Source organism: Cnephaeus nilssonii (genome assembly GCF_951640355.1).
Source record: "Cnephaeus nilssonii genome assembly, chromosome: 1".
In the NCBI taxonomy this organism is placed as follows: Eukaryota; Metazoa; Chordata; class Mammalia; order Chiroptera; family Vespertilionidae; genus Cnephaeus; species Cnephaeus nilssonii.
This window is the reverse complement of record NC_137072.1, coordinates 83,836,019-84,124,376: the sequence shown is the minus strand read 5'-3', so window position 1 is coordinate 84,124,376 and position 288,358 is coordinate 83,836,019. Positions and strand designations below refer to the sequence as shown.

General features: G+C 42.0%; 6 protein-coding genes and 1 pseudogene across 10 annotated transcripts; 4 read left to right on the top strand and 3 right to left on the bottom strand.

Moving 5' to 3' along the window:
* Window positions 1-15,142: 15,142 nt before the first annotated feature.
* On the bottom strand, window positions 15,143-36,797 carry SPINK2 (serine peptidase inhibitor Kazal type 2). Its single transcript, XM_079774745.1, has 5 exons — window positions 36,735-36,797; window positions 24,235-24,350; window positions 23,374-23,417; window positions 16,687-16,796; window positions 15,143-15,385 (listed from the first exon to the last, which is right to left on the bottom strand). Exons 1-5 carry the CDS (start codon window positions 36,740-36,742, stop codon window positions 15,340-15,342), a joined length of 324 nt encoding a protein of 107 aa, XP_079630871.1. The 5' UTR covers window positions 36,743-36,797; the 3' UTR covers window positions 15,143-15,339.
* On the top strand, window positions 26,480-26,698 carry LOC307098811 (heat shock factor-binding protein 1-like; the record flags this gene model as incomplete). Its single annotated transcript, XM_079769897.1, has 1 exon — window positions 26,480-26,698. The coding sequence occupies one exon, from the start codon at window positions 26,480-26,482 to the stop codon at window positions 26,696-26,698; it is 219 nt and encodes a 72-aa protein (XP_079626023.1).
* A 9,017-nt stretch (window positions 36,798-45,814) lies between the features above and the next one.
* Window positions 45,815-46,268, top strand: LOC307101319 (myosin light polypeptide 6-like; annotated as a pseudogene). The gene has a single exon. The product of its transcript is annotated as a myosin light polypeptide 6-like (transcript).
* Window positions 46,269-105,109: 58,841 nt separating this feature from the next.
* REST (RE1 silencing transcription factor) lies at window positions 105,110-126,645 on the top strand. Of its 3 annotated transcripts, none has more exons than XM_079767345.1 (4): window positions 105,110-105,279; window positions 107,640-108,543; window positions 114,745-114,828; window positions 121,044-126,645. In XM_079767345.1, exons 2-4 carry the CDS (start codon window positions 107,649-107,651, stop codon window positions 122,972-122,974), a joined length of 2,910 nt encoding a protein of 969 aa, XP_079623471.1. In that variant the 5' UTR covers window positions 105,110-105,279; window positions 107,640-107,648; the 3' UTR covers window positions 122,975-126,645. The 3 variants fall into 3 exon arrangements, with proteins under 3 accessions (XP_079623471.1, XP_079623473.1, XP_079623472.1); XM_079767347.1 differs by lacking the exon at window positions 105,110-105,279 and adding an exon at window positions 105,529-105,931; XM_079767346.1 differs by lacking the exon at window positions 105,110-105,279 and adding an exon at window positions 105,790-106,091.
* A 15,679-nt stretch (window positions 126,646-142,324) lies between these two features.
* NOA1 (nitric oxide associated 1) lies at window positions 142,325-155,234 on the bottom strand. Of its 2 annotated transcripts, XM_079770770.1 has the most exons (7): window positions 153,733-155,233; window positions 152,500-152,664; window positions 151,324-151,529; window positions 147,457-147,588; window positions 145,298-145,414; window positions 143,625-143,745; window positions 142,325-142,938 (listed from the first exon to the last, which is right to left on the bottom strand). In XM_079770770.1, exons 1-7 carry the CDS (start codon window positions 154,859-154,861, stop codon window positions 142,739-142,741), a joined length of 2,070 nt encoding a protein of 689 aa, XP_079626896.1. In that variant the 5' UTR covers window positions 154,862-155,233; the 3' UTR covers window positions 142,325-142,738. The 2 variants fall into 2 exon arrangements, with proteins under 2 accessions (XP_079626896.1, XP_079626897.1); XM_079770771.1 differs by lacking the exon at window positions 147,457-147,588 and having other exon boundaries at window positions 153,733-155,234.
* Window positions 155,235-155,502: 268 nt separating this feature from the next.
* On the top strand, window positions 155,503-201,216 carry POLR2B (RNA polymerase II subunit B). Its single transcript, XM_079770758.1, has 25 exons — window positions 155,503-155,644; window positions 159,189-159,261; window positions 163,102-163,252; window positions 165,994-166,106; window positions 166,228-166,447; window positions 167,256-167,414; window positions 170,171-170,335; window positions 173,701-173,897; window positions 174,068-174,187; window positions 174,986-175,172; window positions 178,227-178,370; window positions 178,607-178,746; window positions 178,847-178,958; window positions 183,492-183,646; window positions 184,875-185,073; window positions 185,388-185,556; window positions 193,221-193,317; window positions 194,331-194,425; window positions 195,789-196,039; window positions 196,120-196,209; window positions 196,458-196,565; window positions 197,296-197,409; window positions 198,051-198,211; window positions 200,260-200,455; window positions 200,948-201,216. The coding sequence occupies exons 1-25, from the start codon at window positions 155,626-155,628 to the stop codon at window positions 201,035-201,037; spliced, it is 3,525 nt and encodes a 1,174-aa protein (XP_079626884.1). The 5' UTR covers window positions 155,503-155,625; the 3' UTR covers window positions 201,038-201,216.
* On the bottom strand, window positions 201,126-266,751 carry IGFBP7 (insulin like growth factor binding protein 7). The gene is made up of 5 exons (XM_079770792.1): window positions 266,197-266,751; window positions 207,053-207,162; window positions 203,403-203,519; window positions 202,676-202,802; window positions 201,126-201,384 (listed from the first exon to the last, which is right to left on the bottom strand). Exons 1-5 carry the CDS (start codon window positions 266,669-266,671, stop codon window positions 201,365-201,367), a joined length of 849 nt encoding a protein of 282 aa, XP_079626918.1. The 5' UTR covers window positions 266,672-266,751; the 3' UTR covers window positions 201,126-201,364.
* Between the last annotated feature and the right edge of the window lie 21,607 nt (window positions 266,752-288,358).

Sequence of the window (288,358 nt, the reverse complement as noted above, 5' to 3'; positions counted from 1 at the left end):
TGTCTAATAGGGTTCCAAGACTCTAGTCGCAAATGTTTCATCCTCCCCTATTATTAACCCCTATTTCTGCTTATTAACCCTGCCCTTTCCTAAAAGACAGTTATATGCACCATTTTGTGGTTGGTTAGGCTAGTTAACCCCTAATTGCCTGCAGGCCTAACAAGCTATCTATAATTCTATCTTCTGTCACTGCCCCCCTGATGGAGAACCCAAAAAATAAAAAACTAAGGTTAAGTAAAGGAAGTGGTAGTAGCAGTGGCCGACCCTTTCAAGAGACATGGACCGAGATGTATGGCTTTATAGAAAAAAATGGCAGATCATTTTGCGTTCTATGTACTGAAACGGTAGTAAGCAGAACATGGAATATAAATAGACATTTTGAAACTAATCATTCCCAGCTCTTGGAAAAAAGTGAGGATGAAAGGAAGGAATACATTTCCAGGCAGCTACACCTTTATAAGAGCCAATCTAATTCCATCCTTAAATTTATGAAAGGCTCTACAAATTTAACATCTGCAAGTCTGAGCATTGCTCACTCTATAGCTCAGCATGGAAAAGCGCTCAGTGAGGAGAATTTATTAAAGAAATTCTCCTAAGATGTGCACCAGTTCTATTTCACGATATGCATAATAAAGATGCAATTATTAAGAGAATATCTGAGTTACCACTCAGTAGAAATATCATAAAAGACCGAATAATGAGACTGAACACAAACGTACAACATCAATTAAAGAGAGACATAAGGAAGTGTAAATATTTTTCGATCTCTCTTGATGAAACTACTGATGTCACATCACATGCTCAGTTGGCCATTATTGGTCGATATTCTGATGGTCTCACAATGAGAGAAGAGTTGATAAAGTTAGTATCAGTGTCAACAAGTAAATCAGGAAGCGAAATATGTAAGGTTGTTATACAAACATTTCGTGACCTAAGGATTGGTATCTCTAAAGTTGTGTCAGTGACAACAGATGGGGCACCAAATATGGTGGGGGAAAAAGTAGAATTTGTCAAATTGTTTACAGAAGCTATTGGACATCCAATTGTGCCTTTTCATTGTATTATCCATCAGGAGGCTTTATGTGCCAAGGCAGGATTCACCGACTTAAACGACTTAATGTCAGTTGTTACAAAAATAGTTAATTTAATAGCTGCTCGCCCCCTTCACAAGTGAGAATTTTCGGCACTTTTACTGGAGGTTGATTCCACCTACAGTGGACTGCTGATGTACAATAATGTAAGATGGCTGAGCCAAGGCAAAGTTCTTGAGCGCTTTGTGGAGTGCTTTGAAGAAATTAAGGTATTTCTTGACGATAAGGATCTGGGAAACTTTCCTCAGCTTAATGATGATAAGTGGGTCAACACCTTGATGTTTTTTACAGATCTCTCTGTTCATATTAATGAACTGAACTTAAAGTTACAAGGTTTTGGCAAAAGTATTGACGTTATGTTTGGATACATAAAAACTTTTGAAAGTAAAGTTAAAATTTTCAAGCGAGATGTAGAAACTAAAACTTGTAAGTATTTTCCTCGAGTAACAAAGTATTTTGAGAAGGCCAGTGCAGCTGTACAAAATGAAATGGAACTCTTGCATATAAAGTACCAGCATGTTTTAGACTCGTTACTTGACCAGTTTAGTGATAGATTTAGTCAATTTAGAAGTCTAGAACAGACCATGAAAATAATTAAGTATCCTGATGTAGTAGTCTACAGTAGTTTGGAATTAAATGGTTTCCAATGGATGCAAATTGATGATTTGGAGATGCAACTTGCAGAATTTCAAGACAGTATCTGGGCTCAGGTGTTTGTCGACTTGAGGTCAAAGCTTGAGAACCTGGAAAGGTGCTGCTTGGAGAATCAAGAGGAGTGCCACTACAAACAGGAAATTTCGAGTGCCTGGAACCGACTACCAGACACTTTTAGCACCCTGAAAAATATAGCAATGGCTTTACTCACAATTTTTCCCTCTACATACTTTTGTGAGGCCTTATTCTCAGAGTTAAATAATATCAAAACCAACAAAAGAAACAGATTGACAGATGAAGTTAGTAGCGCTTGCTTGGGCCTGAAGTGTACAAAATACCAACCTTCAATTGAAGATTTAGCCAATGAAATTCAGCAACAAAAAAGTCACTAATAGGCAGGTTAGTTAAAGAATTCCCCCTCCCCCTCACTTATCTTAGTTCACGGCACCAAACAAAGTCAGACATTTTTGCCCCAAAGACTGAAGATAAGTCTGGTTTGAGTGCAGGTGAATTACACCTTTGCCTACATTGTGTAGCTCCCTGAAAATCCTCATTTGCTCCTGCTGGGTGATGCCTGATAGTCCACTATCAATACCCCACTCCTTTAACCTGAGATTTTGAACCTTGCTAAAATGGAGGCACACTTGAGAGAAATAATAGTTTACGTTGTTATCAATGCTTGGGTGATCAAAAGAGCTGAGAAATTTTTACAATAAGAGGTGGTAAGGTGGAAGGGGAGAGAATAGCAAGTAACTGGAGATGGTGTGTGTGTGTGTGGAGGGGTCCTCTGTAGAGTTAGGCGAATGGAGAAACGTAGGGTGCAGATTCTTTGTGAACTTTGCAGTTCTACCTAGTTCCTACCATACCTGTGCAAATCCGGATCTGGTCTGCATCTGGGAAGGCTGAGGAAAAAGAACAGAGATGCCCTCCCCTCCCCCTCTCCATTCCTCGCAGTAGTCATTGGCGCTAAGGGAATTGTCCTGGACTGCTTGGCAGTGGTTTTCTGTCCTGGATTAGTTGGTATTTTTCTAAGGAAGAAGACAGATGAGATATACTACAGTAGAAGGAAACCCTGGAGCATGGGCCAACTCCCCAAATTATTTCCTGGGCTTGTGATGCAGAGAACTATGTAATTATGACACTGTACTACATATAAAATGGCTTGAAGAAATTAGACACATACACCCAATTGCCAAGAGCAATGAGAAAAGACAGATTTGTTGGAACCAAATGGTGTGGAGGCAAGCCACTTGGAGGCTTGGGTTTCCTGGTGAGAAGACACTGCTGAACTAAATCTAATTACTGCAGGAAGTAGCTCTCACTCTCCAAAGCCAAGAAATAGTGGTGGCTCTGGCAAGGCTGTGACAGGCAGGATCTGAAAGTGTGTCCAAGAATTTTCTGAAGAGATTGACTGCCAGAGAAGCTCGTTGTTCTCATCTAATCATGTCTTCTCGAATGGAATGAAGAAGACCCCAATCTCCAAGTTCAAGTCAGCTGTGCTTCGGTCTCAGTTATTGAACAAGCTATGGATCCCCTTGGTGAGGCTTAGAAACAAATGTACAGTCATTGATTGTAACTTAGGTGTCTTTGGAAAGATCACCTCAAAATGAAAGGGAGTCAGGAAGATTTAAGTGACGTAGCTCCTACTTCTCCTTCCTCTTTGATCTTTACCCTTTCTGCCGATGGCTCTGTCAACCTCTCGATCCCTGGGTTGGCATGGTGAAGTAAGCTCTTGCCAAGAGCCAAGGAAATGCTTGTTGATTCTACATCAGGAAAACAACTCAATCACCAGTTCATCTCAATAGAGGATTAGTGGAATTTTAGTGCTAGAGCTTGAAATGCAGTAAGTGTGCCCCAGGGTTTTCAGGGGGAGAAGCTGGACTGGGGTGAAATTTCCCTTCACTCTGCCCAAGAGACAACTGCAGGCACAAGAATAAGTAGGTGTGTAAAAACAAATCAACACTAATGTCTAGACTGAAAAAATGTTGAAAAGAAATCAAGTCTTTTGTAATGCTGGGATTGATGTCTTAGAATCGGGATAATGAAAATATAATAAAACATACCAGGTTATGTAAAAAAAAGAAAGAAAGAAAGAAAGAAAATATCAGCAGTATCTTTCAAACATCACTGTATTTAGCCAGGGTTCTGCAAATAAACAAAACAAAAAAGATAAATATAAAGGTATAGCTATACATATATAGCTCTAGATATACATATAGACATAGATATAAATTTGTGGTGATTTCTTATGTGGAATTGGCTTACATGATTTTGGAGACTGAGAAATCCCATGATTTGCTCTCTGCAACTGGAGATGCAGAGAAGCCAGAGGTGTAATTTTGTGTGAGTCTAAAGGACTGAGAACAAGGGAAGCCAATTGTCCATGGGCAGGGGAAGAAGCAATGAGATGTCCCAACTCAACAGTGAGGCAGAAAAAGAAAAGAAAAAAGAAAAACATGGTAAATTTCTCCTTCCTCCACCTTTTGTCCTATTCTAGCCCTCAGTGGGTTGGATAACGCCCACCCACATTGGAGAGGACAATCTACTTTACTGAGTTCACCAGTTCAAATACTAATCTCATCCAGAAACACCCTCACAGACACAGCCAGACATAATGTTTAATCTCAGCAACCCAAGGTCAGTCACGTGGACACGTGAAATTAACCATCATAGTCATGATCTTAAACCGTGTCACACAAGTGAGAGTTTTTCCTTCTTTTTTTTTTTTTTTTTTTTAGATCAGCACCTTGAAATGTTTAGCTGTTTTCTCCTTCGCTTGAGTTTATGTGATGGGTTTTACAAAGTATTCATTTAAAAAATTCTTTATTATCTTTACATTTGGCTTTGATTTATAACCATTTTCACTTAAACAGCATGCTGAGGATATTTTTCAAGTGAAGGCAAGTTGTACTTGGGAGGAAGGTAGAAAGGATGTGAAGGGTAGATCCCTACCTCCTCCTCACGTGTAGTCCAGGTTCACAAGTTATCCGTCTCTGTTCTTCCCTCGCTCCTAAAGTTATCCCAAGATCGTCTGGCCATGTTCCCTCTGGAGTGAAAAACATATTTATAGTGAATGTCCCTTGGGGTCACTTTTTCTGATCTCCGCTCCTAAGGAAGTGGATGCAGATGGGATGGAGCCCAGCCAGCCTTCTCTCCAGCCTTCCTGCTTCCTTGCCTCTGTCCCTGCGCAGGGACCCCAGAGACCAGGAAATCTCTGCAGCCCCTTCTTCATTCTTAAGGTGCCCGGGGTAGCTAGATACATACCCATAGTCATTTCCCCCTTCTTCCTCACTAATAAACCTTTATTTTATTGCAAATGCCAATATGTTCGGTTCGGTATTTATGGTCAATTACTTTTCCCAGCCTCCCAGGTGGGAAAGGGTGGGTAAGTGGCAACCTTTTGGCTGATGAGACAGAAGCAGGAGTTGTTGAGTAGGATATCTGCAAAGCTCCTCAAAAGGGGAAATGAAACAGCTCACCTGGAAGGCCCCCTTCGTATTTTTCCCTTCCCTTTTCTTGCTTATGTGTATTAAGCACAATCAGACAACAACACTACATATGTGACAAGGATATAGCTATTTAAGAGCATAACAGTGGGATGCGACCCGAGGCAGGTGATGGGAATGGGTGGGTGGGAAAAGCGCATTTTTTAAAATATTTTTTATTGATTTTTTACAGAGAGGAAGGGAGAGGGATAGAGAGTTAGAAACATCGATGAGAGAGAAACATCCATCAGCTGCCTCCTGCACACCTCCTACTGGGGATGTGCCCGCAACCAAGGTACATGCCCTTGACCGGAATCGAACCTGGGACCTTTCAGTCGTCAGGCCGACGCTCTGTCCACTGAGCCAAACCAGTTAGGGCGGAAAAACGCATTTTTTAAAAAAGAAGGGCCTTGCACAGACTTCGGAGAATGTGTTGTGGATAGGTGCTTGTTTAAAGCTCAACTCTGCACCTGGTGTCTTGAAAAAAGGAGAGAGTGGGGCAGAGGAGGAAGACAAAGAAAAGCCAGTGCAAAAAGGTATTGTCAATAATCCTATGAAACGTTGCTATATAACACATGGAAAAAATTCATCTGGCATCAACTGACTCAGGAAACCATGACAACTCTCCTAGCCTCAAATCTTCCCAATCTTGCCAGAGTCTGACTTCACTCCTGGGAGTTCTCAAATGTTCCGTGGTATAGCAGCCAGTCCTCCGTGGATGCCTAAGAAGAATTCTCTGCTTCCACTACCTTTCCCTGCAGGTGTGAGCAAGAACTCTGGGCGTTCCTGCAGGAAGGACGCAGGCTGCTGGCCAGCCCTTATATCTCAATCCAAACACTGGATTCCCTTTCCAGATACTCTGTCCTGGGCTTGGCCCCCACCCAGCTTCAGGGCTTGGGTCAGTCTTTGCACAGCTGTCTCCTTTAGAACTCAATAGACCTAACTTCCTGTTTAGGTTCTGTTCTCCCTGTGGGGAGATTGCTGTATTCTTCCTCTAAACAGAGGTGCATAAAATTAAATGTTGAGCAAAATCTCTGTGTCATGAAAGAGGTGTGTGTTTTTTTAAGTCTTTTTGAAATATGGTTTTATTGATTTTAGAGAGAGAGGAAGGAAGAGGGATAGAAAGATAGAAACATCCATGAGATGAGAAACATCAATTGGCTGCCTCCTGCATGCCCCCTACCAGGGATCAAGCCCGCAACCTGGGCGTCTGCCCTGACAGGAATCAAAATGGTAACCTCTTGGTTCATGGATAGACGCTCAACCACTGAGCAACACCAGCCGGGCATAAATGAGGTTTTTTTTACTGAAGAACCTTGCAATAGAAGCCTAAGAAAGAGTGTGGGAGGCTGTCGCCTGGTACACCCCCATAGCCATGCCTCCTGGCATTCAGACCCTTGTGTAGTCTCCTTTTCTTGACTCCATGGCTCTGTGACTTGCTCTAACCACCAGAATGAATGAGGCAAAAGTGACGCTGGGCCAGTTTGGGGCCTGGGGATTAGGAAGGCTGGAGGCTTCTGCTTTTGCGCTCTGCACCACGGGAAGCAGCTGCCAGGTAGGGAGGCCGACTACCCCGAGGAAGCCCACAGGAAGTAGGGTGGCTTGTCATCCAACACGAATAACCACAACAAAGAGCGGCTACACTGCATTATTTCAGGGTTTGGAAATCGAAAGATTTGGGCAGAGGGGTAATATTTCTTCACACAAGGGAAAGAGAGAGATCTTTGGACAGACAATCCGCCAACCCATGCTGAAGAGGATGTGTGCCACCACAGAACTTCGTGTGCATGCTGACTTGATCTCACTGTATGTCTCATTCTCCCCCTCCACCTCCTCCCTGTCCCCTGGTTTTGTTATGCCTTTCCTATTTTTGTGGCTGTACCACCCATCTGTAATGGCTCCTCCCTTCACCTGTGTATCAAAATCCCCTGCTTCTTCCGAACCACCGTAACGCAGAATCTCTGTGGAAAGTTTCCCCTGAATGCTCCAGCCCCCGTAAGGGCTCTTCCTGTCCTCTGAACTCCATTCCCAGAGCAATTCTAGAGTGGAGTGTTGATTTGGCCTTTAGCCATTTTGCAACATCATTTCTCTTCTTGTCTTGAACTGATAGCAAATGTATTTTGATATAAGTTTCTAGCTGTTGCTTGCTTATTCCCCGAATCTGATTGTCACTTAAGGACAGGAACACATGTGTGTCCCCTCAACAGAAAGTCAGTAAACATGGCTGATTTCTACTATACTTTCCAGTAATTTCCAATCCAAAAGACCCAATAGCTATATTTCCTTTTTTTAATGAAGCCCGAAATAGTGCATTTGCAGCATGCATTTAAAATTTTTTGAGATATAATGGGCATATAACATTATATTTGTTTTATATTTTCTTTTTAAAGCTTCCATAGCCTAACAAAATAGTTGTAATGATTTTTAAACTTTTATGCAAGAGGGGATTTCTGTGAACTGGGAGCCTCATTTTTAAAACTGGGAAAGTCTCATACAAACTGAAATGCATTGCCTCATCTAATTCACTTAATGCCTCCCCGGGCACCCCCCACCCCACCCCCACCCCCCGGCCCAGAGCTTTAACTGTAGAAACTGAAGAACAGTTGCCCAATCTTATTTCCACATAAATTGTTCCTGCACCCTATAAAGTTCAGCAGGTGGTCTCCTAAATGAGTTTCGCTATCATTTAAATTTGATAGGAAGGCCTTTGAAAGCCAGTTACGGTAATTATATGTCAGCATCCAGGAGGTTGTTTTCACAGTAGGAGCCATAAAAGCAAGGATAAAAACTTGCTGGATGTTCTCCAGCGTGGTTCTCCAGAGGGAAGCTACGTGTGGCAATGACATGTCATCCGGCCCCCTGAGAACTTCCTGTATTCCCTGTATCCCATCATGTAGCAAAGAAAGTCCAGCTCATCACTAATACCTTCGTGAGAGCATGTATTACAATTTACTGAAATTGGCTTTCTCTGCGTATCGCACTTTACCTTCCAGTACTGTGAGCTGAGCTTCTGAAAAACAAGGACTGGTGTATTTACATGACAACGTTTACAAAACACATATGATGTAGCAGATTGTGTTCTCTCCTTTTTACAACTGTTAACTCATTTAATTCTCATATCACTCATATCAAATAGGTGCAATTATTATTCCCATTTTACAGGTTAGGAAACTTACGCACAAAATGGTTAAGGAAATTATCAAGCTAGTAATTGACAGAGTTGGAATTTGCTTCCAAGCAATCTGGTTCTAGAATGTGTTTCAACTACTATACACCCTTCCTAATCTTTATTTATTGTTGTATCCACAACACCTAGACCCATCCCTGGGTCTCCATGAGACTCCATACAAAATTTATTAAAGAATGAATAAATGAATGACTCCCATATGTAAAACGCTTATATGTCCAGGACATTCTTGGAGAGTTCTAATTTAAAACATAGTGTTATGTTTTTAAAACATGTATTTAAGCATGCACCACATGATGCATCTACATTTGGAAGTCAGAAACTGTGGCACAGTTCCCATAAAATTATCCATTTACTCCGATTCTATTTTCAACAAGTCACCTCCAAATTGGTCATTCTTAGTCCAATAAATCTTGATGCCAGGAATGGGTACCCTAATAATGGGCTTCAAATACCAGACATTGGGAAAATATCAAGTGTTCATGGTTCTTATATAATGTAATCAAGTTTGAAGCTGGAACAGTCATGAAAATATCCTTTATATATGGTTTTCTCAGGGCTTGAGTCAAATATAGGATTTGAGGGAGGGCATAAGAAGGAGTCTTTTTAGACTTGTTATTATTAAATGTAAACAGTTTTGTAAGATATTTGAAGGGTTGCCTAGTTAGAAATGTACCCTGTTAAGAAACTATCTTATGAAAGGGGCTGCTATGTTGTGTTACAAGCTGGTTTCCAGAATAGTTTTAGCTAAGGACTCCCAGGTTGAGAAAATTATACAGTGATTCTCAAAGTATAGTCCCTGAGCAGCAGCAGCAGCAGCAACAGCAGCATCTCCAAGGAGCTTATTAGAAATAAAAATGTTGAGCCCACCCTAGACCTACTGAATCAGCAACTCTGGGGGTGGGGCCTAGCAGCCCGTGTTTTAAGAAGCCCCCAGGTGATTCTGATGCAGGTTAGGGTTTCACAGATCTACAATAACTAAGTTTGGTTTGTTTTTAACTTTATTCTTAAAAAAAATTTTTTTTTGAGAATAAGTGAACTGATTCTGTGAAACGAACTAAACAGGATTGTTGAATTAGTAACTTAAACGAACATAAACACACACTCATATGGGACAAGTGTCACCCAACTTTCAGAAGTCCCATTAAGGTCTAGCGGGTGTTAATCTCACATTTGATCACAGCCTGCAGCAAAGCTTCCCATCTGTTTCAATGGGCCCTATTACTTCCTGCCACCCCACCAAGGGGGAAAGGGGTCCCAAGACAGAGCTAGTGTCTCCTGGTGGCCTTTCTTTCCTTTCCTTTATGTTCTGGCTCTCCATTCCCCAGGCACACGTGCTGTTGTTTCTCAAGGGGCTGGAGGCCAAGGTCACCAAGACCAGCTGTCCCTAAAACACAGCTCCCTCAGGACAGTCTCAAATCCAGCTGGCTCTACTAGAAGATATTATTGTCTCTGCTTTCAATCCTTTATTTAAGGGTCACAGTCCACAAATCCAATTGCTACGTGTCTACATTGCAACTCTAAACTGGGTTCCACTGCTTTCCCCCAGGGTTTCTGGACCGTACGTGAAGCAAAAGGAATGTTTCTAAAATAACCTCTCTCTTTGTGTGTGATTTTTATTCTGCTTGTATATTGTGGGGGGAGGGGACCATGTCAACTGATTTTTATTTAAGAAGATAACAATTCTTGCCCTACCCGGTTTGGCACAGTGGATAGAGCGTCAGTATACCTGAACATGGCAAAATGGTTTATAAGCTCTGAAAACACTCTCTAACGGCCAGGGGACTGACCTGTCTAAACTTCATAGGGGTCTTGAAGAAGATGGTGTGGTCTAACCTCACATGCCAACCTCAACTGACTTGACCTAAATGATCTGTCAAACATAGGCATCCATCCATCTCTCAATCCAATCGTCCATCTGTCCACCCATCCAAAACACACATGGGCACATGCATATCCTTACAGGAACAAGGCAGAATATAGATATATATTTAAATACACCTATGTATAAATGTGTCTGGGTATGAAAAACCCCACAAATACTGTAAAATATTACTCTCAAAAACATGATTTTTATGTACTATAATATATGACACTCATCGCTAAGGAATAAAATCTTAGATGAGGCTAATGTAACCATTTCTGCCTTGATTCAATATGGACCACCCACCCTCCCATTTTCTGTCAACTCAGTCTATTTTTTGCTAATACTCTTCAGTGGTTACATCAATCTTTTTTGGAAGAAACAATTACAGACTTTGCTCACCACTGAAAATTCTGACTCTGCAATAGGGCATATGTCAGACCAAGAACAGAATTAACTATATCGTCACAGCCTTAACCACTGCTGTCATTATTTATTAGGAGTTTTGCTTGTTTTCAAGGTGCTTTCTGTAATATGCCAGCCACAGCTGCCACTCTCGTAAAATAATCTCTCTTTGTGTGTGATTTTTACTCTGCTTTTATATTGTGGGGGGAGGGGACCATGTCAACTGATTTTTATTTAAGAAGATAACAATTCTTGCCCTACCCGGTTTGGCTCATTGTATAGAGTGTCAGCCTGCGGACTGAAGGGTCCCAGGTTCGATTCCGGTCAAGGGCACATGCCTGGGTTGCAGGCTCCATCCCCAGTGGTGGTGGTGGTGGAGGGGGGTGCGGAAGGCAGCTGGTCAGTGATTCTCTCTCATAATTATGTTTCTCTCTTTCCCTCTCCCTTCATCTTTGAAATCAATAAAAATACTTTTTTTAAAAAAAAAAAAAAAGAAGAAGAAGATAACAATTCTAGGTAGTTTTTTAAACACCTAAGAACCTGGATAGTCTCCCCCATTGTGCAGGAGACATTGACGTAATAGTTATTTTCTGGGTGACACTATCAAACCCCCCTTGGCAGTAGCTGCTCAACATTTTCCATTAACAATTTCAAACACATTATGTGTGGGCTTCCCTTGGCTTAGGGATAGGATAATATCTGTATCCAAGATGTAATGAATGAGCTATTTGGAGATGGATAAGTTACCCATTTAGAGAGGTCTGAAAAGATTCCACTATTGTAAAGGAAATGTTCCTAAAAGTAGTATTTTATAGATCAGCCACCCTGATTTTTTATTTCTGCCATTAAAATAGTATTTTAGATTTGAGAGAGAGAGAGAGAAATATCATTTGTTGTCCCACTTATTCATGCATTCACTGGTTGATTCTTGTATGTGCCCTGACGGGGGATCAAACCCGAAACCTTGGCATAGCAGGACGATGCTCTAACCAACTGAGCTACCGAGACAAGGCTCATGTGCCAACTTTGATCAGCCTGTATTGGCTGCCCACCTCCCAAGAGCCCCCAACTTACAACCAAATCATTTTTGGTTGACAGTCAGAAGAGAGGCCATCATGAATCAAACCCTGATTTTGTATAAGCACAATGCTATTTTGAAAATTCAGTGTTACAAAAATTATAACATTGATCACAAAAAAGTTAGAACCAAAAAAATTCCAAATATATTTAAAAGCATTATGTATGTAAAATCACACAACCCTAAAAACAGTGTAGCAAATGCTCCTTTTGAGAGACTTTTCTGCCTGGCTTAGCCTTGTTGCAGCTAATCAAAATATATGGCTGATGAGGACAACGTTTCCTGATAAATCACCCTCTGGCTAACAAAGGGTTTCTTTACTCCTCCAAAGGCTAACGTACCACATTGAAAATTAGAGTCATCTGTCTCACACCTATTCATTGCCGATTCCATGCGCATGGATGCCTCTGAAAGTCTTCGAGGGGTAAATGCTACTCCAGTGACACCTTGCTTTTCCGTTTCAGAAAGGAATTCATTGCTGAGCTGGATAACTGAGATTCTAAAACTTCCATGCTGCCCACGTCAGGACCTTTAACCAGCAGCTTGGTCCATGTTGCCAGGCCAATGCCATGTCCTTGGCACTTGGTTCCATTTGGTCTCTATGGTGGAATTCTTATTTTCAGTAATACCGGTCATTAAAGTGGGGGTCAAAGTATTTAAAGTTATGGATAAAAAATATACATGGAAGTGCTTTGTAAAGTATAAAAGGACTCTTTAAACTGTAAGTAGCCAAGCAAATATTGGCTATCATGCATTGTCTGAAGTAATGCATATATTCACAAGTGCAGAAGTTTTAGGGTGGAAGACAATGAACCAGAAGGGAAGTGGGGGGCAGAGAACCTAGAGACGGAAAGTTGGAAGCTTCCTCATAAACTTGGCCTCTACAGAGAAGTGCTCTCTCCTGTGGCCGCTGGTCCCTGCATCAGGGCTGTGTGCTCAGGTCAGCAAAGCTGGAACCCTCCTCCTCTGGCAGCTTTTCAAACTCCCCCTTTTCCACGCACAACCAAAGAGCATTTACTAACTCCACTGCAGACTGTCAAACTGTTTCTATTTCTTTCTTTCCCACATTAACTCCAGCTAGATCATTCATTCAGCTGCATTCATAGAAATGATGTCTTCAAAGAATCAAAGCATAAGCGCCTTTATTTAAGAAGCAGTTTGCAAGTGAAATGGGACTCTCCAGGTTTGGGACAGTGCCGACAAACACATCACTTAGCCGGCTTCAGACTGAGCTGTTTGAGCGGCTGGCAGCCCAAGTTCCCGGGGAGCCACTGCCCCCTTGTGTCTCAGAGCTGGCTACGAATTAGTCCATGACTGGGAAGAACATTTGGCAACAGTCTGTACAAGATTATTTATTGGTGGGCTATTTCTGGCTCTTAGATTTATTGGTGCAAGTAAGATTTCCTTTCATCCCATGGCTTTTTGAATGATAACTTTTCTTCCCACTGATTTCTAGGAAGGCATAGTGCATTATAATTATCAAAATAATGTATAGCTCTTGAAGAAAAATTTGTGTACAATTATTCAATTTTGTTAGTGTCTTGATGTATTGCCTCCCTAATTTTTTTCTCTCTCCATATAAGGAAACCTAGTTTTACTGGGAGTCAGAAAAAAAAAAGCCACAAGAACTATGAAATCTAATTTTATCATAAATGTCATGTAAACATGATCTCTTCTCCACAACAGGAAAATTAAGTTTGAATTTGCTAGAGAACTAAGAAACAAAGTTGTCTTTTTTCTCGGAAACAATATAAAACATAAAGGATAGTACTTTAGAGCACAGAACCTCATAAAATTTGGCTGTAATTCCAAATCTGTGGACTAAGAATACTGTAACGAATGCAACTATTCGACACATTAAATTGAACATCTCATTTTCAAGACAGAAAAATAAAGCTTCCCGCCCTAAAGATGTGGCAGTTAGGAAATTGGGTAGTCTGAACATTGCAGTTATTGGCAACTGCTTTCAAATGTAATTAGTCCTATCTCTAAGTGTTGTATAGATATGCTGCCCCCCACAAAAAGAAAATATGGAAAATATAGAAACAAAGGCTTAAAACTGGATATTATAGGAGGAGCTGAGTGGAAACTTAATTAAAAAAATCTAAACCCAGTATAAGGTATGCTCCTGGAATTGTTTAAGATCACCTAGCCATTCAATGTTGTTCTCTTTTTCAGAGTAACAAAGAAAAAAAAAAAGAAATTCACTGTTGGGCAAGAGTCAAAACCTTATTTCCCTTGTGGTGTGTGGGTTGTGTCTTAGTTAGCTTTCCTGTTTTGGGGTAGGAAGGAAAGTCAGGGAAGTTAGTGGTTTTATTGTCATTATCTTATGAGGCCTTCTGGGCATTTCTACGATCAACAAATATGCACTGGGCTATGCACGGTCCCAGGCATGGAAGATGCCATGATGAGCAAGACTGGCAAGATCTCTATCCTCTGGGAGCTTCTGTTCTAGAAATCTCCATAGACCATTGGGATATTCTTTTTACCATTTACTTTGGGTGATTATAATTACTACATATCACTTTTATAATGAGAATATTTTGATGAGAGGAAGAAAAATGGAATTCTTCAATAAAGGATGGATACAAATCTGAATTTGCCATACAACTCTGAGTGAGAAAATTCAGAGTTTTTAAATTCAGTCTCTCATCATTGATGTTTCTATCTCTCTCTCCCTCTCCCTTCCTCTCTAAGATTTATATATATATATATATATATATATATATATATATATATATATATTAAAGGAGTTATTGAATCTAGTAAATAGTTTTAAATTTTATTTTTTATCCTCACCTAAGCATATTTTCCCATTGATTTTTAGAGAGAGTAGGAGGGAGGGAGAGAGATAGAGAGAGAAACATCGATGTGAGAGAGACACATCAATTGGTTGCCTCCCACAAGCACCCCAACTGGGACCAGGGATTGAGCCTGCAACCCAGGGACATGCCCTTGACTGGATTTGAACTCAGGACCCTTCAGTCCTCGGGTCAATGCTCTATCCACTGAGCCAAACCCACCAGGGCATAAATATTTTTACTTGCATAATTCTTTGACTTTACCAGCTCAGGTTAAAGTCAGCTCCATGTATTTCACAGTTATTTGCCATGTGCAGAACACGGTGCTAGTTACATATACCTGGCCAAGATTCAGGGAGATGGTGAACTAAAATAAATCTGTCCTCTCAGCAATGACTCCACTGCTCCCATTGTGAAATTCACCTTTGCTTGAGAGGAAACGAGCCACCCAGAGGCGGCTGCTGAGTGAGAATGGATGGTCAACAGAGAACAGCAATAACTGAACAATGCTGATTTTATTCCAACTAAATAAAGCAATGCACAAGCCATCTGAGCACTAAGCTTCACTCAAGGGGCAAAAGCCGAGAAACAAGGATTTTGTTTTGTTTTTTGCTTTAATCGTCAGTTACTGCACATGGTTGTCTTCCACATCTCCTCTCAGAAAACGTGGGTCAACAAATCTCATGCAAAGAAACATAGGAAAAGAGAAAATGAAATTCATCTAGTGTGTAGTTGAAGGTAGTTTCTCCAATTTCTCTTCTGTAAAATGCTTCATCAGCACGGTCCACTTCGGATTATTTTTATATCATGACCATCTTCCCTGCAAATTGAACAACCATAAAGACACATTTATTACCTAGCATAAAAAACCCATGTCAGCCTGTTCAGTGTGGCTCAGCAGTTGGACATCAACTCAGGAACCAAAAGGTCACTGGTTTGATTCCTGGTCAGGATATTGGGTTATAGGCTCGATTCCCAATAGCAGGTGTGCAGGAGGCAGCTGATCAATGATGTTTCTCTCTCATTGATGTTTCTATCTCTCTATCCTTCTCCCTTACTCTCTCTCTAAAAATCAATCCTATATAATAAAAAGCTAATATGCAAATTGACCGAATGACAGAAAGACCAGTTGCTATGATACGCACTGACCATTGAGGGCAGATGCTCAACACAGGAGCTGCCCCCTGGTGGTCAGTGTGCTCCCACAGGGGGAATGCTGCTCAGCCAGAAGCCCTGAGCCAGGCTCACGGCTGGCAAGCACAGTGGTGGTGGCAGGAGCCTCAAGCACTAAGGATATCCGACTGACGGCTTAAGCAGGGAGCAGGCCTAAGCCATCAATCAGACATCCCCCAAGGGCTCCTAGACTGCAAGAGGGCACAGGCTGGGCTGAGGGGGAACCCCCCCTCGTGCACGATTTTCATGCACCAGGCCTCTAGTAAAAACATATCTTTAAAAAAAGACCTATGTCATTGTACATTACAGTCCTTCTTGGGCAATATTTATGTAATCATTTTTAAAGCTAAATGAAGAAAACAATGAGGGTGAAAGCCCCAACTCTGTCATTTTTTTTTCCTACCCATAGGGTACAAGGCACTAACCCCAAAGAATCACTCTGAGAAGACCTAGGAAGCTCACTGAAGCCTGAGGTCAGAGAATGGACCCTTAAAATGCAAAGCAGCATACCTGAGAAGAGCCACAGTCCCTCAGCCAGGCATAATACATTTATGATTTAGCATTCTCTAGGTAAAGTTATTAACATCTACTGCCCAACTAATGCTGCAGGTTACACAGGTCACCAGCACATGCCCTCTGAATTCAAAAGAACATTTAATATTCCACAGAGTTTAACTATTAAATATACTCTTATTTTTGGAAAATCACCCATCCATGGATAGTAACATAACTCGATTATCCGGTCTACAGTTGCACATGTCATTCTCCAACTTCAATCTAAACAATGCACTGAAGGATTCTGGTATATTTTTAAATGTCAGTGTAAAAATAGAACTACTCACGTTGCAGGTGATTCTTATATCCAAGAAAGGAGCCACTACTTCAAAAGTAATCAAAATTCAAGGACAAAAGAAAACGTGGCTATTCTACACTGTAGAAATATGTTACCTGATTTTCATGCACAGAGTACACTCGTTGGGATAAGTGGACATGTCGCTTCCACATACGGGGTTAAAGTCTCTAGGACATCCTGGCAATCTATATTGATTACAGTTTGGCTAGAAAAGAAAAAGGAGGACAGAAATTAGCCACTGAAACACCTAGATTTCCTAGAAATACCCTAGAAAAATCTATTTTCCACACATACACACAATGATTTTTCTAATGCAAAAATCAGAGGCAATGTTAAAACATTGGTTCAATACCAATGTAAGTAAGAAAAGGTTAGGTCTGCTGATTTTTAAATGGAAGTCCAGGGCATGTCACCATGCCTGCTTTATTATCCTCTAGCTTCATAATTAGTACTTCACTACTATTTCCACGTGGATGTTCTACTACAGCCACGTTAATCCCTTGGCATAATGCTGAGACACACTCAGGAAACTTAAGGAATTTTGTTTGTTTCGGTAAATGGTATTCACCTTTCCTCCTTCAGAATAAAAGAAGCCACCCATTTTAACCATCTGAACAAATGAAATGCATCTTTCTATTGATATAATCTGGATTTATAAAGACCGAAGCAGGGCTGGCCGTGGGCCAAACTCTGAAGGAAAAGAGGTCTTGTTGGCCCTTGCCATCCCTGCTCAGCACTCCACGCTTCACCTAGGAGCACGATGTGTTCTTGCCGCACCAGGCTCACTAAGGTGATGCCGTCTAGGGCTGCTCTCACAGGCAGAGGAGATGCCCTCTTCTCCAATGAGATTGGGAAAAGTGGTAGTTGATCATTTAATTGAAAAAGTAAATTAAAACAAGGAAACAATGATTAAAAAAATAATACATACTCTAAACATTTTATCCTAAAACATAAGTGGGAATAAAACTTCCCATCTTTTTTTTTTTAATTTAAATTCTTTATTGTTTAAAGTATTACAAATGTCTCCTTTTTCCCTCATTGACCTCTCCCCGGCCACTCCCAACTCCAAGCACATGCCCTCTTCCCACTACTGTCTGTGTCCATTGGTTATGCTTATATGCATGCAAGTCTTTTGGTTGATCTCTTACCCCCCCCCCCCGCCCGCCCCCCCAACCTCCCTTGCCTTCCCTCTGAGGTTTGACACTCTGTCTGATGCTTCTGTGTCTCTGGAACTATTTTTGTTCATCAGTTTATGTTGTTCATTATATTCCACAAATGAGGGAGATCATGTGATATTTATCTTTCTCCAGCTGGCTTATTTCACTTAGCATAATGCTCTCCAGGTCCATCCATGCTGATGCAAATGGTATAAGTTCCTTCTTTTTAATAGCAGCATAGTATTCCATTGTGTAGATGTACCACAGTTTTCTAATCCACTCATCTGTTGATGGGCTTAGCTATTGTAAATTGTGCTGCTATGACCATAGGAGTGCATATATCCTTTCTTATTGGTGTTTCTGATTTCTTGGGATATATTCCTAGAAGTGGGATCACTGGGTCAAATGGGAGTTCCATTTTTAACTTTTTGAGGAAACTCCATACCGTTTTCCACAGTGGCTTCACCAGTCTGCATTCCCACCAGCAGTGCACCAGGGTTCCTTTTTCTCCACGTCCTCGCCAGCACTTGTCGTTTGTTGATATGTTGAAGATAGCCAGTCTGACAGGTATGAGATGGTACTTCATTGTCATTATGATTTGCATCTCTCCATGATTAGTGACTTTGACATGTTTTTATATGTCTCTTGGCCTTCTGTATGTCCACTTTCTTAAAGTGTCTACTTAGGTCTTTTGCCCATTTTTTTTATTGGATCGTTTATCTTCCTTTTGTTAAGTTGTAGGAGTTCCCTATAAATTTTGGAGATTAAACCCTTATTGCTGATAACATTGGCAAATACGTTCTCCCATGCAGTGGGCTCTCTTGTTGTTTTGTTGATGGCTTCTTTCGCTGTGCAGAAGCTTTTCATTTTGATGTCGTCCCATTTGTTTATTTTCTCCTTAGTTTCCATGAAACTGCCCATGTTTTCGTGTAAGACAATGAACAGTAATGCATTTGGTCATCTGTAATGCTAGGTAGGATCACATGATCAAGGTCAGGCCAATAATTTGTGGAATTGTTGTGCAGTGGCTTCTGGGAGCCTTAGTATTTTAAAAAGCTGTCACCTGGCTTCCCCCCACACTTTGGGTTCCTCTTTGTCTGCTCCTCCCTCCCGCTGCGGGGCGCACGCAGCACTCACCCTTGGACCAGGAGGACAAAGGCCACATTTCAGGAGGGCAGCTCTGGGCGCTGTCATGTTGAGTCCTTGTGAGGAATAGTTGAATCTAATCTTCATACAAAAGGTAAGACCTTTCCTTTGAACGTTTCAACTAATTAGAATTCTGTGGATTATCACTGAAAAACCCATAAATAAGTCACCTAGGATTTGCTGTTTTGGTTTCTTTAGAACAGGACTTCTCAACCCCTGTTCACATTTAAGACCAGATAATTCTTTCCTGTGGGAGACTGTCCTTGGTTTTGTAGGATACTTAGTAGCATCCCTGTGCTCTCTCCACTAGTCAAATGGCACTCCCAGTGTCTTCTGGGGGCAAAACTACGCGCAGTTGAGAACTACTGTTTTAAAATACAGTGAGAATTTAAAGACACCTGTAAAATCAACATACTATATAATTTTTTTTAAAAAAAAATTTACTGTTGTTTTACCTACACCTAATTCAACAGCAATTTTTTTTAACAGTTTGTCTTTTAGCAAGTCTTTCAAAAGCATTCAACACAGTTCTCATACGGACGACAAGTTTGTTTCTTTACATTCATGTTATTGTTTTCTGTACATTTTTAAGTAAAATAAAACTGGCGACTGGCCTAACAGGCTTGTGAACATGCACATTTGATTCTTGGTACTACAATTCCACTGTGGGAAATAAAGTCTGCTTTATTACTAGTCTATTGGCAACCAGAGTGGTAGATATGCTATGGGAATTGTTCAGAGAGAAAGGAGAGGATCATTTGTTTGTGAGGTAATTAAGTGGAGGGCATTTGAATGAGTTTTTAACTGTTGACAAGTAGCCTGAGGTGGGTCCACAGAGGGCTGTATGTGCATGTCACCTTGGGAGCTTGTTAAAAATTCAGATTTGGGGCCTCACCCCAGACCTACTCAATCAGAATCTCCAGGGGTAGAATCTGTGTGTCTGGAGGTCCCTGAATTCTGATTCAGCTAGGACTGGGTTTAGGAACCGCTGCTCCCAGTCATCTTGACATTCAGTCCACTCTACTTGATGAAAGCTAAGGAAAATGCACAAAGACACACAATTTCACTCAGTTTCAGGGAACTCCTTGCTCTAACCTTTCCTGCCTCCCCTTTATAATTAAGACAGATCTTGCTATGTCCCGCTCTCTCATAGATGACCAGGTAAACAACTAGCAAATCGAAATTAATCTATGCCTGAAACTCTTAGGTTTTTCTTATATTTGACAAGAGTTTTCAAATGCTTTCATCTCAAAGAATGACTAATATATGACTTTTGATGTCCTTCAGAACTTTGAGGAACCTGCCCAGCTAGCGGACAATGTTGGTTTCCAGTCTGTTTCAAGTCTGTCTGATTCTCTTGACTTCAAAGCTATGTTTGGATACCTACCATGTAACTTTATGACATTTGGGTTACTCACTTCCTGGATTTTCTCTGATCTGAGGTCTACTAGTAAGGCTGTATGAGCGAACACTTTTCACCCTTATCAATGAGGTCAAATAATTTCATTAATAACGTATTCCCAATAAACCCTTAGTTTTATTCATTCACCCAAATTTGTGCCAAAGGGGGGGTGAGGATGGGGGACTCAGAATAGGTTTATCATCTAGGGAGGCCCTAAATTATACCCCACAAGATGCCAACTGTAGGAAGTCGCCCCTGGCAGACAGTTCCTCAGAGCTTCAGAGGAAGTCTCTCTGTCTGGAACAAGGCCACCTGGCAAACTTACTTATTCCTCAGAATCTTTTTCATTTTTTTAGAAGGATGTGATATGCTTTTAAGTAATTCTCTGAGCTTTACACTCAAGCTTTTCCTCAGAAAGGTCCTTATATACTTTAACAAATATATTCCCTTATTTATTCATTCAATAAATGAATACTCTAAGATTTTAAGATAGGTGTTATAAGAAATACAAAGACAAACTGAGTCCTGCCTGTAAGAGGTTTAGCCTCCAGTAAGGGAATCAAGACATACACATGGTGGTCTTACAGGATGGGTAGAACTTGGAGAGGTTTGAGGGATGGACCATCTACCTCCAGGAAATAGTACAGATTAAGCAAAGGCACAATGGTGAAGGAAGTGTCTGACCTGAGAGCAAAGCAGTTTCATTTAAAGGAGCATTCAACAACCATTCACAACAAAAACATTCAACAAACTAGAAACAGAAGAGAATTTCTTTGACCTGATAAGGGACACCTAAAAAACCCCACAGCTGACACTATACTTAATGGTGAAAGACTGAATGGTTTTGCCCTAAAGTCAAAAGGACAAAATTTGCTCTACAAATTCACAGTGAGATAGAGGTGGGATTGTCCTCATTTTCTGAAAGGAAATCAAACCCAAGAAAATTAATGGGTACCCACTAAGTGCTGACAATTGGGCACTAAATAACAAATAAGACATTACCCTTGACCACAGGAGCAGAGTGCACAGTTTACCGGAGGGAAGACAGGCAATTACAATTCAAAGTGATGATGGGGTAGTGAAGAGCACTGGATCTGCAGTCCAGCTGCTTGGGCTGGAACCATAGTTCCACCATTTCCATGTGACCGTGGCCAAGGGGATAACAAGGATACCTACCTACTTCACAGTGTCTTAAAAGATTGAGTTACTATATATAAGACACTTAGAACACTGCTTGGCACATGGTAAGTGGTATTTTAGCATTTCCTGTTGAAGGAAACCAGAATATGTTCCCTCCAGAATATGGCTCTTTGACCTAAAAATTATTTTGACCGAAAGGCAGTTTTAAAAGCAGCAATCCAGAAGGAGCTCCCTCTACCCTCCCCCCTTTCTGCCTAAAGGCAGAATATAAATTCTCCTTAACTGGATAGACTCTAGACTCTTAGCAGCCGAGATTCACCAGAGGGATCTGCAAAAAAAAACACAAACCCTTACCCCGTCGGTTTCCTCCCAGACATTTACTGCCCCATTGTTTGTGCCCTTGGGAGCTTAAGCCCTTTGCTCTACACATTCACTGCTCTTTGCTAAAGATAGAGTTCTAAGCCATCTCTTTGAGTTACCCCCTCTACATGCTCCTATGTATATGTGCAATGTACGTGTTAATAAACGTGTTTGTTTTTCTCTTGTTAATTTGTCTTTTGTCATAGGGACCCCAGCTGAGAACTTAGAAGGGTAGGGGAGATATTTTTTTCCTGCCCTACACTATCATAATGATGACAATGTAGTCTGGGTTGAATGGAAACATGAAGAAAGTGCATTTATATACACTTTGGAGAAAGGAAATAAGGCAGGAAGAGGTCTAATCTGAATTGAATACTCAAAGCTGCCTAACCCAGGTCAATACCCCATATGTAAAATAATAATATCTATCTATCTTACAAGGTCATTGTGAGGACTGACTGGATATACAAATGGACAATGCCAAACCAGATATTAAAATAGAAATATGACCGACAACCTGCAGCAACCTGCCCTGGAAACCAACTCATTATGTGGAATAACCAGACCAGGGAGCCATCCTGCTCTAAGGCAGACTTGGAAGAAGTCAGATGGCTACCTATAGTGACCGTCCAGGAAGCTAAACAATAACCTCTATAACTTGTGGCCCCAAATGGACAGGACTTGATTAATAACTGACAACTTCCCTAATTTTTGTCCCCACTTCCAACTTAGGACCAATGAGAGAAAATCAAATATGCACTCCTAACCAACCACATGTCCAACCCATGCACTATTTGCTTTTAGAACCAATCAGAGAAAGCCAACTATGCACTGCTAACCAATCACATGTCCAACCCATGCACTCCAACTTCCCCATGCCAACAGCCTCGAATCAGGGCATACCCGAATGAAGCCTTCCTTTCTCCCACTGTAAAGCTTTCCCACGCCTCCACCTTAGTTGAGTCTCTGCCAAAATGCAAGTGGCATGGCTGACTCCCCTGTTACAGCAAGTTCTGAATAAATGGGTTTTCTTTGTTCTCATTTGGTTGGTCTTTGTTTGCTTCCAGTGAATTTAATTTGATAATGTACTATACAAAATGTCGACTGCAAGGCGTAACTATTGAGTCAAAGACTTTCTGAATCGTTAGAAGAAAGAGTGAAGGAAACAAAGGCCTGAGGCCTTCAAGACCTGAGCTATTTTCAACCAAAATTTACATTTTTAAAAAAATATATTTTATTGATTTTTCACAGAGAGAAAGGGAGAGGGATAGAGAGTTAGAAACATCGATCAGCTGCCTCCTGCATACCTCCCACAGGGGATGTGCCTGCAACCAAGGTACATGCCCTTGACTGGAATCGAACCCGGGACCTTTCAGTCCGCAGGCTGACGCTCTATCCACTGAGCCAAACCAGTCAGGGCAAAAATTTACATTTTTTTAATCTGTATTTAAAAGCCTCTGATTTCTAAAGCAGTCAATCGTTTCAAAAGGATTAGGTCAGAACTGAAAGCTAGCCCCCAACCCAAATTGTTGTGGACGTCACTGTACTAGAAACGGTACAAGTGGTTTCCTACTTACTGTTCTGTATCCTGAAGATTGACCGAACTGATTGTTCAGAGAGGCTGAAAGAAGAAAACAGACATTTAAAAGTATGTGGGTAAGGTCAATTCTTGTTCGTAGGGGGCTTTTTAAATGCAGCTTGTGACTTACCCAGGGCACACCTTCCTTTCCCTCCAATACTTGACTTCTTTGAATCACCCCTCTGACCCCCACACCCACCTCCAAAGGATATTCCAGTGTTTTCTAGCACCTCTCTTAGCAGGCACACAAAGAACTTTTGGTGCGGGTTCCATAACTGACCGCCCTAATAGGTTTGCTTGAGAAAGGCCTATGGAGCTGTGGAATAAAAGTCAGAGCAGTGGCTCCTAATAATTCACACTATTCTTTCCCTCTGCAGCTCAGGGTAACGAACGCAAAACTTAGCATTTAGGTGTACCATTTTAACTCCATTGTAAAGAGGGCTTCCAGTCTGGCTGGACTGATGGCCCTTTTCTCATAAGCCACAGACACCCCGATGCACTTGGCCATCACCATTCCTAATTCCCCAGACATCTGCTGCTGAGGCTCAGCAGGGCCGCTGTGTACACGAAAACCCAGCTCCTTATCTTGGGCTCCAGAAATCTGCTTGAAGGGAGAAAAGGCAGACAGCAGGGTGTCACCAGAAGGAGCTGGGAATGAAGCCCGGGCAAGGGGGGTCCCTGGTCCTCAGCCACCCCCACACCCCGACATTCCTCAAGGACCGCAGCGGGCCCAGGAACCGCCAGTAACGGGTGCTTGGAGGGACGCCAGGGACGCCGGGATCCAGGCAGTGGCCAGCGAGACTCCCTCTCAGGACTCCTCCACGAGCCCGGTCCGACCACGCCGGCTGGGGAGCGTTACCTGCCAGGTCCGTGGCCAGCAGCGCCAGCACCAAGCCCACCGCCAGCAGCGCCATCCTTCCTCCTCCGCCTGCGGTCGGTGCTGCGCGCGAGGCGTAGGACGTGCACAGGTCGGACCTGCGAGGGTGTGGGGTGCGGGCGGGGCGGGGACGGGGAGGACCAGAAGAGGAGGAAGAACGTGGAAGGGAGGAGGGAAGGGAGGGTCAGGAAAGGATGGGGAGCCTGGGAAGAATGGGGGAGGGGAAGTAAAGGATGCTGCTAGGCTAGCCCCCTCTCGCCCCACTCCCCCACCCCGCGGGGGATGGGAGTAAGTGACTGGGGGGGGGGGGGGGGGGTCTCTCCCTGCAACAAACAAGACCTCGTCAGAGCCCTGGGACACAACCTTGAGGGCTGTCAGTCAGTCCCTATTTCTTCGGCATCTCCTCGGTCCCAGGGGGTGTTTTGGAGGCTGAACTCAGCAAAGGAATCCCTGCTCTCAGGAAGCTTTCTCGTGCAGGTGTTGGGGATGGGGTGACACAGGGAACGCCAAAACAACAGAATCAACCCAGTAGTTTCTAAAGTGTTTGAAAATGGTGGGAAGAGGGGGAGACTTCCCATTGGGAAGTCAGGAAAGGCCTTTCAGAGGCGACATTTTAAAAAATCTTTATTGTTGAAAGTATTACATATGTCTCTCCCCCCCCCCCCCCCCCCCCCCGCCATGACCTCCTTCTACCAGTGATGGGCAACCTTTTGAGCTTGGTGTGTCAAACTTCGCCAAAAAACTGAGCATAACTCGGGTAGTGTGTCACTTTGAGGAAAAAACTAACTCCAAGACTCTAGTCGCAAATGTTTCCTCCTCAGGAGCAGCAAATGTTTCATCCTCGGCACGCGGCCGCGTGTCATCAGAAATGGCTACGCGTGTCAGTGCTGACACGCGTGTCATAGGTTCGCCATCACTGTTCTAGACCGTCCCAGGCCTTCACCACACTATTGTCTGTGTCCATGCATTATGCATATAGGCATACAAGTTCTTTAGTTGATCTCTTCCCTCTCACCACCCACCCTCCCACCCCTCTTCCCCCACAACCTCCCTCCCCACCCTCCATTCCCCGCCTTCCCTCTGAGATTCCATGGTCTGTTCCATGCTTCTATGTCTCTGGATTTATTTTGCTCAACAGTTTATTTTGTTCATTAGATTCCACATATGAGTGAGATCATGTGATGCTTGTCTTTCTCTGGCTGGCTTATTTCACTTAGCATAATACTCTCCAGGTCCTTCCATGCTGTCTCAAAGGGTAAGAGATCCTTCTTTTTTACAGCTGCATAGAATCAGAGGTGACATTTGAGCTGAAAGCTGATGCATGAGAAGAAGGAAGCTTGGTGAAGACCTTGGGACAAGAACTGCAGGCCCAAAGAAAAGCATGTGCAGAGATCCGGAGGCCGGAGCCAGCTCAGTGTTTCAACTGGAGCCCTGCATGGAGGGGGAACGGGAGCAGGAGATGAGACTGCAAAGCCAAGGTCATGTGTGGCTGGGTAGGCCCTGATAAGGGCTTTGGGTTTTTTCTGGTTGCAGTGATAAATCAGTGGGGGACTTTAATCTAGGGAATGCCCTGATCTGACTTCTTGTTTAATAGATTGGATGAAGAATGGACAGGAGATAGGGGATTTGTTAGGGAGATAAATTAGGTGGCTTTTGCAGTGATCCAGGCAGGAGATGAGGGCATATGTAAAGAAGGCACTTATTCTGTTCCTAAGCAACTAGGCACTTGCTCCTAACTCAGGTCACATTAGCTATTGTGTTGCCACAGAGCCGAAGATCTCCAGCCTGTTCTAGCAAGTGACGTGGTCTATTTCTCTGACTTCTGTGTCCCTAGTGCCTAGCACTGTGCCTGACACAAGCTCAGAAAATGCTGGCTGAATAAGTGAATCCTTAAAATGTTAAACTGACATCACAATAAGAAAGTAGACCAAAAAGAGGAAGACGTGGGATCCAGGAAGTAGGAACTCCAACCCAAGGGAGGAGCAAAGGGAATTAGTAGGCGGCAGTACGACAGTCCTAGAGTTCAGCTGGTCCATAGAGGAACAAGCAAGAGGCCCCGAGAGATAGTTTCTAGAGGACGACATAGCTGGACTATGAAATGTGTCTTACAGTAACCAAGATGAGAAATTGATTAGTAACAAATTCAAAGAAAACTAAGTAGGCTAGGGTGTCTGCACTAGTGTAGGTGATGGTCTGAGACTTCTCTGCCAAGCTGGAAACTAGGGAAATGGCAGAGACTGACCAAAAGACCAGGCAGGGTCTCACCTTGGTGATGCAGACACGCCTGCAACTGATGCAAGATAAACTTCAGACCATGTCTAACCAGATCATTGGAAGAATTGATGATTCAACTACTCACATTGAGGATCTAGAGAAAAACATTGCCCAGGTTGGGGTGGAACAACTGGAAAGTGAAAACAAGACACCTGCTCCACAGAAGAGTTGAAGGTTGTTAATTTACACTGAAATCTGGAACATTGTTTTTACAAGCCAAGAGGAGACCAAATGGCTTTTGCAACTAACTACCATGTACAGACATATTTTTTATAAAGTGCGCATTCTTCTTATCACTTACTGTATAGTTTATAGAATGACTAGTAGCCCGTTTGCATGAAGATTCGTGCAATAGACCTTCATTCACCTGGCTGCCTGCACCAGTTTTCTGCCGGCACCGGGGACCCAGGCCTTGGCTGTGGCCACCGCCTTCTGCCTTCTTTCAGGGTCGGGGCTTGGCCCCGGGCGGTAGCCTTGGGCTTGGCCGCACCCAACATCCCTGCTAAGGATCGCAGGAGCCGACCCCCAGTGGTTTCCTTTGATCCGTGCAGGCTCCCCGCTGGTGCCCAAGGCCGGGAAAGCCTCCGCCCGAGGCTTTCCCAGCCTTGGGCTCCGCCACACCCCAACGTCCCTGCAACGGTTTCCTGGTGGGCGTGGTTGGTGGGCGTGGCTTGGGCGTGGTGAAGGTGCGGTCAATTTGCATATTTGTCTATTATAAGGTAAGATTCCCCCCGCCCCCCCAGTTTTTTTGAGCATGATAACTTCACATCCTGGATGTTGGGCAGTTGTGTTATTAAGTATTAAACACTAAAACTTTGGTGGTGCCTATGTAAAATTGTCAAATTTTTAAATGTTTTTGTGTGAAGCCATTTTTTAATCATTCCTTTTGTTTATTGATTTGAAAGAGAAACACGTCAATTTGTTGTTCCACTCATTTATGCATTTATCGGCAGATTTTTGTATATGCCCTAACTGAGGTACTGAACACCCAACCTTGGCGAAATGGGGCGATGCTCTAACCAACTGAGCTACCTGGCCAAGGCTCTATCATTCCTTTTGTATGTAGTAGTTGCTGTTTGACAAAAGTTGCTGTGTAATTTTTTTCTATTAGACATATAGTAGATCCTTCCATTATAATTAGACTGTGCGGTAAGATATTTATAGAGTTTAGGGTCCTTTAATTCTCAACACAGAGTGACTGTTGAGCTAACACCAAATAGTGTGTTGGTGATACATTTCAAATTGCTAAAAACATTTTAAAGTTGCTTATTCAGAAATACCTGGCACTACTATGTTGCAAAAACTCAGACTTGAACGGAGATTTTATGTCTAAGTCCCTGAGGTCAGATGCTAAAGTAATGAAGAGTAGCCACTGCCACTTTAATGTGAAAATCCTAAGTACAGAAAATGACAGAATTGCCTAATGTAATGAGGCATTCATTAGTTAGTTAGAGTTTTGCATGAGATTTGAATACTTCTGTAGGACCCTACATTGTTCATCTAAAATAGTTACCGTAGAAAATCTGGCAGGATTTTAAAACACAATTACTCTATCTTTTCTTTGAGTTACTAATTGGGGGGGAGGGGGGGACGCAGAAAAGGAAAAGACACCATATTAAGTTTGTGGATGTTGCTTCACTCGAAAATAATAACTTGTAGTAGGCTCAACTTTTTAAGAAATTGTTTTTCTTTAAACTATTCTATTTCTTTAAACTATTTCTTAAACCTAAATTCTTACAGAGTAACTTTTTTTACTGATTATAGAAGACAAGGATAATAACTCTTGCCACTCAAAAATGTCGTGTTAGGGGTGTTAAGTATTGACTGTGAAGGAGATCCATATAATTATCCCAGCAATTCTGTATTGGGGGTTGGGGGGAGGGGGATGAAAAAGTTAAGGAATGGTATTGTGCTTCATAGAGGAAAACCCTTCACAAATACAGTATTTGTGTTGTTGTTTTTTTAAAGTTTCCTATATCACCAGTCTTTAATGTATTGCAAACATTGAATAATATTAAAGGGAAAAAGAAAACTAAGAAAAATTAAAAAGTTATTGGCTTCCAGAAAAACAAAGTTGTTCAGTAATATAAATATCAATAACTGATTTAATCAAAATTATGATTAACTGCCTTGACAGGTTTGGCTCAGTGGATAGACCATCAGCCTGTGGATTGAAAGGTCCCAGGTTCGATTCCAGTCAAGGGCATGTATCTTGGTTGCGGGCACATCCCCTGTGGGGGGTGTGCAGGAGGCAGCTGATCGATGTTTCTCTCTCATTGATGTTTCTAACTCTCTATCCCTCTCCTTTCCTCTCTGTAAAAAATCAATAAAATATATTTTAAAAAATTATGATTAACTATTTAGGAAGAATGGGAGATGAATTGTACATAAGGGTAGTGGGAGGGATAGGAGGTGAGAAAGAGTTGAATATTTCTTAGTGAAAACCAAGGGATGAAAATCTAACCTGAACAACCAAGAAGAGGCATTTATTCATATTAGAGATGTGAAGATAAATATCCAAATAATTGAAACAGTACAAATTGGTTTATTCTGGAATTGGGGAATGAGGCAGGAGAGTGAAAGTAGGAACAGCCCACTGCTTTTCTTCTTAAAAACTTGGCATGTGTTAGGGGCTGAATTGTGTCTCCCACCAAATTTATGTTGAGGTCCTAATCCCCAGTACCTCAGAATGGAGATTTTGAGATAGGGCCTTTAAAGAGGTAATTAAGTTAAAATGGAGTCAGAGAGAAAAATGACCATCTGCAACCCAAGGAGAGAGGCCTCAGGAAAACAAGAAAAAACCAGCTGACACATCGATCTTGGGCTTCTATCCTCCAGAACGGGGAGAAAATACATTTCTGTTGCTTAAGCCAGCTGGTCTGTGGTATTTTGTTACAGCATTCCATAAAACTGATACAGCACATACAAGTGATTTTTTAAAATTAAGGTTATATGTATGTATTATTTTTACTAAAAGAATTAAACTTTAAAAAATTTAACAATTGCCCTAGCCGGTTTTGCTCAGTGGATAGAGCATCAGCCTGTGGACTGAAGGGTCCCAGGTTTGATTCTGGTCAAGGGCACATGCCCGGGTTGCAGGCTCAATCCTGAATGGGGGGGGGGGGGGGGGGTGCAGAAGGCAGCCAATCAATGGTTGTCTTATCTTTAATGTTTCTATCTCTCTATCCCTCTCCCTTCCTCTCTGAAATCAATTTTAAAAAGAGAGAGGCCTAGCCAGTTTGACTCAGTGGATAGAGCGTTGGCCTGCAGACTGAAGATTCCCAGATTCAATTCCGGTCAAGGGCACATGCCCAGGTTGTGGGTTTAATCCCCAGTAGGGGGCATGCAGGAGGCAGCCCATCAATGATTCTCTCTCATCATTGATGTTTCTATCTCTCTCTCCCTCTCCCTTCCTCTCTAAAATCAATAAAAATATTTTTTTAAAAGAGAGAGAGAGAGAAATTTAACAAAAGTTATTCTGCGACACACATCAGTGCCCTCCAACACCTCATATAGTGTTTGAGAATATTTATTTACTGATTTTTTTTTTCCTTAAGGAGTTCCCTTTGACTTAGTTATTAACTTTGAATACAAGTTTTGGTCGCTATTCAGCAAACCTTAATGAGAGGTTTAGAGAAGAGAAATTATTTGCCACAGAGGCACAGCAAGTTAGTGCACTGGCAGCTGCACTTTCTACCCGCCTCTGAGGCCGATGTGTCAAATGTTGATTCTGTGACATACTCCCTGTATCAGTCAGGGTCTAGTCTGGGAAACACAAGACTCACCAGGCATTGCACCAAAGAAATTTTAATATAAGAAATTGACCAAACCAGTATTGGGGAACTGAAAACAAGCAGAAGGGGAACAATGAGGTAACACACAGAGATGGTAACTTCAGGATGTAGGTATCACCTCTAGGTCAGAGGGAGCAAAGGATCAGCATTGTCAGAACCTAGAAATTTGGAGGAGGCGCCCTGGAAAGCTGGGGCTCAAACCTCTGAGGGGGGGTGCTGCCCGGCTGGTGCTCATGGTTCTGAGGAACACAATGAGGCAGTTCTGAGGATGTGAGACAGAGCGGAGACTGGCACTGCCAGGTGGAGACATTGCTGGGGCATCGCTGACAGGAACAGCAAGCGTACAGGAGCAGGTCCCTCCTCCACGTTCCTGCCTTGCAGGGTCCTCCTAATTTTACATCTATTGGCAGAGCCTTCGGAAAGCCAGCTGGCAGAATAGAAATGAGTTCCAGCATCACCGAGTCTGACATACAATAACCTAATGACTGGCACAGCTGCACACCCCACCACTTGACATTAGCAGCCTCAAAACTTGGGCAAGAAGACAGCATGCTGTTTTAAATTCCAGCTGGCACCACTCACAGCTGAGTTCTGGCTAGTGTCCTGTTTGAGGCCAAAGGGTAAGGTTGGAATTAGTGTTAATACTTTTCTGAGTCACGTAATCTAGGTTCTTGGAACAAAGGTCATAAAGGAGAGATGGCTTCTTTTGCTGAAGACTTTCATCAAGGATTGATGGACATTCATAATATTTCCTCAACTTTGTTGGATTTCTGTTACTGAATAACATACACGCTTGCTTATAAACCTCTGATGTGTCAGGGACACAAACTGAAATCTGACAGACTCAGGGATCATGCTTAGAGTTGGCTTCATAGAAATTTCAGCTTCAAAAAGAAAGCTATTTCTGCCCTGGCCAGTGTGTCTTAGGTAGTTGAGCATCGTCCTGTACACTGAAAGGTTGCCAGTTCAATTCCCGGTCAGGGCACATGCCCAGGTTGTGGGTTTGAGGCAGTCAATTGATGTTTCACTATCACATTGGTGTTTCTCTCTTTCTCCCTCTCCCTTCCTCTCTAAAAAAAAAAAAAAAAAAAAAAAAATTTAAAAAGAAAGAAAGACATTTACTCCCCAAGATAGATTTGCTATAAATGTATGTGGGTGTGTGTTGCTGCCTTTATATTATTTTGTTCCAAACAATTGATGTTACACCTTAGAAATATTTTGTACTATGGTGCTTTTCCCATAGCCATGTCGAACAAGGGTTAACAAACGTTTTCTGTAAAGAGCCAAAGAGTAAAACCTTTGGACCTTGCAAGTCATACAGAGTGTCACAACTTGTCAACTCTGTCACTGTTGTGCAAAAGCAGCATGGACCTCCAGTCCATGAACGGGCATGGCTCCAGGACAACTTGACAAGACAGGCGGTGGGCCACATTTAGACTATGGGCCGTAGTTGACTGACCCCTGGCCGGATATGCCAGACACAAATGTCCAATGCTGATGATCGGCATGCTTGTTAAAGGGAACACCAAGAGCGAGCCAGGAGATATGTTCTGCAGTCAGTCCTGTGGTTGGGTTTTCAGTCCCTTTTTAGGTACACACTGCTGCCTTAGGTCTCCACAGCTCAAAATGAATGAAAATTTCCTAAGGTGTCTAGGCAATATAAAATTTTTCAGCCCTATTACCTGGTCACTTCATTCAAAATCATTGTTCTAAAGAAAAAAATCATTGTTCTTTTATGCTGAATTATCTTACTGATTGTGCCTATGGAGATCTTTTAACTTCAGTTTTCTGTCACTTGCTGCTGGTCTGCCTGTGAATACAGGTGCCAGCGAGTCTTAAAATTACCAGAGATAGCTGTTATCTGTGTGACAGAGCAAACATCTAATGACCAAACACCTGTTTTTCTTGTTGTCCTATAAATTTCCCTCCTCCCCTCGGAAGCCCCATGCCCCTGTCCCATTTCTTACGATGGCATATAAACCTAACCTGCTCTTGGGTCTCATATTTTTTTAATGGGGCTCCTGCATGTATGTAATTTAATTTGTTTTTCACCCTCGCTGGTTTGGTTCAGTGGATAGAGCGCCGGCCTGTGGACTGGAGAGTCCCAGGTTCAGTTTCAGTCAGGGGCACATGCTCAGGTTGCAGGCTCAATCCCCAGTAGGGGGCATGCAGGAGGCAGACAATCAGTAATACTCTATCATCATTGATGTTTCTATCTCTCCCTCTCCTTTCCTCTCTGAAATCAATAAAAAAAATATTTTTAAAACGAAAAAAAAATTGTTTTTCTTCTGTTAATCTGTCTTATGTCGATTTAATTACTAGATAAGCCAAAAGAACCTGAAATAGTAGATGAAAATTTTTTCCTTCCCAACAGAGCCCTTTTTGAAATATTGGTAGATACTTTGCAGGGTCACATTTAGAAGTTTACAGAGCCCTGGCCAGTTTGGTTCAGTGGTTAGAGTGTCGGCCCGAGAACCAAAGGATCTTGGGTTCGATTCCTAGTCAAGGGCATGTACCTCCTTTGCAGGTTTGATCCCTGGCCCCTGTTGGGGTGTGAGTGGGAGGCAACCAATTGATGGGTCTCTCTCACGTTGATGTTTCTCTCTCTCTGTTTCTCTCCCTCTCTCTCTGGCCCTCCTCCCCTTCCACTCTGTCTAAAAATCAGTGGGAAAAATATCCTCAGGTGAGGATTATAAAATAATAATATGCCCGGGTGGGATGGCTCAGAGGTTGAGCATCGACCCATGAACCAGGAGGTCACAGTTCAATTCTCAGTGGGGGAGTGCAGAAGGCAGCGATTGATGATTCTCTCTCATCATTGATGTTTCTGTCTCTCTACCTCTCCCTTCCTCATTCTGAAATCAATAAAAACATTTTAAAATAATCCTACATAATAAAATGGTAATATGTAAATTACCATCACTCCGCTACGCCCACGATTGGGCCAGCAGGAGGCGCAGGGGGCGGGACTCAGGGTGGCCGGGGTAGCTGATTGGGCCAGCAGGACGCTGAGCTCGCGGCGCCACTGGCCCCGCGAGCTCAGCGTCTGTGCCATGGCTGCCGGAGGCTTTCGGAAGGCCTGGGGCACCGGCGGACAGCCGGCTGGGTCCCCCGCGATCAAAGGCCAAAGCGGGGGACCCGGCCGGCTGTCTGCTCCGGCGCAAGGCCTTTCGAAAGCCTCCGCAGCGCCGGAGGCTTTCGGAAGGCCTGGGGCACCGGCGGACAGCCGGCCGGGTCCCCCGCGATCAAAGGCCAAAGCGGGGGACCCGGCCGGCTGTCTGCTCCGGCGCAAGGCCTTTCGAAAGCCTCCGCAGCGCCGGAGGCTTTCGGAAGGCCTGGGGCACCCGCGGACAGCCAGCCCGCTGGTGCACCAGGTGCATGATTAAATCATGCACTGGGCCTCTAGTAGTAATAATAATAGAAGTAAAAAAAAAAATTCAAAGAAAAAAAATGTAATTTCTTAAAAATAAGTAGGAATAGGTTTTTAGTGTTGTTTTTTTTCAAATATTTTTACTGCTTTCAGAGAGGAAGGGAGAGGGAGAGAGAAATTTAAGCATGATTTATGCAGAGAGAGTCATTGATTGGCTGCCTCCTCTATGTACCCTATTAGGGATTGAGCCCGCACCCGGGCATATGCCCTGACCAGGAATTGGACCAGTAATCTCTTGGTTCATGGGTTGACGCTCAATCACTGAGCAATATGGCCGGGCAATGTAATTATTTTTTAATAAACCGTCCCTACTATCCAAAAAAATATATGATCCTATCAATTTTATTCATTCATCCATTCCACAAATAATTATAAATTGCTATATATGCACTGTCCTAGGAACTAGATTTAGCAGTGAACAAACATACTAAAACTCCCTGGCCTCGAGAAGTTTACATTCCGACTCTACCCGGTTGGGCTCAGTGGATAAGAGTGTTGGCATGTGGACTGAAGGGTCTTGGATTCGATTCTGTACCTCAGTTGCAGGCTCGGTGCGCATGGGAGGCAACCAATTGATGTGTCTATCTCACATTGATGTTTCTCTCTCTCTGTACCTCTCCCTTCCACTCTCTCTAAAAATCAATGGAAAAATATCCTCAGATGAGGATTAACAACAACAAAAAGAAAATAATCCTAATCTGTCAGTGTTGTTTGAAAAATAACTGGAAAAAAACCTCATGGTTTTTTTTTAAATAAAACCACAAGCAGATGGTTCCCTCATTTGAAATAACATATGCACTCCCACCACACTTCAGTATAGCCACAAAAGTGAGACTAGGCGCTAAACTATATTTGGTGGTGTCTACTGCCATCCAGTGGAAATGAATTGACATTATAACAAGTGCCTCATTTATGTGGTTGTTCTCAAAGTGCTTTAAATAGACATTGTTATTCCAGTTTGTTTTGATTTTTAAGAAAAACTTCATATCACTGGGCTTACTATGATCCAGGCACTATACATGATCTTATTTATTCTCCGTAACAATCTAATGTGATACATATGTATTGCCTGTGCGGTTATTACATTTACAGATGAGGAAGCTAAGGCTAAAAAAACTGAAGAAACATATTCAAACTCTTATAAACATATTCAAACATATTATGAGCAGGAGCATCAGGTTTCAAACCCAGGCACACATCACTAATATAAATCATCATCATTATTTTCTTCGTCTTCATTATCATCTTCACTATCAAAAGTGTTGTGATTATATGCCAGGCATTTTCCTAAGCCCTTTAAAGTATTATAATAACTTAATCCTCATAACAACTCTTATATTGTTAGTTGTAGTTGCCATGTTGTCCATTAGATCCCCAGAACTTGTCCATCTTATAACTGGAAGTTTGTACCCTTTGACCAACATCGCCCCATTTCCCCTACCCACACAAACCCCCAACCCCAGCCACTGGCAGACACCGTCCTATTCTCTGTTCCTATGCGTTTGACTTTATTCAGATTCCACATTTAAGTGAATTCATACAGTATTTGTCTTTATCTGTGTTGTTGAAGCCATGATGGAAACATGTCAAGGTGAAAAAATAAACAGCAACCCATGCTAAGAGACTAAACTAGTTTCTCAATGAAGAAGCTACTGATGAATGTGATGAGTACAATTTCTGTGAGTAATGGAAACTGAAAGCAGATTTCATAATGTGGGGGAATAGAGTGGAACTAGCTATTCCTCTTTTTCTAGAAAGACAGAGAAAAAGCAGTAGCTAAGGCAGGGGGAAGTGAGAGAAAGTGAGGCAAGGAAGTGGGCAGATTATGTGACACTTGTTTGGTTTGGTTTGGCATGGGTGAGACCCAAGTCTATGATTTATGCAGAAAGAGAAGGGTGTGAGGGGAAACGTCTCTTCTAAATATACAAACATGTGTACTGAACGTCAACTGTGTGGCCACTCCTGGGATAAATATGACACAGTCTCCAGCTTCAAGGATCTCACGGTCTTGAGTACTAAGGGACCTATGTGGCTCTCCCCTGAAACCTTGAGAAGGTAGTAAACTGAGCATGGATTAGTGATGAGCAATCTTTCTTCCATGAGGCCCAATTCGGGAAAGACATGTATATGGTCCCCAGTTTTCTTTGCAATTATGTTTAAGCATTCTTTTTCATTTTTAATTAATTAACTTATTTGCGAGAAAGGGAGGGAGAGAGAGAGAGAGAGAGAGAGATAATGTCAACTTGTTGTTCCATCCACTCATGCACTCATTGGCTGATTCTTGTATGTGCTCTTACCAGGAATGAAATGCACAACCTTGGTGTGTCGGGGCGACACTCTAACCATCTGATCTACCCAGCCAGGGCTTGTTTAAGAATTCTTTCTCTCATAGAGCATTGGCCTTCGGACTGAAGGGTCTGGGGTTCAATTCCGGTCAAGGGCACATGCCCGGATTAAGGGTTTCATCCACAGTGTGGGACGTGTAGGAGGCAGCCAATCAATGATTCTCTTTCATCATTGATGTTTTTATTTCTCTCTCCCTCTGCCATCCTCTCTGAAATCAATAAAAATATATATTTTTTAAAAAGAATTCTCTCTTTTTTAAGGGTTCCATTTATAGGCTAAAATTCAGGGAAGAGATTTGGCATCAGAGAGCCATCACAGACCAGGAACAACCACAAAAACTCTAGCCCTGCGGGCAAGGTCCCACCCTACAGTTGATTGTCCACTGTTAGGCACCTGGGGCTTTCCAACCTGGTGACTTTCTGTACCTGGTGGCAACTGGAGGAGGAGGGCTGCTGACTCAGTGGGAGCACAGGGCCACTGTGGAGTGAAGTGACAGAGTGCAGGGCAGGAATGAAGGGGACAGGGATGCCTATGCAAAAGAGAAATTTCATCCTCCCCTATCTCCTCTCAGCCTAAAACCAGTTGATAGAGAATAAAAGATTTGAGCCCCACCCAGCCCATCCTCTGAATGAACTCACCACCACATTAAGTTGCTGTAGAGATTTCTGGAAGAGTTGAAGGTCAATCCTCATCCAATTCTGGTCCTGAAAGGTAACTCTTATCCCCTTGTGTCTCATTCATATGCAAATATTCTGAAGCACAGCAATCAAAGAACTAGCCCTGGAGAGTCAACAAGTTTAAGACAAGCAATGAAGATGCTCACTCCCCTTGCAGCTTTAAAAGGGCCTACAAGATGCAGAATCCTGGAGCTCTTAGGAGATTCAGGGGTGTCTCCAGCCACTTGGCTTTCTGGGAGCTCACCCCACCTACCCCTGGGCTAATGCCTCCCCTGTTCTCAGAGTCCTTCTTTCTCCCTGGGACAGTCTGGACCATCTTAAAGCAGGCTGGCCCAAATGAAGGAAGAACGATTCTACTTGCTTCCTACAAGGATGAGTGTTTACACAGGCACAGATGATGAATTTGCTGTAGGCAGTTAGACAAGAGCAGAGCAAGGACAGATGGGCCAGATACAGGTCACCAGGTTGGAAAGCTCCAGGAGCCTAGTAATTGTAGGGTGGGACCTTGCCCCCAGGGTGACTTTTCCTCTCCTAGCATACTGCTGGTCATGCAGTTTGGACCCCTAGACCTTTCCTCCCTAGAGATAACATCTATGCCTCAGTTGTATTTTAGCTCCAGGCCCAGATAAGCAACAAAACCAGCTATGGCTGACCTCAGGACCAGCTGCATTGAATAATGACCCCCTGCTCTGGTGCCAGCCAATCAATCAGTGGAGACCACAACCCTGAAAGGACACACCTGGAAGGCTACTGAATTTTTTTTTTAAATATATTTTATTGATTTTTTACAGAGAGGAAGGGAGAGGGAGAGGAATAGAGAGTTAGAAACATCGATGAGAGAGAAACATCGATTCAGCTGCTTCCTGCACGCCCCCCACTGGGGATGTGCCCGCAACCAAGGTACATGCCCTGGACCGGAATCGAACCTGGGACCTTTCAGTCCAAAGGTCGGCGCTCTATCCACTGGGCCAAACCGGTTAGGGCGCTACTGAATATTTTATTAAGATCTTTCCCTGGGCCTGGCTGGCGTGGCTCAGTGGTTGAGCTTCAACCCATAAATCAGGAGGCCACGGTTCGTTTCTGTGCCCAGGTTGTGGCTTCATCTCGTTTGGGGCTTGCAGGAAGCAGCCAATCAATGATTCTCTCTCATTGATGTTTCTATCTCTCTCTCCCTTTCCCTTACCTCTCTGAAATCAATAAAAATATTTAAAAAAATAAAAATAAAAGCTCTTTCCCTGGGACCTTTCCTAAAATCTCCATCCTTCAAACACTTAAGATGGAGGACCCTGTCCCTCTCCCTTCAGGGACTATGCCCGTGACTTTCCCTTCCCTCTCCATTTCCCTTTTCCTTCCCCTCCCCACTCGCCAGGCACATGACCAGTAGTTTCCTCTCTCCCAAGCTCCAAAGGCCTTTCCTTTATTTCTAGAACTTGTTTGCTAAGCCCATTTCTTCTAGGAATTACTTTCTCTACCTCTGAAATTTACCCAGTAAATGTTCTCTTACAGTTTGGATCTGGACTTTGAATTATTTCCTAGCCAGAACCCAGGTACCGAGGTTGCTGAACCCAGGTTTGGTCTGACCTCATGGGTCACACACCTGCCTACAACACATTCAGAAGTGGCTCTTCTGGAGAATGGCTTTCGAATGGTCCCATCCATATGAGAAACCCAACTATGTACTGCCTTCACCAGTTTTCTGACACCTTAATCATTAAGGTTCATGCACCTCAGCAAGGTGGTTTAAAAAGTTTTGTATTTTCTTGAAAGTTTCCTGCATGCAGCCACTCCTCAATCTGGGTAAGCTTCGTCCCCTCCTCCTCCTCCTCAGCTTCCCAAGCTCACCTTCACCTCTAGAAATATGCTTGCCAACATGCACAACCCCTGCCAAGCCTGGGCCCTTCCAAGAAACAGGTCTGAAATGTCACATGCTCCAAAAGACACGCCTAGCCCTCATGAATGACTTCTTTCTCTTCACTTCTATGGTAAAATTTGTAAACCGTCCTCATTCACACCGTCATTCAGAAAGTATTTACGAAGGCTTATTGCGTGCATGCCTGAAGATTTTGTAAGGTACACCAACAATTCCAGGAAGGATAAAATGGACAGTCCTATTCCCAAGGAGCTCTAAGTTCAGTGAGGAAAGATGACATGTAAACACATTACTATATGGTAGGTGCTATACTCTGGATGGTTCCAAGTACCACGAAAATCAACCCAGATTTGGGGGTCCTGGAAAGGCTTTCTGGAAGAGGATTGGGGAGGGTATTTCAGGCAGGTAAGTGTACAGGCAAAGGTGTGGAGAGAGGCTCTGGCCCAGGTAAGGAACACCAGTGAGTCAGCTGGGCTGGAGGGCAAGGTCAGGCAGGGCACGGGAAAGGTGGGATGAAGCTGGAGTGGAGAGCAGAGGCCAGAGCATGAAGGATCTTTGGAGCCTTGTTAAGGGGTTTGTCCTTAATCTCTCAAGCAGACAGCCATTTAAGAAAATTATTCTGGCTGGGCCGGTTTGGCTCAGTGGTTGAACATCAACCTATGAACCAAGAGGTCACGGTCCCATTCCCAGCCATGGCACATGCCCAGGTTGCAGGCTCGATCCCCAGTGCGGGGCATTCGGGAGGCAAGATTAGCAAACCAAGGCCCCAGGGCCCATCTCTGTGGGAAGTGGGGCCCTGAGGTCCCAGCCTGCAGCCTGGATCTCAGCACAGCCACAGGTATGGGATGTTAGAATTCTCAGGTATGCATTACATAGAGGAGACAATGACTTGGGAGTGGTGAAACAGGTCTCTACACTGCTACGCAAACTCTTCCATTAAGTTTCTGTCTTACCCTAATCGCAAAACCAGATGAAGACACTATAAAGAAAGAGAATTACAGGCCAATATCCCTGATGAACATAGATGCTAAAATCCTCAACAAAATTCAGGTGGCTCCGTCGCGCAATGGATAGCGCATTGGACTTCTTCTAAAATCCTCAACAAAATTCTAGCAAATAGGATCCAGCATTACATTAGAAAGATGTAATGACCAAGTGGGATTTATTCCAGGGATGCAAGGCTGGTACAATATCCGCAAATCAATAAATGTGATACACCACATAAACAAATTGAGAGACAAAAATCACATAATCATATCAATTGATGCAGAAAAGGCATTTGACAAAATCCAACACCCTTTCTTGATAAAAACTCTCAGCAAAGTGGGAATAGAAGGATCATACCTCAATATAAAAGCCTTATATGACAAACCTACAGCTAACATCATACTCAATGGGCAAAAACTAAAACCATTTCCTCTAAAAACTGGAACAATACAGGGATGCCCACTTTCACCACTCCTGTTCGACATAGTACTTGAAGTGCTAGCCATAGCAATCAGACAAGAAGAAGAAATAAAAGGCATCCAAATTGGAAAAGAAGAAGTAAAATTGTCATTATTCACAGATAACATGATATTGTACATAGAAAACCCTAAAAACTCCATCAAAAAACTACTAGAACTAATAAATGAATTTGGCAATGTAGCAGGATACAAAATTAACACCCAGAAATCTATGGCTTTTTTATACACTAATAATGAACTCACAAAAAGAGAAACCAAAAATATAGCCCATTTATCATTGCAACAAAAAAAGTTAAGATACCTAGGAATTAATTTAACCTAGGAGGTAAAGGACCTGTACTCAGAAAATTACAGAACACTGAAAAAAGATATAGAGGAAGACATAAACAAATGGAAGAATATACCATGTTCAACGTCATTAAAATGTCCATACTACCCAAAGCAATCTAGAGATTCAATGCAATCCCCATTAAAGTACCAATATCATACTTCAAACTCTCCAAAAATTCATCTGGAATAAAAAAAGACCCCAAATAGCTGCAGCAATCTTTTTTTTTTTTTAAAGGTCAAGGAATATTTTTTAAAAAATATATTTTATTGATTTTTTACAGAGAGGAAGAGAGAGGGATAGAGAGTTAGAAACATCGATGAGAGAGAAACATTGATCAGCTGCCTCTTGCACACCTCCTACTGGGGTTGTGCCCGCAACCAAGGTACATGCCCTTGACCGGAATTGAGTCCCAGGCCGACGCTCTAGCCACTGAGCCAAACCGGTTTCGGCTAGCTGCAGCAATCTTAAGAAAGAAGAACAAAGTTGGAGGATGTCACAATACCAGATATCAAGCTATATTACAAAGCCACTGTTCTCAAAACTGCCTGGTACTGGCACAAGAACAGACATATAGACCAATGGAACAGAACAAAGAACCCAGAAATCAACCCAAGCCATTATGCTCAATTAATATTTGACAAAGGAGGCAAGAGCATCTAATGGAGTCAAGACAGTCTGTTCAATAAATGGTGTTGGGAAAATTGGACAGATATATGCAAAAAAATGAAACTAGACCACCAACTTACACCATACACAAAAATAAACTCAAAATGGATAAAGGACTTAAATGTAAGGTGGAAACCATAAAAATCCTAGAAGAAGCCATAGGCAGCAAAATAGCAGATATTTGCCAATGTTATCTCTGATAAGGGTTTAGTCTCCAAAATTTATAGGGAACTCATACGACTTAACAAAAGGAAGATAAACGATCCAATCAAAAAATGGGCAAAGGACCTAAATAGACACTTTTCAAAAGAAAATATACAGAAGGCCGAGAGACATATGAAAACATGCTCAAAGTCACTAATCATTCAAGAGATGCAAATCAAAACAACTATGAGGTACCATCTCACACCTGTCAGAATGGCTATCATCAACAAATCAACGAGTGCTGGCGACAATGCGGAGAAAAAGGAACCCTCGTGCACTGCTGGTGGGAATGCAGACTGGTGCAGGCACTGTGGAGAACAGTATGGAGTTTCCTCAAAAAGTTAAAAATGGAGCTCCCATTTGACCCAGTGATCTCACTTCTAGGAATATATACCAAGAAAACAGAAACACCCATCAGAAAGGATATATGCACCCCCAAGTTCATAGCAGCACAATTTGCAATAGCTAAGATGTGGAAACAGCCTAAGTGCCCATCAGCAGATGAGTAGATTAGAAAACTGTGGTACATCTACACAATGGAATACTACACTGCTGTAAAAAACTTTTATCATTTGCAACAGTATGGATGGAACTGGACAGTATTATGCTAAGCAAAATAAGCCAGTCGGAGAAAGATAAATATCACATGATCTCACTCATTTGTGGAATATAATAAACAACATAAACGGATGAACAAAAACAGAACCAGAGTCATAGAAGCATCGAACAGACTGTCCAACCTAAGAGGGAATGCGGGGGGTGAGGGGGTAAGAGATCAACCAAAGGACTTGTATGCATGCATAGGAGCAAAACCAATGGACACAGATGGGGGATAGGGGGATGAGAGCATGTGCTGGGCTGGGGGCGGCCAGGGAGAGGTCAATGAGGGAAAAGGGAGACTTATATAATACTTTAAACAATAAAGAATTTAAATTAAAAAAAAAAAAAGCAAGCACGTAGGTAGACTTGTGCCAGTCACAGAGTAAGCCCTCAGGAAGTGTTAACCAGTTGGGATAGCTCACAGAGAAAACCTGGGGATGCCCTGATCTCACCTCTCAACATGAGGTTGTGTCAGCAGCCACTCAACCCTGAAGAAGCAAACTACACCGGGAATCTGAAGTCTCTCTGACGGTGGTCTCGGCCTCATTCCTTCCCTGTGATCCTGACCTCCCTGTCTAGGTCCTGGTCTCAGAGCAAAATCCCAACCCTCAGACTTCTCTCCAAACCTCCATACAGTTAAGGGGCCCCTCCTCATCCTCTTCCTGGACCAGGAAGTCCACACTCAGTTTCCCCACCGAGCACCCCTTGTCCCGAGCTGGGACAGGAGAGAATAGGACAAAATAACCTGATGACCTATTGAGTCAGGAGTTGACATGGAGCCAAGGTCACTGTGGATCTGTGCCCTTTTTAAGAACAAACACACTTGCCAGTGTTGTCTTTGCAGTGCAATGCAAGGTCAATATTGGTTAGGAGATATGAACTCTGACCCCTGCATCCGAATTTAAGATTAGCAAACCAAGGCGCCAGGGCCCTCCTCTGTGGGAAGTGAGGCCCCGAGGTCCCAGCCTGCAGGCTGGACTCAGCACAGCCACCAGGTGTGGGATGTTAGAATTCTCAGGTGTGCATCAGGTAGGGGAGACAATGACTTGGGAGTGGTGAAACAGGTCTCTACACTGCTACACAAACTCTTCCATTAAATTTCTGTCTTCAGTACCTACATTTTCTAATTTTAATCTTTCTACAAGTTCCCTAAGAGCAAAGGGGAAAAGGAGCCCCCTTTTTCATATTTCCCTTCTCGGTTTGTAGTAAGAATTTTCTAATCCTGGCAAATTACTTCTCTGGGCCTTAGTTTCCTCATGTATAAAATAATTTTTTTTTAAGTCAACACTAAAATAACACTTATTGTTTGCCAGGTGCTGACCTAAGCACTTTCCATTTTTGAATCCATATAATCCTTACAACAACCCTAAATTATAGGAACTGTTATTCTCTCCATTTTACAGGTAGGAAAATTGAGGATCAGAGACCAAGATTCACTGCAGCAGTAGTCTGGCTAGGAAGCTGCCATTGGCACCTCTGCTGTGGGACACTCAGGGCAGCCACTGTGAAGAATCATTTCTCAATCATACTTACATATTTACATCACTAAATCCCATGCCATTCCTGGATAGGCTGAGCCTAGGTCATGTGCTCACATGTGCCCAAATTCATCAGGAATTGACAGACCTTATCTGGCCCTTTTCAACACCCATGATGGAGGATGAGCCATACCTTTGAAACATGAGGTTTGGGGTATAGACTTCTCATGGGTTCTTGTCTGACAAAGATGAAGAATAAATTTGTGGACTAACAGATTTCTTTAATAAAAATGTAGAAGTTTATTGGAAGCATATAAAAACTTCATCTGGGCAAAGGTGTCCCCAAAAGGGACCCCCTAGGGAGGGGCCCCCAAATGGGAAAAGCCTTCTTTCTCTCTTTCTCTCTCTCTCTCTCTCTCTCTCTCTCTCAAAATAAAAAACAACAACCCTGCCTCGTGTTCCTTGTCTCCAGTTTATATATGCTGCAGTTCTTTGTTTGAGCCTGACCCTTTCTAATTGGACCTTTCATTAATTTAGGACCCCGTGCTCTCCTCATTGGTTATTTTGTTAGATAGTATCAGTTTCAAAGGCCAAAGCCCACGTGGTGCCCCCCTCCTTATCTCCCCTTATCTTGAAACATTCCTCTATTGTCTGTAAAAATATGTTTTCTTTTTCCCATCATCCTGTGATTTTTCTTTATCCTCTGTGAATGTATGTTTTCTGCTCCTCCCTTATCCTGTGGCATTTCTCTATCCTTTGTACAAGTAAGATAAGCATTTTGGCGTCTCCAAGCTGCTCAGGTCAGGGCTGCTTTTGATCTACCTTATACTTGCTTTAGTTGCTCAGGCCAGAGATACCTCTGTCCTTCACATATGCATTCCTTCCCCATGGACTGTGTTTATTCCCCAAACCTGCCTGTTCTGTCTCTAAAATTCCTTTCACCTTCAACCAAAGTACAAACAATAGGTGACTTACCCCTGTATTAGTTTTCATTGCTGTGTAACAAATTATCCCAATCAGAGTGACTTAAAACAATAAACATTATCTTATAGTTTCTGTGGATCAGGAATCTGGTCACAGTTTGGCTGGGTTCTTTGGCTCAGGGTCTCTCATGGAGAAGCAATTATGTCCTCAGTCAGTATAGTCATTTCAAGGCTCAGCTAGGTGAGGATCCACTTCCCAACTTACTCAGGAGCTGTGTTGTCAGGCCTCAGGTGTTTACATGTGGCCAGAGTCATCATTTCCTTGCCACATAGGCCTCTCCATAGGGCTACTTAAACCATGGCAGCTGGCTTCCCCCAGAGTGGCAGGGGGTGTGGGGGAGAGGTGAGGGAGAAAAAGAAGGAAGAGGAGGAGGAGGTGAAGGAGGAGAAGGAGAAGAGTACTAGTAAATGCATTCTTAATGCAATACTTAGGAAGAGAGTAGAAAAGAACAGAAAGAAGGCATTAAGGTAGGAGGCAAAGGCAACCCAAAGGACTAGTGAAATGGCTTGAACAGTATTGTTTTTCTTTTGTTTTTCCATATGGTAGGCAGATAGATTCCATATGGAAACAAATTACAACTTAAAACTAGAGGGAAAATAGTCAAAGTTCAGGAATCCACCATGTAGCAAGAAATTAACAAATTCTCCATATGAAAAACATGCAAGTGTAATTTTAAAACGGATAAAACCAAAGAAGTCTGAGTTGCCATGAAATGCAAGATCATTGGAACAGATGGAAATCGTCAATGATATTATGCAGGTAAAGAAAGGAAAGTTAACCTCTGGAAAAGATGAGTCAGAGTTTGAAGCCTATAAGGTTGTGGCATACATTTTAATGGAGAAATGCCGGTACCTTCCCATTTCAGAGTCATGGCTCATAATTAAAAATGTTTTGGATAACCATCTGTGTGTACAGAATTTCTTTCCACATACCCTGAGAGCTGTGCACTAGTAGCTTTCAAACACTTTTGACCTAGACAAAGAGTAAGAAATACATTTTACACAGCAGCTAATGTGCACACACTCAAACATGAAAGTATGCGTTTTATGAAAACAACACTCATCCTTGGCTTGCGTGCTCAGTGGTTAGTATAGGCCTGTACACCAGAGGTTTGATCCCTGCTCCATCAAGGCACTTGTAGAGGCAACCAAATCGATGGGTACATCCATGTTTCTTTCTCTCTTTCTTCCCCTTCCACCTCCCTTCCATGCTCTCTAAAAATCAATGGGAAAAAAATATCCTCACTCCTCCAGTGAGGATAAAAAATTTTTTATCCTTATGTGCTATGCACTCATACTTTTATATTCTATTGTATGTCATTTTAAAATTCTGGTCAAGATCCATTACACAGATTTTATGAACTATTAGCAGGTATGACATACAGGTTTAAAAAAAATACTGTTCTGGAGCCATTGCTGTAGGAAAAGTTTCCACAAAGCTGAATAGTCAAGATGCATGACTTCACCAAGGACCAGACCGCAGCGTTCAAGGAGGCCTTCCAGCTTCTTGACCGAATAGGAGGTGGCAAGATTCTGTACAGACAGTGCGGGGACGTGATGAGGGCCCTGGGCCAGAACGCCACCAATGCAGGGGTGCTCAAAGTCCTGGGGAACCTCAAGAGTGATGAGATGGATGCAAAGGTGTTGGGCTTTGAGCACTTCCTGCCCATGCTGCAGACGGTGGCCAAGAACAAGGACCAGGATACCTATGAGGACTATGTCAAAGGCCTTGGGTGTCTGACAAGAAGGGGAATGGCACTGTCATGGGTGCTGAGATCCAACATGTTCTGGTGAGAATATGACAGAGGAAGATGTAGAGATGCCGATGGCATGGCACGAGGATAGCAATGGTTGTATCAGCTATGAAGAGCTCATTCGTATGGTGCCGAATGGCTGAAGACATGCCCAGTGTGCCCAGAGCCCTGTGCCTGCTCCTGCCTGAGACAGTGCAGTAGCCCGAGGCTTCCTAGGTTCTCTTGTCACAGAACTTTCCCAGCGTGTCTCTCTTGGATGAAGTCTGCCATCAGTGTTCACCAAATAAATGTGCTCTGTGCCCTTAAAAACAAACAAACAAACAAACAAACAAAAAACCACTGCTCTGCAAGACTTTTACCCTGTTTCACCTTTCATTACAGAGAATAGTTAGAATAAAACCAGAAAGTTCACATTAACATCAGCTGACTTGCCCCTAGGGAAAAGGAAGGGAATCGGATGTAAAATTAATGTTTTCTTTTAAAGATTTGAATAATGCATAAAGTTGAACCAAGTACTTAAGTTTCTTTTCTATATCTGTACGTATTTCCCCATTCTCGTTTCTTATCTCATGATTTCATGCTTTCCTCTTTTTTATTTCTTAGGTTAGTTTCTAGTTTATTGCTTTTCAAAGAATCAGTTCTTGGATTTACTTATTAGTTCTACTATTTTCAAATCTCAAATTTGTTAATTTTGTAATTGGTCTCTATTTTGCTTTCCTTGGGTTTATTTTGTTTTTCTTTTAAATTCAGTTTTAATTTACATACTTTTAATTTTTCTTATTGTATTAGCTGTCTATTGCTAATTGTTGCTAATAAATTACCCTAAAACTTGGTGACTTAAAACAACATACATTTAGCCCTGGCCAAGTAGCTCAGTTGGTTAGAGCAGTGGTCGGCAAACTGCGGCTCGCAAGCCGCGGTTTGCCGCTCTGTTGACTAATGAGTTTGCCGACCACTGCTAGACTAAATGTTACCTTGTAGTTGGAAGCTGTGAGGATTAGGCAATTGTGGCATATTGTGTGCAAAGAGGTAAAGGGTAGTATATGACAGTGGTCGGCAAACTCATTAGTCAACAGAGCTGCAAACCGCGGCTCGTGAGCCGCATGTGGCTCGCGAGCAGCAGTTTGCCGACCACTGGGTTAGAGCATCGTCCCAATACACCAAGATTGTGGGTTCAATCCAGGGTTAAGGCACATACAAGAATCAACCAATAAATGCATAAATAAATGGAACAACAATTCAATGTTCCTCTCTCTCTCTCTCTTTCTTCCTCTCTCTCAAAATCAATTAGAAAACAAGCATACATTTATTATCTCACAGTTTCTGTGTGTCAGAAATCCAGACTTCACTGGCCTCTCTATTTCAGGAGCTATCAGAAGGTGTCAATCAAGGTGTTGACCAAAGACAACTCCAGGTTCAATTGGGATAGAACCACCTTCAAGTTCACTCAGTGGTGTTGGTAGGATTCAGTTCCTTGTGGGCTGTTGGTCCGAGGTTTGCTGTCAGTTCCCTGACAAGCAGCCTTCTCCATCAGAGCAAGCATGAAAGAAGAGCCAGGGACAAAAAGTATCAGTAAGATGAAAGTCACAGTGAGGAGGCAAACCCCTATTTTGTAAAACTACTGTTTGGAATTCTCTGCTGTTGTTTTAGACAGACTCTTATTCTAAAAAATAACTTTGCTTTCTAGCCTGCTTTAGCCTGCTTGAATAATGAGGAAGATAAACTTAGCTGTCTGACCTTGTAGGCCAGACACTAGATATGCCCATAATCTCAATGCCATGCCAGGTGCATTTTTTAATTGGATAGAACTGTGTTGTTTTCAAGGCCAGCTGCGAGATAACCACTAAGTGCACATAGGGCTGGCTCCTTAATAAAAAGGGAAGTTCTGCTTGTAGCCTTGCTTAGAATTTGAATTCATTTTCTCTAAGCCCACCGTGGTGATTAAAGTGTGTCTCTCCAAACTCTCCTGCATTGTTTGATTGATCCGAATCTCTGTAACAACAGAAGGAAACCAAAATATGTCCCCCCAAAATATGGCCCTTTGATATAAAAATTATTTTGAACTGAAGGCAATTGAGAAGAAACAAATACTAGAAAATTCCCCTGCCCTCCCTGTATTTGCCTAAAAGTAGGACACAAATATTCAAAGGTGTCCCTCTTTTCCTCTCTATCAGGAAGGACAAAAGTTTATCAGTTCATACTTGTATCACCTGGAGATGGCTCCTGCATAAGACACTTTACTAACTAGTCTTACTCTTCCATTAGTTTCCTACATATTTACCTTCCCACCCTTGGAAGACTAAAATGACTTTTCTTTGTCCTATCATTCCTCTACAAATTTATAGCTCTTCCTGGAAGGTACTATATAGACCAGAGTTCTAAGCCACCTCTTTTTTTTCTTTTTTTTTAATAGTTTATTGATTTTTAGAGTGAGAGGAAGGGAAAGGGAGAGGAAGAAACATCAATGTGAGAGCTAACATCAATTGGCTGCCCCCTGCACACTGCCTACTGAAACAGAATTTTTGGACTGGAACCCAGATTCTTCGTCTGCCGGAATCGAAGAATGAATCCACAGACAGAAGATGGTATAGCAAAGGTGGAAATTTATTAAAGAACAAGTACAGACTCCCACGTAGGGAGGGGGAAGAGTCCCACAGGACGAACTCCCCCATGGAGAGGGGGTAAGGGTCCCACTGAGTTCCTTTTTCCTATGGCTTATAAAGGCTGCAGATCCTGGTCAATAGTCCCCTAAACTGGTTACTATAGTAACTCCTAGGCTCAAAGGTCGAACCTCACATTGAGGTTCTGTCCCCTCCTTCCTTATTGTTTTCCTATTCCCTTTGGGCTTTCTTCTTCTCCTTCTGGATGAAGGGCTTCCTTCTCTTTATTTTGTAAATATAGACCTTTTGCTGTTCCCAGCTCCCTCATTCTATGGAAATGTTCCTGTTGCAGCTTTTCAGCTTCCCTATTCTAAGGAAATACACCTTCTGCTGCTCTGCAGCCCTGTGTTCCTCCATGGTCCCCTTAATTTCCAAAATTTCCTAAAACCTGTCTTTTTCACCCCCAAAAATTCCTGTTTCACGACCAGGGATCAAGCCTACAACCCAGGCATGTATGTACCCTTGACTGGGAATTGAACTGGCAACCTTTTGGTGCACGGGACAACACCCAACCAACTGAACCACATTAGCCAGGGCCTAAGCCATGTCTTTGACTTACTCTTTTCCTGAGTCTTTCCCATGTACATATAAGTTATTCACATTAATATCTCGATTTGTTTTTCTTTTGTTAATCTGTGCCTTTATTACAGAGGCTCCCGCTGAGAATTTAGAAGCAAAAGGGTTTTTTCCCTCTCCTACAGTAGCCTCATGAGAGAAGTTTCAGTCCATCACTGTTGCCATATTCTGTTCATTAGACGTGAATCATTAAGGGGAAAAGACCAAGGGTGTAAATACCAGGAAGCAGGGATCACTAGGAGCCATGTGAGAATTGTCTGCCACACTTATAAACAGTGATCCTCAGACACTCTAGCAGTCATTCAGCCTTGCACAGAATGGCAAAAAGTTGAGTTGGCTGATGTGCCTGGTGTTCCCAGCTGAGTTTGAATAAGGGACAATCTGCTTTCTTATTTTAGCTCTCATGGGATAAATAAGTGCCCTTTCCAAGATCTATTTAGTGGCACATTGTCCACGTTTTTGTGATTTTTGCTTGTGATTTTTCTGTTTATGGGCCCCCCTCCCCCAACACACATACACATTAAGTGCTAAGTATTGCCTATTGTTCCTACATGAAAGAAGATTGTGAAGAACCTTAAGGAGAAAATACATGTGCTAGATGAGCTTCATTCGGGCATGAGTTATAGCATTGTTGGACATAAATTCAATGTAAACCAATCCACAATATACCTATAATAATAAAAGCGTGATATGCTAATTACACTGGACAGCTGAACGACCTTCTGGATGTCCTTTTGGACGAAGCCGGGGCTGCGAGGGCTGAGGCAGGCAGGGCTGTGAGGGCCGAGCCCCTTGCACGAATTTTGTGCATCAGGCCTCTAGTCTATAATAATAAAAGCATAATATGCTAATTAGACTAGACGTCCTTCTGGATGACCTTCCAGATGAAGCCTGGGCTGTGAGGGAAGCCCACGTCCCGAGTGCCAGAGGGAAGCCGGTGCCAGCAGCTAGGGGAAGGAAGGCCTACTCTTGCACAGATTTCATGCATCGGGCCTCTAGTATTAAATAAGATCTCAGAATTCTGATATGTAGAGTATGTCTGTTGTAAACCTATATAATCTGTCACCTTCAAACCCAGAAAGAATTAGTTTCCAAGTACCTTGAGTCTTATATGCCAGTGGTTTTGAAACCTCCATGCTGAGCTTTGTGAAGTGAGGCTAGAACTCTACAAATTACATTGCTTCTTTGTCAGCTGGCTACTGTTAGGTTCTGCCAACAGGGGACACTAGAGGGAGACTTGAAGGCAGGAGGGGGAAGCTGGAACTATGGCCAGCAATGCCTCTTTGCCCTGGCAGGGCCAACAGCAGATGCCCATAGCCTCCAGCTTCTTTTCCACGCTCCCTAAGACGCCCCCTAAGCCACTCCCATTGAGTCTCCACGCTGCCACAGTACCTCTCCTAGAGTAAGGTAGCTGCTACCTGCAGGCATTACCTCGGAGTCACCACCTTGCCCCTTTGCTTTTCAGTCCTTTACTGTCTGAATCACTAATTTAATTTCCAAATTAAGTTCTCTCTGTAGAATTACCTACCACGGTTTCTATGTTCCTGGACCCTAACTGATATATAGAAATTCTTAAACTTTTTATTTTGAAATGATTTTAAACTTCTAAGAATAGTACAGAGAAATTTAGGATACCTTTTATACCCCTTAATTCAAGTCCATCCTTTGTTTTTCATTGAGGTGAAATTCACATAATATAAAATTAACCATTTTTAAAGTGAGCAATTATTGTCAATAGTACATTCACAATGAATCCATCAAATGTTGACATTTTGCCACATTTGCTTTATAATTCACTATCTATATGTATATATATGCACTAGAGGCCCTGTGCATGAAATTCATGCACGGGGGGGTGTGTCCCTCAGCCCAGCCTGCACCTTCTTCAATCTGGGACCCCTCGAGGGATGTCCGACTGCCCGTTTAGGCCTGATCCCACCGGGCCTAAACGGGTAGTCACACATCCCTCTCACAATCCAGGACTGCTGGTTCCCAACCACTCGCCTGCCTGCCTGCCAGCCTAATCACCCCCTAACCACTCCCCTGCCAGCCTGATTGATGCCTAACTGCTCCCCTGCCGGCCAGATTGCCCCTAACTGCCCTCCCCTGCCAGCCTAGTCACCCCTAACTGACCTCTCCTGCCAGCCTGGTCACCCCCAACTGCCCTCCCCTGCTGGCCCAGTCACCCCTAACTGCCCTTCCTTGCCAGCCTGGTCACCCCTAACTGCCCTCCCCTGCTGTCCTGGTCGCCCCCTACTGCCCTCCCCTGCAGGCCTAGTCACCCCTAACTGTCCTCCCCTGCCGGCCTGGTCGCCCCCAACTGCCCTCCCCTGCTGGCCCGGTCACCCCTAACTGCCCTCCCCTGCTGGCCTGGTTGCCCCTAACTGCCCTCCCCTGCAGGCCTGGTCCCCCCCAACTGCCCTCCCCTGCAAGCCTGATCACCCACAACTGCCCTCCCCTGCCAGCCATCTTGTGGTGGCCATCTTGTGTCCACATGGGGGCAGCCATCTTTGACCACATGGGGGCGGCCATCTTATGTGTTAGAGTGATGGTCAATTTGCATATTACCTCTTTATTATATAGGTTGTATAATTATGCATGATTATTTTTTGTCAACCATTTGAGAGTAAGTTGCATGCACATTCCTTTATTCTTACTACAATTACATGTACTTCTGAAGAACAGTATGTCATATAGAGCCATTGGTACATTACTTTTATCTAATCTACAATCCATAATTTGATTTTGTGAATTGTCCCAATAATATCATTTGTAATATTAATTTTCCCATTAGTGCAAAGCCCAGTCCAGGAAGACATACTGAATGCAGATGTTATGTCTGTTTAGTCTCTTTTAATGGGGAACAGTCGGCCTTTCATAACATTGACATTTTTTAAAGAATACAGGTCAGTTATTAGAATTTGGGTTTCTCCTTGATTAGAATCTGGTTTTACGTTCCTGTAAGAGATTTATGTCCTTTTCAGGGTACCACAAGATGTCTGTGTGTCTCTGATTAGTGATGTTGATTTTGATCATCCCCTCAAGGTGTCTTCTGGTTTCTTCTATGTATACTCTTTTGCTCATTGCAACTAATAAGCAATCTGTGGAGAGACACTTTGAGACCATAAACTATCTAGAAATTTCATAATATCTATCTTCTGTACAGTTTGCAGTTTGGTCTTGAATCTTCTCCTGGATTTTTTTTTTGATTCAATGTTATTGTAAAGAGAGCTTTAAAATGTCCAGGTGTTAGGGTGAGACATATAACTCCACAATTCTTGTTATTTACTATTTCATTAAAGAAAAAACAAATCCTATTATTTAAAAAAAAACTATTGTTTTGTTATGGGTTATGCTTATTTTGTTATGGCTTAATTCTCAATCTTTTCAATTAAAATTTATCCTTTGAAATTTTTTATGTAGTTCAAAACACAATTGATACAAACAGCATACAGTGAGGTCTCCATCTTACCAGCTACTCAGTTCTCTGAAGTAATCAATGTTACAAGTTTCTCTGTGTTCTTCTAGAGATAGTTTTTATACATATACATCCCAACCCCCACCCCCATACAAGTAGACTTTTGTCTATACTTTCCACACTGTTCTGCACTTGGCTTTTTGGTTTATCAATATATCGTAGAGATCATTAAATATCAATACATTAAATATTAGCTCCCTTATTCATTCCGTTGAGTGGATAGTATTCCATTGCACACATGTACTGTGATTTAGTCAACGAGACATTTGTTGACATTTAGGTTGTTTCCATTCTTTTTTGCTTTTTTGTAAACTATGGTGCAGAATAACCATTTCATATATCAGTGCATATGTAAGTATGTTTATCATAGAAATTCCTGGATGTGACATTTCTGAGTCAAAAAGTTTGTGATTTTGTGCTATAATTTTGATAAATGTTGTCCATGTACCCTTCATCAGAGTTCCAGAGAGACTGTACCAATTTATCAGAAATGCATTTTAGCACAAATGTCCCTTATCTCCTCGCACTATATGCAATGGCCGTGAGAAAGGAAATTTGAAAATAGTAACCAAGAAGATTCTAAAGGAGTGGCTTTTCCAGAAATGGTACATTTACTATTGCAAAATATAATTCTTAGGATTTAAAAAACTTACCTTATGATAAGGCTGGAATTTTAGTTTAATTCTTGTACTTGCAAAGACTGTTGTCTCTCCCATTCTGAAGTTGTGCTATTTGCCTTAAGTTTTTACTTTAATGATGCACATATTTCCCACTAAGTACAAACTCAGGAAGGTAGCAAATAGTTCAGCTTTTGTACAGCCATAAACCCGGGCAGAGGGGAAGAGGACAAGGGCTCTCGGCAGGCCTCTCCTGCAGGTTTTTACTGTTCTCGAGGCATTTTTCTTGCCCAAATAAGAAGGAAAATTATTTTTCAGTCTTAAGTCGAGTGCCAAAATTATTCTTGGAATTGTTCCCTTAATCTGTCAGTTTCATTTTTTTCCCATGGAGGCGTGATAGAGACGACCAAACCTTCCCAGTCGGAATCGGGATGGGAACTTGATTGCTCCCACAGACAGCTGGTTTGGGAAAACCCCTTGCAAGGCGATTTCAATAAGGGACTAGAAACATCAGAGAGTTGATGCTGGGATCTGAAAGTCTAAGTGTACATGTGACTTCAGTGTTTGTACAGTGCTATTGGCTAACAGAGGCACAAAGGAATTAATTATCTCCAGGGATTTCTCAGGAACAAGAAGACTGAGTAATCAAATTCCAAGGAACCAAACTCCTTAGCGTTGGTCTCCAGCTTTTTCACTCTCTTTCCCAGTCTGGTCTAGTCATGACTATGGGTTTTGTTTTATTTTATTTTATTTTTTTAAATATATTTTATTGATTTTTACAGGGAGGAAGGGAGAGGGATAGAAAGCTAGAAACGTCAATGAGAGAGAAACATCGACCAGCTGCCTCCTGCACACCCCCTACTGGGGATGTGCCCGCAACCAAGGTACATGCCCTTGACCGGAATCGAACCTGGGACCTTCCAGTCCGCAGGCCGACGCTCTATCCACTGAGCCAAACCGGTTTTGGCGAGTATGGGTTTTGGAGCACTTCAGTTCACACCCAGGCTTTGTCCCTTGCTGGCTCAGGATGGCAGATAAATTAACCTCCCAGATTGGGGTGGTGAACACAGAATACAATATACAGATGATACATTAGAGATGTGTACACCGGAAACCTATGTAATTTTACTAACCAATGTCATCCCAATAATTTTTTTTTAAAGTTGCCCTGGCCAGGTCACTCAGTTGGTTAGAGCAGTGGTCGGCAAACTGCAGCTAGCGAGCCACATGTGGCTCTTTGGCCCCTTGAGTGTGGCTCTTCCACAAAATACCACGTGCGGGATGCGTACGTACAGTGTGATTAAAACTTCGTGGCCCATGTGCAGAAGTCGGTTTTCGGCTCTCAAAAGAAATTCCAATCGTTGTACTGTTGATATTTGGCTCTGTTGACTAATGAGTTTGCTGACCACTGGATTAGAGCATTCCCAATAGGCCAAGGTTTTAGGTTCCATCCCTAGTTAGAGTACATACAAGAATCAACCAATGAATGCATAAATAAGTGGAGCAACAAATCAGCATTTCTCTCTCTCTCACCCCTTCTTCTCTTTCTAAAAATCAATAAATACATATTTTTTTAAGTTAGCCTCTCAAAGGCAAAGGGTCCTCACCAATAAAACTGTGGGTCAAAACAAACAAGCACTCTACCTTCTTTGTGGTGTTAATGTGAGGATTAAAGGAAGTCAAGTGTATGGGCATAGTGCCTAACACAGTCTTGACAAATAAGCCTCAGTAAATATTAGTTACTTTCCTATTATCCTCTTTCTACCCGTCTGATCAATGCCTAAAACTCATTCTTCTAGAGCTTATAGTCTTGACCAGTATTAAATTAGAAAAAAAAATCACTTATAGTAAGGCAATCTCAGTGGAAACACCAGACTTAGTCTAAATTAGAATTCATGTATTTAAAAAATATTCATTCCTTTCTAGGTGGTAAGATTTCAAAGTCTCAGAAATATATTTGGCAGTGTTGACAGCCACATTATTAAAAGAAAATCCACAGCCCTAACCGGTTTGGCTCAGTGGATAACGCGTCGACCTGCGGACTGGAGGGTCCCAGGTTCGATTCCGGTCAAGGGCATGTACCTTGGTTGCAGGCACATTTCAGTGGGGGGTGTGCAGGAGGTGGCTGATTGATGTTTCTCTCTCATTGATGTTTCTAACTCTCTATCCCTCTCCCTTCCTCTCTGTAAAAAATCAATAACATATATTTTTTTAAAAAATAAAAGAAAATCCACACCTTTGAGGGTAACTCTGGCAGGTGTAATCAAGTCAAAACTATATCTCATATTGAAATATTACACAAACTTACAAAGCAATTTAGATACAAATGGAGTTCTTACAACAACCAAATCGAAGTACCTCCTTTCTTTCCTCTCCCCGGAGTTTATAAAAGGCATCTCTCAAGAACAGGAAATGGTTTCTTGGCCGGTTTTCCTCAGTGGTTAGAGCGTCAGCCTGTGGACCAAAGAATCTCGTATTTGATTCCCAGTCAAGGGCACATACCTCTACTGCAGGCTTGATCCTGGGCCCTGGTCAGGGTGCAAGTGGTAGGTAACCAATAGATGTATCTCTCTCACAGCAATGTTTCTCTCTTCTCTCTCCCCTTCCATTCTCTCTAAAAAGCAATGAAAAATACTGTATATCCTCACTGAGGACTTAAAAAAAGGAAGAATAGGAAATGATTTTAGAAAAAATTACAACTAAACTACAGAACAACCATCATTCAACACTGCCTGAAATCTAGCTAAACAAAAGTCTTACAACTAAGTGTTACCAGAGAAATTAGGGGGTCAGATTTCTCCATCTTGGGGTACTGCTGAAATAAGCATTTTCAGAAGCCCCCCTGGGAGAATGAAATATGGTAAAAGACTTTATTTTCCAGGGTGCAAGTCCCATGCCCCTAACCCAGTCCTGACAAAGGTGCAGCAGGGGTTCCAGCAGAGCCAAAAGCAAAGCCAATGACCAGAGCTTCCCTTCCATGCAGCCAGGTCCAGTCCAGCATCAGGTTAATTAAAGTCCATTAGTCCATTGTGTGGCGTCTGCACGGCTGTGAGCCACATGGGAAAATGCAAGGGAGCATGTCCCCTGCAACAGGCGTCCCAAGAGGGTCAAGAGACAAGGGAGCGAACTTCCTTTGTTCAGAAGTTTAAATATTCAGGTTTCATGCCTTTGCAGTGGCCACACTTATTCTGGCCAATTACCTGTTCCCAGGTGTGGTTGACAGACAGGTAAGCGCCTTCCCACGTTACTCAGACCTTGCTGGGCATGTGCCCAAACTGCTTTTGTCCAGTCCCTTCCCCATAAATCAGTGGGGAGCAGACTTGGAGAGTGTTAAATTAGCAAAGCTGTAAATAGCATGCCTATATTATCTGGTCTTCTCTTTATTCCTTTCCTATTAAATAATAACCAGATTATAACAATGGTATCATAAGGATATACTAGTAATAGAAGCCACATTGAGACTGCATTTTCAGCCATTTGTCTGTCTTTGGATTCACCAGCTTCTAAAGGTACCACAGTCTGCTCAGCAGGTCCTGTGTGCCAGCTCAGATGCTCCCAAGCTTCCAGAACCTTCCAAGAGCAGCAAGAAGCATTGCTCTAGGCAATGTGTTTAAATTTGAGCCCAGTTAGCCACCAGGAGAGCTTCTTGGTAGTTATCTTCTTTCTTAAAGGTCTACATCTCTGGCCCATTGCTAAAGTCAGTGAGAATATTAATTTTGTGCATAATTCCTCAGGAAAGTACTTAAAATGAACAAAGATGATTTTCATGAAAGTGCTCATTCTATTTTTTTTTAATCCTGAATAATTTTAACATATCATCTGACTGGCAAGTCACCTATAATAAAATATAAACTGAAAATAGAAAAAAAAAGCAAGGAATGGTTTTATTGTAGATTAGAGGCCTGGTGCTCAAAATTCATGCGCTGCGGGGGGGGGGGGGGGGTCCCTCAGCCCGGCCTATGCCCTCTCATAGTCCAGGACCCCTTGGGGGATGTCCCTGTGGGGAGCGGGCCTAAGCCAGCAATCAGACACCCCTCTCGCAGTCCGGGATCCCTCACTCCTTACCACCTGCCTGCTCGCTGCTCCTTGCCGCTTGACTGACTGCTCCTTAGCACTGCCTCTCCTGCCACCTCCGCTGCGCTTGCCAGCTGTGAGCCCAGCTTCTGGCTGAGCGGTGCTCCCCCTGTGGGAGTGCACTGACCACCAGGGGGCAGCTCCTGCATTGAGCATCTGCCCCCTGGTGGTCAGTGCACATCATAGCAACCGGTCATTCTGGTCATTCCACCGTGACAGTTGCCTAGGCTTTTATTATATAGATAGACTTTGGAAATTCTCTGAAACTTAATGGTTTCCAGATTTTATAAATACAAATATACAGTAGTAAATTGTTTTACTCTAAACTCTTTATTTATAGGTATCTGACAGGGACCAAATTATTTAACCACAATGGCAGAGATTGGCTAGCCTTTCATCAAACCTCTTTTCTCCTCCTCCTAGGCATGCAACTAGGCTATATTTCCCAACCTGCCACTTAGGTATGCCAAGTGGAATGTGATCAAAAGTGATATGTACCATTTCCAGGCCTGGCCTATTAAAACTCCCATTCATCCCCCTATGTGCCCTTGAACCCTCCCAGCTGATAGGAAGGAAGATGACTCCCAGGGCAACCTTGGGAGCCACATTTTTATATGGAAGGAGCCTGGATCTCCTAACTACTTGATGGAGAATTGCCCAACCAGGAACATTGACATTAGACTGTTTTGAGAGTGAAGTAAGCTTTTTTTTTATTTTTATTAAGGTACTAAGATTTGGGGTGCTTTATTTCTTATAGTAGCTAGTATTACCAATATAGTCTTAAACACAAAATGCCATCTCAAAGTCCTCAAGTATCTTTATACAATTCCCCTTCTTCCTCTTCCTTTCTTCCTCTCTCCCTCCTTCTGTCCCTCTCTCTCTCCCTCCCTTTCTCTCTTCTCCACTTCCTCCCTCCTTTCTTTCCCTCCCTCCTTCCTTCTCCAATACTAACAATAATACATTCCTTCTAGGCATACTCTAGGCACTGGGGATATTGGGTGGACAAAACAGACAAATCTTTGGGGGCAACAGTCAATAAACATGGAAACAGTATGGTTTTAAGAGCGGATAATTACTTAGAAGAAAACTAAAAAAGAATAAAATGAGTCAGAGAGTGACAAGGAGGATCTTTTAGACAGGGTGATTAGAAAAGGGCTTTCTGCTGAGGTGGCCTTTAACCAGATATCTGCATGATATAAAGAAGTTAATCATAACAAAGATCTGAAGAGTCAAAGATCGCTTAACCATCATTTCTCTAAAAGCAGTGATCTGTAGAAGAAAAACAAAGCTAACAACTGTACAAAGAGAAAAACTGAAATGACAACTGAGTCAAAGAGAAAGATGAAACTCAAACCAGATGCATGTATTCTTAACCTGACTTTGCTCTTGGTCAGAAGTCCTTAGCATCATCAGTAAGCTCTTCCACTTTTGGCTGACTAATTCCATACTTCTCAGTCCTTCAATTTGAAGTTTTCCCATGCATTCAGGCAACTCAGTCAATATAGTAATAAGTCAGGTTCTTTCCTTAGACACTTATAAACCCTATCTAAATGAACCTAATGTGGGAACTCCAACAAGTTATTTAACCTCTCCTGTCCTTAATTTCCACATCTCCAAATTGGAGACAGTTCTAGGAACTAAGTTACTGCATAGGTTTGTTCTGATGATACATGAGATTGTACACATAAAGTGCTGGTATAGAGTAGGTGCTAAAGAAACATTTCATTCAGGTGAAATTAACCTGCACACCATTCAGAGCCCAAGTCTATCAGATATCCAACCAAGTCTATGTTCCTAATAAAGACAAGGTATTCCTGCTTCTTTAGGATCACACTCCAACTCAATACTGATTTGAAGGGGAAGTATAGTCTTCCCGTAACTTTGTATGCAGGGCAGTTGGCTCTGGGAGGCAGTAGGCTTTGAGTGAGGGAAGCTCATGAGCAGCTGGCCTGAACTACCCACCTGGCTGTCTGGGGCAGGATCACCCTGGGCCATGTCCTGTACCACCCCACAGGGCACCATTCACATAGAATTGTGAGTCACAATCCCTTTGTGGATTTGGAAATCAATCTGTGGGTCATGGCCAGCATCTTTTTAAATTTTTATTGAAGTACAACCTAAAAGCAGAAAAGTGCACACATCAAAAATGTACAGCTCAATAAATTTTTACAGAATGAACACGCCCATGGAACCAGCCTGACATGAAGAAACAGAACATTGCTAACATTTGTTAACGTAAAAAAACCCATTGAAACCTGTAAAGAATTTTTGTGAGTTTATTGGAGCCAAACTGTCGACATATGCCGGGAAGCAGAACCTCAACGAATTGAGATAATGCTCCGGAGAATGGCGGGTTACATTTGTATTTATACATTGCAATCAAAGGAGGGACATAGGTGGGTTACATGAAACTCATTGGTGATAGATTAAGGAGGTGGGATAAAGCAAAGCGGTGGGAAACCCCTGGGATTGGATAAAAAGTAAAATGATGAACACATACTTAGGTGGGTGCAGAAACAATTAACATGATAATGAAGGAATTTGTGGTATCTGTCCTGTCGCCCACCACATTTGGTTGTGCCCCAGGGGCTCCAGAAAAAGGGAAGTTACAAGTTACCCAGACATTTCAAGGGTATGTTATCATAGATGCAAAAAGACAAATAGGCTCAGTGAAGGTAAAGGTCCACCTTGTCAGGGAAGATACCTGCCTAGGACATAACTACCCACCATAACTTCGTTTAGTTAAAGTTTAATTTCAGACCATCCTTTGTGGTTACTTTAGGTCTCTGAGTTTGCAAGACTGCCATGCAGGCCTCCCCTGAGCTTGTCAGGTCAGCATGTGGCGCCCTTTTGTCCACAGATTTCAGAAACCCTCCTCAGGTGCCCTCCCAGTCACTGCCCCCCACCAAAGCAAACCACAAGCCTGATTTCTAGCACTGGAGATAAGTTTTGTCCTTTGAGAATCTATTTAAATAAAATCGTATGGTGTGCATTCTTTTGTATTTGCCTCTTTTGCTCAGCATTATATTTGAGTAGTTCACCGTGTTGTTGTGTATCCGTAGTTATCATTGCCACTGACTATTCCATTGGATGAATATGCTGCTATTTATCTATTGTACTAGTAGTGAACATTTTGTTGTTTTCAGGTTTGGGCCATTACAGAGCGTGGTCTAAAAGAACAGTCATTTCCTCGTGCTCACAGATTTTATGAGTCAGGAATTTGGAACAGGCACTGTGGAGATGGCTTATCTCTACTCTGACGAGGTCTGAGACCTGGGGCCCTGGCCCTGGCTGAAAAGACTCCATGATGGGTGGGGGGTCGGGGAGTTAATTGATGGTGACGCCAGCACATATCTGGCACCTGAGCTGAGAGCACTCTAAGACTAAATACTGCCAATTGGGTCACCTATATGTGGACCCTCTGGGAGTGTGGCTTCTTCCTAGCATGGTGACCTCAGGACAGTTGCCTTCTTACGTGGTGGCTCAAAGCTGCAAGCATGAGTGTCCCCAAAAATGAGGTAGAAGCTACATGGCTTTTTCTGATGTAGGGGAGAAAAAAAATATATTTTCCCTCTACCCACTTTAGGTTCATTGGTTGGGCTCTGCAAATTAGGCTGACAAAAAAATTCACATGCAGATTAACAAGAGAAAAACATGCAGCATTATTTACAATAGCCAAGACATGGAAGCAACCTAGGTATCTATCGATAGATGAAAAGATAAAGAAGATATGAGATATATGGAATATATATTAGACTGAATGGAATATATTCATTGATTAAAAAAAAGACTGAAATCTTGCCATTTGTGACAACATTGATGGACCTAGTGGGTATTATGCTAAGTGAAATAGGTCAGACAGAGAAAGACAAATACTGTATGATTTCACTTATACGTGGAATCTTAAAAAAAAAAAAAAAGAACAAAATGGAAACAGACTCATAGATACAGAGAACAAACTGATGATTGCCAGAGGGGAGGGGGATGGGTAGATGGGTGAAAAAAGTGAAGGGGAATAAGAGGTACAAAATTCCAGTTGTTACAAAATAAAGAAATCATGGGAATGAAAATATACAGCACAGGGAATATAGTCAATAATATAGTAACTTTTATGGTGACAGATGATTACTAGACTTACCATGATAATCACATTGTAGGGTATATAAATATAGAATCACTGTGTTGTACACCTAAAACTTAACATGATATTGTATTCTAACCATATGTTAACAAAATAAAATTTAAAAAGAGAAAAGCAAACAGAAGTTTATTAGCACACACACATGGGAACACTCTGTGATGAGTAACTCAATGGGTTATTAGAACTTGGGCTTATATAACATCTTAACAAAAGAACTATAAATTTTTAGAAACGTGACAAGACAAATAAAACGAACTTCAAGTGTTAGGAAGGCAAATTGTGGGAAGGCAAATATATGGGAGAACTAATGGGAGATAAGGGCCAGTTTTAGCACGGTTTGTTATGGAGTCATCTCCGGCTGATAAGGTCTGGAGTTGTCTCTAGTGATTTACTGCCCTTCTTCTTGGGAGAACAGAGGCAGGACACCTTCACAAATTTATGTCCTGCATTTAGCCAAGTGGAGAGAAGACAGAAAGCTTTTATTATGGCTTCCTTTTTCTCAAATGCTTTCAGCTCAAAAGAATCGTAATATCAAAGTGGCTTACTTTGGGGTGGTATATTCTGCTACCCTCCATTGGCTTGACTTTGAAAGTCACACAGCATCACTTCCACAGCGTTTTATTTGGTACAAGTTTTATTTGGCCACAAGCTTGCCTAGGTTCAAAGGGAGGACACACCCATCCTACCTCTCCTAGTGAGGATTCCCTACGTTACATTCTAGGAAAGTATATCAGAAAAGAGAGACTGTCGCCCTAACCGGTTTGATTCAGTGGATAGAGCGGCGGCCTGCGGACTGAAGGGTCCCAGGTTCGATTCTGGTCAAGGGCATGTACCTTGGTTTCGGGCACATCCCCAGTAGGGGGCGTGCAGGAGGCAGCTGATTGATTTTTCTGACTCTATCCCTCTCCCTTCTTCTCCGTAAAAAATCAATAAAATATATATTTTTTATTTTTTTTAAATATATTTTTTTAAAGAAAAGAGAAAAAAATTTAAAAAAAGAAATGAGAGATTGTTGCAGAAAAGAGAGATTGTGTGTGGAAAAACACAATCTGCCCAACTGCTATGACCATTCTTGGACATTTATTGTGACATATGTACATTTACGTTGGGTATGTACCTTGGAGTACAATTGTTGGGTCAAAGTGTATATGTATGTGAAGCTTCAGTAGGCAATGCTAAATTGTTTGTTTGTTTGTTTGTTTTTAGTTTGTGCCAATTTATAATCCTGTAAAAAAATGTATGAAAGTTCCATTTTCTCCATATCCTTACCAACAATTGGCATTAGTTTTTCTCATTTTAGCCATTTGGCTAGGTATACAGTGGTATTGTATTGTGGTTTACATTTGCATTGTCCCGATGACTATTGAAGTTGAGAACCTTCCTCTACCCTATCCTCTGCCAACTTTCAATAATCATCACAGGAATAGACCTGTGACTCAAATAGACCAATCCGAATTCTTTCCTAGAATTTTTCTATTCAACATTAGAGAAAGAAAAAAAAAAGCCCTCCTTTCCTGAAGGCTACTGGAGACCATGTAGCCCCGGGGAAAATGTTCATATGTTCATTGGCTATTTGAGTATCTTCTTTTGTGAAGTGCCAGTTCTCTACTGGACAAACAGGAAGGGTCGATCAACCTACTCTTGCCACAGTTTAGGGTGCCGCTGATGAGCCACCTTCAGAACGCTCTGTGGAATCAATTAAAGCTTCACCTAGGTTGCAAGAGCTTCACAGTTCAACTTCTTCTGCTCAATCCTGTGTCCCTGGCTCTTTCACAGGTGCTGATCCTAGAGCACTCCCCAGTAACCAAGCAGCATGCAATTCTCTTCTTAGAGAACCCAATGTACTCTATGTCGGTAGTGCATTCTAATGATAAAATGCCTTTCCTTGCTGGGCGTCAATCCACTGGTAGAGTAGATATAATTTTTGTCCACGCAGTACTCTCTTCCATTAGTGACAGCCTCCTGCTTCTTTTGGGAAATGTAACACTCCTCCAACTCAAGTCAGAGGTTCTTGTGGGAACCTCCAATTTAAGTACCCTATCCTTTGCCAACTTTCATTAATCATCACAGGAATAGACCTGTGACTCAAACAGACCAATCAGAATCCTTTCCTAGAATTTTTCTATTCAACATTAGAGAGAAAAAAAGAAAAAGCCCTCCTTTCCTGAGCGCTACTGGAGGCCATGTAGTCCCAGGGAAATATGGAGAAAGGGATTCCTGTGGCGTTATAGTCTGGATCCAGGACAGCCCTGAGACTCATTTGCGCCTCTACCCTTCCAGGTGGCCTTCTGTAATTAGCAGCCAAAAGGATCCTGACTGGTGCACAGGTTTTTAAGAAGAGTAGACTATGATAATGCATCAGGCAAATAATCAACAGTTGTGCTGCTGCTTCTGTGTAATGGTTTTTCTTTCTTCTTTTTCTCTGTCTTCTCTTCTGTTACCTTGTTTTCTCTTCTTACTAAAATCTAACCCCTCCTTCATCTGTTCAAATGCTCCCTACCCAGTGAAGTCAAACTTTCCTGCCACTCCCAGTTTACATTACATTACTGATGCATTCAGTACACAAACATTACTGAACTCTTGCTACTATTATGCTTATAGCTGCCACTATACTAGCACTGAGGCCCAATGATAGAATGGTGTGCAACCTAGGCCTTTAAGTGCTTTAGTGTTATAGTGGGGAAAGCAGACCCATAGATACATAGTTACAATATGAAATGGCAAGTGTAATGATAGAGATGTTAGAGGACCCCTAAGAGGGGAAGTGTGTGTCAGGAGACTCCAGGAGGGTTTCAGCAGAATATTCATCAATTTTCCAGGTGTGCTCTTTCAGGGATGTGGTCTCTACAGATTGTTCAGCACCAGGGCAGGGGGCCATTAGTCATTGCAGATGGTCCTGGTGTCGTCCACCGGGTTTTGCTGCTTTTCTGGGCCTGAAGCTGAAATACAACTGAGACTTAGATGTTATCTGTAGGGAGGTGACCTCTGTATCTGGCTGTAAATTTCTCAGACAGTTTGTTCAGCTATCTGTCTCAGTTTCCCTATTCCACTTGTCCTGGCTTACCAGCCTGTCTCATAAGTGGATCCTTTAGCCACATTAAGCCTTCAGATGAGACTGCAGCCCCAGCTGACATCTTGACTGCAACTTCATGAGACCCCCACAAGCCAGAAGCACCTAGCTAAGGTGCTCTCAAATTCCTGAAATTGTTTCAGCTAGTTAGTGTTTATTATTGCTTTAAGCCACTCCTTTTTGACTTACTGCAGAAATAGAGAACTAATACCAAAGATTTACCTTCCTCCTGAGTCCTGAGATAAACATTAAAAAACCACAGGGCTGGCGTGGCTCAGTGGTTGAGTGTCGACATATGAACCAGGAGGTCACAATTCGATTCCTGGTCAAGGCACATGCCCAGGTTGCAGGCTTGATCCCCAGTCTGGGACATGCAGGAGGCAGCCTACCAATGATTCTCTCTCATCATTTATGTTTCTATTCCTCTCTCCTTCTCCCTTCCTCTCTGAAATATATATAATGGACTATAGCCTAGGTTTTTTGGTAAGTCATTTATTTGAATAACAAATACATAAATAAACACAAACTCACTGTAAAAGAGTCAAACAATAGAGAAGTACAGAGATCAAACAAGAAAATTCCCTTACATGAACTCTCTACCCTCCTCTGTCCCACATCAACTGTCCTTGGAGGATTTATTAACATTTTTGTGTACAATCTTTTAGCTCCTCCTCTGTAGCATAAGTGCCTAATGGCTGCTTTCTTTATCATTTCTTCAGCACCTTATGCATTTCTCTAGCATTTATTTCATTCTATTTTGTATTAATGGTTTGCTGTTTTCTTCAGGGACAGCTTCCTGAGTATGCAGCCTGTACAGTCACATCGGGCCCTGAAATTAGAAGGAGCCTTTGCTTGATTTAATGCTCTGTTGTTACTGTCTTGAAATTCTTTTTTTTATATATAATATATTTTTATGGATTTCAGAGAGAAAGGGAGAGGGAGAGAGAAATTGAAACCACAATGATGAGAGAGAATCATTGATTGGCTGCCTCCTGCATGCCCCCCCCTACTGGGGATCAAGCCTGCAACCTGGGAATGTGCCCTTGACGGGACTCGAACACAGGACCCTTCAAGTCTGCAGGCTGATGCTCTCTCCACTGAGCCAAACTAGTTAGGGCTGTCTTGAAATTCTTAAAAACATTTTATTTATTTTTTATTATTATTTTTAAATATATTTTATTGAGTTTTTACAGAGAGGAAGAGAGAGGGATAGAGAGCTAGAAACATCGATCAGCCACCTCCTGCACACTCCCCACCGGGGACGTGCCCGCAACCAAGGTACGTGCCCGCAACCAAGGTACGTGCCCTTGACCGGAATCGAACCCGGGACCTCCCAGTCCGCAGGCTGACGCTCTATCCACTGAGCCAAACCAGTTTCGGCCTTAGAAACATTTTAACAAAGAACTTCACATTTTCATTTGTTCTGGAACTGGTTTTCAGATTTATCTTCCACACGATTATAAAGATAGGGGCCCATGGCAGCAATCCTGTCGTGATCATCTTGGATTTCCCCAAGTACCTTGAGAATGTCCATATGTAACAGTAAACATTGTTAAAATGAAGAGAGTTTCTTATCTCTGAAGGGCTCTTTTCTTTTTTTGTTTTGTTTTGAAGTCATGCACAGATATCTTCAATGATGATCAACAAACACAAAATAATCCAGAATTCTTATTATTATGGTTGAGCCTCATTTTCTCTCTGATTTTTGCATGCTACTCTGAGCTTCCTTTGTTCCATGCAAGGAACGAGGAAGAATGACGTTCTTTGTTTTTCCTTTAGAGAGATCTAGAAACACATTCTCAAGAAGCAACAACTTCTGCCTCTTTCAGCCTGTAAGTCCCATGTTTCAACAATATCTGTACTCAGAGAAGGACTGTAAGCCAAGCATAAAGAAGAAATTCATGTTTTCAGGCAGCAGTCAGTAGGCGCAAGTGAATATATAATGGAGTATATAACTATGATACTTAATATTTTGTCTTCTGCCCATAGTTCAGCCAGTGATATTCTGCTCATTTCAGGTGTTCAATGTTCCTTGACTTATTGTCAGGGGAAGATTACCATGACTTCTTGAAAAGAACACATTAGATTTCAGGTTGTTCTAATTAATGATATGGGAATTTTGGACTGAAACACGCAGTGTTCCCCTGGGCAGGATGGCTTCCCTGGGCTCTTTGTCAGACTCAAAGAATGAAACCACGGACAGAAGATGGTATAGCAAAGGTGGAAATTTATTAAAAACAAGCATAGCCCTAACCGGTTTGGCTCAGTGGATAGAGCGTCGGCCTGTGGACTCAAGGGTCCCAGGTTCAATTCCGGTCAAGGGCATGTACCTTGGCTGCGGGCACATCCCAGTAGGAGGTGTGCAAGAGGCAGCTGATCGATGTTTCTCTTTCATCGATGTTTCTAACTCTCTATTCCTCTCCCTTCCTCTCTGTAAAAAAATCAATAAAATATATTTTTTAAAAAACAAACAAACAAACAAACAAAATCAAGCACAGACTCCCACGTGGAGAGGGGCAAAGAGTCCCACCGAATTCTTTTTTCCCAGGTTTATAAGGTCTGCAGTTTTTGTGTCTCAATATCCCCTCTGATTGGCCACTATTCCCCTTTGATTTGGTCACTATAGCAACTCCTGAACTCAAAAGGTCAAACCGCAGGTGGGACATGTGTGGCCCTCCTCCCTTATTGTTTTTCTAATTCTCCTTCTTTGAATGAGGGGCTTCCTTTTCTTTATTTTGTAAATGCATCTTTTGCTACTTCCAGCTCCCTTGTCTTGTGGAAATGTAACTTCTGCCTCCCCCAACTCCCTTGTCTTATGGAAATGTAACTTTTTGCAGCTTGGTAGCCTGTGCTTTTTCTATGGACCCCTTTAATTTTTTTTAAATATATTTTTATTGATTTCAGAGAGGAAGGGAGAGGGAGAGAGAGATAGAAACATCAATGATGAGAGAGAATCACTGATTGGCTGCCTCCTGCACGCCCTTACTGGGGATTGAGCCCACAACCCAGGCATGTGCCCTTGACCAGAATCGAACCCGGAACCCTTCAGTCCACAGGCCGATGCTCTATCCATTGAGCCAAACCAGCTAGGGCTGGACCCCTTTAATTTTTAAAAACCTGCCATTTCACCCCTAAAAATTCCTAGTTCATTCACTTTTTAGAACAGCTTTTTAAAATCAAATTTCCTACTTTTAGAGTTGGGATGGTGGTGGAGGGAGTGAGCAAAAAAGAAAAAAAGAAGAAAAAGAACTCATGGATATGGACAACAATATGGTGATTGCAGGGGTGGAGGGGGATAGGTGGAAGTGGAAGAGGGCATAGAAGGGATAAATGGTGATAGAAAAAATAAAATTTATTTTTTTTAAATGTCCTACTTTTTCAAATTTACATTTAAAGATAGTTTACCATTTTTTAAGCTTTACCCATCAAATGTTAAAAGAATTTTCCCCCTTTTTATATTATTTCTTAAAATTTTTATGCTTTTAAGAGTAAATCTTTCCCTGACCGGTTTGGCTCAGTGGATAGAGCGTCGGCCTACGGACTGGGGGGCCCCGGGTTCGATTCTGGTCAAGGGCATGTACCTTGGTGGAGGGCACATCCCCGGTGGGAGGTGTGGAGGAAGCAGCTGACTGATGTTTCTAACTCTCTATCCCTCTCCCTTCCTCTCTGTAAAAAAGCAATAAAATATATATATTTTTTAAAAGAGTAAATCTTCACCTGGTTGGTGTGGATCAATGGTTGAGCATCAACCTATAGACCAGGAAGTCACGGTTCGACTCCTGGTCAGGGCACATGCCCAGGTTGCAGGCTCGATCCCTAGTGTAGGGCATGCAGGAGGCAGCCAATCAATTATTTCTCTCATCATTGATGTTTCTATCTCTCCCTCTTTCTTCCTCTCTGAAATCAATAAAAAATATATATATTTTTAAAAGAGTATATCTTCTTCGGTTAGTTCATTTATTTTTTATACCTATTTTTTGTTTTCCTGTCTTTTGTGGGGATTCTTCTATGGTTATTTTAAATGGTGTAAACTATAAGTTCAGAATAGTAAAAATTTAATAAAAGAGTAGATGTATCTTAGCATTTAAAGTAAAATATTTTCATTATTCATTAAACAAATATCTATGAACTTCCTACTAGGTACAGGCATTGTTTCAGACAGGGGGAACACAGCAGAAAGTTCTCTGCCTTCTGGAGCTTGCATTAAGATGGGAGAACAGCCCTAGCTGGCTTGGCTCAGTGGATAGAGTGTTGGCCTGCAGACTGAAGAGTCTCGGGTTTGATTCCAGCCAAGGGCACATGAGTGAGTTGTAGGCCTGATCCCCCCTAAGGGGTGTGCAGGAGGCAGCTGATCTGTGGTTCTCTGTCATCATTGATGCTTCTATCTCTCTCCCCCTCTCCCTTCTTCTCTGAAATCAATAAAAATATATATATTTAAAAAGATGGGAGAATGTAACCATCAACAGAAATAAGGAGAGGGTGATTAAGTAATAGAATATTTCATTTTAGCTAGTGAGATGTGTGATGAAGAAAAAAAATACAAATTTGGATTTTTATTTTTTTTTGGTTAAGGCTTTTTTAAAATATTTTTTGTTTTTGTTTTTTATTGATTTCAGACGAAAGGGAGAGGGAGAAAGAGAGATAGAAACATCAATGATGAGAGAGAATCATTGATTGGCTGCCTCCTGCACGCTCCCTACTGGGGATCGAGCCCACAACCCAGGCATATGTCCTTGACTGGAATCGGACCCACAATCCTTCAGTCCCCAGGCCGATACTCTATCCATGGAGCCAAGCCGGCTAGGGCAAGGCTTTATTTTTTTAGTGAAACATTCCTTTGTAAGTGAATCTTCAGTGAAAATGCCCTGAGTGTGTGTGGGGAAAGGAAGGCTAGACTGGATATTTATTGATATGAAAAGATCTTTGGAGTACATTATTAAATGAAAAATGGGAGTTGCAAAACAATAAGGTATGGGGACCTCAATTTTAGGGATATGTAGGCATATTACCAAAAAAAAAGAAAGTTGAGCCCTAACCGGTTTGGCTCAGTGGATGGAGCGTTGGCCTATGGACTGAAGGGTCCCAGGTTCGATTCAGGTCAGGGGCATGTACCTTGGTTGCGGGCGAATCCCCAGTGGGAGGTGTGCAGGAGGCAGCTGATCGGTGTTTCTCTCTCATTGATGTTTCTGATTCTCTGTCCCTCTCCCTTCCTCTCTGTAAAAAGTCAATAAAATATATTTAAAATAAAAAAAGGAAGTTGAGAAGTACATACACTAAAACAAAATAAGACCATTTGAATTTGGGATCTATTTTCCAATATTAAGAGCAAAAAGGGAGGGGGGGGGGTCAGCTTAATTCTCTGAGACCATCAAAACATCAGCTTTATCAGATTTTATGGTCAACTGGAGAGGAATTTTTCCTGATGGCCTGGAGCCAATACTGACACACATAATTGACAGGGTGATAATTAATGCGAGATCTCTGGTTTGCTTTAATGTGCTCCCCTGTCTACTTCTGTGGTCAAAATTTCATATTACCTGAAGCAATGCTTTGCACATAGTAGATACTACATAACTATTTACTGCAAGCTGGCAGGAAGGAATGTATGAACTTACTGTGAAATGGAAAACAGATGTGACTACTTTGGAAATGTAATCAAACAGCTTTTGAGGTACTGGGAAGGCACATGTTTGCAAACCAGGAAACACCCAACCCCAGGAAGCAGATGCTGGTATGCTGTTGGTCAAAACATCTTTTTCATAGAAAGCTCTGGGCTCTCATTTTTACTTGGGTGACTTTTAAAATTTTCTAATCTGTCTAGGGAATTTATTTCTAAAATGACATTCTGAGTCACTGCCTCCATTCACAGCAAGCTGGGTTTTGTGATAATTGCCTTTGATGTCTGTTCTGTGGCCTTTCTTCCTCCCCTAACCTCTGTCGCTGTCAATTACCCTGGGAGGCTGCCCACACAATGGAGACTATTGCCTCAGTAACAGCTGTATCAGCAGTACTGCTGAAACCTACACAGAGAGCTAAGCCAACTTCCAAGGGTTTGCTCACACTAAAATAGATGATTTTCCTTTCTACAGGGTATGCCCAGCGTCACATGGTTTTGAGCAGCAGTTCCATCTCAGAGCTCCACTGGATCCTAAGCTGCCTCTACTGTAGGCAATAAATTGATTCTTTTTTTTTTCTTTTAAATATGTTTTTTATTGATTTCAGAGAGGAAGGGAGAGGGAGAGAAAGATAGAAACATCAATGATGAGAGAGAATCATTGACCAGCTGCCTCCTGCACGCACCACACTGGCGATCGAGACTGCAAACCAGGCATATGCCCCAACCGGAAATGGAACTGTGACCTCTTGGTTCATAGGTCTATGCTCAATTACTGAGCCACGCCTGCCGAGCCAAATTGATTCTTAATAGTGCAAGGTTGCAGCTGGCGAATTCAGAGGACAGGTAGAAAGAGGAGGAGATCCTGGCTATGACGAAGGCACTACCCTAGAGGCTGTCTTCCATAAACCATTTCTACCTCCCACACCTAGAAACCTTTCCTTGAAGGATTAGGATAGTTTAGGCAGTGCCAGAAAAAAGAACTAACATTTAGTGAGTAACGATTATGGGTTGTACAGATCCATTTTATTCTTTTTTTTATTTTTATTTTTTACAGATCCATTTTAATCCTACCACCTTTAAGAGGTATTATCAGTCGCACTTTACTGATGAGAAAAACGAGGCTTCCTTGGGGTCTAAACTCTGATCTCTTGACTCAAGGAGCTTTGGGGGAGCGGGGGCGATGGGACTCAAGATTACTGGCTTGTCTGGGGCAGTATGCTCAATAAATGGCATCAAGCCTATGCTTCATAGGGATGGGCCTAAAATAGTCTAATCCAACATATTAGTTTAATTAAGTTGGAGGAAAATGCTCACATTTAATGCATCCTGATTTGGGGGAAATAACTGAAATTTGAAGACTATTGGAAGTACCTCATTATGAACTTTTTAACAGTTTAACAGGTGTCCTGATTCCCAGCCCATCACACCTCGACAATTAGCAAGGACCAGAGGCTCCTTTTTCAGACCCTCGCTCTCCAGGTTTTCACTACTGGCCATTTCCCAGTCAGGTAAATTAACGATGCCAGCCATACTGGATAAAGTCATACTTTGGGTTTCCACTGCCTTCCAGAATTATTACATGTCAAATATGACAAAACAGTGAAAGTTATGCCCATCATCAGGAACTCACTGTCTTTCTGAGCCCAGTCTTAATGATATTTAAAATTGACAAGTTGTTGGCCCTGGTTGAGTAGCTCAGTTGGTTAGAGCATCTTCTTGATACCCCAAGGTTGTGGGTTCATTCCCTGGTCAGGGCACATACAAGTACCAACCAATGAATGAATAAGTAAGTAAAACAAGAAATCAATGTGTTTCTATCTCTGTCTAAAAATCAATAAATAAAAATAAATAAAATTAGCAAATTGTTTCCTACAAATGATATTCAAGTCAAATGTCCTTGCAAACCTGACAAATAGAGTTGTAGGTAGAAGTGGTTTTAAAATTTCTGTGAAGCCAAGAAGTTCACAGAGAGTAAAAGGTAGTTTCTTGTTTTAAAAAAACACACACAGAAAAGATAAATTTTTTATGTGGGCTAGTGCAAGAACATATTGTTATAGAGAATACTAAATTGTCTACAAACAATGTAAGATGAGTTCTCTACAAATAGAAAAAAAAAACATTTTTAAAAGTGGCTACAATTGATTCTGGAAGGAAAAAATATATATGGCAAGAGAAGCCATTTAACCTCTTCTATTGGACCTATGTCATTGGACATGACTTTGTCCCAGGCCGAGTCTAAAATAATGTGTCCTTTCCGTTGTCTTTATTTAAGTCAAACTTATCACCACGAGATTCCAGCTGTGTGAGAAAAGTTGAATACTTAAAAAGGAGCTGAGCCCTAGCTGGTTTGGGGACTAAAGGGTTTTGGGTTCAATTCTGGTCAAGGGCACGTGCCCAGGTTTCGGGCTAGATCCCCAGTAGGGGGAGTGCAGGAAGCAGCAGATCAATGATTCTCACCATTGATGTTTCTATCTCTCTCTCCCTCTCCCTTCCTCTCTGAAATCAATAAAAATAAATAAATAAAATAAAAAGTAAAATTTTTAAAAAGGGAGCTGAAACTTTGTAGCAAGTCACTTGAGTAGGTATAATAAAAGTCACAAATTTTATTTTGAACTTGTAAATCTGCTTTTGGAAACCATTTATTTGCATGGTAAGTTTAGTTTTAATATGTCCTACTTCTGTGTAAAAATCTCTTGGGCCCCTGAAGTCTCCCTAAGCTCCTTTCAGTGCTTCTTAAGTTTTAATCTGCATAGATAGCTGGTCAAAATGCAACTTCGGACTCAGTAGATCTGGGTTGGGCGTCAGATTCTGCATTTTTCACAGTCTCTCAGGTGATGACAATGTGCTGGTTCATGGACTACATAAAGCAATACTGTGTTTTTAAAATATTTTTTAAAAATATATTTTTATTGATTTCAGAGAGGAACGGAGAGGGAGAGAGAGAGAGAGATAGAAACATCAACGATGAGAGAGAATCATTAATCGGCTGCCTCCTGCATGCCCCACACCAGGAATTGAGCCTGCAACTCAGGCATGTGCCCTGACAGGGAATCGAACTCTGATCTCCTGGTTCCTACTGAGCCATGCTGGCTGGGCCATAAAGCAAGACTTTAGGCCATAGAATTCTGAAAACTCACTGGGACCAGGTCTCAAAAGCAGGAACCAAATGGGTTAATAAAGGAAGACTTTTCATAAGAGGTCATTTAAGAATGAAAGATATATTAATAGAAACTACCCCATAAAACTGGACTTTTTGAGGCCTTTACCATGGAGAAACATTGACAGGTTTTAAATAAAAAGGGATTTGGTCAAATTGGCTTATTATCACTCCTTTCTTGCTAAGTAAGCACTAAACTTTAGTCCCAGAGTGGATATGAACAACACACAAGCCACCACTGGAGAAAGTAGCCAGATAACAGAACAACTAAGCCTGGACAAGTCCTGATCTCTCCATCTCCCTCCCGCCCTTGCTGCCCTTAAGTGCAAGTTAACATCAAGAAATTCCATCGAGCAGAAGATAGGAGGTACAGTTTTTGCTCAAGATAATATATGATCTCCAAGCTGCAAACTCCCAGGCCTTTACAGTTTTGCAGAATTCAAGAAAAATTCTTTAAGGATGCTTTCCGGCTTCCATAACAAAATGCAACATCTGTTCTCTGATTCTTTCTGAACTTGATTTCTTTGTAAAATGTAGTATATCCTCACAGGTCATCATGAGAAAAAAATCATAGAGTCCAGATACAGAGCAAGAGTCACCTCAATAGGGATTTTTCCTGGGCCTTTACAGGCCAAGCAACTCCTCTGGGTTCCCATCATCTATATTCATGCTCCGATCATGACACTTAATACCTTGTATTTTAAGTCTCTTTAATAATTTCCTTTTTAAAAATTTTATTTATTGACTTTAGAGAGAGAGAAAAAGAGAGAGACCTCAGTTTGTTGTTCCACTTAGTGTTTATGCATTGATTAGTTGATTCTCGTAGTTGCCCTGACTGGGGATCGTATCTGTAACCTTGATATATCTGGATGATTCACTAACCAACTAAGCTACCTGGTCAGGGCAATAATTTTCTTACTAGCTCCTTGGAAAAGATAACAATAAAGGTAACATTTAGTGAGCACTTGCTCTGTGCCAGGCATATTCTATAAGACTTTTTATCTCTATAGTAGTCTATGAAGTAGGCGCTATTGTCTCTAATAATTTTACAGATGAAGAAACTGAGACTCGGAATTGTAGTAATTGCCTAAATTCATTGAGTGAGAAGTTGAGATAAAAGAGGCATATTGCAAAGTAAAATAATATGGAAAACTTGATGGAAAGAAGGAATCTGAAATTTGGCTAGAAGAAGACACAGGATTTATATTGCAATAGTAAGAAGGCCATACTTAACCCCAAAGAGATTTCCTAAGAGAGGGAATTATCAGTGATACCTGCTGGAGGAGTCTTTTCATGAGCAAATCATATATTCATTCAGCAATCTGTAATCACTGGGGATACAGCTATGAGTAAGTCAGACATGGCCCTAACCTTCATGGAGATTATAGTGTTCTATGAAAGATGGATACTAATTGCAAAAAAGAGTATTAAATTACTACTATAAAATTAAACTTAAATAAAAAATTTACTTAAAGTAACATCCAAAATATACCTAATCAATACTCCTCAAAACTGTCAAACTCATCAAAAAGCAAGGAAAGTCTGAGAAACTGTGATAGCCTAAGGAGACATGATGGCTAAATGTAATGTGGTTAGGATTCTGGAACAGAAAAAGGACAATAGGTAAAAACTAAAGAAATCTCAGTGGACTTATTCACTATGAACTTCAATTCATAAAGATGTATAACAATTAATGAACCCATATTGGTTCATTAACTATAACAAATGTGCATTTTAATATAAAATGTTAATAATAGAGGAAACTATGTTTTGGAGGAAGAGGTCTATATGAATTCTGTCCTATCTAGTCCATTTTTCTGTAAATCTAAGAATGTTCTAAAAAAAATAAAGTCTAGAAACAATTTTAAATGCTTTCACTGTAAATAAAAATTATTTGTGATAAACACTGAGAAAGCAAAAAACGGGATGTTTGTCATTAGAGTCTATAAAACTCCCAAGAAAAGGCTCTCCTGAAGAAATCAGACAAAAGCTGAAAACTTAAAACTTGAAAAGGAGTTGGCCAAGAAAAGAGAAAGTCAAGATCCTTCTAGGCAAAGGTCACAGGGAATTCTAAGAATGTGAGAAAATTAAAAACAAGTTCTGTGTGGCTACAAGAGCTCTAGGCAAAAAAGATAAAATGATTCTGCAATTGCCTCAGATAAGCCTTGGATACCCATACCAAGTTAAGGATTTTTAAGTTTATTTATGAAGCCAAAGGAGAACCATTCATTCAATAATCAATATTATCAGCTACTAGCATATTAGGGGAAGCTCTGCTAAGCACTGGGCCTATGACAATGAACAAAGCAATAAAATCCCTGCCCTCAGGAAGCCCGATGACTTGGAAAGGGTAGGGGAGTGTTGAGAGAAGATGGAGGGGGTGGGTGATTGAGCCCTGAAGGGCCTTACTCAGCAATAGAGGTTTTGAGGCAAGGAATGGCTTGACCTTTTGCATTATTTATAAAACCTCACTTAGGCTATAAGCTATTCCCCCACATCAGCCAAAGTGAGCTTTGCAAACATAATCTCATAACTGGTTATTGGGCCATAAACCCTCCATTGTTTCTCCTTGCACAGCAATGGAAATCCAAACACCTAAAACACTTAAAATAAATTAAGCACTAAAGAAATTTTAGCAAAATATGTCAACCTGGAAAGAAACTATATCTGATTTGTTTTTCAAACAGATTTCTACCTACAGTGTCAAAGTGTGAATAAAAAGAATTCCTCTCCAGATTAAACCAGGCATCTTCAAGGTCACTCTGAAGTGATCTGCATATGCAGACCAATGTTCTTTAGTTTATCTATTCTACCAATCTCTTAAATCCATTTAGTGACAGCCCTCCTTTAAATGAAAAAAAAAAAAAAGAAGAAGAAGCTTTTATTGTATTCCTGAAATTCCTGAAGTTGCATACCACAGTACACCAAATATACAGGTTTGTGAAACACCTTTATATCTTTCATACTGACTTTTTTTAATAAATACCAAGATTTGGCCAGGTTTATGCTTGAGCAAATTTTGCTATAATATTTATAGGAGACACAACCCAGTAAAAATGATAAGTACATGTATGTCATTTGATTAATATTCTGTAAGATTTTAGTTTTGAGATTGTATATTTCTGTAACGGCTGCTATTTTATTTTTTAATGAGTTGGCTTCTTTCATTTATTGATTTTTAAAGTTTTTAATTTTTTTTTTTTTCAGAGAGAGAGAGACATTAATTCGTTGTTCCACTTATTTATGCATTCATTGGTTGATTTTTGTATGTGCCCTGGTTGGGGATTGAACCTGGAACTTTGGCATATTGGGATGACACTCTAATCAACTGAGCATCCAGCCAGGGCTGTTTGCTATCTTCTTACAACCTTGTTTCTGATTAGTTGTAAATCTCACACACACACACACACACACAAAAATCACAAATTCTAATTTTATTAAACATATAATTATTTAGTATTTAAATTCATATTTATAAAAACTAATAAAATAGAAGTAATTTGTAGGACTATCATAAAAAATAATAATAGTCAATGATAGCACTAAATTTTCTCTTTGGGTGTGAATGACCCATTTCATTTTGACTTTTAATTCAAGATGACTTTATACTTGCTGACATTAAAAGTGATTATTCGAACCCTAGCTGGTTTGGCTCAGTGGACAGAGCATCGGCCTTCTACTGAAGGGTCCTGTGTTTTATTCCATTCAAGAGCACATACCTCGGTTTCAGGCTCCGCATGAGGGAGGCAACCTATCGATGTGTCTCTCTCATATCAGTGTTTCTCTCTGTCTCTCCTTCTCCCTTCCATTCTCTCTAAAAATCAATGGGAAAAAATATCCTTGGGTGAGAATTAAAAACAAACACACAAAAACTGTAAGCAAATAAATGTATTTTTTTTCAAGTGAGTATTCTAAAAAACAGTTTTTATTGAATGTCAACTATAATTTGAAAAAAAGTTATGCTGCCATTTCACAGTTTAAATAAAGGAAAAGTCTACCTCCTCAATTATAATTCCCACTCCCCTCTGCAAAATAAAGAGCTTGCCCAGTTCATACCCATTTACTAACCCACCTGAGGACCAACTAACAGCTGCTCTGCTCACAACCCATTCTATGAGGAGGAAAACATGGTGACTCCTGACCACAGGTCAAGTTAGTCTGGGGCAAAACAAGTGGGAATGTCAGCATCTGAACATTCCTAAAAGGTCACTGAGATAGTTCCTTACTGCACCTCTCCCCACATGCACAGCTCTGTCAGAGGCTTATTGAATGGATTTCCTCCACACAGCCACTCTCCTCTCCAGTAGACCAGGTTAGGGACCCTTTAGTGGATCCCATGGGCTGTCATGCATCTGTTCTCCCATCCTAGCATTTCTAGAAATGCATTGTCCTGTTTCATCAGTCTGTTCTCCCCACTAAACTGTGAGCTATTTTTTTTTTATCCCTAAGGCCTAGCAGGGAACTCGTTGCTTGTCCACAAATATTTATTGGAATGCCTATTTTGTGTCAGGCACTGAGCTAGATGCTGGAATTACAATGATGACCAAAGCAGCAAAAAAAAGATATTATGGAATGTATAGTCTGGTAAGGGAAATCAGTTGTTAAATAAATATACAAGTAATGAATTCATTAAAATAGTGTTTGGGGCCATTGCATCCAAGCACCCGGTGCTAACAGAGCACATACAGGCTTAGCAGGACTTGATCTACTGAAGGCCTCCTGGAGGATGTGACCTTTCAGTGGATTCCTGAAGAATGAGAACAAGTTGCCAAGCAGAGTTGGTCTGTGTTGGGAAGGGAACGGGTGCTGGATTGGAACAACGCACAGGGGAGCCTGAGACTGGAGATGGCCAGTTTGGTGCAGTTGGTGAAAGAAGGGCCTCAGCCAGGTAGGCGCCTCCTCATAGGCCTGGTGAAGCAGCTTGAACACTGCCCTGAACGTTGGATTTGTAAGGCCAGGCGTTGAAGAATGGAATGTAGAGGAACAGGAAAGGACAAAAGGAGATTAAAACAGGAGATAATGGGATCTTGTTGAGTGTAAGTTGACTGAGTGACTAAACTTTAGAGTCAAAGTATGGAATATAAGACCTGGGAGTCCCCAGAAATTCCATCTAGGTTTTATATCTCAGTTAACAGGGAAATTGAGTCCCAGGTGGCACTATAAATTATTCAATGCTACATAGCTTAGTCATAGCAAGGCTAGGACTGCAAACCAGTTGTGCCTTCTCTTTCCATCATTTCCCATAGACCACTTTATGTGAGGCAGGTTTTTTAATTTTTAAAAAGGCATGCTTTAGCCCTTGCCGATGTGGCTCAGTTGATTGAGCGTCGTCCTGTGTAGCAAAAGTTGCCAGTTTGATTCGTTGTCAGGGTACGTGCTCAGGTTTTGGCTCTATCCTTAGTAGGGGGCGTGCAGGAGGCAGCCAATCTTTCTCTCTCACATAGATGTTTCTCTCTCTCCCTCTCCTTTTCTCTCTCTCTAAAATCACACACACACACACACACACACACATACAATGCTTTACTAAATGATAGATATATAGCATTCATTGCATTATTCTCTACTTGGATTATGTTTGAAAATGTTGATAAAGTTTTATAAGAAGCAATGCTTTAAAACTGTTATAGGTACAAACGCAAGGTCTTTGAAAATTTGACAAAAGAAACTGGCCCATAGCTTCCTGGGACTCCCAGACTTACACAGCACCCTTTGGTTCCCCGCCTGCTAGACCCAGCTGGGTGGTATTTGGAGGGATTGCCATAGTCACAGGTAATTCCAAATTGCTGATCTCCATGGTACTTGCACGGGACAAGACACATAACCTCTCTTTGGCTCTTCTGTAAAATCGGAGTCCATGCTGTAATGCCAAAAATAATAATGCAATTTAGTGATGAATTTGATGTCCTTTATTCAAGAGGGTGGACTCCATGGATTGGGGGGAGTAAAGTGCCTAAACAAGCAGGGAAGCACTCTTCCCAAGGGATTTGGGCAAGAATGAGTCTTGTAGAGAATCAGAAGAGGCAAATGGGAAACAGGGTACGATTGACTAGGAGGTCAGGGATCTCCCTATAAGACCAGCAGGCCCTGTTTTCTAGGATAAGGTAAGCAGGCTAAAGCTGATTTGGAGGTTTATGATGGTGTATGTTATGTTTCCTCAACAGTAAGCTGTTTCCCGTAAGTGCAGGCTGACTTCAGTTTAGATTTATGACATGGGCCAGGCCTCTGGGGCAGTCTCCATTCTATGGGTCTCAATATGTAAATTACCTTTATCAATACTTATTATACAGGGGATGTTGTGAAACCAAGATGAACTCATGTATGTAGAAGTACCTGACTGTCCCACTTCCCCTGATCAATGAACACTATTTTTAATTGATTTTTAGAGAGAGAGAGGAGAGATTGATTTGTTGTTCCACTTATTTATTTATTTATTTATTTATTCATTGTTTGATTCTTGTATGTGCCCTGACCGGGAATCCAACCTGAAACCTTGGCATATTGAGAGGACACTAACCAACTGAGCTACCTGGTCAGGGCCATCCTAGAATTATTTTCTTAGCATATTTTCTCCCACATGCTCACAAAATTTTTTGTTGTTCATTTATTTTGTTCATTAGATTCTATGTATGAGTAAAATCATATGGTACTTGTCTTTCTCTGGCTGGCTTATTTCACTTAGAATAATGTTCTCTAGGTCCATCCATGGTGTTACAAAGGGTAAGATTTTCTTCTTTTTTTACAGCTGAGTAGTATTCCATTGTGTAAATGTACCACAGTTTTTTGTTTGTTTGTTTTTTTAAAATATATTTTATTGATTTTTTACAGAGAGGAAGGGAGAGGGATAGAGAGTTAGAAACATCGATGAGAGAGAAACATCCATCAGCTGCCTCCTGCACACCTCCTACTGGGGATGTGCCCGCAACCAAGGTACATGCCCTTGACCGGAATCAAACCTGGGACCTTTCAGTCCACAGGCCGACGCTCCATCCACTGAGCCAAACCGGTTAGGGCTGTACCACAGTTTTTATCTACTCATCTATTGGTGGACACACGGGCTGCTTCCAAATCTTGGCTATTCGAATCAGTTTTTCAGGTTTTTTCAGATATAGCCCCAGAAGTGGAATCTCTGGGTCATAAAGCAGTTTCATTTTGAATTTTTTAAGGTACTACCATGTTACTTTCCACAGTGGCTGCATCAATCTGCATTCCCACAAACAATACACAAGCGTTCTTTTTTCACCACATCCTTGCCAACACTTGTTGTTTGTTGATATATTGATGATAGCAATCCTGACAGTTGTGAGGTGATACCTCATTATGATTTTAATTTGCATTTCCCTACTGATTAGTGAAGTTGAGCATATTTTCACATGTGTATTTGCTATCTGTATGTCCTCTTTGGAGAAGTGTCTATTCAGGTCCTTTGCCTGTTTTTTAATTGGATTGTTTGTCTTTCTGGTTGAAGTTTTTTGGTTGTTTTTTTTTAAATATATTTTTATTGACTTCAGAGAGGAAGGGAGAGGGAGATAGAAATATTAATGATGAGAGAGAATCATCAATTGGCTGCCTCCTACACACCTCCTACTGGGGATCAAGTCCACAACCTGGGCATGTGCCCTTGACTGGAATCGAACCCATGACCCTTCAGTCCACAGGCCAACACTCTATACACTAAGCCAAACTGGCTAGGTCTGGTGTTGACTCTTACAAGTTCTTTGTAAGTTTTGGATATTAACCCCTCATCGAAGGTATATTAACAAATATGTTCTCTCACTCAGTGGATTATCTATTCATTTGATTGATGGTTTCCTTTGCTGTACACAAACTTTTTAGTTTAATATAGTCCCATGTGTTTTTTATTTCTTTTGTTTCCCTTGCTTGAGGCAAGATATCAAAAAAAAAATATTGCTACAAGAAATGTTCAAGATTTTACTGCCTGTGTTTTCTTCTAGGATGTTTATGGTGCTAAGTCTAACTTTAAGTCTTTAATCTATTTTGAGTTTAGTCTTGTGTGTGGTGTAATAAGGTGGTCTAGTTTCATTTTTTTGCACATATTTGTCCAATTTTTCCAACACCATTTAGTGAATAGACTATCTTTACCCCTTTGTATGTTCCTGACTTCTTTGTCAAATATTAATTGGCCATAAGGCATGGGTTTGTTTCTGAGCCCTCTATCCTGTTCCACTGATCTATATGTCTGTGTTTTTTTAAAAATATATTTTATTGATTTTTTTACAGAGAGGAGGGGGGAGGGATAGAGAGTTAGAAACATTGATGAGAGAGAAACATTGATCAGTTGCCTCCTGCACACCCTCTACTGGGGACGTGCCTGCAACCAAGGTACATGCCCTTGACCGGAATCGAACCTGGGACCCTTCAGTCCGCAGGCTGACACTGAGCCAAACCGGTGAGGGCTATATGTCTGTTTTTATGCCAGTACCATGCTGTTTTGATTACTATGGTCTTGTAGTATAGTAGTTTAATATCAGGTAGCCTGATTTCTCCAACTTCGCTCTTCTTTCTCAGATTGCTATAGCTATTTGAGATCTTTTGTGGTTCCACATATTTTTTGGTTCTAGTTTTGTGAAATACACCATTGGTATCTTGATAGAAATTGCATTGAATCTATAGATTGCTTTGGGTAGTTTTATGATGTTAATTCTTCCTATCCATTAACATGATATATGTTTCCACTTATTTATATCTTCTCCAATTTCCCTTCCTTCCTTCCTTTCTTTCTTCCTGTCTTTCTTTCTTTTTTATAACCCCCTTCAGTGCTCACAGCCCACAGGTAAGGAGGTTGGTCAGTGGTTCAAGGATGCAATATACTCTGGCATGGGTACACTATGAGAGGTCCACAGAGAAGGGCCCATCATAAAAAATTCCATTTCTTTCTTCAGCATCTTAAAATTTTCTGAGTACAGGTCTTTTACATTCTTGGTTAAATATATTCCTAGGTGGTTTGTTTTTGTTTTAAATATATTTTCACTAATTTCAGAGAGAAAGGGAAAAGGAGATAGAAACATCAATGATGAGAGAGAATCATTGATTAGCTGCCTCCTGCACGCCCCCTATTGAGGATGAAGCCTGCAACCTGGGCATGTGCCCTGACCAAGAATCGAACCATGACCTCCTGGTTCATAGGTTGATGCTCAACCACTGAGCCACATCAGCCGGGCCTTGGTGTTTTGTTGTTGTTGTTGTTTGATGCAATTGTAAATGGGATTGTTTTCTTAGTTTCCCTTTCTGATAGTCCATTATTTGGTGTATAAAAATGCAACTGATTTCTGGGTAATTATTTTGTTTCCTGGTACTTTACTGAATTTATTTATCAGTTCTAGTAATTTTTTTATGGATCACATATTTTTACATCATCACAGTATGCTAATATTTTTGTCTTCTGTTTCCTTTTTAGCATAAACATATAAGATAAACTTTTCTAGTACTTTAAACATATAAGATAAAGTATTTCTAGTACTTTTAATAATTATCATATGTAATAACTAGAGTATCTTTTCTTGTTGATGTACCATGAATCATTAATCTGATCATTTAATGTGTATCTTAAAGTTATGTGCCTCAAGAACTAAAACTAACTTACTTTCTTGTCCCTGGGCTCAACAATTCTGGATCAGATAAAAGTAACTTAGCTATTTGCTCTATGAAATTCTTGCCCCTAGGAGATACCATTATGAATCAACTAAAATAATTTATTATCGAAATGAATAACTTGTTTATTTATACTAATTTCAAAAATTTTCACCTTGCTGTGCTCATTAATCCTACACTATGCTATATAATAAGAGGTAATACGTAAATTGACCATCACTCCAACACACAAGATGGCCACCTCCATGTGGTCAAAGATGGCTGCCCCCATGTGGACACAAGATGGCTGGCAGGGAAGGGCAGTTGTGGGTGATCAGGCCAGCAAGGGAGGTCAGTTGGGAGGGATCAGGCCTGCAAGGGAGGGCAGTTGGGGTGATCAGGTCTGCAGGGGAGGGCAGTTATGGGTCACCGGGCTGGAAGTGGAGGGCAGTTGGGGGCAACCAGGCCTGCAGGGGAGGACAGTTGGGGGGGCACCCAGGCCTGCAGAGGAGGGCAGTTGGGGGGGACCCAGGCCTGCATGGGAGGACAGTTGAGGGGGACCAGGCCTGCAGGAGAGGGTAGTTGCGGGGGACCAGGCCTGCAAGGGAGGGCAATTAGGGGTGACTGGGCCAGCAGGGGAGGGCAGTTGAGGGTGATCAGGCCTGCAGGGGAGGACAGTTAGGGGGTGACCAGGCCGGCAGGGGAGGGCAGTTAGGGGCAATCAGGCTGGCAGGGGAGCAGTTAGGCATTGATCAGACTGCAGGCAGAAGCAGTTAGGGGCAATCAGGCAGGCAGGCAGGCGAACAGTTGGGAGCCAGCAGTCCTGGATTGTGAGAGGGATGTCAGACATCCCTCAAGGGGTCCCAGATTGGAGAGGGTGCAGGCTGGGCTGAGGGACACACAACCTCCTGCCCCATGAACGATTTCATGCACCAAGCCTCTAGTTATATTATAAACCCTGATCATTCCCAAATAGTTCCCTGCCTTGCCAGACTTGATTAAGTCATCCAACTTGGGCCTAAAACCTTATAAATATCCTCCTCTGAGCACTAAGATTCTGTCAAGTGCTATTTCTGCAGTATTCTAATAGGCAGCTTTGCTTGATCAATAAGTTTTTCATGGGGTCTTTTGGAGGTTAATAATTGGCAACAATAATCTACATCCTAGAATTATCACAAGCAGTGAATGAAATCAAGTACAGTAATTATTTTAATCACAGAACAAGAATGTATGATCTATCATGATTTCCTGGTTTTCTTTTGCTGCACGAAAGCACAGAAATACATTTAGTGCTTAATCATACGAACTTGGAGCTTTGGTCTCTCAGATTGTTACTTTCTATTTTTACAGCTTTGTATTTTTTATACTTTTTTTTTCTTTTTTCTCTTTCTTTCTTTCAATCCTCACCTGAAGATATTTTCCCATTGATTTTTAGAAAGAGTGGAGGGGAGGGGAAGGGACAGAAAAAGGGAGTCATCAATGCGAGAGAGACACATTGGATTGGTTGCCTCCTGCACATGCACCAACCAGGATTGAACCTGCAACTGAGGTATGTGCCCTTGACTGGATTTGAACCCAGGACCCTCCCATCCTTGGGCTGATGCTCTATCTACTGAGCCAGACTGACTAGGGCTTTCATTTTTTAATTTTTATTATTCTTTTAATCATCACCCAAGGATATGTTTTTATTGATTGTTTTTCTTTTTCTTTTTTTAGAGAGAGGAAGGTGGGGGAGAGAGAGAGACATTCATGTGAAAGAGAAACATTGGTTGCCTCCTGTACAAGTATCAGCATGAAAGGGGTGCTGGGTCGAGAACCAAAGTTTTCTTCAACAACAGAGACATTTTTCCATGAAAAACTTGGTTGAGAACTGAATTGTTCGAGATAGGAGCTGTTGAAGAACAGACTTTCTTGAATGTCTCCCATCTCAGACAATTCAGTTCTCCACCAAGTTGTTCGTGGAAAATGTTTTGGACCCGACAACTCTTTCATGCTGATACCTATATTACCAGTCACGCATTTCTCAGGAGAGAATGTGTGAGTATGAGTTAGTTTGCCACTAAACCCTGTGTGGCAAACTAACTGTGCTGAGAATCTTTTCATTTGTGCTGTGAATCATGCTTTTGCTGCTGCTTAGCATTATTAATTAAATATGTACAGTAAGTCACCATGGTTCCTAAGAAGGTTAGTGATAGCAGCAAAGAAAAAAGAAAAGTTGTGAAAACAATGATAGACCTTAAAAAAGAAATAATTCTGGGGTGAGGGCATGTGCTGGGGGGTAGGAGTGACTGGGGATAGATCAATGTGGGGGGTAAGGAGACTTACATAATACTGTAAACAATAAATAATTTAAATAAAATAAAAATTTGTAAGAAGTGAAAAAAGAAAGAAAGAATTGCAAAGTACATAGAGGTGTTCATGTGTCTCATCTGGCTGCAGAGTATGGCTGGGGGGAATCAATGATTAGCACAATTGTAAAACGTCAAGAGTGCTGATGTTGCTAAGGGTGTGAAATAAGGATCACAGGTAACTGGAGAAGCAAAAAAATTGTTGTTGATTTGGACAAAGGAAAAGCAGTTAGCCGGTGACAGCATTTCGGAGACAATGATACGTGAAAAAATGAAGATGCTGCATACTGACCTCCTTAAATGCGAATGTCCCCCCACGTAATTTGGGACTGGGGGCGGGGGGAGGGGGGAGGGGAGGCCAGGTGGAAGCTTAAGAGAGGACTCGGCTTTGCTCTGGCCTTTCGATCCCTTTTATTCAGGTTTGGGATCCACCTATAGCCCTTAGGCAGGCAATTCCAGTAACAGGCAGACTATCTTGTCCGTAAGGATTTACATAAGACTAAAAGGTGGAAGTTGCTTCAGCTACCTTTGTCTCAACTAGACAGTGGGTGTGTGGCTTTGACCCTTGCCAGAGCCTCAAGGTTGACCAGCCTTCCACCCTCCTTGTCCATACCTCTCTGCTAGTGAAGACAATGGGCAGTTTCCCACACTTAGAGATACCCCTGAAACAAGTACTGAAAGTGATTTAGTTAAGGCTAGTAAGGAATGGTTTGATCAATTTAAGAAAAGAAGTGGCATTCATACTATACTGAGGCAGGAGGAGACTGCCAATGCTAACAAAGTACTTGCTGATAATTTCATGTCAGAATTTCAAGAATAGTACATAGCCAAAACCAGTTTGGCTCAGTGGATAGAGCGTCATCCTGCGGACTAGAAGGTCCCAGGTTAGATTCCGGTCCAGGGCATGTACCTTGATTGTAGGCACATCCCCCACTCCCTTCCTCTCTGTAAAAAATCAATAAAATATATTAAAAAAAAAAAAAAAAGAATAGTACATAGAGGCTGAGGGATTTGATCCCCAACAAGTGTTCAATTGTGATGAGACAGGCCTCTTCTGGAAGAAAATGCCAAAGAGGACCCACGGCACACAAGAGGAGAAATAATTGCCAGGGCACAGCCAATGAAGGATAGGCTGATGTTACTGTTGTGTGGGAATGCGAGTGGGGACTTTAAATTGAGGCCTCTATTTGTCTACCATTCTGTGAGTTTTCAAGAAAAATAATGTCATGAAAAACAAGTTGAATATTATGTGGAGGGCTAATAGTAAAGCTTGGGTAACCAGGCAATGTTTTATGGAGCGGAGCCATGAAGTGTGAATATATACCTTTAGGAAAAACAATTGCCACTCAGGGTACTGCTTGGAATGCGTAAGGCTCCTGCCAACCCTCCAGGCCTGGAGGCCGAGTTGGTGCAGGAGTACAGCTTCATCACTGTCAGGTTCTGGCCACCGAACACAACTCCTCTTATCCGGCCCATGGGCTAGCAGGTCATTTCTAATTTTAAGAAACTTGACACATGCCCTGACCGGTTTGGCTCAGTGGATAGAGCATCAGCCTGCGGACTGAAGGGTCCTGGGTTCGATTCCGGTCAAGGGCACATGCCCAGGTTGTGGGCTCGATCCCCAATTGGGGACTTGCAGGAGGCAACTGATCAATGATTCTCTCTCATCATGGATGTTTCTCTCTCTCCCTCTTCCTTCCTCTCTGAAATCAATAATAGTATTATTAATATAAATTAAAAAATATATTTTTTAAAAAAAGAAAAAGAAACTTGACACAAAGGCACTGTTTCAGAGGTGTTTTGAGGTGACCTCTGAAACTAATTTAACCCTCAGGGAGTTCTGGAAGGAACATTTTAATATCCTCACTTGCTTGAGGCTCAGAGACAAAGCATGGGGGGAGAGGCAGAGTGTCTCCCAGGACCGTGCAATCAGCCTGGAAGAAACTGTGGCCTGAGTCTATTGCTGAAAGAGACTTGGAGGGCTTTGAGGATAATGAACCTGTGTCTGTTGTGGAGGATATTGTGCCTCTCGGCAAGTCCATAGGCTTGGAGGTGGATGATGATGATGTGGAGGAGTTGGGAGAGGACCACAACGCTGAGCTGACCACCAAGGAACTCCAAGACCATCAGAGAGAGCAGCAGCTAAGGAGCTCTCTTTAGAGGAGGAGGAGGAAAGGGAAAATGTCCCCACTTCACTAATCAAGGAAATGCTTAAGAAATGGGGAGAAATGCAAGTTTTATTGAGAAATATCACCCTCACAAATTAAACTTGTTCAGTGACAATGCAGTGTTTCACTTCAGGTCAGTGTTAAAACACAAACAAAAACAAACATCAGCCAAAACCGGTTTGGCTCAGTGGATAGAGCGTCGGCCTGCGGACTCAAGGGTCCCAGGTTCGATTCCGGTCAAGGGCATGTACCTTGGTTGCGGGCACATCCCCAGTAAGGGGTGTGCAAGAGGCAGCTGATTGATGTTTCTAACTCTCTATCCCTCTCTGTAAAAAATCAATAAAATATATTTTAAAAAAAAACAAAAACAAACAAACATCATTGGAAGGTTTTTAGTGAGACAGAGGCCCAATAAGTCCTAAGCAAGTTCTATTGGAGCAAAGAGACAAAAGAGAGAAAGAACCCCGGAACCTGACTCCCCTCCAAACAGTAACATCCCTCCACCCTTCCTCTCCATGTTCAGTCATCAATTAAAGGTAAAGTCTCAACATTAAAGGTAAAGTCTAGTGTGTATGTAAATTTTCATTTTTTACTGTACATTTCATTTTTTTGGTTAAAATTTTATTTATATTTCATGTCCTTTCTGTTTTTAAAGTATTTATTTATAGATTAAACAGTACATCCTATATAATAAAAGCTTAATATGCAAATCGACCCAACGGTGGAATGACCAGTTGGTGGGGGACAGGGCTGGCAAGCAGGTGGCACCAGGCCAGCCAAGGGGGTGCCAGCGGGCAAAGAGGGGGCATGGCAATCGGGGGGGGGAGTGGGGCTGGCCGCTCACCTGCCTGCGCCATCCCCCAATCAGCCCTTCAGTTGCCTCCTGCAGAGGGAGGTCAGACGGCAGCTTAGGCCCGTTCCCGGTGGGGAGTGGGCCTGAGCTAAGGTGACCAGACGTCCCGCTTTTGGCGGGACAGTCCCGATTTTTAACAATTTGTCATGCGTCCCGCCGCGTTTTTAAAAAGTCCGGATATTTGGAAAGAATGCACGACAAGCTAGGGAACGGCGGGAGAACGGGAAGGGAATATACGGTTTTCAGCGGCCATGTGGCTATTTAGCCAGGATATGAGTTTTATATTATTTTTGTTAATTTTATAATGTTAAACTTTAATAATAACAAATAATTGTTGAGAACTGATTATCGAGAACTGCTTATCAAAGTTCGCATTATTGATCAGTTGTTAGAATTCGACCACCATTGTTTGGACTTAATGAACAATGGCATTTTTGGGGATTGGCAATGACGAAAACATTTTGTAACTGTCTCTCAGATGATACACATCATACTGCGTGCTAGTAAGCTAGTTAAACAAGTGATGTCATTACAAATCAGCTATTCAGATAATTTAGGTAATTTATGTATTTATTTCATAAATACATAAATTTTCTTGAATTTAGCAGACAGTACTCGTATTATTTATATTTTATAGTGGCGGCAAAAAGTCTAGCGCCGGCCTTGAAAGTGACACTTATGACTTATGTTACGGCAAATTCAGAGAAAAATATAATACAAGTTAGTATTATTATTTAGAAAGAAATATAGGATTAAAATAATTTTTAAAATATAGTTACTTTATAACAATCAAATTAATTTAATTTATAAACTAACAATAAAATATGTTCATGTAATTATGTACCTACTTACTGTGTTTTTAAGCAATATGTATATAATAATTTATAATATAATTTTAAATTATTTTTTTTAGATTTTTAACATAATGAGTAAGAAAAGAGGATGCAAATTCAACGATGATCTAAGAAGTGAATTTCCTTTTATTAAAAAAACCAAAAGCGATTACAATATAGACCAAATTTTTAATCAAGGAAACCCCCCCCCCCCCCCGGGGCCAAAACCGGTTTGGCTCAGTGGATAGAGCATCGGCCTGTGGACTCAAGGGTCCCAGGTTCGATTCCGGTCAAGGGCATGTACCTTGGTTGCGGGCACATCCCCAGTAGGGGGTGTGCAAGAGGCAGCTGATGGATGTTTCTCTCTCATCGATGTTTCTAACTCTCTATCCCTCTCTCTCTTCCTCTCTGTAAAAAATCAATAAAATATATATTTTTTAAAAAGACCCCCCCCCCCCCCCCATCAATTGTGTCCCGTTTTACCAATGTTAAAATCTGGTCACCTTAGACATCACCTGAGGGCTCCCAGACTGCAAGAGGGCACAGGCCTGGCTGAGGGACCCCTGAATGCACGAATTTTCATGCACCAGGCCTCTAGTTAGACAATAAGAAAGGTTAAGATAGAGAATTATTTGGGGGTCTGGAACGGATTAATTCAACTTACATTTTTTCGAATGGGAAAAAAATTATTTGGGTTTCAAACAAATAGCTTCTCAAACAGCCTTCCAGAACAAATTAACTTCAAGAACCAAGAGTCCACTGTATCTGCAAGTCTAAACAATAATGTTCTTTGCAATGCATGGCAGGCAGCTTCTAAGATGGCCCACAATGACCACTTCCCTCCTCTTCCGTTTTCTTGAAACATCAAGGCCTAATGTGAAATAAGAGACTTAGAAGAGAGCCCTGGCTGGTGTGGCTCAATTGGTTGAGCATTATCCGTGCACTGAGGAGGGATCACAAGCTCAATTCCTGGTCAGGATATGTACCCACATTTCCGATTTGATCTCTGGTTGTTGTGCGTATGAGAGGAAGAAATGGGGGCAACCAATCTGCTTCTCTCTCACATTGATGCTTCTCTCTCCTCCTCTCCCTTCCTCTTTCTCTAGAAAATCAATTTAAAACACACACACACACACACACACACAGGAACTTAGAAAAGTAAAGAACTGACATTCACTGAACATTCAGTATGTGCCAGGTACTCTTCTAGGTGTTCTCCATCTGTGATCTCATTTTGTCCTCACATTAGCCCTGTTAAAATGGCATTATTATTATTCTGAATCACCAGACTAAGAAAGGCAGGCTGAGAGAGGTTAAAGAATTTGCCTGAGGTCTCACTCTAAGTGGCAAAGCCAGGATTCCACCCAGGCCTGTCTGACTCAGCTTATACTTTCTCCCTTGCTATCACTTTACTTCTCAGACTTATACTGTTTTTATTGCAATTATAGAAGGTGAGGCTGAGTTTTCAGGGCAGGAGCCTGTTTATATAGAACCTCACAGGGAAAAATAACATCCTAGAGCAGTAAGGATCAAATGGAAATATACTGCAAGCCACATATGTAATCTAAAATTTTCTAGCAGCTGCAGCTGAACATAGTAAAAAGGAACAAGTGAAATTGGTTCTTTAAACTTTTCTATTTAAAGTATTTTTAGATTCACAGGAAGTTGCAAAAATAGTACGGGGTATTCTGTGTTCCCCCTTTCACATTCCTCCAATGAGAATATCTTATATAATTATAATGTCAAAGTAAGGAAATTGACATTGATATAATCCACAAACCTTATTCTGATTTCATTAGATTTACATGCATACAAAACTGTTCCATTACAAGAAAGATCTCCTTTGTGGTACCCCATTATACTCACAAGCCACCACCCCGCATCTCATTCTTTAAAAAAAAAAAAATGTTTTTATTGAATTTTAGAGAGAGAAGATGGGAGAGTGATAGAGAGAAATATCAATGATGAGAGAGAATCATCAATTGGCTGCCTCCTGCATGCCCCTTCCTAGTAATTGAGCCTGCAACCCGGGCATGTGCCCTGACTAGGAATCCAACTAGATCTTGTGGTTCCGGGTCGACGCTCAACCACTGAGCCACATCAGTCCAGCTCATTCTTGTTTTTTTGTAATTGAATTTATTGGGGTGACATTGGGTAATAAAATTATATAGGTTTCAGGTGTACAATTCTATAATACATTATCTGTATATTGCATTGTGTGTTCACCACCCCAAGTCAAGTCTTCATCTATCATCATTTACCCCCGCTTGACCCTCTTCTACCTCCCCACAACCTTTCCCTCTGGTAATCACCATACTGATGTCTATGAAGTTTTTTTGTTTGTTTGTTTTGCTTTGATTAATCCCTTCACTTTTTTCAGCCTGCCCTCCAACCCCCTTAGTTAGACAGACAAGAGCAGAGCAAGGACGGTGGGCCAGGTACAGAAGAAGGTCACCAGGGCGGACAGCTCTGCGTGTCTGGCAAAGGACAATTGTAGGGTCGGACCTAGCCCCCAGGGTGTCTTTCCTCCCTTAGCATATTGCTGTCAGTCTGTTCTCTGTACCTATGAGTCTGTTTCTATTTTGTTTGTTAGTTTATTTTGTTCATTAGATTCCACATTTAAGCAAAATCATGTGGTATCTGTCTTTCTCTGACTGGCTCATTTCACTTAGCATAATACCCATTAGATCCATCTATGCTGTTGCAAAAGGTAAGATTTCCTTCTTGACTTATGGCCTCAGAGTATTCCATTGTGTAAATGTACCACAGCTTTTTTATCCGCTCACCTACTGATCACTCGGGCTGCTTCCCAATATTGGCTATTGTCAATAATGCTGCAATGAACACAGGAATGCATATATTCTTTTGAATTCGTATTTCGGGTTTCTTCAGATATATCCCCAGAAGTGGAATCTTTGGGTCACTATATCTCATTCCTTTATTTTTTTTAAAATATATTTTATTGATTTTTTACAGAGAGGAAGGGAGAAGGATAGAAAGTTAGAAACATCGATGAGAGAGAAGCATCGATCAGCCGTCTCCTGCACACCCCCTACTGAGGATGTGCCCTCAACCAAGGTACATGCCCTTGACCGGAATCAAACCCGGGACCTCTCTGTCCACAGGCCGATGCTCTATCCACTGAGCCAAACCAGTTTCGGCTATATCTCATTCTTAACAACTTGACCCCATCTAGTCTATTCTTTATATCTACAATTATGTCTGTTTGAGATGATACATAGATGTAATTATGCAGTATATTAGTTTCCTAAGGCTGCTTAACCAGTGACCACAAGCTGAGTAGATTAAAACAACAGAAATGTATTATCTCACAGTTCTGGAGCCTAGGAGTCTAAAATCAGGGTCAGCAGGGCCAGTCTTCCTCCGAATAACCTCTAGGGAAAGAGCCATTCCATGTCTCTCTCTTCCAGCTTCCAATTGTTGCCAGCTTCTTTGGCTTGTGGCCACATCACTCCAATCTCTACCTCAGTCTTCATCTTAACTTGTCCTCTGTGAATCTTATGAATACACTTGGGACACACCAGGATAATCTCATTTCAAGATCCTTAATTTAGTTACATAAACAAAATCCTTGAGATCAAACTATACCTGGCATGTGTGGGTGGAGCCCTGTGAGTAAGGGCGAGAGAAGGAGGAGATATTGTAGGAGATGTGGGGGGTGGGGGTGGGGATAGTAGAAGATGAAAAAGTTAAAATACCAGTTGATAAATTACTTTTTGTTGTTGTTAATCCTCACCTGAAGATATTTTTCCATTGATTTTTAGAGAGAGTGGAAAGGAGGGGGAGAGGCAGAGAAAGAGAAACATAGGTGTGAGAGAGACACATCGATTGGTTGCTTCCCACATGCGCTCTGACCAGGGCAGGGGATTGAGCCTGCAACCGAGGTACTATGTGCCCTTGACCAGAATTGAACCCGGGACCTTTTGGTCCTCAAGCCAACGTTCTATCCACTGAACCACACTGACTAGGGTAATAAATTACTTAATTGTGGTTTGAAATCAAAGCGTGGGGAAGCGGTGTATATTATTAACTATTAAGTTGCTTTGTGAGCATGGACTTAATGTCATGTGGCCAAAAAAGTTGCTGCAATAAATCATAAATTCCTGGACAGGTCACAGGGTGTAGCCATGCCTCAGGCCTATAACTTGTTTAGTAAAAGGTTTTTAAGCAAACCCTGTCCATTGTTCTTGTGCATCTAGGTTAACACACCTTTGAAATGCCTCTCGAAGGCTAAGGCGTGACCATCCTCAAGAGAGTACCTAATTTTGATTACTACCCTGTAACCCAATCCCTGCCTTACTTTCTTTCACCTTCAGGTAACCTTCCTTAACCTCCTTCATTTCAAACGCATAAAATAAACTGCAAAACTATTCTTCTTGGAAGCATTTGCGATCTTACTTCCCGGCAGTTACTGTCAGTTTTGGCTCAAATAAGCTCCTAAGAATTCTCTACAGGTCTGGACGCTCCTATGTCCACAGTTAGGGGAGATGAAATAATCTTGACATCTATTCTAAGCCATGGAAAATCCGAATAAACTATCGTCGTCTGAAACCTAGAATATGCATTTCTGTCTGTCAGATTCAGTGTTTCAGTCCTCTCTGGGCAGACACTCCTCCACCCCCTTCACTTTCCTTGTTTCCAGATTACATGCAGACTAGCTTCTTATGGAACACATACTTTCTTCTGAGCACAGTATAGGAATTTAGATTTTATCTTCATCCAATTCAGTGTGCTTGACTTGGTTAAAGTTAGATTGTGTGACAACCACCACGGTGAAGAGATTGTAGTGCTCTGGTTTTGTTTCTGAGAGAATTCATCACTGCTTATTTACGGTCTCTTAGAGCAAGCCAAGCCCGTATCTTAAGGGTGTCTGTCCTTGACTGTGCCATGCACTTCATCTTCAGTCCCGATTTGCTCCAACTCCAGCTGGTTTGCCTTTCTGGCTTATCCGACTTTCTTTCCTGCATCCCTCCTCCTGCCTCTTTATCTTTCAGCCAAGGACGAGTTTCCCTTCCTGAATGACACACTAGGAATAACCTTAAGGTAACTGAAGTCTAGACTTTGAAATCTTTCCTTGTAAATTGTGCGCATGGGCTGCTTAGTTTCCTGGAAGACATACTCCACCTCCTCCTTGAAACTTTGCCTAGCTGGAAGCAATTTTTCCTCCAAATTCTAAAAAGCACTGCCTGTGCTTTTATTAAGCAGGTTTTTCCCCCTCCCCCTCCCCGCAACCCCCCCCCCCCCACTAGATTATAAACTAGTGAAGGTCAAAACCTATTTTATACATCTTTACCTGTCTCCCACCCTACACAACCCTGTGCCTTAAACAGAGAAGGTGCTTAATAAATGTCTGCTAAATAAAACAGCTTTAAGTGACTTTTTAGTATAAATCGGTAGAGACTCTAGCAGGAGAAGAATCATCATTCTCAGATATAACATTTTAGATTTTGAAGACTTACCAAAATTATGCAAATAACCCCCCCCCCACACACACACACACACGCAACACACACACACACAACACACACACAAACTACTTTCTGTTGTTTACAGCTTTCATTTTAAAGTCAGGCTTATTGAGGTATACCCCTCATTCAATCAAATTTACCCTTTTAGGTTGTTTATTTCTTTTTTTCTTTTTGTTAATCCTCAACCAAAGATATTTTCCCATTGATTTTTAGGGAGAGTGGGAGGAGAGGGAGAGACAGAGATAAACATCAATGATCAATGTGAGAGAGACACATCGATTGGTTGCCTCCTGCACACACCCCAACCAGGGCCAGGGAACCTGCAACAGAGGCACGTGCCTTTGACTGGAATCAAACCCGGGACCCTTCAGTCCACAGGCCGACGCTCTATCCACTGAGCCAAACCAGCTGGGGCTAAATTGTTGATTTCTATGAATGTTGAGAAGTTTATAGAGTTGAATAGCCATACTGTAGCCAAGATATAGCTCACTGACATCACCCCTAAAATTCCCTTGTGCCCTTTTGTAGTCAGTTTCCTTCCCTCACTGCCAGCCTCTGGCAACTGATGATCTGTTTTGTGTTTCTATAATTTTTCCTTTCACAAAATGTTATATACATGGAATTACAAGGTAAGTGACCTTTTGTATCTGACTTCTTTCACTTAGCATAATGCTTTTGAGATTCATTATAGTTGCATGTATTAGTAGCTAGTTCCTTTTTATTGTTATTGGAAGGGTCCAGAATACCTCTTATTATTTTTCAGTAGAAGGCATTTGAGTTCCTGAAAGCTCTTATCTTCCTAAAAGCAGGACCTCCCAAAAAGAACTAAAAAGAAACCAATTGTCATAAATCCCTTTTCCAAGCAGGGATGATTCACTCCTATCACGAGATGAGAAGTCTTCACACTACATCTAACCAGACATTGTCACAAAACTATTATATCTCCTATCTATTCTCCTGAGGCACAGTCATCTTTCCCGTCATTGTTTTTCCATAAATGTCCTGTTTCCTTTTCCCTTCACTTATGAAGAAGTTTTTTGTTTGCCTGAACTGGTTTGGCTCAGTGGATAGAGTGTCGGCCTGCGGACTGAAGGGTCCCAGGTTCGATTCCAGTCAAGGGCACATGTCTGGGTTGCGGGCTTGATCCCCAGTAGGGGGTATGCAAGAGGCAGCCGATCAATGATTTTCTCTCATCATTGATGTTTCTATCTCTCTCTCCCTCTCCCTTCCTCTCTGAAATCAATAAAAAATATAATAAAAACAAATAAACACAAAACTGATAAAAAAAAAAAAAGAAGTTCTTTGTTTTAACATGTGCCCTTCTCCACTGACCTTATCAAGTCGGTATATGACCCCAAATTCTAACTTCCCCTTTGAGTCACATTGTGTGTGTGTGTGAGTGTGTGTGTGTGTGTGTGTAAAACATCTATATACCTTAACAAAAATATGGTGCCTAAATTTTATCTTTTGCTAATCTGTCTTTTGTCATCTTGATTCCCAGGACCCCAATCACTTAAACTAAGAGAGTTCAGGGAAAGTTTCAATTCCCTGACACTGTTATTCTATTGTATGGACATATTAAAATATGTTTATTCATTCAACCGGTTGGACTTTGGGGTTGTTCCTAGTTTTTGAACACTTCCCTGCAGGGTCTTTGTGTGTCATATAATTTCAATTCTCTTAGGTTAAGATCTAGGAATGGGATGCTTAGATTATATGCTACGTGTCTCTATAAGAAACTGAAAGACCCTAGGTGGGGTGGCTCAGTTGGTTGGAGCATCATCTGGATGGGCTGGGGTTGTGGGTTCGATCCCTGGTCAGGGCACATATAAGCAGCAACCAATGAGTGCATGAATGAGTGGAAAAACAGATCAATGATGTTTCTCTCTCTCTCCCTTCTTCTCTAAAATTAATGGGTGAAAAAAAATTTTTTTTGTAATAAAATGAGGCTAATTAGAGAGAGAGAGAAAAAAGGAATTGCAAGACTGTTTTCCAAAGTGGTTGCACCAGTTTGCATGTTTGTCAGTAATTTATGAGAGTTCCATTTGCTCAGCATCTTTTTTAAAAAAATATTTTTATTGATTTCAGAGAGGAGGGATAGGAAGGAGAGGAAACATCAATGATGAGAGAGAATCATTGATCATCTACCTCCTACACACCCCACACTGGGGATTGAGCCTGCAACCTGGGCATATGGCCTGACCGAAAATTGAACCATGACCTCATAGTCCATAGGTCAACGCTTAATTACTGAGCCACCCCGGCCAGCTCAGCATCCTTATCAGCACTTTATATTGTCAACTGTTTTACTTTTAGCCATTCTAGTATGTGAAGTGATAATTTGAAGACAAATGAGAAAAATGTACATGCTCACTCATCTAAGAAACATTTATTGATATAACCAGTGCCTGGTTTTAGCTTTGGCTAGGTTGATATGCTTTGTCAGATGTTTGATTTTGTGACTGTGTCAGAAATATGATCATGTTGATAACATGCAACACAGTTCCTTATCTCCAGGTCCTTACAGTCAAGTGAGAAAGACATTGGAGAGAGTATATTTCTCATGCACTTTGGGAGCAGACTGGAAGCATTTTGCCTTTCCCCAGGAGGAAAAGAAAAGGTGCTAGAAGCTGTCTTTTTAGTCAAGTCCCCTTTTCTCTTTGTTGAGCTTTGTAGATATGTCAGTGCTAGGTCTTCAAATATTTTATTTTTAAATTAAATTTATATTGTTGAAATATATTTTCAGGAAGGGGGGCTGCTGGGGTCAGGGAAAAACAGAGGGAAGACTGAAGAGTCTGAGAGATGTGGAATGAGCACCAGACTCTTTGGAAACCTGAGCCTCTGGATTCTCGTTCCAGCTGTGCCCTCACTAGTTGTACAAACCTGGACAAGTCAACTGCTTGCCGACCTCTCTCCTTTCATCTCTAAAATAAAAGCTTGGACCCCAAGATCTTTTTCATTTGTGACCTTTTATGGTCTGTACACCATATGAAGGAAAAATTTTGGGAAGAAGGACAATGGCAAAGGCCAGAGCAAAGAGATAGAATGCGGGGGTGGGGCAGGGCAATGCAGGTGCTGGCTGTGCTGATAGAGGGGTGTGGCTTGTATCAAAACATGGGGAAATGGAGAGGCAGGTGCCTAAGGCCCAAATACACTGAGTGGCCAGATTATTATGATCTCTGAACGCATTATAATCTGGCCACTCAGTATATATATTAGAGGCCTGGTGCACGAAATGTGTGTGTGTGTGTGTGTGTTTGTGTGTGTGTGTGTGTGTGTCCCTCAGCCCAGCCTGCACCCTCTCCAATCTGGGACCCCTCAAGAGATGTCTGACTGCCCGACTGTCCGATCCCACTGGTGGGATCGGGCCTAAACGGGCAGTCGGACATCCCTCTCACAATCCAGGACTGCTGGCTCCCAACTGCTCGCCTGCCTGCCTGCCTGATTGCCCCCAACTGCTTGTGCCTGCCAGCCTGATCACCCCCTAACCACTCCCCTGCCAGCCTGATCTACACCTAACTGCTCCCCTGCCAACCCAATTGCCCCTAACTGCCCTCCCCTGCAGGCCTGGTCGCCCCCAACTGCCCTACCCTGCTGGCCTGGTCACCCTTAGCTACCCTCCCTTGACAGCCTGGTTGCCCCTAACTCCCTCCCCTGCAGGCCTGGTCCCCCCAACTGCCCTCCCCTGCAGGTCTGGTCCCCCCCAATTGCCCTCCCCTGCAGGCTTGGTCCCCCCCAACTGCCCTCCTCTGCAGGCCTGGTCCCCCACAACTGACCTCCTCTGCCGGCCTGGTCAACCCTAACTGCCCTCCCCTGCTGGCCTGATCACCCCCAACTGCCCTCCCTTGCATGCCTGGTCCCTCCCAATTGCCCTCCCCTGCTGGCCATCTTGTGGCAGCCATCTTGTGTCCACATGGGGGCAGCCATCTTTGACCACATGGGGCAGCCATCTTGTGAGTTAGAGTGATGGTCAATTTGCATATTACTCTTTTATTAGATAGGAGATATATATATATATATATATATATATATATATATATATATATATATATATATATATATTAGAGGCCCAGTGCATGAATTCGCCATGGGTGGGGGTCTGGCCAGCCTGGCCAGGGGGAGAGGACATAGGCAGTTGGCCAGCCTGCCTGCTGGTCGAACTCCTGGTCGAGGGGACAATTTGCATATTAGCCTTTTATTATATAGGATATACACTGAGTGGCCAGATTATTATGCGTTCAGAGATCATAATAATCTGGCCACTCAGTGTAGACTGTTAAAGGCCACTAAAGAAAGTAGAAGAGATTGGTATGAGAAACTAAGGGTATGTTAGCAGGCAGGGAGATTTTCTACCAAAAGCTGAGCACAGGGACTGAGGATTCAGGAGCGTTTATTTGTTCATTCAACAACAGTTATTAAAAATGGGCTATTTTAGGAAAAATTCAAGGAGGCAGGCTAACATTTAGCATGAGGGGTCTGTGATGGGAACTGAGCTGGAGGTATTGACATGGGGATGGTGTCTCCTCTTTAAAGACTGTGATACCAAGCTAGGATCCTGTACCATTTAATAGACACTTGTTTATCAACTGCCAAGTTATAGGCACTGGAGGTAAAGATCAATTTCTCTGCCCTTCTGGAGCTTGAGTTCTAGTAAGGGAAGATAAATATTAAATAAGGTAAATAAAATACATAACATATTAGTGATAAATACTAATAAGAAAAACAAAGCAGGGAAGGACAGAAGGATTGGATATAAAGGTGTGTGTGTGTGTGTGTGTGTGTGTGTGTGTGTGTGTGTGTGTGTGTTTGTTCTAGATAGTGTGGCTTCTGAGAAGATGATACCTGAATAGAGGAAGGGAGGGAATGAGCAGCATTCAGAGAGGTACTGGATAGTCTTAGAAAAGGAACAGCAAGCACAAGACACCTGAGTTGGGAGAGTAGTCAGGGTTCAAGGAGGCACTTAGTGCTGAAAAGAATAAGAATAAGGGGAGAGTAGTTCAAAATATGGCCTGGGCTCTGGGAGAAGGCAGAAAGGAGCCCAGCTCATTCTGAAGCTCCCTTGTTCACCTCCCTCTTCTCAGCATTTAGGGACTACCTTCGTGGCTAAATAAGACACAGTGTGTTCCAGTTATCAGAACCCAGAACAAAAGGTCAGGGGCCAACTGGCAGCAAGGGTAGATGCTGCTGCATTAAATAGACCTAGACTGGGCCTTAAATCCCTCTGTCTTCAGACTTTATCTATCTTGAAGCCAGTGTGACCCAAGGCCTACAGACGGATCTCCAGATAGGGCAAAAGAGAGCTATGAAGAGGAGAAGAAGAAGAAGAAGAAGAAGAAGAAGAAGAAGAAGAAGAAGAAGAAGAAGGAGGAGGAGGAGGAGGAGGAGGAGGAGGAGGAGGAGGAGGAGGAGGAGGAGGAGGAGGAGGAGGAGAAGGAGAAGAAGAGGGAGAAGGAGGAGGAGGAGGAGGAGGAGGAGGAGGAGGAGGAGGAGGAGGAGGAGGAGAAGGAGAAGGAGAAGGAGAAGGAGAAGGAGAAGGAGAAGGAGAAGGAGAAGGAGAAGGAGAAGGAGAAGGAGAAGGAGAAGAAGAGGGAGAAGGAGGAGGAGGAGGAGGAGGAGGAGGAGAAGTAGGAGAAGGAGAAGGAGAAGGAGAAGAAGAGGGAGGAGGAGGAGGAGGAGGAGGAGGAGGAGGAGGAGGAGGAGGAGGGGAAGTAGGAGAAGGAGAAGGAGAAGGAGAAGAAGAGGGAGAAGGAGGAGGAGGAGGAGGAAAGAGAGAGCTATAGAAAAGAAACTAGAGAGGCCAGGTATAGTGAACTTTTAATACATATGATTGTACTAGGAAATAACTGCACATGATTTGAGATTTCAAATGGAATAAAAAGCACCCTAGATTTCTAAGTTCCTGAGAATTTTAGACATCATTAGTCCAAGCTCTGCATCCTACAAAGAAAACTCAAGAGAAGTTATTTCTCAAAGCAACACAAGGAAGGAGAAAGAGGTCTCTAGCCTACTATGGCCAGTGCAATTTCTATTCTATCACAACCTTTTTTTTTTTTTTTTTGGTGGTTTTGCATTTTTTTTTATTTTTTTATTTTTTTTATCACAACCTTTTTTACCCTCATGGTAAGCTTCAGAATAAGGTTACAGAGAAAGTGAAACTATTTTAAGTTGTGTTTTAAGTTCACTATTGACTAAATGAGAAATAGAAATCGTATTCAGCAAAATTTCAGAGCCACAGTTCTATCACTGCAGGATCAGTTACATTGGCAGGAAATTCCCGGAGGTGTGAGCGGAGACAGGTTCTACTGGAAATGTAGAGAGAATGGGAGAAAGGCCCTATACATTGGTCCTTGACAGACCAATGGCTGGTGACAGCAGGAGTGGAACTGAAATCTTTCAACATCAGGATGAAGATGTTGTACCTTAATTTTTAATCTAATAAACCTTTCAGATATCACATTTAACACAGATAATTGAACTTCAATGTAACATTAATGTAGTTCAGTCAGATTAAGTTCTTTTCTTCCTTTTTTTAAGTGTAAATTTTTTAAATTATGTGTAGCACAGGCAGAATTATTTTGAGTTAATAAATTTTTATTTAAGGAATTTCACATGTAATTCCTTCCACTGCCTTAGTCCCTCCTGAGTTTGAGTCTTAATCCCTTTTAAAAATAATTTTTACTCAACCAACAGTTGTCATGTTAATCAGTCCATAGTTCTTTTAGTTGGGTTTCTTTGACCTCCACTTGAATATGGACATATTTCAAAAATTTCCCACCTAGCCCTAGCTGGTTTGGTTCAGTGGATAGAGTATTGGCCTGCAGACTGACTATTCCCGGGTTTGATTCTGGTCAAAGGCACATGCCCGGGTTGCGGGCTCAATCCCCAGTGGGGGGGGTGTGCAGGAGGCAGCCGATCATGATTCTCTCTTATCATTGACTAGAGGCCCAGTGCACAAAATTTGTGCACTCGCGGGGGGAGGGTACCTCAGCCTGGCCTGTGCCCTCTCGCAGTCTGGGAGCCCTCAGGGGATGTCTGACTGACAGGGAGCAGGCCTAAGCCTGCAGTTGGACATCCTCAGTGCTGCCGCGGAGGTGGGAGAGGCTCCTGCCACCGCCACTGCGCTCACCAGCCTTGAGCCCGGCTTCTGGATGAGCGGAGCTCCCCCTGTGGGAGTGCACTGACCACCAGGGGGCAGCTCCTTCATTGAGCATCTGGCCCCTGGTGGTCAGTACGTGTCATAGTGACCGGTAGTTCCGCTATTCGTCAATTTGCATATTAGCCTTTTATTATATAGGATGTTTCTGTCTCTCTCCCTCTCCCTTCAATTCTGTAATCAATAAAAATATATTCAAAAAACAATTCCCCACCTATAATCATTGAGACCAAGCTTCTTCTAGGAATTTAGTTTAGGGACAGAGTTAGGGTCAGAGTAGCTGGAGCTGTCTGGTTTTCAATGTCAAACACCCTCTAAACATCAGTAAGTTCACTCCTAAACTATCACACTCTGGAATAGTACAGATCTTTGGGATATGCTCATACCTAAGATTAAAAAAATTTGACTATTAGTCTTCCATAGTTTTAGCAGTCGTCTTTTTTCTTCCCACAGATCTAACAAATAGTTCTGTGAATAAAGGAAACAAAATATTTACTCTATGGTGTGTTTCCAATGATGTAGGTCTACAGAAAATAAGCTCTTTTCAAAATAAAAATAAAAATTTAAAAAATGGTTAGGAATAAGAAGCACATGAAATTAAAAAAAAACTACATTTTACCAAATTTTAAAAATAAATCTCTTGAGAATAATATTATTAAGAACATATATAATTAAAATTTTAAAAGCGATGAATTAAATATGTAGGAAAGAATCCATATTCTCAAAATAAGAAAACCAAAACTCATTCATATATTTTTTCCTTTTTATTTATTTATTTATTTTTTAAATTTCTTTATTGATTAAGGTATCACATATTTGTCCTCATCCCCCCATTCCCATCCCACACCCCTCCACACACATGCCCCCACACCCCTGTTGTCCTTAACCACTGTTTAGGCTCATATGCATGCACACAAGTCCTTTGGTTGATCTCTCCCCTTTATCCCTACCCTCCTCTACCCTCCCTCATTCATATTTTTAAAGTATTTATCTTACAGCAGATCTTAAATTTTGGATGCAGCAGAGTAAAATACAGCCTCTTGAAAAACAATTAAGAATTCAAGTTCTCCCAAGGAAATTTTCTATTGATTTGTAACCTGGCCTTGAATTTGACCTTGGTGTTCATGTCATGATAATTTGGGTCACTCTGAATATGCCATCTCTTGAACAAGGGCCTCTGCTAATTTTAAATGAACCCAGCTGCCAATTTACATTCTTCTATTTGTATCACCGTATGTGGGAATGAATTCACAATTAATAAAACATTTCCAGTAAGTAGTAAGAAGAAATGAAGGACATTTCTAGTAAGTTTAAAAAGAGATGTTTCATTTTTGTCTTTTTGAACATAAAGAGGGAAAAGAAAACAGTTTATGTCTTTGAGGGCTTTGATAGAGACCATGCAACCTCAAATTAGATTTTAGTGAGAGAGAGAGAGAGAGAGTGAGAGAGAGAGAGAGCAGAAATTTAAAAAGAGAATAAATGTAGAAAAGTTTAGGCCTAAATTATTATTTTCTTGGCTCTTTCTCTTTTTTCCTCTTGTACTTTCTGTGTTTCTTTGATAAATGAAAATTAATACTTCTCAAGTTTGATTCATGGAGAGAGCTTGTATTTCATAGTAAGTAGTAATCAAAACCTTTGGGTGTTACACACCTTAAGGCCTACATTCCATCTTGCATCCGACGCTGAATTCATCAATAATATAGTCAGATACAGGGAAACAAAGGTCCTGCTGAGGAGTAGACCAGGAAATTTAGGAGTCTGGGAGCTCTTTCATCAGAGAAACAAGTGAAGGAACTTAAAAGAAAAGAAACTGGGGAAACCAGGGTAGGAGTTAGGAAAGCCTTAATAGATGGGTTTTCGAGCTTGCTGTTTTCTTTAGAATGTTCCTTCACCTACTTCCCACTTGTTGAAATTCTCCAAGGCCAGATTAGAAAACCATCTACTCTAAGAAGTTTCTTAGATCCTTTTAGTTAGGAACCATCTCCCTACTCTGAACCCCTATTTAGCACTTGCTGCTACCTCTATTATAACACTAGTGGCAGTCCAATTTATCTACCAATAGATAAGATTACTCAGGGCCTTGAATGCCACCCTAGGTGGTTTATGGGAGCCATTAAGCTTCTGAGCACTGGTATGATTTAAAGTATCAAAGACAGACTAAGAAGGCAGTTCTGGTGTAAACTGAAGGAAAGGGGTGCATAAATCTCTCTCCCATATTCCTGTGTGCCAGGCATTATGCATGGTTACTCCATAAAACGTGGGAAGCCAGGTTCCTTCCCGACACATGGTCACCAGGCAGCCTCCACGTCCTCATCACCCTGCTTCACCCTCTGTAATCTGAGGGTAATTTCTCCACTGAAGTCGTGCTTTGAAGGCTCAGCAATGACCTACTACTACGTCTAGGGATTTGCCCGCTCATTAACTCATTCTGTTTTGGTCCCGCGATCTTCCCGAAACATTTTCTTCGCACCACTCAAGAGCCGACTGCATTTTTCTCGTTTCCTGTTTAAAAATTTAGAATGCATTTTTACTGTTGAAACTTAAAAGCGGAGTTTAATTAGTCAAGTGGCTATGGGTGGAGCCTTGAAGAGATTAGGAAGGGTATTTTCGAGCGCTTTAGACTTGAAAGGCGGGTGACAATAGTTCTCAAGAGTCTGGTGTAAGCCTGCAGATTTTTTCTTTGAACAGCTCTATTCTCTAGCCTGCAGGCCCGGGCTGGGGGCTCACTTCCCTGTTGTTTATGAAATAAGAAATCCAGGCGAGCTGGGCTTGCTTTTTGTTTGTTTGTTTTGTTTTTTTGACCTAAGGGCAGCAGTGAGGGTCCCGGCGGAGGAGGTGAGGCTGCCCCTAGGCGCACCCGTCCCCAGCCCAGCTCCAGGCCCAGCGCTCCCCACCTTTGCCAAGGGGCGGGGCGCACCCATCGGCCACGCGCGCGGGGCGGCGGAGTGGGCGTGCCCCGCGGGCGCGCGCGGGCGGAGGAGGGGGCGTGTCCCGCGGGCGGCAGCGGCGGCGGCGGCGGCGCGGGCCGGGTGCGCGGCGCAGCCTCCTGTGCTGGAATGTGCGGCTCCCGCGAGCTTGCGGCGCAGCAGCAGAGCGAGCGCCGCCGAGGCCCCGGACCCCAGACCTCGGCGGCGGCCGGGACAGCAGGGCGAGAGCCCGCGGCCTGAGCACTCTGCGGCCCCACTCCCGGGCCTTCGCGGGCCCCGACGGCCCCAGCGCCCAACTTTTCCACCCTCCCTCTCCCCTCCCCCGAAACTCCTGCAACAAAGAAAAGTAGTCGGAGAAGGAGCGGCGACGCCAGGTCCCCAGCCCCTCCTGGCCGAGGAAGGCCGGTAAGCGCGGCGCGGGGCCGGGGGCTCGGGGCGGGTGGGGGAGGGCCGGCCGGGCGGCGGCGGCGGCGGCGGCGCCCGCGGGAGGGGGAGGGCGCGGAAGGACGCGGAGCGAGGCGCTGTCCAGGGCTGATTTGCAGATACTGTGGCTCCGGCGGCGGCGGCCGCGCCGGACGGGGGCGGGCGGCGGGGCGGGATCGGGTTACACCGGCGCGGCCCCGGGGGCTGGGCCGGGGGCGTCCGTGGGGAGCGGCGCGGCGCCGGGACCCCCTCCCCAGTCGAGGCCGGCCTCCGCCTCCGCGCGGGCCCGGGCGCCTCTCGGAGTCGGGTCCCGAGGCCGCGGCGCGGAGCTGCCTGGGGCCCTAGTCCTGAAACTTCCTCCTCGCCCTCCCGCCGCTCTCAGGTCCCGCCGCAGCCCCTCGCTGCCCGCGGCCCACGTCCCCCTCCCTCTGCGGCCTCTCCCTTTCGCCGGAAGGCGCCGTTGAGTGCGGCTGGGCGGGTTGAGTCAGCCTGGGGCCCGGGCGGTTCCGCCAATGGGGCTGGACAGCGATTTCTGCGCTCGGGCCGTTTCACCGCCGCGGCGCTCCGCGCCCGGCCGCCTCGCCGCCCCGGGTGGCAGGACCGGGGCGCGCGTCCCGCGGGGCGCCGTGCGGGAGTGAGTTCGCAGACTTCCGGGGGGCGGCCGGCCGGCGCGCGTGGGGGGCCCCCCTCTGGCGCTCGGGGCCGGCGCCTCGGGAGGGCGCCGCGGAGCCTCTGGGCCCTCGGCGGAGGGCTCGCCCCGGAGCCGGGAGAGGAGCAGAGACGCCGGCGACGCGGTAACTTTCCTCTCCCCGAACGCGGGTCCGAGGGCCGGAGAGGGGGCTGCCCTGCGGGGGGGGAAGACCCGGTCTGGCCCCAACGGCGCCCCGAGTTGGCCCCCCTTGCCTTTTGTCGTGTTGGGGAGCGCAGGAAAGGCTTCAGGACGAGGGGTTGGGGCAGCTCCCGCGGATTGGTGTGCAGATGCGTGCAGCGAGCGGGGCGAGCCGAGAGGAAGCGAGAGCGCCCGAGTTTGCAAAGAGCGGCTTTGTGTTTGGTATTTTGAGAAAATGGCCGAATGCCTATTTCAGCCCGGAATGCCGCCGCCGAGGCAGGCGCGGGCGGCAGCAGCCCATAGGAATCCGCGCACCGCGTTGGGGGTTTGGAGCTTTGCTTGGACGGTCTTCCGGACAAAACGTGGAAGTTTCTTTCTCTAGGGTGTTGGGGGGCTGTTAGAAAAGTCGATGTTTGGGTGAATGCCGAGTAGCCCGGACTGTAAGCCTCGGGACAGCTTTTGCCCTCGGTTTGCTTTCTGTGATGGCATTTGAGTCCAACTTTTGCGGGTACGGATAACTCCACCGGTTTGCGTTCATACACTTCGGTGAAACGGGTTACTTTTTTTCTTTTTTTTTGTATTTTGGGTTAAACTTTTTTTAGTTCTTGCCACTTGTTTTTGATTGGTCTCCTGTGCAAGAGAACACCTCCTTTGAGAACATTGTGCCTTTGGAGTGGAACCTGGTTCAGGCGATTTAAAAAGCCCTGCATGTTTTCAAGAAGGTGATCTTGTAATGGCTTCCCCTAGGCGAGGAGGCCAAGTCAAACACAATGCAAGCAAGTTGCCGATTGTCGAGCTGAATTGTATGATTATTTTTGGTAGGTGGCTGGGAGGATTGTTTTCATTGGTGAAGTTTTGAGTACACCAAACTTTTTCGCAGGAAAAAATTTCGTAATCCCCCTCCCCCCCCCCAAACAGGTCAAATCAGCAAAAAATAAGAAACAAAGTGGTACTTTTTCACAGTAGTTTGCTCCTCTGGAGTTAGTTGAGGTAATGTAAATTTCAGTTCAGTTGACCGATTTATTACAGGCTTCTACTTTCTAGCCATGTTTGCCTGGCTTTTGGATTTCTCCCTTTTCTGATTCAGACCAGTAAATGCTGAAGGTGGATTTGGGAGGCTAGCTGTTTACTCTTCACATACTGAATTTTAAAAGTAATTTTAATCAACATTACAAATGAAAGCTTCCGTTTTGTTTGGTTTTTGCACCAGAAAAATTAAAAGTGCTTGCCAGTGGTAGACCTACTTGGTGGACCTAGTTATGTCACAAATTTGATAAAAGTTTTTCAGAGGGGTGATAGACAATTTTTTTTTTTCGGTTATGCAGTAAAGAACTTGAAATTACAAAAAGATTTTAAAGGCTTTTTAGTAGTTAATGAAGTTCATTGAGTTTAGAGATTATATTGGAAATGTATTTTTAAAAGATATGAAGAATTATGGTAATGTTTTGGTTTTAGACCAGTAAAAGTTGTGTTTAAACTGGTGCTTTTGTGTTTTGTTTTGTTTTGAATTCAGAACACAGTGATGGCCACCCAGGTAATGGGGCAGTCTTCTGGAGGAGGAGGGCTGTTCAACGGCAGTGGCAACATTGGCATGGCCTTGCCTAACGATATGTATGACTTGCATGACCTCTCCAAAGCTGAATTGGCTGCTCCTCAGCTCATCATGTTGGCAAATGTGGCCTTAACTGGGGAAGTCAATGGCAGCTGCTGTGATTACCTAGTTGGCGAAGAAAGGCAGATGGCAGAGTTGATGCCTGTTGGGGATAACAACTTTTCAGATAGTGATGAAGAAGGACTTGAGGAGTCTCCTGAAGTAAAAGGTGAACCCAATGGCCTGGAAAACATGGAACTGGAAAGTGTGGAACTCAGTGTTGCAGAACCACAGCCTGTGTTTGAGGTATCAGCTGCCCCAGAAATTTACAGCTCAAATAAAGAGCTTCCTCCTGAGACACCTGGAGCAGAGGACAAATGCAAGACCTTGAAGACCAAACCCTTTCGTTGTAAGCCATGCCAGTATGAAGCAGAATCTGAAGAACAGTTTGTGCATCACATCAGAGTTCATAGTGCCAAGAAGTTTTTTGTGGAAGAAAGTGCAGAGAAGCAAGCAAAAGCCAGGGAATCTGGCTCTTCCACTGCTGAAGAGGGAGATTTCTCCAAAGGCCCCATTCGCTGTGACCGCTGTGGCTACAATACCAATCGATACGATCACTATACTGCTCACTTGAAACACCACACTAGAGCTGGTGACAATGAGCGAGTCTACAAGTGCATCATTTGCACGTATACCACAGTAAGCGAATATCACTGGAGAAAACACTTAAGAAACCATTTTCCAAGGAAAGTGTACACATGTGGAAAATGCAACTATTTTTCAGACAGAAAAAACAATTATGTTCAGCATGTTCGAACTCATACAGGTAAGAGGACCTTTGTAGTCCATAACTTCAACTCACCTCTGATAGTTAATTGAGTGGGTAGTTAACAATAATGCTAAAAAAAAAGGGGGTGGGTGGGTGGGACTAGGTTCAAACCCCGATTCGATTATTTGCTGTCTTTGTGACCTTTGAACATGTTATTCTCTGTGCCTCAGTTTCTTCATGGAGGTAACTATACTATAGAATTAAGGGACCTAGTGAGGAACACAAGTCAAGTACTGACTGTTATATGGAAGAATAGTCAAGAGAAATCTTATCAATGTTCTTTCTAAAATACATACTCTAACAACTTGGGATAGGCCATTTAACCAGATCAGATTAGACTACTGTTTTTGTTAAAAGATGTATTTAGTTGGCAGTGAATACATCTAGATGCATATAGTAGTTTCCCAAAGGAATTTAGGACTTTGATAAAAAAGAAAAAAACTAACCCTTGCATAACCACATTTAACAGAGCCTCAAACTATTTAAAACATTTGACTTGGGATATTGAGCTCCTAAATGGAACAACTTGTCCCCAAAACACAGAAATGTGAGAAGTTTTTAAAGCATTGGTGGCATTATCACTCAAATTATTTTCCTAAGAAAGCAACCACATGTGGAAAATGCAACTATTTTTCAAACAAAAAGTAATGTTCAACATATTTGAACTCATAGAGGTAAGAGGACCTTTCTAATTTATAAGTAAGTGCCTTCTTTCAAAAAAAAGTGGGACAATCTTAAAAATATGAACAATTGCAAATATCTCAAAAGTAAAGAGAATGCTAACACTGCACCAACATATACCCATCATCTATACCCAACAATTAGGAATATTTTGTCACATTTTGCAATTCATTAAAAAAAAAAAACAGCTTTATTGAGATATACTCTACTACCACACAGTTCATCCATTTAAAGTTACGGTTCAGTGGTTTTAATATATTCACAGTGCTGGAGAGAATTATGCTAGGTGAAATAAGCCAGTCAGAGAAAGCCAAGTGCCATATCATTTCACTTAATATGTGGAATCTAATGAACAAAATAGAAAACAGACACCGCGGTAATTACCAGAGGGAAGGATAGTGGGGGAAGAAGTGTGGCAAGCATCAGTCCCACGAAGTAACACAGTACAAGAAGGGCAAGGATTCTCTGAATGCGCAGGGAAAGCAGCGTTATGACAGGAAGTAGGGTGGCTATAGTGGGCAGACTAAGCCGATTTTCCTAAAAAAGGCTAAAATTACAAAGAAGATTGTGCTGAGGTTTGAATGGTTGAGCCCAACTGCAGATCTCAGAATGCTGGCTATTAAGAGATGCAAGCATTTGAACTGGGAGGAGAAAAGAAGAGAAAGGGTCAAGTGATCCAGTTCTAAGCTTCATATTTTGTTTTATTAAATGACAATAAAATCTTGATATGTTCACTTCAAAAAAAAAAGGTATGGGGATAAATGGTGATGAAAGGAGACTTGACATAGGGTGGTGAACATAATACATTATACAGTTGATGTATTAAACCTGGAACCTATATAATTTTATTAGCCAATGTCACCCCAATAAATTCAATTAAAAATATATATTCACAGTGTTGTGCAGCCATCACCACTATCAATTTTAGGACATCTTCACCCAAAAAGAAACTTTCAGTAGTCACTTCCCATTTCTCCTCAGTACCTCTTAATTGTTGGCTTTTAATTTTACTTTAAAATTTTTGTAATTAGGAATCTCACATTTTTCAAATAAATGTTTGTAACTATAGTTATTTTTTTAAAAAACATTTTTATTGATTTCATAGAGGAAGGGAGAGGGAAACCTTGATGAGAATCATTGATTGGCTGTCTCCTGCACGCCCCCTACTGGAGATTGAGCCTGTAACTGGCTTGTGCCCTAACGGGAAGTGAACCCTGACTTACTGGTTCATAGGGTGATGCTCAGCCATTGTGGCCAGGCTGGTAGTTATTTTAATTTACATTACATTTTCCTGGTAAGGGTTGTTACTTTTGAGGTCTGATTACTGGTCTGAACAATCTAGTACTGTACTCTTGGGTCACAGGTGAAAAGGGACTATTGGAATGCTGTTTGGTTGTAGGAGTTGTCTCTAGAACTGAATCCCACAGGTAAAAGTGGGACACTGGGGAGGTAAATTGATATTGCATTGCGTGAGTAGTAGATTTTAAACTTGGAGGTGAAATTCCATTGAAGGAAAGAAGTCTGCAGCAAGCTTTCTAAGCCCCAGCAGATGGCGTCTGCATTTAAAGTTTTACAATCTGGTCAAGTAGCCCAGCTGGTGTGGCTCAGTGGTTGAGCATTGACCTATGAACCAGGAGGTGATGGTTTGATTCCTGGTCAAGACACATACCTGGGTTGCTTGCTCGATCTGGGGTGGGCGGGGGGAGTGTGTGGAAAGGACGTGCAGGAGGCAGCCTATCAATGATTCTCTCTCATCATTGATCTTTCTATCTCCCTCTCCCTCTCTGAAATCAATAAAAATACATTAAAAAGAAATCTAGTCAAGTAAAAGAATTTGTAGTCCTTTGGAATTTGTTGTTAACCTATAAATTAATGTCTCCATGCCAAAACATTTTATTTCAAAACTGAAGTTCAAACATTACAAAAATACTATAACTGAAGTGCATGACTTTCGTGTGTACACCTTGATGAAGTTTTATAAATATATACATACTCATAACCACTGTGCAAGTCAACAGAGAATATTACCAGCACCCCAGTGCCTTTGTCATATTAAATTTGTGGCGGGGAGGGCAGTTTCAGTTGGATAACTTCAGAACTGTTGGGTCACTGAACTGTTTAAGAGTCCTCCAAAGCTAAAATTGTTTTATTTTTAATTTTTATTGAGTTTATTGGGATGACACTGGTTAAAAAAATTTAAAATGTTTTCAACAATAATCTAAGTTGTTGATTTAAGAACATTTTTAGGAGAAAAAAAATGAACAGTTGGAAAAATTTCAGTTTTTTTATATTTCCAATTTTTGGTGTAAAGCATTTTTAAAAACAGGAACTCTACTTTTTGCCATTTCTTAATATTTTTTATTGTAATGGTTATTTTAATCTAGTTATAGTATAGGTGACTAATTTTTCATGGCTATATTTTACATAGTTAACTACAGCATCCATTACTTAACATTTTCTCCACATGAATTTGAGGTTGATATTTTCACAATAAGATTATACTTTACATAGCTAACACTGGTTGTGTGGATTTCACATTTTGTTAAACCGATTTGGTCTTTATGTTTTCTAAAAAGATTTCTCCATCCTATTACCTTGTGATTTTTATTTTACTTATTTAATTTTTTTGGACAATTTTTATTTGAGCCCAAACTGTTGACAATTACTAGGAAGCAAGATCTCCAATGCTTCCTACCTTGTGATTTAAAAAAAAAAACAACCACACAATTTGGTGGTATATAAATGGAAGGATAATTTGATTATGTAAATTCTGAGAGTATCTCTGCTGTTAAATGCATGGCTCTAAAAATTGTATTTATGAAAAAATAAATTAATCTAGTGCTGAACAATAGAGATAAGAAATGACAGCAGAATCACTTATTTCTCATTTTTCATTATGTAGCTGACAGTAGCCTAATTTTCAGAGTCAGTGGGTTTCTTCTTTTATTGAGTAATAAATGCTAGGTACTTTATTCTTTGCTAATCTTCAGAACAATCCATTAATGAAACAGGTTTGCCAGACATTAGCCTTTGATTACTTACTGAGAGGAAACTTCTGGTTTAAAAGCTTGAAGTGCTGGTCCCAAGGTCACATACAGGAGATTCAAAATCCGAATCTCTTTATAGGTAATTCTTATGGTAGGGGCTGAGGATTGTTTTCATTAGAGTCTTAAATGAAAAGATTTTTAATTTTGTGGCTTAAATATTTAACCAGTTCACAAATTGTACTTTATTTTTTATTTTATATTGATAGATTTTTTTTTTTTTTTTTTAGAGAGAAAGGAAGAGAGAGAGAGAGAGAGAGAGAGAGAGATAGATTAATTTTGTTTCACCCATCTATGCATTCATTGTGCCCTGACCGAGATCAAACCAGCAACCTTGATAAATCTGGACGACACTAGAACCAACTGAGCCACCTGGTCAGGGTCACAAATTCTACTTTAAAAGATGACATTTTTGCCTGTATGTGTGACTGAAAAATCACTGTTTTGTAGATTGTGCCTATAGTGTAGAATTGCACAGATAGAATCAATCTATTTTGTTATAAAGAATTTAAAAGTAAATTATCCTTTATTGATTATTCATGTTAATCTACACTAGTATTTAATTTTTATTTCATTAACTTTTAGAACAGCTTGATAGACTTTACATACCATACAATTCACTATGGATAGGCCAGTTCTGGACATTTCATATATAAGGTGTTGTCAAAAAATGTATACGCACTGAATAATTATAAAGGCATTGTTTATTTAAATGTATATTTCATTTTCAAAATTGAGCTATCAACTGTTAAAGTGTGGATACATTTTTTGGGGACACCCTGTATATGGAATCATTCAATATGTGGTCCTGTGTGACTACCTTTTCCCCCTTAGTAAAATGCTTTCAAAGTTCATTCATATTGTGTACAATACTTATTTTCCTTTAATTTCCATATAATTTCTTATGGTTACACAACATTTTTTTAAAATTTAAATTCTTTCTTAATTTTATTAGGCACATGTGTTGCTATATCTTACTATGTAGACAAAAATAATAACTGATATTTATTGAGGGCTTTCTATGTGCCAAGACAGTGTTAAGTACACTGCATGTATTAAATTCTCACAATCCTAAGAAGTGAAGGTACTGTTACTTTTCTAGATGCAGAAACTTGCTCAACGTTGTAATTATTATTTTATGGCCAAAGACTAGATGAAACAAATTTTCAGACTTAAAAAAAAAGTTTTGTGGTTGACAACCCACACTCAAAAACAGACACATTTCCTGTCTTTGTGTCTTAAATTCTTCAGTACTAAATCACTGGCCTCTCATCTTCAATTGCTCTATCCCTATGGCTTTATGAATAAAATTTGTTTTAACACTGACATTTCATAACAGCAGTATCTACCCCTGGAAATTTTTAGCTAAATACAACAAAATCCCTGCTCAAAAGCATTCTTGCTTTAAACTAACAATTTCAAATGGTAGATTTATCCTTTTTTTTTTTAAAGTTTTTTTAAAAAATTGATTTCAGAGAGGAAGGGAGAGGGGGAGAGAGATAGAAACATCAATAATGAGAGAGAATCATTGATCGGCTGCCCCCTGCAGTGGGATTGAGCCCACAACCTGGGCATATGCCCTGACTGGGAATCGAACCCTGACCTCCTGGTTCATAGGTTGATGCTCAACCACTGAGCCACACTGGCTGAGCTAGATTTATCATTTTTACAAGGATTTTTAAAAAGTTAGCCAACCATTAGCTGTTTTGGCTCAGTGGTGGGATAGAGCATTGGCCTGTGGACTGTAAGGTCTGGGTTTGATTCCCGTCAGGGGCACATGCCAGGGTTGTGGACTTGATTCCCAGTAGGGGGCATGCAGGAGGCAGCTGATAATGATTCTTCTCTTTCATCATTGATGTTTCTGTCTCTCTCCCAATCCCTCACTGAAGTCAATAAAAAATATATTTTAAAAAAAAGTTAGCCAAAACAAAAAGAAAAAAAGTTACCCAAGCCATAGCATCAAAAAATTTGGGTAGATTTTCTTTAAGGATAATTCTAAATTTAAAAAAAAAAATGCTCCTTGATGCCTTATCAAGATAATTTCTCAGTAGTTAACATTTAATATAGTCTGGCCAGGTAGCTTCAGTTGGTTACCCAGCCTGTTAGGGCACATAAAAGAATCAACCAATGAATGCATACATAAATGGAACAACGAATTGCTGTCTCTCTTTTTCCCTTCCTCTCTTTTAAAAAATCAAGTTTAATGTAATAATATGTAGTATTTATGTCAAAATTAGAAGTGCTGTAGAATTCAGAAAGCTAATGATAGTGTCAGCAAAGTTGAAATGATGTAGTTATGTAAACTCTATATGAAATAACTTACATTTCTAATACATTTAGATCAATTGACTATGTGCCAGGAATAGGAAAATAATTTTTGTTAGAAAATACACAGTACTGGTTATTGTATATATTAGTGAGAATTATGCTTGCCTTATTTTATCATATTTAAGCACTAATTATATTTTTGCAGGAGAGCGCCCATATAAATGTGAACTTTGCCCTTACTCAAGTTCTCAGAAGACTCATCTAACTAGACATATGCGTACTCATTCAGGTTGGTAAGAAATGGGAACTTTTCTATCGTTTATAGTAAACTACCATTATAAGGAAGTTCTAGACCTGGAACTGGGTAATTATTTATGATTACATTTTTAAAATGTAATTTAGAAACTAGTTAAAAAATCAGTATTCTATTACTGTGGAGTTGTACTTAAAGGGGGGGGGGGGTTCTTAATGAGTCCATAGGTGGAACTCCTGTAAATGTAAATGTATGTGCACTTTTCTGGGAGGAGGGTCCTTAATTTTCATTAGCTCTTCAATTAGTTCGGTGACACAAAAGTTGAACTAATATCGTAGACCACGGCTGGTTAGTGCTTTTTGAACAACAACTACTTTCTCACACTCCTTCTTCAACATAGTATGACACCAAATTTCATAGTGTGTGGTTGCCAGGCTCTAGGGATTCCTTCTGAGCTTCTCAGGTCTTGAAGTTTGGATTTGTTCTATTTTGAAAGTTGATAGGACTGATATACAAAAGCCTACCTTTAAAGAATTATACATAATCTGAGATATTAACTTATTAGCCTATAATAGATAAAGTTCAGACAGTAACAAGTAGGAAATTCATGTACTAAAGTGAAAGATCAAGATCACCAACCAGAATTGGACCCCATTATCAAGCTGGCCAAGTTAAAAGTATTAGCATAGGTGGTCTTGTGATTGGTAATTATTTCATTTTGGACATGATTGATCCTTGGTGAACTGCCATGTCTCTTTTCAGATTTAGAATATACGTATATGTACCCCTGTGGGCAAACTATGCTAAATACAATTTTGTTGTTTACAAACGTCTATGTAGACCAAGAATGTCAAACTTGAAGGCTAACACGGGCCAAATAAACAAGTTTTAAGTTTATGTGGGCTGCAAAAAAACAAAAGCGTCAATTTTCATAGAAACGTAGGTTTATTTTGATAGAGACATGCTGAATACAAAGGGCTGAAATAAATGAGTAATCATTAACAAAACAATAGAACATTTTAGTAAAAATTAATATTTTTTCTTGAACGTTAACTTAACCAAATACTGAATAACTGCACAAATTAAAAAGCGTAATGCAAATAAACCTATTTTTCTTGTTTTCCGAAAGCAAAATATTTTCTGTTGTGCACACCGAACAAATCAGTACAAGACTAATGACGGCAAACAGCTGCTAAAATATTTGCTGCTAGTATTAGTGGAGAGAAATGGTGCACTTGCGTGTAAGGCACATAAGGGAAATGAATGCAACATGATTATAGTAGTTAGTCATTAGCGAACTACTTGTTGTAGTTTGTTATTAATAATTATGTATAACAGGATATTGTAAAAGTTAAGTTACAAAATTTTTATTAAAACGTTTCTTACATACTGTTATATTGGCTGGGCCACAAAATTATTCATTGTGGGCCGTGAGTTAACAGTTAACTGTAAATCTGTCTATCCAATTGGGTAGCCACGAGCTGTATGTGGTTATTGAGCTTGTGAAATGTGGTTGATTGGAATTGAGTTGTATAAAATACTGAAATTCAAACAGTATGAAGAAAATGCAAATACTCTATTTTTAAAATATTGATTACATGTTGACATAATATTGAATATATTAGGTTAAATAGTAAATTCATGTTTATGTTTGTAATGTGACTACTAGAAAATTTAAAATTAAATGTTGCTCGCATTTAAAAAAATACATATGTTTTTATTGATTTTAGAGAGGGAGGGAGAGAGAAACATCAGTTATGAGAGAGAATCATTGATTGGCTACCTCTTGCAAGCCCCACACTGGGGATCAAGCTGCAGTTCGGGCATGTGCCCTGTCTGGGAATTGAACCATAACCTCCTCGCTCATAGGTTGACACTCAACCACTGAGCCACGCTGGTTGGGCTTGCTTGCATTTTATTGTTATTGAATATAGCTGTCTTATGTCAGTGATAACACTGATTATAGCACAGATTTTGATTTGAGTAATTATGAAGGGGTCACATAGTATGCTTGCTAACCTTTCTTGACCCTCCATGCTTGTCATGTTAATTTATACTTTGAGTGTGCCTTGTAAATCTCCAGAGCTATTGAGTTGGATCACTTAACCAGAACCTGGCTATGTTACTTTTCAGTGTTTCCTGGTTTCGTTTTTTGAGGGTAACTTGGATGATATCTCAAGCTTTGCTGAGGCTAGTAGACATATGTCCTGTTGGTCTATCCCTTAAATAAAACATTTAAGAGCTTTACATGAGTTAATTCATATAACTATCCTATCTATATAATAAAACCCTAATATGCAAATCGACCAAACAGCGGAACGACCGATTGCTATGACATTCACTGACCCCCAGGTGGCAGACGCTCAATTCAGGAGCTGCCCCCTGGTGGTCAGTGTGCTCCCACAGGGGGAGCGCCACTCAACCAGAAGCTGGGCTCACAGCAGAGGTGGCAGGAGCCTCTCCTGCCTCCGCTGCAGGCGGACAGTAAGGAGCGAAGAGTCTCGGACTGCAAGAGGGATGTCTGACTGCTGGCTTAGGCCTGATCCTCCCGTGGATATCCCCCAAGGGGTCCTGGACTGCGAGAGGGCACAGGCCGGGCTGAGGGACCCCAAAGTTCTATTCCCATTTTACAAATGTGGAAACTAAGGCATTGAAGAAATGTGGCCATTTTTCTTGTAGAATGCCCTCCTTCTGGATTTGTCCTTATTTGCTTTTTCATGGTGTCATTTAGTTTTTTCTCTGTCCCTGTGCCTTGTATTATTTATATGCCAGAAATTAAATCTAAATGCTTGATACTTCATGATTTAAAGTCATATATCTGGTTGACCCGTACTATTAGAATGACAAAGTACTTGTATCTTCATTGAAATACTTTTGTCATTGTATAAGTATCTATGGTGTTTTAATAATCTTTGCCTCAACAATTTTGAGTGTGCTAACTGTTGCTTTTGGATTTTCTTTGCTATATATATATATATTTTAAAATTACTATTTTTTAAGGTTTTTAAAAAAATACATATTTTTATTGATTTCAGAGAGGGAGAGAGAAAGAGGGATAGAAACATCAGTGATGAAAGAATCATTGATTGGCTGCCTCCTGCATGCCCCCTACTGGAGATCGAGCCCGCAATCCGGGTATATACCCTGAGTGGGAATTGAACCTTGACTTCCTGGTTCATATGTTTATGTTCAACCACTGAGCCACACTGGCCAGGCTTCTTTGCTGTTTTTTCTGAACTATTCTTTAAAGCAAACAAACAAAAAACTATACCGTACTTCATTTAAAAAAAAATGTTTTTATTGATTTTGATGAGAGGGAAAGGGAGATAAACATTAATTGGCTGTCTCCTGCATGCCCCCTATTGGGGATTGAATCCAAAACCTGGGCATGTCTGGACTGGGAATCAAACCAGCAATCTTTTGGTGTATGGGACGCTCAACTGAGTGAGCCACACCAACCAGGGCTGGATTATTTTTGATAAGAACATGTAAAACTTATTAAAAAAAAATCTTTTCCCTTTTGAATTTGCCATACACCTATAAATTAATTTGGGAAGAATACAATAGATAATCTGATACATTTATAAAGGTGAAAAACAGGTAAATACAGGATGGGGCAAAAGTAGGTTTACAGTTGTTTTGTGGAAAATAATCTCTATTATAAAAACCCCTTGGCCCTGATGCCATCACACTGTCATAACCAAAGACTGGTCACAAGGAGGCTGCATGTGCGGCGAGGTGCACGCGGGTGGGCGGGGACTTGACTCTGGGTCCTGCGTCTCTCCTGGTGCGGCAGGAGTCAGTCTGGGTCCTGCTGGCGCAGAGGGTCTGGTTCTCGTGCAATATCGCGCACTGGGCTCTAGTCCTATATAATAAAAGCCTAATATGCAAATCGACTGAACAGCAGAACGACCCGTTGCTATGATGTGCACTGACCACTAGGTGGCAGACACTCAACGTAGGAGCTGCCCCCTAGTGGTCAGCGTGCTCCCATGGGGAGTGCCACTCAGCCAGAAGCTAGGCTCACAGCTGGTGAGCGCAGCAGTGATGGCAGGAGCCTGACTCTCCTCCGTGGCAGCGGCAGCACTAGTGAGCAGCGAGCCGAGTGGTAAGGAGTAACGAGGAGGCGGTCGGTAAGGAGTGAGGGGTCCTAGACTGCGAGAGGGTGCTGCTGTGCTCCCCACCCCACCCTGCCCCCAGTGTATGAATTTCGTGCACCAGACCTCTAGTAAAATAATAATAAATACTGTGTTTTGTGTACTCACAACTGTAAACCTACATTTGCCCCACCCTGTATTACTAGAATTGGAAAAGGGAGTTAAGACTATTGGTACAGGGCAAGGGGTTTTATATTCAGCTATAAAATTGGATGAATAGGTTTTCTAATACAAGCAGGATTTTATTACAATAGAAGGAAAATTGGAGCAAATAAATTATGCTGCCATCAAATTTTAAACAGATTTCTACATCTTCCCATACCTTGACTAATGCTTGCTATGTAAATACCCTCATTCACTAGGGTTTTCAAAATGGTGTTGTTTTCCTTACAATTATCACAGATGTTTATTCAGAGGTAGGGTTTATGTGGATAGGCAGGATATAATGACTCCTCCCTTCCCCCCAATACTAAAAATTTAACCAGTTCGTTACTATAGATAATGTATATAGGGTGCCTGGCTAAACTCCCCATGCTAAGTGTTTATATGGCTAAATTATCTAAATATTAGATTAAGTGTACACCTGAGACCCATATAATTTTATTAACCATCAAGTCACCCCAGTAAATTCAAATAAAATTTTGAAAAAGAAAAGAATATTTTACAGATGAGGAAATGAGCCTTTAGAGAGTTTTCAATACCGTGCTCAAGATCTCACAGTAAGTTACAGAATCCCATATTTGATCACCTAGATATTGTTACTCCAAAACAGTTCTTAACTATTATGCCACCTATCTTTGCCTATTCTTGTCTGTATATGTAAAATAAATACTTGTCTCCATTGTGGTGATTCACTGGAGACAGGACAAGATACGACCAAGCACTATGGAGTAATGTAGCATGTTGTAGAAACCTATTTACAAATTTGTTAGTGAACTAACATGGAAAAGAGTTGTCCACTTAGCTACATGTCCAATCTGATGTACTTGGATATGTATTTGTTTCTGTGATCGAGTGTTTTATCATCAGACATTTTCTAATCATGTAAAGCATGCCATCTACATCTACATGGTTTTACTTAATGCCTGAGTAGCTTTGCTTTATGAAAATATTAAGATGTAATATGAATTTGAGAATGTTTGAGAGATGAATTTTCATAAATGTCAATTTCCGTTTTTCTACTATGCATTCCATTGGACCAGTGGGGTATGGATACCATTTGGTAATATTTACTAGTGTGTGATCTAGATGGGTATGTATTCAGGTAGAATATGTTACTCTTACGACTTTAATTTGGGGTTGTGGGTTGTTCTGGTTCTGTAATGTACCTGTGATTACTTTGTTTGCTTATTTTTACATACCATATCTATTTGTATGCCCCTTCAAATATACCTAGTTTCTTTGGCCGTTTTTAAAAAGAAGAAGGTGGGTAAAAATCAAGGAAAGATTTCTGACTAGGCTATATTTTTGCTTTAAAATAGCATCTTTGGCATTGGGAAAATTTGCTGAATGAAGCTTGACTCAGCTTTTGCCTTGATGGATAAAAGGGTTAAATTTAAAGGGGAAAAAAGGCCTTTTGCTCCCTGAGGCTAACACAAGTGTTTTAAAACTTGTATCAAAGGTCTGGGAGTGTAGCTTAGAGTATAAGTTATTTCTTTGAAGTCTCAAGACTTATCTTTAAAATATCTGAATTTTCTATTCCACTCCATTATACTTTTTTTAACTAAACATAAAACATTTGAAGTTATTTTCTTTGAGGGTCCTTGCTCCAAAATTGAGAGCTGAACTTGGCCAGTAATTGCTATGTATTAACAAATGTCTGCTCTTTAATAGTTGTTGAGAGCCCTACTTTGATGAAATTTTTAGATGATGATGGCTGACTGTGCGATACTTATTTCTTCGTTTAGTTTCACAATCATAATGTCAAGGGATGGAGAAAATATACAAATAAATATGGTAAATGTAAAGTGCATGAAATAGTCTTTTCAATACATAGTTTTTGTGGGGTTTTTTGTTAACATAATCCAATTCCTTATATTTTAATCATCTTGAATTCATTTCTTAATATGTCTTTAACGTCTCCTTTACTTTTAGGTGAGAAGCCATTTAAATGTGATCAGTGCAGTTATGTGGCCTCCAATCAACATGAAGTAACTCGCCATGCAAGACAGGTTCACAATGGGCCTAAACCTCTTAACTGCCCACACTGTGACTATAAAACAGCAGATAGAAGTAACTTCAAAAAACACGTGGAGCTACATGTTAATCCACGGCAATTCAATTGTCCTGTATGCGATTATGCAGCTTCCAAGAAGTGTAATCTGCAGTATCATTTCAAATCTAAGCATCCCACTTGTCCTAATAAAACAATGGATGTTTCAAAAGTGAAACTAAAGAAAACCAAAAAGCGAGAGGCTGACTTGCTTGATAACAATAATACCAATGAAAAAACAGAAACAGAGCAGATAAAAATAAAGGGAGATGTAGCTGGAAAGAAAAATGAGAAGTCTGTAAAAGTGGAGAAAAAAGATAATTCTTCAAAAGAGAAAAAGCCTTGTAGTAATGCTTCAATCCAGGTGACTACCAGAACTCGGAAATCAGCGATGGAAGCTAGAGAGATGGATGTGCATTCAAGAACCAGTTCAGAAAAAAACTGTAAAACCAAGAAAGGCAAAAGGAAGATGGAAGCTGAAGCCCATTCCTTACAAGATCCTGTTAATGATGAGGAACCTGTGACAAAAAAGAAAAAGAAGACAGAAAGCAAACCCAAAAATAGTCAGGAAGTACCAAAGTGTGAGAACAAAGTGGAGGAGAATAAAAAACAAAATACTTGTGTGAAAAAGAGTACAAAGAAGAAAACTCTGAAAAATAAGTCAAGTAGAAAAAGCAGCAAGCCTGCTCAGAAGGAGACTGTTCAGAGGGGGCCTGCTCAGACAGAGCCGCCGCCACCCATGGAGCCTCCTCAGGTGGGGCCTGTTCAGACAGAGCCTCCTCCTCCCGTACAGCCTGCTCCGATGGAGGTTGTTCAGAAGGGGCCTGTTCAGATGGAGGAGCCTCCTGCTATGGAGCCGCCTGCCATGGAGCCTCCTTCTCTTGTGGAGCCTCCTTCTCTTGTGGAGCCTCCTCCTCTTACGGAGCCTCCTCCTCTTACGGAGCCTCCGCCTCTTACGGAGCCTCCAGTTCCCAAAAAGTCTCCTCGAAAAGATAATAAAAAGGAAAAGCCTAACATGCAGAGTGAAATGGCAAGGAAGGAGCAAGTCCTTATTGAAGTTGGCTTGGTGCCTGTTAAAGAGAGCCAACTTCTAAAGGAAAGTGCAAGTGCACAGGATTTCTTACCACCATTGCCAAAGGAAAACTTAAAAGAAGAGGAGTCAAAAGACCAAAAATTACTCACTGAATGTGAAGGAAGTAAAGAAGCCCCTCTTCAAAAAGTAGAAGCAGAAGAGGCAGATAAGAGTCTAGCTGTTGTCCAGGAATCTGCCAATATTTCATCCTCAGAACAAAACTTGAATGTGCTAGAGGGTGAAACTTCAGATGGTAAACATCAGACTGACACTAGGCTTTGTGAAACAGATATGGATACAGATGAGAACAAAACAGAGGATCTCCCTGGAAAAGACTCAGCAGTTGAAGAATCAGTTTCACCACTGCTTCTTCCTCTACCAACAGAAAAACAAGAAGCAGTGTCCAAAACTGCTGTAGCATCACCTCCTGTTACCGCGGCAGTAAATGAGTCTCAGGAAATGGATGAAGATGAAGGTATTCATAGTCATGATGGAAGTGACCTAAGTGACAACATGTCGGAGGGTAGTGATGATTCTGGCTTAAATGGGGCCCGGCCAGTTCCACAAGAAGCTAGTAGGAAAAATGCAAAGGAAGCCTCGACAGTCAAGGTGCCTGAGGGAGATTTTGTTTGTATCTTCTGTGATCGATCTTTTAGAAAAGAAAAAGATTACAGCAAGCACCTCAATCGCCATTTGGTTAATGTATACTTCCTTGAAAAAGCAGCTAAAGGGCAGGAGTAATTAAACTTTGGAAAAGGCTTCAATTCTTAGTTTGTGAGGTCCTATTACATTTTATATACCTTTATACTAGTAGACAACCATTTAATTTTAAAATTGCTTTAATTAGTGTCCAATGTTGATTTTTAAGTGGCACTCTTTTTCTTAATGACTCTCTCTACCTATTGTATACATTTTAGCAAATCCAAGGGAGTTAGTGTACTAAACCAGCAGACACCTAAATCTGTTAGCTTACACATTTAATTGAAACTAGAAGGCCAAGGTGGCATAGCATTTTATTGCTTTGTCTAGCTATAACTTGTCAGTTTCCCTCTAATGTCTGTCTTCCTATTTCAGTTTAGTTTATCCTTAGTTTCTTACGTAGCTCTATAAAAATTGGCATGCTTAAATAGCAAATTACTTGAAGAATTTGCCTGCTTTATATACAGTTAGCACTTTAAAATTTTTTTAGAGATGAGAAGAGACATTTAAATTGAAGAAAAATTCTCCAAGCAATGGACATTGTTTCAGTCCAGGTATTTACTCCTGAGTTTTGATCAATATTTCTTATTTGTGTATGTTAATCGTCGTAAAAACAATGATTTTGGTGTTTCTTTTTATTTTTTATTTTGGTGCTTTAATGGCTTAAGATATTGCACATTGTTGTGTGTTTTTTTTTAACCTATGCAGTTAAATTTTTTCCTAGTAGTAGCATTTGTGTTGAACAGTAACACTTTATACATATATATGCATGTTTATTTTGTCCTCTTTGGAGGGATGCTTTTAGTCTTGTTTGCAAAAGGGCAGTTTTTCTTTTGCTGCAGTTGTCTTTTTTGCAGAATATTAGTGTGTGCAAGTTGGTGAGCAAATGAAACATACAGGTTCAAGTCATTGATTTTGATTTTCACATCTTATATCTATGCCAGATCTGTATTTCCTATAAGTTATTTATTTTAAATGGATGTAGTAAATTCACAGTTCTCAGCTTGAACTTTGCAATAAATGAACCACTAGACTATATTGATAGATTTTTCTCTCAAATACCAACCATAAGTAAAATTTATTGGCCTGTTTTAGTACACTACTACTTAAATGTACAGTGTTAAGTCATATCTTTGAGGAAAACCTTTTTTCATAGATGGTTGGTATCCTATGGCTACTCAGCTGAGTAAAGAATTGTAAGTGACATTTGGGAAGTATAAACCTGGAATTCAGAGACATAACATCTTCAAATTATACAGAATACAATTGTGAGATTCCAAAGCCATAACAATTATACAAAAAACTTAGGATGAGAAAAAGGTAGTATGATTGCTGATAGACCAGCCGCAACTTCTTATGAATACAATGAAAAAGGCTGGTGAACCTTAATTACAGTCCAGATTTAAAAATCACACTTTCTCAGGGATCTCCACAAATGCGAGTGGGTTTCCTGGCTGTCAATGTGACAGCCTCTTTGTACAGGTGAGGCCTCAAATGAATTGCAGCTATCTTGGTGTTCCTATACTTTGTAGGAAAAAATGTGTACTCCCAAACTTATTTTGTTTTGATAGGTTCTTTGGCCAGTCGCCAAAGAATATGAAAGAATCCAACAGGATTTTTCTTGTTGATAGTAGTTATTCATTGCAGTAAAAATAAACTATGATCCCAATAGGGAATCTTAAACAATTCTGATCTTCCATTTCCTGTTCTGAAATAACCATTTTATATTTCATTTATTTTCTTCTCTCTGGTGATCTCTTTGAGGTGTAGGTTGCAGAGTGTGGTAGTGCAACATGAAAAAAGATTAGGAAAAGCGTTGATGAAGTGTGGGTGGAAAACTTGTTAAAAATCTAAGAGTGAAGTTTGAGTTAAAAGACATTTGAACTTTGAATTGACTGGGAGGCCAAAGATTCAAAGAAGATGATTCTCTCAAGACATGAGGAGTAAATTGTGTGTTATAGTGTGTTTTGTGTGCATGAATGGAAATTTGTAAATGATGTTGAATTCTAGGTGAATTCTTGGCTCCGACAATCATTGTCAACAGAAGATCAAGCTGCAAATATTTATGTTTTAAAACTTAAATTATAAAGCTAGTTTAATCTTTCTAACAACTAGTTTTGATGTTCATGGGGTACATTTTATGTAAGTTACCTTTTACATTATATATGAAAAGATTCATGTTAAGTACAAATTGGAGATTGGGAATCAATTTGGGGGAGAGGTTTTTGTAGATTCTTTTGTACTAAAGAAAAACATTTGACTTCTTGGGGATTGACTTATTTTCTTATCTAGTTTTAAAGACGAGAATGCTAGACAAAAATATGAAGGAAATTAAAACCCCCTATTGTTAAATTGATCCGTGAAAACATTTATTAGAAATTGAGTAGGGCTTCTGAGGCCTTACTTCCAGAAAACAAGAACTTGATTGTCAGGCCTATATTAGGTTCTGAGCCTTAATGCCATGTATTTGTACTTATTAAAAATTGTTTCAGTGAAATCATATTAATAATACGAACTTCTGGTCTAGTTGGGAGTTCTTCCATTTGAAAAATGTGATATTTGCATGAAACTGAATCTTTGTGTTTTCTCCTCCACTGGATAGAATTTAAGCTAGACTTCCCTTTTGATAAAGGAAAAAAAAAGTGAACATGTTATTTGTAAATGGATGTTTAGTGACTAGAGATAAACTTGAAATACTAGAATACATTATAAGCCTAATCCTTGGTAGTCTTATGAAAATGTATCTCTTAACTATCTTTTGAATCTATTGTTTTCAATATATTTTAAGTTATATATTTTTTTCCTCTTTTCAGAGCTGCTTCTTTCAGGCGCTTTTTTATTTTATTTTATTGAAGTGTAATTTACAAGGGGCAACATTTTTTTTTTTTTTACAAGGTTTCTTATAACTATGGCTGGATGTTTTCACTAGTCTTCCAAGAAGGGTCATTTTATTTTTTAGAGTCACTTCTAAAGTCCTGTGGTCTTTAACTTAGGGACTATTTTTTATATGAGTGCTAATATTTAAACCCAAGTAGACCTCATTACATGTCACCCTATGAATGTTGACAATGGAAGGGACTACCTTGTCTGTAGTATATCAGTTCTGGACTGAAAAGCTGGGGAAGGAATATAATTTTCTTTTTTGCATAAATCAGAAAAATAGCTAGTGTGTGGAGTTTCCTTCTTGACCTCAGCAGATAAACTGAGCTGATAGTGTTAATTCAGATTCAGGAAATTATCTGAATCCTGGTTTGTGTAGATTTGCAATCTACATGCAATATTAACTAAATCAAATAGCTTTTCAGTTTCACATGTATACATAGGCTTTCCCCACTCTTTTCAGCATCCATTAGTTAGTTATTGAACTTTGTAAACTGGCATTGAAACATTGCAACACTGTTTTGTTGTACCAATTTTATAAACTTACAGTGCAATACGTGTTATTTTTCAGAGACAAACCAAAGGTTAATTTCTCAAGGTTCTTGCTGCCTGCTTTAGCAGCCTTTGGAGGATCTTTTATATACATTTGTAATAGATGAAAAATAAAACATTGCAAATCTTTTTTCTTTTCTTTTTTTTTTAATGTTTAAACCATGTACCAAGTTTTTGGTCCAAATCATGTAAAATAAGTTAAACTTAAAATTGCATTCTATTAACCAATATGAGTGTATTTCTGTAAGCATAGTTATGTTGAAATAAAGTTTTAAAGAGCATGTTATGCCTTTGTTTATTATTGGTACATCAAGTATCAAGGAATCCAGATTTATTGTGCTGAAATTGCAAATGTATTAATAATTTTCTAAGTTATTTTCTCCAGACAACCCATAGTATCTAAAAAGGTCATAGCAATCTTTATTGCTTGGGGCAACAATCTGGTGGGTGGTAGTTCAAAGCATATCTTCCTGTCTCTGGTTTCTGGAAGGTGGAGGTTGGGAGAAACAATGAAAGGACAATTCATAGAAGGTTTTATGTAGTGACTAGTGTCCCGGTGCATGAATTTGTGCACATTGAAAGGAAATTAATTAGAAGAAATATTTTAATAACGCTATTCCCATCTTGCTAATGAAAAGAAAACAGGATTCTACTGAGTCTCCTATCTACCTGTTCCAGGACTTTGGTGAGGATCAAATGAGATGAGGCACGGGAAAATGCTTCACAGACATTTGCTTAAACTGGAAAATGTTTGCACCTGGCTATAAAGCAAGTCAGGTTCCTGAGCTGAAGAAACTCCTAGGATGCCAGTCATTAGGGAGAGGAAGCCGGGTGTTGCTATATAACGTCATTACCTGGCGCCCACAGCTACTGTTTCTGGGCTGGGCTGTGGTGTGGGCCACATTTTGTGCCATGGGGTCTTGGCAGCATTGGCTGCGATTTGGTGGGTTGTCGCTCCAAGGTGGTGGCAAGGCCTATGTCCCACTTGGGGGGAGCCGAGTTTTGGTTTGTTGGCGCCAGGTCCGTTTAATTTTAAATGGCCAGTGCGCGGCATGGCAGCTCCTAGGCTGAGCATCTGCCCCCTGGTGGTCAGTGCACGTCATAGGTACTGGACGGACACTTAGCCTTTTATATATAGAGATTCCTTCCCAACCCCAGGTCACTTTAAGAGTACACTGCCTCTTCTCAGTGACAGGACTGGTAGTACATTTTGACTTACAAATAGAAAAGGATGCATTGAAAGGAAGGTAATCGAGATATGTCGTGTTCACCGAGTGCCATGACACTTTAAAGATTTTTGCTGTATTTAATGGAACTCTGAGAAGAAAATGAAACTCAAGGGAAAGTGATAGACCATTTTGTTAGGAGGATTTTGCTTCTTTTGTTAATGGGAAAACACAATTGAGTTTATGTTTTTGTGAGGTTGAGAGAAAAGGGAGGAGTTGAAGAACCTCTCTGGCTATGCACAGCATCAAAGCAACTGGATTTGCATTCTGTCCAGATGCAGTGAGAGACCTGGAATATCCTGAGTCTTACAATGTGGCTATTTTATATTTGAATTGATGAGAGTTATTCACTCTCTTCCCCCTCCTGTAAGATTCTTTAATAAGCAACAAAGCAAAATGAGTTTCTAAACATTTATTGGCATAGTAGAATCAATAAATGCACATTGAAAGGAAATTAATTAGAACTTGACAAGGAGCTTGGAAGTTTCTGCCTGATCAAGGATATATGGGAAATTTATCTTGAATATACAAATGCTATTGATAACTGGTTTGGTTTGTTGTCTTCAAAGAATCAGAATGATTTTATTCCCTTGCTGCTACTTTCCTAGAGGCTTATCCCTGATGCGATTTTTACATGTGACATACATTCGCACTTTCCCCCCCCCCCCCTAATGTCTCAGGGCTTAACCCTAGTAGTATGAGCTCTTTATAGCTCTCATCTTCAGCTCCATGAAGGCAGATTAGTGAAGGTGCTAAGAACAGTGCTAATGTTTGCTAATAGGGAAAATTTCAATATTAAATTGTCTGCAAAGGATTTTGTTGCGCACTGTGTCAGGTGCTCTGCAAGACCTAGAGTTAGAGCTGGGTTCACAATAGGGCTTTCTTCCTTACCACTAAAATTGAACAAATGATTTCAACTTTAATAATCCCGTTTCTTCATCTATAAAATGGGGACATCTATACAGTGGCTTTGAGGGTTTCTTTTTTTTTTTTTTTTTGTGGCTTTGAGTTTTAAATGTTTATTAAACACTTAGCCTAGTGCTTGGCATACAATTGTAAGATTTCTTATAGATAAACAGTATCCTTAAGTATATAAAATGCTTCCTCTATTTGAGCATGATCAAGTTGTATAATTTAAAAAAAGAGTTGTATATTTCATCTGGTTGTCCTGCATGTCTTGCAAAAGTGGGCTTTTTTAAAAAATTAATTTCTTTATTGATTAAGGTATCACATATTTGTCCTCATTCCCCCATTCCCATCCCACACCCCTCCCCACGCATGCCCCCACCCCCCTGTTGTCCTTAACCGCTGGTTAGGCTCATATGCATGCACACAAGTCCTTTGGTTGATCTCTCCCCTTTACCCCCATCCTCCCCTACCCTCCCTCTGAGGCTCGACAGACAGTCTGATCCATGCCTCCTTGTTTCTGGGTCTGTTCTTGTTCATCAGTCTATGTTGTTCATTATTTCCCCTAGATGAGTGAGATCATGTGCTATTAGAAATACACTTATTATAAGAACTGAAAATGAGACAAGCAATAATGGTTATGCTGACAGGCAAATGAATCAGTCTGTAGTGAGTTTCTTTCTGGGCCAATAGTTCTTTTGAGACCCAATTTCAATGTCAAACAGTTCCTTATGTGTACATGTCAGCAATGACATTTCAGTTCTGGATGGTGGAAAGAGTGGGCTTTCAATGTTAAAGTAGTATGTGGGCTTTTGTGTCTGTTATATCCTTTAGAGTCAGTATATGCACTGTTGTGTTTTTTTTTTTTTCCCAAGCACCAAAAACAGTATCTGGTCCTTAGTAGGGCAAATACTTGTTAATTGTATAGGCCAAGAATTCTGTGTAAGATGTATATCTTTGTTTTCAATGAATAAATATAGTACAATTGTAATTTTACTGTATTTTTAAATTTCTGATAATGCAGATATCTCTTGGTTCATAGACAGATTAGGGTATTTTTTCTGAGCAGACACAGAGCATAGGGTATTTTTTCTGGATGTCTTAACATTAACAAGGCGAGGAAGGTCAACCCAAGTAGCAGAAAATAGCAAAAATTTTAAGAAAGAGACTTTGATAAACTTTATTTTGAGGTGGGTTCAAGCTTACAGAGAAGCTGCAAGAATGTTCCCCTTAAAGTCTGTGTACCCCTCACTTGGATTCACCATTCTCATTTACTTTCTATACGTATTACCGAACCATCAGAAATTATTGCAAGCATACCCCTTCCTCTTTGAATATTTATATCAGTTTGTATATCCTAAAGATAAGGGCATATATTTGCACAACCACACTAAATCAAATTCAGGACTTTTAAGATTGGTGTATCATTTACTATACAGTCTGTTCGAGTTGTGCCAAATGTCTTAATACTAAACAATCACCCTGTTCCTAATCACCCATTGCATTCAGTTGTCATATCTTTCCAGTTTTCTTTAATTTGGAACAACTCCTTTTTTGTCCTTAATGACAGGAGTTTGAAGAGTACATGCCTTCTGTTTAAAGAATGTTTCTTAATTTGGATTATTCTGATTGTTCCCTCATGCTTTTAGTTATGCATTTTGTCACAAATACTAACCTTGTGCATTAATTACATAGGAAGGCAAATGATGTCAGTTTATCCCATTGTTGGTTGCGTTAATTTCTATTATTTGTTTAAGGTGTTGTCCACCAGATTTCTGCACTGTGCAGTTATTTTTTCCCTTTATAATTAATATTCTGTGGAAGGATATATTGGAACTCTTATTCCTCAACAAAGCAAATGATCTTAAAAAAATTTTTTTTATTAATCCTCAGATGATATTGTTTCCATTGATTTTTAGAGGGAGGGAGGGAGGGAGGGAAGGAGGGAGGGAGGTAGGGAGGGAAGGAGAGAGAGAGAGAGAGAGAGAGAGAGAGAGAGAGAGAGATTGGTTCCCTCCCACATGTGCCCCTACCAGGGCTGGGAAGCAAATTTGCAACCTAGACATGTACCCTTAACCAGGAATCGAACCCTCGACCCTTTGGTGCACAGGCCTAAGCTCTGACCACTGAGCCAGATGGACCAGGGCAAACCCAGTGCTTTTTGCCTGGCTCTTGTACCTTCCGTATAAGCTGATAATCTGATTGTTCCCTTCTCCCTGGAGACTCAGGTTCTTTTCATGTGTATCCTGACAATCATTTCACTTTACCCCAAGTTAGCCAGTTGGGGGTCAGGGTGCCCTTTCCAGCTCCCTAAATGAGTCTTCTTACAGTCTGTTAATACACTAAAGAATTCTTACTTATGACCAAATACTTTGGAATGCTGGCACATTAAATTTCTTTCTGCTTAAGTCATAACAGTACTATAACATTTTTAAAATTGCAAATGGAAATTTACTAGTGGTCAAGATTTCCCCACCAGAAGGGGAAATTCTAGAGAACAATAACCTACTTCTTTTATTGATTTTGAAATATCACACCTTTTCTTTTTCTAATTTTTTAAAAATCACATAATGCATACACTACTACATTTTCATAAAATTTAAACAAAATCCATCTTGACTAGCTTTCTTCCTCTTCCTCTCAGTTTTCCACCTCTTACTCTCATTAGCTTCTTTAGAGTTCACTACTTTTGATGGTTTACTGGTAACTGTTCACCTCCATGTGTATGCATGTTGAAATGCATGATTTTTATGCTTTTTACATAAATAAGGTTTTGATATCCTGCAATTTGCAAAACTTTTAATTTGAAGGTCATTTTTTATAACTACTGCATAATGTTCTATAGTTACGGATGTATTATGGTTTAGTCACTTTAATGTCTTTTTGACATCCTTATTGCCAAAATTTGTTGACAATCTGGAAGTATTTATGGAGTGGTTCAGAGGACCCATAATTTCTTAAACCTTACAAGTTACGTTTATGCTTGTGTTATTAAGATAGAACTTGCAGATTTGCCAGTAGTAGTCAAGTCTTACACTCTTTATGTTCTTTTTTTTTTTTCACACAGAAGATGTATATATTTGGAATATTTAATTTAGTGTTGTTTAAAATAACAGTGAATAACATGTCCAATAGCTGACGTTCAGCATAGGTATAGTAGGGGAATAGCACCTCGGCACTTAACATTACTGGGCTGAATAAATTACACACACACACACACACGCACACACACACACACACACACACACACACTATTTGTTGTTATTGATTTTCAGAGGGAGGGAGAGGGAAAGATAGAAGATATCAATGATGAGAAACGGCTGCCTCTTGCACACCCCCTACTGGGGATGGAGCCCACAACCCAGGCACCTACCCTGAGTAGGAATCAAACTGTGATCTCCTGGTTCATGGGTCAATCAATGCTCAACCACTGAGCCACAACAGCTGAGCCCTCATAAACGGTATAGTAGATCACAGTTTGATATAAGTAGAGGCTCCTACATGAGCATAAGCTACACCCTCAGCTGGAATTCAGCCATGTCTAGTGGACCAGTGTGGGGAATCCAGTGGGAGTCTTCTTTGCATGAAAGAACAAAGATTTTTCTGACAAGACACAGCTTACCTTAAAATACTGAGAATAAGGCAAGTTTACTCAGGAGCAAGCATGGGTCCTTGGAGTTAGACATAGCCGAGGTAACTATGGTGATTGCAGTACCTAGAATCCTGAGAGGGAAGGGCTGTAATGGTCAGAAGCAGTGTTAGAAGCACCGAGAACCTCTTCTGTAGGGACACTAGTGAACGTGATAATCCCCCTCGTCAGTAATGACAGTAGATATGGGAGGTGACATTGCATGAGGCTGCTCTGTGCCTTGTGCACACAAGTGGGAAATTCCATTAAAGGGAGCTACTTGGGAGGAAGAAAGTGGCTCATTTCATGAAGAGTAGGCAGACCTTAGTCATGAGTCAGGTGAGTCATCTGGGGATTCCCGGTATTGGAGAACATTTTGTATGAGACTGGAGAGTCTGCATTAGCGTTACGAGTAATCCTAGATGTTCTAACTATATTACGTGAACTTAGACCCCTTAACATCCCAAAAAACAGGTTATTACTCCCACCTTGCTTCCTAAAGACGAGTTGCTTGATGTCACACAAGTAGTGAGTGGCAGGCCTGCTATCACTGACAGATTAAGTGAAGAATATAATGTGGGGAAATGGATGCTAAAATAAAAGGAAGAATAGGATGGTTGGTCAAAGGGATTTCAGCCTAATCTGAGTGTTTTAATTAACAAGGTTGATTATGTTAACATTACAGAGGGCTCTCTTTAAATAACCTTCCCTCTATAAATAGTCTTCCCTTGCCCTAGCTGGTTTGGCTCAGTGGATAGAGCATCAGCCTTCGGACTGAAGGGTCCTGGGTTCCATTCTGGTCAAGGGCACATATCGGTTGCAGGCTCATGGCCCTGGTTGGGGGCACACAGGAGGCAACCAATTGATGCCTCTCTCTCACATTGGTGTTTCTCTCTGTCTCTCCCTCTCCCTTCCACTCTCTCTAACAATCAATGGAAAAAATAGCCTCAAGTAAGGATTTAAAAAAAAATAGTCTTCCCTCAATCACAACATCTAACCAGTTTATATTTACTAAAGACCTTAAGAAGCTTACCAGCAGTAATATTACACCATTTTCAGATAAAAGTAAAATAGGGTAAAACAGTTGTGCCTTGATTCTGTTTATGCCTACAACTGAATATAAGCTGGCGTTTTTAGACAACAAGCTATATTCATTATGTAGTAACTGTTTGAAAATGTTAAGAACTGGATTTACTTGAAAATGTCCTTGGTTCTGAGTCTGCTGTATTGGCATTGTCTCTTCTGATCAATTTATTAGAATATTAGTGGAGTTGCAGACACTTACAAGAGGTTTATGTGTCTGTTTCCCAGAATTGATAGGTAGTGGTGGAGACATGCCTAATTAAACAGGATATCCATTCTAGACAGCAGCATAGGTGAGAGCAACAAACAGCCTTGACATGGTTGTGTTTCTGCTTGGAATCCACCAGACAGACTGACTCCCTTTCTCCCCCGCCTTCCTCCCCTCCCAAGCCCCCCCCCCCCAAAAAAAAAAAACAAAACACACCACACACATACAAACCCTCCTGTAAACCACACTAACACTGGCTGGAGTGCTGGCTGATAAGCAGATGGCTTGTTGGCAAGCAGCCCCAGGTCAGCTCACCCCATGCAGATACAGGCAGAGGATACAGACTTATGTCAGGACTTTGGTGAACGCCAGAAGGACCCCTGGTGGAGGTAGATCCCCTGGATTTGCTCATATAAATGGAAATGTGCTTTACAGTAGAGCCTGGAAAATCAGAGTATATCCCCAGATCCCAAATCCTGCAAGAACATTTGGTCACTTTCACCTAATGTCAACTAAGTAGTCTTTACAAAGTTAACAACTCTATAAAAATATGAAATTCATATATATTTAAAAATCTTTCATGTTACACTTTTTTTACCTAATTTTTTTCTTCCCCCTCCCCCCATTTTGATTTCACATTAAGTGGTGGAGACAGTTCAGTTTCTTTTTGGGTTTCAATCGTTTTGTTTTTCACTTCCAATCCATGTCACCATCCCTCTCCCTTGGCTGTGGAGCCAGGAAAAAAATTTCTAGGGCCTCAGCTTGGATTCTTCCTGAAACACCGATCCTTTTGTCGTTATAGAGTAAACTTTTTAAATTAAATTTATTGAGTTTAGAGCAAGAGAGAGAGAAACATCGATTTTGTTGTTCCACTTATTTATTTATTCATTGGTTGATTCTTGTATATGCCCTGATGGGGGTTTGAACCTGCAACTTTAGCATATCTGGATAATGATCTTAACCAACTTCGCTACCTGGCCAGGGCACTTTTTTTTTTCTCTTCTTCTCTTTTAAATTTACCAAAGTAAGAATTTCGCAGCCTCTTCCTTCTTTCCTCAGTCTCATAGCTGCTCTATATGCATCTGATTCCTGAGGTAAATTTAAATTAGCATCATATTTCTTTTTTATTTTTATTTTTAAATATATTTTTATTGATTTCAGAGAGGAAGGGAAAGGGAGAGATAGAAACATCAATGATGAGAGAAAATCATTGATCCGCTGCCTCCTGCACACCCGCTACTGGGGATTGAGTCCCCAACCCTGGCACGTGCCCTTGTCTGGAATCAAACCTGGGACCCTTCAGTCCACAGGCCAACTCTCTATCCACTGAGCCAAACCAGCTAGGGCACATCATATTTCTTATTTGATAGATTTACAATGGATTCTCTTCCTATAAGGTCATTAGAACAGGTAACATACTGCATTTTCCTCAAAGTGATCAACATGCTGAAACCTTTTGTTGGATAAAAGTGGCCATGAATTCTTTGCAGCCCTTCCAACCAGCTTGAATCTGTGATGCTATTAGGACTTGCTTTGGCCGATAGAATGTGGCAAAGTGACATTGTTTGGCTTCCAGAGGCCTTGCAGCTTCTACTCTCTCTTACCTCTCTCTCTTTTTTAAAAAATATATATATATATTATTTCATCGAGGAAGGGAGAGGGAGAGAGACATAGAAACATCAATGATGAGAGAGAATCATTGATTGGCTGCCTCCTGCACACCCCCTACTGGGGAATTGAGCCTGCAACTCAGGCATGTGCCCTTGACCGGAATCGAACCTGTCCACTGAGCCAAACCAGCTAGGGCTACTTATCTTTTTGAACAGTCACCTTGTGAACAAGCCTGAACTAGCCTATTTGAGGACGAGACCCTAGATAGAGTAATGGAAAGAGGCCCAGCTGTTACAGCCATCCCAGCTAAAACTCCTGACATGGAGTGAGGTCTGCAAATGCATGTCTTCATAGAGCAGAACCACCGAGCTACTAGCAAGCCCAGATTACACTGCCAAACTAAAGAATGGGAACAAATAAATGCTTGCTTAAAGTCACCAAGTTTTGGAGTGGGTTGTTACTCAGCAATAGATATGGACGCAAGCTTAATTATGCCCTCAATCTAGTTAATAAAAAGCATTTCCAAGTAAACTAGCAACTGTACCTAGAAGTGACCTACCCCGTGCCAAAAGGAGTTAATGGGTAAATGGGACTGTTAAGCATTATTTTCTTTTGTTGAACAGTTTCATTCAAGTTCCTATGCTAAAAATTTTCAGCACATTTCTCAGAATTAGCTTTATATAATAGCTTTATTCTGTGAAAAAAGACGCCGAAACCGGTTTGGCTCAGTGGATAGAGCGTCGGTCTGCGGACTGAAAGTTCCCGGGTTCGATTCCGGTCAAGGGCATGTACATTGGTTGCGGGCACACCCCTGGTGGGGGGTGTGCAGGAGGCGGCTGGTCGATGTTTCTCTCTGATCGATGTTTCTAGCTCTCTATCCCTCTTCCTTCCTCTCTGTAAAAAATCAATAAAATATATTTTTAAAAAAAAGACATTTTCTTTAGTGTTTCAATAAAATAATAAAATAATATTTTATCTGGCATTTTAAAGGAGAGTAGTCTCCATTTCTCTAATTTTCATCCCATTGAGTATTTAACCATAGAGTTTCAAGTCAAAGACAGGAAGAAAAAAAAAGATCAATCTTTTTAGGCCAGATGTTAAATGCTGAGAAAAACTGGAGATAATAGAAAGCTTCTCTTGGGCACCCAGGATCCTCTTTTAGTGAAAGTCCGATGTTACAAGGAACAGGAAGCAGGAGGAGTGCTACGCAAGTAGAAAAGACAAGGCCATTTAAACAAGGTCAGGGCCAAATTAGTTTTGTTTTTGAAGCTATTTGCCAGTACTTGGGGACCACCAGTTCTTCTAATTCTATGTCACCAGGAGGGCCAGGATTAAAAATCAGTTTATTTTCTCTGATAGTTTAATGGTATAATACTTTAGATGTTTCCATTCCAAATTTCCTGTATCTTACAAATTTTTTTTCTTTTTATAAAGTTTTTTATATGTATCACTTTTTAAAAAATTAAAAAAATATATTTTATTGATTTTTTTACAGAGAGAAAGGGAGAGGGATAGAGAGTTAGAAACATCAATGAGAGAGAAACATCAGTTGCCTCCTGCACACCTCCTACTGGGGATGTGCCCACAACAAGGTACATGCCCTTGACTGGAATCCAACCTGGGATCTTTCAGTCCGCAGGCCGATGCTCTATCCACTGAGCCAAACCGGTTAGGGCTTACAATTTTTTTTTTAAAGGGAGGGGAATAAATCTTTTCCCTTGATTTTAAAAATATTTTCATTGATTTCAGAGAGGAAGGGAGAGGAAGAGAGAAACAATGATAAGAGGGGATCATTGATTGGTTGCCTCCTGCATGGGCCTCCCTCTAGAGACTGAGCCCACAACCCAGGCATGTGCCCTTGACCGGAATTGAACCCAGGACCCTTCAGTCTGCAGGCCGACGCTCAATCCACTGAGCCAAACCAGCTAGTGCTACAATTTTCTTTCTTTTTTTTTTTAAAAGACAATATTTATGTCACAGAGGTACTGTAATGATCAAATGGGATAATGTGGGAAACATATCTCACATTTAGTACATGTTCAGTGATTAATAACAGTTTCCTTTTTAAACTATATTTTCATTGATTTCAGAGAGGAAGGGATAGAAACATCAATGATGAATCATTGATTGCCTGTATACCCTCTACTGGGGATCGAGCCCACAACCTGGGCATGTGCCCTTGACCGGAATCGAACCTGGGACCCTTCAGTCCGCAGGCTGACGCTCTATCCACTGAGCCAAACCAACTAGGGCAGGGCTATAATTTTCTTAATCAGAATTGTAGGTCAGGATCTCCACTCATGCTGTGATCTGTCCGTGGTACTTGGCAAAACTCACTAGCAAATGTGAAAAGATTCCCAGACAGCCATGAAAGTACAGTCAATTTAAAGCTATCTGCAATGGTAAAGCAGCGTGGAAATCACACTGAGACATTTGTTTAGGTTTGGGTAGCACTGGTAAAGTAAGACTGCAAGGATATAGCAAAACACACACACCTTCCCAGCTCTGAGAGGTAATTTTTAGGGTAGAATTGTATATGGTAGGATTCAAAGGAAGCTAAAAAGACAATTAAGTGGCAGTTACAGTTAACAAGAAAATTGTGTCATTACATTTTTGAAAATATATTTTTATTGATTTCAGAGAGGGAGAGAGAGATAGAATGATGAGAATCATTGATTGGCTGCCTCCTGCACGCCCCACACTGGGGTTCAATCCCACAACCTGGGTGTGTGTCCTGACCGGGAATTGAACCATTACCTCCTGGTTCATAGGTTGATGCTCAAACACTAAGACATGCTGGCTGGGCTCATTACTTTTGAAGGTCTTCAAAGTGAGCTACCTTTCTTTTTTGAGATAACATGTTTCCCTCCTGAGGTTGAAAAGTTCTGGCCTTTAGACTTGTTATGGGTTCAGAGAGGAAGTACTGTACAGTGGTTAAAAACATGGGTGGGTGCTGATGGGCTTGTTCTGTATTCTGATTATTAAATGAACCTATACAGATATTAAAACCCATAGAACTATATATCAAAAGGAAGGAAGCCAATTTCACTGTATAATTTAAAAAACCCACATGGATGCTGGTTTGAATCAATCACTTATTAGTTGTGTAACCCTGGGCAACTTATTTGTGCCTCACTTTCCTCATCTGTAAATGCAGGTAATAATACATCCTGCATGGGGTTGTAAAGATTCAGTTAATATATGTAAAGCACTTTGAATAGTGCTTGGCTCAATACAAGAGCTAGCTACTATCCTATATAATAAAAGCCTAATATGCTAAGTATCCGGTCGACCAGTCGGCTGTTCAACCAATCAAAGCATAATATGCTAATGATATGCTAAGGCCACTCAACTGCTTGCTATGATGTGCACTGACCACCAGGGGGCAGACAGTCAACCAGTTGCTATGATATGCACTAACCACCAGGGGGAAGATGCTCTGACGGGTAGGTTAGCTTGCTGCTGGGGTCCACTGATCAGAACTGAGCGAGATGGGCCAGACACGCCCTGGAGCCCTCCCGTGGTCCCACCCTGGCTGGCCAACCTCCTGTGTCTCTTCCCGGCCCCCATAGTGCCCTGGTGAGGTCTTGGCCTGGCCTGCACCCTCTCAGAATCTGGGACCCCTCGGGGGATGTCAGAGAGCTGGTTTTCGCCCAATCCCATAGGCCAGGCCGAGAGGCCCCACTGGTGCACGAATTCGTGCACCGGACCTCTAGTTATTATATAAAAGAATAAGATATGTGGGCTATCATGATTATTGAAACTATGAGTAGTCTGAAATATAACTAACATGAAGTACTACTGCCTTTATGCAAGAAAGGAAGAAACCCTAGAAAAGTGTAAATGCTACTAAGCAAATTTAAATCTGTTCTGTTGCTATTGTCCAAGGAAGACATAATCTAACCAATCAAACAAAAAAATTCCCTCATTCTCCTAATTCAGGCGTCCTCAAACTACGGCCCACGGGCCACATGCGGGTGTTTTTGCTGTTTTGTTTTTTTACTTCAAAATAAGATATGTGCAGTGTGCATAGGAATTTGTTCCTAGTTTTTTTTAACCTTTTGCATTTGGATGTCGAGTGTGACTCGACACGGTTAGCATTAGAATAAAGGAATCGAGAAAAAAGCAAGTGAGTGCAAAGGGTTAAACTATGGTCCGTCCCTCCAACGGTCTGAGGGACAGTGAACTGGCCCCCTGTTTAAAAAGTTTGAGGACCCCTGTCCTAATTCATTTATTCATGTATTCATTGAATGCCTATTTTCCAGGGACTTACTGAAAAGTAAGAAACTATCTTGGCAGGCTTTCACTGATGGTGTGTTCTTTAGCATATGTGTGTGTCTTTTTTGTGTGGCCTTGGTTTTCTCAAATTTACTTCAGCTACTGGCCAAAGGTACTGACAATGTCTGTGATTAAGCATCATACCTATTGCATCTACCAATGAAATATTAAGACCCAATACATTCTTCCACTAGGTTGATTCTGAGAATTATTTGGGAAGTAAAAGGAAGCTTTTGAAAAGCAGAAATCAGGGAGTTCAAGCAATGGTTGTTTTAAGGATGATCTAGACAAACTCAGAAATATTCAGATCATGAAACTCCTTTACTAAATATATTTTCAAAGAGAAAATAAGGATGCTCTTTGACATGAAGGGAAACCATGAGGCATCATTCCTAAATGATGTTAAAGTATTAGTCTTGAACCATTTCCTTCCCACTACAGGGCATCAGTGGGGCAGACACGACGGAGAGACACTAAGAGCAGGCAGAGGTGCTCTCTATTCGAGTCACATGAGTCTGAGGTCTTGTTTTTAATGTTTAAGCATTACTCTTTGACAGTTGAGAGAAAACAATCCCCCAGGGAGGAGGAAAGCAGCCAAGACAAAATGGAACAGTCTGAGAAAGAATGGAAATGATTCTATTGCTCCGCGAGGCAGAGCCAAGTGGGAGGGAAGCCAGGGTAAATGATCAGAGGCTGTCTACGAAACAGCTCTCCCAGCACTGGGTGACTCCTCAGTGAGGCAATAACAACTCTGCCATGGCTGGCACAGCCGAAGCTCCAAGTTAGTCATCTGCAGCAAACTAGTCTTGATCTCCATTTTGAAGACGTGTCTGAATGATCAAAAAACACAAGCGCACAAGCTTGCATCTGTACTCCACTTCTTGGTGGCCATGGGAAGTGAGTGTCGCAAGTAACAAACAAATTCAGACTCTGGGGAACTACACAGTAAAGCTCTAAAGATCAGTATGGCTTGCCATTTATGGTGATTAAAAATACAAAATGTGTTAAACTTAATTTTGTCTCAGTAACTGGAAAAAAAGGTGCTGTTTTAAAGGGGGGAAAAGGAGGTGTAACTTTTAAAAATAAAACTTTGACTTGAGCCATGCCGGTGTGGCTCTGTGGTTGAGTGTAGAACTATGAACCAGAACCAGGAGATCACGGTTCGATTCCCAGTCAGGGCATAAGCCGGGTTGCGGGCTCAATCTTCAGTGTGGGGCGTGCAGGAGGCCGCCCATCAATGATTCTCTCTCATCATTGATGTTTCTATTTCTCTCTCTCCCTTTCCCTTACCCTCTGAAATCAATAAAAATATATTAAAACAAAAAAACTTCTGAGTTTAACATTATATTGAAGTAAAAAAGCCCTTTAGTGGCACATACTTTGTCTTTTTAGGTGTCACGAATACAAAGAAGTGACATATCGAACACCACAGGGCTGCAGAGCCAAGTAAATGACCTAATATAAACTTGCTTTTTAGTCACTCAGAACAACCTGTTCTGTGGAAGTGAGGGGGCTGTCCCGACCTAGCTTCAATGATTACTGATTCAAGGGAAGTCTTTATACTCTAATGGATTAAGAAGTATCAGTAAACTGACTAAAGCTAAGAAACCAATATAGCAACAGAATTTTCTTAAAGCACAATCCACTGTGGAACAGCTGAATAGGCAGCTGTGATCTGGGCTGCATTAGGTTGGCAGGATATGAAGTAAATTAATACCAGATCCTAGCAGAAGTCCTTGACTGTCTAGGCATGGTCTTTTTTGTGTGAGGTTTCAGAACCACCCATTTCCTGCCTTTTGACTGAGAATCATAAAAGGTTCAGACTGAGAAAAATCTGCCATTTCCTCACATTATAGGTGAGAAAATAACTAGGGATACAAACTTATTTAGTAAACTGTAATGTTCGAAACTCCTAGCAAAGCACCCTGGAACATTTTAAGATATGCCTCAGTCAGACTTTATGAAACAAAAGCATTGAATTTTAGAGGCAAAAGACCTGAGAATATGTTATTAATGTTTAAAAATGAAATCTTTGGCCCAGCCGGTGGGCTAATGGTTGAGCATGGACCCATGAACCAGGTCATGGTTTGATTCTCATGCCTGGGTTGCAGGCTTGATCCCCAGTAGGGGGCGTGCAGGAGGCACTTGATCAATGATTCTTATCATTAATGTTTCTATCCCTGTCTCCCTCTCCCATTCTCTCTCTGAAATTAAAAAAACAAACAAACACAACAACACAAGACTTTAAAAGCCTAGAGAGAAGACAAGGAGAGAGAAATGTTTTACTTTTTGAAATACCTATTTAGAAGTTATCAGGTTAATGATAGCAACAGTTTTTAGGTTCTGTATTTCTCTGTAAATGCCAATGTTACCATATTTCCTTCATTCTATCTAAAGAGTCAGGCCTAAGCTTCAAACTATGAACAGTAGATAGGAATATAATGGCTATAATTTAACTTGTAAAATTAATGGTATTTCATTCTGTCCTTAATGGAAAACTAGAGCCCTGACTGGTTTGGCTCAGTGGATAGAGCGTCGGCTTGTGGACTGAAAGGTCCCAGGTTTGATTCCAGTCAAAGGCATGTACCTTGGTTGCAGGCACATCCCCAGTAGGGGGTGTGCAGGAGGCAGCTGATCGATGTTTCTAACTCTCTATCCCTCTCCCTTCCTCTTTGTGAAAAAATAAAAAAATCAATAAAATACATTAAAACAAACAAAAATAATGTTCTCTGTTGATGTGTATCCTCCAGCCCCCTTCTCTCTAAGGCAGTGGTTCTCAACCTTTCTAATGCCGCGACCCTTTAATACAGTTCCTCATGTTGTGGTGACCCCCAACCATAAAATTATTTTCGTTGCTACTTCATAACTGTAATTTTGCTACTGTTATGAATCGTAATGTAAATATCTGTGTTTTCCAATGGTCTTAGGCGACCCTGCTAGCGGTTCTCAACCTGTGGGACCCACAGGTTGAGAACCACTGCTGTAGGGCCTCTTCCCTCTCACTAGAAAAGGATGGCCACTTAAACAAGCACCAGAGACCTAGAGATGGAAGCCATGGAGTGTTCCACCAGTTGGCTCCTTGGATGACTACAAGGTGCAGAGCCACGTACTCACTTCGATCTTATTTTGGAGAAATTGATTATCTGCCACTTTTTCATATGCCAATTGCTAAGTGGTTCTCTCATTCAGACTCCAAATAAGAAATGACATCTGGTCTCAATAAAAAAACAACAGTGAAAGAAACTTGAATGTAGCAGAACTCCTTTTTAGGCATATTTGGGTCACACATGCATACACACACCCTACAAAAAACAACTTATAGTTACAAACTCAATACAAATAGGCACAGTTCTGAGTAGTTACAAAGGGTGGGCACAGGGGAGCTTTATTATAGCTATATAGTTAATAGCATGAGCAAGGTCAACTTCATATTTTCATCTGTTTTTCTTCTGCAGATTGCACACAAGGGAAGGAAGCTTCTTGGTTTTATAGGCCACAGTTCCTTTGATGCGATCTCCTTTGATGTTAACGATATGTGGCAAGAGAGGTGGCCGGACCGTCAGCACTGTTCCTTGAGGTGTATAGCCTCGGAGATGCAGTCTGTCTTTAAACTGAGGCGTTACTGCAACCCAACCTATGCAGGCACGCAGCAGAACACAATCTGGTGTTAGCAACTATCTTTCCCCTTGCCCCCCACTATCACAATCATGCAGTTGGGTTTCCCACATTTGGGGAAATCGCAGGGGTCAGCACATCTGGAGTGCAATGGATAAGCCTCGCCCTGGGAAGACCACCTTCATGATCATGGTATCTCCCCTGCCAGGTATATTAGTCATCTTATTGAAAACAGTAAACTAAAGCTTAAAATGGAGCACAGAGGAAGCTACTGTTCTTTCACTCTGTATTTTAAAAAAGCATTCCATGCATTTGTGAAAGGTACAAATTTATTTTCAGAGAAGGTTGCATTTTATGAATTACCTAGCATGTATATCTTAAAATACTCACCTTATGTTAGTTAAGACACATTTCTACAAAAATATAAAAAGGCTACTTCATTCATATTTTAAAAAAGTGCTTGGTGCCCTAGCCAGTGTGGCTCAGTTGGTTGGGCATCGTCCTGTGCACCAAAAGGTTCCAGTTTGATTCTGGGTCAGGGCACATGCTTGGGTTTGGGCAGATCCCCAGTAGGGGGCATGCAGGAAGCAGCTGATCCATGTTTCTCTTTCACATTAATGTTTCTTCCTCTTTCTCCTTCTCCCTCTCTCTAAAATCAATACAAACATTAAAAAAAAAAAAAAAAAGTGCCTGGTATAAAATTACCTGCAGAGGAAAACTTGATGTCAGCCACTGCTTCCGAATTCCCAAGTCCTTCTTCTAATGTAATGTCTTCAGCAACAAGAGGAGGAAATTCTGCCATTCGCTCTTTTCCACCCATTGGAACCTTTCATTGAGATAAAATGAAGATGTTTGGAAGTACAAATTCAATTCCCTATAACTCTAATATAAAGTAAAGCACTGATAAGGTAATTCTGTACATGATCAAGAATAAAATCCTTTAATGGTTGAAAAAGCCCCAAATCACTTCTAGTCAAATGAAAAGCACAGGAAGCCTACAGTTCCCAGTGTCAAGGGTCACATGTGGGTGGTGACTCCTGATAGCAGGATCTGCTTTATTAGTTTACACTATTTTTACAGCCCCCTATACAGCGCTACAAAGAGTAATGTTGGGCAATTAAGGCAACATCTTTCCAAATACTTTAGCTCTTAGAGTCCTGGCTGCCAACAAAGATTAACCCCTGCCTCATGACAAGTCAAGAGTACACATATAAAGATTCAGCGTCTATGCTTACAGATGTTTCCATGAATGGGAAGTGACTGGATAGTAATCTATATATATAAAAGACTAAGCGATGAGCCAACGTGCAGACTGTCTGGTACCTATGATGCGCACTGACCACCAGTGGGTAGATGCTCAACGCAGGAGTGGAAACCACAGGCATGGAAACATGGAACAGACTGATGAATCTCAGAGGGAAGCGGGGAGGTGAGAGGGCAGGAAGAGATTAACCAAAGATCTTATGTGCATACTAGAGGCCCCGTGGGTCCCTTGGCCTGGCCTGGGGGAATAGGGCCAAAACCGGCCCGGTGCACGGATTCGTGCACCAGTGGGGTCCCTCGGCCTGGCCTGCGGGGATTGGGCTGAAACTGGCTCTCTGATATCCCCGAGAGGTCCCGGATTGTGAGAGGGCACAGGCCAGGCCAAGGGACCCCACCGGTGCACAAATCCGTGTACTGAGCCTCTAGTTTATTAATAGATCTCTCTGTGTTTAGCACTAGGGACACAAAGATAGATGTTACAGTATAGTCCTGTCCCCCAAGGAAATCAGAAGGTAGAAATAACAAGTAATCCAAGTGCAAGGTAAGAAATGTGATGAGAGGCATATATTAAGTATTATGGTTGTGGAGGCAGTACTGACATTTTGGACCAGGTAATTCTGTGTTGTGAGGGGCTGTCCTATGCACTGCAGAATGTTTAACATCATCCTTGGCCTCTACCCACTTGATGCCAGTAGCACCCCCCAGTTGTGAGAAAATCTGTAACTTCTCTTCACTCAGCATCATCCAATACAACTTTCTGCAATGATGTGACTACTGAGCAGTTGAAAAGTGGCTAGTGCAACTGAAGAACTAAATTTTAAATTTTATTTACTTTTAATTAATTAATTTAAATTTAAATAGCCACATGTGGCTACCATATTGGACAGTGTAGTCTAGGGAAAACACAGCTCAGTAGCTATTCTAGGATCAGCCCAACATCCCTTTTCTTACAGGGTGCACGTCACTTCATAGCCAAATCCTCCAGGAGAACAAGGTGAGGGGAGAGCTAGCTGACGGTATAACAAAGATGGTTCTGACAAAGGCTTTCTTAGCAGAGCTGTGGGACTATCATGGTGTATGCTAACCTAACCATGCAATCATCAGTGTCGCCTTACCTTGAGCAATGTATCACCTGCGTGCTTCTGATATATAGCATCTGCCTTCTCCAAGGAGGTGATGTGCACAGGAAGGAAGTTGGAAGCCACTACTGTAAACCAAGCTGACTGACTTCCCTTAAGAAAGAAGTTATTTTACACAATGAAAAACTTGTAAAACCAGCAAAAGGCACAATTAAAAACAACAACAACACAGCTCCCTTGTAAGTACTGGTAATAAAACTATATTAATGCCTAAGAATAAGGGTACAATATGGCAGAAGCTGTGCATTTCAACAATTGATGTAAAACTATAATTCCTTCTCATAGGCTTATTGATAATTGTTTAAAGAAATGGTAATTTTATTTTTTTTATTTTTAAAATACATTTTATTGATTTTTTACAGAGAGGAAGGGAGAAGGAGAGTTAAAACATCGATGAGACCACCATCCAGAACTGAAATGTCATTGCTGACATGTACACATAAGGAACTGTTTGACATTGAAATTGGGTCTCAAAAGAACTGTTGGCCCAGAAAGAAACTCACTACAGACTGATTCATTTGCCTGTCAGCATAACCATTATTGCTATTCTCATTTTCGGTTCTTATAAGTGTATTTCTAATAGCACATGATCTCACTCATCTAGGGGAAATAATGAACAACATAGACTGATGAACAAGAACAGACCCAGAAACAAGGAGGCATGGATCAGACTGTCGGGCCTCAGAGAAAGGGTAGGGAAGGGTGGGTGTAAAGGGGAGAGATCAACCAAAGGACTTGTGTGCATGCATATGAGCCTAACCAGCAGTTAAGGACAACAGGGGGGTGGGGGCATGCGTGGGGAGGGGTGTGGGATGGGAATGGAGGGATGAGGACAAATATGTGATACCTTAATCAATAAAGAAATTAAAAAAAATAAAAAAAACATCGATGAGAGAGAAACATCAGTCAGCTGCCTCCTGCACACCCCCTGCTGGGGATGTGCCTGCAACCAAGGTACATGCCCTTGACGGGAACTGAATCTGGGACCCTTGAGACTGCAGGCCGACTCTCTATCCACTGAGCCAAACTGGTTAGGGCAGTGGTCGGCAAACTCATTAGTCAACAGAGCCAAATATCAACAGTACAACGATTGAAATTTCTTTTGAGAGCCAAATTTTTTAAACTTGAACTTCTTCTAACGCCACTTCTTCAAAATAGACTTGCCCAGGCCATGGTATTTTGTGGAAGAGCCACACTCAAGGGGCCAAAGAGCTGCACGTGGCTTGCGAGCCTCAGTTTGCCGACCACGGGTTAGGGCAATGGTAATTTTATTAAAAACAAAGGGAAATACTGTCTGCTTCAACTGTCCCTGTTTAAAAAATTAACTTTCTGTGAGCTTCAAAGAAATATATAAGGGTTTTAAGTGTGTAAAGATAAATTTCCAACAAATTATGAACAAACACCAAACCCAAGAAATGTACTAAAGCAATGGCCTGCAAGTTGCAAAATGTGTTGTTGAACATATCCATCTTTCACTTTCCTTGTTCGGGGAGCAGTCCTATAGATACTCTAAAATCCCCAGAATGATGCTATGTAAATGAACTCCAAACAAAACCATATATAAAAGCATACATAACATGGGATATAAAGAAGTATGGAATTTATTTAATGCATATTAACCCTGTACTTAAAGGTTTGACCAATGATTTCCCTGTGAAACAATATCACAGGATAGGGGCAGTATCTTTTCTTAATGCTAAGCTGTATGGGGCCTGAGCATCCTATTGAAGATATAGTTTTAAGCCCAACTACTATATTTCCCTCCCCCCATTAATTTTACCAAGTTTTTAGAATGGGCATTTTAAAAAAAGAGAGAATAGTATATCAATGTCCCACATAGTCATGATCAGCATTTTGTTAGTCTTGTTCATAAGTCTGCTTCCTTGAAATAAATCTGAAAACTGTCACACTTTTTAAAATTGATTTCAGAGGGAGAGATAGAAACATCAATGATGAAAGAGAATCATTGATTGGCTGCCTCCTGCATGCCTCACACTGGGGACCAAGCCTGTACGCAGGCATGTGCCCTGACCAGGAATCGAACCATGACTGCCAGATTCATAGGTCAACACTCAATCACTGAGCCACACCAGCTGGGCACTAAGTAACTTTTTAATGATACAGACTTCCCTTACCTGCAGAAAATCTATGCGTCCTAAGGCACCCAAAAATAGAACCATTCCAGGTTTAAGCACAAAAGTTCTTGGAATAATGGAGTGTGTTGGCAAGACAATATTCACTTCTTTTTCTGTTAGAAGTTTTAAAATCTGTGAATTAAAGGGTAGATATATTGGGAGAATTACTTTTATTGAAGATATATGATTTACCTAAGAGATAAACAGTGATGAAAAAAAATATTCCAGACTTCACAATAAACCAAAGTATGTCATAATTTGCTGCACATTACTCGTTTCACAACTTAATCTTGAGTAATGAATGACAAAATAAATTTATGAGTATGAGATTTTCTTTATGTCAGTAGAATCCCCCTAATGTCAAAATTGGCATGAACTGAAAACAATGATGATTCAATTCCAAAATAGAATGTTCTCACAATCAAGGCTTACAGGAGCAGCAGTTTTCAGCTAAATGTAAGGTAATAAGTTATATCTTATGTTCTAGTGGCAAGTATGTACGAATTAAATGCAAAATGGTCACAGCATTTTAGGAGCAGGTAAAGAGCTTGAACAAGCTCTTCCTAAATTCTGGTCTTTAGTTTCCTTATTTCCCCCAAATACTCAGCAAAAAGTGAAAGTTATGAATCCTCTGGCTTCTAAGGATAAAGAGTTCCTTAATAGACTAGAGAAAATAGAAAAGGAAAACCAGGAAGTACAATATTCTAGTAAGATTTAAGGAACCAAAATTTGATTTAACAAGAAAAAGAATAGGGAAGGTAAAAAATGGGAAAAAAGAAAACTTTTGTGAACTTGCTTAATGAAATAGAAAATATGTGCTTCCACCCTGGCTAGGTGGCTCAGTTGGTTGGAGCGTCCCCCTATACAGTACAAGGTGGTGGGTTCGATTTCTGGTCAGGGCACATACCTAGGTTGCGGGGTTCGATTTTCGGTTGGGGCATGTGTGAGAGAGAAGCAACCAATGGATGTTTCTCTCTCACCCTTCCTCTCTCTAAAATTAAAAAAAAAAAAAAAAAAAAGGTGATACCTAGGGAGGCTCACAAGAAAATACATAAGAGGACTGCAAGTAGTTTTCCCCAGCATTTGTGTTTGAAAAGCATATTAAAAGCCACTTGCAGCCCAGCTGGCATGGGTTAGTGTTGAGCATTGAACTCTGAACCAGGAGGTCATGATTCAATTTCCAGTCAGGGCACATATCTGGGTTGTGGGTTCGATCCCCAGTATGGGGTGTGCAGGAGGCCTCTGATCAATGATTCGTTCTCATCATTGATGTTTCTATCTCTTTCCTTTCCTCTCTCAACTAAAAAAAGCCACCCGCAGTAAAGAAACCTTTAAACACTTTTTAGACCCTAAGACTTCCATTTCACAACAGAATTTCTTGGTTCGGTTTGGGAAACTGATTTAAGGCATCAAATAAATTAATCAATAAGCTAACACTAGAAGCAAAGTACCTTAAACACCTTAAAGACCCTTTATATCTCAACACTTAAGGGTCTGATTCTGCTGGGCTAGAATACTTAGCAAATTCTTGCCTTTCTGACTATTTGACAAATGTATATGACTAAAGTAACTGCTATTCTTTTTTTTTAAAAAAATAAATATATTTTATTGATTTTTTACAGAGAGGAAGGGAGAGGGATAGAGTTAGAAACATCAATGAGAGAGAAAAATCGATCAGCTGCCTCCTGCACACCCCCTACTGGGGATGTGCCCACAACCAAGGTACATGCCCTTGACCGGAATTGAACCTGAGACCTTTCAGTCCGCAGGCTGACGCTCTATCCACTGAGCCAAACCCGTTTCGGCATAATTGCTATTCTTGACCTGATTCTAAAAGGGAAATGTGAGTTGAAGTTAAAGTGATAATACAATTCTGAGAATGAAACTCTTAAGTAATCCTGATGAGGCACAGGAAGGAAAAGTACCTAAGAAACCAATGTTGTTTCACAGGGAGATACAGAGATTACAGAGATAATTAGGCGAATTAGATTCTGGTCAGTAACCAGATTCAAAGGAAGCTGATTAATACATCTGCAGTAAGGCTGTATCCTGGATGTACACTTGAGTCAATGAATGGACGATGATCATTCATGATGATGATCAAAACTGCAAATAAATAAAAAGTTGTGAGACTTAAAAAGTATGTAGGATATAGGTTGAATTTAATGATAGGATCTAAGCTGCCCAGGAGATACTGCAATTGGATTAAAAAGATGTACAAGGGGCCCTAGATGGTTTGCATCAATGGATAGAGCATTGGCCTGCAGACCAAAGGGTCCCGGGTTTGATTACAGTCAAGGGAAAGTACCCTGGTTGCAGGCTCCTCCCTGGCCCGGGCCCTGGTCAGCACGTGCAGGAAGCAACCAATCGATGTGTTTCTCTCACATCCATAGCTCTCTGTCTTTCCCTTTCTTTAAAATAAATAAATAAATAAAAAATCTATGGGGAAAAAAATGTACAAGGGCAAGACAGGTAGAATTAATCCTGTTCTAAATTATGCTGAAATGAGGGCACTCATACAAAAAATTCCATTCTTTTTCTTTTTAAATCTTCACCTGAGAGATTTATTGACTTGAGAGAGGGGAAGCGGGGCAGAGAGAGAGAAAATATCGATGGGTTGCCTCCCATATGCACCCTGACCAGGGATAGAACCTGCAACCTTTTTGGTTTATGGGACGATGCTCCAACCAACTGAGCCACATGGCCAGGGCAAGAGAAATTCCATTCTTAGTGTCATACTCTTAACAACAAAAACAAATTAGAAAACATTCTGAAAGGGGCCTGGTTGATGAATAGCCTATCTCTCAGAGAGAACATATGTAGAAAATAAGGACAAATAATCTGGATTATGTCAGCATAGAAAATATTCAATGTTTGTTGGATGAACTAATGAAAGAATAGAGGGAGGAAGAGATAGGACATTATACTGCAAAATATTTCAAAGCTTTGAGGAACAATGGGTACAAGTTATAGGAAGACTGTTCAGATCAATACAAAGAGAAGGTCAAAATCACACAGGTTAGCCTGGGAGGCAAGGTGACATTGCTTCAGCTGATGAGGAGTCACTCCTTACTTCAGTTCAAGCTGGGTGCCCTCTGATGGATATGTTCTAGAGGTACTTCAAGCATGGAATAGGTGGCTGGACTGTAGTAATATTTATAATTTCTTCCAACCTCAAAATCTTAGATTCTATAAATGTCTCCCTAACTAAGGTAACAAGCACAATAACACAAGTAGGGTGTCAGTAGTGAAGTCCAACAAATTAAATATAGAACTTGATGGCATATAGTTTCATCCCTGAACCATTTCCATGAATGAATCAGAACTGAGTCTATCATGAAAGTATATCTCCTTTTTTGTGTTCTACCAATTAAGACAGTACTCATGCAATTGAAAGTTAATGTTCCTACAGTCCAAGTGCCTAACAGTTGATGAGTGGATAAAAAAGCTGTGGTACATTTAAACCATGGCATACTACGTAGCTGTAAAAAAGAAGGAACTCTTACCCTTTGTGACAGCATGGATGGACCTGGAGATTATTATGCTAAGCAAAATAAGCCATTTAGAGAAAGACAAATATCACCTGATCTCACTTATATGTAGAATCAAAAGAACAAGATAGGACCAGAGGCATAAATAAATAGAACAGACTGACAGATCTCAGAGGGGAGGATGGGAAGAGAGCAATCAAAGAATATATATGCATATATGCATAACCCATGGATACATACAATAATGTGGCGAAGGCCTAATGGGAAGAGGGGGTGGGACAGGGTGGAGAGAGGAGAAAATGGGGGACATCTGTAATAGTCAACAATAAGAGGAAGAAAAGAAAATTAATGTTTTCAAAACACATCAAATACATACACAATTTTCCTTTGTAATTCCAGGGGTGTCATAAAACCAGTGGGCATCTTTCACATCTTCTGGGGTCAGTTCTACTTTTTTGGTGGAATTATCTGCAACCATAAGAGGTTCATTTCCCATGTCATAGGCAAGTGAATCAGCATCAAACTCAAAGTCAGCTTCATTCTTTTGTTCTTCTGAATACAAGAATGTTCTTCCAACTCTTCCTAGAATAAGTTATATTGAAATAATTATTACTCCTTTAAAGCCTTTGATTCCAGACAGATAATTCTTATGTTTGCATCAAACAAGTTACTATAACTATGAGCTATGAAAGTGAGACTACAATGATATATAGCTTTGGTTTTTAAAAAAAGGCAGTGGGGGGGTGGTGGGGAGTAGAGACATAGAAGCATTGAACAGACTGTCCAACGGGATGGCAGGGGAGGGGGAGTTAGATCAACCAAAGGACTTGTATGCATGCATATAAGCATAACCCATGGACACAGACAGTAGGGGGGTGAGGGCATGTATGGGGGGTGGGAATGGCTGGGGAGAGCTCAATGGGGGAAAAAGGAGACATATGTAATACTACACAACAAAGGATTAAAAAAAAAAAAAAGTCAGTGGGCCCTAGCCGGTTTGGCTCACTGGATAGAGCTTCAGCCTGTGGACCAAAGGGTCCCAGGCTGGATTTCAGTCAAAGGCACTTGTCAGGGCTCATGCAGGAGGCGACTAATTGCAGGCTCCTCCCCGGCCTGGGCCCTGGTTAGGGCTCATGCAGGAGGCAACCAATTGATGTGTTTCTCTCACGTCAATGTTTCTCTCTATCTTTCCCTCTCTCTCTACTCTCCCTAAAAGTCAATGGAAAAATATCCTTGGGTGAGGATTAATAACAACAAAAAAAGGCAGCAGGAGTCACACTCCTGCATTGATCAAGTGTGTGCCTGGCTGTGTACATTGGGCAAGAGGGAAATTACTGTAAATCAAACTGTTTTTAGTAAATGAACGTTGAAAAGAGATACCAGGGAAAGGGAGCATCTAATTTACAGCTGCTGCATGGAGTCAACAACTGTACTACTGTTCTGCATGGAGGGGCCGTATCTTAGTGGAAATGCTTTTACTGCTGTATTCCAGGTTGCTCAACAAAGAATTCTAGCATAGACCACATAAGAGTTTCTTATAGGAGATGCTTACCTACTACATAACCATGCTTTTTTAAGAGATTAAGTTGTTGTTTTTCTAGCTGACTAAGATCTTCTTCAGCTTCAGATGCATATTTTTTCAGCCTTTTCCCCCTTTCAAACATTCTGTAAGGAGTTGGGTTGCAAATAGGAAACTTCAGAAGGTTTAGTGTAGTACCTGAAATACCAAAAAGGTATATTTTAATAAAATTGCACAAGGGAATATGGGGCAGAAAAGTAACATTTCTGAGGAGCTACACACTGAATTGGGTACTGCGATTTATTTCACTTAACTTCATGACAAAATTATTCTTACTTTATAGATAAGGAAACAGGTTCAGAGACTGGCTTACAGGCTCAACCAGGATGTGAATCCCAGATCTGCAGATCTGATTTCTTTTCATTTTCACATACTACCACCCTACATAAAAGCACTTCTGTGTATAATTCAACCAAAGTCCACAACAGGGAAGTTAAACACTGATTTCGAAGGAACAAATGAGGCAGTTTTGTCAAAACTTAAAAACAAACAGGGTCATCAAAGGATCCATTTTGTAATTACAAAAGTTTCTTAAAACTATAAAATCGAGCCCTATCCAGTTTGGGTCAGTGGATAGAGCATCGGTCCATGACTGAAGGGTCCCAGGTTCAATTCCAGTCAAGGGCATGTACCTCAGGTTGCAGGCTCAATCCCCAGTCCCAAGTCTGGGCTCCTGCAGGAGGCAACCAATCAATGTTTCTCTCACAATGATGACTCTCTCTAAAAAAAATCAATGGAAAAATATCCTCGGGTGAGGATGAACAAAACAAACACACCACAAAATGGACATTTCTTTCAACAAAGCCACACATCATCCTACTGCATTAGTGAATTACTCAAAAGGTTAAATGTGTAGAGTATACTGATCACACGAACAAACTCAAGATAGTGGAGGTAGGTTTAGAAAGTCAAAGGGCCTCCATGTCAACATTCCAAGTAAAGCTCCAAGGGAAACCTCAGAGAGAGCAGGACCTTTGCTGCCTCGTTTACCTCTAGGGCCTAGAACAGTGACTGGAACATAGGAGAGCTCCATAAATATTTCTATTAGAAAATGACTGCAACTACTACATTTCCCAGCACTACGCCGACGCAGAAGAGAGGTGGTGTTAACGTAGGGAGAGAATTGTTAAAGGGAAGGCTGCAGACAGTCCCTGGTGGACTTGAAGCATCTCCGAAAACGTAGGGGGCGGACCTCCTAAAGCTCACCAGGCCAGGAGGAGATGGTGGCTCGGTCGATAGCCTCAGCGCCCTTGGCGATGCAGTAATCCGACTCCAGGAGCATGTTGAAGAGAGTAGACTTGCCGGCGTTGGTGGCGCCCACCAGGTAGACGTCGCCGCGGTAGCGCCAGGAGCGCTGGAGGGCAGAAATGAACTCTTCCACGCCGTACCCGGTCTTGGCGCTGATGAGCCGCACGTCCCTGACTACAGTACCACCGGCCTTGGCCGAGGGACTCGAATTCTCTTCCCCACCAGGTGGCCCGCCCCTGCCGGGGGCCCGCTGGAGCCCGGCGCGGACACAGTCGTCCCACAGACGCTCCCGGAGCCGCTGCAGGTAGCCGGGAGCGTCCTGGGGCAGCAGGTCCACCTTGTTCCCCAGCACGATCAGCTGCTTGGGGCCGACCAGCGCGGGCAGGTCGGGCAGCAGGGCGTCGGGCAGATCGAGCAAGTCCACCATGTAGAGCACCAGGGCGGGCCCGGGCTGCCGCAGCGCCGTGCTCACCAACTCCAGGTACTGCTCGCGGCTCACCTGCAGGCGCAGGGCGCGCCGGTGGTGCACCAGCAGCCAGCAGCGCTGGCACACGGTCCGCGCCAGCCCGTCCGCCTGCGCCCTCGCGCTAAGGAACTTCTCGCTGGGCAGGTAGCCGGGCAAGCCAGGGTCCTGGCAGTGCAGCTCCGCCCCGCAGCCGGAGCAGTTCAGGCCGCTGGACGGCACGGTCGGGTCCGGGTGCCCGACGACCGGGTGCACCCGGAGTTTGGCGCGTAGCTTCTGCTGCCGCCGCTCCTCGCGCCGCTGTAGCTTCTGTCGTTCCTCCTCTTCCTGACGCTGCCGCAGCTCCCGCAGCTGCCCTTCCACGGTCGGAGCGGGCTCCGGCTCCAGGACGTATTCGGGGAACAGAAAATGCTCCTCCTGCATGTCATCCCTTCCTTCGTAACCTGCAGTCGCCGTCGGGCCACGAGGAAGCCCGTGTCGCAGGCCCGACGCGTGCTGGGAGGAGGTGGGGGCCGCGCATCTCCTCTCGAGGAACGGCTCCCGGAGGCCATGGCGCGTTACCGTGGAAGGTAGTCCCCGAAGTAAGGGCCAGAGCAGTCTGCGGGTGAAGCGTGCGGGCAGCATGGGGAACCTGGCCCCCGGACCAAGGGGCGGAGCCAAGGGCGCGCACGCGCAGAGACCCAAGATGCGCGCGCATCAATCCTGACTAAAGCCCGGGACTACCAAACGCTGTCATTAGCCAGCCGCCACACTTCAGCTCCTCCTCCTGCCCCTAATCCCATCAGGGCTCAGAGGCTTGAGAGCCCGCTTAAAGCTGCGACAAAGGTGCCAGGATCTTCCAGATCGTGCTCCCCGGGCTAGAGAGGCTAGTGAAGATTTTGTCACTTCTCAGGCTTCTTCAACGCGCCACCGCTGGCGCCACCCGCCCATAGTCATGTTTTAAAAAGCACTGATTTTTGGCTTTAAAAGTGCAAAAACTAGAGCATTAAATGCCGCGGATTTACGGCACAATTTAAATTTTTTACTAAATATTGGGTTTCTTTTTTTCAGATGTCATTACTTGTGTAACAACATTGAAAAAAACAAACAAAACCTTCATTGGCTGGATCCGATCCTCAAGACTGTACTTGAGGTTCCCGCAATCAGCCGTAGGGGGCGTTGGTCCACAATCTGCGCCTGCGCATTGCTAACCGTTACCGAGCTAACCTACCTTTCGCGCATGCGCGAACATTACGTGGGCTTTGTAGGTGGCCTTCGGCGGAAGGCGCGGAGTGTGCTGGGAACGCCGGATGCGGAAATCACTTTGTCTCACGCTCCAGGTGCCGGTGGTTGCTGCGTGCATTTTTGTCTGATTTCCAGAGTCAGGAGTTCGGGGACCATTTGCCACAATGTATGACGCAGACGAGGGTAGGTGACCGCGGAGACCCGTCTAAGGGGGGAAAGGTGGGGAGCTGGACGAATTGAGGATTTGCGGACTTTCCCCAAGCCGGCCATACAAGTGTCCCCAGTCTTGTTTCCCATTTACCCCAGGTCGGGAACGAAGCCTTGATTGCCAAAGGGGGAGGGTGCAGGGAATGTAGTGTTAATGTTCCCGGTCAGGGCGACACTTGTTTCCTCACTGCTGGCTTCTTGATGAATCATACATACTACTTTCTCGTATTGAAATAGAGTGCAGAACCATACAGTCAAAATCCGTTTTGACTTTGAAGTAAAAGGCTCTTTTTAAAATTTCCTTTAAGGCCAGAGTAAATGGATTAATTGGATAGTTGAATTTTTGAGCGTCAACCTGTGCCAGACAACCTGTGCTGGGGCGGGGGGTGGGGGGCGGCACTGTGTGTGGGGTGGGGCTGGGAGTGGGGGGAGGGAGGTTTAGTTTGGCATTCTTTCATGCTGTCATATGTCTAAGTAATTTGTCTTGAAAGATGGCCTTTAAATTTCCTCTTCCCACAACAATGACACAGTTAACTGGGCCATATGTATTTGTTTTTTTTTTTCTTTTCACATATAGTAGTCATGTCTAGTGTGTTTTCATTTGTATTTTTAAAACTCCCTCTTCCATTCTTCACAGCTACTGTTTCAAACTTTATTTTCTTCTGCCTCCCAATCCTGTGGCTACTCCTCACATTTCTTCTTATTCCCTCGCTACTCCTTGGAGAAAATAGAAAGACAAAAGCTTAAACTCTACTGATTAAACTTGTCTCATTTATATCTGAGTCTAGAAATTTATTATCATTACGGCGTTCTCCTTTCTTAACTTCTATCTCAGTGGAAAAGAAATCCAGAAAAGATTTTTTAGCTTTATTTTTTTTGAATAGGTAATATATTCTTGTGTCTCACAAGCCAGAAAATATAAAAGTGTCAGGTCTCTTTCTTGTCCATCACCTTCCTGTGTAAACCTCCTTCATGGCAGGTAGCCACTGTCCCTCGATTATTTTTTATTTTTTTAAATATATATTTTTTTATTTCGGAGAGGGAGGGAGGGAGAGAGAGATAGAAACATCAATGATGAGAGAGAACCACTGACAGACTGCTTCCCGCATACTCCCTACTGGGGATCGAGCCTGCAAGCCGGGCATATGCCCTTGATCAGAATCGAACCCAGGACCCTTCAGTACGCAGGCCGACCCTCTATCCACTGAGCCAAACTGGCTAGGGCTCGATTATTTTAATAAAAAAATAGAAACATCATATTTATATAGATGTTTAAATAGAAACATATTTAAAATAATCGAGCTAGAGAGTAAAAAATATTTAAATAGAAACATATTTAAAATAATCGAGCTAGAGAGTAAAAAAACCTGCCCAGATTAAAAAATATATATATTTTTATTGATTTCAGAGAGGGAAGGAGAGAGAGATAGAAACATCAATGATTAGAGAGAATCGTTCATCGGGTGCTTCCTGCATGCCCCGTACTAGGCATCTAGCCTGCAACTGGGCATGAGCCCTTGACCGGAATTGAGCCCAGGACCCTTCAGTCCGCAGGCCAACACTCTATCCACTGAGCCAAACTGGCTGGGGCTAGATACCTTTTTCTTACCCCTCTCCCCATGTGTAGGGATCAGTAATTCTAGTCTATTTAAGAAGAATCTATTAAATAACTTTATTTTAGATATGTATTCAATTTTGAATCCGAAACTCAGAATATTAAAAAAAATAAAGTACACTTATTCTTTAACATAAGAAGATGAGAGATATGTTAGAGCAGTGGTCGGCAAACTCATTAGTCAACGGAGCCAAATATCAACAGTACAATGATTGAAATTTCTTTTGAGAGCCAAATTTTTTAAACTTAAACTTCTTCTAACACCACTTCTTCAAAATAGACTCGCCCAGGCCATGGTATTTTGTGGAAGAGCCACACTCAAGGGGCCAAAGAGCCGCATGTGGCTCTCGAGCCGCAGTTTGCCGACCACTGTGTTAGAAGATCAGTGCACACTGATTTTTAAAGTGCCCTATTCACATTAAAATTGCTGTATAATTACCCCAACATTTGGCTGCCTAAAAATTAATATGTTTATGGATTTAAGTGGTCAGGAATTTGGGTAGAGCATAGTAGTAATGACTTGTCTGCTCCATTTCAGTAGTTGGCCTGGGAAGATTCAAAGGCTGGGTGTTGACTGCTGGGGGCGGGATGATCTGGAGTGTTTACTCACGTGTCTGGCACTTAGCTTAGAAGGACTCGAGGACTTGAATTGCTGACTGGAGCATCTATAAGTAGCTCTCCATATGATTTGGGCTTACTCACAGTACACAGTTTTAGAGTACTAGGACTTCTTAATGGCAATTCAGGGCTCCAGAAGAAAGTGTTTCAACAAACAAGGCGGAACAACACTGCCTTTCTGACCTAGTTTCTAAAGTCACATAACATCGCTTTAGCTGCACTGTTTTAGTTTTGGGAGAGTAAAAAAACCTGCCCAGATTCAAAGGAAGGAAACATAGCTGGTGGTTGAGTGTTGACCTATGAACTAGGAGGTCACTGTTCAATTCCCGATTGGGGCACATGCCCGGATTGTGGGCTTGATACCCAGTAGGGGATGTGCATGAGGCGGCCGATCAGTGATTCTCTCACATTGATGTTACTATCTTTCCCTTCCTCTCCCTTCCTCTCTGAAATCAATCAATAAACAAACACACACACACACACACACACACACACACACACACACACACACACACATATATATATATATATATATATATATAAAGGGAAGGAAATATAGACCCCTATATCTTGTAAAAAAGCTTGTGAAATGGAAAATACAATTGTGGCCATCTTTGGAAAATACAGTTCATGTATGAAATGTTTCTGTAATGGACCACCCCACCTTAAGGTATTGCTCAACTATTGGAACTGTTTTCTGTCTCTACACCTTAATCTTTGACCCCAGCCTTTGAGGACTATGAGCTTGCTCCTAGTTACCTGCATAGATTCTGTTAATGAATAGAATAAGAAGATGAGAAACTTACAGATTCACACACTTAAGCTGAACCTTTGTAATGAGGCCTCTTTGTATATTGGGTGAATACCTGTGTGTTGTACACCTATGTGTACATAGATATTTACCCATGTGTGTTATTTCATTACAATTTTATTAATGTAATTGAAATTTTAGAAGAGTGAGGTAAAAGGATTGCTTTTTAAAAAAATATGTTTTTCATTGATATCAGAGAGGAAGGGAGAGAGAAAGAAACATCATTGATGAGAGAGAATCATTGATTGGTTGCCTCCTGTGTGCCCCACACTGAGGATTGAGCCCGAAATTTGGACATGTTCCCTGACTGGGAATCAAACCGTAACCTCCTGGTTCATAGGTCGACACTCAACCACTGAGCCACACTGGCTGGACAAAAGTATTGCTTTTTTTTTAGCAGATTGTTACCTTTGGAGCAAGATGTTAATTAGTAGCATTTTTATTCCAGATGAGTACAATAGTTTTTTTTCTTGCAGATATGCAATATGATGAGGATGATGATGAAATCACCCCAGATTTGTGGCAAGAAGCATGCTGGATTGTAATCAGGTAATTTAAGGCTAAACTGAATAAGCTTAAAAGGCACTATAACCTTAAAGGGATTTCCTGCTTATTCGCTTCTTGAAAACTAGATGTTCTGTATCAGTGTGCTACATGAGAGCCAGTTTCTTATTTTGTTTATTTATTTATATTTAACTTTAAGTATTTTGGGCTTATAGAAAGGTTACACAATGAATTCATGTATATACTTCACCTAAATGTTAACCTTATACTATATTTTCTTTGCCTTTTTTTGACTCTCAATATTTTTTTCTGAAACATTTGATAGTAAGTTGCAGACATAGGAACATCCTTTTACATAAATCATCAAAATCAGGAAATTAGTATTAATGTAATAATTTTATTTAATCTGCAACTAGCAATAGTTGTCGCACTAACATTGTTTATAGCAAAATAATTTTTTTTTTCTGATTCTAGGATAACATATTGTGTTTTTCATGATTTATTCTTTTATCTCCTATAATCTAAAACAGTTCCTCAGTCTTCCTCGTTTTTTGTTTTTTTTTGACCTTGACATTTTTGAGAAATACAGGACAGTTATTTCCCATTTATTTATTTATTCATTCATTCATTTAAATATGTTTTTATTGATTTTAGAGGAAGGGAGAAGGGAGAGAGAGATAGAAACATCAATGATGAGAGAGAATCATTGATCAACTGCCTCCTGCACACCTCCCACTGGGCATTGAGCTTGCAACCAGGGCATGTGCCCTGAAAAGGGAATTGAACCGTGACCTCCTGGTTCATGGGTTGACGTCCAACCACTGAACCGCACTGGCTGGGCCTGGCCAGTTACTTTTTAGAATGCCCCTTAGTTTGAGATTTGTGTGATTACTTTTGGCAGCAGTGAGGCTCTCTGGAAGTACTATGTTCGGAGCACATGATACCTATTTGTTTAATTATTGGTGATAATAATTTTATTTCTTTGTTTTTTCTTTATTTTAAATGGATAAATTTACAATAGGTTGTATTTCAACCCAAATTCCCCTAATTTAAGTGTAATTAAAATGTAATGAAACTCGGGAAGAAACCTTAACTATAGATAAGAAAACTAACTTTAAAAATATATATATCTTTGTTGATTTCAGAAAGGAAGGGAGAGGGAGAGAGAGATAGAAACATCAATGATGAGAGAGAATCATTGATTCGCTGCCTCCTGCACATCCCACACTAGGGATTAAGCCCACCACCTGGGCATGTGCCCTGACTGGGAATCGAATCAGTGACTTCCTGGTTCACAGGTCGACGCTCAACCATTGAGCCACAATGTCCAGGCAAGAAAACAAAATTTTAAGTAATAAGGTAACATCCTGCTATGTTAGGATGTAAAATGCTGCAACTCTGCTGTCATCAGACTGACAGTTGCTTTGTATGAGTAACATGATGATGTCTCTTTGATCCCCACCTGCTCCAGGATGCACATCTCTTGGTTGACACTTTCTCCCTTTTCAAAGAACACAGGCTTCTGACATTCTGCCAGTCGTATTTGGAATATAACCGAACCTTTTTTCAACATTGCTTGTTAAAAATATTTTGAATTTTTGAGATGTCAGTATATATTTTTCCTATTAAACAGAGGCTATAAATAATTTGTATTGAGACATTAGGATTTTCTATAATATTTGGATATTAAACACCAAGAGTCCTTCTACTAGGAAACAAAAACCAGGTAGATGTTCTGTGGGATATGCCTATATTCAAAGAATATTTTGGTTTTAGTTGAAAAAGAATTGTTTTCAACATATATGGTAGATTGCTCAAGGATAAAACACTATTGTGAATAGTCAATGCATTTAATATTTGTTACAAAATAAATGATTTGATTTTTACATTTTTTTAAAGAATAGTTTATTTTTATTTATTTTCGTGTTTTTTTTTAATTTTTATTTTTTAAAAATATATTTTATTGATTTTTTTACAGAGAGGAAGGGAGAGGGATAGAGAGTTAGAAACATCGATGAGAGAGAAACATCGATCAGCTGCCTCCTGCACACCTCCTACTGGGGATGTGCCTGCAACCAAGATACATGCCCTTGACCGGAATTGAACCTGGGACCCTTCAGTCCCCAGGCCAACGCTCTGTCCACTGAGCCAAACCAGTTAGGTTATTATTTATTTTTTAAATCCTCACCTGAGGATATTTTTCTATTGAATTTTAGAGAGTGGGAGAGGGAAAGACAGAGAAACATTCATGTGAGAGAAATACATTGATTGGTTGCCTCCTGCACAAGCCTTGACCAGGGCCCAGGCCGGGGAGGAGCCTGCAACCAAGGTACATGCCCTTGATTGGAATCGAACCTGGGACTCTTTGGTCCGAAGGCTGACATTCTATCCACTGAGCCAAAACAGCTAGGGCAATAGATTATTGATTTTTAGAGAGGGAGAGAGAAACATTGATGTGAGAGCACAACATCAATAGGCTGCCTCCTGCATGTCCCCTATAGGGGATAGAGCCTGAAATCAGGGCATGTGCCCTTGACCAGGAATCGAATCCACAACCCTACTGTGCGAGGGCCGATGCTCTACCACTGAGCAACACCAGCCAGGGCTCCTGTAGCCATTCTTAATGCTGTACCTTATACAAGCATTGTGTACTGTGTTACCTACCAGAGGATCAAACTTCTAATATTGCTGGCTGTAGTTGATTGAATAAGGGACCTTGGCCCAATGCCAATCTCTAGGCATGCCAGTGATCTGTGAGTTGACCTGATGATGCCAAATGGGTGACTGGTGATTAGTTGGGCTATTCATATTGTATCAGAAAATTGATGTGAGTATGGGGAAGTCATTAGGTACTAGGGAGAGAGGAGCAGAAGTAAGGGGGATCACAGATATAAGATGCAGGGGTCACAAGGTAGAGGAGTTGAGATGTGGCGGTGTGCTGATGGCGCAGCTCCTGTTGCTATGGGGTGATGATCTCAGAGCTCTTGTAGTCTCACTAAAGTCTCACCATGCAGCTGTTCTTGGGTGATGGTGAGGAGTGAGATTCCTCTTGCACTTGTATCTACTTATTTCTTTTTATATATCTCTTTCCCCATCCCTCACATGAACAAGTGTCTATTCCTTATAAACAATGTCTGCTCTTTTGGATTCTCCATCCTTCTTTAGGGCTTGACTGTGTGATTTCTGTATCTACACTACTAGCACTGATCTCTTACCCATGCTCCACCTTTTAATATTCATTCATTTGCTGAGTATTTTCACTTGAATGACTTACTGTCATCTCACCTTTAACATACTCAAAATAGAACTAATAATCTTTAACCTGAAATGGAAATGCTTAATACATTCCATATTTTAGTCATTGATATCTTCCCTCTTATTCAAATTAGAGTTCTTATTTTTATCTTTGACTGGATTTTTTTAAGTTTTTGTCCTGACATTTTTTTTAAGAAATATTTCCAAGAGTTTGGATGAAATTTATCTATAAAGGACATTTGTAAATTAGTGCTCTCTTACTTTTTATTATAATTCTTATGTTGTGCTTTTTTTCTCTTTCTTTTAATCTTTATTGTTGAAAGTATTACATAGGTCTTCCTTTTCCCCCCATTAATCTCTTCCAGCCCTCTCCCATCCTCCCCTTACGTTGTGCTTTAATTATTTTACTCATATGTATAAGTCTTGTTTCCACAAACTTAAGTTATACAAAGACAATATTCATAGTTTTACCTCTTTTTTGGATACTTCATAGTATCTTGTGTAGTGATGGGCATATAGTGGTTGGTATTTAATAACTTTGTTGAATTTAATATAATGGAAATGGGGAAATATATTAGAAAACATCACTCACTGTGTTGTAACTAATTATGAACTCAAATATTTTCCTAGTTCCTATTTTGATGAGAAAGGCTTGGTCAGACAACAGCTGGATTCTTTTGATGAGTTTATTCAGATGTCTGTTCAAAGAATTGTGGAAGATGCTCCACCTATAGACCTACAAGCTGAAGCTCAGCATGCTAGTGGAGAAGTTGAAGAACCGGTAAGATAATTATTCTAATAAAGTAACATAAGTAAAGGAAGACTATTGATATGAAATTTCAGTTCTCTCACCTGCCTTGAAGGCTAAAGAAAAGTTAGTTGGTGTTTTTAGCAGAGTACTTATAGCATCTTCAATTAGCTCCTGATTTATTCTTATAAGTGGAGAGATGCATTTTTGCAATTATAGTTGACCCTTGAACAACATGGATTTGAACTGCATGGGTCGATGAAATACATGGGTTTCTTTTATTCTTGTACACAAACAATGTAAACTTACAGTATTGATAAATACAGTGCAGTACTCTAAATGTATTTTCTCTTCCTTTACATTTTCTTTTTCCTAGCTTATTTTATTGTAAGAATATTGTGTTATTGGTAATGCTTCCAGTCAACAGTAGGCTATTAGTAGTTAAGTTTTGGGGAGTCAAAAGTTATAAGCGTATTTTTAACTGCATGGAGTGGAGTGTGGGTGTTCAAGGGTCAACTAGAATCCAAAACCCCAATCTTTATCAGATAGTAGGTATTTGATAGTTGGGAAAAGGGAATTCAGAAATAAGATGAAGCAAGGCAGAAATAGTCATATTTCTTCAGAAAAACCCACTTTTTCTTTCACAATATAAGAAATCATTAAAGAAAAATGTATTTGAAGGACTTTTTCTCTTGATTATTTGTTGAATGAAATGCATTATAATAGTATAAGAAATTATAAAGGAAAATCACTTAAACATATTAGCTATTTTATTTTTTCTAAGTTCCTTAGTCTTTGTTGACACGTGCATATTTTTAGCATTGTTAAAATCATAGCAAAGATGTAATTTTAATACTCTGGTTTTACATGAATGATTGTAAGGAAGTATATAATCTAAAATAATGACTGTAGTTTTTCAGCGATAGAGAGGCAGTGCGAAAGGCCTCGAGATACAGGTAAAACTGAGAAACAAAGTGAGACAGGGAGAGCTCAGATACAGAGGTACACTGAGGGAGAGGTTATTATTTTTAGTCTTTTCTGTAGTTAGCTCCTAGGAGCTGATACATTATTCTCATTCTAGTTGGAGATACTGTAAAGACATGCTGTTAAGAACAAAAATAATAGGCTCTTCAGTCAGTGTGCTGGAAAAATAAGCATAAAATGCCTTTTTTATACTTAAGACATTTTTCTTTATTTTTAAAATATATTTTATTGATTTCAGAGAAGAAGGGAGAGGGAGAGAGAGATAGAAACATCAGTGATGAGAGAGAATCATTGATCAGCTGCCTCCTACACGCCCCACACCAGGGATTGAGCCCATAACCCAACCCGGGCATGTTCCCTGACTGGGAATCGAACTTCGACCTTCTGGTTCATAGGTCGACGCTCAACCACTGCTCAACCACTGAACCACGCTGGCCAGGCCATTTTTTCTTTATTGTCTTTGCAAAACAAGAGAGAGAACAATGTAACATAGCATATTCAAAGTGCTAGTACCGTAAATACTGTTGGAGGAAAAGATCTCTGAAGCTGGGGTATCAGAACTTGGTGGAAAAGATGGAGAGACTTAAGCTGACCATGAAGGGCAGGGTAGAATTTATCTTAGTAGGGAAAAGATACTTAGGCATTTCAGCAAGAAAATGCTTGATATATTTGGTTTGGGTATGGCATGGGGACCACCACAGTCGGTGTATGATTTTTTTTTTTTTGATCTGTTTTTTGATAGGTATTAGTGGAAAATAAGATGGAACCAGATGGTCCCAGGCTTTGGATGTCTTTGGGTGACATGGGGCATTGTTGAAATATTGTCAAGTAAAGTGAATATAGCATTATTTTAGAAAGATTTCTTTGGAAATGGTAGGAAGAGATTGGAGGCAGGTAAAAATCTTGGAATAGCCTAGGTTTAAAATAATAATGTCCTATATTAGGGTAATGGTGGAAATAAGGATACAGATACAGAGGTACACTGAGGGAGAGGTTCTCAGAGAAGAAGATGGATGGCTTTCCTTTGGTTCATTATCATCACTGGTTCTCTTTGCCCTTTACCTACTCCATTTTAGTAAACTTGAATGTCAATAATTTACCTTCAGTAGTTTGTTTAGTCCCATCTTCCCCTTCTCTGAGATTTGATTTAGAGAGAAATTTATTATCCATTTATCTCTGGAAGTTTTCATGGATCTTGTTTTATTGGGGAGCAAGTATATCTTTAATTGAAAAACTTTTTTTTTTTTTTCCTGCTGTGGACTGAGCTACAGTCAACTAGAGTTGGTAGTTCTGGTCCTTCACATAGAATAATTAGAATTTTTTGGAAGTTTAATTTAAGAATTAAATTAGGTGCATTCTTTTTTCTGGTGTTCTGTTCATTATAGGACAACTCTAATTGTATGAATTTACCTTTTCTTTGTTTTCTGGTAACTTTGTACTTCTGATGCTAAGGACAGGGCACATGAGACTATATATATCTTTAATACAAATACTTTTTCATTGTTTGATATAAACTTAGAGCACATGATATGTTCATAGTCTTTATTTACTTATGATATATTAAGTCTCGTTTTGTTTTCTGCCTTAAGAAACCGATTAAGTATAAAATGTGACATCTTTGGAATATGGATGTTGACTTTAGAGAGTCCCTGTATTAGTACAGTGGGTTAATTTCATCAGTTTCTGGAGCCTTTTCTACTAAAAACGTTAATGTCGATTGAAAAAGAATCATTAAAACTTTTATGGAAAAAAATTATTTATCCTCTGTGGTTTCTTTGGTTTTATTTCAGCCAAGATATTTGCTGAAGTTTGAACAGATTTATCTCTCCAAGCCTACCCACTGGGAAAGAGATGGTGCTCCTTCACCAATGATGCCAAATGAGGCCAGGTTACGAAATCTCACGTAAGATTGTTTTTCCAGCAACTGGTAGTGAAATACAATTCAGAAAATGTAATTTTAACTAGTTGAGAGTTTTAGCAAATACCCACTATTACTAAATTGTGTTCTACTTTTATTTTTGAAGGTATTCTGCTCCACTTTATGTTGATATAACAAAAACAGTCATTAAAGAAGGTGAAGAACAACTTCAGACTCAGCATCAGAAAACTTTTATAGGAAAAATTCCAATTATGTTGCGTTCAACTTATTGCCTGTTGAATGGCTTAACAGATCGTGATCTTTGTGAGTTAAATGAATGCCCATTGGATCCTGGTGGCTATTTCATTATTAATGGATCAGAAAAGGTATTGTGGTATTAAATTTTAAATAATTGATTTTAGAGAGAGAGAGGCAGTGAGGGAGGGAGGGAAGGAGAGAGAAAGAAACATTGATTTGTTGTTCCAACAAATTCATTGGATGATTTTTGTATGTGTCCTGACTGAGCAGGATTGAACCCGCAGCCTTGGTGTATTGGGATGATGCTCCAACCAATTGAGCTATCCGGCCAGGGCTAGTTGCATTATTTAAAAAAAATTTACAAAATGATGATTAAAATTTGAAAGTTGAAATTAAAAAGTAAACTTCTATACAGAATAATCTGGAAGTGGTAGTTGAAATATTTAGGGTGGGTGACAGTTAAACTTATGTAAACCAAATATTTATTTTATTTAAAAAATATATTTTTATTGATTTCAGAGAGAGAGGAAGGGAGAGGGAGAAACAGAAACATCAATGGTGAGAGAGAATCATTGATTGGCTCTTTCCTGCACACGCCCTACTTGGGATTGAGCCCACAAACTGGGCATGTACCCTGACCGGGAATCGAACCCTGACTTCCTGGTTCATGGGTTGACGCTCAACCACTGAGCCACACTGGCCGGGCAAACCAAAATTTTATTTAGCTGTATTATATAATATGTCCTATATGGTCTGTTGTTTGGGCTTACACATTTTTATTAAGCATTTATACAAAATGGAATTTGTAAAGCTTAAGAATTGATGTTTCAGTGAGCCTATATAATCAAATTAAATTAAGATCCTGATTTCACTCTTCTTTCTATTTCAAGGACCTTGTGGGTTTTATAGCTGTAACTTTTTTTATTGTCTATATAGGTTCTAATTGCTCAAGAAAAAATGGCAACGAACACAGTCTATGTGTTTGCCAAAAAGGATTCTAAATATGCCTACACAGGAGAGTGTAGATCATGTCTGGAGAATTCTTCCCGACCCACCAGTACTATTTGGGTTAGCATGCTGGCAAGAGGAGGACAGGTATGGACTGGGATATGATGTTTGAGTTAATTCCTTTTTGTAGTTTATCAGACTGCATTCTTAGAAAGTTTTTCTTGAACATATTATCAGTGTTATATGATAGGCATTGTATTATTTACTTATTGCTCTGTAAGATTACTCCAATAGCAATATCTATCATTTCATAGTTTCTATAAGTCCAGACTCGGTGTGGCTTAGCTGGGTCCTCTAGTTGAACATCTCTCACAAGGCTGCAATCATTGTGTTTTCCTGGACTGCAGTCATCTTAAGGGGCAGTCTTGTGGTTGGTGGCAGCATTCAGTTCACCATGGGCTTTTGAACTGAGAGTCTCAATCCTTGCTGGCTTTTGGTTGGAAGCCTGTCTCAGTTTCTTGCCACATGGGTTCTCTCTATGCAGCAACTGACAACATGGCAGCTTGCTTCATCAGAGAGAGTAATCGAGTAGAGCCATAGAGTGTACAAACAAGGTGGAAATCACAGTCTTTTATAAAATAATCTTGGAAGCAATATCCTCTTTTTGTTGGATGCAAGTCAGTATCCTCAGCCTCGTACTCAATGGGAGGGAATTGCACAGGCAATAATAGTAGTAGGCTGGGATTGTCAGGCACTATCTTAGAAGCTGCCCATCATAGGCTTGTTACTTAAAATAATGTAATCTAATAATAGCATTTCTTGAATATTTGCTATGTCAATTATGTTATTCAGATTGCTTGATTTAATCTTTACAACTATCTTGGAAAGTAGTTGTACTAGTAATTACCTCTATTTTAATTTCATGTACATTTAAAAATATATTTTTATTGATTTCAGAGAGGAAGTGAGAGGGAGAGAAAGATAGAACATCAAGGATGAGAGAGGACCATTGATCGGCTGCCTCCTACATGCCCCCTACTGGGGATGAGCCCACAACCCGGGCATGTGACCTTTACTGAAATCGAACCTGGGATCCTTCAGTCCGAAGGCCGACGCTCTATTCACTGAGCCAAACTGGCTGGGGCTCATGTGCACTTTTTAAAAAAATTCTTACTTTTTTTATTGTCTAAAGTTTTACATATGTCTCCTTTTTCCCTGATTGACCCCCCCCCCCCCCCAGCCATTCCCACCCCGGGCAAGCCCCCACCACCCCAGTGTCTGTGTCCATTGGTTATGCTAATATGCAATGTGCATTTTTTATTAAAGTTTTTTTTGAATAAGTCATACATGCATGTTCAAATAATTCAAGAAGCACAAGAAAGGATATACTATAAAACGTAGTCTTTGACTCTCAGATCTCTTCCTCAGAGGTAGTTGCTTTTGATAATTTTTTATGAATCAGTTCAGAAACAGTCTTAATGCAAAAAATACAAGTGGGAGCATACCACATACACTTTGCTGTTATCTTACAAAGATAAACAACTTGAAGATTAGAGAGTTTTAACTGCCTGAAGTTAAATAGAATGTGTTAATTGAAAAGGTTTTTATTAAATGGTGGTGGAATGGGGCCCAAAAAAGATCCCCAAGTGGTTGTGATATGCGTTTATTTTCGAGAAGCATTGGCCTTGGTTATGGAGGGCAAAGATAAACGCAACATATTAGAGAGGATATCATGTTAGCTATGGGCAAAATGAACTAATTAGAGGCAGAGAAAGGAAAATCATCTGGATTTAGTGACAGGTTTGCTATGGTATGAGGATGGAGTAAGATTTTATGATTTCTATCCTGAGGTTCTGGATAGAATAACTTTCAAGAATTTATTTTTAGAGAGACTTTATTGAGTTCATTTTTAGACAAAATATTTTTTGGGGTTGGGGTGCATGATGTAGGCATTATTTCTTAATGTTTTGAAAAAAATCTATAATGAAACAAATAATGGACTAAATGGAATAATTGATAGAATCAGCCAAATGGTAGTTGGAGATATGAGGGTTGAGGGTACAGGAAAAAGATCAAGATGAAGATTTGTTTATCATTTATGAAAAATTGTTAACTGGACACCCATGAGATGAGATAAGGTTTCTAAGGAAGGAGGCCTGAAGTAGGAGGAAGACAACAGAAACTGTTATTAGAGGGATATGATAATGTAGGGTTTTGAGGCCAAGGGAGGTTTGAATTTGATATTGAAGGAAAGAAATATGATTAAAATTGAGAAGCCACATGGTTGTATACCAGTGTAGGCTAGTAACTTTTATTTCATTACTGTGTGTGTGTGTGCAATTAAAGTGAGAAAGAAATTGGAAAAAATGAAGCTTGTGAAAGAGGCTGTTTATTTATTCAACCAAGAAAATACCACACAGACCAGCTCTGAGCTAATACTTCTTTCTCATTCTGTGCTTAGCTTTTTCAACATTTGTCTGTCCATATTCTCTCTCTCTCCCTCTCTTTTTTTCATATTCTCTCTTTTTGAGCCCTTCTCTATTTCTTCCATATATGTTTTGTTTTTATTTGTTTTCTTGGTGGATGGAGAGGGTGAGGGGTCAATGTTCATGTTCTCTTGCAGCCAAAAGTCATTTCCAGATACAGTATTGGGTAATTCTGAGAAAATCTTGGCAGGCAGATAGTAGAGAAAGGAAGTTTTTTCAGGTCTAAATGACCAGCCTGTCCATAAAATTAGTAAATCTGTTGCAGTGGCTTTGAAAAGCAGCCATTCCTTAGAGTATAAGAAGCATGCTTCTTTTGAAATACATACAGTGATGATCATATATGTAAAATGGTTCTCACTGATACTTTTCTATGGCTGTGATCTCTGTATACTCATACTCTAATGTTATTTTTTCTAGGGTGCAAAAAAGAGTGCTATTGGTCAACGCATTGTGGCAACTCTACCATATATCAAGCAAGAAGTTCCCATTATTATTGTGTTCAGAGCATTAGGTTTTGTGTCTGACAGAGATATTTTAGAGCATATTATTTATGATTTTGAAGATCCAGAGATGATGGAAATGGTAATGTATAAGCAAAATATATTCATAGTGTTTTATAAGAGGTTTAAAGTTATTGACTGTTGCTAATCTTTTTTTTTAAATTTTCACCCAAGAGAGACAGTACGGGAGAGTGAGAAACACCCTTTTGACGGTGAAACATTGATTGGTTGCCTCCTCCACGCCGACCAGGGATGGAACCCGAGACCTTTTGGTGTACAGGATGTCTCTCCAACCAACTGAGCCACATTGGCCAGGGCTGTTGCTAATCTTACAATAAGTAGAAAGCCGCTCTGAAGAGCAGTTTACTTGTCACAAATCTCATGCTATTTACTGTTACATTTTCACTTTTTATTTTGAAGTAATTTCAGACTTACAGAAAGTTGCAAAGAACTCCTATATTCTCTTCACCCAGATTCACCAGTTGTTACCTTTGGCACATTTGCTTTAGCATTCTCTTTATATACATACTAGAGGCCCGGTGCACGAAATTCGTGCACGGTGTGTGTGTGTGTGTGTGTGTGTGTGTGTGTGTGTGTCCCTCAGCCCAGCCTGCACCCTCTCCAATCTGGGACCCCTCGAGGGATGTCCAACTGCCCACTAGGATTGGGCCTAAATGGGCAGTCGGACATCCCTCTCACAATCCAGGACTGCTGGCTCCCAACCGCTCGCCTGCCTGCCTGCCTACCTGATTGCCCCTAACTGCTTCTGCCTGCCAGCCTGATCACCCCCTAACCACTCCCCTGCCAGCCTGATTGACACCTAACTGTCCCCTGCTGGCCCGATTGCCCCTAAACTGCCCTCCCCTGCCAGCCTGGTCACCCTTAATTGTCCTCCCCTGCCGGCCATCTTGTGATGGCCATCTTGTGTCCACATGGGGGTGGCCATCTTGTGTGTTGGAGTGATGGTCAATTTGCATATTACCTCTTTATTATATAGGATTATTTTTTTCTAGAACATACCAGAGTTATTTCATGGATCATGCTCTTTTACACCTAAATGCTTCAGTGTATATTTTCTAAGAACCAGGACATTTACTTACATGATCAAAGTACAATTATTAAATCAGGACATTTAACATAGGTACAGTTCTAGTAACCCACAGATCTTTTTCAGGTTTTTGCCAGTTCTGATAAGTTTCTTAATGGCATTTTATTTTCTGTTTCAGAATTCAATACAGGATCATGTACTCCATGTTGTTTTTATGTCTCCTTGTCTTTTTCCTCAGTGTTTTACAACATTGAAATTTTTGGAGATGATAGGCCATTTATTTTGTAGATTTTCCCTCAGTTTTTCTTCTGTTTTTTGATATTTCCTCGTGGTTCGATTCAATTTATGCATTTTTTGGCAGGAAAAATACAGAAGTAATATTGTGCGCTTCCCAGGACATTGCATCAGGAGTCACATGATGTCCTTTTGTCCCATTATTTGTAATGTTAACTCTGCAGTGTGGTGTCTGTTAGGTTCCTCTACTGTAAAGTTACAATTTTTGTGGGAAGGTTTTTTGAATCTAGGTAAAGATTAATTTCCTTATCAGTCTTTTCCATTAATGATCTTTGTCTCAATAAATAGTTGATGGTCTTAAAGTTGTCCTAATTGTTCAGAGACTTTAAAATTACAGAGAAATAAGGTAAAATACAGGCTAAGCATTGGTCACAAAGTTAGAAAGTGGAGTAGGATTACATTGTAATTATTAGAGTATTTATTTATTGATAAGTTACATGAGAAAAATGAGTTCTGGTTATATTTTACTTTAAGCTTTCACCAGTAGTATGCTTTAAATTTTATTTTATTATTTTATCTATTTGTTTATGTTAATCTTTATTCGAGGATATTTTTTCATTGATTTTTTTTTCTTTTTAAGAGAGTGAAGGGAAGGGGAAGGGGGCGGGAGAGACATCAATTGCATGCACCCCGACTGGGGCCCAAGATAGAACCTGCAACCCACACTCTAACTACTGAGAAACACTGGCCAGGGCTGCTTTTTAAAAATTTAAATACTTAATGTGTAAGTATTTAAAAGAAAAGATAATACATGTTATCTTTTATCCAAAAAGCATCCCAAATGATTCGAACTGGATTAAGACAGTATTCAAACTGGAATTTTCTTAGTAAAGTGAAAGACCTGATTTGCTTTATGTATATTGTCTTTTTGAAAAACCTGTTTGTTCCTATAGCTCCTATGAAGCTTAAGTCAAATTTACAAGTCTGTGAGTCAGACATTCACTGTGCAAAAGTGTTTAATTTCTTCTTCTGAAAATACATTATTATTGTTATACCTTTTTCCAAATCCATATTAACCTTAAAACAATTTCATAACAATGACAATTTCCTTTAAAAAGATCATTTTGTTTACCATACTGTGGCCTCACTTTGACTGGTTTACCTGACCTTTTTCTGATCTTTGATTCTGTAATTGGAATTTGGATGCTTAAACTAGTGAATCAGTGATAATTAGACATAGGAAGTCAAAGGCGGGAAAGGCATGTCAGTATATGTGATAGGGGTCAAAGTTATGAAATGTTACCCCCCCATTTCTCATGCTCATTGTTGTGTAAAATTGGAACTTTAGAATGTTAGAAAAAGAGTGGAATTTAGATATTATTTTATCTAGCCTCTTTGTAGATGAGGAAACTTATTACATGGCTGCTCAGATACCAGAGGTATGGAATGCAGGTCTCCATAGCAATGCGTCTTTAAAATATTATCTTTTACAAAAAACTTAGTTTTTTTATTTATAGGGTAAAAACCTCTTAAACCAAGTTTTTTTTTGTTTTGTTTTGTAAACATATATTTTTATTGATTTCAGAGAGAAAGGGAGAGGGATAGAGAGAGAGAAACATTGATGAAAGAGAAACATCATCAATTGGCTCTGACTGCATGCCCCCTACTGGGGATCAAGCCCCAAACCCAGGCATGTGCCCTGATTGGGAATCAAATTGGTTTCCTCTTGGTTTATGGGTCCACACTCAACCCCTGAACCATACTGGCTGGGCCCTTATAAACCAAGGTTTAAAACCAATCTGGCCCATTTATTTTTAGGTTAATAAATTTTGATTTGACTATTAAACTTCTCTAAATTGGTTTTAGATATTTGGAAGGAGCTTGTTTTGCCATTACTTATTAAAATGTAAATAATAAACACTATTCTTTTTATAATGGAATTATTTGTATTTTTCTGGAAAGTGCTGATCAATGGATTTTGTTAGAGATCTCTAGATCTAAGGTGTCTTAAAGGTCTAAGATTTTTTTTATTCCTTAATTTTCTAAAAATATTTGCATAATCAATTCGGTTCATCGGGATAGTTAACATCTTATCAATTGACAGTTAACTTATTTTTAAGATGAAAATATGAATTTTAAAGTAACTTATTTAAATTATCTGATAGGTTAAACCTTCTCTTGATGAAGCTTTTGTCATCCAAGAACAAAATGTTGCACTAAATTTCATTGGCTCAAGAGGGGCAAAGCCTGGTGTCACTAAAGAGAAAAGAATTAAATATGCAAAAGAAGTCTTACAGAAAGAAATGCTCCCTCACGTTGGTGTCAGTGATTTTTGTGAGACCAAAAAAGCTTATTTCTTGGGGTATGTTAACTTTCATTGTTTTAAGTTCTTTGCAAAATATGTATTTGAGATAAAGCTTTTCTTAAAGCCCAAAATGTCAAACATGATGTTTTCAATATATAAATTTTTTAAAAATCCCAAAACCATGTGTTTTCTTTTTCTCACCTTTTTTGTTGTTGTTGTTGTTAAAGGTATATGGTGCATAGGTTACTTCTAGCAGCTTTGGGTAGAAGAGAATTAGATGACAGAGATCACTATGGAAACAAAAGACTGGATCTTGCTGGACCGCTACTTGCATTCTTATTTAGAGGGTAAGGAATTATAAGATGACATTATTAAAAATAGAGATATTTCACTCTAGATTGGCATTGTACGTTGAAGTGCTGAACTATCTTGGCATTCATATTGGGTGCATGTGAAGTTAACTATGTTCTCTTTGCCACTTGCCCAGATTTAATTTTGTTTCATGTCTAAGAATTTCAAGTTTGTGAGGACAATTTATTATAGTCCTTGCTTACATTTTCTCTATTCCTCTGGTAGTTTTGCAAGGCATTTGAAAAAGCCAAATTACTGCTTTAATTTTTGAAGGCTGATATTAGAACTTTCGTTACTCCTGTTTTGTATTTTGTAAAAACACAAAGGCTGCAGGGAACTCTATAAAAATATTAGTAGTGGTTGTCTCACAGTATTGGAGTCATATGTGATTTCTATTTTATTTTAAATGTTTTTATATTTGCCATAATGAACATATATTTTTATAATTAGAAACAAGTTATTTTAAAAATAAAATATGTAGACAGTTTAATAAAAAGATGTTAACAATGTTTTATACATGTTCTGTTATTTAGTGTGTTGCAGATTAGTATTTTTCAAATTTATTTTTGTTATCATCCCACTAAAGAACCTCTTGACACTTTTCCCCCCAATTGCTCTCCCCATATATGCTTATGTTCTGTATGTACATCTATGCTTTATACATAAAAGGAGTAATAACTCTTCTCTCTCTCTAGTCCAACCACTTTTTGTCCCCTTATGGGCAATATTGTCCCTGTTGAGAATGTATGCTGTAGACCTTCACATGTTTAAAACAGTACTATTTTATTTGACAGCATGTTTAAGAATTTGCTTAAAGAAGTACGGATCTATGCACAGAAGTTTATTGATCGAGGAAAAGATTTTAACTTGGAGTTGGCAATTAAAACAAGGATTATATCTGATGGCCTAAAATACTCTTTAGCTACTGGAAACTGGGGTGACCAAAAGAAAGCTCATCAAGCCAGAGCTGGAGTATCTCAGGTAAAGATGTCGACTATGATTACAGGCCTGATTGCAAAATGTTATGGGACTAACAGATTCTTTCATTCGTTAAATATAAATTATTTTGTTTTTTCCCCCCATTTGGTCAGATGTAAGAGCATTGGAGACTATTGAATTATGAAAATGAAATTTTTCTTTTTTTAAAGGCTTTATTGTTAAAAGTATTACATATGTTCCCTCTTTTTTCCCCATTGACCCTCTAGCCCACCCCATTCCCCCTGAAATTTTTCTTAAATTAGCTACTACTATTACTAATAGAGTTTTGGCGTGCATCAAAATAGTTAATAAAGTAGAGTAGCCATTTGGAAGGTGAGATAGTCCATGTTAGTGAAATTTTTATGTCTTAAAAGCTTCATATTAGAAGTTGACTGAGGAAAATATAACACTGATTTCTAACACTGATTTCTTTGTTGGCTGGTCGTATGTACAGGAACTGCAATAGCTACTCTTAGATGGAATAATGGGGGAATGTTTCACAAGGCACTTTAATTTTTTTCTATTTATTTTTCATAGAAGATTGAAAATCTATATGTATATGTCTAGCTTTATGGAACTTTTTCTTTTGGATCTTGGCCTCTGCCTTTTTTTTTTTTTTAAACTAGCCTGTATCACCTGGTTAATTTGGCATTCAGACACCAACTTCAAGTGCTTGATTCCTAGAAACCCAGAGGCTCTGCGAAATTCAGACACCAACTTCAAGTGTTTGATTCCTAGAAACCCAGAGGCTCTGAGAAATAGCAAAGTTAAATTTCTAGTTCCTTTTAATTTAGTAAGGATTTATTGAGTATACTTGGTGTTTGTGATGCTGGATTCACAAACACGAATGAGATACTATTCTAGCTTTCAAGGAGCTCACCATCTATCAGAGGAGACAGATTCATCTGTACACAGCCTACTAGGCTGTGGGCTGCATTATGATAAATGCCACGTTGCCAGTTCAGTTCAGTGGATGGTTATTGGAACTTTTGATGAGCCAGTCACTGTGCAACACACTTGAGTTGCACACGTGAATAAAACATGATCCCTGATCTGCAGTAATTTACCATCTGTACTCATAGATAGGTGTAAACAGATAGTTACAACATGGTGCAGTAAGTAGTATAATGAAGGATGTGCACAACCTGTCTGTGGGAATGCTGCAGAAAATCACTTTATGCAGCTTGAGAGGGTGAAAAGTCTTTCTTTAGCAAGTAACACCTAGCTGAATCTTGAAGGGTAATTGGGAAATAGTCCAAGCCTGGGAGGAGTGGAGAACCAGTGACTCACAGGAAACTTGGAGAAAATTTCTTAATATCCTGAACAAAGGGATGGAGAAAGGAATGAGTGAATGTAGGAGGAGCTAGAGCAGTCTAGGATTTTCAACTCCAAGTGGGAGAATTAGAAAGATGAGGTTGGAGAGGGGAGCTGGGAACAGCTCATTGAAGGGAATGACATATTCATTTTTGATTTTTAGGTAAAGTCGCAGTAATTGGCAGTGTGGAGAAAAGATTTGAGAATATTCCACTTGGTGGGAGGAAGATTGTTGCAACAGGCTTAGTGAGAAATAACTAGGGCCTTGACCAGACTGTCTTGTAGATGGAGTCAAATGTGAGAAATATTTAGGAAGTGCATTTTGTAAGACTTCGTGATTGATTAGCTAAGTGTGGCTTGGTGGTTGGATGTTGACTTATGAACCAGGAGGTCATGGTTCAGTTCCAGGTCAGGGTATGTGCCAGGGTTACAGGCTCGGTCTCCAGTGTGGGGGGTGGCTGGTCGGTGATTCTCTCTTATAATTGATGTTTCAGTCTCTCTATTCCTCTCACTTTCTCTCTGAAATCAATAAAAAATATATTGGAAAAAGAAAACTCCATAGAGTACAGAAAAGGGAACAGTTCTTCCTGGAAGTGGGTCAGATGGCTTTTGTAGAGGTGGTAGCATTTCAGCAAGCAGAATAGAATGGGGAAGTGCATTCCGTTCTGTGGCAATAGCATGGACAAAGGTGTGGAGGTGAGAGGGTGTTTGGCAATGTTGATGAGTTTAGGAGTTTGGAGACTGGTAGGGGAAGGTCCTTTGGAACTTTGTTGAGAAGAATTTTAATGTCATGCTCCTCTCTAGTTGGTGGGGAGCTGTTTTAAAATTGTGTAAATGGGTGAGAGATGTGAACATATCTGTTTTAATCTGTAACTAGGAGTATAGGTTGGGGGGACATTGCAGGGACTTGTGAGGTGTTGGCAGTAGTATAGGTAAGAGGTAAGGGGCTAGTGTATTTCTGAGACATTGGGAATGGAGGGATTGGGGTTTTGAGAAAATTTGAAAATAGAATTGACAGGATAATGTTTATTGGTGTGTGATATGAGGAAGTTAGAGGCAAAACTATTTTGAGATTTCTGGATTGGAAGATTAAGGGAAGATGATGCCATCAACCATGAGGGGAGACTTAGGAAGAGGAAGGAGGTTTGGGTTGTTGTAGGGCTAGGGAAGATAGTGATTTGTTATTGGGTATATTGAGCTTGTATTGCTTACTCTGTATGCCTCTAAATGTTACCTTATAAGTATTACCTTGCTTAATATCCTGTAAATTTTGAATCTCCTTGTTGGATTTAGAGGTCTCAGCCTGGAAATTTTGAATCTCCTTATTGGATTTAGAGGTCTCAGGATGGATTAGAGATGTCTGCTATGGTCAAAGGAATGTGAGTGGATAACTTGATGTATGCCAAGTACTGTTTTAGGCACTGGGATGCAGAGAATAAAACAAAAATCCCCACCCTTGTGTAACTAGTGACCTAGTGGTTGGAGACAGACCATAAAGAAAACATGTGGTATGGTGGTATGTTAGAACTATATATTAAATATTTACCATTCCTGTTTAAGTTATGGAAGTTATGGGGGTGCACAAGATTATCCAGGGAAAGATGGAGAAAGGAGGGATGGGCTCAATTTGAAGCTCAGTGGATTATCTGTAAAAATATGACTTTGCCTCATTCTAGTATTTGCCAAAAATGTGATAGTTTTACAGAAATGCCCAAACTTAAAAGATTTGCCATTGTGTTGTAGGTATTAAACCGCCTGACATTTGCATCTACTCTTTCTCACCTGCGTCGTTTAAATTCTCCAATCGGTAGAGATGGCAAGCTGGCAAAACCAAGACAGTTGCATAATACGTTGTGGGGAATGGTGTGTCCTGCTGAGACTCCAGAGGTAATGCATAAAAATTTGTGTTCAGAACAAAGAGTCTGCCAATAATTATATAGGAGATAATTATTTTCAGAGTGAGTTTTTATGTAATCATGTAGTGTGGTTTAGAACTAAGATAATTTTGTTCTTAGAAAGTAGAAGTAAATCCTGAAATCAAATTGAAGGAAAAGTGTTTATGGAAAATCATTTTGGTACTTACGCTAAAGCAGTGTGGCTAATACTTTGTTTGTCATTTTAAGGGCCATGCTGTAGGACTTGTGAAGAATTTAGCCCTGATGGCTTATATTTCAGTTGGATCTCAACCTTCTCCAATTCTGGAATTTTTAGAAGAATGGAGTATGGAAAATTTAGAAGAAATTTCTCCTGCAGCTATTGCTGAGTGTGTATAGATGTAATTTTTAAAAAAGCTATTATTAATCTTTGGTTATAGCTTAATATAGAGTTACTAAATGCAAAATGCTTTTGGTTTTGTATTTTAGTGCAACCAAGATTTTTGTTAATGGCTGCTGGGTTGGAATACATAAAGATCCTGAACAACTTATGAACACTCTAAGGAAATTGCGGCGTCAGATGGACATCATTGTGTCTGAAGTAAGAGTCTTTAATTAATAGGCCAGGATCTGTGGGTTTTCTAAACAGGGAATAACACTAGAGAAAATTATCTTTGTATTGGCGTCTTTCTTTAACTGGTTTCTCTCTAATTGTAAACTACATTGTCAAAAGTGTAGGTAATGTTTTGATCTAAATTCAATTAGTAAAAGGTATTTCTTGCTCTAAGGCTTTAGATATATGCTTCTAAAAATTTGACATGTAAATTTAAGTTATTAAATTATATTTTAGAACTCAAATTATATTTTAAAGTAAAAGGAATTTTTTTTGAGGATCTTTTTGTAAGGCTGACAACAATGCTTTTAAAAGGAATAAGCACGTCTGATTCTTTGTCTAAATCCAGAAATTTATACCAATAATAGACAAATATGTAAATTGATCATACCTCTGTGATGCCCATAGCCAATCAGGAGTGAGTATGCAAATTAACCCGACAAAGATGGCGGGCCTTTGGGCAGCGTGCACGCGCTGAGCAGCCAGGGGTGGGGTGGGACACCCACCCATGCTCTGCGTAGCCGGGGCGACTCGGAGGGTGTCCCCAGGACCCTGCCCACTTCAAGCCTGTGGCCAGCGCACGTGTGCTGGCGCTGAGTGGGCCGCGGTCCCTGGGACGCCACTGGAGTGTCCGGTCCTGTCAGCCCCGCCTGGGGGCCCAGGTGGCTGGAGATCGCAGTCCTTTTGGTTTGTGCAGCCCCTGGACCTGAAGCGGAAACCAAGAGCGCAGGGAGCACCAGGAATTCTGGGAATCGTAGTTCTGGTGGCAGCCCCTGGACCGGAAGCGGAAGCCCAGAGCACGGGGAGCACCAGGAATGCTAGGAATTGTACTTCTGGTGGCAGACATGTTGTGGGATTTCCTAGACACTAGAGCAAAGTGAGTCTGGAGCAAGTTACTGTTGTGGGTTGGGGATGGAGGGAAAGCAAAGGTGAGGGACATAAGTAAAGTCAGAGTGTCGAGGAAAAATTAAAGGGAAGATATCCTGCAACTTCTAGGAAATCTCCACCAATGGAGCAAAGAAAAAAAAAAAAAGACCTCTATTATTCTGCGAGCACCAAACCAAACTGGGTTGGGGTCTCAGACATTTCACTCATATGATTGCAAAGACAGACAGAAACTCCCGGATTGGAGAGGGCTCCCCTGAGGGCTCCCAGATTGGAGACGGTGCAGGTCGGGCTAAGGGACCTACCCCCCTCCCGTGCACGAATCTTAGTGCACTGGGCCCCTAGTTCATTCATAAAGAGAGATACACCTCTAATAGATTGTCATATTTAGTTGGGTATTGAAATACTTTGGGATAAGGATGGATTTAAAAAAAAAATCATTAAAATATAGTATATACCTTATTACTCTCCAAAATAGGACTTTTGCTTTTAGTGTACTGTATTAGGGATATGGCTCAGGCTTTTGATTCTCCCAAATCTACCCTTGGGGTCTGTTTAGGTGAAAGTGGACTTGAAAGGAAACTACAATACACTTAAGCCAATAGTTGGCCATCTTTTTACCTAGCAAAGCAGAGAAGAGAGTTTTGTGGCTCCAGACTTTACTCTAGAAGGCAGACACCCTAGGTTTTGACCCAGGCATTTCACAGCTTGAAGGCAGGAAGAGCATGTTTCATTTGAGGGCAGGCAGGGCTAAGAGAAAGCCTAAGAAACAAAATTGGCTGTATTTTTATGATTGAGAACTTGGCTAATGCCATGTTTTTCTGCTGAGAGCCTCCTTTAGATTTTCTGTATTCTCTGAGGTAAAATTAAATTCCTCATGCTGTTTTAGGCCTTTTTACTTTCAATGGGCCCATACCTTAAACCTGGAATATTTCTGCTCCCTGTCCCCCAGTGGCTCCTCATAAACAGGCTGAAAGGAGAAAGGTAGCTTATTATTTTTTCAGGTAAATCTCACTTATTCTGCAAAACATATATTAACACTCATCTCTTTCAGGATACCTTACCTGACCTCCCAGTTTGACTTAGATCAAGACAGACATTTTCTATAAAGGCCAGATATTAAATATTTTAGGCTTTGTTTACAATACAGTGTCTGTTGTGTATTCAACCCTGCTGTTGTAGTGAAAAGCAGTCACAAAATGCGAACGAATAAAAGTTTATTTACAAAAATAGATGGGAGGTGAAGGCAGATTTGACCTCTAGGCTGTTTTCTGACCCCAACATTAAGATGTCTGACTCACGCACTACACTATTAACTCAGAGACAGGAAATATGTCTTACTGTGACTGTTATTTTCCACTTTGAGCATGGTGCCTGACATATAGTAGATTTTTTTTTTTTCTCCAGAGAGGAAGGGAGAGGGAGAGAGAGATAGAAATATCAATGGTGAGAGAGAATCATTGATTGGTTGCCTCCCGCACACCCCCTACTGGGGTTCAAGCCCGCAACCCTTGCATGTGCCCTTGACCGGAATCGAACCCGGGACCCTTCAGTCCGCAGGCTGACACTCTATCCACTGAGCCAAACCAGCTAGGGCATATAATAGATCTTGAAAGTTTGTTGAACATTATAAATGGACCTGTGTAGGCACTTTAGAAGTTGTCTGGTACTTTTTCTTTTCCTTCATATTTTCTGATAACCAGAAGTTCTCATTTTACCCATTCCTAACTTGAATCATCTATTAGGCTTGTTGGGCTTTCCTGTCAGTAGTCCTCTGTATACCTACAAAAGAACACCTGTTTCCTTTGGAATGTAAGATACTGTTTGGCCTTTGGGAGGACACACTCAATTTATGTCCTCCTGGTAAGTTAATAGAGCTATATTCTACTAGGAATTCTCTAAGGATTCAAGGCAGTGCATTGAAAGCAAGGTCTTTTCTGGGACTTGAGAATGCCACTCGTCATGTTTTGCTCATAGACACAATGTTTCTCCTCAGATTGTTTTCTAAGGACAGGAAGTGGGCTAAGAACTTGGAACATTTTCTTTTTATTGGCTTTGACTCTAGTTTTGAGGAACTTGATGTTTTTGATAAAGCTTTTATTATTTTTACTATTGTTTTTAAACTGAGTAATCCAGATCTTTTCCTTTCTTAAATAGACCCAATCTTTTCTTTAATAAAAGTATCCAGATGTGATTTCACTTTTTTTTTTTTTAAATATATTTTATTGATTTTTTACAGAGAGGAAGGGAGAGGGATAGAGAGTTAGAAATGTCGATGAGAGAGAAACATCGACCAGCTGCCTCCCGCACATTCTCCACTGGGGACGTGCCCACAACCAATGTACATGCCCTTGACCGGAATCGAACCTGGGACCCTTCAGTCCGCAGACCGACGCTCTATCCACTGAGCCAAACCGGCTTTGGCTGATTGCACTTTTTAAAAGTACTTTTGTGGAGAAATAATAGCAATCTATGTTTCCATTTTTCAACTCATTGGCAATTTATTTCATAGTTGACTTCCAAGATGACTAGTATATATTAGATTTAGGCAATTCACTTGAAAATCTTTTTTCCTTTTGACTTACTTTTTAATAAATGTATGTGTACTTCAAGTTCTGCAGTGCTTTTAATAATTATGTTCTTTATTGAAAATTTTTGATATTGTCTAGGAATATTTAGCACTATTCAGTAGAAATACAATGTGAGCTACATATTCATTAAAAATTTTTTTAGTTGCCATATTATAAAAGTAAAAAACAAGTGAAAATAATTTAAATAATATATTATTTGACCCGATACATCTAAAACATTAAAATTTCAATGTATATTCAAAATGAATATTAACGAAAGTTTTTACATTTTTTTTCTGGTACTACCTTTGAAATGCAGTGTTTAGTTTATACTTACAGCCTGTCTCATTTCCCATTGGTCACATTTCAGGTGCTCAGTAGTCACATGTGGCTGGCAATTGACTACTGCATTGGACGGCTAGACTGTAAGCCAGGCGTCCTCAAACTACGGCCCGCTGGCCACATGCGGGTGTTTTTGCTGTTTTGTTTTTTTACTTCAAAATAAGATATGTGCAGTGTGCATAGGAATTTGTTCATAGTTTTTTTAAAACTATAGTCCGGCCCTCCAACAGTCTGAGGGACAGTGAACTGGCCCCCTATTTAAAAAGTTTGAGGACCCCTGCGCCATTTGTCTAATAGGTGACTGGGAGGAGTCAAGCTTATTCCTGGGAAAGTATTGTCAAGGCAAAGTGATACAGGGCTGGTTATTGAAAGGTGACAGAGTGAAGTATATGTGATTATAAAAGAAACAAAATAAAAAATTGTCATTTACTAGTGTTTGTGATACCTGAAACAGTTTTTTATTTTACTTTATCTTGCATGACATTATTACCAGATGTTGTTGTTCAGGTCTATAATTAACAAGGTTAAATATTTATCCTTTATAAAATTTTACATTATACCTAGTCTTTTAATGTATTAAACAATGGTAATCTATTAAGATTTGTCCATTTTATTTGACAAGTGGGTACTCCAGGAATTCATTAGGAGCTTTATTGTATTTTTAGCTAAGCCTTAATAATAGAGAAAATAACAGTCCATGCGACTTTTGTTTTTTTACATCTAGGTTTCTATGATCAGAGATATTCGAGAGAGGGAGATTCGGATCTATACAGACGCAGGTCGTATTTGTAGACCACTTCTGATTGTGGAAAAACAAAAGCTTCTTTTGAAGAAGAGACATATTGATCAATTGAAAGAGAGAGAATATAACAACTACAGGTAAGTACATGCAGTGAGAAAAAAGTTGAGATACAATTCACATACAATAAAATTAATGATTTTCAAGTATATAGTTCAGTGGTTTTTAGTATATTCACAAGGTTGTGCAACCATCACCACTATCTAATTCCAGAATATTTTCATTGACCCAAAAAGAAACTATTCATTAGCAGTGATATTTAAAAATATACATATTTTTTATTGATTTCAGAGAGGAAGGGAGAGGGAGAGAGAGATAGAGAGAGCGAATCATTGATCGGCTGCCTCCTGCATGCCCCACACTGGGGATTGAGTCCGAAACCCGAGCATGTACCCTGACCAGGAATTGAATCCTGACCTCCGGGTTCGGAGACTGACGCTCAACCACTGAGCCATGCCAGCTGGGCGAGTGATATATCCTATCTATCTATATATATAAAAAGCCAGTGAACCGTAATGCCAGAATGACCGGTCACTATGACACCCACTGTGGCCAGCAAACCGGCTGATCAGGGGGTGGGGCTGGTGGCCAACCTCCCGCAGCCCCTCCCCTGGGCTGGCCCGCCCCCCCCCCCCCCCCAATAGGACTCTTCCACGCTCATTAATGGCAGTGTTGGCCAGCCAAACCTCGCGCCCCCCTGCCGTCCCCCCTAGCCCCGCCCCTGATCGGCCCACCCCACCACGATAGGCCTGCAGCCCTTTCCCCTGGCTGGCCCTGCCTCTGATTGCACCCCCCACCTCAACAGGGGCAGGGCCAGCTGGATAACCTCCCGAAGCCCCTCCCCAGCTGGCCCCGCCCCTGATTGCCCCACCCCAATAGGGGGCGGGGCTGGCTGGCCAACCTCCTATAGCTCCTCCCCCCCGCCTGGCCCCACCCCAGATTGGCCCCCCCCCCCCGACCCCAATTGGCCCCCTTGTCCTGATCAGGGGCAGAGCCGGCCGGCCAACCACCCATGGCCCCTCCCTCAGGCTGCAGGCCCCTGATCGGCACCCCCAACCCCAATCGGGGGCGGGGCATGCTGTCCAATCATTCGTGGTCCCTCCCTCCAGCCTGCCCAGCCCTGATCGGCCCCATTTGGGGCTAGGCCAGCCGGACCCCACCTGTGCATGAATTCATGCACTGGGCCTCTAGTACTAGTAATAAGAAACCACAGTCTCTTCTATGCTTTTGGGATACTTTTTATTAGGTAGAATGCCTAGTTAAAAGAGTTCAGGAATTAAGGAAATTAAGAGAATTCTTCTTTTTTAGTTGGCAGGATCTTGTGGCCAGTGGGGTAGTGGAATATATTGATACTCTAGAAGAAGAAACAGTGATGCTGGCAATGACTCCAGATGATTTACAAGAGAAAGAAGTAGCTTATTGTTCCACATATACACACTGTGAGATTCACCCATCAATGATTCTTGGTGTCTGTGCATCTATTATTCCATTTCCTGATCATAACCAGGTTGGTAGCCATTTTTAACTTCTTGTGAGGAATTAAGGGAAATAGAATAAAAGTTAGAGATTAGTCTGTAGTTTTTAAAGAAAAGCCTTTTAATGAAAGGCTGCAAACTCCTATAGAATCAGCATTTAACATGCTTATTCTTGTGTTTCATTGTTAGAAGCCATAATTAACTATTCCAAAGGGTTATCACTTACCTTTCAGAAAACCCCCCAGAAACTTTACCAATCCTTCTGATTTATGTCATAACCTGTAGAGCCTGTTCTTTTAGGAATAATTACATTTTTATTGATTCTGCTGTTCATTTCTACCTTTAGTCCCCTAGGAACACTTATCAGTCTGCTATGGGGAAGCAGGCCATGGGAGTTTATATCACCAACTTTCACGTCCGTATGGATACATTGGCCCATGTTCTCTATTATCCTCAAAAACCGCTTGTGACTACACGCTCTATGGAATATCTACGATTTAGAGAGCTGCCAGCGGGTATGTTCAGTTTTGTTCTACATTTTTTAAGGTCCTGTCATGCTGAAGGCACTTTTCTGGGTGCTTGGGAAGGTTAATAAAATGCATATGACATAGTCTCTTTTTCCATGGAATTTATAATGTGGTGGGAAGCATGAACACAAATAAAAATGTAGATATGTCAAAAGTGTTATGATGGAGATACAGGGTTCTTTGGTAGCACAGAGGAAGGGAATGATGTATTCTTGTTGAAAATCTAGAGCCAGTTTCACGGGGAAGGTAGCATTTTAGACTAAAGTTGATGAAAGGATATTTGAATTTGAGAGAAGGTTTCAGCAGGGCCTAGATCCAGGAACACATGAGATATGGAACAGTCAGTAGTCATGTCCTTTTAATATGACTGAAGTATAAGTGCATGTGAGTAAAGCTTGGTCTCACAGTGTGGAGGAGAGCAGGTTGAATTTCATTTTGAGAATGAGGACCTTTTTGAGCAAGGAAGTAATACAATTAGAATTTTATTTTAGGAATATCATGTGGCAGTCATCTGAGGAGTAGATCAGAGTCAGATACAATATTAGCACAGAGGTAATTTAGAGGTTTTTGCCTCGGTCTAAGTGAGAAATGGTAAGGTCCTAAAGAAATGAAAAAGACTAAGGGGTGATACATGTTAGAATACACTTGATAGGACTTGTTGACTGATTGGATGTGGAACAATGAAGAGATGGTTCCGGGCTTGGGTGAGCAAGGAGAGAGAGGTACTATTAATAAAGTTGGCGCACATCAGAAGAAGGAAGAAGTTTTAGAGGTAAGATAAATTCAGTTTTTGACATGTTGATTTTGAGTTGCTACCCGAGTATCTAAGAAATGATCTTCCAATAGTGAGTTGCAAATATGGTTTTGAAGAAAGTCAGATCTAGAGCTGTTAAGTTTTTGATCTATTAATGGTAACTATAGATTACTATGAAATTGCTGAGGTTAAATTCAGAGTTAGAATACAGCCAGAGACAGAACTTTAGGCACCAGGAAAGGAAATTGGGAGAGGGGTTTTGAGACGTAGCTGATAAAAGAGGAGAATCAGGAGTTTGCCGGAGGAGATTCTCAAGGAGACTGGACAACAGGCACAAGGTTGCTGAGAAGCTTAAGGCTATGAGAGTGTTGAATATCAAAGGAGACAGCATAGTTCTTTGGCACAATTGTCTTGTTAGTATTATTAGCAGAATTTTGTCTTTGGGGGTAACATTTATTTAATAAAGTGTGCCTTGTAAGTAGTGACTTTAAATTATTAACTACAATAAAGGATCTAACATTTTAATAACAGATTCTCACAGGTTAGAGAATGATTTATTTTTAAAGTCCTCCACAAGGGGTTACTCTTGTCTAGAACAGGGGTCCTCAAACTTTTTAAACAGGGGGCCAGTTCACTGTCCCTCAGACTGTTGGAGGGCCGGACTATAGTTTAAAAAAAACTATGAACAAATTCCTATGCACACCGCACATATCTTTTTTTGAAGTAAAAAAACAAAACGGCAAAAACACCCGCATGTGGCCAGCGGGCCGTAGTTTGAGGACGCCTGGTCTAGAAAAACAAAATGATAGGTTTTCTACAGTACACTCATATCTTTGGGCTTACAGTGCTGTGTTTTCTTCAACATTTAGATACTAGTTTCTTTATAGCTAGAGAAGAAAAGAAATATAACTTAAGGGTTGGATTTGAAGTAAAATGTTCCTTTGGTACTGAGATGAAGTGTTTAGGGCATGGCTGGTAGGAACTATATGCCTTTTAGTTCTGTTATTATTTCATGCCTTAATCATGTTATCTATTTTAAAAGCTTTTATTTTGAGATAATTTCAAACTTAAAGAAAAGTTGTAAGACTAGTACAAATAGCTCCTATAAACTCTTCATCCAGATCTCCTAGTTCACATTTTACCACATTTGCCTTATTCTTTCCCTTTCCCTCTCTGAACCATTTGAAAATAAGTTGTAGACATGAAGCCACATCACTCTTTAATTCTTCAGTGTATGTTTCTTAAAACAAGGACGACTCCATACTGCAGTCTTCAAAAGCAGGTGGTTAACATCGATAACTCATCTAGTCAGTTGTTGCCAGTTGTGCTCTTAATGTCCTGTTTGGGTCTAGGATCTAATTTAGGACTGTGCGTTGCAATAGTTGCATGTCTCTTTAGTCTCCTTAATCTGGAACAGTTCCTTAGTCTTTCCTTGTCTCATGACCTTGATGTCTTTGAAGAGTTCAGGCAAGTTACTTTGTACATTATCTCTCAAATTGGGTTTGACTGTTTTCCCTCATAATTATATTCAGGTTATGAATTTTTGGCAGAATTAGCATGGGAGCGATGCTGTATTCTTAGTGCATCATAGAAGGCCCCATAGTGATTTTAACTTTTATCATGTGGTCAAGATGGTATCTGTTTCTCCACTTTTCGTTAAATAAAGTATTTTATACTTTTAGTAAGTAATAAGTCTTTTGTGAGGATACACTTTGAGGCAATGTAAATATCCTGTTCCTTGCCCAACTTTCAGCGATTAGCTTACCATGATGATTGCTGCCAAATGGCATTTTCTAATTCCATAATTTCTCCCATTTGGAGGCTGAAATTGTTCCAGATTTTCCAGTGGGAGCGTCTTGAAGATAACTCCTCATTATTCTTCAAGTACTTCCTTACATTTTGCCTCGGCTTGTGCTTTCCTCAGCTATTTCTCCTTTTAGTAAGGATAGTATGTAGAAACCAGAATTTGGGTGTGAGATATGCTACATGTTATTAGAATGTCATCTAAGTTCTCTCAACTGACAGAACTAGGAAAAAATATATATGCATATACTCCCATACACACCCTACTCTCTATTTTAAAAAAAAATGTTTTTATTGATTTCAGAGAGAAGAAGGGAGGGGGGAAGAGGGATAGAAACATCAATGATGAGAGAGAATCATCGATTGGCTGCCTCCTATACACCCCCTACTGGGGATCAAGCCTGTAACACCGACATGTACCCTGACTGGGAATTGAACTGTGACCTCTTGGTTTATAGGTCGATGCTCAACCACTGAGCCATGCTGGCCAGGCCTTTTCTCATTTTTATCTCTCTTCTTGCTGGGGTTCTTGTTCCAGCATTAAGAAGGGTTCAGCAATCTGGAGAAAGGCCGTGTGTAACTGAAGTAAGAGTCCAGAGACAAAAGATAATTTTGAAAGGCATTGGGGGTCAGAGGAGCTTTAATTAAAGGAGCTAAGTTCTCCTTGTCTCAGGACCCCTTGCTTTTTATTAACACAATTTGTCCTAAGGCAAGGTGGAGATATATACTTCAAAGGCCAGGGTTTCCATACAGAACATTGTCAGATTGGGGAATAGCCTACGGCTGTTCAGGTGTTTGGCCAGTAGGAGGCAATACCATGTAGATTAAGATGCCCTGAGCTGTCTGGCAGCAAACAATCATCTATTCAAATCTTTTTCAGGTTTGGGGAAATGCCTTTAGCCATTCCAACAGGCAATAACATGTGACTCAGCCCTTGTTGAGTCCCCAAGTTCCATCAACCTTTTGATGAAACTTGCAATTATGACATGCTGGAACTGGCTTCCGGCATCTACTAGAGGCCTGGTGCACGACATTCGTGCACGGGACGGAGGAGGGCCGGGGGGCAGGTCCCCTCAGCCCAGCCTGCGCCCTTTCACAGTTCGTGAGCTGTCGGTCGGACCACCAGGGGGCAGACACTCACTGCAGGAACTGCTGTGGAGAAAGGAGAGACTCTCGCCACCACTGCTGCGCTTGCCAGTCATTAGCCTGGCTTCTGGCTGAGCAGCGCTCCCCCTGTGGGAGTGCACTGACCACCAGGGGCAGCTCCTGCATTGAGTGTCTGCCCCCTGGTGGTCAGTGCGTGTCATAGCGACCAGTTGTTCTGCAGTTTGGTTGATTTGCATATTACTCTTTTATTATATAGGAGGATATATCAAAGAGTCATGAGTTCACACTAGTATCTCCCATCCCAATCCAACACCATAGTGTTTATTTTAGACCGCATTCTCCTATTGTCTTCAATGTATTTACTTCTTTGCACAATGTACTGATGGATCCAATCTCCTGACCATCCTGGCTGAATTTTTGGATCTGGCCCCTGCCTAACACACCAGCTGGCAGTGGATAAATTCTGAGCCCTAACCAATGGGAATAGGCCAATCTGTTTATTATAAGGAATGTCTTTTAAAAATATATATATATTTTTATTGATTTCAGAGGGAGAGAGAGAAACATCAATGACGAGAGAATCATTGATTGGTTGCCGCTTGCATGCCCCCTACTGAGGATTGAGCCCACAACCTTGGGCATGTGCCCTTGACTGGAATCGAACCCGGGACCCTTCAGTCCACAGGCCGATGCTCTATCCACTGAGCCATACCGGCTAGGGCAGGAATGTCTTTTTGATTAGTATCATTCCTATTCCTGTAGAGTACTGTTATCTTGATTTATATCTTCTGGGAGCAGAGATCCTTGTGACAAGTTCACCTTGACTTAAAGTGGGTCGGGACTTAGAGCTGAGGCTTGAAGTGGGTGAGAACAAAGTGGCAGGAAGTGTTTGAACTTGGCTGGCAGGTGGGTTGCAATCCCAGATTTCAAATGTATATAGTCCTTGAGCTGACAGATATTTTTAACAAAGTTATTAATATTTATTGAGCATTCAGTTTGTGTGAAACACCATCCAGGGTGCTTTTATACATGTTATTTCTAAGCATCATAAAAGCTTTTTGGTGTTTCTTCACCTGCAAAATGAAAACGATAATAGTACCTACATTATAAAGCTTTGGGGATGATTTAATGGTTAAATCCACTTGAAACTTTTAGCTTACTGCCTAGCAGTAAGGGAGGAATAAATGTTAGTTGATTGGTAATAGTGGTGGTTATGTCATCTCTGTTTTACAAATGTGGAGACAGGATCAGAAAGGTTATTTGCCTACAGTTACACCACTTAAAAATATAAATCCAGAATTTAAACTGGCTTATTTTTTTCCTTTTTGACCAGATGTGGCCTTGACTTGAACCCCCCTCCCCCCCATCTCCCTTTCTTATGCTCTTTCCTCTTCACTACATTGCTTCCTGATTTTGGACTTTTAAGCGAAGAAAAATTACTGGATACATAATTCAGAAGCTCACTGTTTTTAGCTAAACTTAGCTGATCTCTCATACCTGCCTAAATACCATGGATAAAGGTTGTAGGATGGAGGATGTTGCCTCCTGGGCTGTAGTAGATGTGGCCTGTGCAGGCAATCTAGGGATTGTCACCCTCACAAGGGCCAAGACAGTTGAGCACTTATAGGCTGCATACCTGGAGAAGAGTGGGCCATAGAAGTGCTCCATGGAAACGTGGGGACATGCTGGGGAAGTCTTCCCATGCCATGTTTCACAAGTGCCACATATCTCCTAGGATCACATAATTTCTACCCAGCCCCTGAGATTTCTGAAAATTCGCAGTTCTTTTTAGGAACCCTCGCCTCCAGAATCCTACATTATGCTGCTTGACGGTGTGAAACTTAAAATTATTCTAGCTCTCCCAAAGAATGCATACAAAAGGATGATGACTAACGTGGATGTTACTAAATAGTTCTTAGAGGAGGAACTAATTTAGATTTCAAGAGGAGTTTTTATTGCGCACCTGAGAAGTGACTATTTGACTTTTCGGATCTCTTCTTGACTGCCTGCTACTGGAGCTTTATCTCTGGCCTTTCCCAGGAAAGGCTCAGCTTCCCTGACACTACCCTTCTCTTGGAGAATTTCACTCCCCGCTTCCTCCCTGAGCAGAGGATTCTGTTTTTCTGCTCCCAGGGTAAATACACCAAGCTATTGCTCTCAGAATAACAAATGTACTCTTGTTTCTGTGATCCTTTTTCCTTAGAGAGCAGACAAGGTTATATTTAGCACAAGTATTTAGTGTTATCTGTTAAATGGGTTTGCAGTCTCAAATTTGTACAAGGTTAAGCCGGATTGGTGAGTAGTAGGTGAGTGGAGAGAGGTTTTGCCTTTCTATTGGGTTTAGCCCTATTAAGCTTCAGCTGTGGTTGTGATGTGCAGACCCAGTGATCTGATCAGAGCTGATCTTTCAAGTAAAGTTTGAAATCTAAGCTTTTGTGTGAATTTACTTTTTAAAATGTTAGGAAGGAATTCAGGTTAAAAACTAACTGGAATCAGCTACCTTGGGCCAGTGTGTTTAAAACAGCCGGTAGAAAGCTTTCTATGGCATAGCAGCCAGAGCTTTTGAGGAACAAATGTAGTTGTCAGGGAGGAGGACCTGCCCTTTGCATATGTCTCTTTCTCCAAATCTGTTTCTAGTTTGGGTTGGGAATTAGAGACTTGGAGGAGTGTGTCTAAAGTGTCCCAGACCCAGACCAGCAGCACTGCCACCCCTTACCTGCACTCCACTTGTTTAAACTTACATTCCTGCTGTACACAAAAGGAGTAAATGAATGGTATGTCTTTCTATGAAGGGTAGGTTGTTTGAAAATTGAATTTAGCTTTAAGGAAGCAAATATAAAAGATTTATTATTCAGAATTCAGATAAGCAGAACATCTGGTCATCCAGATTTTGGGTTCTTTATATTCTGTGGTCATAGTTTTTATTCCATATTTGAAATATTTAAGTCACGATATTATGTTAACTACCAGAGGCCCGATGCACGAAATTCATGCAAGAGTAGGCCTTCCTTCCCCTGGCACCTGGGACCGGGCTTCCCTCTGGGCTTCCCTCCTCTGGCCACTGGCAGGCACCCGGGACCCGGGCTGCTTCCCTCCTCCAGCTGCTGGCAGGCACCCGGGATCCGGGCCGGCTTCCCTTGGGCGGCCCACAGACACCTGGGACCCAGGCCGGCTTCCCTCTAGTCCCGGCTTTGTCAGGAAGGATGTCCGGAATGACGTCTGTAAGAGGTCCGGACTAATTAGCATATTATCCTTTATTATTATAGATAGCTTTAGAGTGTATTTTCATTTTTGGAAAATCTCTTGATTGACAAATATGTGGGTTATGTTAATTGAAACCGCTCTCACACTGAATAATAATTCCTTATATTGTAATCTAGTGTGTTTTCAACTTTTTTCCTTCTTGATTCCTTGTTTTTTTTTTTTTTACAGTCTCATCAAAAGTAGTCTTGGCAGCAGCAACTAAGAGTAAGATTGTGGTGGCTAAGATATAATAGCACTTTTTTGGTGGTGTAGGGAGAGGATCTAGGAGCAGAGTAGCGCTGGAAAGTAGTAGTACCAGGTTCAAACCTAAAAACAGAAATCAGCTTATTGCTTTTTAACTTGGATCACAAATAAATTACTTAATTAGTGCTTTCTGATAATGAGAATAATAACTACCTTGTTTATGGCACAGGGTTACTGTGAGAATCATGAAACTTGGTTTGGGGAGTTACATTATAAATCAGAGGTAACTTGTATGTATAATAACTAATTATCAGAAAGGATACATTGGGAATGACCGCTCTTAGGGTTTGCTTGTGTTAAATGTTAAGCCATCAGAGTGGTTGCTCACAGACTGCTATTCCAGGAGGAGTGGACTTTGACAATTACCATGGTGAAAACATTTGTGGCAAATATGGCGAAATAAAATTGATGTAGAAGAGAGGGGCAATTTTTCTTTGTTTCCCAGATGATGCTTTAATGTGTGTTCTTCAATGCACCACAGGTATCAACTCAATTGTGGCCATTGCATCATACACTGGATATAATCAAGAAGACTCTGTTATCATGAATCGTTCAGCTGTAGACCGAGGCTTTTTCAGGTCAGCTATTTATAAAAGTTGTCAAACACAGATACAGTGGAAATACTAATATTTTAATAAAAAAAATTCTCTAAAAATAGGGTTGACTTTTCTGTGTTCAGACTTTTTGGTGATTTTGAAGGTCAGCTGGAAGAAATTTTGATCTGACAGCAGATAAATTTTTCTGTTAAGAGACCTAATCTTTTGCCTCAATTCATGAAGCTTAGTGGCAATCTGGCAGGCACATGCTGTTGTGTGGATGCCTGTATAGAGTTTTGTGTGTGAAATGAATGCCTTACTCCAGAAAGCAGACGGCCTGGTTGATGGTCATGAACAACTGAAGATACTGCTTCCTGCATCTCAGGATTTTCAGATGCTAATATTTTGACCCCACCCCCACCCCTTTTGTAAGCAAATAACATGTTTGCATTTTGATATAATAGAAACATCTAAGAAGTAAAAATAAACCTATAATCTTAGGACCATAAATAACAGTTAAAATTATTATGTGTTTTTTTTTCCATCTTCTTTTTTATTATGCTATTATTTTATTAACAAGCAATTTCAAATCCACGGCATATGAAGATTGGTTAAAAAACTGGGAATTTAGAAGAGGATGGATTTTTTTCTTTCTGTGTGGTTTCAGAGATACACTAGGACCAGAGGGTGGAAATTATAGCTTAATATGTCACAGACTTCTCATTTGAACTACTGGAACAGATCCTGGGTGACCATCTCTGGAGGTCCTATGGAAGGATTCTTATTTTGGGGAGTTGGACTCAGTGACATTAGGTCCTTCCTGTTCTCACATATAATTCCAGCTGTGTTCAGGTTATGGGTCAAGTGCTACATGTATCACCCATGTGACAGCATTTAGGACTTCACTTTGACCTTAATATAGTTAAATAACTCTTACCCTCGATTCATGATTTAGGTTATTTTCCAAATATCAATTAAGTAAAAATTATTGGTATATTCTAAGTCCTATTATTAGAGGAAAATAGAAGTTACCTTCAGAACTATGTGTTTTTTAGGTCTGTTTTCTATCGATCATACAAAGAACAGGAGTCTCAAAAAGGATTTGACCAAGAAGAAGTTTTTGAGAAGCCTACACGTGAAACATGCCAGGGTAAGTGATACTGGCATTTAAATTATGGAATTCAAAGTTAGCATGGTTTTCCTAATTACTTTTTCTGGGGTTTATTACACCCCTTTAATTTTTTGCTGCATGGGAGTTGTTTTTATGTCATTCTTAGAACTCATATTTAAGAAAATATGTGTGTTTGCCAAAATATTTTGTACCTAGGAGTGGGCTTGGTACAAGTTCTTCTATCCTGGTAGATCCTGCTTTGAGGAGGGTATTTGGAAATCAGAGAGGTTGTGTGATATCATGGGACACACCTCAGCTTCATTTTCACTTGTTCTGTGTGTGTCCTGTCCCTCAGTTTATGTATTAGCATGGGAACTCACTCCTCTCTTCACATAGTGGTGTGACCATATTTATCTAGTCACAGTATTTGTATACATTTAACAAATAAATGAGAGGATACCTAGCTTTTTCTTTTTTTTTTTCTAAAAACTCAAACTTCTTTTCTAGTTGTTACTATTTTCACCGACACCTAAAAATATGTATACGGTATTATGGATAGAATGTCCTAGGGAAATGGGGTATCTTTGCTTCAATTTTGACTTCTAATAGTATTGCATGAAGTACAGTGGGTTTTGTTTCCCTAGGCATCTTCCTATTACTCCGTTTCCTGGGATGGTTCTATATAATAGTGAATTGGTGTCCCGATTTACATAAGATAACATTGAAAATTTCTGTGGGAGGATGTGTGTAGAGGCCATAGATATATTCTCATGTAATATAGAGGTCAGAAGACGGCAACACACTTATCCAAAGTCACCCAGCAGATGGAGAATTTGATTTTCCAGTGCTCAGTCTAGTGCTTTTTAGAGTTCAGAATAGTTTATAATATTTGGAACTAGAGGGCCCAGTGCACGAATTTGTGCACGAGTGGGGTCCCTCAGCCTGGCCTGCAGGATTGGGCCAAAACCAGCTCTCCGACATCCCCCAAGGGGTCCCGGATTGCGTGAGGGCGCAGGCCAGGCTGAGAGATCCCATTGGTGCACGATTGGAGCCAGGGAGGGACGCGGGAGGGATCCGGGGTGTGTCCGGCCTGTCTCGTTCAGTCCCAATCGGCCAGACCCCAGCAGCAAGCTAACCTACTGGTTGGAGTGTCTGTCCCCTGGTGGTCAGTGCACCTCATAGTGAGTGGTTGTTCGGTTGTTCCGCTGTTTGGTCTATTTGCATATTAGCTTTTCATTATATAGGATGGTCATGGTGTGTTAGAGATTCCTGTTAACTTCTCAGACTTAGAATTGATTTATGTATTTGGTTTTTAATCTTTGTGGAGAGGATTATGTGACATTTTAAATACTTTTCTATGTGGTAGTACCATTCTAGAAATGCCATGTCTGTTTCTTTTTAGGTATGAGGCATGCCATATATGACAAGCTGGATGATGATGGTCTGATAGCTCCCGGGGTCCGTGTATCGGGAGATGATGTTATTATAGGCAAAACAGTCACCCTGCCTGAAAATGAAGATGAACTGGAGAGCACTAATAGACGCTATACCAAGAGAGACTGTAGCACTTTTCTCAGGACCAGTGAGACAGGCATTGTGGACCAAGTTATGGTAACTCTCAACCAGGAAGGATATAAATTTTGTAAAATAAGGGTGAGTATAGCTTTGTCATATCGCTATTTATGGAAAATAAACCAGATTGACTTAACTAACCTATTTTTATATGAATTCAGGTACGCTCTGTTAGAATTCCACAGATTGGAGACAAATTTGCCAGTCGACATGGTCAAAAGGGTACTTGTGGTATTCAGTATAGACAAGAGGTAGGTATTTTTTATCTGCCTCACTCCTAACCCAGAGTTTTGTTTAACATTTTATAAATCAAATGATTTAACTTAAGAGCCCAAAGGTGATAAAGGCTTGACTTTTAATTTTAGTGTTGAATAAGTATATGAACATGCTGTATTGGACAGAATTTAGGACACAGAAAAGTTCAGATAAGAGGTATCAGTTCTTGTTCCATAGCTAAGAGATTTAAGTTTAAGATTTTTTTTAAAAAATTCATTTATAGGATATGCCTTTCACCTGCGAAGGAATCACCCCTGATATCATCATAAATCCACATGCCATCCCCTCTCGTATGACAATTGGTCACTTGATTGAATGTCTTCAAGGGAAGGTAAGAGGTTTTCTTTAACAGTATGGGTTCCAAATTGATGTTCTTTCCAAAATGATGATAGGTGATTTCTCTTATATTTAACTCAGGGTACTTTGGAAAAAGCTAATGTGGCATAATCATAACCAATCACAAATTGTTTATGATTAATTATGCCTTTTTTCTTTTTGCAAAAATTTGCAGTTATAGGTAAGTCAGAATTTTTATAAAATTTACTATATCAAAGCAGTATATATATATAAATATATATATGTTGATTACCCTTTTTACTGGTTCTTTTCTATAGATAAGAGTTAACTCATTGATGGTTAGTTCATTGAGAACTTAAATTTATAGCTATATTATTAGCTGTGTGTGCATCTTTTGGTGGAGGTTTTTCTATTTTTAAGTATCTTGTTAGGGTAGAATGGTTGCAGCCTAACAAGTAGAGTAATTGGTTTTAGGGCATTAAAATGTATTTTCCTTGAGCCATAGGAAGTGTTTAGAAGTCTCTTTCTTTTTTTTTAATTGTTCTCATGGATAGCTTCCTATTTGAAGACTTATAATTGAGTTTTTATTTTTTAGGTAACTTATAAATACTATGTTAATAAAATGAACCTATGATATTATAGCTTTCCATAACAGATTTTTTAAAGTTCAGAATGAGCTTTTTTAATTGAATATATTTTTGATACAGCTTTCTAAGGGAAAATAGAAGGAAGCAGGCTTTTAAAGATTACTTTTTTTGGTAAAGGTTTCAGCTAACAAGGGTGAAATTGGTGATGCCACTCCATTTAATGATGCCGTTAATGTGCAGAAGATTTCTAACCTTTTGTCTGATTATGGCTACCATCTCAGAGGAAATGAGGTATGTTTGTGCTTATGTATTTTTTTGTATGTGTGTAGTTTCATTCTTTTTTTTTAAAACATATTTTTATTGATTTCAGAGAGGAAGGCAGAGGAGAGAGAGATAGAAACATCAATGATGAAAAAGAATCATTGATCGGCTGCCTCCTGCATGCCCCTTACTGGGAATCAAGCCTGCAACCCTGGTATAAAACTGTGACCTCCAGGTTCATAGGTCGACACTCAACCAGTGAGCCACACTGGCCAGGCCCTTATTCTTTTGTATGCTTACCTTTTATTCCATTGAATGGCTGTATCAATGTAGTTTCATTCTTAAAGAATTTAAACCTTTTATTGAAGTATATACTTCAAATATGTGTACAAATTATAAATGTATAGCTTGAATTTTCACAAAGTGAACATACCCATGTGACTGGCCTCCACATCCTGAAAATTAAATGACCAGAACTCTTTTATGCATAGATGCCCCCTCTTGTGTCTCCCTCCAGTAACTAGCTCCCCCGCTCCACTCTATTGACATCTAACAGTATAGATTATTTTTTCTGTTTTGATTTTTATATAGATGGAATCATACAGTATATGTACATATATTCTTTGAACTTGTTCAATATTTTTAAGTCTGTGCTTCAAAATCTGTTTCAGGTCTTGTACAATGGATTCACTGGTAGAAAAATCACATCACAAATTTTCATTGGCCCCACTTATTACCAGCGTTTGAAGCATATGGTGGATGACAAGATTCATTCTCGTGCTAGGGGGCCTATTCAGATCCTTAACAGACAGCCCATGGAGGGTAGATCCCGGTAAGAGAGCTGCATCATTGTCAATGACATAGTTCACATAGTAAAGGCAAGATAAATGTTTATTTCATTCCCTTTACTTATCAGTTAATGAGTTGGTTATCTAGCATCCTTCAAAGTTGACCAGTGATTTGTTTTTCAGTAATAACATTAGAAACTCAGCTGATTTCATGTTTTTGTGTATTAAGAATACTAAGGAAGCCATCACCATCCACCAGTCTGGTCATCTGAACAATGCATTTTATTTCACCCCCATGCTGGGAAAACCTCTCATTCACTCGTTCTTTCCACTCCTTTTGCCAGCAGCAGTTTATCATTTCAGGCTTTATTGCCTGGGAGACTCATTCATTGAAAAGCTACTTTATTGAGATCAAATTTTGTTACTCATTTTTGAGTACAGAGTTGAATTCTAGTAAGTTAAATGATAGCATGATGAGACTCAACTCTGTACTTCATTGTATTTTATGAGGAAAATTACCTATATATATAAAAGGCTAATATGGTAAGTGTTCCTCCCTCCGTCCGACTGGTCACTATGATGTGCACTGACCACTAGGGGGCAGACGCTCAATGCAGGAGCTGCCATGACGTGCACTGGCCATTTACAGGGAAATGGCACCACGGACCTGGCTCCCACAAAGCAACATTCGTCTTCCCCCAAGTGGGATACAGGCCCCGTCACCACCCTGGAGTGACAGTCCACCAAATCACAGCTGATGCTGCCGAGACCCCATGGTGCAAAACGCGGCCCACAACCCAGCCCAGCCCAGAAACAGTGGCTGTAGGCTCCGGGTAATGATGTCACATAGCAATGCCTGGCTTTCTTTCCCTAGCGACTAGCCTCCTTGGAGTTTCTTCAGCCCAGGAAGATGACTTTGCTTTATAGCTAGGTGCAAACATTTTACACTTTAACCAAATGTCTGTGAAGTGTTTTCCTGTGTCATGCCTCATCTCATTTGATCCTCACAGAAGTCCTGGAGTAGGTAGATAGGAGACTTGGTGGAATCCTATTTTCTTTTCATGAGCTGGAAAATGGAGATTTAGAAAGCTTAGAAACTTGATCCGACTGAAAAGAAGTAAATGGTGGACCTTGAAAATGACTTCAGGTTTTCTCACTGCGCAGAATATAGTCAAACACTGCTGCAGTTAGATATTTTACCCTTTGTTCGTCCTGCATGATCTACAATAATAATGTGCTTTGTGTTAATATTTACTGCTGTGTTGCTGACAGTTACCTGAAAGAGAAGTTGGGGTGCTTTACTGGGCTGGAAAAAGTTTAGCTACATCAGAAAAGCAGTTCTAATTAAAGCAAGTTTATTCTATATGTAAGGCTAAGTTGACTCGCACATGCGTGATACATATAAAGCTCTTGTGCCAATCACATGCTTGTGTTTCGATCTGTCATTGACGATTGTGAATTTGGTTGACAATTCTATTATAGAGAAAGGGCGAATAGTGTTGTTAAAACACTTCTTCTAATTAATTTCAATGTGCACGAATTCGTGCACTGGGCCACTAGTATGCTATATGTGAGAATCTAATGTGTTTACTCTATGTTGGGACCTTCTAATGCACATTAAATAGTTGGTAGACTTCTCTGCTTCCCCCCATGTAGAAAAAATGCTAGTATATACAAATTAGAGTCTAATTCTTCTTTATTAATGTCATTCATTACCTATGCCATTAGTCACGGTGCTGTTGATATCTATATATATAAAAGGCTAATATGCAAAGTGCCCCCTTGGGAGTTCAACCAGGAGAATGGGAGCTCGTTCGCTTGCTATGATGTGTGCTGACCACCAGGGGGCGGTGCAGAACATGGCGGGTGACCAGCGGTGACGGTGGGGCGCCGAGGGAGTGAGGGAAGGTGGAGGCAGGGGAAGCAGTGTGGGGGAGGCGTGCAGGTGGCGAGGGAAGGAGGAGGCGGAGAGGCAGGGAACCTGATCGGCCCTAATCGCCAGCCAGGACGAGGGACCCTACCTGTGCACAAATTTTGTGCCCTGGGCCTCTAGTAGAAAATAATACAAAATAATCTGTTTTTCTCTTAACAGGGATGGTGGCCTGCGTTTTGGAGAAATGGAACGAGACTGTCAGATTGCCCATGGGGCAGCCCAGTTTTTAAGGGAAAGACTGTTTGAGGCATCAGATCCATATCAGGTTCATGTTTGCAATCTTTGTGGAATAATGGCGATTGCTAACACCAGGACCCATACATATGAATGCAGGGGCTGTCGGAATAAAACCCAGGTGCGTATAGACTTTCTGGCCAGTTGTTAACTGTTTAGGATATAACCATGTTGGGCTAATTACCCAGGCAGATTTAGTGTGATGGGACAGATTGGCATTTTCACAATTTTGAACAGCATGCCTCTGTAAGATTCCTAGTTTTAAATGAGGAAAAAAAAATTTGATTTTTTTCTAAAAATCAGTTTAAACTTTACTATGTTAATATCACTAAGCTGTTCATTTTTTCAGAAAAGGCCTTGTACAAGAACTTTTCAAAAGAGGGTTTTTAAAAAGCATTTTACTTAAGGAGGGTGCTTATGTCTGGCAGAAAGGGTCAAATACCAAAGCCTATTAGGAGAAAGAATCACCTTGGGCCAAGTTAGTAGAATGAGTTGTATCAGCCTATCCATTTGTTCATCATCTTCAGCACCAAGTCTTTGCCTTTTTTTGGGGTAGGGAAGTAGGCTCATTTCAGTATAACTTTGCTAATTACTTTTTTTCTTTTTCTTTCAGATTTCTTTGGTGCGAATGCCTTATGCATGCAAACTGTTGTTTCAGGAGCTTATGTCTATGAGTATTGCACCTCGAATGATGAGTGTTTAGCTCTTTCAAAAGATTCTCAACAAGACACTTATAAATGCCTTTTGTGTCTTATTTTTATGATACGGCTTTTAAAAATAACAAATATGTGTTACATTGTGAGAAAAAGCATTTTATTTGTTTTGTTTGATGATATGCATGCTTTTCTTCTGTAAATAGGTAATAAATTTTTGTAGATAGTCTTGATGTGTTTGTTATCTTTATGTAAAGTCGGTGAATATAACTAAGGTGTTAGTGGACTGGATGAAAAGAAACTGGTTATTAGGCAAGAACAGGGTAGTAGTTATCCATGACTACGTTTAGCTATGCAGACTAATATATTCTTCAGGTTTATAGCTTGGCACTTTCACCTGTTTAAAAAAAAGAAAAAAATTAGTTACATGTATGTACATGGTTGACTTTCTAATTTTTAGGTAGCTTAGTGTTTCCAAATAAATGATGTTAAAATGTGGGGGATAAAGGATATGTAACTGTATAGATGATAGATGGTGGAGTGCTCTTTAGAATTTGAGCTATACAATTTTAAATGTGGAAGGCAATTTTGTTGTATTGATCTGTGTGTAAGAGATGGACTTTTTTTTTTTTGGCTTCAGAATGGAAGTGAGAGGGAGAGAGAGGTAGAAACATCAATGATGAGAGAGAATCATTGATCGGCTACCTCCTGCACGTCCCCTACTGGGGATTGAGCCCGCAACCCGGGCATGTGCCCTTGACCAGGAATCAAACCTGGGACCCTCCAGTCTGAAGGCCGACGCTCTGTTCACTGAGCCGAACCAGCCAGGGCAAGAGATGGACTTTACAGAACTGGCAGAGCACATTTCACAAACCAGCAAGTTGAGATCCAGAGAGGCTAAGGACCTTTCCTTGTCATCCAGCTGTCATTCACAATTTAAAGTGGAATAGTGGTAGAGCTGAGACTCAAACACATGACTCTTAGCTCTGTCTGTTTCATCTCCTGGCTTTACACATCTTAGCTGAAGAGAATCTGATCAAACATCTTTACTTGGTATTTCTTCCTTTCATACCACAGATGAGTGATCCACACAGAGGAATGGTTTGACAAATGCTGATAATAAATTTTGTTCTTATTTTTGGCTTAAGGAGAAGCCAATCCAGACATCAGTCTAATAGAACTATATACATGTAAAGTAGTATCATTCTGATACTACGAGGATGGGTGCTTAAGAGGAAGCTTTGACACGAGAGTGGATAGAGGCAGAACAGAGTTGGGTACTTGCCAATATACTCTCCTCTCTGGCTTCTTTAAATAACGAGCTCAAAGGGAAGGACCCACAATCATTTCCTTTTAAATGGGAATTTAATATAATAGTCACAACACCACGGAAAAATGCCATGTGGATAGATAGTCATGGGAAATGTAAGCCATCCCAGTCAAGTTTGAGTTTTTGTCTCATGTATAAGGTGAAAGCATCTGAGTCTGCTGTAATAACAGCATTCCATCAACCACCCGGATGTACTTCTGGAGCTGTGTGCTCTACATTTTGATTACACATTTAATGCCCCTGTGGATTCCTGACATTACAGAATTTCATTAAGGGCTGTCGGATACTTTCTAACTTGGTTCTGTTCTTCATTAAGCAAAAGCACTAGTCCTTAAGTGGCCTTGAGATTAGTACCTACCTTTAGTCACTGGTATTTCATGTAAGCTGTCGACCACTGTAATTTTTGCTGATGCTGAAGCTTGTCCTTGGGAGTTGGATGCATGGCACTCATATTCTCCAGCATCTTCCTTACTGAGTGGAGATAACTGTGAACGGAAAAGAATCTTTAGTGCCTCTATGCTGGTTCTCTCTTTTTCTAGTGGTCTCAACGAAGTCGTTTTGTTTCCTAAGATGACTAGGGAATTCACAGCAAAGATACTGCTAGAAATAGTGCTAGACCCGTCCTAGGAGAATTACACAACTACTGGATTTGGTCTGCTGGGAGATGCTGAGGAAATGTTCCCGACAACTTTCGTTCACATTGCAGAGGTTAACAACTGGAGAGGTGCACACAGCAGTTGGAGGAAGACCTTGATAGGGTGGGTGTATGATCTTGGTACTGCACAGTGAGTATCTACAACTATCAAAGGTCAAGTAAAATAACTATTAATCAGTACTTGATTAAAGTACTTAATGCGTGGATCAGGTCTGAGAGAATTTTGCTTTGAAGTAAAGGGAAAAAAATTAGTTCTTATTTGTTGGTCATTGCCAAACATCCCATGAACTTCAGCTGTTCTCAGCTGCATCTGGAAGTGGAGCAGCAGCTCCGTGTGCGTGCTTCCAGCCGGGCAGTGCACCGGGCGTCTCTGCCAGGCCTGCTGTGTCTGATTCCAACAACGAGAGCCCTGCCAGCTCCTGCTACTCACCAGCACCCAGCCCGTTACTTCATGCTTTTCTGGGCCACCTCGGGTCTGAATGGCCAGGTTGTCCCGGTCACCAGGCAAGAGTTCTGTCCTGTGAAATCTGTTATCGTCCTTTTTTACCTGCAAAAAAAGAGGGAAATAGTCTGCATTCTCTGCCCTGAATCATCAACTTGGAAGTGGCCACATTTCTATAATGGCACAAGGAGTACCATCAGACTTTTTAACTGGATTAAAACTAGCAATTTTCATATTTTTCCTGAACAGGTACATAAAATATAGATCCTCTTATTCCTGTCAGTTTCCCTCCCCATATTTTAAATTATATAACCTTATATGTATTAATGTATTTTTCTGCATGCTTGGGGAATACACATCATACTCCTGCCCCTGGACGACACCATTTACTCATGCCCTTATAAATCCTGCTTCTCTGTGCTGGGCCTTTTCTTGCTTCCCAAGACGTGTTTGAGTGGCAAATGGTATCACCCAGTGCTAGGTAGGTTTGATGCTTGGGATCTGCAGGAGCCCAGGTGCAGGGGTTCTTTCTGCAACAGCCTCATCAATGAAAACCAGTAGGTTGAGTTAAATACCACTTCTTTGTTTTGAGGGCTAAGGGTTCATCAAATATTTACTAAAGTCCTGAGAACAAAAACGTCTGTCAAATAAATGCCTATGTCATTCTCATGACAAAACTTACTGCCTATCCCTGTGTGTATCATGAGATTCAGGATGGGTTAAGAAATGCAGTTTCCTTGGTTTGAGGCCAATAGTAACTTTCCCCCTTTTTATCAAGGCAAACTATGGCCTAGGCCAGGTGGCTCAGTTGTTTTAGAGTGTCATCCCATGAACCAAAAATTGAGGGTTCGATTCCCAGTCAGGGCACATACCTAGGTTGCGGGTTAACATCACAAGGTAACTACTGACCAGGAAATCACAGACCACTCATCAGGCTGTGACCACCATACAAGTGTTGCTGTCGCCTGGTGTCTGGAGAGAAGGGGTGTCCTGTTGGTTCAGGTGTTGCTGAGAATCCTGGAGCATGAAAGACATGCCACCTTTGAACCTCAGTGTTCTAATACTTATACCCAAAAACCAGTTCTGTGCTTTAAAGTGGAGTTGGACATGGGAATGCATAGAAAGCCTGTATTCTCAGCAGTTTGGTTACAAGGACAGTGGAGAGAAAACAAAAGTCCTGTTTATTTAAGCCATGACTTTTAAAGTGAATTGACATGGCCCAAAGTAAGAAATACATTTTGCATTGTGACGTGGAACATACCAAAGGAAGGTTTTAGGAAATGATGCCTTTACTAAATGTGATGCCTTAAGATATTTTCTGTTCTATTTTTTATTTTTAAGAAAATGCTGGCTGTGATTCCTACATTACACTCAGAACTCACTGGTGGTTCATGATCTGCAGGTTGAAACAACTGCTTTATGCCACCCATGTGGCAAATTACACGCTGAAGGCAGAGGGAAATCAGCAGAGTCTAGCAGCTGCGTTTTTGCTTGTTTCTGGCAAGTTTGTAGAAAATTATTTTTTTTCTTTCCCCCAACCCCCCTCCCCCCAGTTGACAAGCCCTAAGGAAGCCCATGGGATCTGCCCCACACAATGGGGGAAGCTTAAAGGAAAAGATTCCCTGGGCAGATTTATTCCCCTGGTATGTGTACGTTAGCTGGGAAGGGGCAGAAAAAGGGCTGGAGAAATTATTCTGCCAGATTTGTCAATAGGTCACACGCCTTGGACACTTGGGTCACCCTGGCTTCCACTGTGTAATCCCTAGAGTGCTGCAGAGCTTTGTATGGACATTCTTTGGAAATATTGTTCCTCTGCCTCTACCCCCCCCCCCCCCCCCCTTGCAAACAAACCAGTAGCCTCCAAACAAGCAAGGAGGAACAGCAGCAGCTTTCGCCATGAAGGCCAGAAGGTACACACCCATCAGCTGCATTTTTGTTCTTCATTGCTTCCCACTCTCCTTTAAAAAATTAGCTTATTGAGGTGAAAGAAATTTCACTGCTTCCTTTAACAAATTTCAGCTGCAAAGGATAGTTGTAATGCAGCTGGTGCTGTCCCTGCCCACCCCCAGGCATTTTCTGGAAAAAAACCCGCTGACTTCATTCCCACCAGAGGGCCCGATGGGGGCGATGCAGCCTTCTGGCCACATGGGGGCGTCAGAGGCTGGCAGGTGACCCAATGTGAATCAAGGTCCTACGGGGGAATTGTACAATGCAGTAGGGAGAGGGGAACAAAATTTCCTCTGGGATCATGAAGCCGTAATAATGTGAACTTGGCGCTGCCAGTGACAATATCGCTCACAGTGAGGAGGAAGCTTTCTGAGGTGGAAGCAAAGAATAAGACCAGTACATTGGGAGCAGAGTCAAGAGCCAAGAGGCTGGGCACACTGTATCTGGATCCAGCTGCCCTTGAAGTTGGAATCACCACCCACTCGACCTCCCACCCCCATTATTTTTGCCTAGACTAGTTTGAAGTGAGTTCTACAACTTGCAACAAAAAGAGTTCTGGTGCCAAAATCCCTCCCAGAGTTCCAGAAACTGCTCCTCTGGTCAGACACCAAGCAAACAAAATAATCAAGAGACTCATTCATCTTAGAACTTGCTAGAGAAGTAAACCTGCTACAGATAAGTGTCTGGTTATCCCTTTTTACGGAACTAGATTTCCTTTTTGTTTGCACTAGTCTGATGATATTTACTTAATAGGATTTTTGTGGGGGGTGCTAAAAACAAGTCAAAATATACAAATAGAGGAATATAAAATACTGTACAGTGCAATTGTTAAGTATTTGACCTGGCAAATATTTTCCCTTCTACAGACATGTTGAGAATATGTTGTCCTTCAAATCAGAAGATAGTTACACAAAACAATACGACCTGAAGGGAAACATTTCCAGGAATAGTAACTAACAAGCAGTGCCAACGACATATCTGACAAGCCAAGTGATTTTACCTGGCTTACTTTATGTAATCTTTTCAAGAATTATAAGCTACTTTCATGACACAGAGGAGGAAACTGAGGCTTAGGGCAGTGGCTCTCAATCTAGGTAATTTTTTCCCCCAGGGGACATTGGCAATGTCCGGAGACCTGTTTGTCACAACTGAGGGGGTGGGTGCTACTGGCATGTAATGGGTAGAGGCCAGGGATACTGCTAAACACCTTACAAGGCACAGGGCAGCCCCCCCCCCCCCCCCACAGAATTATCTGTCTCAAAGTATCAACAGTGCTTGAGGCTAAGAAACCCTGACTTAGAACTCAGCTAACCTGGCTAAGGAATTCACCCTTCAAGGGCCACCCCCCCCCCCCCCCCCGCCCCGGCCCAATGCACACTCATACTGAAGCACAGGCATGCTCACACATGCACACACATGCTCACTGAGGGTGAGTTTGGGCGTTCAGCATTATAGTTTCCCAGCTCCTGAGGCTCCCTGCTCCAGCACTGCTAACAAAAGCAGAGCAGGGGCTATTTGGAGGTCAGTAAAAATGTTGGTTAGATCCCAGGGACGTTTCTAGAAGATTGCCATAGGTCTCATGGAGGAGCAGCAGGCAATGGAACCACTGAGGGTTTTAGGTTAGTACCGTCCTTGTGCAGTGAGAGGAGCACGTCAGTCCAGGATGCGTTCTTAAAGTCTGTGTCACTGACCTTGTTCCAGATGAGGACAGGGGTTGGGATTCCGATGACCTCACAGCTCAAGTACACCTTGGCACCAGTGACATTCCAGATGTTCTTGGGGGGAGTCACAATGGAAGGACCTACAAGAGAGGGCACAAAGCCAAATGGTTTTTTTAAAAGCAATTTTTAGCGTCAGCATGCTAGGAGATCAATACTTGATTATGTTTATGACGCTGTCCCCTCTGTGAATGATCTGAAGCAAATTTCAAAGACCAGGCTGGCATCCCTTGGCCACCAGCATGACTTTAAGCTATGGTTTGAGAATGTGTACATCTAGACAAAAACAAAAATAGGAAGGAAATTTTATTGTTTATAAGGTTTTCTACTCTCTCAAGTCATGCTTAAATGAGTTTGAACTTACCAGCTGTTTTGCATTATCTGGGTCTTTCCAATTAATATAGTGAAAATTTAGTTCCAAAATGTTCCATGTTTTTCTTTCTTGTTTACCAGAATTTTTATTTTTTTTGGGTGGCAACATACAACAATCTACGAAGATATTTGAAAATGTGCTGAGTACTCTGAAAAGATGGTAGGTAGTTCCTGCCTTAAGAAGCTTGGGATCTGAGGTTGGCGAGTCAGTGGTGATAAGGCAGGGATGGTAACTTTCATCAAAGAGATCAACATGAGGTGCTGGGCGCCCTGGGAGACACTTCTGAACAGAAGTGGCCTGAGTGTTAAGGAAGAAGGTGGAAGGAGGAGGCAGTGGGTAAAAGAGAAGCGGTGACAGAGCTACTGGGTGTGACCAGGGCCCCCAAGGAGAGGGTCTTTCTAGGATTCTCAGGTTCCAGGTCACTGGCAGTGGGTGTTAGCAAGTGGGGACACCTGCGGAAAGCATTGTCTGATTTGAGTCCTGGGTATGGGACCACCCAGGGAGAGCCCAGAGTGACACCTCCTATCCCCCCAATCCTGGCACACATCCCTCGGCCTTCTCTATCATATCCCCTCCAGTGAGAAGGTCCTTAGCACCAACATCAATGTAGGCATCCTTTTTGTGACAGAAGAGCTCTTGGAGTTGGCAAACTCTGGCCTGTGGGCCAAATCTATCCTGTTACTTATTTCTACATGGTTTGTGAGTGGTCTTTACATCTTTAAGTGGTTGAAAAAAAAAAGAATCCTATATAATAAAAGCATAATATGCAAATTAACCAAACAGCCAAACAGAGGAACGACCATCTGGGACCACGCTATGACACCCACTGGCGCCAGGCTAGCCAAGGCGGGTGTGATGTGATTGGTTGGGGGCCCGGCCATCACCCCATGATCGCCCCACAGAGGGAGGCCCAGGCCACCAGCGATCAACTGGGGGGCTCCACAATCGCCCCAAAGAGGAAGTCCCAGGCCACCAACCGGCGGGCTGCAGTGGGTGGGCGAGGCCTCTCTCTGCGCGGGAAGCCCGGGTCCCGGGTGCCAGAGAGAAGTCAGTGCCAGCAGCTGGGGGAAGGAAGGCCTTCTCTTGCATGAATTTCGTGCACCGGGTTCTAGTATTTCACAATGTGAAAAATTTAAGAAATTTACAGTTCATTGTCCATAAAATAAAATGTTATTGGGCCCTGGCTGGTTTCGCTCAGTGGATAGAGCGTTGGCCTGTGGACTGAAGGGTCCCATGTTCGATTCTGGTCAAGGGCACATGCCCGGGGTACAGGCTCAATCCCCAGTTGGGGGCATGCAGGAGGCAGCCAATCAATAATTCTCTCTCATCACTGATGTTTCTATCTCTCCCTCTCCCTTCCTCTAAAAATATATTTTAAAAAATGTTATTGGAATACAGCCATGCTCAGAGTGGAGCATTTGTGGCAAAGACTGTTTGGCCTGAAGTATTTACCATTTGGCTCTACACAGAAGACGTGCTGATCCCTGCTCTAATCAACTGAGAGGCAACCAAACCTAGATAAGACATTACGGGAACGTCTCAGGACTTCAATGTGCTACGTGTTACCCAGAGCAGATGCAAGTAAACCCAGTGGATGATTTCTGGTCCAGCTCTGAAATGCAACACCTTTTTATTTTAAATTTATTTTTCATTGATTTTAGAAAGAGAAGAAGGTGTGTGTGTGGGGAGAAACAAGATTTATTGTTCCCCTTATTCATGCAGTCATTGATAGGTTCTTATATGTGCCCTAACGGGGGGTTCGAACCCACAACCTTGGCACATTAGGACCACGTTCTAACCAACTGAGCTCTCTGCCAGGGTGAAATGCAACGCTTTGGAAGCCAACAGACACTGAAAGATCTGGCCTCCCTGCTCTTTTCTGCTGAGGTGTCAGCTCCCCAACATCTGCAGCAGGAGAGACAGGCACACCTACTTTTTATCAGGTGGAACCTGGAATTTTACTTCTAACTCTGAATGCCAGGTTTCAGGCACCCAGTCCTCCAGAGAGACCAGGACAGTCCACAGAGGAGGGAGTGGAGCTGGGGGCCTGGGCTCTGGGTGGGACAGCCACCACTCCAGGACCAAACCTATCAGGCTCAGTGCGCTTCTTGAGTGAATGAGTTAAGAATTCCCTCTGAATGCCCGGCCGGTGTGGCTCAGTGGTTGAGCGTCATCCTATGAACCAGGAGGTCAGGGTTTGATTCCTGGTCAGGGCATATGTCCAGATTGCAAGCTCAATCCCAAGTGTAGGGAGTGCAGGAGGCAGCCAATCAGTGATTCTCATCACTGATGTTTCTATCTCTCTGTCCCTCTCCCTTCCTCTCTGAAATAAATAAAAAATATATTAAAAAGAAAAAAAGAATTCACTCTGAATCTCAGCTCTCTGCCGCCTTGTGTCTTGCAGCCGAATGTCTAACTGCAGGGTCAGCTTGCCTCGGAGTCCTGGGAAAGGCACAACCTCCCCTTAGGCCTGGAAAGTTTTCTGGCATCATCAGCATTCAAGGGACACGAAGTCTCCCCTTTTGCAACAGGCTATTTCCAGCAAACCATTAATTTCTCGAAACAGAAAGGAAATGCTCCCAGCATGTAAGATTTTTCCCACTCATCTGAAGTATTAGAAGCTGATATTTTTTGTTAGTAATCCCTGGGGCATTTTTATTCCCCCCCCCCCCCCTTTGCAAGAATGTGCAAAACAATCAAAGTTTTGAAAGCCCAAAATATATTCCATGCTTCCTTCCCTCTGCACCATAGGCCTAAAGAGGAAGCCTCTATCTTGGCCGGGGGTCTTGGTTTTTCTGTTGCAAACGTGGATGTGGTGAGCCCGGTGGTGCTGTGTTTATGTGTGTTTCTGGCTGTCTCCGATGCTTCCTAGTCTGACGGCACCAACACAGGACCCTGCAAAGGACTGGGCCGGGCCTCCCCCCACCCCAGGCTTCCTCCCGGGCCCTGGGACTGCAAGGGCTTGGACACCAGAGGAGCGGATCTGCTGGACTTTGAACTACTTTCGCTCACCTCTCTGAGGGCCCCCATGTGGCTTTGTCCTCTTTTCCACAGGAGGATTTAGCAGGATGACATCAAAGCTCAGGGGATCTCAGGGGACTGTTCTGAGAAGAGATTCGGAGGGCTTGGAACAAAGCTGCCTTTCACGTATCAAAGCCACACAAGGATTGTAAGGCGTTTTCACTGGGAGGTCTCAGCCTTGCAGCAAAGCCCTGAGTTTAACCTGCGTGTCTCCCTCCAGTCAGGCAGTTAGTCACCTATCTCGGTCAGGGCAGAGAGCGTACAGGGAAGCTTTCCTGCCTGATTTTCCGCCAGGGCATGCTATGGATTCTTCCCAGGGCATAAAATTAAAAACTAAGCTAGTCTTTGTTTTAATGTAGTCCAATTTATCAAGTTTTTCTCTTATGATTTGTGTACGGTTAAAGAAATTTTTGCCTAGCTCAAGTCCAGAGAGATCTCCTGTTTTCTCCTATAAGCTTTATGGTTTCATCTTTCGCTTTAGGTTTGTGATCCATCTTGAATTAATTTTTGTGTGTGCTATGAAGCAGAGGTCTAGGTTCATCCACTTCCCCCAAAGGATATCTACTTGCCTTGGCATCATTTGCTGAAAAGACCATCCTTTTCCTATTCTATATAATAAAAGGTTAATATGCAAATTGACCCTAACGGCGGAACGACCAGTCACTATGATGCACACTGACCACCAGGAGGCAGATACTCAATGCAGGAGCTGCCCCCTGGTGGTCAGTGCGCTCCCACAGGGGAAGCTCTGCTCAGCCACAAGCCAGGCTGACAGCTGCGAGTGCACCAGTGGTGGCGGGAGCCTCTCCTGCCTCCTCGGCAGTGCTAAGGATGTTCGACTGCGGCTTAGGCCCGATCCCCCGGGGAGTGGGCCTAAGATGGCAGGTGGACATTCCCCGAGGGGTCCTGGGCGGCGAGAGGGTCAGGCTGGGCTGAGGGACCCCCCCCCAAATGCACAAATTTTCGTGCACTGGGCCTCTAGTTGAATTATAATGGTGCCTTTGTAGTAAATCTGTTAACCATACATGAGTGAGTCTACTTCTGGATTCTCCATTCTGTTCCACTGGTCTTGTGTCTAACAATCGTAGTATAAATTTAGAATGAATTGTATTAAAACTGAAGCACTGAATAGAGGGGATCCATTATATTCATCTCCCTCTAATCTTCTTCCAGGAAGCTGAACATTTAAGGAGGAGCAAGAAGTGTTTTAAAATATTTAAACCCAGGAATACGTTTTTCTTCTTTTTTTAAAGAATAGTTTATTGATTTTCTTTTTTTTTTTTTTTTAGAGAGAGAGGAAGGGAGAAGAGAGGAACATCGATGTGAGAGCACAATGTTGATAGGCTGCCTCCTGCATGCCCCTACTGGGATCCAGCCTGCAACCAGGGCATGTGCCCTGACCAGGAGTTGAACCAACAACTTCTTGGTGCATCAGACAATACCCAACCAACTGAGCCACACCAGCCAGGGCAAGCCCACAAATACTTTCAATGAGAGCCATCACTGGGGATTCAAGATTAGGACAAATTATACTATGGGTTCCTCCTCTCTCCCAACCCCTGGAATACATATAATACTTTAGGATAATGGGCTGAGTCAATATTTGGTCCATTCTAAAATCATAAATGATTCTGTCAATTCTGCTACCAGGCTATCCCTAGAATTCTATAAAATTTCTAAGTAACAAAACTCTGTATTGCCCGGCCCGTGTGGCTCAGTGGTTGAGTGGTTGAGCATCGACCCAAAGGTTCTGTTCTACCGCAGGAGAGTGCAGCAAAAATGACTCTTTACCAAATGACCTCTAACTCTTTCCACTCTGCCTTCTTTCCAAGAATGCCAAACCAGGTCCAGATTTCTGTTTGTAAGAATAAAGGAAGTTTTAGTTCCTTAGCTCATTTTCAGGCAGAAAGCTCAAAATCAATCCTGGAGGCCAGGCCAAGGATAATAATAAACACTACCATCTAAGCCATGCTCCGTGTTTGGATTCCACTTAAAGCAAGTCTCAACATATGTACATGTACAGGAACAAACAGCAGAATAGGCTAACTATTTATTTATTCTTACCCTTGTTCTGGTAAGGACTTTAGGCTGTTCGCATACACTTGTGTCTAGCAAACATCCTGTACATAGAATTAAATGACTGCCCACTACCTCCCTGCTCCCCTTTCCCACTCTGGGCAACTCCAGGCAGCAACCAAGCCATCTGCAGTGCCGCCTGGTGGCTGGTGTGAGAATGTCTATTCCAAAGCATTCTCCACCTCAAACCCACCCATATCTTTCTGTCTCAGATGACTGTACCCAAACTAGGCTACTCCATTTTCTTTCTTACATTTCACGACTCAGCTCTTATTCAATCTCTTTTGATTTTCTCAACTCTTTAAGTTCATGTAGCAATCCCTTATTTATTTTTTAAATATAATTCTTGTCTAGTTTCCTTAGATATTGTCTTTAAAAAAAAAATCATTCCTTGAAAGAAAAGAGGAAGAAGAAAGAAGGGAGGGAGGAGGTGGAAGAGAAGGAGGAAAAAGGAAGAAATGAAATGAGAAAAGCCAGATCTTAAATGAAGATGTAGCAAGGAAGAATAATGTTTCAAATTTGGAAGAAAATTAAAAATTTAATGTAATGAGGCAGTGCCTCCTTAAAAGGACCTAGAAGGAGTTAGGTGTCTCCTGCACAATCTCCACCTATCTGCATCCCACTCCTCAGGCCCTTCGAATTGAGTTCTAGATAAATGACCCACAGACTAGCAGAGGACTTTTGTCCTCTTATTTGATTATAACCCAGAAATAACTATGTTCTGGGAAATCACTAAAGCTATAAAAAAGAAAGAATTAGAGATAGATTTTTAAAATTAAATTTATTGGGGTGACATTGGTTAATATGGGTGGATTTAAATCTGGAATATTTTGACTTGGTTCTGAAGAAGCTAAAAAGGGCAGTTATCACAAAACACAAATGTCATGAGGAGAAGACCCTGAAATGGAATTAATTTTGAACTTGACCAGCAATTCATTCATTTATGGTTTTACATAAAATTGTAATAAAGAAAACAGAGTTAAAACTTATCATCCTATCAAAACATGGGGGTAATGTAAAAGAAGTATGTGAACAATTTCCTAGTCTACTACAGAGCACAAAACACTCTCCAGACATGACCTAAGATGTCCTTACTATGTTTCTATTAAAAAACCTAAAAAAACAAAGCACTCTTGGGGACAGAAAACTTGGCTCTGGAATCTTGTCTGCCAATTATAGCCAAGTGACCTTGAACCAGCCACTTACCTATTTTTACAGAAGAGGAAACCAGAGCAGGTCTGAAAATCTCTCTCGGTTTGGAAGTGAATGTCCCTATCATGAATATGTTTGAGAGCACAGTCACAGGGCACCTTCAACATCCATGAAGCTCTGAGATTCTAAGGTTGTACCACCTGGCTTTGGGGCTCTCGTCCCCTGTAAACCAGCCCAATGTTCCTCCTCATCTCCTAAATGTATGTACTACGGTAACCAAACTGTAACCAGATTCCTGATCCACAGAAACTATAAGATAATGTTTATTGTTTTAAGTCACTATGATTGGGACAATTTGTTACACAGCAATGAAAACTAGTACAGGGGTAAGTCACCTATTGTTTGCACTTTGGTTGAAGGTGAAAGGAATTTTAGAGACAGAACAGGCAGGTTTAGGGAATAAAGACGGTCCATGGGGGAGGAATGCATATGGGAAGGACAGAGATGTCTCTGGCCTGAGCAATTAGAGCAAGTACTAGTATGTGACTCACAACGAAGTTCTTTCTTTCTCCCAGTGATGGAAAGAAAAAAGAGCTTATCAAGGTATCAGCTGTTACTTAGTTAGCCAATTATTTTTTATCTGAAAGAGCTACATAGAAGCTGTTAGGAGAAGTTATGTTTTGAAGTTGAATATACTCCATCGAGCTTGGGAAATAATGAAAAGTTAAATTCTCTTCTATAGTCAGTTTTTGTCCAATTTTGTTGTATTCAACCACATAATGGTTTTTGCTTCATCGCCTCCTTCATTTCCCCCATCATCTCTTCTACTTTCTTTCCTACTTCCACAAATCCACTTTCTTTCCTACTTCTCACTTCAACCCAAACTCATGCTCTGATCCTGGCAATCATGCTCACCTACCGTTACCTTCTCGTTACCACTTTGCGTATGGTGATGTCCTCGCTTACTGGATGTCCTCCCTCCTCTCATCTATTATCGATGCCCTACTCTTGACTTGAAGCTCTAAGCCTCATCTCCTTTTGACATTTTGAACAACTCCAGTTCCCACTTAGTTCTCCTCTGGGATCCTGCTGGGTTCAGAGTTAGTGCCACACAACTTAGTGCATCCTTGTTCTCTAATGCTTTCCACAGCTGGGCTAACTGAAGATGCCAGTGTCCTGATGCAGTCAGACTGGAATCAGGAAGTCTGGAATCAGATGTCCTTCATGTTCATTGGGAGGAGGGACAGCCAAGAGTGTATGCAGTGGGAAAGGGCATCAGTAAATCAAGAATAACATAACATCACTAGAGGCCCAGTGCATGGATTCATGCACATTGAAAGGAAATTAATTAGAAGGTAGCTGGTGGGGACTGGGCTACATGGGCTGGACACTCCCTGGAGCCAAAACCTCCCGCAGTCCCTCCCTGGCCGGGTGCACCTGGGGCGGTGCCGGGTTCGAAGGGCATCTGCAGAGTGAGCAGGGTCCCTCCAGCAGGTTGGGTACCTTGGCCTGGCCTGTGGGGATCAGGCCAAAACCAGCTCTCCGACATGCCCTGAGGGGTCCCGGAGTGCCAGAGGGCACTCTGTAAAGTTGCTGTCGCTTGGCAGCTCCTGCATTGAGTGTCTGCCCCCTGGTGGTCATTGCATGGCATAGCTACCAGCTGGTTGTTCGGTTGCTTAGGCTTATATATATAGACGAGAGGCCCGATGCATGAAGATTTGTGCAAGAATGGGCCTTCCTTCCCCTGGCTGCCAGCACTGCCTTCACTCCGGCCAGAGCCGCCTTTCTGCCTTCGTTCTGGCCCAGAGCCGCGTTTCCGCCTTCCAACGCTGCCCAGAGGCCTGGAGCTGCTGGGGCAGTGTGGAACGCCTGCGTCCCGCCCAGCCCCTGGCCGCTTGGCGCCTGCATATGCAAATTAACTCACCATCTTTGTTGGGTTAATTTGCATACTCACTCCTGATTGGCTGGTGGGCGTCGTGAAGGTATGGTCAATTTGCATCTTTCTCTTTTATTAGTGTAGATTAGCCAAACAGAAACTGAGAATATAGCCACTGTCCTGAAAATGTACCAGTGTTCACAATGCCAAGGTATCTAGCCAAAGTGGGGTTATAGCCACCCCTTTTTTATCATCTGGAAGATCATTCATTGTGATTTTTTAAATCCTCCACTTGACTTTCTCTTGCTATAAGCAATGATTCTTGGCCACTCACCAACCAATTAGTGTATGGTCAGGGGATGAGAATTAATTTAAATATATAGTAATCAAGTGAATCCTAATGAGAAGAGTAGATCTGCTAGGAAGAAAAGATAATCTGTCATCCTCACACATGCTGGCTTATGTTATTTGCATTATAGCTCTCCCTGAGTATGTATCAATATGGCTAAGACAGCGGAGTACAAAGACTTCTGTAAGTTACAGTAGGCTTGTAAACCACACTCATCTGGACTCTCAATGATGCTGGGTCCTGGAAGAGTGTGTGCCGAGTATGTGTATTCACACCAAAAAAGGAGCGTTTAGGAAAGAACTGAGATACCACATATGGAGATAGAGTGCACACAACTTGGCAAAAATCTGCAGATCGAGTTCTGATAACACATCGAAGGGAAAAGCACCAAACAACAGTACAAAATGGGAAAAGAATAGTAGGAAAGCACTATGGCCAAGACGGGGAAGAAGATGAAACACGTGCAGACTTCCTGATGTTAAATTAGGGGAGGCAGTAACGGTATGGCTAATAAAAGAGCAGAGACCTTGCCAAGGCAGGTCACTTTGGGGCCTTCCGGAGGTGCGGTGATGTGGCAGCTGGACCTCGGGATGGAAATCCAGCTCACAGTCTCAAGGATGTCAGCCGAGGACAGCAAGAGCGGGAGAAAAAAAGGACTCAACCCGCAGCAGCAGAGTTTAGGTTTAATTTCAGGGCATTAGTTTAAGGAAACGTTACCTAGTCATGGTAGCTAACTGTTAGTCATTTACACTGTAGCGGGAATGAAAGACCAATAGTTTATCATGACGGGGCACTGCCAAACACTGGCAGGGAAAGGTGTGTAAGAATTGCTTCCTCTTTTCCAAATGTAATCTCTTGCGGTGGGGATGGGGGAGGTTCGACACGTGGAGATTGAGAATAAGATGCTGGGGAGGGAATGGTCTGCAGTGAGTCTGGAGCACAGACTTTGGAAGCAGGAATTCTGCACTACCACATCTGAGTTATGTAGCATTGTACATGTTATTTAACTTCTCAGTTTATTCATCTGTGAAATGGGGCAGTAACACCGAAGTCTTTAAGATGATCAGAAAGATTAAACAAGATACAGCAATTAGCACAGTCCCTGGCCTGGGGTAACTGCTCAGCAAGTATTAGCTATTGTTTTTATTTCAAAGTAAATTCCTTATGACTGGAGCTGAGACAAATTGCTCATCCAGGGAATGGAGGCAACACATCCCTTGAACCAGGGGGTGGCTGGGAAAAGGAGACGGCATCTGAGCAGGCCCTGCAGTTCGGAAGCAGGCCTCTGCCCAGGAAGGTTTCACCCTCAGACAGCAGGGGTGCAGAGACAGGAAAGCACCACCCTGCCGGAGGAACAGCGAGGGAGCCCACCAGTCTGGCTCGGGGAGAGCGCTGCGTCAAGGACAGAAGCTGGGATTCCAGCGTCCCTGAATGTTGGAGAGACGTGACTCAAGTGGCAACTTCAGAGGCCTCTGCAGCAGGATTGAGACAGGGTGGGCCTAGGGACCTGAGTCAGGTTTGCAGCAATGGGACAGAGAGGGAAGAGGCCGACTGGAGGGACTATTCAGGAAGAACTACCACGACCCAGTAACGGATAGGCTGTGGGGAAGACGGGAATGAGTCCACGGCTGCGGGCCGAGGTGAGAGGAGGCTGCCATCCCATGGACAGGAGCAGGGGTGTCAGTCTGAGGGAGGCACTGGATTGAAGAAGGGGGAAAGGCTGGATCTGGGCTTAGATTTGCTGCATTTGAGCTACCACCTGAGCAACCCCATGGAGAAAGGGGAGAGGGTCCAGATGGGGCAGTGGTGCTAAGGAAAACAGTTCAGCCCTGGGTAGGCAGGTGGGTTCTTTTGCATGGAAGGAAGACAGCTTTGGCGCTCCTTCCCCCGGCAGCTTCTCCGGAGGGAATCCCATCAGCTTGCTGGTGACCCCCTGGCTCATCCTCACCCCACCCCACCCCACCCCAGGAAAGGCAGAAGTCGACAGCTAAGGCATTGCTTAGCCGCCAGCCGCTTATTTACAGGGGCAGCCCATCCGAGAGCAGACTTCCCAATAGGATACCAGCCTGGGGATGGCACACACGGACCCCGTAAATGACATTTCCGACTCGTCGTTGCCTCTGGGTTAATGAGACACCCCATGTTGGCTCCCATCTCTGATGCTGAGCATCCTCCCGGAGTGTAACGGGCTATTTTCCAGTATAACAGACATCACAGCACTCAGATGTCTTTCCATGACGATTGTGAATCTTGCAGTGCCTCAAAATTATCACCCTGCGTTTGAACTTATCATAGAGCAAAAACAGAAAGTTGAGTCTTCACAATTTGTTGCTTGCAAACCAATCCCTTATGGGACCATGTTTTCTTATTCCTTTGCTCTCACTTGAATGGGTCTAGCTCAAGAAAGAGGAGGATACTGACCAAGGGTCTGACTCCAGGGCGTGGTCCCCACCCCCCACGTGACCTGGTTGTCTAGGGCCACCTGTGGAGGAAGCCTGCGTTAGGCAAGGTAAATCCATGGAGGATTTAGGTTAAGTTCAGAAGCCTAAGGGGGAGCGATCTCTCTGGTAGCCACGTGGTGGATGAGCTCAGCGGGGCTGTGCCAGCCACCTTGCCAAGGGATGAGCTCATTTACTCAGCAGCACTGCCATGGAAGCCAAACTACCATCATAACACCAGACTGACTGATGTCCACACCAGTTAGACCCGCCGGCTGGATTTTTATTTGGTTTGCGCACCATGGAAGAACTGGCGTCACTGGGAGTACCTTTACGAAGGGAAACGCCCTAGCTAGGTGGGTGCATCTTGTTCATGGTACCATAGTCTTGGAAATGCTTTTCACCACATCTCACGGGTTAGGACACACCTTAAATTCAATGAATTAAAACTGAGGGTCACCTTTTCCTGTCCCACAAGCACTGGCTTGAGTGGGGAAGTTTCCACAGGAGGGACTTACTGCCACCTCCTCCTGGGATTCCTAGAAGCCTGGACAGTGAGTTCCCGGAACACTTATCTTGGAGATCCTGCCCGCCCTCCCCCAGCGCACACCCCCGGTGCTGGCCTGTCAGGCGTCAGGAAGTGTTTCCCCCACGAGCGGTAAGGGGAAGTCTTCCGGAGCCCGGAGCCCGGAGCCCGCAGGCTCCCCTCCCCTGCGACCTGTCTCGGTCCGTGGGCCCTGGCCTATCACAAGGGCTGCAGTCTGTGGGGTCCCAAAGAAATAGATGTTCTTGAACCCTCCCCTGGGGGGAAGGATGTGAGGGACTCCCACATGGCCTTCAACTCCAGGAGGGTTGGCCTCACTAAACCTAGTGCCTAGCCCAGTGGTCGGCAAACTCATTAGTCAACGGAGCCAAATATCAACAGCACAACGATTGAAATTTCTTTTGAGAGCCAAATGTTTTTAAACTTAAACTTCTTCTAATGCCACTTCTTCAAAACAGACTCGCCCGGGCCTTGGTATTTTGGGGAAGAGCCACACTCCAGGGGCCCAAGAGCCGCACGTGGCTCGCGAGCTGCAGTTTGCCGACCACGGGCCTAGAACATCTTGGAAAGCTGAAGGAGGCCAAGGCCTGAACTCCCAGGAGGCCTCGGGGGGCTTCTGCTCTTCCTTGTCCAGTGGACAGCCGGGTACCGGGGAGCTTCCCACCTGGGTCGCTAGTGGAAGATCAACGGTCTCCAGCTCCCCGAGAGCTTGGGAAGCCCTCAGTCCCACTCTGACCAACGAAGGGCTTTGACTGTAGGAGCCCCAGCAAAGCCTCGGAAACTGGCCGGGCAGCACAGGGCCGCTGTTAGACTAGGAGTTTCCAAAGATGGGAGGTTTGTTCAGTCTCGTTAGGCATGTTGGAAAAGGCCTCGCAGAGCGGTGCCAGCAGGAATAACAGGCACCAGACACACCGAGCCGAACAGGCCAGCTCCCCACCTGGAAAGCAGCTCCCAGAAGGAGTCTGTCTGGCAGTGCTTGCCACTCCTGGCTGCACACTGGGCTCCCGGGGCTCTACCCTGTGCCCAGGCCCGGGCTGCGCTCCCAGCTTCACGTTGGTCTGGGTGTGGCGTCTGGCACTGGCATTGTTTAAAAACTCCTTGGGAGGAACCACTTAATTAAAACAGAGCAGGAGCTCGAAGACGGGAAAGACGGGAGGGTGGAGAGGAAGAGAGGAGGAGGAGGGGACAGATTTGAAGACATAATGTTCCCAAGTCTTTTTAGCGAGAGTCTAGACACGTGGGAGACACAAGTATTGAAGGAGAAGCGAGAAAAGGCCCGGGAACTGGGGTGCAGGGTGCCGGGCAGCGAGACCTGATGACAAGGACAACTTTGCTATTGTTACTGTCATTGCTTTAAGCCACGTGAGGGCACGGTGAGTCTTAACAGTTCTCCTGTGTTCTTTTCCCTTTTCCTAAAAATAAAGCATTTGGTTCACACCCTCAGCCCCACCCCTGCCCCTCTCCTGCCTTCCTAATTCCTTCCCTCGATGGTAGTGGGCAGAGATGGGGTTGTATCCGGAGTTCGTGCGTCTCAGTTAAAATCCGACTAAATCGGGACCCTTTCCTTTGCCTCATCTGGTGTCAGATTGCCTCTCCGTTAAGGACCAGGAGCAGGAAGAAACACAAGGGATCTGTGTGTGAGGAAACAGCCCCTGGAGGCGGGGAGCAGAGCTGGGGCTCACAGTGCTTGGCCTGGCATTTCTGCTGGGTGATGTGTTTGCCTGGGGGCCCAGCCTCCTTTTCACTTCTCTCTTGGTTACTGTTGCCTCCTTGGCCCACAACCCCAGACACTAATCAGCCGACGTAACAGCTCCCCCTGTTCTTTCCCAGTGTTTTTCCCTCTTTCCCCTGTGCCCTCTGGTTATTTTCTGTGCTCCTTTGTGATGTCCACAGACTGGAGAGCTCTCAGCTGTTTACCCCAAGTCTCATCCTTTGTTTAGCTCTGCTTTGCTGGGTGTTCTCAGATTTCCTCCCAGCTCCCTAGCAGGACTGGACATTTCCTTTCCCCTGTTCTGTGTTCGCTCGTGCTGTCCCTCAGGCTCAAACTGGAACAGAACCCCTCCTCACCCCGTCGGTATATGTGTCCTGGGTACTTAGGACGCCTGGGCCTGTGCACTCGCTTTGGGCACCCCTGTGAACACCCCACGTGCTCCAGCACAACTACAGAGCTTCTTTCTGCATCTGAGAGGAAAACTCACATCAGACAAGATGCTGGCTGGGTGCAGGCGGCCATCCGGGCTGGGAAAAGAGCTAGGTTGTGCAATGAGGCTCAAATGGGAAGGTGTGACTCTCTGATCACAGGGGAGGAGGCCCTGTCTAGTGGGGACTGGGGGGCTTTGAATAAGGATTTTGTATTTTTCACTAGTTAGGCAAGTCCCACTGGCTCTTATCTGGTGGGGGACAACCTGGCGTCCAACCTGCTGGGGGTGAGCTCTGAGACATGAGAAACCACACCCACAGACAGGGGGGTAGCTGCCCCAGAAGAGGGGCCCTGGAGCCTGGGTTTGCTCTTTGCTGCTCGTGCTGGTATTACAGGACCAGACATTTTTACTTTGGCACTTAGGTTATTTTTAGGCAGTGATTACTTTTCTGTAATTCTGGTGTGTTTTTTTTTTGGTGTTCCTTGGGTTGCTAATTGCTTTTACAATGCAAGAAGCAGCCAGGAAAGGGGTTTCCCTGGTCGATTGGGTTTGAAAGGCGAGGCTGTAGCATCTTTTCAAGAACTGGGAGCAGCTATAGGCAAGGTCTCCACAGGTGAGCCCCAGGGAGAAAACCCGGGCCCCTTGGAAAACCTCCCTTCCCCTCCGCAGGTCCTCCTGCCAGGGCAGCCATCAGCCCCTGCCCTGGAGAGTCTCTTCTTTTGTTTAAGCAACGGGAAAGAGAAAGAATTTCCTCACGGAGCAGCTGGGCTTTCAGATTTGGCACCTCTTCAGAGCAGCCATGCATAAAAGTAGGAAACTTGTTCTTTATGGACTTGGAAAGAAAATGTCCTCCATCTTCCTGAAATTGACATGGAAGCTGCAGTGTATGCCTCCTCAGTCCTTTGGGTACATTTTTCAGGGAATCTCTAGCAAATGTGTGACTCCTTTGGGAAGCCAGGGGCTTCGAAGATGATGCTTTTGACAAGGAGGGGATGCTGTTCTGCTTGTGAGCTAGGGAGGAGAAGGGAAAGATCCAGGTTGATGTGTCCTTGGGAAAGGATCATGGTCTCTGGGCCCGTAAATCAGTTATATTGACACATGAAGAAAAGGAAACGTCCAGGTAACTCAAATAGGAAACGTAAGAACAAGATCCCTGGGGCAAGAATGACGTTGGCTAAACACACAACCTGTCTCCAATTCCGCCCACATATCCATGGGAGATGGGTCTGCATGAAAACTGAGGGTCATGATCTCTGGAGCTGACAGAGATAAATCCCATTCATAGACAGTTCTAAGCAATTTTTTAAAATGAGAAAGCAGCATTTTTACCTACACGATAATAATGAGGAATAACAAGTCCACAAATAGTCCATAATGTCAGCACTAGATAGCTTTCCCAATGTCATGTAACATGCTCAGAAGATGATTAAAAAATGGTCTGGAACATATTGATCACCAGGTGTAAAATTGGGCTGGCCAGACATTTAATTCCTAATAATTAGGGGATGTCAAAAGAAAAATGTCATCCATTCATCACTAATTTAATGTCCATCTCTTAGTTAGAGCACTCACTTCCACTATTGCCCAGCTGAATTTATTCTTTAATGGAAAAGCTCTATTGGAAATGGTATAAAAGTTGAGAAAGATCCACAGGGATACTAAATAAATCAAATTTTAGCATTGCATGGCATTGAGCAGATAAAACATGGAGCAGATTAATTTATATATTTTTTAAAATCCTCACCTGAGGGTATTTTTCCATTGATTTTTAGAGAGTGGAAGAGGAGGGAAAGACCGAGAGAAACATCAATGTGAGAGAGACACATCGACTGGTTGCCTCCTGCACGCGCCCTGACCAGGGCCCAGGCTGGGGAGGAGCCTGCAACTGAGGTACGTACCCTTGACTGGAATCAAACCGGGGACCCTTCAGTCCATAGGCTGGCGCTCTATCCTCTGAGCCAAACCAGCTAGGGCACAACTTGGAGCAGATTAATTCATTCAGGTCCTCCCTGAACTGAGTGCTGTGCTGGGTGATGTGAGGGATGGAAAGATGTGGTCCGACTCCTTACCTGATACAGGTTTACAATCCAGGAAGTGTAGACAAATATACAAATACATAAACAATTATAATATACTAGAAGCCAGGTGCATGAATTCAGGCATGGGTGGGGTCCCTTGGCCTGGTTGGTGATTGGGGTTGATGGTGGGGGGGGGGGGAGAGGGCTGGCAGCCGGTGGGGGGAAGGGACCACAGGAGGTTGGCCTATCAGCGGGCCAGGGGGAGGGACTGTGGGAGGTTGGCCAGCCATGGGAAGTTGGCTGTGGGAGCACACTGACCACTAGGGGGCAGCTCCTGCATTGAGCGTCTGCCCCCTGGTGGTCAGTGCATGTCATAGCAACTGGTTGACTGGTCGTTCGGTCGCTTAGGCTTTTATATATATAGATACCCTAGCCAGTTTGGCTCAGTGGATAGAGCCATTGGCCCATGGACTGAAGGGTCCCAGGTTTGATTCTGGTCAAGGGCACGTACCTCGGTTGCAGGCTCAATCCCCAGCCCTGGTCAGGGCATGTGCAGGAGGCAACCAACGTGTCTCTCTCACATTGATGTTTCTCTCTCTCTCTGTCTCTCTCCCTTCCTTCCACTCTCTAAAAGTCCATGGAAAGATATCCTCGGGTGAGGATTAACAACAAAAACAAAACAAAACATAAACAATTATAACATAGATGAATTATGACTGATAAATATAAACATAAAAATATTTTGACTAAGTGGGTCAGAACTGAACCATGAGAGAGAATAGAGCTTTCCAAAGTTAAAGATGGTGGGTGAGGCAGGTAAGGATATTCCAGGCAAGGGGATCGGCATGCTCAGAGGTGAGATGTCACCTGGGGTGTTCCTTGCAGGAAAAATAATAATAGTTAATATTGGTATTGGGCTTTACACCCCACAAAGAGTTTTTATGTCCATTACTTCATTTTTATTTTCCCAACAATCTTGTGAGCTAAGGTAGTTATTTTACAGATAAAGGAACTGAGGTTCAGTAAGGTTAAGTATCTTGTGCAAAGTAACATAGACTGGGAGTGGTGTGGCCAGGACATGAATCTAGGTCTTCAGAATCCAAACTCAGAGCTTTCTCTAGGCTAATGTGGTGCCTCTCTACATAATCAGCTGGAGTATTCTGTCTTGTTTTGTTTTGTTGGACGGAGAGGTATTTCAAGCAAAGGAAAAGAACTCTGGAGAACTGGAGGCCGGCTAGATTGCAGAAGTTTTCAATGTCAAGCCAATGAGATTAGCTATGTCTACCAGTTATTATTATGAAAGGAAAACCAAGAGAATAAAAACATTAGCATATTTTGGAGAACATGTTACACAATTGCTGGGAACATAAAATAGAGGTCCTGGCTCACCATTCACACTCTGGGCCTGCAAAGTTTCAGAGGTGTTATCTCACTGGTTCTGGGTAACTTGAACTTGCAGCTCCACATAGGTGAGCATTATCCTCCTTATGAATAATGCTGGGACAATGTTAGTCCTACTATGACCATATGGCTAGAGTCCGACCCACATCTTAGAATAAAACAATCTGCCAACTCCAGCCCTTTTCATTGGATTTTAATGGTTCCAATGAATGTTTAATGTGAAAATCAGTGTTTGAAAATATGCTTCATGTTTTTTCTTGCAAATGACTAAGATGATGCCATACTCTTAGAAAGTACCTTATATAGGCAGGAATCCCGTGAGAACTTTAAAAGTCAATGTTAACACTGAGTAAACATTCCCGGGTAGAGCCAAGTAATCTTTATATTAGTGAAAATGTTTCCTCTCTAAGATTAGATATGGTTTAGATCTGTATCTTCATCTGGAGAAAAAATTCATAACTGCCAGAAAAGAAATGAGAGTCCTAAAGGAATGTATTTACTAAACTATAAAATCCAGAATAAATAAGACCTGGCCCTGAGTATCTTCCCAGCCTCGTTTCTTGTCACATCCCTCCTGAACTTGAGCTCCAGCCATAAGAAACTTCTTGTGTTCCTCAAATGTGTCCTGCTCTTTCCAGACCCTAGCCTTTGCACATGCCATTCCTATTTCTAGGATATTCCCTCCCCCGCCTCCCCATTTACCATTCCTCCCCACTTTTGCCTGGTTAACTCCTAGATATCCTTTGTCTTGGTTTGGTTATCTTTTTGTTTGGCAAACCTCCTTTGACAAACCTTCTTTCTCCATCACTTTCTATGCTTCATCCCTTTATTGCGCCCCTCCCCCCTAATGTAGAATGGCGGCTTCCTTCCTGCTTCTATAGTTCTCTGTATTTATCCTTATTATAGCATTTCCACAAGGCATCATCATTGTGTCTGCAGAGCCCACTAGATTGAGGGCTTAATGCTGGTAAGGACCTGTCAATTTATTCTCTCTACTTCTCTGTGTGCCAATGGCTAACACTGAGTGGATGGTCAACAAACTGCTGAGCAGTTGAGAGACCAATGATACTATCAACATATACACCAGGTTCAGGATTTTGATATGAAGGTTCAAATAGTAAGAGCTTAGGAACCATTCCAAGAAACTGTCTTTCTTTGCTGTTGATTATTAAAAAGACTTTGGGGTCTAGCTAGCTATAACTACAGTTAATCCTTGAACAACGTGGGGCTCAGGGGTGCTGACCTCTGCATAGTTGAAAATCCACGTATAACTACAGTCAGCACTCCATATATGCAGAGTTGACTGTTGAACAAAATGGGTTTGAACTGTGTGGGCCAATTGACCTACACAGGTCAATTGAAAAAAATCCCACGTACAGTGGAACTGCACAGTTCAAACCTATGTTGTTCAAGGGTCAACTGCAATTTTATTCCACAGTTTGTACAAGGGCATATTTTAGCATTTAGGAAAGGCTGAAGTATAGAGATTTTGATTAACTGTGGCCTATTTAAAAATTGGTACTCAGCTGTTCCTAAGTACAAAGAGGTCAATGTTCAGGCATGTCCTTCTTATGTCCCTGATTCAGCTACTCAACGGGAGCAGTAAAAATGGCCAAAGTTGCTGATTCTGTACTTCTACACTTATACTAACATAGATCATATGTTAAAAACCTATAAAGAAATAGCTATCCCATTAAACAATATAGATAAAATCCAGGAGACAAAAGATAAGGATGGACTCTATAGCAAAATGCCCCCTTATTAGTCAATTTATAAGATTTAAAAATGGGCGGTATGCCCTAGCCGGTTTGGCTCAGTGGATAGAGCGTCGGCCTTCGGACTGAAGAGTCCCAGGTTCGATTCCGGTCAAGGGCACATGCCTGGGTTGCAGGCTCGATCCCCAGTAGGGGGTGTGCAGGAGGCAGCCAATCTCTGATTCTCTCTCATCATTGATGTTTCTATTTTTTTCTCTCTCTCTCCCCCTTCCTCTTTGAAATCAATAAAAATATATTTAAAAAAATTAGGGGTCATCAGTCAGACTTTTAGTGGGAGAAATTACAGCAAAGTTTTGGGCAACTACTTAAAAGTACAAAAGCGCAATTCTGTGTTACCAAGCAACAACAGTACATTGGAAAAGTTGGATTTAAAAGCAAACTGGCTTCGGAACAGTCCCACGTGTCCAAAGATGTTAAAAACATTTATAAGGGTCAACTTAAAATCTGTTTGCAGACACGAAAGAAGACTTGCTGATTTCATATGTAGAGGAAAAGCTCCCACTAAGGGACAGGCGGATGGGTGACAGGAGACCGCATTGAAATTCTTCTCTCGTAGGATGGAACCCCTCCCTGTTAAAACACTTTCATATTCCTAAATTATCACATAACCAGTGAACTTTTAAAGAAGAACCCTAAGATCTACGTTGTCCAAATTCTCATTTTATAGAGGAGGCTTGTGGGGATTAAACATTTTGACGAAGCTCATTCCTGGATGCTGGCAGAAAAAGAACTAAAACGATATGACTTCATCTCCTTGTGCTTTATAAGTAACACAGAAACAACCATTATCTCTTCTCAATCAGCTGGCTACCATTTAAACAGTGTGAAACGGAGAGATTAGCAAGGCACTGAGCAAAGCCATTAGGCACCCACAGCTCCGTTTCCCAGGCAAGAGGGGCAGCAGGCAGCATAGTTGTGGGAGTATTTCCAATTTGCATGAATGGAACATGGACAAATAAGATAAGGCCAACTCCAGGAAAGTAATTCCCCTAGTTCCCCGGAGCCTTGGATTTGGAAAACTGTAGCCTGCTCTGGAATTCAGGACCATCACCGGGTAGAACTCCCCATGTGACCTCAGCCCACGCATGGAGGCTTGTCAAGGTCCCAGGTGCTGGCTCGCCCACGGGCTGTGGCTGAGACAGAAAAACAAAGAAAAAAAAAATCCTCCCAAAACACACACATAAGCAAGAACCGTCTTCCTGTGTTCTCTGCCAAGAGAGCTGGAGCCAAAGAGATGAGTTCGCAACTCTGATTCATCCATCAAGACAAATAAACTCAGTCTATGGAGGTTAGGAGGCCAATTTAGGAAGTAAACACAAGTTCAGCTTTGGGAAAAAACACAGAAGCCATCCCTGGAATCTAACCCGACAGTGAGAAAAGGGCTCACTCTTAAGGCGTGGAGTTCTGAAAATGCCAACAGATGAACCGCTTCAAAGAAGCAACTCCAGAGGCAAAGAGCACCAAGACGTGAGCCTTTCTCCCACTGCACAGACGCGTGGAATCGGAGCTGAGGAGCATTGCTGGTGGAGAAGGGGCCTCGTGGCATCGTAATGGCAGCAAATGGAAGCCTGAGGGGTGAATAGCACTCCCTCCCTCAGGAGTGCCAAGCTTCTGGGCTGGGGCTGGAGCATCCACTTCAGTTCCCTGATCAACACTGCCCTTACCTGTATCACTTCTCTGCTCTGGGTAGCTAGTTGTTCCCCTGGTTCTTACCCAGCTCCTACCCCAGGCCCCAGCAACCACAGGTGTGAGCTTGAGCCCACATTCTCTTTGTCTCCCAGCATCACTAGAGTATCTGGTCCAGGTCCTGTTCGTCCCTTCTGCTGCATGGGTCTCCCATCCCCTTATTAAATCCTTCTTATGTAGAGCCTAATTCTGCTCCCCTTGCGTGTGGGCTGGACTTAGTAACTCACTTCTAACGAACAGAATATGGTAGACGTGACAATGTGTGACTCCCGGGACTAGGTCTTTAAAGGCATTGCAGCTTCCTTCTTGCTTTTCCTGGGGTCCCTTGCCATGGGAGAAGCCAGCTTCCATGTCGTTAGGATGCGCAGGCAGTGCAATGCACAGGCCTGGGTGATGAGGAACTAAATCCTCCCGCCTGTAGTCATAGGAGCGAGCCAATGTGGAGACAGATCCTGCAGTCCCAGTCAAGCTTGCAGATGTCAGTTCTAGAGATCAGCTGTACAACACTGTGCATATAGATAATAATACTGTACTGTACACTTAAAAACCGAAGAGGAGATATTTCATGTTAGGGTTTTTAACCACAATGAAAAGAAACAGCGAGATCAAAATGACCTTTCAAGAATTCCAAGGTTCACAGCAATGATTCATTTTTTTGGGCAATTCTCCAGAACTGAGTGGCATACTGATTCAAAACACCTCAAAAGAAAAAACCCCACAAACCCTTATTTTCACATTAAAACAAAAATGTTGCTCCCTTCTTCCTGGAGGACTGGCAGGGTGAGAAGGGAGATAGGAGGGCAGATAACCGAACATAATGATAGGGGTTGTAATCCCAAGAAGTCCGGGAATCACTGATCTAGATTTGAGGTTTCAAAAAAAATGGGCTTAAGAAAAATACCTGGGCCTTTGAAAAGACAAATTCCAACCAAAGAACTGACATCACCAGTTTTCTTTCTAATTGTCCTCACAGCAAAGACCGTGTAGACACAATACCCAAGGAAAAGGGCAGAGGGCAAGACAGAAAACTCAGATAAGCAATGAGCTAATGCACAGATAAGAGGGGTGTGCATTACATCAGCAAAGGCAGAGACCAATAAAAAAGACTGACATCTATTCATTAATATATGACTGGGTCAAAAATGAAGAACATATAGATGGCAAGTTTCTGTTATCTCCCACAAAAATTAGGAAAAAAAATTATCAAAAGGGGGGAAAGGGCACATGAAGGGTTCTTTTTATGGTGCATATACCTAATTGTCATTGCCATATAGAAAACTAGGAATGGGATTAGTAAAAGGGATGTGGGGATGTGAAAGGAAACTGCATATTATTAGGACAAGGAGAAAGGGTCAAGTTCTCATAAAATTTAGAACATACACTAATGCTCTCAAAGTTGATTGACAGTTGAAGTTTGCTTTCTCTTTAGTTATTACTCAGTCTGCTACTTTTTTTTTTTTTTTTACATTAAAAGCTAATTCTGTGAAGCTTTTCAATGACCACGGTTGGGTGCAGGCCCCTTTGGAAGGACATGAGAGAAAAACCAAAGCTCTAAAGAAGTCCTTCTGGCCAAGACTAGAGCACTGTTCTGAGCCCCTTTTTTGCCCAGACATCAGTGGGGGTCCAAGGTGACTGAATTCTGGGCTGCCTCCCCCAGACCTACGGTTCTCAGGCCTTCCTCTAAGTGAGCTTACAGGAGTCAGGATGAAGGAGAACAATACCCTCCCCTTGTGTTGTTTTAAGACAGAATATTTCCATCAAGACACACTGACTTGCCCAGGAAGGAAACAAACTGGTGTGAAATATGGGCTGCCCATCAGAGTCTCTTGGGCCATCGATGGGGCTGGAGCCGGCAGAAGAGAAGAATAAAGACAAAAAATAAGCAGAGAGAAGTTGGGCAGGAACCACCATCTCCCAGTCATTGAGCTTTCTATCTCTCTAGGTTGCTTATGGTACCTTCCCAACAAAACACACACGGACGCTGCTCCTCCAGCAGGAGCCTCTCGGCACCAGGAATTCTCTCTAGATTTCCTACGGCAGTGATGGGCAACCTTTTGAGCTTGGTGTGTCAAACTTCGCCAAAAAACTGAGCATAACTCGGGTAGTGTGTCACTTTGAGGAAAAAACATTATTTCGCAAATGTTTCATCCTCAGGAGCAGCAAATGTTTCATCCTCGGCATGCGGCCGCCTCAGTGGCCGCGTGTCATCAGAAATGGCTATGCCTGTCAGTGCTGACACGCGTGTCATAGGTTCGCCATCACTGTCCTACGGGATCCGGATGTGAGTCTTTCTTTCTTCTAGAAGTCCTGCCAGAGCGAGACATTTCTCCATCAAAATGTTGATCAGCCTCACTGTACATTGTTGTCCTATTAAGAAATTCATTTCAGCCCAGCCAGCATGGCTCAGGGGTTGAGTGTTGACCAATGAACCAGGGGTTCATGGTTCAATTCCCAGTCAGGGCACATGCCCCGGTTGTGGGCTCAATGATCGTGCAGGAGGCAACCAATCAATGATTCTCTCTCATAATTGATGTTTCTCTCTCTCTCTTCTTTCCTCTCTAAAATCAATACAAATATATTTTAAAAAAAGAAATTAGTTTCATAAAGAGATAAAGAGGAGGCTGGTTTACATAAAAACAAAAACCAAAGAAATACCCATTTCAAGTTTGACAGCTTTTTCTAGCTTTGTTTCCTGCACCCCCCCTCCCCCCTCCATCTCCTCAAAGTCTGATTGACTTGTTATATTAACACAAGTTCTGTTTATGCATTTTCATTACGGATAACAAATAAAAAAAAAAGCCCATTTCCCACTGAAAGGAAATCACATTTAAAAAAATCCCTTTAGGGACAGGAAAAAGTGCAAACCATTTAAAAAGATTAATTTGTGGGAGGACGAGGTCAGTCCCAAATCACTCCCTTGCATTATGCTCTGGTTCAGCGAGGCGGATGCCCCGGGCCACGTTTATAATGAGGGAAGGTTTTCTGTCACTGCGGGCCTGAGCCTCTCTGAGACCATAATCATTCTCAAATCAAAACATGCAAGAATGTAAAACCAAAAGCTTAAATAAGAACCCCTTTGATTTTTCTCATCTGGATGCCCAAGACAATGCAAGCCAGCTCACAAATTGGGGAGGGGGGTAACGGGCAACGAACATGGGGGGGGGGGCCTCGGCGCATATTTCTATTTGATTAAGACTAATTCATCCTAAACAACAAATGTGATCAATCTTGTAGGTCAATGTTGAATGGTACAATGCACACATTTCAATGTACTAAATAATGTATTGAAATAAAATGGCTATTTGAAAAGGCCAGTTTATCTGTGTCCGGGCTCTCCCCACGTGTCCAGGATGAAGGAGAGCCCGGATACAGATAAACATGTACTCTGCCCTGTTTCTTCTGCTCTGAACACACCTGGTCCACAGGTTAAGGAAGCCCCTCTGGTCCACGTGCATAAGATGGTGGTGAGACCTGGCTGGGAGAATTATGGAAATTGGTACAAGGTGGAGCATGAATATATTTTGGCCCAAAGTGATGCCCATCGGAATCAAACCGGCGACCTCTTGGGGCACAGGTCCACGCTCATCCACTAGCCGCACTGGCCGGGCTGAAGGCATGTATCTGGGTATGAAACACTAGCAGGGAATTTAAAGAATGCCCCCCTGCTCCAGCCTTTGGAAAGCCTCTTCTAGCCAAGCACTACATTCCATGCCGTCACTGAGAACAGGTCTCAGCAAATCAGGGGACTTCTGCGTGCCTAAGGAGGGAGGGTCAGTCAGTAGGAGGTCCATTTGGGGCTCTCACATCTAGCATGCCTATTTCCTTTCTCCATCTGTGCTGGGGGAAAAAAAAAGCTTGCTTTTGGTCTGGCATTGTACTCGACTCTGGACCACTCAGGCGTTAGCTAAGCAATCCCAGATCTTCAGCACTGGCGAGTTCCTGCACACACAAGGTGAGATGCCTCTCTCTGTTTCCCCCTGGAGGGTCACTGAGTAGACAGGGTCCTAATAGCATACGCTGGGTCCTCAGGACCCATCCACAGTCCCAGGCTCCGCCCAGCAGAGGGGCCAGGCCTCGGCCAGCATCTCACACGTCTAAGGGAGCCACATTGATATTGTGCCATACTTGGCGTGGCGGATATCAGGGTACTCAGGAAGGGAGGGCCACACTGGCTTTCAAAATTTTGGGTCTGCTTAGGAGGGTTTGAAGAGCTTTTCTCGGACTATTGGGAACCCTGGATGGGGGAAGGGAGGTGGTGGTTATAAAGAATGTCCCAGAACTGCCCAAGATTACTAGGGTCTCCAGATCATGAGGGTCAGACTTGGATGGGCCTTTTATGTGGCTATAAACTTCCACGACTACTCAGTAACTGGCCAAGCTATAAGTCAGCCCAGTACAACACCACCGTCACCACCACCCCCTCCAACTTCCCTACCATTCCTGGCCGTTTATGGGGAGCTCTCTAAAGTGTGTTTTATATTCAACCATCAGCACAGCCACCATGACCCCTATGGCGCAGAGGTGAGGATGGGAGTGGGGGAAGGGGTGAGAGAGGACGCAGTAACCTGCCTGAGGCCAGGGGCTCACACAGAGGCTCTCCCAGTGTGAGCACGCAGGTCCCAACACTGCCTGGTCCATTTCCTCTTTGGAAAATGCCTCTCTAACCCAGAACATAACCATCCTATTGTTTCCCTTCCTCCTCCCCTTCCTCTCTCCTCTTGCCTCTGAAGGTGAGGAAAGGTAAAAGTGAGCCATAACTGGCACCTGGGCTCCGCTTGCCATTCAGGCGAGTCTGAAAGCACTACAGGCTTCACTTAGGTGTCTCATTACATGAGTTTACTCTCCAGCCTTCCTTACTTCAGGGGCTAAGTCACCCTTGCAAAGCTCTCCATCCCTCTTCCTTTACCTCTTGAAGGCTCCTCTTCCACAGTACCACTTGTGTTCTATCCTATTTATGCCTTCTAACACTGGGCCCTCTTTTTCCTTTTAATCCTCACCCAAGGATATGCTTTTTCATTGATTTGAGAGAGAGAGACGAAGGGTGAGAGGGAGAGAGAAACATTGATATGAGAAAGAAACATTGATCAACTGCATCCCATAGGCATTCCAACTGGGGATTGAACCTGCAACTCAGGTATGTGCCCTGACTGGGAATCGAACACATCACCTTTTGATGTATGGGACGATGCTCCAACCAACTGAGCCACACCAGCCAGGGCTTGAGCCCTCTTTTTCTAAACACCCTTTCAGATGGCTTGCTTCTTTTAAGTACTTCAATTTAAAAAGGCTAATAATAATAATAATAATAATAATAATAATAATAAAAGTCACCAGCACCCAGGTACTGTCACATTGTAGGGACTTAAACGTTCCTTCATTTGCTATAATCTGTGTTAAAATAATACAGTATTATATACTTTGAATGCACTAGAAGCCCCCAGGACACATTTTTTTGTATAAGATATTAAACCTGGTTGAAACCCAACAAGAAACAGTGTCATGCGGAGAAATCCCTGCCTATTGGACCCTTGACTGATCACATTTCAAAGCCTAGAGCTTTGCTAAAAGGCGTCTTTCGTAAAAAATAAGCAATCCTGTTACTCAGCGCCTTCTCTGCACACCATAGCTTTGAAGGAATTTGATCGTTTGCAAATTCAAAGTTGAAAATTAAAAACCCACAACTAAGACTTGAGTCCATTTATTCGTGGTAAAATGAATACAGCTTTGAAAAGTCTATCCTCATTAGGATCATTTCCATGTACTCTGTAACCTGGGGTGAGGCTGCTTAACTAGCCTCTTGTCCACGAATGGAGATTAGTTTTCTAATATGAGCTCTGTCTTCAAAGGACTCAGGAGATACCACAGAATAAGAGTAACTTTCATATAGTTATTTTTTCAAGAGTATTTCATTGTTGTCTTCATCAGTGATATTTTTATTTTGCCAGATTGAGAGTATTTCTTCCCCCTCCCGGCCCTTGCGGGAATGATCAAAGCTTCCCCCATTCACAGAGGAATGTCCATTCCTCTGAGCTGGGGAGGTTTCCTAACTAATGAGCTAGAACACTGTCAGACGTCTGGTTGCCAAGTCATATATTAAAGGGCCTTTCTAATGAGATCTCTGCAAGGTAACTATAAAACCATAAAAAGCACACAGCTTCAGTGAAGCAAAAAACGTTAAAAAAATAACTAAATGCCTTTAAGGGAAAGAAGAGTTCAACACAGCAGTTAAAAAGCTAAAGAGAATTTGACAAGTGGAAAAATGAAGTCCAATAATTTCACCTCTGAGAAAAAGGGTGGACACAGAGCAGAGCAGCATGGCCGTTAGATTATAAAGGAGCCGCCCGAGTAGCTCAGGATTGGGCTTTAAATAGCTCCCTTTCCACGCATCCGTGTCCATCTGTAACACGGATCTGTGATCAACACAGTTACGAATGCCCCCTGTTTTGAAAAGAAGGACCATCTCTTCACTCCTAAAACTCATACCTGAGAACTTAGGAATAGTCTATAAAAATCTTGAATACCAAGGCTCTCTTTGCTGGAACCCATATAATGAGAAATTCTCACTTGGAATGCAAGCAGCAGCAAGGACACGAAGCCTCGGCCAGGGAGCACTCTGCAACAGGTTTTGGAAGCTCTTCCCTTGGCTGGCTCATCACGGCCTTCAGTTACCTAACCGTGGAGCCCACCGTGACATTACAGAGGCGGAGCGCTGGAGGCCAGCCCGCTGGTCTGTACTGGTGTCGCCCACGGCTCCGCTGTGTGCTGTACTGATCCGAGCGCTAGCCATGCAGCCTTGGGCCCCGTTCAAGAGATTAAGAGTAGCACTGACCCTTCAGAGGATGGGATGGGGTCTGAAAACCCACACAGACGGTATGTGGGTGTGTAGCCAAAGAAGAGAAGCCTGAGGTGGGGAAGGAAGTACCTGTTAAATATCTTCTTGCCCTGACTGGTTTGGCTCTGTGGATAGAGCGTCGGCCTGTGGACTGAAAGGTCCCGGGTTCGATTCCGGTCAAGGGCATGTACCTTGGTTGCGGGCACATCCCCAGTAGGGGGTGTGCAGGAGGCAGCTGAATCGATGTTTCTCTCTCATCAATGTTTCTCTCTGTCCCTCTCCCTTCCTCTCTGTAAAAAATCAATAAAATATATTAAAAAGAAATCATGTAACACCTGAAGGGAAGCCATGCCAGGGAAGGAAAAGTCTGGATTTCAGTTACTCCCAGAGGAAGCACTAAGATCAAAGATGTATTACATCTTTAAGGTCAAGGTAACAAAGTGCTTGTCGACAGATAAAGCTGCCCAGCGACAAACAAGACTTCCTTAAATGCAGTCACGTGTGTCTGAGCAATGGCTTAGAGTTGTCAGGGAGGAAGTCTTCATTTTATTTAATCAAATGTACTCCATTGATTCCAAAGAAAAATTTTTATTATTTAATATTAGCAAATAGTTTAAATAGCTGACATCACTAGCACTGGGAAGTGCTTTATTCAAGATTAATACAATTATTTTTCCAAATATGGTGCCCTGATTTATATGCAAGAAACAAAGCATGGATATTAAATAATTGCTTCTATGAGACCACAGAACATAATTAATCAGTCCTCCCTTTGCAGATGGTCTCCAATGTAAGCACATTTTATTTATTTATTTTTTAAAAAATATACTTTTACTGATTTCAGAGAGGAAGGGAGAGGGAGAGAGAGATAGAAATATCAATGATGAGAGAGAATCATCGATCAGCTGCCTCCTGCACGTCTCCCACTGAGGATCGAGCCCACAATCCGACCATGTGCCCTGACTGGGAATTGAACTGTGACCTCCTGGTTCATAGGTCAATGCTCAACCACTGAGCCACACTGGCTGGGTGTAAGCACATTTTAAAAAGCCAAATAACTGACAGAACAATTACCCTGGCACTCCATGTCCAAGGCAAATGCTGGGATATAGTAGCCTTCAAGTGAAGTCTGTACCAAAGCTCTAGTCTTTAGGTAGGTAATAGAAAATGGAATGCAAAGGGAAGGGAATTGCTTCGTTAACATAATCTCTGGATTCAGACAGATCTAGGTTCTAATCTAGGTGACTCTGGGTAAGTTACTAACATTTTGAGCCTCAGTTTTCTCATCTATAAAATGGGGTAATAACATTACCCAGGCTTTGTAAGGTTGTTATGATACATGCACAGGACTTCCCATGCTGTCTGGCACACAGTGAGCACTCAATAAATGGTCACTGTTATTTATGATTTCAAGATAACTATTTTAAAATGTGATAGGAGTTGTTTTCCTGGCTAAGGAGGAGGCTGAATTAAACGACTTTCGTAGTTCCTTCCAACCACCACACTCTAAGATCCTATATATCCTATTCCACATTACTTTTTCCCCTCAACTCACTCCTGCCCCTCCCCACTTTCCCACCAGGGGCCATTAACAATAACAACAGCAACAGCTATTCATTGATTGCTAAGGGCACCCAGCAACCTTTTGAGGTTAGGGCTATCTCCCATTTTACAGAGGTGAAAACTGAGGCACAGAATGGTTGAGTGTTTTGCCTAAAGTCACAAGGCTCAAAAATGGGACAGCTGAGATTCAAAACTAGGCAGTCTAGAACTCAGGTTCCTAACCACTATCCCATATTACCTTATTGTTAACCAAAAATTCTGCCTTGACAAATTAATTAACCAACATACAAGTCAACTACTTGTTGCAGTTGATGGAAAAGTGGTAATAGATCCAGTGTTTGCTTTCAATCTCCTCCGTCTTCAACATAGTTCTAGCTTGAAATTCCAGAGCTTCATTCCTAATTATCAATTTTCCTCTCTCTTCCCTCAAAACACCCTTACTCTTCATGGGTCAGTGATATAAATATGCATTTCTCATTCACCTGTGGGTTTAGAGTTTTTTTTTTTTAAAGGCTCTACCACATTCCTCTGATCTTTGCTTGTGATGCAGATTGGCTGCATGGAGGGCTGGCTAATCCAGAGCTTATGGAGCCCTGAGCAGTCAGGCATTTCAGAAATGCACTTGTATGATGACCAGGAGGTTTCTCTAACAATGGAAAGTTACCAACAGAGCTGTAGGGCTCTAGGCAACCAGCTTCACCACCCTCCCCGCCAGCCTGGGGGCTGGGCAGAGCTGGCTCCTGCACACAGGGCCCTCCATCCTCCTGTCTCAACTCAATGCCTCCTGCAACAGTTGCTCATTTCTCCTTGTCCCAAACATTGTTCTCCGGCCCCAATGATCAATGCCTTCTATATAAGGTGAGAAAAATGACCTTGCCATCCCTGTAAGTGGCCATCATTCATTCCGTCTATGAGAGAAGCACAAAGCCACTTGGCTCAACCAGCTCAGAGTATTCCTCTTTGCTGTCTCCTTGCTGAATACCATCACTTCTTCAAGCAAGGTACTATACTGCCTTGTAATTTACTTTTCTTTTTAAAACAAAAACAAATTGCAGGTGATTCACTGCATCTTGTGTTGCCAAAATTCGAATCCCACTGTACTTCATTAGTAAAAGCCCCTTCTTCCCCACCCTCCAGCACGGCTCGATGAGATGCAAATAAAAACCATTTCAGTTTTCCAGCTGAACAACCACGAAAAAAGGAAAAGAGCAGCGCCTTGCTTATCTCCGTGTTACACATTAACACAGTCCTCCTCTGCAGAGGTTCTCCATGGTAAGCACACTTTAAAAAGTCAAATAATTGACAGAATAATTACTCTGGCACTCCAAGGTCAATGCAAACGCTGGGATGGAGCCTTCAGTTGAATGTGGTACCAAAGCTGCAGTCCTCAGGAATGGAATAGAAAATGTAGTGCAAAGGGAAAGGGGTGTCCCGACTTCTCCACTAAGATGTGATTGAAAAGAATAGAGCTCAAATGAAAGAAAGCTAGCAAGTCAAATTTCATATGACTCTTCCCAAGTACCTCCTGTCCCGCAATCTCTGCCCCACTGATACAGTCCCTCCCCCACTGATATTTCATAGTGCTTCACCCTATTACTCTTACGATATTCATCTCATTACTAATAACTATTAATAATAAAACTTACTACTGCCCTTGCCATCACCACTAATACTGCCGCTGCTACTACCATTCTTGAGCTTATTATATGCCTGGCACAGTACAGGCTCTTCCTTATGTTACTCCAGCTAATTCTCACAAGAATCCAATGAGGTGGTTGGATTGACCACCATTTTACAGATGAGAAATCAGAGGTTCTGAAAGGTTTAATAACTTGCATAGATTCCCAGAGCTTATCAGTAGGCGGGCCAGGATTCTATGGTAGGTTAACCTCAGAGCTTTCATCCTGACTATGACTCCCGCTTTTCTAAGTCATGGCCCATTGACAGGACTCTTTCCATCCCCATGAATGAATGAATGAATGAATGAATGAATGAATGAGTGAATGAGTGAATGACTACATGGACAAACAAACCAACAAAACAAGTGAATGTGTTTCTGAACACTAGCTTTTAAAAATAAAATATGCTCTCTCAGAAAAGTGAAAACTATCTAAAACTGAGTATGGGAATACTTATGATTTCAAAAGGTGATCCTTTCTTTATCTGCTTAAAATTCAAAGGGGAAGTAGTAGCAGAAATGCATTCTGTCTTGAGTGCTCCTGGCCACAGGGGTACTGGCTGACATAACAGGCAAAACAATCTTGGTTTTGGAGGGTTTTACTAAAGTTAACATCAATGTCTTTCCTTCCAAGACATTTATATTTTTTCCTTTTTATTAGCATTGCTTAAAGAGAATGCCAGTCGGTCTTACCCATCCCCCCCCCATCCCCCCATTCCCCACCACACACACCCTTCCAGGAAACGTGAGGAGACAAACCAAATGGCCCACGGGAAGGAAAGCGCGCAAAGGCATTAGTTGGATCAGTACTACCAATGAGAGCGCTTCGTGTCTCAAAAACCGAGCTGCTTTCCTTTCCCCTGCCAAGGGGTATCCATGTTGGCTCTCCGCTCTTTGCTCTCTCTCCTCCCTGTCCTGGCCCGTGCTCCCGGAATTCCTTGGGTATGAGGAGAATGCTGAGAGGTGCCATCGGCTCCACCTCACCTTTCCTCCCCTGGAAGTCAACACCCATTTCCCCTCCAGAGCTTCCCCCCTTTGTCAGCACAGGAAGTGAGAATCCCAACCTAGGTGCTTCCAGTGGGCCTGAGAGGACACCTTCGGGGGCTTTCCTGGCCTCTGTGTGGGAACCAGGGAAACTGGCCCCAGTGTCCAGCTTCGTTTTAAACGTGCTTGGTAATCACTTTGGAATTTCCCGTTCTTCACAGATCCTATCCCTCTTTTCTGTGGCTCGCACCCAGCGGAGTGGTACAAGTATGAGAGCCTGTCAGGGAATTAAAAATGGCTGTTGCTGAAATGCTTAAGAATTATGAAAGGAGGAAGCTGATGTTTAGATTTATTATCCTCCATCTCCTCCCACTCACACCCTAGGCCACATAGCTTCCCCCCTCAGAAAGGAAAACATTCTTAACTTCTGTTTAAATGTTTATCAGAAGTTGTCTGGACTTGCAGTGTCTCTGAAGTCACATTTTTCTTAGTCACATCCTTCTTGGTGTGTGGTGTGACCCCCGTATCAGACGAGGAGGAATGCTTGGACCTTGTGCAGAAATCATTTGGTGCGGGAAGCACCCACTGCTCCCCAGGGATTTTCACTTGCTCAACACAAGCAGATGCTGAGCAAAGAACCTGAGCTTCTCCATGGCTTCAGTTTTGAATAAGTATATATATATTTTAAAAATCCCCTTGGTTCCGAGTCTGGGGGCCTTGATTTTAAAACGAAGCCCCAGCATGGAGCCTGGAACCAGAGAGGGGAGAGTGGAGGTCCTCGGCACAAAATGAGGAGCTGTTCAGGGTTTTATCCTGGCCCTGAAACACTCCTACTTTGCCTTCCTGGGCCTTCGACAAAGATAAGGTAGTTCATACTTCGGATGTTATGGAAGGGGTATGCGTCTGACAGGCTGGTATCAGTAAGTAAAAGACCCGTGTGAAGGACGAGGGCAACAGAAAGCGCACCGCTTGGCAGGCAGGTAAGTGGGTTTTGGCACCGGTTCTCAACCACTGGCAGGTCCCACATTCTACTTGGTTCTCAGTTTTTTCCTTCTTTGAAAGGGGAAGGTTGAAGCCGTCACATAGGAGGTCCTTTTGAGGCCAAGGATCATTTCTGATTCTTTGTCTCTAATGTCTGAAGTGGAGGAAATGGGTGTAAGCTTCAGCCCAAAGGATGTCAGTCACAATAAGAAAGACTTTCCTGAGAGTAAACCTAAGTTTACTGGTACAAAGGATACTCTGGAATTTCTCTTTCTAGACCAGTGTGGGTCCCCAACTGTGGTCTGAGGGAGCTCTTCTGGTACTAGCATCTTCGGAGTTGTCATGTTTGAAATCTCAGACTGGAATGAAATAGGGATGCAATTTCGCTCATCTAGGGGAAATGATGAACAACATAGACTGATGAACAAGAACAGAACCAGAAACAAGGAGGCATCGATCGGACTATTGGGCCTCAGAGGGAGGATAGGGGAGGGTGGGGGGAGGGGGGAGAGATCAACCAAAGGTCTTGTGTGCATGCATATGAGCCTAACCAATGGTTAAGTTCAACAGGGGGTTGGGGCATCCGTGGGGAGGGGTGTGGGATGGGAATGGGGGGATGAGGACCAATATGTGACACCTTAATCAATAAAGAAATTAAAAAAAAAAAGAAATAGGGATGCGGGTAGGGGACAGTTAATGAAAAACAGTATGGAGGTTCTTAAAAAATTAAAAATATAACTACCATATGATCTAGCAATTTCATTTCTGGGTATTTATCTGAAGGAAATAAAAACAGTAACTAGAAAAGTTATCTCTATCCCCATGTGGACTGCAACATTGACAATAGCCCAAACATGAAAACAAGGTAAGTATCCATTGGGATGAATGGATAAAGAAAATGTGATACACACCAATCAGAAAGGATATATGCACCCCTATGGTCATAGCAGCACAATTTACCATAGCTAAGATTTGGAAACAGCCTAAGTGCCCATCAGCAGATGAGTGGATTAGAAAACAGTGTTACATCTACACAATGGAATACTATGCTGCTGTAAAAAAGAAGGAATTTTTACCATTTGCAACAGCATGGATGGACATGGAGAGCATTATGCTAAACGAAATAAGCCAGTGAGAGAAAGATAAATATCACATGATCTCACTCATTTGTGGAATATAATGAACAACATAAACTGATGAACAAAAATAGAACCAGAGACATAGAAGCATCAAACAGACTGTCCAACCTATGAGGGAAGGTGGGGGTTGAGGGGGTAAGAGATCAAACAAAACTTGTATATATCCATATGAGCATAACCAATGGACACAGACAGTAGGGGGGTGAGGGCATGTGCTGGGGAATGGGAGTGGCCAGGGAGAGGTCAATGGGGGAAAAAGGAGACTCATGTAATACTTTAAAAAATAAAGAATTTCAATTAAAAAAGAAAATGTGATACATATATACAATAAGATATTATTCACCCATAAAAAGAAGAAAGTCTCACCTTTTGCAACAATATGGATGGACCTTGAAGGTATTACATTAAATGAAATAAGTCAAAAAGAGAAAGGCAAACACTGTAGATTCCACCTATATATGAAATCTAAATCAAACAAACAAAAAACCAAACTCAAGGATATATAGAACAGATTGGTGGTTGCCAGAGGCGGGGTTGGGGGTGTGAGAGAGGGCCAAATGGGTGAAGGGTGTCAAAAGGTACAAAATTCCAGTTATAAATAAATAAGTCATGGGGATGTACTGTACAGCTGATGACTAGAGTTAATAATACTGTATTATCTATTTGAACATTGGTAAGAGAGTAGATCTTAAAAGTTTTCATCACAAGAAAAATAATTTGTAACCAGGTAGTGAAGGATGTTAACTAAACTTACTGTGGTGATCATTTTGCAATATATAAAAATATCAAATCATTATATTGTATATCTGAAATGAATGTAATGTTATATGCCAATTATCTACACTAATAAAAGAGAAACACGCAAATTGACCATCCCTTCGCCACACCCACCAGCCAATCAGGAGCAAGTATGCAAATTAAGCCAACAAAGACGACAGTTAATTTGCATACGCAGGCTCAGAGCGAAGACTGAAGACAGCGTAGAAGGAAGCCAAGCGCTGCAGAAGGGAGTGAAGAGGTGGAGAAGGGAGCGAGGCAATGGAGAAGGGAGGGAGTGAAGCAGTGGAGATGGGAGGGAGCGAGGCAGCAGAGAAGGGCCGCAGGAAGCCCTATTCTTGCAGGAATCTTCCTGCTACGGGCCTCTAGTATCTTAATAAAACTTTAATAAAATGATTACATGTCTTGTTATGCAATATGATTAAGCTATTATAAAAACTGTTGGTGTTGGAAGGAATCTTAGAACCTATAGTCCAGCCTTCAAACCAGATACAAAATTCTTCTCTCCAACAGCTATGGGTCCTGCTTGAATACTCCCAGAAACCCTCACCCAAGGCTCCCAAATCCATTGTTGAATCACTGTTATTGTTATAAAGTTTTTCCTTAGATGAACTAAAAATCAGCCTTCCTGAAACTTCTACCATTGATTATAGTTCCATCCTCCATCATGAAATAAATTGTTTTTCCATCTGATGTTAAAAAAAAGTATTTGCTCATTGTAACAATTCAAACAATATACAAGGATATAAAGAGGCAGTAAATTGTCCTCTTTAATCTCACGATAATCTTAACCCCCCAAATGACCTACATTAACTGTTTATACATTTTAATTTTTTAAAAAATATGCTTTTATTGATTTCAGAGAGAGGAAGGGAGAGGGAGAGATGAGAATCATTGATCAGCTGCCTCCTGCACGCCTCCTTCTGGGGATTGAGCTCACAACAGGGACATGTGCCCTGACCAGGAATCAAACCGTGGGACCTCCTGGTTCATGGGTTGACACTCAACCACTGTACCACCTGGCAGGGTTATACTTTTTTCATTTTATTTTTTAATTAAAAATTTCATACCAATTATCCTACAAATTGCCTTGTTGGTGAACAATCACTATACCATATATTGATCTTATTAGATCGATACATGTAAATAAAATTCATTCTTTCAAAAGATGTAAAATGTTCCATAACTTGGACATACCTTTTTAAGAATATTCAGATGTTTCATTTCTTTTCTATATACAAACTATGACATAACAAGTATTTGTATACATATTTCCTTATGTATTAGTGCTTTTGTTCTGTAGGATAGGTTTACATTTCTGGGTCAAAGGGTATGAGAATGTTTAATTTTAATAGACACTCCTATTATCTATTAAATAGATACTCCTACTATCAAAAAGGTTGCTAGGAATTCTTGGACATGTCACTAGTGTGTGAGGGTGCTCATTTCCTTCCACATTTCCCAGCAGCAGGAGTTAGAAATTTTAAAAAATGAGGTCACACTAAAGGGGGAAACACTTTATGTCACTGTTGTTCTAACAGCACTATTGGGACTATTGAGGTTGAGCAACTCTTCACATGTTTATTGGCCATTTGTAGTTGCTGTGTGTGTGTGTGTGTGTGTGTGTGTGTGTTTGCTTTCCTTTTAATTTTCTATTTGTAACTTCTACTCATTTTCCTCTTGGGTTAGTTATCAATTTATATAAACTCTTGTTGTTGTTGTTTTTTATAGATATTTACTCTTTATCATATATTTTGCAAATAATTCTCCAGACATCACCGTCTTTCAGTTTTGTCTATGGCCATTTGTTTATGGTATTGGCTGCCATAAGGCATGTCAGCTTTATGAGAGCAGTGACAATGGCTATTTAGTACACTGCTGTATCCTATCCTAGGTATCCAGAACAGGGCCCGGCACATAGTATCTTCTCAATAAAAATAATGAATGAATGAATGAATGAATGAATGAATACATCAGCTTACAATTTTCATGTAGCTAAGTCTGTCAATCTTTTCCTTTATGGTTTCTGGGTTATAAGGATAGTTCTATTTTATTAGTTTTACTTTTTTGCAATTAATCCTTTAATCCATCTTGAATTTCTTTTATTTATTTTTTAATCCTCACTTGAGGATATGTTTTTCACTGAATCTAGAGAAAGAGAGGAAGAGGGAGGGGGAGAGAGAGAAACATTAAGAGAGAAACATCGATCGGTTGCCTCCTACACATGCCTCAAACTGAGACAGAACCCGCAACCAAGGCATGTGCCCTGACCAGGAATGGAACCTTGATTTCTTGGTTCCTAGGTTGATGCTCAACCACTGAACCACACCAGCCCAATTAGAAATTTATCTTTACTTAGACCTGAGGATGAAGTGAAGCTTCTCTTTATACAATGAATGAAAATCAAAGTATGCTTGTTTTCTAAGCATTTTATAGCACTTATCTGCATATAAACAGTATAAAAATTTTTGTATTGTTTGAATTAATTTCAAATGATCCCTTTTTATATAGTAAAGCAAACCAGGCAGGAACCCTCAAATCTGTTGGCCATCATTTCTGTTAAGGAAACGGTTAAGGAGTGAAATATAATTTCTTTTAAAATGGTTTCTGTGAAGATCTTTGACATATTTTAGAAAGGACTTCTTCCCTCTTCCCACTGAATTTTGGAAATGGCATATTTTGCTACAAAGCTTGTCTCATCCCATCCCCCCACCCCCAGCCATGATATTTTATTTTAATTTTTATTGATTTCAGAGGGGAATGGAGAGGGAGAGAGAGATAGAAACATCAATGATGAGAGAGAATCATTGATGGACCACTCCCTACTGGGGATGGAACCCGAAATCTGGACATGTGCCCTGACCAGGAATGAAACTGTGACCATAGGCTGATGCCCAACCACTGAGCAACACTGGCCGGGCCATGATCTCTTTTATCATCTGGTTTTCAAAAGTGACTGATTACTATTCTGATGGGGTCTGTGGATTCTATGGTACTAAACTTCCAGTCATCCTTTAAAATTGCCTTCAGCAACCGTTTGTGAAATGTAAATAAAACCAGAAACTGCTGCCCAGCTATGGCAGACACTGTGGGTAGGCTGACTCTGCCCTAATCTCCACCCTCCTTCTTCTCAGTCTTTCTTGCTGCTAGGGGTAGCTAAGTGACCATTCCTGGCCAGTGAGATTAGGCAAACGTTTGCCGAGAGGTGAGCTTCTGAGAAACTTTCGCTCACCTGATAAAATGGGACGTGTGATTGGCACGATCCTTTTCCTTGTTCCTCTAACCACTTAGAATTAGGATTCAGCCCCGCCGTGGTGGCTCAGTGGTTGAGTGTCCACCTATGAACCAGGAGGTCACAGTTTGATTCCTGGTCAGGGCATATGCCCGGGTTGCAGGCTCCATCCCCAATGCAGGAGGCAGCTGATCAATGATTCTCTCTCATCATTGATGTCTCTCTCTCTCTCTCTCTCTCTCTCTCTCTCTCTCTCTCTCTCTCTCCCCCTACCTCCCTAAAATCAATAAAGATATATTAAAAAAAAAAGGAAAAAGAAATAGGACTCAATAATGGGAGGGGCACCTCCCTTCTTTTGATCATTAAGTTTGGGTTCTCAACAGCACTGTTGAGTGGTTAAATCCACACCAGCAGCAGTCTACACCTGGACTCCTTGTTCTGCAAATACAGTTGGCCCTCCATATCTGTGGGTTCCGCATCTGCAGATTCAACCAATCGTGATTGCAAGTATTTTTTATAAAAATGTTAACGTTGCTGATATGTATCATGTACTTAGGCTTAGATGGTTGCTTCTGTACAGAACATGCACATACCTTTTTTCCCCTTGTCATTACTCCCCAAACAATAAAGTATAACAACTATTTACAGAGCATTTATACTGTATTAGGTACTGTAAATAATCTAGGAATGATTTAAGGTATACGGAAAGATGTGCATAAGTTATATGCAAATACTACACCGTTTAATTTAAGGGGGTCCTGGCATCAATGCCCCTCAGATACCGAGGGGTGACTGTAAGCCCCTTTTACCTCTTTTGGGGTGAACCACTGTAGCCAGGTTCCTATTACTTGCAGCTGAACACATTCCTTACTGATACAAGAGCGGCTGCCTTTTGGGTAATCTTTCTTCTTTTTTCCTTCCCCAAAATTCAACCATCCCCTTACACGCTGAAGGAACTAGTATGGAATAGCACTTTTACCTCAGGCATAGGCGTACCTAAAACCATTTACAAACTAAAATATAATACAAGTTACCTACAGACTCAATGACATGACTAATGCAGAATATTGCTGAGAAATGTTTCTTCACCTCTTTGTCTAAAAATTTCCCGAGTCTGAGACAAATGTCATGCTTCCATGAGAAACTCACCATTTCCTGCTTTCTTTGGCAGTGTCCACAGCTAGGCTTTCTAGTCCTTATCATACACCCTGTTGGTTTCAAGGACTTTTCAGTGGGTCACATGCTCATTCCACAGAGATGAAACACACACAGGAAAAAAATTAAATCTCCCCAAAACTCAAGTTTACTCCAATAGATTATAATTTTAATTTGTTTTTCATAAACGTCTTTATACTCTTCAGTTATGTTTTATTTTTAGAAAAGATATATACAAGCAGCAATTTATCTGATTTACCTTTTCTAGCGTATTTTGCATTTTACTCAGGAAATGTATGTCACCTTGGTTATTTTATTGAGTAAAGTTAACAGGTCCAGGCTGTGTGTGCACTTTGGGAGTTGGACTTAATCTATAATTAAGCAAGTTTATCATGGGCACTTGGAGAATGATTTTATCATGCTACATTAGACAACTGCCATTGCCCAAACCTGGAATTTAAGTTATGTTAATTTACTAAAGCAACATCTTCAGATTCTCTGGATATTTTTCTTCAAACACACCTATACTGTTTAACAAAACAAGCACAAGCATGTGCCTACCCACTCATTCATTACAATCAGAGTAAATGGAGATGGTGAAAATGTAGTATATTAACAACAGAGGATATTTAATGAAGGAGACACAGATTTAGAAATGAAGACAAAATCCACTGACTAAGAATTGGAATGAGGCATCTCATGTTTAACGGGCTCTAAAACTCAATTTTGGCTTCCTGTGGCTTTAATTGTGAGCACACATGTGTACACACCTATGTACATGGCAGTTCATCCCAAATCCCTGCTCCAGCTTCCCTTGGTTCCCATGAATTAGGGCACTCAAATGCACCGAATCTTGGTTGCTGATTATATAATGCGGGGATAACACTTACAACACAGCATTCTTGTGAGGATTAAAATGGCAATCTACGTATGAAAGTCTGTGAAGATTTTTATAAACCATACTGTGCTATGTTAATTTAAGGCATGGTTGTATTCCTATCTTCTGGTCAGATATGGGAAAAATTCTGCCAGAAAAATCACCTGTGGCTTCATCACTTTTCTAAATATACTAGAGGCCCGGTGCATGAAATTCATGCATGGGCGGGGGAGGAGTCCCTCAGCCTGGCCTGCATCCTCTCACAATCCGGGACTGCTGGCTCCTAACTGCTTGCCTGCCTGCCTGATTGCCCCTAACCCCTCTGCCTGCTGGCCTGATCACCCCTAACTGCTCCCCTGCTGGCCTGATAGCCCCTAACCACCTCTGCCTTGGCCCCTGAACCCAGGATTGTGGGCGGCTTCGCCTGGGCCCGGCTTTTTCAGGAAGGATGTCTGAAGGTCATCCAGAAGACGTCTGGTCTAATTAGCATATTACCCTTTTATTAGTATAGATCAGTGATGGCGAACCTATGACACGTGTGTCAGCACTGACACTCGTAGCCATTTCTCCCATCCAAGTACTAACCAGGCCCGACCCTGCTTAGCTTCCGAGATCAGACGAGATCGGGCGCGTTCAGGGTGGTATGGCCGTAGACACTCGTAGCCATTTCTGATGACACGTGGCCGCTGAGGTGGCCGCATGCCGAGGATGAAACATTTGCTGCTCCTGAGGATGAAACATTTGCGAAATAATGTTTTTTCCTCAAAGTGACACACTACCCGAGTTATGCTCAGTTTTTTGGCGAAGTTTGACACACCAAGCTCAAAAGGTTGCCCATCACTGGTATAGATCCTCAGCATTGTCTAGTTACTTTGTTACTGGGAATAACTGCCTAACAAAGAACTATTATTGCTGAATATTCTGGAAATGAAAGATCTGAGCAAAACAGAAACACTTTGCCAATCTCTTTAAGGACCCACGTGCAGGAAAAGGTTGTGAGCAGATTCTCCTCCAGTTGTAATAAGTGGAGCAGGCCAGAGGCGCTCCCTGAGACCTGGAGAGTAACAGTGCATCTCACACACTCAGATGAAACAAGTGGTGGAGCCACAGTCTCAGCGATATGCATGGAGATGCCGAGAATCAATTGTGTATTTGACTGCAGTCAAATCGAGTTGGAAAGGTCATTATTTTCTTCTGTGAAAAAATGCTAAAGACAAAACCTCCAAATTGCACAAAATTTTTACTGTTCACATCTCATGTACGTGGCTGCCATTACAACGGATGTTTTCAAGCTACTCTAGCAGGGATGCACATGTTTTTTTTATCAGCCCCAATGCAATGGTGTATAAAAGGCATATTCTCCATTTCCCTATTCTTTTTGAAATATTTTATTGGCCAAATGGACTCTAACAAAAGGAAAGCATGATAGCAAACATACAGCCTTTTTGTTCTTGCTGGAAGAGTTGTGGCTGATCTGGACCACCCCCGATGGCTGGCAATCTTGGATGCAGACTAGACAATTGGCAGGGCTCTTGTTTTTCTGGCCAGTCATTAAACATTTCATAAATAGGAACTGAGGTGAAAATACTACTCTCAATGGTCTCTATGCCACTGGGGAAGTATAATCCAAGTCTGAAGATAATTAAAAAGTAATTTTGACTGCATATTGGAATGCTTTGCTTTGGCTTTTTATGTTTTGGAGAAAATGTGTCTAAATTATTTAGAAGAGGCTAATTTTTAAACTGGAATCACCAATGGCTACATATATAAACTTAAAAATAAATGTTCATAGCTTTGAATCAGTAATTCCAATTTGGGATCTATTCTAAAGAAATAATGCAGAAGAAATAAGACCTTAATGCCCAAAGATATAAATTCAAAGGTTATTTGTGACAGAGAAAAACTGGAGTAAATCATGTAGCATTATAAATATTATTTATAATATATTTTGAACAGAGAAAATATTTATAAATTAAAAACAAGATGTCTAAAAAGATATAAATAGCACTACCAATTATATGTGCCTAAAAAACACTAGATTAAAATGCAGCAAAATATGGAGGGGGTATAATGAAAATATTAATGATTGTCTTTGATTTCAACGAGTTCTACAAATTTCAATGCTTATGTTTTTCTCCAATAACAAAAAGGTCTTTTTAAAAAGGAAGTTAAATTAGTTCATATTCCCATAGTACACAAAAACTGCATGGCAGCTGAAATTAATTAACAAGGATATGTAAGTCTAGAATTAAAAACCCACTGTGGTTTGTCCAAACAGCTAAACATCTGACAATGGATCACTAATTGCAAAATAGTATCCTCATGGTCTCAACAGGTAATTGTGCCATTAAAAATTTTGCTTTTACGCATTTTCTGGGAACTAGGAAGAGCAAAGTGAATTTACTGCATATTTTCCCCCTAGTGTTTACTGAGTTAAACACAATCTTTAAGAATTTTTTTTGATCCATATTCTAGCCTTAGCTCAATTCTGAGCAAACAAAAACAAAATTCACTCATCTCCACTCCAGACTGTCACTTTGGGCAAAGTAATAACCAATTCATTCATGTACCACACATCTAGCCATAGTTACATTATTTATAAGCTCATATAGTCTATAATTAAATTACAATGTATTTATAGGCCACACATGTAAATGTACCGTTGTTCATTTTTCTCTTCCAGTAGAAAATGCACAGGAAATATATGCTCCCAATGATTGAAAACAGTTGAGGAGTGTACATATGTGTGTGCACTCTTTGCTTGTATGCATTTTTAAAATATGATTTTATTGATTTTAGAGAGAGGGGAAGGGAGAGGGGTAGAGAGATAGAAACATCGATGAGAGAGAAACATTGATCGGCTGCCTCCTGCAAGCCCCTGACTAGGGATGGAGCCTGTAACCCGGGCATGTGCCCTGACCAGGAATCGAACCAGTGCCCTTCTGATGCACGCTCAACCACTGAACCACCCCAGCCGGGCTTAAATGCATTTTTATTGACTTGACTTACTTGGGGCTCTTTTATTTTAATCTAATTGCCTCTTTTGCCTTCACACACTCCAGAAACCACCAGATGGACCACAGGTCTGCAGGCTCCTTAGAGAAGGGGCATTATCTGTCTCATCCCTGCAGATTTCCTTAGGGCACCTAACACAGCATTTACAAAAAGCGAGCATTTGACATGAGTGACAGGGAATCATCACAATTTTCCCCTTCTAATGATAATGAGAATCCAGCTAACCTTTGTTTCCTGAGCTGCGTGATGGGTAGACTTGGAGGAGCCTGGACAGAGTCTAACTGCTGAGCTTAAGCCTGGAGAGAGATGAGAGGCCTGGTTGTGGGCAAAGTGAAAGACAGGCGGGCTTGGTGTGAGGCAAGGGCCAAGCAGGAGACTCTAGCTGGTGGGAAGACTGGAAAGGGAAGTGGAGGGGCCTTCCTGCTGCTCCTCTGAAAGATTAGAAAAACCTATACTTTTCACTAACGCTTGTGGACTGGGAGTCCTGCTAGCAGGTGGGTACAGGGCAACAGAGGCTCCTCATAGAGACAGTCAACACAGGGACAGTACATGCGTTTATTGAATTGGATCATGAATCCAAAAATTATCTACTAAGCACCCACTCTGTGCCCAGAACTACGTTAAATGCTTTGGGATGTTCAAAGGAAGCATAACTCATACATGCTCTCCGTCCTCAGAAATCCTGGTAGTTCCCTAAGACTTGTCACTGATCTGACCATTTCCAACACAGTCGCTCTTCATTATTCACCGATTCCATATTTGCAAATCCACCTACTGCTAAAATTTGTTTGTAACCCCTCCAAATAAAACCATTCTTGGACATGCACAAAATGGCAAAAAAAAAATAAAAATAAAATAAAATAAAAAAAATCTCAGGTCCCAGCTAGGGGGGCGACACAATGCTCTACCTTCTTATTTCAGCTTTCATACTGTAAACAACCATCCCTTTCACAGTCTACTTAATACCACTTTTTTTTTTTTTTGCATTTATGTGCTTTCTGTTGGCGATCTTGCTGTTTAAAATGATCCCCAAGAGTAGTGGGGAAGCGCTGTCTAGGATCCTTAAGGGAAAACAAGGCTATAATGTGTCCTAGAGAAAGTATGTGTGTTAGATCATCTTTATTTGGGCATGAGTTAGAGGCTATTGGCTTTGATTCTCCTCTGTATTCGCTAATTGCTCTGTATTCTCTAATTCAGTGTTTGTAAGACTTTATAGAGCATAACTACCTTGAATAATGAGAATGGATTGTATTTGTGCCTTCCTCTATTGCTGTTTAACTAAAGGGGAAAGTAGGCTTGCAGTAACCTTTATTAAATACCGATTGTGGGTCAAACACTGTGCTAAGCATTTAAAACACATTAACTCATTGTAGTGATGTGAAAACTGAAGCCCAGAGAAGTTAAGTAAATTTCTCAAGGTCACACAGCCAGTGGTAGAATACCATTCTCATTGCCTGGGAAATGATCAGGGGGAGGTGGTAACTTTGAGTTGAACATTTGCTCTCCATCACAGAGTTTTTGTGATAGTAGAAAGTAAGTACAAGTGTCCATGGGAGAAGATGCAAAATAACAAGAAATTCTCCTCTAGGATGGGGGACCTATAAGCTGGACAGAGACACCTTTCCTTATCAGAGATCCCAGAGTGGGTGACGGGGGGGGGGGGGGGGGGGGGGAAGGGAGGGAGGGAGGAGGGCTTACACCAGGTTCTCCTTTCCAACAGGGCACATTGTAATCCACTCTTAATTACTCATTCACTTACTCAACATATGTATTGAGTACCTACTACATCCCAAGGACTGTTTAGACACGGGGTCAACAGTGTCTAAACAGATAAAAAACACTGGGCGCGTGGAACCTGCATTCTAGTAACATAAATGAAAGATAATATTGTTGTGGCTTTAGGTGAATACCTTTCTTAAAGTATTGTAGTACTCAAACTTTTAGTAACACCCATAATACTGATAGATGTAGAAATATTATTAGGATTAGGATCCTAAGACATTTGTAAACACTTCATCCCAAAGTAGCATCAAAAAAAGAAGAGACAGCCCTGGCCAGAGTTTCTCAGGGGTTAGAGTGTTGGCTGTGCACAAAAGGGTTGAGGGTTCGATTCCCCGTCAAGGGCATGTACCTGGGTTGCAGATTTGATCCCCAGCCCCAGTTGGGGCGTATGCAGGAGGCAACCAATATATGCATCTCTCTTACATCAATGTTTCTCCCCCCTCCCCGCCCCCCCATCCCTTCCACTCTCTCTAAAAATCAATGGAAAAAATATTCTTGGGTGAGGATTAACACACACACACACACACACACACACACACACACACACACACACACGGAAGGGACACCCATCTCCTGAATGATGTGGACTGAGCTGGCTGCCTCTCAGGGGTGGCATGCCAAGTTTGGGGCCAATGCCAGAGGCGGCTCATGAGTCTGGGGATGGCGTTGGAGGAGCAGATTGAGTAGAGCTCCCCATTTCTAGAGTTGCTGGCCAAGCCTTGTAACTGAGAAAGGGTTGGGGGTGGAAAAGAAAACCACATTTGTGCTCAGTTAGGAAAAAGGGGCAGCAGGCAATGAGAGGCCGGGCAGAGCGGGTGACAAGCAAGAGGCCTCAGATGAGGCAGAAATGAGGTAGAGAGCCCGTAACACGTCCACATCACAACTGGGTCCTGAACAGCCTGCTCCTCCCTGACAGTTATCCGCCAGTGAACCAAAGGCTCCGCGGTGCAGAAAGAGCCTGCTGGTAGCTTCTGCCTCCTGCCCTACAGTTCTGATCTGCGACACATCTGAGCGGAGAGGGGCCTCTGGCTCTGCAGCCCTGGCCGTCAAAACTCGGTAGCATCTTGATCTCTGTCCCAGCCTGCCCTCTCCAGCTGGGCTGAGCATCTCTAATACGCAGCCTCACTGCAAGGAGCCCCTCTACCAGCCTTCTCTAACTCAGAGCGGCACTGTTGCCTAAGCATTTCATTTTCTTCTTTTTCTTTTTTAAAAAGCGTTTCATTTTTTATCACGCGCTCTATGGCTTCCTGAGGTTGGGGGGCGGGGCAGGGTTGCAGAGTAATTGCTGCAGCTGCTATGGAAATTTCACTTTTGGATTTCTGTTCTCTGAGCAGAGAGTTCTGAAAACTCCCACGCAGAAGGAGCAGGCTTTGCATCCTGCAGGCTGGGGCTACCCTGACAAATTCCTAAAGCCTCGTTTCTGTGTGGTCCCTTTCAAAACCTTCTCAATGTTCCAGGAGATCTATTTCTTGATAAAATTTTCTCCCTTGCTTGAGGTCAGGCCAGAGGAGAGCAGAACAGATGTTAGATCTAAAGCTTCCCCAATTCAACCACTTGACCGCTGGCCCATTAATCTGCCGCGATGTAAATGAATGTCTTTGAGCCTTTCTCACTCAGGGAAAGAGACAGCCTTCCCCAAAAGCTGGTTCTTCAAGAAGAACAAGAAAGAACAGGATGATCGGAGGCGACTGCATTTCTGCCTGAGAATATGAAAGTGCTCTCTTCCCTCCCCGCACCCTCAGAAAGTCAAATGGGTTGTAGGTACTTGAGTTCTCAAATCCCTACATGGATTTTCCTTCTCCTGGAAGTTGTCACCTGACAACACATATGCTTCAGTCCCTAAAAATGCAAATTCCGTCCAGAGAGTGGCCCAATAGTGAACCTCAGCTTAGGTGTGGAGTAAATATTATCCCGGCTGGGAAAATTGATGGTAGAGTGGTGCTTAGGACAGGGCTCTGTCAGCACGCAGGGCTAAAATCTCCGGTGAAAATGAACACTTGAGCGTGTTGACAGTTATCTGAGTGATTTTTCTCCTCCTTTTCCTTACTCGGAGTTACCTGAAAGGCCTGGCAAATGATCAAACACCACACATAAATGTTATGCCCCAAGAAGTCCTGCTTGGGAAAATATCCATGCCTGCTGCCCCAACACACTGGCCCTTCAAGGGCCTGTTGGTTGTGGATGAGGAGACTGGCTCTCATATTTCCAATCTGGCCCTGGAGGGACGGATGACGCACTGATCAGGGATCTGTCCGAAGAGACATTCATTCATTTAAGAAATACCATCTTTCCCAGAATGGAATATGACATTTACTATAAAGTGCACCACATTATCACAAAAGCCAATTAAACTATGACATAAACTTTGTTATCATATAGAATTTCTACTTTGTGTTAATGGAAAGAGCTCTTTTAGAGCTATTTAATCAGGAATGTATCATACATCCCCCTGGTCAATTCATCAAAAAGAAAATATAAGCAGGATAAATTCATTAGGATCTTTCTAAAACTTTTCACACCCAAGAGTTTGACTCTTGTGAATCACTTTTGTTTTAAACTGTTTATTTTGTTAATCCTCTCTGGAGGATAATTTTCCATTGATTTTTAGAGGGAGTGGGAGGGAGGGGGAGAGACAGAGAGAGAACATCGATGTGAGAGAGACACATTGGTTGCCTCCCACATGCACTCCCGACCAGGGCCAGGGATCCAGCCGGTAACCCATGTACATGCTCTTGACCAGAATCGTAACCGGGACCCTTCAGTCCACAGGCTGATGCTCTATCCACTGAGCCAAACTGGCTAGGGCTAAACTGTTTATTTTGGTACAGTTTTAGGGTTATAGAAGAGAAAGATAGCGCAGAGAGCCGGTGCTGCTGGTCTACCTGCCATACTTTGAATAGCAAGGCTGTAGCTCAATGCCTACATTTACGTACTAGCACTGCTATTTACCTGGCTGTGTGATGGGTGGCCTTCGGTTTTCTTATTTGGAAGCTGGGACAGTAATTCCCCTTACTTCCCCAAAGTGTAACAAACAAGGAAATGTCCACAGAAGCCCCCAGCAAACTGTAAAGTACTACAAACCTCAGTTATCATGATCACCATCTACAAGGTACTGACTGGAATTCTTGCCCCAAAGTAGTTTCCAGTCCAGTCAATAAGATTCTTTACATTTATTTTAATTGTAAAACAAATAACATCTTATTCTTAGCAACTGTTTTGATATCTGTTCACACCGTGTTTTCACATCTGTTTAATAATGTGACCTTTGGCCCTAACCCGTTTGGCTCACTGGATAGAGCCTCGGCCTGCGAACTGAAAGGTCCCAGGTTCGATTCCGGTCAAGGGCATGTACCTTGGTTGCGGGCACATCCCCAGTAGGAGGTGTGCAGGAGGCAGCTGATCGATGTTTCTCTCTCATCGATGTTTCTGACTCTCTATCCCTCTCCCTTCCTCTCTGTAAAAAATCAATAAAATATATTTAAAAAAAATAATGTGACCTTTGCAAAAATCTTCTGAAGCAGACTAAACTACTTTCACTTATAATATGTATTATCCTTAAGTTTTGAGGGTGTTGCTTTATCATCGTGGTAAACTCTACTTTGAACATGTCTGCTTGTCCACAGCCTTGTCAACACTCCTACTGTAAGAAACTTCATGCCAAATGAATGGGGCTTTGTCAAAATGAGGTTACTTGATCTGGTTTACCTGGTCTGAACCTTTCTTACTTTTCAGACACAAAACTTCTTTGCAACCCTGGCCCGCTTTTGGGCCCTGTGGGTTTCATGGACAGCACCTCTCTCTGGTAACCCACTGCGTGGTCGAGGCATTCAGGGGGCACGTTTATTGCTAGCTCCAGCTATTTCTAACTAACTCCACCATATCTTTTGCCATTAATTCAACTATTTAACACATCAATTTTAGGTAAAAAAACACACAAACATTCCCCCCTACACATTATCAACCATGGCTTTCTTCACCTGACCTCACTTTATCTTTGAGGCTTCGTGGGGTGGGGTCCTCTTGGGGTGATGGTCTTGATCAACTTGGAAAACCACATGAAACAGGCTTGGGAGAGCTTTCCTGTGACATTTGTAGTCCTTATCACCTTCCTACCCCCTCATAAAAAGGCTTCACTGGGAAATTTTGAAAATTGCCTAAAATAAGCACTTATTAATTGGTATACTTCTAAGTCTTTTTCCATCTCTAAGCTCTAAAGGTGCCACTCCTGGATCTAAATTACAAAAAAGGTTACACACATACATTCTCTGGACTAAAAGTCTTTCTTACACAAATTCAGGGTTCCCTTTCTAACAGTTGCTAAGAATAAGATGCTATTTGTCTTACAATTAAAAATACTGTGCAGATGAGGTCAGATCATTAGCAGGGTATTTCGAGGTTAGAGGAAGCATCATAATCTTATACACTGTGGGGGAGGAATTTAGAACGAGGGAAGGCCGGCTGGCCTTGGACTCTACCCAAGGAAGTTCTGTCACTGAACTATTCAAAAGAGACTTATAAGGCAGTTTCTTCTAGAAGGCAAGTCTACAGTAAACCAGAGGGCAGGCTCTATGGACAGGATGCAAATTATATTTAAGGATGATAATAAACACTTGCTCAGCTTAATCATTCCATCTAATATCTAGAGTGTAAAAGATCTTAAAAGTCCTAACATCCTCTCCCAGCTTCCCCTCCTCACGTAGGTTACCGCTCAGCTCTCCAACAGAACGTCTCGGAACAGAATTCTCCTGACTCCCATATGAGCATGTAACGGTATTCAACAGTTTTTACCTACAAGTTCTCCCTGGTGTGTAATCTAACTGTGCTTTGTTGTGTGGACCCTGGGAAAGAAAATACCTAATAAGAAGGGCTCTCAGTGGTTTGACGGGGCTCAAATTTAAAACACCGCCCAGCAGCTGTTTCTGCACAGGGGCCTTTCACAAAAACTGCTCTTCAGGAGAAGCCTGCACTAAGCTACCTGCCTCTGCTCTGAACTGCCTGCCTGCACTGTATTCCTGCCACCTGAGCCAGCTCTTATGGAATTCCTGGAATCCTATTACAACCAATAGGACTGAGACCTTCCCCATCCAATTGGAGCTGCACAGGTATATCCCCATTAGCATCTTCACCAACTAATCAGGGCAGCTCCATTCTGACCAATCAGGACAGTGCCCTTTGGACTAATCAAACTTTGAGGATTTGGAGTTCTTATTTGCATGAGGATGGCCCAATCAGGAACCAGGGGTAGTCTATATAAGCAAGTTCCCCCAGGGCACTTTTCCTTTCCACCCAAGACTGAAGATTGCATTTCTCCAGCTGGAGTTGAAACCCCAAAGACATCTTGCCATAGCAAAGGAGCAGAGTGAGGCAGACTGGCGCAGGTGAGCAGACCAGAGCTGCCTAGCTGAAGAGGGGCCTCACTCACTCCAGGGCCACCTCACTCCAGGGCCACCTCGCTCCAGGGCCACCTCGCTCCAGGGCCTCTTAATTGAGCTATAACACTATTGAGTTATTCCACAGCTGTGCTGTCTCACAGTTGAGCTGCTTGTACTGAATAAAGTTTCCTTCTTCACCACATTCCAAATTGGGGATTCCTATTGGCATTGAATTGGCACCAATGACCTTTGGTTGAGAGTGGCTATTTAATTCCAGGCCTTTTAATTCTGTCTCCTGAAGAATTGTAGAAAAGTAGGTCAAGCACCTTCCATTTAATAACTAATTCCCAAACCATGATGGAACATTAACTTGTTCTTTGGATTCTTTTCTGTGAAAAGAATCCTAAGTCCTTTAAGGCCCTTCTTCAAGCCTGCCTAATTCCTTTTCCAGAGAAAATATAACAAATATTTAACAAAAATGTTAATATCCCTAATAATTCAAAATAAATATGAAAAATACAAATAATACATGCACAGAAAAAAATGGCAAGGCATACATAAGCAATTCACAGGAGAAATACAAGATGTTCAGTCTCACTAGAGAGCAGGAAATTGCAAACTAAACAGTAGATACTGCTTTTCAGCTCGACAAGAATTAAAGAGATTGAAAATACCCATGTTGGCAAGGGTGTGGGAAAAAGGATACTCACATATACAGTTGGAGGGAGTATTAACCTTTTAGGAAGGCAACTTGCCTGTAACAGTTAAAATGTGAATAACCTTTATTCCATCAATTCTACTGCTAGTAAACTATTATAGACACATAAAAATACATGTGTAGGATGTACAGTAAAATAACTAAGTTGATTGTGAATAAATATGAGCCCATATATAAATATGTTACACTTATACCTTTGCTATATATGTTACATATACACACAAAAATGTGTTTAGATGTGAATAGGAAAAGGTTTGGAAGTTTACACAACTGTTAATGGTATCAGTTCCTGGTAAGAAGGATTGGAGAACAATTTTTTCTAAAGCTGCTTCGGGTTTTCAAACCTTTCCTAGAATGCAGGGATTAGTGGTAAGAAAGAACCGGTGATTCACTTATCGTTCTAGAAGTTTCTGTGTTCAAGAAGGGCAACTGAGGCTAGAAAAAAAAAACTTGAAAGCATTTCTATGGGGTTAGGGTAGACTCTTCGGGATGTGGCTTTTTCTGTTTCTGATCTGAAAGTAGAGAGAGGGAGGAACGGGGCTTATGGGGGAAAAGCCTCTTGACATGAAATGAGCAAGTGGCTGTAATTTGGGAGCTGGGCTGGCTAATGAGAAAGAGATGCCAGGGCACGTTGTGAGGAGTCATTTAATAAGGAAAAAGCACAGTTCAGACTTTTCAAGTAATAAAGCTTGCCGTGGCAGGTTAGGACCCGGGGTTCAACAATGCTTCTAAGGTCTGAAACAGAAACTAAAGGTCATGTATAGTAGGAGGAGTTAGGCATCTCTTGCTGGGATTACTGTAACAGCTTCCTAATGGGAATCCCTGATGACAGTCTTGCCCCTTCCAATCTATCCTCCTAAGGGTGGCCACAGAGATTTTTTATTTTATTTTTTAAAAAATATATATTTTATTGATTTTTTTACAGAGAGGAAGGGAGAGGGACAGAGAGCCAGAAACATCAATGAGAGAGAAACATCGATCAGCTGCCTCCTGCACACCTCCCACTGGGGATGTTCCCGCAACCAAGGCACATGCCCCGACTGGAATCGAACCTGGGACCCTTCAGTCCACAGGCCGATGCTCTATCCACTGAGCCAAACCAGTTAGGGCCACAGAGATTTTTTAAAATCCAATTACGTCACTCAACGGCCCACTGCTCTTATGACAGTGTCTAGACTCCTTAACGGGCCACAAGGCCCTTGGTCACTAAGCCCTGTTAAGTGTCTGGCTGCCCCTTGGCCCTCCCTCTCTGTGGGGCAGCCCCATGGAACCATGTGCTGTGCTTTCTGCTCTCTTCCTTCTAGCTCACTCCAAGCGCCATGCTAGCAATTCCTTCTCACCTCTGTCTCAATCAGGACATCACTCTTCTAGGAAGTCTTTCCTGGCTCTTCATAAACCCGGGCTAAGGATCCCCCCAGGGGGCTCTCTGTCTGTCTTTGTGGTATGACAGTATTGCACTGACTTGCATTGCCCCACTCCCCAACCCTTTTCCACAGGATAAGCCAGACCATTAAAATTTCATTTAAAATTGGAACACTCTGTATCAACTTTCTTTTTTTAATTTTTTTTTGCTATTTATTATTTATTTATTATCTTTTTCTTCTGTATCAACTTTCAATGACGTCCTACCGTTCTGACACCAGTTGCATATGTATTTTCTCTCACATCCCCAAGCAATTCTCCAACACCAGCTGGGTGTCCTACAATTCTGACACTGTCTACCTTGGGATAGCATCAGATCACACCGGTAAAGGGCTCAGTCCAACAAGACTTCCCCCTTCACCCACCTCACACACTTCTTATGTCAATCACAAGTCCATGTTGTCACCTGTGCTTCTGACTGACTGGCTACAGATTGAAGGTTCCAACAACCCCCTCCCGGGGTTCCATTAATTTGTTAGAGTGGCTCACAGGACTCAGAAACATTTTACGGACTTACTAGGTTACCAGCTTGTTATAAAAGGATGTAACTCAGGAACAGCCAGATGGAAGAGATGCAGAGGGAAAGGTCTGAAGAAAGGACATGGAGCTTCCATGTTCACGGTGTGAGCCACTCTCCCAGCACCTCTGTATGTTCACCAACCCAGAAGCTCTCCAAACCCATCCTTTTGTGTGTTTTTTTTTTTAAAAATATATTTTTATTGATTTCAGAGAGGAAGGGAGAGGGAGAGATAGAAACATCAATGATGAGAGAAAGTCATTGATTAGCTGTCTCCTGCACAGTGGGTATGTAGCCCACAACCCAGCCATATGCCCTGACCAGGGAATTGAACCGTGACCTTCCGGTTCATAGGTAGATGCTCAGCCACTGAGCCACGCCTGCTGGGCCCTTTTGGGTTTTAATGGAGGCTTCATTACATAGGCATGATTGATTAAATCAACCCAATCATTCAATCATTGGTGACTGAACTCAATCTCCAGCTCCTCTTCCTCCTAGGAGGTTGGAGGGGTGGGATTGAAAGTTCCAACCCACTAATCACATGGTTGGCTCCACTGGCAATCAACCCCTATCCTTAGATGACTTAGGGGCTTTCTGAAAGTCACCTCCTTAGTTTAAGAAAAGGACACCTTGTTACTCTCAGCACTTGGAAAATTCCAAAGGTTTGAGTAGCTACATGGGATGAAGATCTAATATATATATTTCTTATTACAAATCACAATATCACAAATTCATAAATTCACGGAAAAAATAGTAATAGAAAAACAGGTATTTAAATAATATGTTATTAACATAAAAATGAGCATACAATGAGATTCGCAAAGAATGAATGTTTAAAATCCATCAAAATGAGTTTCTGAAAAGAAAAATCGTCACTGAAGCTTTTTCCATTTAGACCTAATTCTAACCAGCAAAGGGATGGGGAAATGTTGAGATTTGGGGGGGGGGGGGGGTGACAATCTAATGTTAGAGTTCAGGATAGCAGAGGATGGGAAGATGAATCAGTGTCAGATGTATTCCCTGGCCTGGACTTCGTAAAGATACAAGGAGAAGAGAGAGAGCAGACAGCCAGGAGAGTCCATTGCCTGCATTTCCAAAAGGGAAGGCACTTTCTTAAGAGATTCCCTTGTTTAATCAACAAATATTTATGAAGTGTCCAACTATTAGCCAGCCACTGTGTTTATAAAGAACTAGAGGCCCGGTGCATGAAATTCGTGCATGGGGTAGGGGGGGGTGTCCCTCAGCCCAGCCTGCACCCTCTCTAATCTGGGACCCCTCGGGGGATGTCCGAATGCCTGTTTAGCAGCCAATCAGAGCAGGCAATCGGACAATCCCTCTCACTAATCAGGCAATTGGACATCCCTCTCACAATCCAGGACTGCTGGCTCCCAACTGCTCGCCTTCCTGCCTTCTTGATTGCCCCTAACTGCTTCTGCCTGTCAGCCTGATCACACCCTAATCACTCCCCTGCCAGCCTGATTGATGCCTAACTGCTCCCCTGCCAGCCTGTTTGCCCCTAACTGCCCTCCCCTGCAGGCCTGGTCACCCCTAACTGTCCTCCCCTGCAGGCCAGGTCCCCCAACAGCTCTCCCCTGCAGGCCTGGGTCCCCCCCAACTGCCCTTCCCTGCAGGCCCGGTCACCCCCAACTACCCTCCTCTGCCAGCCTGGTCACCCTTAACTGCCCTCCCCTGCAGGCTTGGTCGCCCCCAACTGCCCTCCCTTGCAGGCTTGGTCCCTCTCAACTTCCCTCCCCCGCTGGCCATCTTGTGTCCACATGGGGGCAGGATCTTTGACCACATGGGGGCAGCCATCTTGTGTGTTGGAGTGATGGTAAATCTGCATATTACTCATTTATTAGATAAGATTACTAGCTGGAGCTTCTCTGTTAGGAGGCTCCCAGTCCTGTGCAGAAGACAGACATTCAGAGTGTGCTTTGGAGGCTGTGGGGAGGCGCTATACTAACTAGCAGAGCTGTTGTCACCTCTGCCCGCTTTGCTTAAATCCTCACATGGGTCCTCTGCATGGCTTGGCCCACCCCATTTACTGCTGCTCATCCACCTCTGGTTTCTATCCTATTTCCCTGCTGCACATTCTTCACAGCACATATGACTGTGTGAAAATATCTGTTCACTTATTTCTGTGTAAAGCTTACAGTAATTGCCATCAGAGAGGGGTCAATTCTGCCTATCTTATTCTAGGCTGAGATGAGAACAGTACCTGGGAAATTCATTCATTCATTCATTCATTCATTCATTCATTCAACATCTATCTAGAGCATCTACTAGTACCAGGCACTGATCCAGGCCCTTGGGGGTAGATTAGGGAGCAAAAATTCCCTTCCTTCATGGAGTTTACTTGAAGGTTGAATGATGACAACAATGAATATTCATTAGGTTATTTCTATGAATAATCTTCAAAACATTGACTCTTCACAACTCTATGAGATAGGGATGATGATAGTCCTTACATTATAGGTGAGGAAACACAGGCCCAGACAGGTCAAGTAACTTGTTCAAGGCTAAGGAAGTGGCAGAGTTAAGATTCACACCCAGGGAATCTAGCCCAGAGTTCTAGAGCTCAGCATCTTCACTGTTCTGCTAGAAGAGCTCTTGTTTACATGTACACAGTATGTGTGCAATAAACATTGTTGAAAAAATGGCTGGAAGAGACAAAGGACAAGGACACCCCTGGGGGGTGGGAGAATCAAGGAGCTTCACAGAGAAAGTGACACCTGCTGATCCTTGAAAACTAAGAGTTCAAAGTGAGGGTGAGAGTGTGGGTATGACTGCAAACAGCAGCAAAGAGCAAGCCTTGTGGCTGGACTATAAAGGAGTTGGGGAGAAGAGGCCAAAATAACAGGGTAGAGTTATTGTGAAGAGCCTCATATTCCCTGCTAGGTAATTTGAACTTGGTCTTAAAGGGATAATAAGGCAGACCATTAAGAATGAATTCTGATTTCACAAGTAAAAATTAATTCTGAGGGGGGACAAAGAGAAGATGGGATTCAAAGGGACAAAGGGGGTTGAAATGGGATTACCCAGGGGCTCAGATTGATAGGGCCATGAACAGGAAATAACCAAGAGCTGGAATAAAGGCACACCATGTTCTCTTCCAACGTGAGATCTTATTATACATTTCAGCTTCTCTATATTAACTTTTTATTAAACTGAACTGTCAAATCCTCTCTTCCAGTTATTCATGACTTCAGGGACCTTGATAAGTTCTAATGGCAGTAAATTCATGATGACAGGTCTAAGATGTGCTATTATGAGCTCATTACCTTTCAAACAAATTTTCAGGAAGATGGCTTTGCCTCTTATCACAGAGGTACAGAAAACAAGCAGATGAAGTTCCTCTCCAGAAGGAGGGTAAGTGGTGATCTCATAAAATAAGGGAAGATTTGGGAGTGTCTCCAGGTCTCCAGCGAAAGCACTCAGGGAAGTGAGTTTGCAATTTGTATGAATACTTTCTTAGTCAGCAAGACCAGTTCTGTTTTGCCTGGCTGGTGTGGCTCAGTGGTTGAGTGTCGACCTATGAACCAGGAGGTCACGGTTTGAGTCTAGGTCAGGCCACATGCCTGGGTTTTGGGTTTGATCTCCAGCAGGGGGTGTGCAAGAGGCAGCTGATCAGTAATTCTCTCATCATTGATGTTTCTATCTCTCTCTCCCTCTCCCTTCTTCTCTGAAATAAATAAAAATATATTTTTAAAAAAGGACCAGTTCAGCTTTGTGTATCCCTTGTTCTATAGCACCTAGCACAGTGCTGCCACCCTTTAGATGCCCAGTAAGTGTGGGTTATATGAGACCAACACAGAGAACACAGATGGAACCACACCATTGTGACTGAGTCCTACAATGTCCCTTCCCTCTCAATACATGAGGAAGCATAACTCAAGTTTCTTCTGAGGGAAGGAATGGTTGGAGGAACCTAGAAATGCATTTCCTTTTTTTAAAAAAATTTATTTTTATTGATTTCAGAGAGGAAGGGAGAGGGAGAGAAATAGAAACATCAATGATGAGAGAATCATTGACTGGCTGTCTCCTGCACACCCCCCACTGGGAAACGAGCCCGCAACCCAGGGAATCAAACCTGGGACCCTGCAGTCCACAGGCCGATGCTCTATCTACTGAGCCAAACCAGCTAGGGCTAGAAATGCATGTCTTATTCTTTGCAAAGCCCCAATACTAAATGGCACAGAAGACAATGGCACTACATCAGGTTTGCTTCTGTAATTTTCAAAACACATTCAGGAGTCAGAGCAATATATTAGAAAAACTGGTTTTAGGCCTAATTGTCTCTGCTGTGGAAAAGAACTCTGGTGGACCTTATCTTCTTTTCTAAGTTCTCCTATAAATGGTCCCAGGCACTAGACCCCGTTTCTAAACTTAGGTTGGGAAGAAAAGGCTAATTTGTGTCTAGGTTTCCAGTTTTAGATGCTATTTTTCTGAACATTTTCCCAAACACAAAGTAAAACCAGGCCTGTACCCTCATGGGGCTTGCAATCTGGAAAGATTCATGGTAATGAGGTTATAAGACCATAGGTACGCCTCATTTTATTGTACTTCTCTTTATTGCATTTTGTAGGTGTTGCTTTTTTTTTTTTTTTAAGAAATAATTTAAAGGCAAGGCTCCCTCATCTAAAGCAAGGTGATGACTCACTCTATTTCAGTGGCTTGGAACCTAAGTGCATTATCTCTGAGATATGCCTGCTATTCTATCTGACTATCAGTCTCAGCTACGAGCTAGAACGGATACTACTTAAACAATCACCAAGCTAACTTTCTTTAGCTAACCTTCTGCTCCGATCGGGGAAAAATTCCCCTTACGGTGTTTAAGGAAATCTTAATATGTGGAATGAACTCTTAAGCTATAGACATTTCTCTTCCATGATAGGACTTCGATCCAAAGGAGCAAATGACTGTTTCTGTTGGAAAAGGATGCAGGCTACTTTGGGTTGCGACTTTCTAAGTTTCAGGTGATAATAAAACAAGTACCAGTAAGTTACACAATTTAAGGCTTTTAATAGTGAACTCTGAAATGGGTGACATACGACCTCTTAGCACATGGACTTCTGGGAAAAGCTCTAAAAAGGAATTACTGGGAAAGTTTGGTGAAAGTCTGAGCAGTTGAAGAAGCAACTGCTTCTGTCCTTTCAGGAGAATGGCCGCGCTCCCACGTTCTACTTTGGCTGGGCCCAGGGGAAGGACTGCTAGGTTGGATCTCTAACCTTCCCTCGAAACGACCGCCCATGGAAAATGTTATTCCAGGCATTAGAGTTAAAATCTGTGTGTTTTTTTCCCCCCAAGCCTGAACTCTACTTATTTTCCACTTTCACTTATGGCAAGATTGGACTTGTTTGAAATGAAATAAACCATTAAACATAATCTCAAAGCCATTCCTGCTGAACAGTGCATCCTGGGGACATATAACACGAAAAAGCAAACAAGAAAGAAAAACAAAATGGTCATAAGGTTCACAACAAAACTACATCATAAAGACATTCTTCAGAGAGTCTGTATTTTTGTTTTTGCCCACAAATAATTCGCTTGATTACTGTTTCAGAATCTGTAATTTCCAGTAAGTGAATTATTTTCTCAATATTAAGAAACCCTGAAATCTTAGTTTTATAGATCTGACAATCTAGCCATCTAAAGGTGGGACAAACAACTTCTCTCTGAAAGTTTTTACTTCGCATTTCGGCGTCAAACTTCTTTCCCCCCATTTCTTGACTTCACCTCTATCTATGTACCCAGGCCAAGAAAAAGATGATGACAACATGACATGTTTTGTTTCGCCAAAGAATGGGGGCTGCTTTTGCGAATCTACTTGCCAGCTGTTAGCATCAGTTGGGTGAGTTTTTGGGATGGGATGTGGGAGTCTGAAACATCGCTAAATCACACACACACACACACACACACACACACACACACACTCACTGGCCTTGCAAGTCCTCACTTTCTTGGTGCACGCAGCAAACGCTAAAACTAAAACCTCCAAAATAAGAGAAGAGGAGGCGTCTCCCATCTCTGCCGGCATCCCCGCGGCTGCCAGTTCCTTTCCTCGCCTCCGATCCCTGGGATGCCCAGGGGAGGAGTTGCGGGAAGCAGCGCGGGGCGCACCGGTGGCCGTCGCCCTGGCGGGTCGGACCCGCTAGGGGGAGCCCGGTTCTACAGCAGCGCGGGCCAGGGGGGCGGGGTCGGAGAGGAAAGCGCTGGTGCCCACCTTGCTCGCAGGTGCCCTTGCTGACCTGGGTGATGGCCTTCTCCCCGCGGTTCTCGGCCCTCAGGCTGGCGGCGCGCAGCTGGCACCCGGTGGGGTAGGTGTTGCCGTCGCTGCCGCACACGGGGTAGCGGTTCTTGCACATGCACACGCCGCTCACTCCCGGGCCCCCGGCTGCTGCCCCGGCTTTACCCTTCCGCCTCTTGCGGCTCTTCACGCACTCCATGCCCGGCGCGCAGTACCCCCTGCCGGCGCCGCCGCCCCCGCAGGGCTCGCCCTCGCCGCGGGCGCACATGGGGCAGCAGCCGCACGCGTCGCGGGTCTCGCCCAGCGGACAGCCCCGCGGGGGCAGGGGCGGGCAGGAGGCCGGCTCGCAGGGGCCGCAGACGTCCGAAGAGGAGGAAGAGGAGAGGGGCAGGAGCAGGAGCAGCAGCCCGGCGGCTCCGAAGAGCAGGGCGCGTGCCGGCGGCCGTTCCATGGTGGGGTACGGCGGCGGCGATGGCGGGAGCGCGAGTGAGCCGGGACCCGCTGGCCAGCGCCTTAAACGCGGCGCCCCGCCCGCTCTGGCCCACAGGAACCACACCCCGGGGCGGCGAGAGCGCGGCCGCCCCGCCCGGGCCGCGGGACTCCAGCGCGCTCCTGCTGGCGGGGCGGGGCGGGGCGGGGCGGGGCGGGGCGGTGACCAGGGCGCGGAGGCTCCGGCCCGCTGCGCTGCGCTTCGGCCTCAGAGCGTACCCGCCGGCTCCCGTTTACCCCCTGGCCCCTCGCCCCGCAGGCTGCGCCCCAGTCTCCCATAGTCACCCTCTGGACCCTCGTTTTTCCTATCCAGATATTTGTACTTCTTTCTTAACCACACCGACTTTGAACGGAACCAGTGTTCAATGTATGAACTTCTAAGTGGGCCCTGGAGACCTGAGTACTGATTGCCCCGCGGGTTGGGAAGCTCTTCCAAGCACAATTGGTTTTACAACCCCACAGGGGGATTGTGAGTCCCCGTGGGCCCCAGACCCCCCCATGTGGTTTTGGGTTGCAGGCTAAAAGGGACAGATCGTTGCCAGCCACTACTCTTTTTGGAACCTTGTAACTGCCTCCTCCACCTCTGCTTTCTTATGCCAAGTCAAGTTGTAAGTGTGAGTACTGGACTCCATCCATGAGCGCGCTGTGCCATTGTTTTACGTTCCTACTAAACTGTGGTGGATCTCCCATCAGACTCTCCGGAGAACTGAGCAGAGGTGCCACTGAGAACCCCTGTGAGGCTTATGTAAGCGGTGGACAATTCCTCCTTCATCTTTCTGTAAAACTCCATTTCAAAGCCTCTCTTTCTGAGAATATTGGTCCTTCAAACTCCTCCTTCAAAATCCAGACATTTAAGTTGCTCCTATTTTTTTTACTGAACATAAAACACTGCAGTGTACGTGATTCTGCATGTCATGTTTTAGTTATTCTTTTTTCTTAGCATAAATACCAGGATTTATAGGCTTTTGAGCTAACTCAAAGCGTGTGGTTTACAATGACATCAGCAATACATACATGTCACTCTCACCAGAGTCTTCCTAGGATTAGTATTGTAAATGTTTTTGAAAATTAAGTAATCACAACATTCAGGGAATAGAAAAACCAAGCACCTTCCTATTCATAAAACCTGGTACTGCTTTTTGGCCTCTCCTTAACATGCTCTTAAAAAAGTGGTACTTAAAAAAAAAGTTCATATGTTGACATGACATTTGTTTAAAAAACAATGAAAAGTCTTTAGAGCAGGATTTTCCTAAGTATTTTTGCCTTTGTCCCAAGTAAGAGATACAATTTACAGTCTCAAGTTGAAACAAATACAGAGTGTACTCTGGTATTTCCTATTCTATTCTATTTCAATTTTATTAATTTGCTGGTCAAAGTCCACTCAGGACCTACTATGACGATCTGTCATAGTTTTAGGTTCCCCAGAAGCCAAATGCTAGACAAAGATCCCAGTGCAAGTAGCTTACCTGAGAGGCCAGGTCAGGATACACCATTGAGAAGTAGGGAGTGAGCAGAAGGGGAAGACAGCAATAAAGATGCTTATCAGTGGGCTGCCAGACAAGACCTCAGGCTCTACAAATTGTGTGTGTGGGTGGGGGTAGGGGGGAGAGGGGGAGCACAGGGGTACCGACAGCACCATTAATAGCTGCTCCCCACAGTGTTTTTCAAGGCTGCATGGGCACCAGCAGTAAGAACACAGGCAGGTGGTGGGACAGTAGAGAAGGGGCCTGTGATACTGGGAGAGTTGGAAATAGGAAGAGAACTCCTTCCTTCCAAGAAAGAAGACATTGTCACCCATTCATCTTCAGCAGGATGAAGAGCCTGGATATGGAGACAGGATGTGTCCTCCGTAAATATAATTTTACTTCTTCCTGTTGAATCTGGATGGCCTTTATTTCTTTTTTTGCCTAATGGCAAGAAAAAGGTTAGAATCTCCAGTATAATGTGGAATAGAAGTGGCAAGAGTGGGCATCCTTGTTTTCTTCCTGATTATAGAGGGAAAGCTTTTAGTCTTGCACCATTAAGTATGACTAGAAGCCTGGTGCACGTGCACTGCGTGGGGGGGTGTGGTGTCCCTCAACCTGGCCTGAGCCCTCTTGCAGTCTGGGGCCCCTCAGGGGATGTCCGCCTGCCCGCTTACGGTGATCAGCGTACGTCATAGCGAGTGGTCGAACTCCCAGTCAAACTCCTGGTCGAACAATTTGCATATTAGGCTTTTATTATATAGGATAGGGGATCAGGCCTAAGCCAGCAGTCAGACATCCCTCTCGCAGTCCAGGGCTCTCGCACTCCGGGACCTCTCGCTCCTTACTGCCTGCCTGTAGTGGAGGCAGAAGAGGCTCCTGCCACCACCGCTGTGCTCGCCAGCCAGGAGCCCAGCTTCTGGCTAAGCGGTGCTCCCCTTGCGGGAGCGTGCTGACCATCAAGGGGCAGCTCCTGCACTGAGCGTCTGCCCCCTGGTGGTCAGTGCATGTCATAGCGATCAGTCATTCTGCCATTCGGTTGATTTGCATATTAGCCTTTTATTATATAGGATGTTACCTGTGGGTTCTTTATAGATGATCTTATAAGGTGGAGGAAATGCCTTTCTATCCCCAGTTAGTTAAGAGCTTTTATCATGAAGAGGTGTTGAATTTTGTCAAATGCCTTTTTTGCATCTGTTGAGATGATGTATTTTATTCTGTTGATATAATATATTACATTGATTGACTTTTGAATGTTAAACCAAATTTGTATTCCTGGGATAAATCATACTTGGTCATGATGTATAATCTTTTTTTTCATATGTTTCTGGGTTTAATTTGCTAATATTTTGTTGAGGACTTTTTCATCTATATTCAAAGGAGATATTGGACATCTTTCTTGTGACATTGTTGGTTTTGATGTCAGGGTAATAGTGGCCTCATAGAATGAGTTAGGAAGTGCTCCCTCATTTTCGGTGTGTGTGTGTGTGTGTGTGTGTGTGTGTGTGTGTGTGTGTGTGTTTAAAGAGTCTGTGAATAATTGGTATCAATTCGTCTTTAAATGCTTAGTAGACTTCACCAGTGAAGCCATCTGGGCCCAGCCTTTTCTTCATGGGAAGAGTTCTGGTTACTACTTCAATCATTTTATTTGTTACTAGAGGCCCGGTGCATGAATGCATGCATGGGTGGGGTCCCTCGGGGTGGCCGGTGGGGATCGGGCCCCAGCTTGTGCCCCCAGGCTTGCAGCCCCAGCTCGCGTCCTCAGCTTCACAGCCTCGCAGCCCCGCTTGGCACCCCGCCATGGCCTGGCGCTGCCTCCTCACCTGCTCCACCTCCTCCCCTGTGGGACAATTGATTGGGCTGCCCCCCCCCCCCCCCCCGCCCCGCCTGGCTCCCTCAGAGTCTGGGAGCTGGGCAGTGGCCCCCCCCCCCCCACTCTGCTGCTGCTGGTCGCCATCTGCAGGGTGATCACCAGGGCGATCAGGCCCTCGCTCATACCCGCCTTGGCTTAGTGCCGCCTGCTCACTTGCTCCACCATCCCGCCGCTGCCGTCCTGCTCTTGTTGGGGCCCATCGGGGCCAGCAGTGCCTCCACTGCCGCCCGCTGCCAGAGCCGCGTCGCTGACACCCGCCATGTTCCGCGCTGCCCCCTGGTGATCAGCGCACGTCATAGCGAGTGGTCAAACTTCCAGTCAAACTCCTGGTCGAACAATTTGCATATTAGGCTTTTATTATATAGGATAGGCCTGTATTAGTTTGCTAGGAATGCCAAAATACCAACGTACCAAAATAAAATTCCACCGACTGGGTGGCTTACATAATATTTTTATTTTCTCACAGTTCTAAAGGCTGGAAGTCCAAGGTCAAGATGCCAGCAGGCTTGGTTTCCTCTGAGGGTCATAAAGGCCATATCTCTCCCCAGTTCAGACGAGGTGCCACCACAAAATACCAAGCACCCTCTCTCTCTCACTAAACAAGGCTGCTATCCCTTACCAATCATAGCTTTCTACTGCTTGAGTCTGCCTTTACTACAGATAAGATTTAGTGAGATAATCATAGAATTATCCCCATCCAGAGTGAGCTCCTGCTTCATTCGACCTTCCCCCAAATTACTCAATCAAAGCCCAAACCCCATAATAGGTCCTTTCCTCTCACCGAGGCACCCCACAGTTCCTTATGCAGTCCATTCCCTCTTGGTACGATGAGTAAAACACCCAATTTATTTGACTCCAGGTGTGTTCCTGGTGCTTTTTGGATGAAGGGCAATGACACATGAGAGATCTGCCTATCAGCTCCTTCCCTTCTATACCACTTCATCCCAACATTCCCCCGCTCCAATCCATAGTACCCTCCAAAACCCTTTGCTGACAAGTACCCTTCTTGGTGGGACATCTCCAAGACCTCTCAGGCCAGCAAATTTCAGTGGCATCTGTGGAAAACATATGGCTACATGCAACCTGCCCTTCTCTGTCTCTCTGTGTCCGGCCTCCCCAGCAGATGTCTAACTGGGGAAGGGAATGTGTGTCTCCCTTTCTCAGTGTTTGTCATGCGGACATTCCAGGTATGTTGGCTTCTCCCTGCTCACTTGGCTACTTTGGGTGGGGTGGGAGAACGGGCCTGGGGAAGCCCATGCGTCCTCCACCGGGTTGTCCCGGGAGCCTAGTGTGCCGGGTGGATTGGTTGTGGCAGGGCCGTTGAACTCTGAGGGACACTCTGCTCCAGTCTTTCAGAATGTGGGGACCATAGTACCTGCAATTTTGGGTTGTGTATCCTAGTCCCATTTCCCAGCAAAGGAGAAATTGTTCTATTCAAAAGTTGTTATGGTAGTTACCATTAAAAAAAATATTTTTTATTGATTTTAGAGAGGAAGGGAGAGGGAGAGAGAGAATCATCGATCAGTTGCCTCTTGCAAGCACCCCACCGGGGGTCAAGCCCGCAACCTGTGCATGTGCCCTGACTGGGAATCGAACCGTGACCTCTTGGTTCATAGGTTGATGTTCAACCACTCAGCCATGTGGCTAGGCAGTAGTTATCATGTTTATCGTCAATTCATTTTTCCTCCTTTCCTTCTTCCTTCATCATCATTGGTCAGTAGATTGTCAGATGGTAGCGTGGTGTGTGGATGATCACCCAAGCTCAGATAAACAGCATGTGGAAAGGAATGAAGCCAGTGCAAATCATTTTGGCACATTCTAGCAACCAAAGAAAGTCCAGCACAGGTGAAGTAAGGTGTGTAGGGGGAGAAATGAGTCTAGAGAGAGGGCAGATGCCAGATGACCAAGGACTTTGCACACCATGCCCAGGACTTTGGACTGGAGCTTATAGGTGACAGTGAGCAGGAAGCAGGAGAAGGGCAAGATCAGGCTTGCAATGCAGGAAGGCCAATACAGAAGAGGGGAATGGATTCTAATAGGGACAGACTTGACGAAGGAATGTAATTTCCACAAGGTCTTTATGTGAGTTAGACAAAAGCCCCCCCCCCCCCCCCCCCCACACACACACACACACTGGGCAGATGCAGCAGAGAGTGCAAGCCTCGGCAAGCAGATGGTGTTCCGCCTCACTCACTACCTGGGCTGGGTGCCCTGGTGCAATGGGCAAACTGCACCGTCTTACAGGGAAGCCCTACCCGGTGCCAACATGGTGTCTGGTACAGAATTAGCATTCAATTAAAAATTTGAAAAAGTAAATGGATGAAAGGGAAGATCAGTTGGGTAGCTACTTCCCCTCATTATTGCCAACTACTGCTACCATCCAGGTGGGAATCAATGAGAAGTTGTGGTGATGGGAATGGACCATATTACTTATTGTCCATCCTGAACACTTTTGTGGGGCAACAGACATAAATCTAGATTGTCCTGGACAACAGGGACACAGGATCACCCTACACAGAAGGTGAGGAATGGATGAGAGATCTATTAATGTAATGTAATGTAATGTAATTAATTAATTTTTTATTGTTTAAAGTATTACATATGTCTCCTTTTTTCCTGATTGACCTACCAGGACCAGCTGAGAGAGCTTTAAGAAATAAAACATATGAGCCTTGGAAAGTCTCTGAGAGGAAATCAAGAAAAACCTGGACAGTTTTTACACGGGAGACTGGGGGAAAGCTGTGGTTAATGTAGGTTTGTGTTAGGGGGAGATGACAAGCTGGATTTTGGACATGCTAATTTCTTTTACAAAATCAGGTCTGCCCCGTTTGGAAGGGAAGGGGGCTCCTTATGATCATAGCGCATTGTTGTAGAGACACGGCTGGCCATTTGACTTAGAGTAAACCCTTGATGTTTATTCTCTTGATATATGTGAAGTCCCTCAATGATACAGTCGCACTGTTTAATAAAGGAATTTCTTATCAGCATTCTGTATCTGATCTTTTAAAAGAGTTATGGCCATGCAGAGAAATAGCTAATGATAGAATTGAAATGGCATTAATAGACTATAAAATTCAATATTTAGGGACATAGAACTTGAAGGACTGTCTGGGGGTCATTTAAAGCTAGGTGGTGCTGGAGCATGCTGTTAGTCCTGATCATTAGTTTTGAGGGCTCAAAGATACTAAAGAACTCTTAGGGATAATCAAGGAAGGTGATCTCTCTTGTATTATGCTATATTATTCGACAGCCTTTCAAGATTTCAGAAGGTCACTGAATAATAAGCCAACTTCCAAACATATACAGTTGCAATTTAAATTTAGATTTAAACTTGAATCCTCACTATGCCACACATATCATGCATGCCATGTTGTTAAACCTCTAGGAGCTTCATTTCCTGGCTTAAAAAACATTTTACACTTTAACTTTGAATTAACACAGACTTTTACATTTATATCCCCCTATAAACTAAATTAGAGAGCATTGCTTTTTGTGACAATAAATGGAAAGGATCTCTGGGCTATTCCATAATTAGGCCTCATCCTTTTTTGTTATGGGGGAAATGATATGATCATTTGGTGGTAAATGATGCAGGGCCCCCATATTAATCTTCCAGTTGCCTGATTGCATAATTCACCTTGGCAAAGGCGAAAAAGAAAAAAGAAAACATTTCTCAGAGGCCTGGGAGAAGAAACTAGGATGAATAAGTTATTTTCAGGGAATAAGTTGTCATAAACTTAACTGAGTATAAAAACTTAGTGCTCATGAAGGGGTTATGTGGGTGTCTAAAAGTTTGTGAGTGTGTTTATCCTGAGAGTGTTGATTCCTTCCCATCTGAACAGATCATCAGCTAGGATGTTAGGTGTTGAGTAACAGGCTGATGCTTTTTGTTTAAAAAAGTTTACTAGGGGATTAGAATAGCAATTATTCCTTTCACTGATGCTAAACACTTTTTTTAAAAAATTGATTTCAGAGAGGAAGGGAGAGGAAGAGATACAAATATCAATGATGAGAGAGAATCACTGATCAGCTGCCTCCTGCAATTCCCCTCTCCCCCCCGGGATCGAGCCTGCAACCTGGGCATGTGCCCTAATCAGGAATTGAACTCTGACCTCCTGGTTCATAGGTCGATACTCAACCACTGAGCCACATCAACTGGGCTAAATATTTACCTTTTATTATTATTATTTATTAAAAATTTTTTAAAACAATATTTTTGTTGATTTCAGAGAGGGAGAGGGAAAAGAGAGATAGAAACATCAGTAATGAGAGAGAATCATTGATCAACAACTGCCTCCTGCAAGCCCCCCGCTGGGGATCGAGCCCGTAACCCATTCATGTGCCCTTGACTGGAATCGAACCTGGGGCCCTTTAGTCCGCAGGCTGATGCTCTATCCACTAAGCCAAACCAGCTAGGGCAAACATTTATTTTTTATTTTTAAAATAAATCTTTATTGTTCAGATTATTATAATTGTTCCTCTTTTTTCCCGCCATAGCTCCCCTCCACCCGGTTCCCACCCCCCCCTCTGCCCTTACCCCCCCCCCTCTACTGTCCTCATCCATAGGTGTATGATTTTTGTCCAGTCTCTTCCCGCACCCCACACCCCTTTCCCCCCGAGAATTGTCAGTCCACTCCCTTTCTATGCCCCTTATTCTATTATATTCACCAGTTTATTCTATTCATCAGATTTTTTATTCACTTGATTTTTAGATTCACTTGTTGACAGATATGTATTTGTTGTTCATAATTTTTATCTTTACCTTTTTCTTCTTCTTCCTCTTCTTAAAGAATACCTTTCAGCATTTCATATAACACTGGTTTGGCAGTGATGAACTCCTTTAGCTTTTTCTTATCTGTGAAGCTCTTTATCTGCCCTTCAATTCTGAATGATAGCTTTGCTGGGTAGAGTAATCTTGGTTGTAGGTTTTTGCTATTCATCACCTTGAATATTTCTTGCCACTCCCTTCTGGCCTGCATAGTTTCTGTTGAGAAATCAGCTGACAATCGTATGGGTGCTCCCTTGTAGGTAACTAACTGTTTTTCTCTTGCTGCTTTTAATATCCTCTCTTTGTCTTTTGCTCTTGGCATTTTAATTATGATGTGTCTTGGTGTGGTCCTCTTTGGATTCCTTTTGTTTGGGTTTCTTTGCGCTTCCTGGACTTGTAAGTCTATTTCTTTCACCAGGTGGGGGAAGTTTTTGGTCATTATTTCTTCAAATAGGTTTTCAGTATCTTGCTCTCTCTCTTCTTCTGGCACCCCCATAATTCGGATGTTGGTACGCTTGAAGTTGTCCCAGTGGCTCCTTATACTATCTTCATATTTTTGGGTTCTTTTTTCTTTTTGCTTTTCCAGTTGGGTGCTTTTTGCTTCTTTGTATTTCAAATTTTTGACTTGCTATCCTCTAGTCTGCTGTTGGATCTCTGTATATTATTTTTTATTTCAGTCAGTGTATGCTTCATTTCTAGTTGGTCCTTTTTCATATCCTCAAGGGTCTTGCTAAATTTATCGGCCTTTTCTAGAAAATTCTTGAAAAACCTTATAACCGTGGTTTTGAACTCTATATCCCGTCGTTTGTTTTCCTCCATTTCTTTCATTTGTGATCTGTTTCTTTGTCTCTGCATTTTGGCTGCTTCCCTGAGTTGATAGAGTGGCTTTGTGTGCTAGGTGTCCTATAGGGCCCAGTGGCTCAGCCTCCCCAGTTACCTGAGGTGGACACTCTTGTTGCACCCCTTTATAGGCTGTGTGCACAGTCTTGTTGTAGTTAAGCCTTGATTGTTGTTGGTATCACTGGGAGGAATTGACCTCCAGGCCAATTGGCTGTGAGGACCAGCTGTGTCTATGCTGGGAGAACTTCTGTGCTGGAGACACCCTTATGAGACTTGCAAAAGCTTCTGTGCTCAGCTTGGATGGGGCGGAGTCTCAGGGTGGAGCAGACAGCATTGGTTTCCCATCAGCCCTGCCCTAATAGGCCCCTGTGTCTCAGTGTCCTGTGATAATCGCTGCAAGCACCTCTGAGAGAAAGCCGCCCTCGAATTTCACCTGCTGCCAGACAGTCCAGTTTCTCCCCGAATGAGTCTGGGTCCCCAGAGTCTCACCTGGAACTGGAGTTCAGAGCTGTTGGGAGCTTTTGTCTCTCTCCCGATTGAGAAAGCCAGCCATGTACTCAGTTGCCAGCCCTCTCCACGCGCGCACCTCTGTACCTCTGCCTTCTGCAGTTCCTCTGAGTCTCAGTGTGCTTTTCTCTTTCCTAACAGTCCAGTTTATCCCCGTATGAGTCTGGGTTCCCAGAGTCTCGCCCGGAACTGGAGTTCAGTGCTGTTGGGAGCTTTTGTCTCCCTCCCATTTGAGAAAGCCAGCCGCATACTCAGTTGCCAGCCCTCTCCGTGCACGCGCCTCCGTACCTCTGCCTTCTGCAGCTCCTCTGAGTCTCAGTGTGCTTTTCGCTTTCCTTCTAGTTGTAGAATTTCCACTCAGCCAGCCTTCCTGTGGTTCTGGATGATGTCTGTTTTGTCTTTTAGTTGTAGTTTTGAAATTGTTATGCGAGGCAGCAGTTTAGGTGTTTTATCTATGCTGCCATCTTAGTTTCTCCAAACATTTACTTTTTAAATGACATGATTGTTGGTTTATTTACTCCTGCAATGGCTTCATTTACTCCTGGATAGGGTATCAGCCTCTTAGGTGCATAACAAGCTAATTCCAGTATTGTCATGATCTATAGCTATTGAGCCTCAAATCCAAATTCCTTAATGCCAAGCTGCATCCCTCATTAGTACCTTCTCATGACATTCTTATTTAATAGAAATGTTTGCTTTTTAAGAGAAACAATGATGTGCCAGAACAGAGGGAATGCTGGAAAAATTTAAGTCCCTCTTCTTTTTTGATTCTTGTTGAGTGGAATCCTCTCAAGATTTGAGTATATTGTTATACCTTATTTAGAAGCAACATTTTTTAAAAGTTTTCTCTAAGGTTCAAAGGTGAAATTTTGGTCCTCCTATTACTTGACTTTGCATCCTGGGAGCCCATGAGATGCACTGGTGGTTGGTTTGAAAATTAGGGCCTTCAGGGGCAGGGGAGGTTCCCCAGTGATTCTCTTCCTGCAGAAAATGTAATTTGGAATGAGATAGTCAAGAGAGGGGAGAGAGGATACACCTGCAAGAGAAAGGAACTAGTGTTCCCTTGGCCCACAGTGATATCTCCCGTAGTTATGTGTGTGATCTGTCCCAGGTTTCAGGAATTCATGGGACAGGCTAGCACATGGCCGGGGAGCTAGTGGAGGCTTGAACAGTCTTCAGGGTGGGAAGTAGAACCAACTGGGGTGAGCTGTTAGGTGTGCAGCTGAAGTGTTAGGAGGGGTTTTGATTTGACAATGATGCCTGTGTGGGAAACCTTCCACCTCTTTAGCCATGGCAATGAGTTGATACACATTCATAAGTCCAGGAAGTTGGCTTACTGGGGAAAGTGATGCTTTAAGTGTCTCTCAGAAACCATTTGTTAAATCACTACATTCTTAATGTAATTCTGTACCAATAGCATTTTCAAGAGGCTCATTGGGGACCGAATAAAAGTTATTCCCAGTTATAATGGCATCAAACCCCAATTAGAACATAGAGAATTCTTTTTTTAAATTGAATTTATTGAGGTGACATTGATTAATAAAATTATATAGGTTTCAGGTGTACAGTTCTGTAATACATCATCTGTATATTGTATTGTACAATATACAATTGTACAATATTGTACAATTGAGACCACCCCAAATCAAGTCTCCTTCCATCAGCATTAATCCCCTTTTACCCTTTTCTACCTCACCCACCCCTCCTTCCTTTTCGAAATTGCCATACGTTGTCTGTGTCCAAGAATCTTTTTTTTTGCTTAATCCCTTCCCCCATCTCACCCAGCCTTTAATCCCCTCCCCTTTGATAGCTGTCAATCTCTTCTCTGTATTTATGAGTCTGTCTCCACTTTGTTTATTTTGTTCAATTCCACTTATAAGTGACTGGCTTATTTCACTTAGCATAATGCTCTCCAGGTCCATCCATGCTGTAGTAGAAGATAAGATTTCCTTCTTTTTTATAGTTGAGTAGTGTTCATTGTGTAAACATACCATGGCTTTTGTATCCACTCATCTACGGATGGGCACTTGAGCTGCTTCCAAATGTTGGCTATTGTAAATAACGCTGCAATGAACATAGGAGTGCATATATTATTTTGAATTAATGTTCCAGGTTTCTTCAGATATATTCCCATAAGTGGAACCGCTGGCTCATAAGGCAGTTCAATTTTTAATTTTTTGAGGTAACACCATACTGTTTTCCACAGTGGCTGCACCAATCTGCATTCCCACCAGCAGTGCATAAGGGTTTCCTTTTCTCCACATCCTTGCCAACACTTGTTTGTTGATTTATTAATGATAGTCATTCTGACAAGTGTGAGGTGATATCTCATTGTAGTTTTAATTTTCACTTCTCTAATGATTAGTGACATTGCACATCTTTTCACATGTCTATTGGTCATCTGTGTGTCCTCTTTGGGGAGTGTCTATTCAGGTCCTTTGCCCATTTTTAAACTGGATTTTCTTTTTTTTTGGTGCTGAGTTTTTTTTAAAAAAATATATATACATTTAGGATATTAAGCCCTTATCAGATGTATTGAGAACATAGAGAATTCTTAATCTGTGCCTCTTGAGGCCACTCTGGTTAGTTGAGGGTTTATATTGGAAAAAAATATTGATTTACCACCCAGTTTGATAAGAAGAATGATGGACTTTTTACAGTTTTCTTTATAAAGCACTTAAAAACCTGTACTACAGCTGCATCCTCAACTTCTCCCTTTTGACCTCCCTGCCAAACCAAAATACTCTGCTTCCCTGGATGTGCCATCCTCTCTACATGTTACTTATTCTTTGTGGAATTCTTAAATGTTATTTATTCTTTCTGGAATCCTCTGGAAAATTTACCTTATTCCCAAGACTCTGTTTCCTCCTTCTGGGGTGCTTTGCCTCCTTTGCCCGTTTCCCTTCTGGAAGTTGTCTTTCTTCTGAACCACAGCCAAGTCTGGACTTCTGCAGTTGTTGTCAGGTGTGGATGAAAAAGGGGCCATATCTTAACCCTGACAAGCTCAAGGGAGTCCTGCATGGCAGGCCTACGAACTCAGAGACCTAAAGTAATGACATAGGATGGTCTGAACATAAAAATTTCTAAGTAAAAGTGGATCATGGTGGGTAGTCATATCCTAGGCCTGTAGCTTCCTTGCAAAGGTCAATGTTTTTCTTAAAGAGCCTGTCTAATCTTTTCATGACCATTCATGACACACCTACCACACCAGAACACAAGATCACAGAACCCCTCATTGTTATCTTGTTCCCAGCATACCATCTCTATGTGCTGTAAATGCTAACTGTTAGCTATCCTGCATCCACCAATATAAAGGAGGTATGCTTCTCTCCATTTTTACTCTTTATCCAATCTCAGAGATTTCCCTGCTTAGCTTTCTCCCACCCTTTTAATCTACCACCAATGGATTTCAGGTACACTTCCTCCCATGTTTCCTCCTTAGATTCTAATATATAAAATAAGCTGTAAAACTGCCATTCTCTGGAGCACTTTGTCAATCCATGGAGATTTTGCTTTCCAACAATTGTCAGTTTGGCTCAAATAAACTCACAAAAAGTCTCTACAGGTTTGGACATTTCCTATGTCAACACAGGCCTAACTGATGCCCGCCTGGCCATGTAGACCTCTGTGTGCTGTCTACTCCAGAAGTTCAGTTCCTTCTTACTGGACCTTTCTGGGTTGGCTGTTCACATGGCCTACTCTCATTAGCCTGTGTCCTATTCTCCACACGCATGTCCAAACCCCAGGCATGTTCTTCCACAGCCTCTGTAGCTGCATTTGCCCATAAGAGCTTCCTTCTTCCCAGACTTTCCCAGTTTGTTTCTCCTGCCCTGCTCTGCCTTTGTCAAATCCTTTCTCTTTCCCTGGAGGTTTTTAGGGTAGGAGGAAAAATAAACTATGACTGGGCTCATGTGGAATTTGGCTGTCGGAATCTTGTTCTTCTCTTCTTTTTGGGTCTATTTTTAAAACATTGAGGGCTCAGAGGAAGCAAACCGTTCTTAAAAGGCTAAGGCACTCATCTCTGACCCCCAGAGCATTCTTGCTCATCCTCCAGCTCAGACATTGTTGTCTGTAACCCTCAGGTCTGGCGGATGAGCCCCTCTAACCCTCAGGTGTGGGGGAGGAGCCCATCCTGGGTGCATTTTCCATCTTAGAGTTACTACCACCAGACTGTGCAATCTCAGGAAAATGACTAGCTTTAAAAAGTGATTTACTATTTTTTTTTCAGTTTTCCAGTATTTATTATTATATACATAATTTTTAAAAGTAAGGATGGAGCAGAAACATGTGGGGGATGGTATACAAAACGTGAAATTTTTCATAGGTCAATTTTCAGTTTATTTTAATCTTTAAAAAAAAGGTGATTTACTATTGCTGTATCTCTAGCACTCAGCCCAATGGGTGAATGTATGCATGCATGAGTGAATAAATGAATGAATGAATGAGTGAATGAGTGAGTGAGTGAATGAATGAATACATTATTCATTTCCTACCGGTTAGCTCTCTGTTGCCTAAGACATCTTAGTTGCCATATAATTTTCAGATTATTTTTGTGTTGTGGGAAGGGGGAACCTGTTTCTTTTCTTATTCCAGTTTCCAGCCTAACTGTATTACCTTGAGTAAGTAACCTCTCTGTGCCTCAATTTTCTGATCTTTAATTTGAGAATAGGAGTAGTACCTACCTCACAAAGTTGTAGGGGCCTTAAGTGAACTAATGCACATAGAGTACTTGGAGCAGTGCTTGGGACATAATTAACCCTCAATAAGTGTTATCCTATATAATAAAAAGGTAATATGCAAATTGACCATCACTCCAACATACAAGATGGCCGCCCCATGTGGTCAAAGATGGCTGCCCCCATATGGACACAAGATGGCTGCCACAAGATGGCCAGTAGGGGAGGGCAGTTGGGGGCGACCAGGCTGGCAGGGGAGGGCAGTTGGGGGCAATCAAGCCTGCAGGGAGGGCAGTTGGGGGCGACCAGGCCAGTAGGGGAAAGCAGTTAGGGGTAATCAGGCTGGCAGGGGAGGGCAGTTGGGGGCAATCGGGCTGGCAGGGGAGCAGTTAGGCATTGATCAGGCTGGCAGGAGAGTAGTTAGGGGGTGATCAGGCTGGCAGGCAGAAGCGGTTAGGGGCAATCAGGCAGGCAGGCAGGCGAGCAGTTGGGAGCCAGCAGTCCTGGATTGTGAGAGGGATGTCTGATTGCCCATCTGATCCCGGGCAGTCGGACATCCCTCGAGGGGTCCCAGATTGGAGAGGGTGCAGGCTGGGCTGAGGGACAACCCCCTTCCGTGCATGAATTTCATGCACCGGGCCTCTAGTTATTTAATAATTGCATGTGCTTTCCTTGGTGTTTTCGCAGGACTACTAAACCAATGATACTTGACACAATTGATTAATAAAATAGATCACTTGTTGGACATTCCCCTCTCAGTAAGGTAGAGGGAATTATGTAAATACAGCTTTATTTTCCTTTTCCTTTGTTCCCCTGTTTGATTCCTCCCATGTTTTTTGGAGGGACTCAGGGTATTGAGGGGGGTGAGTGGGTAGCTCTGCTGGTGGCCCTTAGGATTAAATGTCTTCGCAGGCCAAACTTTGAATATGAGAGGTACCTAAGTTTGAAAATCTTCCAATAGTTTTACAAGGCCAATTTTTTTTTGAAAAACCTATGCAAACACATAAATGTGAAATGGTGACTGGTACAAAACGGAAACTCGTTTGCGTATGGCTGGTCTTTCTAGCTCAACTTGCAAAGACTTCCAAGCTGGATTTCTGAGCTATGGGCTGATGGGAAAATCTCGGGGAGAACAGCACTTCTTGAAAAGCATGGCCTCCTCTGCTCCCATGGAAGCTTCAGTTTCACAATTGCTGCTTTAGAACCTGCCAAGATTTGGGAATTCTCTCTCCTCATTCTTCAAAAATAATCAATAAGGCAGAGGTTCCAAAGCATCAAAGGGTTTTTCTATTACTCTTTCATTCTCTGTCTCAAAGAATAGTAAATGACATGTGAATATACCCCATACTGGTTTCAGCCCCCTGCTAGTGAGCTACTTTTTCCCTCAAAAGGCTGAGTAGTTCTAGTCCTTCACTTAAAAACAAGTTTTTATTGATTTCAGAGAGAGGTATAGAGAGGTAAAGAGAAATAGGAATATAAATGATAAGAGAGAATCATCAATGGGCTGCCTCCTGCACTCCCCCTACTGGGGTTTGAGCCTTAAACCTGGGCATGTGCCCTGATGGGGAATCAAACTGTGACTTCCTGGTTCATGGGTTGACACTTAACCACTGACACACATCGGCCCAGCTAGTCCTTCACTTTTTTTTTTTTTAGCAGTACATTTTATTTTATTTTTAAAAATTTCTTTATTGATTAAGGTGTTACATATGTGTCCTTATTCCCCCATTACCCCCCCCCCCCCCCCCCGCCCAAACCCCCAACTCATGCCCTCACCCCCCTGTTGTCTGTGTCCTTTGGTTAGGCTTATATGCATGCATACAAGTCCTTTGGTTGATCTCTCCCCCTTACCCCCACCCTCCCCTACCTTCCCTCTTCCCTCTGAGGTTTAATGGTCTGATCGATGATTCTCTGTCTCTGGATCTATTTTTGTTCATCAGTTTATGTTGGTCCTTCACTTTTAAGGGAAAAGTGGACGGGTCCTGCTGACTATCTGGAGCTGAATCAAAGGGGATGGGGCTGCTGTTCTATTCCCTTTTATTATCTCCCATGTTGCAGAAGAGATGGTCAGTGCTAATATCCAGTCTGAATGTAATCATTGCATTTGAAGCAGGTTCATGGTTAATTCTGCCTCTACTCCAAAGTAGCAACACTGAACAGCAAACTGGCCCAATTTTGTGGATAGAGGTGTCTCCCAGGAATCTCACAAGCATTACCTGTTCCACCAGATACAGTATTTGTTTTTCTGGAAAAGGTTTGTACAGATCTCAATGTAACTTGCTTAATATTCATAGTTCTCAATTCTATTTGTTTTCTTCCCAAGAGAAGAAGTATTATTAATTTCATGGCGAGGGCTGGTCTTAAGAATTCGATCAAGCAGAGCCTTGATAAGGAAAGCCAATAGATGCTTTGAAAATGTCCTGTTATTCTGGCCTTAATAATGGAGGAAATGGTGGTTAGCTTAGTTTTCTATTGCTGCTTAACAAATGAACACAAGTTTAGCAGCTTGCAGGATTGACTGGGTTCTCTGCTTAGGCTGAAATGAAAGTGTGGGATGGATTGGGTTCTTATCTCAAGGGTCTGGGGGAAGAATCCACTTCTAAGATCATTCATGTTGTTGGCAGAATTTACTTGCTGTGATTGTAGGACTGAAGTCCCCTCTTTCTTGCTGGCTGGTGGCCGGACGGCTCTCTGGTCCTTGCATGTGGCCCTCTCTCTCCATCTTCAAAGCCAGCAAATCCTTTAAGCGTCTCAAATCTCTCTGACTTCCTGGTCTGCCTCCAACCAGAGAATACTGTCTGCCTTTAAAGAGTTCATTGGATTAGAGTAGGCCCGTGGTCGGCAAACTTCAGCTCGAGAGCCACATGCGGCTCTTTGGCCCCTTGAGTGTAGCTCTTCCACAAAATACCATGGCCTGGGCGAGTCTGTTTTGAAGAAGTGGCGTTAGAAGAAGTTTAAGTTTAAAAAATTTGGCTCTCAAAAAAAATTTCAGTCGTTGTACTGTTGATATTTGGCTCTGTTGACTAATGAGTTTGCCGACCACTGGACTAGGCTCACCCGGATAGTCTCCCTTTGAGTAACTCAACGTCAGTTGATCAGTGATCATTTAATTATATCTGAAAAATCTTTTTTGCTACCTAAGGTAGCATAATTATGGACATGATATCTCATCATATCTGCAGTCCAGGAAGTTAGGGTAGGAAATCTTGGGTGGTCAGTTTAGAATTCTGCTTATTTCAACTGTCAAATATTGTCTTCTGAAATTAATTATTCACTGCAGCCAAGCTCTGCCACTCCCTTTCTTGCTTTTGTGAGCCTGTGTACCTCACAGTGTGTTGCCTAGGTTCTATATCTGAGTCAGTGGAGTTTTTCATGTGTTTCAAAGCGGGGAGGGGGGCCAGTCTTCCAGGGCACTGATTCCTGGTTTCATCTGTTGGCTTTGGACCTTGAGGTTTGGTGTCCCAAGCACCCATCTTTGCTTGGACTGCACAAGGAGAGAGGTGAGAAGCGGACAGCAGCCGACAGAACTCTGGCCAGCCTGAAAACCGGTGTGTTTTAATGTTACAAGCAAATAAGAAATTGCTGTTGTACTCACAGACCAACAATTATCTCATTAAATAACTTCTCAGACCTTGATTTAGCCATTATGAATGATGTTTTGATAAAGAACATCTGGTGTTGTTTTCAATGAATATTATACCACTAAACGTTGATTAAAAACTGATTTAAAAACTTAATAGCCTCCTTCTTTAGAAGATAGCTAAATGCAAAAAGAAAAATGTCACTTATTTAAATTGTTTTTTCTCCCTCCCTTGTTGCTCTGTTTGAACCGGATTCCCATTAATGACTGTTTAAAACCCACACAATTTGGGATACAGTAAATCTTAATAAATAAGATTACCATACCAATACTGCTGTTCTCACTCTTTTACTATCGATACCTCATTTTATTTTTATGCTTTAATTAAATTGAGTATTTTATGTTTTAGTTTGCTTTAAAACAACTGCAGTGCATATAATTGACACTATTTCATCCTTGTTAGAAAGTGCTGAGTTGAATTAAACACACCAGTTCCATTTTCTTTTACATTTAATCTGTGTAAAAGAGAGAAATAATATAAACTGTATTTCTTTTCCAAGTTACCCTGATAGGTGAAAATAGCTAACCACCTAGTAATTACTAATAAAGACTGAAATGAAATTTTTATCATTAGCATAACTCATATCTATATAAGAATAGATATTTAGTGGTATAAAGGAATTTTACTTAGTAATTTTTCCAAATGGTATGTAACAAATAATAAACACATTGTTGCTATTCCATGTACTACATATAAAGCATAAATCTTCAAGCACATATTTTAATATATTTTTACTTAAATTGTCATGTTTAGTCTAAGTATTTTGGGTGGAGAAACGATACTATGCCATATTTCTATGGAGCAGACCTCCACAAACATTTTGGTAAAGGGCCACACAAGAAATATTTTCCACTGTCCAGGCTTTATATGATCTTGAAACTATACAATTCTACTGTTGTAGCATAAAAGCAGACATAAACGATAAGTAAACAAATGAATGTGGCTGTGTTCCAATAAAACTTTATTTACAAAAACAGGTAGTGAGCAGGATTTGACTGTGGGCCATAGTTTGATGACCCCTGCTGTGAAGGATAGTGACCAAACACTGGCTAATGTTGACAGCTGAGAAAAAATCAATAGGTCAATTCATGAATAAAAGTACTGATTAGGGTGCTTTTGTTATCATAGTTTATTTTTTGTTTGTCTTGCAAGAGTTTGTCTAAATTTAATCTGTTGATTCCCATGTTGGAATTCTTTCCCACATTTGTATTTTCAAGTAGGAACGTAGGCTCATTAGTATTTTCACAAGCATAAGTCAACAAATAATTACCTTGAAGAAAATGTGCTATTTTCTCTTCTTTAATGTTTTTATTGATTTTTTTAGAGAGAGAGGAAGAAAGAGGGAGATAAAGAGAGAGAGAGAGAGAAATATCAATTGAGCCCACAACCAGGGCATATGCCCTGACCGAACCTGTGACCTCTCGGTGCATTGGATGACACTCAAACAAGTGAGCCACAGTGGCCAGGGCAACAACATGTTTATCTTACACACAAACGTGGCTTAGGTCAGGCCAGAGCTCACAGGCTTTCAGCTTTATACAGTTGTATTTTTTTTTTTTATTTCATTTCAGTTTTGGGTGGAAAGAACGTTAAGTACAGTGAAAAAGCCAGGAAGTGTTTCTTTAATGGAACTTGGGAAATGGATACTATGATTTTGCTAATAAAAAACAGGAAAATGTGAGGGCGCCGGGCAAAGGCAGCCATCTGCTAGTCAAGAAGAGGGGCCTCAGGAAAAATCAGCCCTGCTGACTCCATGATTTTGGACTTCAGCCTCCAGAACTGTGAGAAAATAAATTTCTATTGTTGAAGCCAAAACAACAAAACAAAACAAAAAACCAGGGAAGTTATTTCTCCTTGTCTTTTGTGCACGGTGATGTTTTCCCCCCTCAGATACAAATGTGCCCGAAAAATGTGATAGATGCCTGGCCAGAACATGTGATGTTCCCACAGTGCCTTCTCACCCATTGCTTTCGGTAGGCACAGCATTCTTACTCAAGAGCAGTTGAGTAGCTCCCTGTCAGTTGCTTTGTGGCAGAATAGCTGCCTCCTGGTCTGTAGTTGCTGACACAGATGTTACTTATGAGGGGCCTTTTCCCTCAATGAGAAGTCAGAGTCTGGGTGATGTTAATCTTCAGAGAGGCATCCATCCATCCCGCCATGCAGCTTTCTTCTATAACTGGGCTCAGGTGGCCCATGCAGAAACAAAGCGGTCCTTTTCCTTATAGTACGAGTGTTTTGTCACGTAGGCAACATTGCCTGTATGTTGAAACTATAGAGTACTGAGTATCATTCTGCAACAGCTTGTGGAGGGAGGCATTAATAATACTTATGCCTGGCCGGCGTAGCTCAGTGGTCGCGCTTCGACCTATGAAGCAGCAGGTCACAGTTCAATTCCCAATCAGGGCGTATGCTCAGGTTGCGGGCTCAATCCCCAGTGTGGGGCATGCAGGAGGCAGCCGATTAATGATTTTCTCTCATCATTGATGTTTCTCTCTCTCTCTCTCTCTCTCTCTCTCTCTCTCTCTCTCTCTCTCTCTCTCTCTCTTCCTTCTTCTCTGAAATCAATAAAAAACACTTAAAAAAATAATACTTATATCCACCATTTCATTGAGGGCCTATTGTGTTCTAGTAATGTCTAACATGTTTTATCTAATCCTTACAATAACCATATGTGGTAGGAATTGTTAGCACCATTTTACTTGCATGGAAAGGGAAACTCAGAGAGACTCAGTGACTTACAGAAGCTGGTGAAGCTGGTAAAGGGTGGGGTTGGGCCTCGTGCTGAGCCCACTTTAAGACCAAAGCCCTCGTCTTTCTCTTAGGGTATGGGTTTCGATATAGCTCAAGGCCAGTGGTTCTCAATGGCCGTGTTCTGACTCAGAGCAATTAAGTCACAATCACTAGAGTGGGCTATGAGCGTGGATATTTTTCAAAAGCACCCCAGTGACATTTACCTACCAGGGATAACCAGTGATCTCAAGGGCAAAATCTGGAGACAGCCTGCATTTGGGCAAAGACTGGGCTTATCGTAGTTGTATAACGGGCAAAACGTACCCTGTGACCCTCGCTGCCTCCTTCCATGTCATGTTGTGCTGCCTCGTCACTCTCCAAAGCCCACCTTCGGGAGCCCATGCCCTCTGTGTGAACACACTCATGGTAGCCGCCTGTGTCTGGCATGGGTGCCACCCTTCAGCTCCATCTTTCTGTGAATAAGACTGTAAGGGGTTTTTATGTGGCATTTTGTTATCGGATTCTTTTATTTTATTTTATTTATTTAAATTTCTTTATTGATTAAGGTATCACATATTTGTCCTCATCCCCCCATTCCCATCCCACACCCCTCCCCACACATGCCCCCACCCCCCTGTTGTCTTTAACCGCTGGTTAGGCTCATATGCTTGCACACAAGTCCTTTGGTTGATCTCTCCCCTTTACCCCCACCCTCCCCTACCCTCCCTCTGAGGCCCAACAGTCTGATCCATGCCTCCTTGTTTCTGGGTCTGTTCTTGTTCATCAGTCTATGTTGTTCATTATTTCCCCTAGATGAGTGAGATCATGTGCTATTAGAAATACACTTATAAGAACCGAAAATGAGACAGGCAATAATGGTTATGGTGACAGGCAAATGAATCAGTCTGTAGTGAGTTTCTTTCTGGGCCAACAGTTCTTTTGAGACCCAATTTCAATGTCCAACAGTTCCTTATGTGTACATGTCAGCACTGACATTACAGTTCTGGATGGTGGACAAATGGTGGTAATCCAGGTCTGACTCTCTCTGGTTTGGTCCTGGGCAACCTGCAGTGATGCACAGCTGCTAACTGTTAGTATGGGAAGGCCACGTCAGCGTCTTCCATCTCTGGACTGCTTCTCTTCTGTCTTCA

Excerpts from the sequence above, each read along its gene's own strand:
- REST (XM_079767345.1), top strand. The coding sequence starts at position 107,649 with ATGGCCACCCAGGTAATGGGGCAGTCTTCTGGAGGAGGAGGGCTGTTC. Across the intron at positions 108,544-114,744 it reads GCATGTTCGAACTCATACAG|GAGAGCGCCCATATAAATGT; the intron begins GTAAGAGGACCT and ends ATATTTTTGCAG. Across the intron at positions 114,829-121,043 it reads ACATATGCGTACTCATTCAG|GTGAGAAGCCATTTAAATGT; the intron begins GTTGGTAAGAAA and ends CTTTACTTTTAG.
- IGFBP7 (XM_079770792.1), bottom strand. The coding sequence starts at position 266,671 with ATGGAACGGCCGCCGGCACGCGCCCTGCTCTTCGGAGCCGCCGGGCTG. Across the intron at positions 203,520-207,052 it reads CTGTCCTCATCTGGAACAAG|GTAAAAAAGGACGATAACAG; the intron begins GTCAGTGACACA and ends CTTTTTTTGCAG. Across the intron at positions 202,803-203,402 it reads AAGTAACGGGCTGGGTGCTG|TTATCTCCACTCAGTAAGGA; the intron begins GTGAGTAGCAGG and ends TTCCGTTCACAG.
- NOA1 (XM_079770770.1), bottom strand. The coding sequence starts at position 154,861 with ATGCTGCCCGCACGCTTCACCCGCAGACTGCTCTGGCCCTTACTTCGG. Across the intron at positions 147,589-151,323 it reads GAATTACAAAGGAAAATTGT|ATTTTAAAACTTCTAACAGA; the intron begins GTATGTATTTGA and ends TTTAATTCACAG. Across the intron at positions 142,939-143,624 it reads CATCAAGTTTTCCTCTGCAG|GTTGGGTTGCAGTAACGCCT; the intron begins GTAATTTTATAC and ends GTGCCTGCATAG.
- POLR2B (XM_079770758.1), top strand. Across the intron at positions 159,262-163,101 it reads GCATGCTGGATTGTAATCAG|TTCCTATTTTGATGAGAAAG; the intron begins GTAATTTAAGGC and ends ATATTTTCCTAG. Across the intron at positions 174,188-174,985 it reads CTTGCATTCTTATTTAGAGG|CATGTTTAAGAATTTGCTTA; the intron begins GTAAGGAATTAT and ends TTTATTTGACAG.
- SPINK2 (XM_079774745.1), bottom strand. Across the intron at positions 23,418-24,234 it reads GCTGGCCACGGACCTGGCAG|CCTCTCTGAACAATCAGTTC; the intron begins GTAACGCTCCCC and ends TTCTTCTTTCAG. Across the intron at positions 16,797-23,373 it reads AATCTTCAGGATACAGAACA|CCAAACTGTAATCAATATAG; the intron begins GTAAGTAGGAAA and ends TTTCTTTTCTAG.